General features: G+C 42.5%; 1 protein-coding gene and 2 non-coding genes across 3 annotated transcripts; 2 read left to right on the forward strand and 1 right to left on the reverse strand.

Moving 5' to 3' along the window:
* Positions 1–41,086: 41,086 nt before the first annotated feature.
* Positions 41,087–155,811, reverse strand: LOC126249228 (leucine-rich repeat neuronal protein 1-like). The gene is made up of 3 exons (XM_049950885.1): positions 155,116–155,811; positions 47,860–48,438; positions 41,087–41,464 (listed from the first exon to the last, which is right to left on the reverse strand). Exons 1-3 carry the CDS (start codon positions 155,809–155,811, stop codon positions 41,087–41,089), a joined length of 1,653 nt encoding a protein of 550 aa, XP_049806842.1.
* Positions 46,585–46,659, forward strand: Trnat-ugu (transfer RNA threonine (anticodon UGU)). The gene has a single exon. It is a non-coding gene; the product is annotated as a tRNA-Thr (tRNA).
* Trnat-ugu (transfer RNA threonine (anticodon UGU)) lies at positions 47,026–47,100 on the forward strand. Its single transcript has one exon. It is a non-coding gene; the product is annotated as a tRNA-Thr (tRNA).
* Positions 155,812–288,358: the final 132,547 nt, after the last annotated feature.

Consider the following 288,358-nt stretch of genomic DNA (forward strand, 5'->3'; position numbering starts at 1 on the left):
ATGTAGCGACACATGAAACGGGTGAAAGCGGTGACGATGCAGTATGCGCATGACACTACTTTGACTCAGTCCACCGGCTCTCGCAATCTCCCGCGTACTCATGTGTGGGTTCATGGCAACAGCAGCTAACACACCAACTGCACCCACTTCTCCTGTGACGGGCCTGTTACGGACCCGTTTGCGTGCTACGACCATACCTGTTGCATACAGTTGGCGGTAGATGTTTTGCAATGTGCGGCACGTTGGATGCGCTCTGTCCGGGTACCGTTCTGCAAACACCCTGAAGGCTTCAGCTGCATTTCGTCGACACTCGCCATAGATGAGTATCATCTCCGCCTTTTCAGAGTTCGAATACACCATGGTCACAGTTCCTACAACACTACATTATCACAGACGTCTGGCAACACGGTGTACTACAGTTGGTCTGCGTGCGGAGACGAATGCAGAATAACAATAGCAGCAAGCGCTACATGCGGACACTGCGACAGCTAGACCAAACCACAACAGTGCACTACAGCCACACTCGTAAACACGGTCGTCATCGTAAACATGTCCCTGCAGATGCTGCTCGCCGACCGTAGCCCGTGTTTGTTACAACACGCAACTGAACGTCGGAGGTTTCAAGCGTCAACTTTAGGTTACAATATCTCCGGATGTAATTAACATTTTACAATGCAACAAACAGCAATGATTACGTATTTGTTTATATGTTCAGATGTGCTAACAAAACTAACGTGGTTCTATTTAAAAAAAAACGTAGGTTTGTGTTAAAAAACATACTTCCGTGCATTTTTTTATGGTTTGTATTAAACAATTTCACAAGCCCCTCTCCTCATGTTCGGTCTGTGGAATCGGTTCGTCAGAATTTGATGTGGTTTACGAAATATGTCCATCAGTAACGTTAGGTGACTCACCCTGTATATATGCGTGGCCATTTTAACCACCGAGCGAGGTGGCGCAGTGGTAGCACACTGGACTCGCATTCGGGAGGACGACGGTTCAATCCCGCGTCCGGCCATCCTGATTTAGGTTTTCCGTGATTTCCCTAAATCTCTCCAGGCAAATGCTGGGATGGTTCCTTTGAAAGGGCACGGCCGACTTCCTTCCCCATCCTTCCCCAATCCTATGCGACCGATGACCTCGCTGTTTGGTCTCTTCCCACAACCAACTACCAAACTACCAACTACCATTTTAACCATAAAGTGGCTTCAGCTGACTGGTGCCGGCACGGTAGCTCAGCGTGTTCGGTCAGAGCGTTAGCTTACCTTTCTAATAAAAAACTGAGCGAACGGATGAACGAAAAACTGAACGGGTGTCATCGGACGTCCGCCCTGGACAAATTCAGCGAACAATGTAGAATAATTTTTTTTTAAAATATAAAGTGGTTGGCGTTCAAGCCGCTAGATCGCTGGATCGAGTTCCGTTCGTCAGATTTTTTTTTTATTTTCAACACAGTCATTTTCTTTACCCTTTATATTACAATTGATATAATGGGAAAAATACGTGTAGTCGGATGGACTTTTATTAAATTTACAATGTTATTTGGCAGGTCTACTAATTTTTATTATCACAAAAAATATAATATTCATTACTATCGACTAGCAAACGACCAAACGCATAAAGTGATTTCTTCACCAAAGAACGGGAAGTAAACTTTACAGAATTCGAACCAAGAACAACTGCCAACAAGAGTAACTTCGACGTAAATAGTACGGATAGCAAATCAGGTTAAATTACTTAATAAAGGGAAGGCATCCCCATGCTACACTTATTGCATACCATTGAGTTTTCTCTCAGAGTATGCTTATAAAATAGCTCAATATTTAGCAATCATACACAACCGATAGCCTGTTGAGAAATGCGGGCTTAAAAATTGAAAAGTGGCACAAGTCACACCAGTATCCAAGAAAGGAGACAGAAGTAATCCGCTGAATTACAGATTCATATCATTAATGTAGATTTGCAGTAGGATTTTGAACGTATACTGTGTTCGAACATTATGTGTTATCTCCAAGAAAACGATTTACTGACAAACAGCCAATATGGACACACAAAATATGTTCTCTTGAAAAGCGACTAGCTCATTATTCTCACAAAGTAAATCGACTCCATATTTTTAGATTCCCAGAAGGCTTTTGACACTGTACCTACAGAGCGCTTCTAATCAAATTGCGTGCCTATGGACTTTCGTCTCAGTTGTGCGAATGAATTCACGATTTCCTTTCAGAGAGGTCACAGTTGGCAGTAAGTGACGGAAAGGCCTCAAGTAAAACAGAAATAATATGCGGTATTCCCCAAGGAAGTGTTGTAGGTCCTCTGCTGTTCCTGATACACATAAACGACTTAGGAGACAATCTGTAGTACTCTTAGATTATTTGCAGATGATGCTGTCATTTAACACCTTATGAAGTTCTCGGATGGAAAACAAATTACAAAACTATTTAGACAGGACATTTGTATGATGCGTATTGTGGCAACTGAGCCTAAATAATGAAATGTGTGAAGTCATCCACATGACTACCAAAAGGAATCTGCTACATTTCGCTTACACGAGAAATTACACAAATCTAAAGCCTACAAATTATACTTAATACTTTGGGATTATAATTATGAATAACATAAGTTGGAACCATCACATAGATAATGTTGTGGGTGAAGCAAACCAAGGACTACGATTTATTGGCAGAGCACAGAGAAAATGCAACACATTTGTTAAATACGTTACCTACACTACGCCTGCACATCCTCCTCTGAAGTACTGCTGTGTGGTGTGGGATTCGCATCAGATGGGATCGACGGGCGACGTCAATAAAGTTCGAAGAAGGGCAGTTCGTTTTGTACTATCGCGAAGTAGGGAAGAGAGGGCCACGGATATGATTCATGAATTGGGGTGGTGATCGTTAAAACGAACACGATTTTCGTTGCAGCAGGATCTTCTCATGATATTTCAATTGCCAACTTTCTCCTCAGAGTGCGAAAATATTCTGTTGGCGCCCAACTACATAGAGAGAGTTCGCAGCTCCTGGTCTAGGGGCTAGCGTTCTGCCTCTGGATCAGGGTGTCTCGGGTTCGATTCCCGACCGGGTTGGGGATTTTCTCTGTCAGGGTACTGGGTGTTTGTGTTGTCCTCATCATTATGATCATTTGTGAGAGTGACTAGATTGGACTGTCAAAAGAAAATGGACTATGTAAAAATTGGGACTTTGTTCGGGCGCTGATGACCGCGCAGTTGAGCGCCCCACAAACCAAACATCACCAGCATCATCATACATAGGGAGAATTATCATCATGATAAGCTCACACACAAAAATGTATGTGTTCGTTTTCCCGCTCGCTGTTCGAGAGTGGAAAGGTAGAGAAATAGCTTTACGGTGGTTCGATGAACCCTCTGCCAGGCGCGTGATTGTGAACTGCAGAATAATCATGTCATGTAAATGTAGATGTAGAGATCAATGTGGGACGTACGACAAACGTACCCGTTAGGACACGGTTGTGAAATTTGGCGTTGATAGGTTTTGGTACCAGATGACCGACGAGAGTGTCTGCTCACAGCGCCTCTCCCGGGCTCATGGCCATATCCGTAGGATCATAGACGACTGGAAATCTGTGTCCTTGTCAGATGAGTCCCGCTGTCAGTTGGTAAGAGCGGATTGTAGGGTTCGTGTAGTGGCTCAGGCCCCACGAAGCCATGGACTCAAGTTGTGAAAAAGGTACTGTGCAAGCAAAACTATGGTTCTGTAATGGTTTGGGCTGTGTTTACATGGAATGGACTACGTCCTCTGGTCCAACTGAAGTGGTAGTTTATTGTAAGTGATTGTATTCGGCTACTTGGAGACCACTTGCTACCATTAATGGACTTAATTTTGATGGATAACAATGCGCTATGTCACCGGGCTACAATTGTTCGCGATTGGTTTAAAAAACAGTATGGACAATTAAGGTGAATGATTTGGCCATCCAGATCGCCGTCATGAATCTCACCAAACGTTTATGCGACATAATCGAGAGGTCAGTTCGTGCACAAAATCCTGCACCGGCAACTCTTTCCCGATTATGAACAGCTATAGAGGCAGCATGGCTCAGTATTTCTGTAGTGGACTTCCAGTAACGTCTTGAGTCCATGCCACGTCGAGCTGCTGCACTACGCCGGACAAAAAGACGTCCGAAACGATATTAGGAGGTATCCCATGACTTAAGTCACCTCAGTGTAAATTTCAAGTGCTTTCATTAATTTGTACTTCTTCCTAGGAAAGTTTGGTGAATAAAAGTCAGTGGTTGTCCAGAGCTTTTTGTTGTTACAATTTTTGGAAAATTTGTGTTTGGATAGGATTTTATTGTGTTTCGTGAAGTGTAAGTAGGGATCTGCTTAGTGGTTAGAACTTGTTTTATTTGTGATCGTAACGTACAATGAATTATTTGCTCACTATACGGTGAAACGTTCTTGGTAAGAAAATGTCGAGGGTTATGATTAGTAACGTGCTTCAGAACTCAGGGCGGTTAAGATTTTGGTATGATTTCTGGCCGAGAAAGTTTTCTTATTATGTGAAATCTGTATTTGCGGGTTGCGTTATGAGAAAAGGGGAACATTATCAGGTTGTTACACAGTATAGAACACATTCTTTTCATTGAATTTCACGCAGTAATTGTGAAGGGAATATTTTTTAATTGTTAAGGAGTGTTGTGGAGCTTGTTGTTACTTCATCGTGTAAAGATGGGTGTATCTACGTTTGATGAGCTACGTGCTCTTTAAGCATCTAAGGTAACGCTAACTATGAGTTTGGTACTGGGAAATTGCGATTCCGAGGCTAAGAGAGTTACAGGTACGGCAGAACAGTGTGCAAAGGTTTTTATGGTAATGACAGAATATGAGAGATTAATAAAACTGGAGGAAGCTATGCTTACATTATTGGAACTGCTAGAAAAGATATCAGGTCTGATGAAAGAACGGGAAGCTGGTGTTAGTGAAAGCGAACAGATTGAAGAAGTCAAGGCTAATCTTAGGCAATCGAAATTACTAGAAATGAGAACAGATGAGACAAAAGAACAGGAAGCTAATGCTAATAAAGGTGAGCTGGCTGAGGTAGGAGATAGAACGACAGCTGTTCTGGAAGTCGTAAACTAAATTAAATAGTATACTGAAGTGTAGGAGGCAAACTATGTTAAAGAGGAAATTGTTTCTGTGCCTGATGAGCATACAGTGCGGGTTAAGCCGGAGACAGGAGACGTAATTCACTTAGGGTTAATTAATAATAAATTAGATCTAACAAGTGTTGCTGGATCGAGCGGATCAGGAGAAGAGACTAACCGTTAACGAGGAAAATGAGTGAGGTTGTGCCTGTTGTAGGGTTGTGTCAGTTGACAGGAAAGGAAGTGGAACCTCTAATAAATATAAAACAGTTAGAGCCAGTTTGGAAGTATAGTGTGAATGTTACAAATAAATTGATGGGTAGCGAAGAGAAATAACATAAAATATCACATGATCGTGAAAGTGATTTTATTAGCAACGGAAATACGGAGAACAAAAGAGTTTAAATGTACAAGAAGGTTGGAGAGTTACTGAGAAGTGTTTCCCCATCCCTACTTGTTGCTCCAATTGTCGAAACCAGACACTGAGACGCAGTGGGGCACAACTGGAAGATAATTAGATATAAAGATGACATTCCCCACACTGAAGACCTTGTGAGTCTCAACGTGGAATTGTAGACTGATAAAGTTTGATTAGCCAGCGACAGAATGTCCGACTTAGCCGTTAAACGAAATACAATAGCAGAAACTTTCTTTGTACGTTGATAAATTGTAATTACTGTAAGTTTATGAATTAAGTAGCTAGGAGGTATTTTGTGCAGTGTAGTGTGACTGGAGAGTTTGCGAGCTCTGAAGAATTAGTATGTAGACATAAATATATATGCGGAATATAGTTTGCATTGATATGAACAATTAGACGCCATTAAATAACTGCAGAGTGCAATGTGATGGAGCGATCTAGTGAACGAAGAAGTGCAGGAAAATAAGGAGGGGGTAAAAAACTCATTTATTAGCCGTAAGATTTTCAATGTATAGTTACTCGCCACAGCACTGGATATGTCCCTTATCCTATTTGGCGTGCAAGTAATTAATATCTATGTACGGTGTGGCTCTAACCGCCGTCATGACCAACATAAATTCTTCCCCGAGGAGGTCAAGGAAGTCACACCGCTCTTCACAGGCCCACAGGACGATTTAGTGCTCGGTGGGGACTTCAGCTCGACACAACGGCCCGCTGACCAGCTCCCGCAGCATTTACCTTGTGCGGCTCTCTCGGTAGTAATCGATCGCCCGTGACTGGTTGACACCTGGACGAAGCTCCACGGAACCCAGCCGGGTTTTTTTTTCTCTGCCCAGTGAGTATGGTTGGAGAAGCCCTGACGTGGGCGGCGACTTACCTTACGGTGAAGCATCGGGCAGCTCTCTCAACGTGTCCAGATCCAAGATCTTGCTCATTGGTGAGGGCTTCCCAAGAGAAGCGCCCCCCTCCCCCTCGCACCTGAGCATCACCGCCATCGTCCCATGTCTTGGCGTTGAATTCACAGCCGATGTCCGTCTACATCTACATTTATACTCCGCAAGCCACCCAACGGTGTGTGGCGGAGGGCACTTTACGTGCCACTGTCATTACCTCCCTTTCCTGTTCCAGTCGCGTATGGTTCGCGGGAAGAACGACTGTCTGAAAGCCTCCGTGCGCGCTCTAATCTCTCTAATTTTACATTCGTGATCTCCTCGGGAGGTATAAGTAGGGGGAAGCAATATATTCGATACCTCATCCAGAAACGCACCCTCTCGAAACCTGGCGAGCAAGCTACACCGCGATGCAGAGCGCCTCTCTTGCAGAGTCTGCCACTTGAGTTTATTAAACATCTCCGTAACGCTATCACGGTTACCAAATAACCCTGTGACGAAACGCGCCGCTCTTCTTTGGATCTTCTCTATCTCCTCCGTCAACCCGATCTGGTACGGATCCCACACTGATGAGCAATACTCAAGTATAGGTCGAACGAGTGTTTTGTAAGCCACCTCCTTTGTTCATGGACTACATTTTCTAAGCACTCTCCCAATGAATCTCAACCTGGTACCCACCTTACCAACAATTAATTTTATATGATCATTCCACTTCAAATCGTTCCGCACGCATACTCCCAGATATTTTACAGAAGTAACTGCTACCGGTGTTTGTTCCGCTATCATATAATCATACAATAAAGGATCATTCTTTCTATGTATTCGCAATACATTACATTTGTCTATGTTAAGGGACAGTTGCCACTCCCTGCACCAAGTGCCTATCCGCTGCAGATCTTCCTGCATTTCGCTCCAATTTTCTAACGCTGCAACGTCTCTGTATACTACAGCATCATCCGCGAAAAGCCGCATGGAACTTCCGACACTATCTACTAGGTCATTTAAATATATTGTGAAAAGCAATGGTCCCATAACACTCCCCTGTGGCACGCCAGAGGTTACTTTAACGTCTGTAGACGTCTCTCCATTGATAACAACATGCTGTGTTCTGTTTGCTAAAAACTCTTCAATCCAGCCACACAGCTGGTCTGATATTCCGTAGGCTCTTACTTTGTTTATCAGGCGACAGTGCGGAACTGTATCGAACGCCTTCCGGAAGCCAAGAAAAATAGCATCTACCTGGGAGCCTGTATCTAATATTTTCTGGGTCGCATGAACAAATAAAGCGAGTTGGGTCTCACACGATCGCTGTTTCCGGAATCCATGTTGATTCCTACATAGTAGATTCTGGGTTTCCAAAAACGACATGATACTCGAGCAAAAAACATGTTCTAAAATTCTACAACAGATCGACGTCAGAAATATAGGTCTATAGTTTTGCGCATCTGCTCGACGACCCTTCTTGAAGACTGGGACTACCTGTGCTCTTTTCCAATCATTTGGAACCATCCGTTCCTCTAGAGACTTGCGGTACACGGCTGTTAGAAGGGGGGCAAGTTCTTTCGCGTACTGTGTGTAGAATCGAATTGGTATCCCGTCAGGTCCAGTGGACTTTTCTCTGTTGACTGATTCCAGTTGCTTTTCTATTCCTTGGACACTTATTTCGATGTCAGCCATTTTTTCGTTTGTGCGGCTATCAACGGTAGGCATTTACTACAGACAATCAGAGATAGCCTTGCAGATCACCAGCTTCTCCAGTTTTTTAGGGAGCGCCTTCAATGGTCCGTCTCGCAGGTGGAACGTCCAAGTCAAGAAAAGCTGCAAACTGATCTGAACCGATAACGGAATCTACGCCCAATCAACGAGAAGACACGTTTGGACGTTAGGACGTGCCGGTCGACGGAGGAATCGCTACTCAAGGCGCTCATATAAATTATGTTTAATTTTCGTGGCTGCCCTACGGTTTCCTTCCCTTTTATTCATGCCCCCTCATCCCTCATAGCTCTAGGGTAATCGTACTGGGAGTAGCGCTAGATAGGGTCTAACATTTTTTTTTGCTACTTGGGGCAAATTGCCGGTGGCGATTTTCCTTCCTTTTTTTAGTCCCTTTTCTACTCCCAGGAAAGGCAAAAAAGTAAAAAAAAGTGGATAGGCTGACGTTTTACGAACATTAAGAACAAGCGTTCGAATCTAACTGGAGTCAATTGTCATTTCTTTTATTTAGACCTGAGCAGGTAATATTTTAAACCTTAATTCTCTACAAACCGTGTAGTCATACGCTTTTCTAGCTTCCTCATTCTTTCAAAAGATTTCATTTTATAACAGTCTAACCTTTAAACAAACGAACAAATGGTTATAGTAAAAATATTGAAAACGTATGTATTTATTTGTAATTACTTTGATCGCCATCTAGTGTATCTATAGCTTTCAGCGAGGAGAATCGTATCAGCTGATTGGCATACGTCATAGGTCTGCTTCAAAATGGTTGATGTGAATGTTGGCGAGCGAATTATTGCTGTCTTTGAAAGCGGTGTTAGTGCATCTGAGGCAGGACGTCGTCACCCATCGATACAGACATGAAACGCTCGTCATTGTAGTAATTCTGCCGACGTGGAGTTCTTATATTTCAACCGTTTCTACGTGCTCGAATAATGAATTTCAAAAGAAATGATGCGATGAGTTAAATTGCAATGAATCTCGACATATACTGTATCCTAACTATTATATTGCTTTTATTTGACGATGTTAGCACCAAGCTGGAGCTCCAAATACCGCTAGAGTTATGAACACTGGCACTTCTGAACTTGGGCATGCGTAACGCTGTGTTCTTGGACTCAAAATTATTCGAACCGGACAATCTTTTTGCTTCTCGTTGTACATGCGTAACGATAAGGTAGAAATGCGGTTGACCTGTGGAGAAAGTACGTTGACATTAACTAATTTATTAACTTGAATTGTTCTGTTCAGTACTGTTAAAGAACATTATGATTATAATGTTAGTATGTTTATCTAGTACTCTACTGTACATACCTGTACTGTAATTTGCTGTAGGACGGCGAAATTCCGTTCAGGCACAATTACTGTACAGCAGGCGATTACCTGACAGGCCATAGCCTTTTGACTGGATTTCTCGTCGTCTCATTTTTCGTCTATGTGAAACTGGAAGTTTAAACGCAAGACCTCTAAATCATCGTAGAACACAAACCGACGAAGCAGCTGAGGTCGCTATGCTCGCTGCCGTAGTCTTAAATCCTCGAGTCAGCACAAGACGAATTCGGCGTTATGTTGGTGTCTCTAAAACAAGTGCACATTGCATCCTGCAACGTCATAAATTTCATCCTTGCCATGTTCATTTACACTAAGAACTTCATGGAAATAACTTCTATAATAGAGTTCACTTTTGTCAGTGGGTTCAGCAACAGCTTCTGACTAACCTTATTTTCTTCTCAGATGTTCTTTTCACCGGCGAGGCGTCATTAGCCAACAATGGAACTGTCGATATAGGAAACATACATTATTGATTCATCAACAAGCCACAATGGCTCCAACAGATAGAGCATCAAAGTCCATGGAACGTTAATATTTGGTGCGGAATTGTTGGACATACAATTATGGGACATTTCTTTGTAAACAACAACCAAAATGGCGGACAATATGCCCCATTTTTAAGACATACTCTTCCTGTTCTCTTGGAGAACATAACTCTGAGAGGATGGTCATGTGGTATCAGCGTGATGTATGCCCTGCACATAACAGCTTACGAGCACAACGAATTCTGGAACGTAGTGCCCTGGCAAATGGAATGGACGTGGTGTGCCAGTTAGTTGGCCTGCCCAATCTCCGGACCTACATCGATGGATTTTTTTCCGTGTGGAGTAGTCAAGGACACCGTCTATCAAAATGTTCCAACAACATCAGAGGACGTACAGCGGCGCATTATTGATGCTTGTACAGCCAACACAGAGGATGTAGTAGCACGATGTAGGGCGTCTTTTATACAAGAATGACCCTATGTATGAATTCCAATGGTCACCATTTTGAGCATGTGATGCAAACGCCCTATTTTTCACGTAGTGGTCGTATCAAAGTAAAAGTTATTACAAAGGACTACGTTACTTCCGCATTGTCACAAGTACTGTAATACAGTACTGTACAATAACAAGTTCCAATTACTGTACAGTGCATTCAATGTTAAATGGTAATTTGTAAAATGTTCAAATCCGCCTTGAAGAGGCTAATTGATTAAGTTAATGAAATGCACTGAAGTGATGTTCAAATTGGAGAAGCTACGTATTTCCATAGTAATTAGTTTCGTGGATAAACTGGTACAGTGTGAGACAGTGTGAATAGCTCTTGGAGAGGGTGAGTGTATTCTTGAATAAAATGTACGTCACCTCTACCCCATATCTTCTACCTCTGTGAGGATACATAAACCGTATACCCTCAGCACAAACTACTTAATGATGTTAAGAGACATTGGTTCAAAATACTTTTAAGTAGTTAGGAAGATCGTCAAAGTGCTTTAAGCAGCGATACAAAAAAGGTGACACTGGAGAAACAGTATAAGACAAGAAATTATCAAAATCGCAGATTTATGAGAAGTGAGTTGTATGACGCCAAAGTCGCAGAAAAGTTATAAATAGGGGTCACAGACTATTGGGCAGGCAGAATGTGTCGAGAGCTGGTTGAGACAGGATCTGTGTCTGATGGAAATTCCACCTCACTGGCTCAATAAGCTTCGTAACTGTTAATTTTATGTTGTCTCGTCTGGATATTATCAGTCACATAGATGGTAACTTTAATTGGCATTGTGAAGTTACAATTTTGATTGTGACAATAACTACAGACTTAGGCGTTGGTAGCGTAAGTGAACAAAGCTTATGTTAACTCACCTCCCCCCTCCGGCTGACTGTAAGTCGGCGATGCTTGTTCGAAAATGGTTCAAATGGCTCTAAGCACTATTGGACTTAATATCTGAGGTCATCAGTCCCCTAGAATTAGAACTACTTAAACCTAACTAACCTAAGGACAACACACACATCCATGCCCGATGCAGGATTCGAACCTGCGACCGAAGCAGCAGCGCGGTTCTGAACTGAAGCGCCTAGAATCGCTCGGCCACAGCGGCCGGCCGCGATGCTTGTTACGTAGTTGTGAACTTTCTCAGTGTTATATTAAATTGTTTGAGAACCATTGTGGAACTAGATTTTCTTACTGACTTGGAGAATATAATGTGACTCGTTGACAAACAGATTCAAAACTATCCTGGCGTCTCATACCAAGTTCCACGTGGCAGCAGCAGCTTTATTGTGCTATTGTATGGGAGTCGCTATTTAGTTAAAGTCAGAAGTGTTTCCTGTTAATCAGGATTAGCGTCTGTTGTAGAGGATCCATGAATTATGCTGTGTGGTGATTGTAACTTTGCATCTTTCTTTGGGCTAATGTACATCAAGAAAATCGGATGATACTGAGGTTTAACAATGTAGTATGATTTCACGAGAGTAGCGTGTTCAATATTTGACGGTGTACCAAATTCTCCCGGACTTGTGCTATTACAAAGCCTAATTAAATCTCACCTGTTGGAGCTCTGCGTAAGAACAACTGCATACAGGTACGGGCACGTAAGGTTAACAGGTCAAGGACGTGAAAATAGACATAAAGTACAAAGAGCAAAGAGGCAGGTTTCTGTTATTACTCCGTTATCACTCCTGGTATACCTTCACCTGCGGTTCGAAGCAGTTTGCTCTATCCTACGTTGCAGGAGGCTTTTTTTATACTTACCCCTTCTTTCCGTGTAAAGCGGTGTACTAATTTTTCATGGCCAAATAATCTGTGATGTTTCTGAAGAGTGCAGATAGTATTCTGCACAACAAGAATAATGCTAATAATTCAGTGCAGAGGGGAAAGAACATTACGAATTGGTGTATTGTGTAGTTGGGAAACAGTATTAAATACTGCTGTGTAATCAGTGAATGTAATAAGTTCATAGGGAATTCTTCAAGAATTACTTTTAGATATGAGAAGGAACAGGAGGAGAGTTGCTCGTCAAGGAAAGGAAGAGTTGCAATGGTCAGCTTACTTTGGTGGGTGGTAGCCGTACTATCACGTTTTCGACTTTGATAAAGGTGGTATTGTAGCCTATCGCGATTGCGGTTTATCGTATCGCGACATTGCTACTCGCGTTGGTCGAGATCCAATGAGTGTTAGCAGAATATGGAATCGTTCGGTACAGGAGGGTAATACTGAACGCCGTGCTGGATCCCAACGGCCTCGTATCACTAGCAGTCAAGATGACAAGCATCTTATCCGCATGGTTGTAACGGATCGTGCAGCCACGTCAACAGATGGGGACGTTTGCAAGACAACAACCATCTGCACGAACAGTTCGACGACGTTTGCAGCAGAATGGACTATCAGCTCGGAGACCATGGCTGCGGTTACCCTTGACGCTGCATCACAGACAGGAGCGCCTGTGATGGTGTACGCAACGACGAACCAGGGTGCACGAATGGCAAAACATCATTTTTTCGGCTGAATCCAGGTTCTGTTTACAGCATCATTATGGTCGCATCCGTGTTTGGCGACATCGCGGTGAACGCACATTGGAAGCGAGTATTCGTCATCGCCATACCGGCGTATCACCAGACGTGATGGTATGGGGTGCCATTGGTTACACGTCTCGGTCACCTCTTGTTCGCATTGACGGCACTTTGAACAGTGGACATTACATTTCAGATGTGTTACGACCCGCGGCTCTACCCTTCATTCGATCCCTTTGAAACCCTACATTTCAGGAGGATAATGCTCGACCGCAAGTTGCAGGCCCTTACTGGCCTTTCTGGATACAGAAAATGTTCGACTGCTGCCCTGGTGAGAACATTCTCCAGATCTCTCACCAATTGAAAACGTCTGTTCAATGGTGACCGAGCAACTGGCTCGTCACAATACGCCAATCACTACTGTTGATGAACTGTGGTATCGTGTTGAAGCTGCATGGGCAGCTGTACCTGTACCGCCATCCAAGCTCTGTTTCACTCAATCCCCAGACGTATCAAGGCCGTTATTATGGCCAGAGGTGGTTGTTCTGGGTACTGATTTCCAGAATCTATGCACCCAAATTGCGAGAAAATGTAATCACATGTCAGTTCTAGTATAATATATTTTTCCAATGAATACCCGTTTATCATCTGCGTTTCTTCTTGGTGTAACAATTTTAATCTCCAGTAATGTAGTACCAACGTCTTCATCCTTGATATATACGTAACTACAGTATGAAAACGAAATTGTTTCCTTGCGAACTTGTATTATTAACTGCCAGAGTCTGTCTACATGTTGAGACCCCAGGCGTCCTTGTCTCTGGCCAATCCTATGCGAAGAAATATCTTTTGTCTGTGGCCAATCCTATACGAAGAAATATCTTAGACCTTGTAGATACAAATACGCCGGACCCTATCGACAATGTCAGTATAGAAACGGGGATCAGCCGGCCAGAGTGGTCGAGCGGTTCTAGGCGCTTCAGTCTGGAACCGCGCGACCGCTAGGGTCGCAGGTTCTAATCCTGCCTCGGGCATGGATGTGTGTGATGTCCTTAGGTTAGTTAGGTTTGAGTAGTTTTAAGTTCTAGGGGACTGATGACCTCAGATGTTAAGTCCCATAGTGCTCAGAGCCATTTATTTGAACCATTTGAAACGGGGATCAGCGATCGCGATGTCATTATAGCAACTATGATTACGAAAGTTAATAAATCAGTGAAGAAGGCAAGGAGAGTGTTTCTGCTAGATAGAGCAGACAAGCATTTATTAACATCTTACTTAGACAGTGAATTAGCATCACATAGTACCAGTAAGATGGATGTAGAGGAATTATGGGCAAAGTTCAAGCAGACTAAATCGTGGTTTGATGAGTCACGTGCCTAGTAAGTGGATAAAGGATGGAAAATACTCACCACTGTTTAATAACGAAATTCGTAAGATGCTGAGGAAGCAGAGGCTGTTTCACTCTAGGTTCAAAAGGGGACGCACAAACGACGACAAGTGAAGGTTAGTAGAGATTCGTTTTAACAAGAAAACATGTAAATTTATTTCTACAAAGTTTTACTAGATAAGTATCAGTTAACTGAAACAACATCTTTGAGAATTATATTAATTATTTAAACCTCTTGGTCTCAGTTGTAAGCTTTGTGCTTCTTTTTGTTTGAAATTGGCAAGAAGTGTTGCATGTGCAAGAGTGAAGTCATGTTTGAGACGTAATGGAAAGGAGACATGTTCGAATTTATGGCTCAAGGAAATAGGTGACAAATTTTATTAGTCTAATATTTGAAGAGCTGAATATAAAATGGTTATTGATGTTGTATGTTGCAGCATATTAAACTGTATAAAACGTGTGACTTGAAGTCCAGAGGACTAAAAAGAGTAAATGATCTAAAAAGTGGGTACTAGTAGAAAGCAATAAGTTGTAATTGTTTTTGTGTTTGTGTTTAGCATTAAAGAGTATTTAATTTTATTCAGTTGTGAGTGGTTCTTTTTTTTTGCTATATGATTAAACTAATTGTAGAGGGTCCCAAAAGAGTTAGTAATAAAAGACAAGCAAGGAGTAAATCTAAATATAAAAGTATAAGACATTCGGAAATTTTAGTTGTGAGTACCTGTGTGGATAGTGGAAGAAGAGATACAAATTTGAATAGAAAATGGTGTTCCAAGTACTGATGTTCAAAATTTCTGGAGTTTTAATGCAAATGGGGGCATGGCGGAACATGACCATGACTTGCTGTTTGATTGATCATTTCCATTTTCCGTTACTTAAATTACATAATCAAGAATAAGGTAAGAAAGGACTGTGAAAAATAATGTGCATTTGTGCTCATTTCATTTGTACAAACCATATCATACTCTGACAATCCGATCGGGACATATTTGAATTTAAATTCAGCGTTAGGAAGGGTGCAGGTCAGCCGAATGTGACCGATGTAGCATGGTGTGTAGCTGAGTGCCCAGTAAAATGCAAGTCATCCAAGTGGGACACTGGAGCAAAGCACCAGAAGATTTGTGGGGTCTTGTACTTCTGTAAGTTTACAATGGCTCCTTGACGTCTGTTTCACTACGAATGCCCTAATATCGTCCAAACTTGTACGAGAATTAATAACTGGCGAGTAGGGGTTTGGTGTACGAGGGAAGCTGCACTGCATCGTGCGGTAAGTTGGAAGATTGAGACGGTCAGGGTCCGTGTCCAGATGGCCGAAGCAGTGGTCAGCATTGAGCGTCGAGAGGAAAAGTTGTTAGTTTGCCGCCTCACCGTAGCATCACATGCGCCTGGCCAGCATTTTCCCAGTCTTGTTTCTGTCTTTGTGTGTGCCACGCGATCTGTTGGGAGCTGCAATATTTAGTTCGTTCCGCGCTACTCCAAGATGTCTGGATACGTAGATATCCGTCTCTTGTCAGATTGACCTTCTACTTCTACTTCTAGCAGCAGAATTGACAGATTTTATTTATCTGATTGGACGCGTGATAAGATTTTGACTGTCGATGTCATCCTCACCAACTTCAATGACCACTGTGCAGTGACTGTTACTTTAAATCACACGCGACTGTTCGTTGAAATTGTTTGGGTCGCCTTAGATGCTCAACGTGGTCCATTTGGAGGATCTCTGTCTCTATGAGTTGATCCCGGATGTGTGGGAGCGTAGTATCCGTTCAACTCCGCGAAACGGCGGCATTTGGGAATGGTGGGTTCAATTGGCAAAACCGAGGCTACGACAAACGTTGATACGATTCTACGCTGAATAAGTGGGAATTTCGGAGGACGCAAGAGGTTTGCTACTTTCTCTCACGTGTCCTTTATGAAACTGCGCATCAGATTCCGCTACGGATTGCAGACGTCAGTCGTGTAAAGACGCAGTTGCTACTGTATAAGCAGCGTCAAATCGTTGGGTTAATCCGTTAAGGATGCGATCCAAACCATGTTCAGTGGTAGCGGATGAACTGACTTTTCTGTATCATCCGATTCGACATAGACTCGTGGTCGTGGTGCACGTATTACGTTTCTCATGACAGAAGACGGAAATGTTGGTACGGCACAAAAAGACATAATGCATGTTCTACATCATTTCTATGTTTTGATGTATGAGGTACCCGTTCAGGTCGATATGTCATCAGATTTATTTGTTCGGGCTCTGGATCGTAAACTTACACCTCTCGTAATGTTGCATTCTTAGATGCGTTTCACTGTGAGGATGTCTATGACGTTATTATCAGATCACCTTCTCGTAAGTCCCCTGAGTTGAATGGTCTGCCTAAGGACCTTTAGGTGCGTATTTGGCCCTTGTTTGGCACGACTTTTACATTGTTTTTGAACAAAGTGTTGAGAGGAGGGTTTGTGCCCGTTTCGTTTAAAATTGGCAAAATTGTGTTAATCGCAAAAAGTTCTGGTCAGGTGGTAAATGATACATTTCTCACTATTAACTTCTTATATTTTGATTATAAGACTATGGCGAAGGCGGTGAATAGCCCACTGTCTGCGTTGTTGGAGAAAGTTATTGCTGAACATCCAAGTTGTATTCCCGGTCGTACTATTCTAACACCTGTAACTGAATGTCTTGATGTCATATAGGTGGCCTCTGGCACTTCTGTTCCTGCTGCTCTGGCATTTTTGGATTTTGACAATGCCCTTGACTGGGTCATCCATGGTTTCCTGTTACAGTTACCGGAAGCCGTTGTGTTCACAATTGACTCACGCAGGGTCTTGTATAATTTGTTTATGGGTATCCAAGCATCGGTAGTTGTCAATGGCCAACAGGCACCCCCGATTACCACCCGTAGGGATTCTCCACAGGGAAGACACTTTTCAGTGTCGTTGTTTGTTCCATCACTTAAGCCCCTCCTTCGAAGAATCGTAGCTCAGTTACAAGGTTCAAAATGGTTCAAATGGCTCTGAGCACTATGGGACTTAACATCTGTGGTCATCAGTCCCCTAGAACTTAGAACTACTTAAACCTAACTGACCTAAGGACATCACACACAACCATGCCCGAGGCAGGATTCGAACCTGCGACCGCAGCGGTCACGCGGCTCCATACTGAAGCGCCTAGAACCGCACGGCCACACCGGCCGGCTCAGTTACAAGGATGGGCAGTCATGGACGAGATGACCTCGGTGCGCACATAGGCTAAAAATGTAATGGTGTTACTCCGTTCTCCGCTGAGGTTCCATTGCTCAAGGTTACGTTGATGCCTTGTGCCTTGTATTTGCTGCCGCATCATCGAAGGAAAACGTCGATTGAAGAAATTGTGGAGATCGGTAACGCTGTCATTTCGTGGGCCACGATGGTCGGTAGAGATAAATCTTTGGGAGTCACAAATGATTATTCTCCATACTAAATGGCTACAGTTTATTGGAAGTCGGTTACAGAGAAGATAATAGGAGCAATCCTATAACGTGAACGGCGTTGCGTTAACCTGCTTCACGAAGTTCCGATCCTGGATACCTTTCGTCTTGTGCAAAACATATTTCATTGCTCAGATATTTCCCTTTCCGCGATGATGGCTAGGAAACGAAGGCAGTTATCTAGTCTTTCTTTATGGAAACAACACATTTTTTGGTTACGATAGAGATGGTTGCGCGTACATGTTCTCTCGGGAGTTTGCGATTTTCTGATATTCTAAGGCGAGCGTCTATGTTGTTTGTTCGGTACGCTTTGCTGACTATCACGCAGTCCACACATTCACGTCTCGATTATTTTACTGTTTGCGGCCGGGCAGTCTTGTTCCACCTGTCGATGGTGATCGAATGAATTTTCAGTTAAATCATGCCCGTGAATTTTATATTACTGTCAGTTATTTGGGGGCTAATATTCTACAGAGGCAGCTTCTCCCTATTACATTTTTGTTAACGCGCGGCAGAGGGATTAACCGTACGGTGCCTGTTGATTGGGCATTACCACAAACTTCTTGAAAGCCTGCATGGTTTCATCGTAGTCTTCCTGTTCTGACAATGGCGGTGGCATCCTCGTGGTAACGATTGATACACAACGTGCAGTCTACCAAGGATTACCTATTTCGTTTTGGAGTTAGTGTCACGTATCAGTGCTATAACACAGATCCATGTGTCATCGTCACGAATCGAACTGACACTGGCTTGAAAAACATCTAGAGTCTCTAACTCGATCCATTGAGACTGCTTCTTCGGCTGATATCCTATTCTACATCTAAATATACATAGATCCTCTGCAAGACACCTTACGACGCTTGCCTGAGGGTACCCTGTACCATTATTAGTCATTTCCTTTCCTGTTCCACTCATAAACAGAGCAAGGGACAACTGACTGTCTACATGGCTCCATGTGAGCCCTAATTCTCCTTATCTTATGTTCGCTTGTCTTCGTGGTCGCCGGCCGAAGTGGCCGCGCGGTTCTGGCACTGCAGTCTGGAACCGCGAGACCGCTACGGTCGCAGGTTCGAATCCTGCTTCGGGCATGGATGTGTGTGATGTCCTTAGGTTAGTTAGGTTTAACTAGTTCTAAGTTCTAGGGGACTAATGACCTCAGCAGTTGAGTCCCATAGTGCTCAGAGACATTTGAACCATTTCTTCTTCGTGGTCCTTGCGTGAAATACAGTCCTGGAAATTGAAATAAGAACACCGTGAATTCATTGTCCCAGGAAGGGAAACTTTATTGACACATTCCTGGGGTCAGATACATCACATGATCACACTGACAGAACCACAGGCACATAGACACAGGCAACAGAGCATGCACAGTGTCGGCACTAGTACCTTTCGCAGCAATGCAGGCTGCTATTCTCCCATGGAGACGATCGTAGAGATGCTGGATGTAGTCCTGTGGAACGGTTTGCCATGCCATTTCCACCTGGCGCCTCAGTTCGACCAGCGTTCGTGCTGGACGTGCAGACCGCGTGAGACGACGCTTCATCCAGTCCCAAACATGCTCAATGGGGGACAGATCCGGAGATCTTGCTGGCCAGGGTAGTTGACTTACACCTTCTAGAGCACGTTGGATGGCACGGGATACATGCGGGCGTGCATTGTCCTGTTGGAACAGCAAGTTCCCTTGCCGGTCTAGGAATGGTAGAACGATGGGTTCGTTGACAGTTTGGATGTACCGTGCACTATTCAGTGTCCCCTCGACGATCACCAGTGGTGTACGGCCAGTGTAGGAGATCGCTCCCCACACCATGATGCCGGGTGTTGGCCCTGTGTGCCTCGGTCGTATGCAGTCCTGATTGTGGCGCTCACCTGCACGGCGCCAAACACGCATACGACCATCATTGGCACCAAGGCAGAAGCGACTCTCATCGCTGAAGACGACACGTCTCCATTCGTCCCTCCATTCACGCCTGTCGCGACACCACTGGAGGCGGGCTGCACGATGTTGGGGCGTGAGCGGAAGACGGCCTAACGGTGTGCGGGACCGTAGCCCAGCTTCATGGAGACGGTTGCGAATGGTCCTCGCCGATACCCCAGGAGCAACAGTGTCCCTAATTTGCTGGGAAGTGGTGGTGCGGTCCCCTACGGCACTGCGTAGGATCCTACGGTCTTGGCGTGCATCCGTGCGTCGCTGCGGTCCCGTCCCAGGTCGACGGGCACGTGCACCTTCCGCCGACCACTGGCGACAACATCGATGTACTGTGGAGACCTCACGCCCCACGTGTTGAGCAATTCGGCGGTACGTCCACCCGGCCTTCCGCATGCCCACTATACGCCCCCGCTCAAAGTCCGTCAACTGCCATACGGTTCACGTCCACGCTGTCGCGGCATGCTACCAGTGTTAAAGACTGCGATGGAGCTCCGTATGCCACGGCAAACTGGCTGACACTGACGGCGGCGGTGCACAAATGCTGCGCAGCTAGCGCCATTCGACGGCCAACACCGCGGTTCCTGGTGTGTCCGCTGTGCCGTGCGTGTGATCATTGCTTGTACAGCCCTCTCGCAGTGTCCGGAGCAAGCATGGTGGGTCTGACACACCGGTGTCAATGTGTTCTTTTTTCCATTTCCAGGAGTGTATGTGTTGGCGGCAGTAGGATCGTTTGACAGTCAGTTTCAAATGCCGGTTCCGTAAACTTTCTCAATAGTGTTTCTCGAAAAGAAAGTCACCTTCCCACCAGCGATTCCCATTTGAGTTCCCGAAGCAACTGCTTAACACTTACGTGTTGTTCGAACCTAAAGGTGACAAATCTAACAGTTCGCCTCTGAATTTCTTCTATGTCTTCCTTCAATCCCACCTTGTACGGATCCCAAACACTGGAGCAGTACTTAAGAATAGGTCGCACCAGCGTCCTATATGCGGTCTCCTTTACAGGTGAGCCACTCTTTCCTAAAATTCTCCCAATAAACCATAGCCGACCATTACCCTTTCCTGCCACAATTCTCACATTGTCATTCCGTTTCATATGTTTACGTCTTTGCAACGTTACGCCCAGATATTTAAACGATTTGACTCTGACAAGGCAGGACACTAGGAATACTGTATCCGAATGTTACATGTTTGTTCTTCCTATCCATCCGCAATAACTTCCATTTTTCCAAATTTGGAACTAGCTACCATTCATACCACCATCTAGAAATTTTGTATAAGTCGTCTTGTATCTTCCTACAGTCATTCAACTTCAACACATCACAGAATCATCAGGAAAAATCGCAGGTAGCTGTCCTCACCGTCCGCTAAATCATTTGTGTGCACAGAGAACAACAGCGGTCCTATCACACTTATCTGGGGTACTCTTGACGGTACTCTTGTGTCTGCTGAAGACTCGCCGTCAAGGACAACGTACTGGGGTCTATTACATAAGAAGTCTTCGAGCCACTCACATATCTGTGAACTTATTCCGTATGCTCGTACCTTCGTTAACAGCCGGCAATGGGGCACCCTGTCAAATGCTTTCCGGAAATCTGGAAGCAAGGAATCAGCCTATTGGCCTTCATACATAGCTCGCAGTATATCATGTGAGAAAAGGGCAAGCTGAGTTTCGCATTCCATCCAGACTCTTGCTACTTCCCGAGTGCTCAGTCAAACACAATTCCTTGTTTGCTCGGCGACTAGGTTTATCACATTTTAGATGGAGGGGACGATAGGAACCCACTCTCCTTCCAACAATATATGGCCACCTCATATTGGAAGTGTTTACACCTGACACGGTATCGTGACTTACTCTCCATTATATTCAATTTTGTGTTTCGTCGCCAAAGTATCGGTCAAGTTTACCAGTCCCTATGGTATTCTTGTCACGGTCCATTCTCAGGTGCATGCAGACATAATTCATTGATTTCATTTTTGTTGCCGTGTTGGTCTTTTTTCGGTTAAGGCAACAGCTCATGGGAAGCAGTAAATCCGGGTTCTAGTTCCGGTCTGGCACAACTTTTCAACGTTCCCCATTACATTACCAAAATTCTGTGTACGGTTGGAAGTCACGAATTCCTACCCATCCAATCCCTTTCTTATCCCATTCTCTATTTCACATGAATGTATGCAACAGCCGCGTCATCACGAGTGGTGACTGTCCTGTCGGACGTTATATGCGCGACTGCTTCTTGACGGTTGCTTCGGTATGGATGCACTAATATCATCCGAATTCCTGCAGGGGTTTGCGGATGAGGAATACTGCATTGCAGCGTGCACTAAGTTGGAAGTTTGTTCGGTCAGGGACCGTGTCCGAACCGCCGTAGCAGTTGAGGCAACAGCGACTGAGAAGCAGAAAAACCGCGTTAGAATCCCGGTTCAAGTTTTGAACTTTCACCCTTGCATTGCCTCTTTGCTCTGTACGACTGGAAGCCACGAATTCCGATTCTTTTCTTTACCTAGTCCCTAATTCTCATAAACTTAATTGGTGATGTGAAGCTATAATTTTCATTGTGACAATATGTGCAGAATTAGAGCATGTCAGAATAAGTGAATAAAGCTCATCTCGCGTTCTTACGTCATCTCTCACCTTTCTGATGGTAAGCTCGATGATGTTTATTACCAGGTTGTGAACGTTTTCCGTGTTGTATCTGATCGTCGCCGATAACTTTACGGTTGCGACTTTGGTGGGAGATCTGTTTTATTTTCTTGGAGAATGTAGTACGATTTGTTGTCAAACAGTCGGCCGGAGTGGCCGTGCGGTTCTAGGCGCTACAGTCTGGAGCCGAGCGACCGATACGGTCGCAGGTTCGAATCCTGCCTCGGGCATGGATGTGTGTGATGTCCTTAGGTTAGTTAGGTTTAATTATTTCTAAGTTCTAGGTGACTGATCACCTCAGAAGTTAAGTCGCATAGTGCTCAGAGCCATTTGAACCAATTGTTGTCAAACAGATTCCGAACTCTCCTGGCGTTCATTTCCAAGTTCCGCGTGGTAGCAGCAGTGTTATTGTGAATTTATACAGGAGTCGCTATTTAGTTAAAGGTGGAAGTGTTTCTTATCAATCAGAATTAGCGTCTATCACAAAGGCTCCGTGAGGACTTAGAGAACACAGAGCCACGAGGTACTTCTCTGTTATCACGTGGTCATGCACCCCTGTTATTCCTCCGCTTATGCTTGCAGGAGCGTTTATATGCATATTTCTTCTCTCCGTGTAAACCGATGTACTAATTTTTCGTAGCTAAATAGTCTTGACGTTCCTGAGGAGAGCAGGTATTAGCCGGAACTCAAGAATAATACTAATTATCCAATGGAGAGGGGAAATAATGTTAGGACAATCACCTATGTTTACATATGACTAGAGTTTCTTTGATTTTGTGAGAGGTATTTGGATAAGATTCTGCTGTTGCAGTCATTGAAGAATTTATTTATTGTCCTTTTCATTGGCTCGTTTCATTTAGCAGGCCGGCCGAAGTGGCCGTGCGGTTAAAGGCGCTGCATTCTGGAACCGCAAGACCGCTACGGTCGCAGGTTCGAATCCTGCCTCGGGCATGGATGTTTGTGATGTCCTTAGGTTAGTTAGGTTTAACTAGTTCTAAGTTCTAGGGGACTAATGACCTCAGCAGTTGAGTCCCATAGTGCTCAGAGCCATTTGAACCATTTCATTTAGCAGCTCCTATGCTATGGGGTCAGGGATTTTCTCTGCCTCGTGATGGCTGGGTGTTGTGTGCTGTCCTTATGTTAGTTAGGTTTCAGTAGTTCTAAGTTTTAGGGGACTGATGACCATAGATGTTAAGTCCCATAGTGCTCAGAGCCATTTGAACCATTTTTGTTAAAGAAGTTATTGTTGCGATGGCTGAGAATGCTGGACGCAGTGTGTGGTCTTCAGACAGTGCTCGGCCTGTTTCATGACAGCTGTTCATTCCATAGTCCACCATTGCTTCAGGCAGCAGTAGAGCAATCTCCAGACTATCGTGGATGCAGATTGTCGTCACATTGAGGAACGTTTGTAGACTGTAACGTAAACATGGTGCACAAATGGCACACAAAGGTTACCTTGTCACGTGGAAACTGAAATGTGTTTCTTGCAATGATTTACTCGTCATTTCTCTTCTGCATGTCCTTCTAAATGTTTCTACGAAGTTTCATTGTCCTATGTTCACTTTTTTGTCATGGGAGCCCTCTCAAGTAGCGATTGTTTAATTGTAGCCACTGTGTAAATGCGGCGATCTTCTAACTGCAGAGTGTGGTGATGGTTTTGTACTGATTTGGTAGACCAATGGTGATTTTCATTGGAAAGAATGATATTTGAGGCGCATTCCTTGTTGCAAGTAGGGGATTGCATCGTCCTAGATAAAAATTCCAGCATTCATTCGCATTAAAGGAAATTTCCAAAGTTTTTGTTGATTATGGAGAAGGATAAACACCTGTTCCCTGACGTACGTAAATATCAGGTATACTAATTAACCGTTCATTTTTTCTTGTACTGGAAAGATAGTAAATAGCCTGCTGTCCTGTTGCTAAATCTTTCAGTAAACTAGAACAGTTTCCTTTATGCTAATGGTGTCAAACCTCTTTCACCACTGTTCAGGATAGACGTACAGTGATACTCAAGATGAATGCGGCTGTTTTCTACGACGAAAGTAGCTCTGAACCGTAGTAGATAGTTGCTCATATTGTTTCTTTCAATCCGATTATATTTCTCGGACATAGCGACTAATTGCTTCCATGCCATCGTTTGGGTACGGTCGTGAACAACGACGAATATTAATTTGCAAGTCTGGTCTTGGATGTCATACTGACAGAACTAGAACAATTTCAGCAAGGCTGTTTATGCGTGATGTTTCAGTAAACGAAGATCATCGCCATGTTTCTCAGAATCTCCAAAACGCCGTTCCCGATCACTGAATATAGCTCCTTACATTCTCACTGCCAGCTGGAACGTAATTGATCGAAAGAGACTGATAAGCCAAAATTATAGCGTTTTGCTCTGCTTTAGTAACACAATACAGCAGCGATTCTGCATGTTAGGGGTTTGAAAATTCTATATCTATGCACAGATCACGTATTTTCCGTATGCACTGGGCTGATGGATTGTAGGTGCGCAGATGGTACCCAATAGCGTGCCAGATGTGTTCCATCGGTTTCACATCAGTCGTGTTTGAGGGCCAAGATAGCAACAAGAGTCTACTATTACGCTCCTCAAACCACCTGAAATACGATCCTGGCCATATGAAACGGACAGTTATCCTTCTGAAAGATGCCATTGTCGTCTTTGAAAACATCAAATATGAAGGGATCCAGTTGATCTGCAGTAATGTTCACTTAGTCCACATCTGTCATAGTGCCTTTAATTACTACTACCGGTCCCATGAAAGACCAGATGGAAGTCTCCCATAGAAAAGTACTGTTCCCAGCAGACTGCAACCATTTAGCGACTTATGTATCAAGAAGGCGTTCTGCACGATGGTGGCGTATCTGGACACGACCATCGACTTGATGTGTCGAGACACCTGGTACATCTGACCATGTGACTTCATTTCCATTGATCCACTGTCCAATCAAGACCATCCCATTGTGATCATACTGCTATAGACCGATATACTCGTATATTGATCAGCCAAAACATTATGGTTACCTACCTAATGGCTAGTATGTCCAACTTTGGCACGGACAACAGCGGCGACACAAAATGGCATGGAAGTAATGGGGCCTTGGTAGGTCTCTGGAGAGAGGTGACACAATTCTGAAAACACAAATCACCTGATTGCCGTAAATTCAGGGTAGGGGAGGATGAGCTCTGGCACTACGTTCAATCTCATACCAGAAGTGTTCGATCGCGTTCAGCTGCAGTGAGTTGGGGGGCGGGGGGGGGGGGCAGCAGATCAACTGGAGCTTGCCACTGTGTCCCTCAGACCACTCTATCACACTCCTCGCCTTGCGACATGCCTCATTATGTTGTTCAAAATTGCCACTAGCGTTGGAAAACATGATCGTCATGAAGGGGTACATGTAGTCTGCAATAAGTGTACGATACCAAATAAGAGAGAGATTTACGTGGAGACGAGGATTTGGTTTGAAATTATCGAACCCATGCCTATGAAAGAAGAATCCGTTGGTGATGAGGCTATTACAGCAGGGCCACATGAGAAATAAGACTGGCGAGGGATGGGGAGAACAAGGCCGTATCCTACTGACAGGTGGTATCTCAGCATGTGCCGTAAATGATTTAAGGAGTCCATGATTAAGCCAGATCTGAAAGGCTGTTGTTCTTGTGGTCTTCAGTCCTGAGACTGGTTTGATGCAGCTCTCCATGCTACTCTATCCTGTGCAAGCTTCTTCATATCCCAGTACCTACTGCAACCTTCATCCTTCTGAATCTGCTTAGTGTATTCATCTCTTGGTCTCCCTCTACGGTTTTTACCCTCCACGCTGCCCTCCAATACTAAATTGGTGATCCCTTGATGCCTCAGAACATGTCCTACCAACCGATCCAGACTTCTGGTCAAGTTGTGCCACAAACTTCTCTTCTCCCCAATCCTATTCAATACTTCCTCATTAGTTATGTGATCTACCCATCTAATCTTCAGCATTCTTCTGTAGCACCACGTTTCGAAAGTTTCTATTCTCTTCTTGTCCAAACTATTTATCGTCCATGTTTCACTTCCATACATGGCTACACTCCATACAAATACTTTCAGAAATGACTTCCTGACACTTAAATCTATACTCGATGTTAACAAATTTCTCTTCTTCAGAAACGCTTTCCTTGCCATTGCCAGTCTACATTTTATATCCTCTCTACTTCGACCATCATCAGTTATTTTGCTCCCCAAATAGCAAAACTCCTTTACTACTTTAAGTGTCTCATTTCCTAATCTAATTCCCTCAGAATCACCCGACTTAATTCGACTACATTCCATTATCCTCGTTTTGCTTTTGTTGATGTTCATCTTATATCCTCCTTTCAAGACACTATCCATTCTGTTCAACTGGTCTTCCAAGTCCTTTGCTGTCTCTGACAGAATTACAATGTCATCGGCGAACCTCAAAGTTTTTATTTCTTCTCCATGGATTTTAATACCTACTCCGAATTTTTCTTTTATTTTCTTTACTGCTTGCTCAATATGCAGATTGTATAACATCTGGGAGAGACTACAACCCTGTCTCACTACCTTCCCAACCACTGCTTCCCTTTCATGTCCCTCGACTCTTATAACTCCCATCTGGTTTCTGTACAAATTGTAAATAGCCTTTCGCTCCCTGTATTTTACCCCTGCCACCTTTAGAATTTGAAAGAGAGTATTCCAGTCAACATTGTCAAAAGCTTTCTCTAAGTCTACAAATGCTAGAAACGTAGGTTTGCCTTTCCTTAATCTTTCTTCTAACATAAGTCGTAAGGTCAGTATTGCCTCACGTGTTCCAGTGTTTCTACGGAATCCAAACTGACCTTCCCCGATGTTGGCTTCTACTAGTTTTCCCATTCGTCTGTAAAGAATTCGTGTTAGTATTTTGCAGCTGTGACTTATTAAACTAATAGTTCGGTAATTTTCACATCTGTCAACACCTGCTTTCTTTGGGATTGGAATTATTATATTCTTCTTGAAGTCTGAGGGTATTTCGCCTGTTTCATACATCTTGCTCACCAGATGGTAGAGTTTTGTCAGGACTGGCTCTCCCAAGGCCGTCAGTAGTTCCAATGGAATGTTGTCTACTCCGGGGGCCTTGTTTCGACTCAGGTCTTTCAGTGCTCTGTCAAACTCTTCACGCAGTATCGTATCTCCCATTTCATCTTCATCTACATCCTTTTCCATTTCCATAATATTGTCCTCAAGTACATCGCCCTAGTATAGACCCTCTGAAAGGCTAGCAGGGGATTTTGTCCTTCGTCGTCATTAATGGGAGTTCATAATTTAACCACTGCACAACTTCTATTCGTTGTACTCAGTGAACCATGTAGCGTCCTATTTTCAAGTTCGTGACACAAATACATTCGTAATATACACTGTCCGACAATAAAAGTGAAGCAACAAGAAGGGAGGAGGAAACGAAATGAAAGTTTAGAAGTCGATAGTTTTTGTGATGTTATTGTAGTGATTACAAAACCGAGTCAATTAGTTCAAATGGCTCTGAGCACTATGGGATTTAACTTCTGAGGTGATCAGTCCCCTATAACTTAGAACTACTTAAACCTAATTAACACAAGGACATCACATACATCCATACCCGAGGCAGGATTCGAACCTGCGACTGTAGCGGTCACGCGGTTCCAAACTGTAGCGCCTAGAACCTCTCGGCCACTCCGGCCGGCTTTCCGAGTCAAATTTACAAAGAACTTGGCAGTATGAGCCCACTTATCAGTATGTCGTTGCATCACGTCTGTCCTGGATGCATGTACTGGCTCGGTTGAAAATGGTATCATGAAGTCGATTTATCTTCTCTTGAGGCAAGTTGGCCCACAACTGTCGAAACTGATCCTTGATATCCTGAATATTGGCACTTGGATGGAGTTAACGTCCGAGCTATTCCCACATATGTTCCATCCGCGACAGATCTGGGGAACCTAGTGGCCACGGGTTTACCTCAGTTTACCACAGTGCCACGCAGACAGTTCATGGAGACACGTGCCATTTGTGGACGTGCGTTGTCCTGTTGAAAATTGGTATTTGTCGCATGTGAGGTAACGCAAAGGACGCAAGATGTCTGTGTCATACCGTTGCGCCATCAGAGTTCCCTCAACCACAATCACAACCACTACCACTACCACTACCTGAAGTCATAACCGATCGATCACCACACCACGATGCCGTGGCAGAATGGAATCTCTCCCCAGGTGCCGCCAAACTAGCGGACGATGGTCACTCGGGATAGTGGAGAACCGCAAATCATTGCTAAACGCACCGTTCTGAGAAGTATATGCTTCACTGTCACAGCATGACTTCAGACGCAGCCATCGGTGTTGCCATGTTAACGGCAGCCTATGCACGGGATGGTAATTCCATACTTCTGTTGCTGTTGTTGCCCAACCAGTGGTACAGAGTGACACAGAATATTGCAGGGAGCCGATTACTCGTTCCCGGATGACAAGCGCAGATGTGAAAGGGTTACGATGTGATTGGTGCACAATATGGCGATCCCCGCTACGTGGTGGCCAGATGGGCTAAACTGGAACCATGATGACGAGTATGCCTGCCTTCATGCTCCCATGGAGTCCAAAATTGGGCCACTGTCAAATCTAAATGGCCCGCAATCTCAATTTTGCAAGATTCAACCAACCTGCCAGATAGATAGAATGAGCCCATTTAAAATTCTGTAAGGTGCTGATAACTCTGTCTCACACGTGTACGCGACATCTCCGTGTCCTTCACAGTGATCAATCGGCATCTGACTCTTTTCACGCCTCTTATACACCTGGGAAGCAATTTATTATTAGTCCTTTAAATGCGGTCAACGAAGTCCACGTTGAGAACCAAAATGTATAAACTGAGGCCTTTCTCAGGTACGAGGATGCAGTTTTAAAATAATTCATGATTATGTTTTAACTGCTACATCCAGTCGTCGGGATGAATTCTTATAAGTCCAGTTATGTATGATACTCGCTAAATAGTCGTAGCAGGAAATAACTTTTCGCATACATGAGAAAATGCGACTGTATACGACAACAATGACGAATGTAATTACATATGCAATGTATTTAAGGCAACTTATCACTCCACTGTACTGAGTTGAGGTTTTGAAATAGTAACATTTTCCTCTCTCCTTATTTCAAATAGGCATTTTGCTTCCTTCTAGCTGCGAAGTTTAGTAGCAGTTGTAACTTGGCTAATGCTAATAACAGTTACAAGGTTTCCGTGATGTAATCCATGCATTCTTTTCCTTGTCGGTTCTCGATGTTGTCTATCACAGAAACTTCTGCAGGAGTGGAACGACACTCACCTAGAATATACTTTTCTTGTGTATTCTCACTGAGCCTTTTCCTTCATCCACAGTTTTATTGGAAACGGCGAAGAGAGTTTTAATAAATGAATTGTGACGACAGTTGTAAGCTGTGTAGTGTCTGGGATAACTGGACTGGACACTTTACAGCACATCAGATCACCAAACAGCAGATCTTACCTGTTCCGCAGCCCTCTACTAAGGAGATTTCACTGAGACAACAGTGAGCTTCGTGCTAAAATCTTACAGCTTGCATCCCATCCACGTATCAGCATCTCTTGGATGTGGGACAATAATTTGATTCACTATACAGTAATCACAGGTAATCACATGTAGACATTTGGGAGGCATTACAAAAGTCACAAAAAACATAGAATTAAATTGTTAAGGAAAGCCAGAATGGCTCCGTTGAAAGAGATACTGGTCATAGTGTAGTAGAAAGGTAGTAGGACAAATGCTTGTGCACCCAAAAACGTAAGGAATGACCACATTAGGAATTCCTGTGACACTGTGCCCGAAACATACGAAATATATATATATATATATATATATATATATATATATATATATATATATATATATATATATAAGGACAGTGCCTGGTTGTAGCTCCATCATAAGTTGCATTGAGATGTGTCTTTTTTTATTTATTGACGGTGATTTTCAAACCAACCATATCGTAAGTGTGACAATGCGGGCGATAACCTATGTACAAAAACTGCCCCTGCTGTGTCGGCCATAGTGCTGCTTTGATCATCACTGCACCGAAAGTTTTTGTAATTAGGCTGTCGCCTGCATTTTCATACTTGCGGTGCTGATGGTTTCAAAACGGACTCAGGTGTCCGAAACTAGTCACCATCAAAAAATAAAAAAAAGATACTTCTCAGTGCAACTTATGACGGAGCTGCAACTATTTATTTCAATATAAAACAAGTTGCGGATCTGTTTTCCACCTGCAGCATACTACAAGTTCGTTTCTTAATTGTACTAACGACCTTCTATTAATTTCAGATTTGGTAACCAAAACGATAAAAACAAATAAATATAACAATATACAAGTCAAACACTGATGTGAATAAAAATTGACCAATTTTAAGTGAACTGGGAGGGCTGAGGATTTCTTTTTATATGAGGGAAAGTGAGAGAAGTCTCAGAACCGTTTATCCGCATGTCAGATATCTGGCAGATTCCTCTCTCTCGGCGGTGCAGAGATGAGCCCATTTATTGAAAGCCTATTAGACCATGAATAAATGGTGTCTGAATTCAGCATACTTGAGTTAGCAAAGAGATTATTTTCTTGTCTAGCGCCTAAGTGGTAACCATTACAATCGCAGGAGCGTCCTGCAAAGACACGAGATGGTTAACTGTAGGCTCGTAGTATGAGCAGCCGTCATTTTTCAATTGAAAAACAGAGATTCACATCATTATTGATCTGAAGAGTACTGTTAATACCCAGAGGATCGGAGCTGACGTACTTTCGTAAAATGTGTGATACTTGAGACGCCCACTACGTCGACGGCAATGCCTCCCTGCATCAATCTAGTCTGGTGGGTGAATTCCTCTCTGTTGAAGGTACACTCCCTGGAGGTCTCCGAACATTAATTCTATACAGAATCACAGGGGAGGCTAACTGCTGCCCGTTAGCCGATACCAAAGTTTCTTCCAACTTTCCGCACGACTCATACTCGGTAATGGTAGGGGCGAGCTGAGTAAAGTGGAAATCGGAGTCCTGGGAGCTATAAGGTGCTGGCATGCCGAGTGAAATGCTTCAACGTATTCCCGATGGAGGGCCTAGTCACCAAATAAACTTTGTAGTGTCGCACCTCAGAGTTATAATAAACTACAGTGTACTCAGCTTTAATTTAATTGCAACTATGCGGGCGCAGTGGTGATCTCGGCAGTTGCTTCTGACCACTTTGTGTAGGGGGAAAACGAAAAAGCAGCGACTGAAAGAAGGGATCCGTGGCGATACTACAGCAAGTCCTTATAAGAGTGACCAAGAAGCTGCAAATAAAGGAAGAGAAGAAAAGGAAAAAAACTTAAAGCAGCCGTAGAGAAGAAAGGCAGTAAAAAGAAAATTGCGAAGAACAGGAAACCCACAAACACTGTACAGGAGCTACACAGTTTGACTTTTATTTGTCTTTGATAATGAATTCAGGCCAAAGCACTGAATTAAAATTTGTACCAAGCACCGGATTCGAATCCGCGTCTCCTTTGTACAAATTTTAATTCATTGCTTCGGTCTGTATTCATTATCACAGATCAGTTAGAGACTTGATATGTCTGTGGGACAAAATAATTTATCTGACTAGCTTTTAATTATGAAAAGGGTAATTAATGCAATTCGACTCATGTTTTACAATAAAATCTATGTAGTTCTCTGTTAAACCACTTTTTTATCTCTTAGTTTTGAGTCTGAAACTAAGAGGGCCCATTCCCCGTTCATGTAGGGCAAAGTGGCCATCTTTCCACTTCGTGAAAACTGAATACTGCTTAATTTGATCCTAAGGTAATTAAACTGTTCGATGTTTTACTTCCATAGCTACACATTATAATCAGTTTTTTACGCATTCCTGTGTACTCCTACTCAGCCTTAAAAGTAGGAATACCAAGCCTGGACGTTTCGCCCGTCTCTCCGTTACGAAAGGCTATTAGAGCTCTTGAAACCACTTCACAGGGATAAGAAGTGACAACTCAGAGTAACCATATCCCAATATTAATATTTTGTTCTGGAAGAAATCTTTTGGATTGTGCATCTCCGATTTCATAATGTATGTCACTGTTCTCGTACCCTTTCGAGAATACTCTCAGGAAATGTAGTCTCATTTCTTGACTCTACTTACCTTTTAGAATGTAGTGTAAGATATCCTTCAGATGAATTATTAAGCCTTCTGAGGAAAATGCTCCGTCTGTCTCTTTCGATATGCAAAGATAATCTTCAAGTTAGTTTATAGTAAGTACCTGAGTAAGATGGTGCGGCGGTTGACTTAATGAGCTTGGATTAAGAAAGAACAGGGTTAAAATCCTAGTCCAGCTTTCCAGATTTATGTTTTCCGTAGACTTCCTAAATCGTCTCTGATATCGACAAGGTGTGCATGGAAACGTCACTGTCAAATTCCTTCCACTTCCTTGTGAAACAGGAGGTTGTGCTTCGTCTCTAAGAATCTCGAAGTCAACAGGACAGTATATAAGCTAAGTAAACGCGTCCACTGGTCCGGTTGGCGAAATCGGTATCGACCGACCGCCGTGTCATCCTCTGGCAATGGCATCACTGGATGCGGTATGAACGGGCGTGTGGTAAGCACACAACTCTCCAAGCGGCTGTCACTGTCGTGGCCTGGAGCCGCTACTACTCGGTCAAGTAACTCCTAAGGTGACATCACGATTCCGAGAACACTCCGTACCAGGCCTCCCATGAAGGAAAAATCCGTGGCAGTACTGGGAATCGGACCGCATGGCAGTCACTTGCGCTAACCACTCATGTATCGAGGCACACAGCTGTACAGTTCGTTATACTCGTAGGTTAACTATACTACTTTCTTTTAAATACAAATCCAGCTATCACAGCCCCGCAGGCCACGCGCGGCTTGCACAAATTGCCTCCATTACTTTTTGTTTTATGCTCGGTTCCTGATGGTGTCTTCAGTACCCAGGGCTGCCATGTCATTCGCCAGGTCGTCCATCCAGAAGGAAACCTAGTAGACTTAAGCAGAACGGTGAACTACCTTCTACAAAAGGCAAATCTGCGATACACGAAACTGTGGTGGCTTTGACCCACTGACTGTCGTCACTTTGTGTGTTACGTTAATGGAACCTGAATGGACTCAATAAAATGGTGATTTTATATCCAAGCAAGTTGAAACTCTTTTTTCCTTTTCATTGAGGTTTTGAATACGAAGCAGATGCAACTTATAAAACGTGATCAATACAAGCCATCCCTTGGTAAAATGTGTAAAACATTTGAGCTAGCTTAACTGTTGCCAACACTAGTTGAACAAAACTATTAAGTGAGCTTGATATTTGCAAATGACAACATGGTCAATGGGAAATGCAGTCATCTCTGTAGTGCACCTTTTGCTGCATTCCTCCGTTTTGATCGCAGTTTACAGTTGTGTCAAATGACATATACGGCAAAGTTTTCACCTAGACGGAGCAATCGCGGCATAGTTATCACCTCTAAGAATGATAGTACATTACCGAAACTGGTAGCAGCATCTAAACAGTTTCTTGATCGAGCCGGAAAGCTAAGACGAGCGTTCAACCTACATATTTGTCCATGACAAGATAAAGTAAATCGAACAGTCTATATCTGGACGCACTGAAACATTGATAGTACCTCTTTGGTGTGAATATTTGCATTAAGCAACACGGAACGTGATTCATCTTGAAATTTTCTGTTGTATAAAAGTAACACTATGACCCAGTACCTGAAAATTGTTTTCTGTTACGCTGCAAAGAAGTTTGTGCATTTAATATTGTCGCAGAAGAAGGTGAGTAGCACAGTCATCTTAGGGTAGTGGTTATGATACTAGACTTTAACTGTAAAGTTTTAATTTCTATGTTTCGTTCTAGTATATTCTAGAAGTATCCACAAGTGTCAAGAATCACTATACTGGAATGTTCTGTAACTGTATATATACTGTATGTGTTCTGGCAGGAGGCAGTTTGCTCCGCGCTCTTGTATGTGCAAGTGCTGAAAAAACCTTCGTTAAGTGAAGTTAGTGTTCGTCATTCATCTAATTACACCTTCTTCTATGTGACAATTAATATCGTAGTAGATATCACCGCAAGATATCGTGGAAACAGTGAAACACAGTTGCAGGGTGAAAGCCGGGCTAAGGACGTTAGGTCAGGACTTCATCGTATGTGTAACTGTCCTGGCTTTCAATTTGTTTAGTTTTCAGTTAAACAAAATAAGTGTTTATGGTGTTCATGCCACTAGAGACTCTGCTGCTTCCTGCTTTAAGGATTGCTTTAAGGAGTGTGATCGGTAAAGAAAAAAATATTTCCGTATTGTGTGTTTCGTAAACCTGTATACTTCATTGATACTAATTCATTTTCCTAAACGAAACTTCCTAAGCTAAGTATTTAGTGAATGGTATGTGACACGTAATTGTAAGCAGTTACCTGAATGCATGTATATCTTTGTGACTGTGTACTACATTCGTGCATAACTGTCATTTGAAGAATATATCTAGTTAAAAACACAGAATATAGTTGCCTGACATCTTTATTGATAGAATACATAGACATTTATACAATAATATGGAATACAGATGCAGCAATCTCAACTTTGTGTCTTTTAGCAGTTCAGCAGCGAGTCAGTTATATGCCTTGATCGACACTTAACTATTTCGTCTTGCTGCAGAATGCTAGAAAGACCGTATCAAAACCATCATATTAAAAAAAAAAAAACCAAGTCATATCACAATCAGCTGTTCAGCATCATTAGGAAAATTGTAAACATCCATTTTCTTGAAACATGTTAGAAGTTTACATCGAAATACATACACAAATATAATATTCAGGATATCATTTATATACTTCATTTGATTGTAATATTTATATGCATATCTTCAGTGCATCTTGAGTATTGGACCCTACCTTTGAGACATAGAAGGGAAGTGTGTGAGAAACTCTTTATTAATACTTCTTTGTAAGTACAGAGTCTCTCAAAGCATATTGGCCTTTAAATAAGTTTGTTAAATACTCATACATGAATATATATATTTAAAGAGTAATAGAAACACCTTGTGCTATGGAATACTGAACAAACATCAAATTATCTATATCTCCACAAGAGCATAAAATTGTGTCGCTTCTTTAGGTTAAAAACGTGAGACATTTAAGGAGTTTTAATGTCGACTGAACCAGCTCACTTTACATCTGTTAAGTACATCGAACATAGTTATTTTCATCCACTAAAAGCTCTACGATATTGCGTATTTCCGCAATGTGCTCTCTCTAAAGGTAATTTATTTAAATCACAAACCCTATATTCTAATAATCGGGGGTTTGAAACTAAAGGAAAACAGGTGAAGAACATGAAGAAATTGGAATACGGAGATGAGGAGGTGGACAAGAAGAAGCATTCGGGCGCTAATGACCGTAGCAGTTTTGCGCCCCAAAACCATAACAAAAAAAAAAAAGAAGAAGCATTAGCTAAACAAAATGTAAAAGGAGAAAGAACTATCAATTTTTCACACTCGATCAAGCACAAATAATTTGGTCCTGACCTATGATAAATAATTTGCTAATATACTTGAGTTTCAGTGATCACGTATTTACTACTAACAATGATATTCAGGAATATTCCTCTCGATTATTGGGTGAATACTGTCAAGATAAGCAGGACACTATTGCAAATAGACATTCATGTGCTTCAAGCTCTAGTACAATGATGCTAACAATAGGTAAAACTACATTATAGACTGAAAGTGAATATATTGCTGGTGCAGCCGAGATGGGTACTCAAATTGAATACAGCATTTCTATGTTCAAGTGCCTCAATGGCTGAAGACGGTGATTCACATGCCATTTCTTGTTTACTGTCTGTGGTTGCAAGCAGAAATTGTTCGGGATGATTTTTGTAACCAATGTAAGCCAGCCAGTCATATACACCCATCGCAAACATGAAGAACGATAACCTAACAGTAGTGTAACTGGGACGACGAACATGGAAGTGAGTACTAAAGTCCAGTGACAGGACAGACGTAATACCGAGGCAGAAAATAACTGAAAACTTGTACTCAAAAGGAAATAGTGTTTCATCTCAGAACATTAGGATTCAAAAAATCGATGAATTGTCAGATAGAAACATGCCATTTCACAGGCGATATAATACTTCTAGATTTTGTATATCTGACAATGTTGATAATTAGAACGATATCAGCAGCTGACATATTTATATTTACTTCCAGAACCATATTTTGACTCTCTCTATGATTCATTACCTACGCTTCCTTAAATCGCAAGAAAATAATAAATGTGTCAGAGGGACAGTCTCATTTATTTTTCTAGGAAAATTTTCTCTTCGAAGGTTTCATCTGCTATTATCAGTTGCTTTAAACACTACTTTTCTGTGTAGACAGGATTCAATTAACTAATTCAGTGTTGTCAACTCCTGATCATTAGTAACTGTTTCAGGCTGCAAATTGAGTTAGAAACATTCACAAAAGAAGTCCATAATTGCGGGTAAACTGAGGTCTGCCGGTGCTTCCAGTTCACAGGACCAACGGGATCTCTCTCAAAATATATTAAGATAAATGCAGGCGTCGTGACCACTAGACAGTAAACACACATCCCCAAATTGCACTCATTTTAATTAACTATGTTTATTTCTATAATTTTAATTATTTTGTTTCTTCGTAGAGAATGGAATCCTCATGCTACTCGAATGGCGCGTGAACTCCTGTACTTAGTTGACAATGGATACTGAAAATTACGACAGTTCGCTGTCAGTCGCATTTGATTATGGGACGAAGGGCCCAGAAAAGTACGTAAGGTACTTAGCTTTTTCACATGCTGGAGGAAAGTAGTAATCATTTCAAAATCTAATTTACTTACGATTTCGCAAGGACATTTTCAGATCCAGAACAGATTCCTAACTAAAAAGTTGGCCTAACTTTTCGCCTATTAGTGTAGCTCTGTTTTTCTCTTTCTTCAAGTTTTTCAGTATGCAGGTGCATTGCGTCACCACTAAAATGTTTGAGCGATTGAGTTAAAATTGTAAGTCGTTCGAAACATATCGCATACATCTCGTGACAAAAGAATGTCAAGATTTATTTAAAAATTTGCTCGTGTTATAACTATGCCACGGAATGACTTAACGGAAGAGGACTTGCTTAGAGTACGTAGTGAGAAAAATTTCCCTTCGTTTATTAGGGTAAATAAATATCATTTAGTATAGGAATGTATTAATTTAAAACTCTGGGAATTGATGATATGTGTGAGTGGAACCAACGGGGGAATACGAGGGTTGTCCAGAAAGTAAGTTCCAAACGGTCGCTAAATGGAAACCACAGTGAAAATCAGAAACATTTCATTTGCAACAGTTAGCTACACTTTCCAGATACTTCTGTACATACTCGCCGCTCAAAGCTTCATCGGGTTTTCACTGTGGTGTCCACTTCACAACCGATCGGAACTTACTTTCTGGACACCCTCGTATATTTTCGGAGATGTACAGCAGACTGTATGAAGTTGTCCATTCAGCAGTTTCGTGTTACATTAATTCAGATTATGAGTAATTACATTTGCAGGTAAAATATACGATGCAATAAAATGATCTCAAACAGTAGTAGTTCAAAAATACTGTTAAAAATTAAAATTTCTTTGATGTTCGTGTAGACATGTTTTAGTGATCTGTGGTTTCTGACTATAATGGAACGTGTACCAAAAAAACGCGTAAATTATTTGTTCCAAGATGAATCGTCAAGAGATCATTTAATCAATTTTTAACAGTACTCTGTTGTTCTCGCCATGTAGTAGATAGAAAGGCAGCCAGTACCTTGCTCGACTATTTGGGTGGAGAAGAAAGTGAGTGCTGTGGGAATAGTGGGTGATGCGTGAAAGGAGGTGGGTATGGTGCTGTGTAGTTACATCTATTTCACTTTTTTTATACGTAAGGAAAATAGAAAAAAAACTCTCGTTTTTGATATCGTAGTGAGGAATTATAGGGTCTTCCGAAATATAAAGAGTTCTATTTTGATAGGAATACATTAGGATAATTATCTCAATATAAATGCAGTTATTAGTCTGAAAGTTAAATTTCTCAGTAGATACGGCTTGTGCCAATAACATGAGTTTATAAATACAGTAGAAAGCATGTTTGACATGCTATGCGACGTTACAAAAGGAAGCTACTGAGGAAAATAGTTTATTTTCTCTTAAAAATTATTTTATTCGTTAAAGTCTACAAATCCGTAATCTGGAGACTATTGCCCGAAGTCTTCCAGGAAACGTACTAGTTACTTCTTAATAACAATTTTATGGAAGAAGCCTTTTCATAAATGCCAGATAAAGTACTCCGAATTCGTGACGTTTCTGAATTTTAGGCCGGAGGGACGGTTATGTGAGTACATAAAATGCCTGATGTAATTGTACTTTCTAAGTAGTTGCATCGAAAAATAGTCTTACGCTGCACAATTATTATCAACTTTCAGTCGACGGTCGTTCAAATATCGTTTTAGGAGAGGGGCAATACTTCAGTATAAGGTTCACCGTTTTCAAAGAGGTCGCTCATAGGCATGACGAATTTTGATAGCGTCACCATTGTCTACAGCAATATTCCTGCGTCGATTCTTTAGAATCATATGCAAATTTTTTAATGTCAGCTATTGCGAAATATATGTACCTAATGCATGTAATTCATTACAATGCATAATCTCGGTTAGTCTGGAAGAATGAAAGTTATTTCCAAGGGATTGGTAGTGCAGCGTGTCCACCTGGTAGTGTATGCGTTCGGGAATTCTGCATTTATAACGAAATCAAGAATTATAATTGAAATGTTGAGACCATTATAAAAATTAGACGTGAATGTTTCATCTTAATTTCTTCATAGCGAGTTAGGGAACACGTTTTTCTCTCATAGAAAACTAACTTAACAAAAGCTAGTAGTAAAATTAATGACCATTTTTCTACTCCAGCGAAGTATAGTAGGAACTGCTAACGGAGAAGTCGAAAAGAGTTCTTCGGAGATTGATATTCCATAGCGACAAGACAATTAAAGATAATTTATTTGCTTCATAGCTAGATGCTGCTTTCTATAACGAAAATTTTGAACCGCGAGAAATAATATTATTGCACTGAACTTGACCAAAATCAACAACCTGTCCAGTAAATCTGAAGAGAAAACCTGTATCCCACCGCAAACAGAAGTAGCACGGTATAATTTTCCATCTTTTAATTTTGCTGTACGAATAAAGAATAATGAAAATTACATCTTGAATTCCTTCGAAGGTGTACGTTTACATTTTAAGGGTATGTTGATATTTTTCACAAAGGCGACGTGTTCGGTCATCTAGACGCCAGTGTGTACAGCTTATGCATTACTTCGGTTTACCAGCGGCTTCTGGAACAGATATTAAGCGGAGTGACGGTGGAATATTTGCAGAAAAGATAAGTGTCACAATACTTATATTTAAGTACTATCAGTCAGAATTGAAGAATACATTAACTTAAAAGTTCTGGTTAACATAGACATACGATTAAGTTTGAGATCTAAATATCAGGGACTGGTCAGAGCATTGGGCAATTTTTCTTCTCCAATTTTTAACTGTGTCTGTAATTGTTAAAATTCCTTTAATTCCGAGAACTATGAAGAAGACATACGTACAACCGTGCAAATTTCACACATCTATACTGCCCTGAAATAAAGCAACGATTCAAGTTCATTGGATGTTACACTTCCCGGGAAGGGATAATTTTCGAATGTGTTCTAGACAAAAATATAGTTTATATATATATATATATACAGAGATAGATCTGCAGAATATAAGTATATAACGCAGACTCTTACACACAAGAGTTTATTATTTGGTCGGTTTAGCTTAAAGCAGAGAGAAAACAATTTTTAAAAGGTTGTATCATTCATGGACAACGCTACGGCAGTCGCATATTGACGATAAACAATAAATTTTCTACCGAAAATAAGGAACATCTTTCGACATAGAAACTCAGATACACTACATTCTCAAAATGACTGGCTAAACTTTGATTTATTTTGGACTAGGTAGATCGTGTTGTTACACAAAACCCTCGGCTCTTATAGCTCCTATATCTCTGTTTCTTTGGCTCGTTGATTAGTCCTGGTAGTAAGCACTCATTCCGCCATATGTTAGCGATGAAAATGTCACAAGTAAGTGATATACAGGGAAAACGTTCTGTGCGTAAAAATGTTACTTTGTCGCGGTTGGAATTGAATATTTTTGTGCTATAGGAAATAAATCCCAATGTTTATGTATTTTTTAGTTTCCTGTTTCATTTCCTACAGTCGGTAGATAGTGTAAACGCCAATAATGAGTCGTGGTTCGGTCAAGGAAAAGACCCCCCCCCCCAAAAAAAAATAATTAATGGTTTTCTGTGAACTTGTAGTGAGTGAGAAATTGACATTTTCCATTTTTTTCCATTACCTGTAAATCTCGAAGTAAAGTCTCAGTACTGTGGCCCACAGCTATGTGGATAACATTCGTTAATTGTCATAGTAAGTTTGAAAAATATCTTTCTATTTGTAAGTGAATTTCGTAGTCTGTTTAGGTGTTGCTTTGTGGAGACATTCTGTCGACATTTAGGGAAGAGGGAAAAGACACATAGGAATACATTAATTCACATGCTGTGTAGGGGTAAACACATAAAGCGAGGGAGAGCGGTGTGTTACGGGTAGTTGGTTATGAAGGAGCTTTCGGTGCTGGGGGGTGAAGCCATGGAGCACTCGACCGGCATGTCGATGAAGGAGACACTGGCAAGGTTGGTGGGTGGCGGGCAACGCAGCTGTGAGCGCTGGCGGTAGATGCGTAGCAGGCAGGCGCTGGCGCAAGCCGCAGCCAAGGCGCCTGCCATCACGCTCAGGGAGATGGCCGTTGAGTAGTTGCGATTGATGCCCAGTGTGCGCATGAAGCCGTCCTCGCGAGTCGTCAGCTCTGTGCTGCCAATCTCGAACACGTAGCCGTCGCGCTCGATGCACAGCGAGAAGTGGTAGTGAGTGCCCGGCTTCAAACCGTGCACAGTGTAGGAGTGGATGCGGACGCCCACCTGTCGACAACACACATTGTCAATCATCAGAATGTTTACACACGTTTATTCATTTTCTGCAGGACAGACTAGGTTCTCATATCGAACTCAGTGATGTGTTGGACATTTGGACTGCACTCGGCCTACTAGCGACCCAACAATCCTGTCATTCAGAAAACTCCTAATAGCATCCTGACAACTGCTCGTCATCTAGAACTGACGTTATGAGGGCAAGAGGAATGGGAAGAATTAACAGGATTTAAGGTCTTGCATGAAAAAATCTGTGTGGGAAAATTACAACCGTGGCTGTCACATTTCTAAACCACCATATTTGTGACTAAGGAAAGGTCTTCTCAGTTTTAAAGACTCAATAAGATCCCAAGATGACGTATTTGATAATGTGTTACGTCGGTGCATAAGCTTGTAGCGTTTTTGTTTTACATGTTGGTATTCCGGCTGCTATGGGTTCATTCATCGATTTTCATTTTTTATTTGTAATTCGCTCTTACTGTTTGTGTTTACATATTGTCACTATGTCGTTTAAAGATAGTGTGGGGATCTGTGGACGCTAGAAAATGGAGTGCCAAATGGAGAAATCAGAACATTATCGACGTATTCTTCTGTTTCAGCTCAATAGAGGGTAACTGCTCCGTAGGCAGCCAGAAACATTTGCTTCGCGTATGGCTACATTTCCCTTGGACAAAACACGATAAGTAAATGATTTTTACGCTTTAAGGAGGGTTGTTTTGACAGTAGTGATTCTCCACGGTCAGGAAGACCTTCGGTGCTTGATGAAAATCGTGCTAATACAGCCATCTCAACAGTAGAATATCAGTTATGACGATTCAAACGTGGGGACAACTCAACACCCACTCCCCGAGCAAAGGAAATCTCCGACCCCACCGGGAATCGAACCCTGGCCCCTTCAGATAGCAATCCGCCACGCTGACCTAGGCGAACGTTTGCAATACACTTGGTGCATATAAGAGTATGTTCGTATACCTGATCAGGTTCATACTGTATTACGTCTTAATGGGACGGAAGCAGAAGATTGGAACTGAGAAACGGGCAGTAATTATAGTTTTGCATCAGGAAGGCTATTCGAGTAGGACAATAGCAACAAAAGTTATCATAGCCCTATCTACAGTGTTGTGTCCATTGCAGGGAATCAAGCAAACTGGCGCTTATACAAGTGTTTCGCGATCTGGAAAACCACCAGTCACACCATACATGGAAGATCAGTTCATATGCTACAAAGCAAGCGTCAGAGGACTCTTGCTAAAATTCTCGAGGAAGGAAATAGCGTATGAGCAACTCCAGTCTGTCTTAATTGTGCAACGCCGTCTTCGAGAACAAGGATTAATATGCTGTATATCGGCCAAAAACCTTTATTACGCAAACAAAATAAGGTGTAAATATTACATTTGGTGCAGTAACATGAAAACTGCAGCGTGCAGCAGTGATCCAAGGTGTTGTTCACGAAGCACAAAAAATGCACATATTTTCCTGTTTAATTAACGGAGTCTGGCTGAAAAGTAGGCTACCAACTGCCTCATACTACCTTCCTCAGCACATTTAAAAATTTCCCCAAAATTTTGGCATTTGAGTATATTCGCGCTTTTTATGCTGTGAGAGAAGACAGTGACAGTGGCAAAGAGACGCTAAAGTAATAAATACTGTAAGACTGTAGACAGTGGTTGTTACAGAAACAGAGAAGGAGACAATGGCAGTGTGAGAGAAAGAGAGGGTTGCAGTGGCAGTGGAAACTACATAGTTGACAGTGACAGAACAACGCTAGGAAAAGAGTGAAGAAGACAGTGCCAAAGGGGAGGGGGGAGGAATAAAGAGAAAGTGGAAGTGAGTGAGAGCCAGATGGAATAAGAGACATAATATATGGCGATGATAACGAGGAAGAGAAAGAACGTGATAATGACAAGAGACAACAGCAATGGGAAGGAACGAATGAGATAGTAGCAGTAAGAGAGAGCGAGAGGGAGACAGTAGTAGTAGGAGAGAACGAAAGAAACTGTGGCTGTGACACAGTAGACAGTGACAGAGAGAGAGACCAAGATATAGTGACAGTATGCGCGGCTGGGTGAGGGAGTGAGAAAGGGCAACTAGGACTAGTTGGGTATGAGCGCTGCGCAGCAGTGAACTAGGGGTGTGAGTGGTAATGCAGCTTGTGGGTGTTTCGGGTGAGTTGCATATTGAAAAAAGCGCGGATATGTTCGCATGCCAAACTCTTCGGGAAAATTTTTAAAGGTGCTGAGGAACGAAGAATGAGGCAGCTGATAACCCACTTTCTAGTCAGAATCTTTTAAATAAACAGGAACATAACCGAGCGAGGTGGCGCAGTGGTTAGACACTGGACTCGCATTCGGGAGGACGACGGTTCAATCCCGCGTCCGGCCATCCTGATTTAGGTTTTCCGTGATTTCCCTAAATCACTGCAGGCAAATGCCGGGATGGTTCCTCTGAAAGGGCACGGCCAACTTCCTTCCCCATCCTTCCCTAATCCGATGAGACCAATGATCACGCTGTCTGGTCTCCTTCCCCAAAAACAACCAACCAACAGGAACATATTCTCATTTCTTGTGCTCCGATAGGAGCATTCTTCCACTGGTGTGAAATTTACAGGGGCTTCTTCTTTTATATGACCATTGTTCAGTAAAACTCGAAGATTGGTAGGGTACGCAGAGCGTAATAGCTACAACGTTTTACTCTTAACCTGGAGGACTATGATTCAAAGCCCTTGGACTTCCACTGTCAGGTAGCAAGATGAATTCGGCAAATGAATTCTATTTCTGGGTTTGTATACCACGCCACAAACTTTCAGACGACGGTCAAACTCGTTCCATACATTTGCGAGAATGTGTGGAGTTACTCTGTTGATTCCTGTTACTATACTGTTTCACAGCTGACCCATATAGTTTGGAAGATGAGGCACACAGATAGTCTTCCATAAATTTCCACAGAAAGAAAACTGCTAACTGTGAGATCAAGCGACTTAGGAGGCCAGTGATCCAAATACGCCCTTTACGCTTAGGAGAATCATAGCTGTACTCTCAAAGTGACAATTTTAATTGCACAGGATGTGTCGGAAAGGAATAGGCAAAACGATCTTTTGTTACTATGTTAACACCATCTTCACGCACAGTGTATTATGAACGAGTGAGCGAGCCATCTGTACCAAGGAGGTCACTACCGGTAACCACGTGATACGGTAGGTGGTGCTAAGGTAAACGTTTAGTGTACATGCGTAAGTATAAATGTACCCCAAATTTTTATCTTCATTCATGCAGTAGATACAAAAACGAGCCAGAACACAGCTACCACAGCCCACCACGAAAGAGAATCCCTTCTGGTGCGACTATGGGCGCGTGCCGGCCGGAGTGGCCGTGCGGTTCTAGGCGCTACAGTCTGGAGCCGCGAGACCGCTACGCTCGCAGGTTCGAATCCTGCCTCGGGCATGGATGTGTGTGATGTCCTTAGGTTAGTTAGGTTTAAGCAGTTCTAAGTTCTAGGGGACTGATGACCTCAGAAGTTAAGTCCCATAGTGCTCAGAGCCATTTGAACCATTTGATTATGGGCGCGTGACGTGATAAGGGAAGTTTATAAGCAGAGCAGAGGCGAATCGACGATACGGGCCGAAAATGTGGGATACTACTTACAGTAGTGACTTCGACAGAGTGCTGGTTCTTAGAGCTCGACGTCTGGAAACGAGCATCCCAGATACGACGAAGCTGGTAGGCTCGGCTGTTCACGTGCTACGGTCGTGAACATCTATGGAAAGTGGTTGAAGTATGGCGAAACCACGAGTAGGCTACAAGGTGTTGAACGTTCTCCTCTCATCACAGAACGCGGAGGATGGAGGTTTGTCTGCTCTGTAAAGTAGGATAGGCGGTGGCCATCTGTGGCAGATCTGAAGACAGAGTGCAGTCACAAATTCTTTGGAGCACAACGTACAGTGCACATTGTTGTACGTGAGGCTCTGCAGCAGTTTGCCCGAAAATGTTCTCGATTATGATCGCAGCGGGCAGGTGGTAATGGAAACGGGACTGTGGATCAGTGTAAATGAGACACCTGGTCGGATGAATCACACCAGTGGGGGGGAATTATGCTATGGGGGACAATCATCTTCGCTTCCGTGGGACTCGTGCCAGTTACCGTAGGTACCATGACAGCGGTAGACTATGTGAACGTTATTGCGAACCACCTGCATCCCTTCAAGCTTGATTTCTCAGGCGGCCGGCGTGGCCGAACCGTTCTAGGCGCTACAGTCTGGAACCGCGCGACCGCTACGCTCGCAGGTTCGAATCCTGCCTCGGGCATGGATGTGTGTGATGTGCTTAGGTTAGTTAGGTTTAAGTAGTTCTAAGTTCTAGGGGACTGATGATCTCAGACGTTAAGTCCCATAGTGCTCAGAGCCATTTGAACCATTTGATTTCTCATCCGATGGCGATGGCATCTTCCAGCATTATAACTATCTTTGAAATAATAATTAAATAGACACCCTAGCTGCAAACAGGCGTTGATGTACTTCATTGGGGACATGTTGAAAATGTGGGCACAGAGGATAGTGCGTCTGCAGGGACTTATCCCTTGCACGCTCCCCGTGAGATCCACATTCCCTACATGTCCACCCCACTACATTCGTAGTGCGCCTAATAGATGTTTGCCCATCATACTGATTACTCTGTGCCCGCGGTGGCTCAGATGGAAAGAGCGTCTGCCATGTAAGAAGGAGATCCCGGGTTCGAGTCCCGGTTGGGGCACACATTTTCAACATGTCCCCAATGAAGTACATCAGCGCCTGTTTGTAGCTAGGGTGTCCATTTAATTATCATTTCGTTTCTAGCAAAGCTGCATGGTCATCCACGGTAACTGTTCTTTCTGGAACAGATACTACCGTCATATATAGTTAAACATATGGTTTCCCGGCCATTGACCTTCTTGTGCGAACGCACACGCTATGCCCGAACTCGTACGGCACTTGCTAGATTAATCTGCCACGAATAATGAGTATGATGGGCAAACATCTATTAGGCGCACTACGAATGTAGTGGTGTGGACATGTAGGGAATGTGGATCTCACGGGGAGCGTGCAAGGGATTAGTCTCTGCAGACGCACTATCCTCTGTGCCCGCGGTAGCTCAGATGGAAAGAGCGTCTGCCATGTAAGCAGGAGATCCCGGGTTCGAGTCCCGGTTGGGGCACACATTTTCAACGTGTCCCCAATGAAGTACATCAACGCCTGTTTGCAGCTAGGGTGTCCATTTAATTATCATTTCATTTCTAGCAAAGCTGCATGGTCATCCACGGTAACTGTTCTTTCGGGAACAGATACTACCGTCATATATAGTTAAAAATATGGCTTCCCGGCCATTGATCTTCTTGTGCGAACGCACACGCTATGCCCGAACTCGTACGGGACTTGGTAGATTAATCTGCCACGAGTAATGAGTATGATGGGCAAACATCTATTAGGCGCACTACGAATGTAGTGGTGTGGACATGTAGGGAATGTGGATCTCACGGGGAGCGTGCAAGGGATTAGTCCCTGCAGACGCACTATCCTCTGTGCCCGCGGTGGCTCAGATGGAAAGAGCGTCTGCCATGTAAGCAGGAGATCCCGGGTTCGAGTCCCGGTTGGGGCACACATTTTCAACGTGTCCCCAATGAAGTACATCAACGCCTGTTTGCAGCTAGGGTGTCCATTTAATTATCATTTCATTTCTCGCAAAGCTGCATGGTCATCCACGGTAACTGTTCTTTCGGGAACAGATACTACCGTCATATATAGTTTATAACTATCTTTGTCACAAAAAATGGTTCAAATGGCTCTGAGCACTATGAGACTTAACTTCTGAAGCCATCAGTCCCCTAGAACGTAGAACTACTTAAACCTAACTAACCTAAGCACATCACACACATCCATGCCCGAGGCAGGATTCGAACCTGCGACCGTAGCGGTCGCGCGGTTCCAGGCTGTAGCGCCTAGAACCGCTCGGCTACACCGGCTGGCATCTTTGTCACAAGTTCATAATGGTGCTACAGTTGTTATAAGAGTGTGATAGTATCTTGGCCGCTAAGTACGCCTGATCTGAACCCGAAGGACATCTTGGACGCATCTGGTGGCAGCTCCGCGCACACAAACCACTGACCCTTAATGCACATGAACTGTGCGAAGGCATCTGGTGCGGCATACATATAGAAACATACCAAGGTCTTATCGAACCCACCCCACACAAAAACGCTGCTGTCTTGCATTTAAAAGGTGGACCAAAACGCTGTTAAAGATGTAAACACAATGTTTTCGCTCATCTTTGTATCGTCTTCTGAAATTCGATGAAACTTTTTGAAACAGTTTTTATTATCTAAAATGGATGACTGGGTTAAAAATTGTGTGTGTGTACCTGGAAGCGGATAACTTGGTTGTTGTAGCGCAGAAGATAATGTCCAGTGCCGCCGCCAGTCATGTTCCAGGAGAGCGTGACGAAGTTGGAGGTGACGGCGATCGGGTAGAGGCGTACCAGGACATCACTGACGGCGAGGTGCATTGGTCGGCGTGTGGAGCCAGCCGCGTTCTCTGCGATGCAATAGTAGGTGCCGGAGTCGTCAATGTGCAGGTAGCGCATGTTGAGCGTGGAGTCCTCGTCGACACAGGCGCGGCCGCCGCGCACGCACTCGCGCACGCGCAGCAATGGGCGGCCCACGGGCAGCTTGGAGCCGAGGCGCCACGAAGTCTTAGCGGGCGGAGACGCCACGGCACGGCAGCGCAGCGTCAGGTTGTGCGACAGCTGTTTCAGTATTGTAGACGGGAACGTAGGCATTATGACTGGCGGGCACTCCTCGGCCGCCTCCGGCATCGCCTGCTCCGTGCCGTTCTCCTCGCGACACAGCACCGGCTCCGGGCTCACGTTGTGCAGCCAAGCCATGCCGCAGTGGCACACTAGGTTGTTGCCCGCCACGTGGATCTCGGTCAGGTTCGGCAGCTGAAACACGGTACACCAAGGTGAAGATTCCATCTTTCAGTCTGGAAACTGTATTTCACAATTCTAAACACTGGACTGTGAGCTACTATAGAGGTCTTAATTGTTGAAAAACGAGTAGACAGATGGAAATGGAAAATGTTACTGCCCGATCCCACGCCCGGGTTCCCGGGTTCGATTCCCGGCGGGGTCAGGGATTTTCTCTGCCTTGTGATGACTGGGTGTTGTGTGCTGTCCTTAGGTTAGTTAGGTTTAAGTAGTTCTAAGTTCTAGGGGACTGATGACCATAGCTGTTAAGTCCCACAGTGCTCAGAGCCATTTTTTTGTTACTGCCCGAACACCTTGATCCAATCTCGGTTAAAAACAACAGTCGAGGTCGCAATAACATTTGTTTATTTATGACCGGTTTCGGTTTATGTTAAAACCAGCCTGGGATTTTATTTAGCCCTTATGGCTGGTGCTGGCGGCTCCCCGATTTTTCACGTGATATCACGAACGTACACTGTGCAGTCTACAGTGTACGACCGTGGTATGACGAGAAAAACCGAGGAGGTGCCGACACCAGCCATAGGCCCCCCACCCCACCCCCACACCCAAAAAAAATCTGAGGCTGGCTTTAACATAAGCCGAACCGGCCATAAACAAACAAATGTTATTGCGATCTCGACTGTTGTTTTTAAGCAAAGTATGCACCAGATCATTCTGCTCCACAGACAATGTTGTCTAAATTTATGAACTTTATCGAGTAATGCCAAACTGATACTGATTTGCGTTACTGTGGGATAAAAGCATTCCTTCAGCTGCAGAATAGTGTGGGTACGTGATAGCTGTTGGGTGTGTCTAATATAACTGTAACCTTTGAGGTGGGGATCACAAACAGCATGCCGAGAGGACGTTCTATCGTCACCTGTAGGACGTCGAAAATGGTCGAATTGCTGTTGTGAGGGACATGGGTCATGAGAGTATCATAGCGGCAGATCGTAGAGTCAGTTTTGTGTCGTGCACTGACGGCAGGGTGAGTGGTGGTGGACTCATAACAACAGCGGGGAACGAAGAAATGTCACGGGTCCTTCCAGAACGACTACGCCACAAGGAGACCATAGGATGTTTAGACTGGCTCTGAACAACAGAAGAATGACAATAGCTGAAAGCCGGGCAGTGGTTACAGTCAGTCACCACGAGTTGTCGGATCAGATTACTAGAAGCTGGGTTGAGATCTCGAGCTTCAAAATTGGCTCTGTGCACTATGCGACTTAACTTCTGAGGTCATCAGTCGCCTAGAACTTAGAACTAATTAAACCTAACTAACCTAAGGACATCACACACATCAATGCCCGAGGCAGGATTCGAACCTGCGACCGTAACGGTCGCTCGGCTCCAGACTGAAGCGCCTAGAACAGCACGGCCACTCCGGCCGGCCGGATCTCGAGCTGTCATGTGCCGTTTACCACTGACACCATACCACAGAGAACAGAGACTTCGATGTTGCAGAACCAGAATTTGGATATTCAGTGACATTCTGTGGTTTTCAGTGATGAGTCTCGCTTCTGTTTGTGACGGTCAGATTGACACCAACGTCCTCTCGGATGATCTGGTGAAAGATTGCAGGGAGCAAAGATCCTCTAGACCCATATAGCTCATGATGTGACGAGCTATTGGACGTGAAAGCAGGACTGATTTTCTAATTGTTGATTGGAGTCTGCATGCTCGTCATTATGTCGTACGAATGGTGAACCCTGCTGTCGTACCTTTCATGACTTGGGTGTGACGTATTAGAACTTAATGTAGCGAGACTCCACACTGCAGTTCACACTACAAACGCCTTGAGCCATAAATATGTCCTTGACTGGCCTGCCTAGTTCCCTGACATGTCATCCATGGAACATTTCTGGGATGCAATGGAAATTGTATAGCTTTCTTGCCAGTTCCTTAAGTGGCTTAGCATGTGTTTGGGCAAAACAAAAATTTCCTCAAGATGACATTCGGAGGCTGTTCGATTCCTTGCCACAGTGGACGCCAAAGGCTATTCGTGAACGTGGCTTCGCAGTTCGCGCTGATGTTGATAATGGACAGTAGTTCCGAATCAAATGAGAGTTTTATCCTTTAATACATGTTGTATGAAGCAGATGTTCACAAAGTTTGATGAACATCGGACTAATTTTTCGCTGTGTAACACTGTCCATTTCCACCATTGTAATATGCGGACCGGAAAGATTGTTTGGAGACACAGGCTTTACATTGTATCAGATAATACAGAAGCATTAACGTATGACTTTTCTAGTCTATCAAAAACTGGTAACCTCTACAGTCTAGTGAGAAATAGATAAGAGAAGATATACATATGCCTAACAGCATTACTTCAACTCCTGTATCATATTGCATTTATATTATTACATTTGGATCGTCGCCAAACGATAGAACAGACAATAGTGAGACTAGGTTTCTAACTATCCCCCACACTTTTCACTATTTTCAGGGAGTGGACGGACTATATAACGAGCAGATTTTATTTCGTCTCTGACACTTCGAAAATAGTATTTTATATCTCAGAGACATGGTTATTGGCAACTAACTGAAATGCAGTTACAAAATGACGTCTGATATGACACATTTATGGGCTGGTAATATCTAGAAATATACCGAAAGTAATGTCTTTTCGAAGTTGAGAGCTGTGATGCTCCAGAACAGTGCTCGAAGATCAAATTCTCCACTAAGTGTTGGATTTGCAGCGTTGGCGGGAATCAGTACTATCGTAGGCAGGGGAAGGCTCCCATCACTACATACTCGTACTCCACGGGACGCTGCTCGGACAGTGTGGTACATAATGTATTGATATTAACCGATAATTAATTAGAGGAATTCTCTTGCTCGACGCCAGGTACGGAGGCTCTTATCATCAAAAATACCTCGTAATGCTGTCATAGACGCAAGAGCGGTGTGTGCTCTTGCATCATCCCGCATAACCGTAGGACTTTTCGTTAGTTGTTCTCTAACAAAAGTTACAGTATTTTCAACAGCCCAATCACAGGCAATGCTTTGGTTGAAGATGATCGGTCCAATAAATCACGTTACATTAACTGCACACCACACTCCTTTGTTCATATCATGCAGATGCTACTGATGTAAGCGATGAACGTTTATAGAACACCAAACTCGATTGATCTATGAGTTCACAAACGCAGTGATGCTTCATCAGGAAAAAGAACATTTGAACATCACCTTGTAAACGATAAGAATACTGAAATAGCCAGCTGAAGTGCTAACATTGAGCAAGAGTATCTGAACTAGACAGTCAAAGCTTCAGATTTTTAGGTTTCAGTTTGAGTTTGCGCACAGCTCTGTGCGAAGATGCTGCTGAAACACCTGCTTGAGGAGCTAAATGATGCAACTCATTTCTAGGATTATTTTCAAGGCCGTTCCTAACTCGTCTACTTAATCGACTAAACTCGATACGCCATGTGACAGTCTCTCCCAGCAACGGGCCGGAGGTTAACGGCTGCCGGAGCCTCCCACGGGCAGCGCGACGACACAGCTCTTACCTGGACATCAAACACCATGTACTTAGAACAGGAGAAGCCGGTAGTTACAATACACTCACACCAAGATGTCGTGTAAACATGTTCGTGGCGCGGTTCACGAACGTAAGGTTATTATGACATAGGCGGTCCTGCTACGCCACGTAGTAGGACATTTGTCGTCATAGAGACTACTATTTTGTGGCCCCGTATCCACCCTGTGCACTGCGTCATTAGCGAAACACTTTCTGCTTAAGACAGCCAGCATCGCCTTAGCCAGCGAGACAACGTTAAAAAGTAACAGATGTGACGTACTTACTACATTAAATGGGACCCTGGATTGTTTGATTTTGGTGTAGTTTTTAGACGTCTACTTCTTTGAAACATTGTCCCATAAATATGACATTGCTGAGATTAAATTGAACGATATGGAGAACCAGTTGAGATTGCATGGAAAGTGGCAAATTGGCAGAAGTACGTGTTTGCACACAATGTATATGCTCTTGGAATTTATCTGAGTTGTTTAAGGTGATCGATTGTACAGTCCCTCTGGCGTTTCAGAAGACAATTGCGCAAAAACTATAAGGCGTACAGAAAAGTAATACGTCCAGGACACCGTGTTGTTGCATCGAATTAGTTAGCTCTTGCTGGTAGTCAACCCAGTAAACACATTTCCTCTGCGTGCTGCTATCGTTATGGCAAATACACGTCACACGCCCGTATTGACATTTTTCACATCACATACGGTGTCCATATTGAGCACGTGTAATCTGAGTTGGAGCTTGGAGAGATGCCCTGTCCAGTGATATGCGTCTTTTTCCGTATGTCTCACAGTTTTTGCACAGTCGTCTGTTGAAACCTCGGAGGTACATGTGAATAAAAACTAAACTCCGTCTGAACAGGTCTCGGAAGGCCCAACGGTACCGACCGGCCGCCGTGTCCTCCTCAGCCGACAAGGGTCCCTGGATGCGGATATGAAGAGCATGTGGCTTGGACACCGTTCTCCCAGCCGTTGTCAGTTTTCGTGACCGAAGCCACTACTTGTCAGTCAACTATCTCCTCAGTTGGCCTCACTAGGGCTGAGTGACCCCCGCTTGCCAACAGCGCTCGGCATACCCGGACGGTGAACCGTCCAAGCGCTAGTCAAGCCCGACGGCTCTTAACTTTCGTGATCTGACGGAAACCGGTGTAACCACTGTGGCAAGGCCGTCGGCGTAGTTATGAATAAGTCTGTATAATTCAGTACTGCCAAATGGCAGTTCTATTGCACTCAGGTTGTAAGAGCCGACAACTGGAGTGTGAACATGCCATTCTGACAATTTCCGTGTAATTTTGAATTATTGCTCTGCATCTTTCTTGTTAATCTCAGCAGTGTAATACTTAGGAGGCAACAGTTCAAAGATGTGAACGTCAGAAATCTAATTAGTACATTGATTTAACTCAAAGGTGCTGCGGATAACAGCACCAAATCCAACAAAATTACCCTACACTTGATTTTTCAATCCCTAATTGATGATAAGCAATTACTACAGAAACGGTGCTGTTGTAAAATCACGCACCGCTATGCTAAAATGATGCAATTCGCCTACTAACCACGGTATTGTCATTAACTCTTCGCCTCCGTATCCCGGTGGAACTGCTTTCTTTCTTCTGAAAGGACCCACAACCCGCTTATAGATATTGTGAGGTTAGTGACATTTTCGCATTTGATCAAACATGTAGTCTTCTTAGCCTACAAATTCTGCAGAATGCCTGGCTGCCTGCAGCACATGTTCTAATGACTAGCGTAGCTGCCTCTAGATCACGGGTCCCTTATTCGATTCCCGGCCGGGTTGAGGGTTTTCTCTGCCAGGGGACTGGGTGCCTGTGTTGTTCTCATCATATCATCATCATCATCATCATCATCATCATCATTTGTGACAGTGGCTAGATAGGACTGTGTAAAAATTGGACTGTGTACAAACTGGGACTTTGTAAGGGCGCTGATGATCCCGCAGTTGATCCCCCCACAAACCAAACTTCATCATCATCATCATCATCAATGCCTGGCTTCTTTATCGTCTGCATATTTTCTCATTGGTTCAGCAATCATACAAAAGTACATCAATTACTTTTTTAAAAGAAGGGAGGTCCCAATATTGTTACACAGGTGCGAAAATTGTACAATTACGTAAACAGAAGTTTCGAAAAAAATGGTTCAAATGGCTCTAAACACTATGGGACTTAACAACTGAGGTCATCAGTCCCCTAGACTTAGAACTACTTAAACCTAACTAGCCTAAGGACATTACACACATCCATGCCCGAGGCAGGATTCGAACCTGCGACCGCAACAGCAACACGGTTTCGGACTGAAGCGCCTAGAACCGTTCGGTCACAACGGCCGGCTAGACGTTTGGAGAGTGCAATCTGCTTCCTTAATAGATGTTCTAGGAAACATAACATTTGTGAAAAACCAAGACATCAGAAAATCATTAAATGTTATGGCGGCCACAAATTGTCCGTTACTGCAGGATATACGCAACGTAGAACGACTCCGATGCCTGTGTATAAGCACTAACATGTAGGCAAGTGATTAGTGTGGCATTCGTGTTTTTCCGACGTGCGTGCCGTAAATACAAAAACTCTAACTATGGCGACATTATTATCAAATGCGTACAAACATCACCAACATGCTGTTACCCTTTTCTTGGATGCCGAATGATAACCTCCGGTAGACATCTATCGGAAAATGAAGAACGTGTATGAGGTAGCACGTTTGTCCGAACCCACCACTGTGGAAAGGTGCGCCGAGAGGTGCTGCTGCTTCATGACAACACACGTCACCAAATCCTAAATGTCGTGAAGGATGCACTTCAGTTTATTCAACTCGAGTGGGAGACTGTCGAGCACCAATTCTGTATTCCTGATCTCTCCTCATGCGATTATCACGCCTTCGGTCCCTTAAAAAAGCCCTTGAAGGGTCGGTGATTCCTGCCGGACGAGGATGTGCAACAGGCAGTTACGGACTCCTTCACCCAGCAGGAAATGACGCTTTACCAAACGGGTATCTTCAATCTTGTGAGTAGGTGGGATGATTGTCTCAATGCTCAACGCGATTTTGCCTGATAGGCATACCGTCTCTGGACTGGACGGCCTTCGAACGGTAACTTTTTGATTGCCCCTTATATACACAGTATAGCATATAAAGTCAATGCAGAAACTGTTAAAATGATTAATGAATCCATACACCAATGAGTCGATACTCCGAGAAAGTTTCGATATACATCTACCAGTAGGGAGACCCGAAGTAGATATGTACCATAACAGGCTACTGAAGGTAGCGGCGGTAAGCTGTTTTCTGCATCGTGACTCTGAAAGAGAAAGCATACGCAGGAAAGAAAAGAAAAAAAAAGCAAGAGGTGTATGAAAAACCTCAGTTTGACGGAAAAGCTAGTCACACGATAGTTAAATGTCTTACAGTTACACTGAATATACAAACACATCAACTGTTGAAGACAGATCGGCTGAAGCAAATCATCGTATGGAGTTGAAGCGTGAGCCTAAGGTAAAAAAGTTGGGTGTTTCAAGGTAACCCACTGGACCACGAAATAATAGCAAGTATAATCCTAACATGATTTAGTGAAGCTGAAAGCATTTGAAATGTGGTGCTGCAGAAAGGGGATAAAAATTAGTCGGATAGATGAAATATATAATTAAAACGGTTTAAAAAATATAGATGTGAAAAATATTTGTGGAAAGCCTTCACGAAAGGAAGGACGTAGTAGACGGACATTTGCTAAGGTGTTCCGGAATATTTGTCTATGGAAGGAATTGTAGAGGGAAAACACTAAGAGTAGATGAATAAAATAATATAACAAACAGAATATCAGTTGTGTTTGGTACAGTTTATGTACAGCGATGAATGGCTTAGCCCAAGACACGGAGAGATGAAGGCTAGTCGAAACACACAGGATTTAATAAATAAATAAGAAATTTTCTTTTGCCCCGGCGATACAGGTAGCCGTACCGTAGGTGCAAGCACAACGGAGGACAATCTGTTGAGAGACCAGACAAATCTGTGGTTCCTTAAGTGGGGCAGCAGCCTTTTCAGTAGTTGCAGAGGCAACAGTCTGGATGATTTGCTGATCTGGCCTTGTAACATGAACCAAAACGGCCTTGCTGTGCTGATGCTCCGAACGGCTGAAAACAAGGTGAAGTTATAGCCGTAATTTTTCCCGAGGGCATGCAGCTTTACTGCGTGGTTAAATGATGATGGCGTCCTCTTGGGTAAAATATTCGACAGGCAAAATAGTCCCCCACCCGGATCTCCAGGCGGGGACTACTCGGGACGAGCCGGGCGCGGTGGTCTAACGGTTCTAGGAGCTCAGTCCGGAGCCGCGCGACTGCTACGGTCGCAGGTTCGATCCTGCCTCGGGCATGGATGTGTGTGATGTCCTTAGGTTAGTTAGGTTTAAGTAGTTCCAAGTTCTAGGGGACTGATGACCATAGATGTTAAGTCCCATAGTGCTCAGAGCCATTTGGACCATTTACTCGGGACGCCCTTATCAGGAGAAAGAAAACTGGCATTCTACGGATCGGAGCATGGAATGACAGATCCCTTAATCGGGCTGGTGGGTTAGAAAATTTAAAAAAGGAACTGGATAGGTTAAAGTTAGATATAGTGGGAATTAGTGAAGTTCGGTGGCAGTAGGAACAAGACTTCTGGTCAGAGCTATAAATACAAAATCAAATACGTGTAATGCAGGAGTAGGTTTAATAATGAATAAAAATAATAAAAAAATAAAAACAGGAGCTCGGGTAAGCTACTACGAACAGCATAGTGAACGCATTATTGTAGCCAAGATAGACACGAATCCCATGCCTACCACAGTAGTACAAGTTTATATGCCTACTAGTTCCGCAGACGATGAAGAGATTGAAGACATGTATAATGCAATAAAAGAAATTATTCACATAGTTAAGGGAGGCGAAAATTTAATAGTAATGGGGGACTGCATTTCGGTAGCAGGAAAAGGAAGAGAAGGAAAAGTAGTAGGTGAATGTGGAATGAGGGTAAGGAATGGAAGAGGAAGCCGCCTGGTAGAATTTTGCAAAGAGCATAATTTAATCAAAGCTAACACTTGATTTAAGAATCATGAAAGGAGGCTGTATACGTGGAAGAGGCCTGGAGATACTGGAAGATTTCAGATAGGTTATATAGTCCTAAGACAGAGATTAAGGAGCCAGGTTTTAAAATTGTAAGACATTTTCGCGGTCAGATGTGAACTCTGACCACAATTTATTGGTTATTAACCGTAGAGTAAAACTGAAGAAAATGCAAAAAGGTGGTAATTTAAGGAGATGGGATCTGGATAAACTGCAAAAACAAGAGGTTATACAGAGTTTCAGAGAGAGCATTAGGGAACGATTGAAAAATACAGGGGGAAGAAATACAGTAGAAGATGAGTGGGTAGCTTTGAGAGATGAAAAAGCGACGGCAGTAGAGGATCGACCAGGTAAAAGGACGAGGGCTAGTAGAAATCTTTGGGTAACAGAAGGGATATTGAATTTAATTGATGAAAGGAGAAACTATAAAGATGCACTAAATGAAGCAATCAAAAGAGAATACAAACGTCTCAAAATGAGATCGACAGGAAATGGGTAAGCAGGGATGACTGGAGGACAAATGCAAGGATGTGGAGGTAAATATCACAAGGGGTAAGACAGATACTGCTCATAGGAAAATTAAAGAGAACTTTGGAGTAAAGAGAACAACTTGTATGAATATCAAGAACTCAGATGGAAAACCATTTCTAAGCAAAGAAGGGGATGCAGAAAGGTGAAAGGAGTATATAGAGGGTCTATACAATGGCGATATAATTTCGGGCAATATTATGGAAATGGAAGATGACGTAGATGTAGAGGAGATGAGAGATATGATACTGCGTGAAGGATTTGACAGAGCGCTGAAAGATCGAACTAGGCCCTGGGATTTGACAACATTCCAGTAGAACCACTGATGATAGCCTTGGAAGAGCCAGCCACGACAAAACTCTACCATGTGGTGATCAACATGCATGAGATTGGCGAAATACCCTCAGACTTCAAGAAGAATATAATAATGATTCCAATCCCAAAAAAGCAGGTGTTTACAGGTGTGAAAATTACCGAACAATCTGTTTAGTCACGGCTGCAAAATACTAACACGAATTGTTTACAGACAAATGGAAAAACTGGTAGAAGCTGACCTCGGGGAAAATCAGATTAAATTCCGTAGAAATGTTGGAATACAGGAGGCAATACTGACCCTACGACTTATCTTAGAAGATGGATTAAGGAAAGGCAAAAACGTCTCTAGCACTTGTAGACTTAGATAAAGCTTTTGACGATGTTGACTGGAATACTCTCTTTCAAATTCTGAAGGTGAAAGGGGTAAAATACAGGGAGCGAAAGGCTATTTACAATTTGTACAGATCGCAGTTGTAAGAGTCGAAGGGCATGAAAGGGAAGCAGTGATTGAGAAGGGAGTGAGACAGGGCTGTAGCCTATCCCTGATGCTATTGAGTCTGTATACTGAGCAAGCAGTAAAGGAAATAAAAGAAATATATGGATTAGGAATTAAAATCCATGGAGAAAAGAAAACACTTTGAGATTTGCCGATGACATTTTAATTGTCAGAGACAGCAAAGGACCTGGAAGAGCAGCTGAACGGAATGGACAGTGTCTTCAAAGGAGGATATAAGATGAACATCAACAAAAGCAAAACGAGGATAATGGAATGTAGTCGAATTAAATCGGGTGGTGCTGTGGGAATTGGATTAGGAAATGAGACGCTTAAAGTAGTAAATGAGTTTTGCTATTTGGGGAGCAAGGTAACTGATGATGGTCGAAGTAGAGAGGATATAAAATGTAGACTGGCAATGGCAAGGAAAGCGTTTCTGAAGAAGAGAAATTTGTTAACATCGAGTATAGATTTAAGTGTCAGGAAGTCGTTTCTGAAAGTATTTGTATGGAGTGTAGCCATGTATGGAAGTGAAACATGGATGATAAATAGTTTGGACAAGAAGAGAATAGAAACTTTCGAAATGTCGTGCTACAGAAGAATGTTGAAGATTAGATGGGTAGATCACATAACTAATGAGGAGGTACTGAACAGAATTGGGGAGAAGAGGAGTTTGTGGCACAACTTGATTAGAAGAAGGGATCGGTTGGTAGGACATGTTCTGAGGCATCAAGGGATCACCAAAATAGTACTGGAGGGAGGTGTGGAGGGTAATATCGTAGAGGAAGACCAGGAAATGAATACACTAAGCAGATTCAGAAGGTTGTAGGTTGCAGTAGTTACTCGGAGATGAAGAAGCTTGTACAGGATAGCGTAGCGTGGAGAGCTAACTCAAACCAGTCTCTGGACTGAAGACCACAACAAGAACATATGAGACAGTTAATTATTCAGCGAAAATTAAACATCGAACCCTGCGATATTATGTTCTGGAGAAATTTTCAGCCAGTAGACCATTAGACAGTACATTCTCGACGCCACGTGTAACTATCGTTGTACCAACTCACTCGATCCGAAAATTAAATAAATTTCGAGTGGCCGGACATCAACGATCATTACTACTACTACTTCTACTACTACTACCACTACTTCCATGTAGTGCCCGCACCAAGCAGTCACGCTTCCCAGAGTAACTGTCGAAAGTGTCATTGGCAACGATTTGGCGTTCCCTGATATCGGTGTTTCCGTCCCGGTGCGTAGCGCGCGGAGGGACGCGACGCAGACGGAAGGTCGATGGAGGGTTCAATAAACCAGCCCCCGCACCGCTCGCTTTCTCCTCTTCTCCGTTAACACCGGACCTTTTTGCTCCCTTTATGTGTCCAACCGTCGCCTCGCGAGGAGGAACAATGCTGTGCGTGGCTCAAAAACCTCCTGCGCACTGCGGGCTCGCCCTTGAAGCGGCACCACTGCTACCGGCAGAATTAATGAAGGAAATGACTCCCTGCGCTTGCTGGGGGCTCCACTCCTTGCTTTTCTCTGAGACGCGTATACACCCGTGCAGGCACGGAGTTTAGACCCGCTTTGCACTGGCTACGGTGAACTGGGGGAACTGTTGACAGAATGCGGAATATGAGAAGACATTAAGAGGAGGTATTAGCAGAACAATTGCCCCGAAAATTGCATTCGTGGTGGAAGGACTGTGTGGCAAACAACTTTTTCTCTCGCATTTGTACTTCTGTTTCATTGCAACCTCTGTGCAGATACAAAAAGAACTAATTTAATGTATTGTTTCTCAACAATACATTGAATTTGTTCTTTAGTATGTTTAGTATGTTGTTTATTTATAACATAAACAACAATGACAATGAATTTACTATCCCATAAAATGTTAACTAAATTTAAGTATTGTGTAATTTTCTTCATAATTCAGACGAAGTACTGCATAAAAATTTTTTGAAACTCTCCAACACCCAATGGTTGTTTTTTGTTTCTTGTATGAGACTACTGGAAAGTGAAGTGAAGAGAATTACTTGAGTAAATAAAATTTATCAACAATGTAAAAGCATACGTAAATTGTAAAAGTTAAAAAAATTTCCTAGAAAAATGAACGTCAGAAACATACTATGAGATACTAAAAATTTTGCTTTAAAATATAGTGTAATTACGATTAGATGCTATTCTTCTGAGTAACATTTCTGTTATTTTCACGACTTACTCTGATTATATTTTCCGTTTAAGACGCACTACAATCTGCTCAAACAACTACTAAGTATTAATGCCAGCGAATCTGTACGAATAGTTGCAGAGAACTCTGTACCAAACTGAGTAAGTATCTTAAACGTGCTAAATGCACGGATGCTTATGTCGTGGCTTTAACTCTTTCTATTCACTTCAGAAATATTTTAGGTCGAATTAATAGTTGACTGGGGTGTAATTACTGAAGTTAGGATAAGTACAAATGCTGTTCGTATATAAGTGCTTTTAAGTCCACTTGATTTTGTTCTGGTAGATGTATCTCATTAAAATAAATTGAAACGAGAAGGAAATCTGCTCAGTACGAAGAGAATTCAGTCTTGGTTATTTGATCCAGACATGCTGATTTGAGTGGGTGAATCCATACTTATTACAACTGATTTGAAATGTTCATTACCTTTTCTTGTCCCTGACCACCGTAGGAAATAGTTTATTGAGGTGTTTGTTTTTTATTACTGTTATTATTTTTAGCATTGTTAGTATTTCACTATTTTATTTTAATTTGGTTATTTCGTAATTAAACGTTTTATTACTCTGTTACTTTTTATTTGAAAAATTTTGGTTATGGTACTACATGATCTACGATGTTCTATCGTGAGGTCGAACGGAATGAAAATATAGAAATAAAAAAGTAAAAGAATGTTTTAGAGGCAGTTCAAAGGAGAGTATGAGTTTTTAAATTCTTCTACTTGCTTCTCACACCAGCCACTTTCATCTAGGAGAAACTTTGCTTAAATCACGTCAGTATCACAGGATGCATTTGTTCACATAAAATGTCAAAATAATCTTCAACCATAATTCATCCTTAAAGGTCACAATGGATACTGCAATATTATTATACTGCAGACCAAAATACTGTTCGAGCTTCCACGTACACATAAATCTGGCTTGTTGTTGAACAAAAAAGTTGACAGATGACTCATCAGGCAATATTAGACTTCTACTCTCACCGTTGCTCCATGCTAGATTGTTTCTACGCGTCACGTTGTGGTAAATCGGTCTTTGGCGAGATCATATCCCTGGAGCTTGTACACAGTGACATTACTAATGTTGCACGCATGCGGGTCGTGTCGAAATTACAGTAAAAGGATATTTGAGATGAGTAGAAACTTTAGAAAATAATGTTTATTCAGCTGACATTTAAAATTGCTCTGCACTATAAACCACACAAAGCTTGCGGCAGGCCACCAAACACGCTCCATATTGTTCGTGGTTTTGGCCGCCACGTGTCTGATCTGAGATATTTTCAAGAGTACGAACGGCCCATGATTGCAGAGGTTCACGAGATCGAGATCATTTGTAGAAGCACCTTGTTCCTAGGTTCTCTGTTTCCAGTTTTTCGTAAAGTTGAAGTGTCAGAAATGCCCTAAACGCTATCATCACTATGAAGTGAAGTCGTCATACTGCTCTCTGCCAAACGTAGAATCCTTGGGTCAGACAGCACCACCATCCAAACTCCACTGCCCCAGGCTGTAGAGACCGTGTGTTACTTCAGAAACATGTTGTTTAGATGCCATTCCTGACTGGACGTTTTCATGCATTCAGTCAATAACTAATTCTATATTTATAAGTATAAGTATATTTCTATCACAGTTCTAAGTGTCATTTACCTTGTGTTCAATAAACTGTCTTACAATTAAACCACTACAACACTGGCGACGATGTTTTAGAAAACTGCAAGAAGTGGCTGCACCCACAGCGTTGCGATAATCGTTAGCAGGAAAAGTTAATCAGAAGAATCTTCAACACCGTTATAGATTTCCCAGCACTCACAGTTTGTTCAAGTTTTTCCTATTCCTAAGCCTCGTAGATGGCTGCGAGGTATGAAGCCATCTACAAGAACATCAGCTTGCCCGTCCAGTTCAAGCTAGCAGGTGGGCAGCATCCCTACAAGTGATTCGCTGACCGAATGGTTCTCATATTACGCATATTATGCGAGGATTTCAGGCTAATCAATGCTCAGTGTATCATTGGCTCATACCCATTTACATCTACATAATATTTATTCTCTCAGATCAAAGAGCAAAAATGTTCTATGAAAATAGATTTGTCAGACACGCCACAACGCTTTCTTGTAATTAATCCATCTTTTGGCCAGTTCCTTTATCAGCGGCTTTCTTTTGGCATGCCCACTACTCCTTGCCTCTTTGAACCCTAATTAAAGAAACTTATACAGATAATTCCAGCCTGTATAGACTATTTAGACAATATTATAGTAATACTTCTTTCTAGAAGAATGGAAAAACTGGTAGAATACGACCTCGGAGATAGAAGATATGTTAAATAAACGCAAACATACATTTACAGCGATTGTAGAGTGATACAAGCTTTTGACAATGTTGATTGGAATACTCTCTTTTAAATTATGAAGGTAGCTGGGTAGAATACAGGGAGTGAAATGCTACTGACAACTTGTACAGGAACCAGACGGCAATGATAAGAGTCATGGAGCATTAAAGGGAAGTAGTGACTCAAAAGGGAGCGATACAGGATTATAGCCTATCGCCGAGGTTATTCAATCTGTTCACTGAGCAAGCAGTAACGGAAACAAAAGAAAAAGTTTGAGAGGGAATAAAAATTCAGAAAGAACAAATAAAAACTTTGAGTTTTGCCGATAACACTGTAAATCTGCCGCAGACAGCAAAGGACTTGAAAGAGCAGTTGAACGGAATGGGCAGTGGCTTAAAAGTAGGATATAAGATTAACACCAACAAAAGCAAAACAAAGAACAAAGAGAATGGAATGTGGTCGAATGAAATCAGATGATGCTGAGAGAATCAGATTAGGGAACGAGACACTTAGATGAGTTTTGCTATTTGGGCAGAAAATTAACTGTTGACGGCGGAAGTAGAAGGGATATAAAATGTAGACTGTCGATGGCAAGAAAAGTGTTTCTGGAGAAAATTTATTTGTTAAGGTCTAATACAGATTTATGTGTTAAGTGGTCTTTTAGGAAGTGTTTGTATGGAGTGTAGCCATGTATGGAAGTGAAACATGGGCGACAAACAGTTCAGACAAGAAGTGAATAGAAGCTTTTGGAATGTGGTGCTACAGAATAATGCTGGTGGTTAAATGGGTAGATCACATGACTAATGAGGAGGTGTAGAACTGATTTGGTGAGAAAATAAATTTGTGGCACAACTTGACTAGAAGAACGGATCGATTGATAGGACACGTCCTGACACATCATGGGATCTCCAATTTAGTACTGGAGAGAAGTATGGGGGGGGGGGGGGGGTTCAATGGTAGAGGGAAACCAGAATATGAATGCACTAAGAATATTCGGAAGGATGTAAATTGCATTAGCTATTCGGAGATGAAGAGGCTTGTACAGGATAGAGCAGCACGGAGAGTTTCATTAGAAAAGTCTTCGAACTGAAGACCACACCAACAACAACAACTCAGTAAGGAATGTCTATAGCCAATAAAATTTGGTACACCTAGAAATATTGTTTGATAATCTTTGTACTTCCCCCATGAACCATGGACCTTGCCGTTGGTGGGGAGGCTTGCGTGCCTCAGCGATACAGATGGCCGTACCGTAGGTGCAACCACAACGGAGGGGTATCTGTTGAGAGGCCAGACAAACATGTGGTTCCTGAAGAGGGGCAGCAGCCTTTTCAGTAGTTGCAGGGGCAACAGTCCGGATGATTGACTGATCTGGCCTTGTAACATTAACCAAAACGGCCTTGCTGTGCTGGTACTGCGAACGGCTGAAAGCAAGGGGAAACTACAGCCGTAATTTTTCCCGAGGACATGCAGCTTTACTGTATGATCAAATGATGATGGCGTCCTCTTGGGTAAAATATTCCGGAGGTAAAATAGTCCCCCATTCGGATCTCCGGGCGGGGACTATTCAAGAGGACGTCGTTATCAGGAGAAAGAAAACTGGCATTCTACGGATCGGAGCGTGGAATGTCAGATCCCTTAATCGGGCAGGTAGGTTAGAAAATTTAAAAAGGGAAATGGATAGGTTAAAGTTAGATATAGTGGGAATTAGTGAAGTTCGGTGGCAGGAGGAGGAAGACTTTTGGTCAGGTGATTACAGGGTTATAAATACAAAATCAAATAGGGGTAATGCAGGAGTAGGTTTAATAATGAATAAAAAAATAGGAGTGCGGGTTAGCTACTACAAACAGCATAGTGAACGCATTATTGTGGCCAAGATAGACACAAAGCCCATGCCTACTACAGTAGTACAAGTTTATATGCCAACTAGCTCTGCAGATGATGAAGAAATTGATGAAATGTATGACGAGATAAAAGAAATTATTCAGGTAGTGAAGGGAGACGAAAATTTAATAGTCATGGGTGACTGGAATTCGTCAGTAGGAAAAGGGAGAGAAGGAAACATAGTAGGTGAATATGGATTGGGGGGAAGAAATGAAAGAGGAAGCCGCCTTGTAGAATTTTGCACAGAGCATAACTTAATCATAGCTAACACTTGGTTCAAGAATCATGAAAGGAGGCTGTATACATGGAAGAAGCCTGGGGATACTGACAGGTTTCAGATAGATTATATAATGGTAAGACAGAGATTTAGGAACCAGGTTTTAAATTGTAAGACATTTCCTGGGGCAGATGTGGATTCTGACCACAATCTATTGGTTATGAACTGCAGATTGAAACTGAAGAAATTGCAAAAAGGTGGGAATTTAAGGAGATGGGACCTGGATAAACTGAAAGAACCAGAGGTTGTAGAGAGTTTCAGGGAGAGCATAAGGGAACAATTGACAGGAATGGGGGAAAGAAATACAGTAGAAGAAGATTGGGTAGCTCTGAGGGATGAAGTAGTGAAGGCAGCAGAGGATCAAGTAGGTAAAAAGACGAGGGCTAATAGAAATCCTTGGGTAACAGAAGAAATATTGAATTTAATTGATGAAAGGAGAAAATATAAAAATGCAGTAAATGAAGCAGGCAAAAGGGAATACAAACGTCTCAAAAATGAGATCGACAGAAAGTGCAAAATGGCTAAGCAGGGATGGCTAGAGGACAAATGTAAGGATGTAGAGGCTTGTCTCACTAGGGGTAAGATAGATACTGCCTACAGGAAAATTAAAGAGACCTTTGGAGAGAAGAGAACCACATGTATGAATATCAAGAGCTCAGATGGCAACCCAGTTCTAAGCAAAGAAGGGAAGGCAGAAAGGTGGAAGGAGTATATAGAGTGTTTATACAAGGGCGATGTACTTGAGGACAATATTATGGAAATGGAAGAGGATGTAGATGAAGATGATATGGGAGATAAGATACTGCGTGAAGAGTTTGACAGAGCACTGAGAGACCTGAGTCGAAACAAGGCCCCGGGAGTAGACAACATTCCATTAGAACTACTGATGGCCTTGGGAGAGCCAGTCATGACAAAACTCTACCATCTGGTGAGCAAAATGTATGAGACAGGCGAAATACCCACAGACTTCAAGAAGAATATAATAATTCCAATACCAAAGAAAGCAGGTGTTGACAGATGTGAAAATTACCGAACTATCAGTTTAATAAGTCACAGCTGCAAAATACTAACGCGAATTCTTTACAGACGAATGGAAAAACTGGTAGAAGCGGATCTCGGGGAAGATCAGTTTGGATTCCGTAGAAATGTTGGAACACGTGAGGCAATACTAACCTTACGACTTATCTTAGAAGAAAGATTAAGAAAAGGCAAACCTACGTTTCTAGCATTTGTAGACTTAGAGAAAGCTTTTGACAACGTTAACTGGAATACTCTCTTTCAAATTCTGAAGGTGGCAGGGGTAAAATACAGGGAGCGAAAGGCTATTTACAATTTGTACAGAAACCAGATGGCAGTTATAAGAGTCGAAGGGCATGAAAGGGAAGCAGTGGTTGGGAAAGGAGTGAGACAGGGTTGTAGCCTCTCCCCGATGTTATTCAATCTGTATATTGAGCAAGCAGTAAAGGAAACAAAAGAAAAATTCGGAGTAGGTATTAAAATTCACGGAGAAGAAGTAAAAACTTTGAGGTTCGCCGATGACATCGTAATTCTGTCAGAGACAGCAAAGGACTTGGAAGAGCAGTTGAACGGAATGGACAGTGTCTTGAAAGGAGGATATAAGATGAACATCAACCAAAGCAAAACGAGGATAATGGAATGTAGTCAACTTAAATCGGGTGATGCTGAGGGGATTAGATTAGGAAATGAGACACTTAAAGTAGTAAAGGAGTTTTGCTATTTAGGGAGTAAAATAACTGATGATGGTCGAAGTAGAGAGGATATAAAATGTAGACTGGCAATGGCAAGGAAATCGTTTCTGAAGAAGAGAAATTTGTTAACATCGAGTATAGATTTAAGTGTGAGGAAGTCGTTTCTGAAAGTATTTGTTTGGAGTGTAGCCATGTATGGAAGTGAAACATGGACGATAACCAGTTTGGACAAGAAGAGAATAGAAGCTTTCGAAATGTGGTGCTACAGAAGAATGCTGAAGATAAGGTGGGTAGATCACGTAACTAATGAGGAGCTATTGAATAGGATTGGGGAGAAGAGAAGTTTGTGGCACAACTTGACTAGAAGAAGGGATCGATTGGTAGGACATGTTTTGAGGCATCAAGGGATCACAAATTTAGCATTGGAGGGCAGCGTGGAGGGTAAAAATCGTAGAGGGAGACCAAGAAATTAATACACAAAGCAGATTCAGGATGATGTGGGTTGCAGTAGGTACTGTGAGATGAAGAAGCTTGCACAGGATAGAGTAGCATGGAGAGCTGCATCAAACCAGTCTCAGGACTGAAGACCACAACAACAACAAATCTTTGTAAGAAGGGTTACACTACAGTTTACGTACGTGTCTACTTTTTCAACAAAAAGGGAACTATTTAAGATTTATCATAATTTAATATGACACCTTATTTACTAAATTTCACGTGGAAGTCATAGAAAAAAACCAGCTTCAGCGTCCTTAAGAGAATTCCTGTAATTTATGAGAAAAGTCACTTATTATTACCTTTCATATAGAAGACTCCACACATCTCAATTACATTAAACTCGTTGTGACACAAAGACGTCAATTTGGAGTGATCTGGCGTTTGTAAACGGGTCTTCCATACACTCAAACGAATGTTGACTGTTGCTCCCAAACACTCGAACGAATACTGAATGCAACTACCTGCCTTCTGTGTACAGCCCTGGCAAGCACCTTGCAGTAACAAGTGTCCTTTTATTTAACAGCAACGGGACAGTTCCACTTAAAGGAAACCAGTTGGAGCAATGCATACGTCAGTGTGTATACCTATAGCACTAAACCGTGCGCAGCGTAGTTACGCGTTGATAAAGAGGTATTAGCTCTGGTTTGTGCGATACAGAAATTCCAGTCCTGTCTCTACAGAGTGCAGTTCCAGCTGGAAACTGACATTTGCTCATATTATTTGTCCCTCTCAGTGCTCTTACAGAGCAACTATGTAGCACCTGCAACAATGTCCCATCTTGCTCCACAAACTGCCATTATAAAATACGTTACTGCTCGCATGCTGACGCTGCCTTTGACCAAAAAGAAGTAGTCTGTTTCTGCATAGTCGACTACTCCTGAGTACATCTGGTTGTAGATGACTCTGAAAATTCCACTAATTGAAATCTGTACAAAACAGCTCACTCAAAAAGCGAAAGCTAACTTGAACAAATGTCGCCTGAAATAAACCCCGTTGCTCAGGTGTTACTTTTTCTTATGTCGTCATCTGTCTCTCAATCAAGAAATTCTTCTTCTTTCCACGGACTCAGATTCCTAGTAATAGTCGCTGGGGCGCCAAATAAATGATTTGCGCCTGCATGGCTTGCATTTCGGACTAGATTTTCTCATAAAAATATAAATGACATATGGAGCTGTTGGCTGGGATATACCGCGGGGTGAGTTCAGTAGCCTGTCGAAAGGTTATTCTTCCTCCCCGCACATTGGTCCCTTTACTTGCGGAGACTGGTGATCGGGAACTTTACGCCACCCGTTGTCGGCCAAATAACTGGCAGTGAAAATTTCATCGCGACCACGATTCGAGAAATCTTACCTCCGATTCGTACGCCACCGCATAGGCGTGCATTAGCGATCTCATCTACGGAAATGAGTAAGTTTCTTTTTGGTCTAACCTACTAATCCTTCGAAACGGGTTTATTTTGACTACACGCGATTCTTTTCCATTCACGTCTGTCTTGTAATTATGGTGCATATTCTCGTTTTCTGTATTTACAGACGGTAATACCCGTTTCTAATATTTTAGCCATTTAAAAATTCTCAAAGTTATTGTGATGGAGAACGGTCTGCAATGTCAGAGATTTTTCGTACCTGCAGCAAACATGAAGGACTCGTCAACCTCCTCACGGCATATTTTCACGTTTAGTGTAATGGTGGAGTAGAGCACAAAGTACGCTTCTTTAAAATTAGTATGCTCATGGTTTGACAGTCTGCTACCTCTTCTCCTGAAGGAGCGCGTACCATATTTCGCAAAACTTAAAGAACTGCTCTTTGTAAGGACAAGAATCAGACGGAACTGTTTCTTGGGCGCAAACCCCACGGCCTATTGCACATCTTGTGCACCGCACCAGCACTACCACCACTAAGCGACAGCGTCCTACTCTCACTGCATTCGGGATGACGGCCAGGCGGATCAGGTACGCCACTTTTACATTCATTCTGATAGACATAAGACTTGGAGGCTCCACCAAAATCGGCTCCGGCCACGGTTCCATTCTGAGATGCAGCGGCCGTACAGATCAGGTGCGAGGCCGTAGGTTTGAACAGAGCCTGCACCCTATGGTGAGCTAGAGCGTGCAAAATATACATTTTTACAAACTGTTAATGAATCAGTAGAAAAAGGATGAAGTGCTAGGTAGGAAAATGACTAGCAAATGGAGGCACCCCTCTCAGCACGTTTACGGTAAGCCTAATTTTCTGTAAATTTCACCGCCCATTTTATTGAGACCCAGCGGTTACGTCAATCTGATGCGCTTGTATATACGAGCGAATGATGGGTCGCTGGTGATCCCGCATTCTGTTACAGGTTGAACCGATCCGTGACACTCGATGAAATGATCAAGTGGTACAGGGTTTTGGTGGGTGAAGCCAGTTTCATATTTTAACTTTTGGGGAGTGTTAGGTTTTAAACATCAGCTCGGGAGTTAGAAATGTTTACTGTTCTTCGGTAATAGAATTTGGCCGTAAGCCGATACATACACATTTTGTTACGGATAGGTTCTGAGCATATATTGGAACGTTGGAATATTCGTGCCTCTTTAGTCATAGACTCTCTCGTGAATCAGATAGTTTAACGTTTTAAACCGTAATATAATGCTGTGAGACACTGAGCTTAATTATAATGTACGTAGAATTCATTTTTCTGAAATTGAGGCGTACATTGAGGAATACATTTTAATAAATACTTGTTTTCAGTGTGTCTTTTAGCTTGTACACGCAGTCTTACCTGTAGCTGTAATATTTCATGTGCTTACATAATCCTCCAAATTTACCTAGTATTGAAGTACCGTGAGGCTACTATTCATAGGTTTTATAAATTTCAATGCGATAGGCTCCGCAGCTGCGATGGGTTTTTTGAATGATTTCTTGAATCCCTCGGCTGCCATTTTCTTTATTTCCTGTACGATTTTACAATTTCGACCTTAGGCCTTTTTCAGGTATCTAAAACGGAAGTTTCATACATTGGATACATTAGTGACACTTTGTTATCACGACAATGTTCATAACTGAGATAATAACAAGAATGATAAAAATATGAAAATAGTAGTTTCAGCATCATAATTTTCAAATCCACCTGAAGGACTGAGAGAAAATCAGAAGATTGCCGAATCGGCGAATTGGTTCCTCAAAACTAAAACAGGAACTCAAAAAAATAAGATACACCACATCTAGGCGTCAAATATGGAAGAAGAAAACAGCTAAGGAACAGACATGAACAAGGAAAAGTAGACGAACAAGCAAGGGAACATTGTAAATATTCCCTACGGTTGTAATTCGTGTGGTTACTGTTGTAGTGATTGGTTTGATACAGTTCAGGTCGTCTACTTCAGAGCCACATGTGCAACAATGTGTACTGAACGGTATGCTTCGCGTGTGCCTTTACCACCATGATATTCTGTCATCATATGCCGAATGTCCTGATTTAAAGAGGAGGAAAGCATCCGACTTCCCTGTTCTATAATGAGACGAGGACAGCCAAAATATTGTCGTTTACTCATGGTTTCACTGTCCTTCAATGACAAGCCATAGCCAAGCGAAGAACAGACCAGTTTTGTCGTTTCAGAGATGCTAGTTCCCAGGCACCACACCATAAAATAGCAATCTATCTTTTATCAAAGTCATTTATCTCAGTAAATATCTCCATCTGATGACCTCATCGAACCCAGAGTGATCCTCCTTTCATCTCTGATCACTTATGCAGAGTGTCTCAGCTAAGTTGTTCACCTCAGGTACTTCCTGAACCGCTTTAAGGTAGCAGAATTCTATTTTCTCCCAAATTAATTGTGAAACAGGTCTCATTAAATGAGATATGTCATTTACTCATAACTAGATTAATTAAAGAAATAAAGGTATCAACTTCATTTTTTCAAACTGAATTTGCCATATTCTCGATTGTCGTCTACGAAACAGCCCCGTTTACGCAGCGAGATGGTTACGCCATTTCCTCCGTAAGGGAAGAGGAATATAGCGGCCAGCTGGCGCCTTATGATCCAGCTACACGCCAGACAATAGAGTGCTGTGGGTTAATGGCCCTGTCAACGCGCCTACATCTTCACGCAGTCCACCCTGCCTGCAGCAGCCGCTGCAATTTCTGCGGGCGCCAGTTCTGCCGGATATAGCACTGCTGTTGCCAGCACTAGCTCACCTCCACGAGCCACACCATACTAACAGCTTGTTGGTATTTTTCCACCGGACGGCCTTATAGGACACCGCCTTGCAACTTGCCAGTCAGTGTGAGTTCTAATCACGACCTCGATGTCTCGACATCAACAATCGACATCGGATGTTCTGGGAGTTATTCATCAGAGCGTAACGCATTCCGGTGGGAACCTAGAACATCACCAATCTTACATACACGAACCCTGCCCATGACAGTGTATTCTTTACTATGAAGGACTGTGTACTCAGCCTCTACCTTCAAGAACTGTTATTGTGTTAATGACGAACTTTCGTCAGATCAGGACGATCTTTCGATTGCATTCATTCCGAAATCGTCCAGATTGCTATCCGGAGTCAAACGTTATTGTGTATACTCTGTATTAATAATGAAGTTCTACTGTTCTTTTCTACTTGGTCATAATTTTCTTCTTGTAGCATGCGTCACCCACCAATGAATACTAAAGAACTATAGTAATTTCTGCTGTCAGTATCGTAGTCCTAAAGGAGATGAATTCAACAGTAGTTCACCCTTCAAATTCGATTATTTGTTTCAGGGAAGTTACAATATTTATCACTGTTTCTAACATGAAGACGATTGCTGTCTTAACCGGAAGTTCCTATTCTTACACGCGACTGTCGGGTCATGCTGATGGTCTGCCGAGGTCATGGAAGAAAAATGTTAAAAACTGTAATATCGTTAAATGTTAGGTTCGCATCATGAGTTAATGTCAAGATATTAAGTTTCATTGCATTATTACGCCAACAACAGCAGTCAAAAGGAAATCATAAACGAATGTGGTCATAAACACCGCGTTAAAAGGCAATTCTATCATGAAGCGCTCGAAACGCCAACTTATACTGAAATACGCGATGTCAGTCGCAGGTGAAAGGACTTCTGGGCAGACTGAAGAGATTCCTCCCATATAATTGCATATGCAGAAACAAAGGCATGTTTTAAATCATCTTGGGTTGTCGGAACTTGTGAGTATATTTTATGTTTTCTCTAACATCCTTTGTAGATGTAGTGGTCTCTTATAACATAAATTGCAACAAAAGACGATGTAACTGTTGTCGAAAACATGACTTCTATTATTTAGTAGAAAGTGAGAACTGACTAAAACTTCCAGACTACAGCACGATAACAGCTACAATGGTGAAGAGATCCATGTTAAGAATAACTACATTAATTTGTCTGAAATCCACCGGTGTCGAATCAGACAAACGTGCAAACCCACTCACAACGTCTTCACGTTCTATCCAGCGACCAGAACGGAGAAGACTGAGTGCTTTCGTGGCTACAAATGAATACTGAGCCAGGCACCCATCGTGCTAGTACTACAGGCATCTACGTATTTAAAGTGGTACCTGCTCTAGGAGAGTCCGTAGCGCTTTGGTAACAAACTGTGCGTATCATCAATTCTTTAAGATTTCTTTAAATGAAGTAAGGATCGGCCGCATGTAGTTCCATTCGTTAAGAGAATTATTTAAAAGAATAAGAACCTGTTGTCCTGACGTTGGATAAAAACAAAGCGTCAGAATTCCATTTGTTTTCGGCAATCCCATGGTTAATTTTTTGGTGAAGTGACACATGATACAGATGGAAGCTGTTTGATGACAAACTGTGAACAACATTGGGCCGATTTATTCCAGAGGTACTCGCAGTTTCTCTGGAGCTAACATGTGGATTAAGAACTACGGCTGCCTGGATATCTATTTCACTCGCTCTGTGCGTTACAGGCTTGCTCCTTACCCTTTGCACAGAATTCCACTGTGTTTCCAATAACAGTTTTTGTGTTATCACTGATTTGTCATTGTTGTTAGACAATGTCTGTTGGACTACCTTTGTATGTACAACTCAACTCTTCTGTTCATGTTGCTTTTGCTTTCACCATAAAGATGCAGCTTATCTAGTTTACCTTGCTTTGTAAAAGATATTTATTTTTTTAGACCAACCAGCACTGGACACATGTAAAAGACAGAGACAGAATGAAACCTACATTTCCCTTGTAGCTATACCGGTATCGCGGCGCTGCAACACTCTGTTTTCTCCTTATCCGACAAGACGTATTTCCTTACTTGAGTATGAAATCGCAAAGTTTTGCATAAGACGGCAATCGGATTCATGTTGACAACAGAAAAAACCCAAGTTGTAAATATTTTAAGTACTCCAAACCTTGTACCGAAACCGAATTTTGAAGTGTGGACTGTTGTCGGATTTGCCTCTTTTTAGAACTACGGTACTAGTATCAGAAATTACCGTAGTTCCGTCTGAAATTGATTACCATAGTTCCGTCTGAAAATGCGAAGTTGATACCAATATCTCTGTCATTAATGGACCTATGAAAAGAGACTATACATCATTTAGTGAGGACTTTCTTACAATTCATCTGGATGGAAAGCAGGATTATAATAGCTTATAAGGTATGACAAAAATTTGATGTGAACAACTCAGCTGAAGCACTTTCTCGCACTTCACGCCCGCATTGCCACAAGATGGTTTTCAGTCTCGCTGTGGGTACTGGTCAGAATGTTTCTGGTTCATCAGTGTATGTGTAGCTAGATGTCTTATTAATTTGAAATCCAAGTTCTAACTGTTAGCTAAATGCTTTTGAGTCATGGTAATATGCTAGCTGTAAAGAGACGCCACAGCCAGCAACAGTATCTTCAGTTTAAACATTTTTTGTTTGAGATTAATGAAGCACGGGTCTTAACATTTATCTACCATTTAAACAAATAGCTATTGTTCGCATATACACAAATTTAACTACGCTTTTCAAATTGCATACGTTGTTATGGCACTCCATATATATCCGCTGTCTGAAGCACTCCGAGGCCACCATTCATCGGTTTTATTTCTGCGAGGGAATGTACAGCGGCCTTTAAGTTTATCCATATGTTTGTGTTCGCGACCATCACTCATCGTACGTGATCACATTCAAATAAGTGTTATAAAATTTTCAGATGGCTCTGAATTATGACCGATTAAACATATAATCAATTGTAACACCTGTTGTTATTTCAGCTAGAAGAGCTTTAAGGTATAAGTGGAATGATTCGCCACCCTCCTTCTTGGATAAGTTAAATGAGCTATTGTAACTCTGTGTCTTGTAACATCCCAACCCATCTGAAGTGGTTTGTAGATGGTCTCGCTTGCAAGAGGCTTCGAAGTAGGAATATTAGGTGCGGACGTTACGACATTATGATGTTCAGCGACCGCACTGATTCAAGCACTAATATTCGTTTGCTTCCTGGTATTATTTATATGTTTGTAACCGTGGCCTTGAAGCAAGTTCAGATGATGTATATGGAAGCAGCATGATAAAAGTAATAAAAGATAGTATTCGTAGTTTGCGGAAAACTTTACCGTCCACGGTAAGGAACAGTCAAATGAAAATGAGGAAGGTGTCAAAATAAGTAATTAGACTGTTTATTATTTCAAACTTAATCACCATAACTGATAATACATTTATCCCACTGTGAGACAAGGCAGTCAGTGCTTTCATGTGGGCGGGCCCAAACGTCTACAAGGTTGTTTCGGTTATACCTTTTCTGGGAAGCACTTACACGTCTTCGGTACAGTCCAGACCTCTCCCCAGCCGATTTCTATATTTTGGAGCACTGAAGAAAGATATCGTGGCCTTCGATTTGCCTCGGAAGACGGGGTGCACGCCTGAGTATAATCGTAGTTCCTAGGCAACGGCAGACATTTTTCCATGAAGGCTTGTCTTGTCTCACAATGGATACATGTATTAACAGTTATGGTGATTACTTTTGAAATAATAAACAGTTTACTTACTTTTTTTCCATGTGTCTCGATTTATTTTGACTGCCCCTTAGAGACGGAATGTGAATACGGATTGCCTGGGGGCCAGGAAGCCCACACTAGAGGCGTGCATTTCGTGTGTACTGTTTACTGGGGCCGCTAATTGTTAAATTCAGCCAGTAGATCATCTGTCAGCCGACAGTAAGCTTTGCTTATCACTTGTTGTTCAGCATATGCTGGCTGCACTTAGTGGTTTGAAGTTAATTACATCTGATTGTTTCCGTGCAGCAAATTGAGTTGTGAGGAAATAGTGATTTAAAGTGGTATCCTGGATTTTTTCAAAGACTACTGTCCACTTATTAGACTATGAGCGAAATTTCAGATGCACTAACTAGAACTGAGGCAGGGACAGCGCAAGGAATGCAGCAGCAGAGGATACGCGCCTGGGACGACCTGTACGTTGACCAGCGTGGATAAGCGACTGATTAATTATTCGCCCCAAAAGCGTGTCTTCTGGGTACGGACCAAGTTCGACCTCACTTAACGCAGCATAATTCTTTGCTGCGAGCAAACTAGGTCAGCCGGCCGGGACGACCGAGTGGTTCTAGGAGCTTCAGTCGAGAACAGCGCGACCGCTACGGTCGCAGGTTCGAATCCTGCTTCGGGCATGGATGTGTGTGATGTCCTTAGGTTAGTTAGGGGACTGATGACCTCAGACGTTAAGTCCCATAGTGCTGAGAGCTATATGAACCAGACTAGGTCAATGATAGGGACGTCAATACAGAAATGAAGACGGAAGATACCTACATAAGCATATTAAACGAATGAGTTGCTGCAACACGTCAAAAAATCATAAGTGGTGTTTACAGAGCAAGGTATCTGTTTTAATCCCACTTTCTTTGTACTGATTGTACGGAATGCAGGCCCCTTCGATGATGTACCAAGTAACAAAGTGGCTTAAAAATTAGAAACTTTACAGCACATCATATAAAGACTAGAAAGAAGTGCATCAGACCCTCCCGGTTTCCTTGTCAGGTGAAATGTGGATAAAAGCTGAAAGTTATGACGATGACCACCATTGCCTTTGCGGAAAGCATCTGACGAAAACAGTGGAGATGATGGTCTGTAGCTTTAGGTTTTACCAAGATCTGATGTGGCAAGATAACCGAGAATTCTTTATACAAGTAGACAGTCACGAAAAAATTCGTTTTAATAAGAACAAATATTGTTGATATTCATATTGTTGATATTAAATCAGTGCTCCGTGTTCTGAAGAAACTGTAACTCCTCTAAGTTAACAAAATATAGAAATCATAGCTATGTTAGAGAGAAGAAGCGTCGTGAGTGTGACTTAGGAACATGTGAGGATTTAGCCTCGTGATGTCGAGGCGAGCGAGGGAAGTGTGCACATCCCTTTCGTGACTAAATAATTTTGTTGATTTAGAGCCGAAATGCTGGGCAATGCTGGCGCCCGGACGCTGGCATTGTGCCGGAAGATCGCTGCCCTGCGCTTACAGACTACAGAGCGCTGGCTGGCCGAACAATAGGCGGATTCAGCTCTCCGCTGCCCACTCCTGCATGCTATGAGAACAATGAAGCGGCTATCTGAAGGTCGATATTCAGTTAAGTTTATCGTTCTCTTGTCACTGGTTTACCTCTGTGGAGGCTGGAAAAAGCAGGCCAGAAAGATCGTTTCGCATACCTACAACAAGCTAGTGATTGCTGGTATTCGCTATTTCTCGAGATCGTCGTTGAACGGTATACTCACACATTATTTATTCATATTTCTCGCTCTAAGTGTCACATTTAATGAAGAAGTAAAAATGCGTAGCAGCTTGTCACTTTTCAAGGTTCCGTACCTCTATCGGTAAAAACGGAACCCTTACAGGATCACTTTGTTGTCCGTCCATCCCTCCGTTGTTCTGTCCGTCTGTTTGTTAACAAGCCTTTTTTCTCGGGATGGGCAGAGGTATCAAAATGAAATCTATGCCACATCCAACGATCCACGTTCGATTGATATTGCGAAAAAGTTAAGATTCTAAGCCATTGTAATCACAAGATACGACCATTTATGTCACATATTTCGATACTCGCAAACTGACTTATCAAAACCTATAGTGCACTTCCCGTTGACCTAGAATCGTAATATTTGACAAGAAACAAGGTTTCACAGTACAAGTAAACGGGAAAATATCAGAAACCGGTTAATTTGTAATTATATAATTTTTTGAAATATTTATTTGCCATTTATTATCCGTCTGCCCGTCTGTCGGTCTGTTAAGAGTCCTTTGTCTCAGGAACCGGTGTAGGTATCAAGTAGAGCTTTATATCAGGTAGTAAGGTCTACAGTCCCATGCCGATGTGAAAAAAAGAATGCTTCTAAGCCAATGAAATCAAAATATACGGCCATTTAGGTCACATACTTTGACACTCGCAAACTGACTTACCAAAACCTATTGGTTACTTAACTACGGACCTACCTGTTGGTGGGATGACTTGCGTGCCTCAGCAATATGGAAAGCCGTACCTCAGGTGCAACCACAATGGAGGGGTATCTGTTGAGAGGCCAGACAAACGCGTGGTTCCTGAAGAAGGGCACCAGCCTTTCAGTAGGTGCAGGGGCAACTGTCTGCGTGACTAACTGATCTACTCTTGTAACTTAAACCAAAATGGCCCTACCGTGCTGGTATTGCGAACGGCTGAAAGCAATTTTTCCTGGGGGCATGCAGCTGTGTGGTTAAATGATGATGGCATCGTCTTGCGTAAAATATTCGGGGCATAAAATAGTCCCTCAATCAGATCTCCTGGCGAGGACTGCTTAGGAGGACGTCGTCATCAGGAGAAACAAACCTGGCATTCTAAAGGCAGGTGGGCTAGAAAATTTAAGAAGGGAAATGGGTAGGTTGAAGTTAGATATAGTGGGAATCTCGTAGTGAAGCTTAGTGGCGGTACGAGAAGGACTTCTGGTGGGTTAATTACAGGTTTATAAATAGAAAATCAGATGAGGGTAAGGCAAGAGTAGGTTTAATAATGAATAAGGAAATACGAATGCACGTAAGCTACTATGTACAGCTTAGTGAACGCACTTTCGTAGCTAAGATGAATACTAAGCCCACACCCATCACAGTAGTACAGTTTAAATGCCAACTATCTCCATATATGATGAAGAGATTGAAGAAATGTGTGATGAGATAAAAGGAATGTTTTACATAGTCAAGGGAGACGAAATATTAATTGTAGTGGGTGACTGGAATTGAACAATAGAAAAAGGAAGAGGAGGAAAACGTACAAGATGAATATGGAGTGGGGGAAAGGAATGAAACAGTAAACCACAAAGTAGAATTTTGCACAGAGCATAAGAATCATGAATCATGAAAGAATGTTATACACGAGTAAGAGATCTGGAGAAAAGAGAAAGTTTCAGACTGATTATGTAATAGCAAGACAGAGACTTCGGAACGACATTTGAAATTGTAAGACATTTCCAGGGCAGTTGTAGACTCTGACCACAATTTATTCGTTGTGAACTGTAGAATAGAACTGAAAAAATTGCAAAAAAGGTAGGGAATTGAGGAGTGATACCAGGATATGTTGAAAGAAAGAGAAGTTGTTGAGAGCATTAAGGCGGGCATTAGGCAACGATTGACTAGAACGGGGAAAAGGAATGCAGTAGCAGACGAATGTGTAGCGTTCAGACCTTATATAGTGAAGGTACAGAAAGATCAAACTGGTAAAAAGACAAGGCCTAGTAGAAATCTTAGAATATCGCAAGAGATGTTGAATATAACTGATGAAATTAGAAAAATATAACAATGCAACAAATTAAGCAGACGAAATTCAATACAAACGTCTAAAAAATGAGACTGTTGGGCAGTGAGAAATATGTCTTTGGAGAAAAGAGAAGCAACTGGATGGATGTCAAGAGTTCAGAAGGAGAAACAGTACTAAGCAAAGAAAGAAAAGTCGGAAAGGTTGAAGGAGTATGTAGAGTGTCTATACAACGGAGATAAACTTGAAGGAAATTATAATAGAAAGGCATGAGGACGTAGATGAAGATGGGATGGGAGATATGATACAACTGATAGCCTTGGGAGAGCCATCCATGACAAAACTGTTCTGTCTGGGCCGGCCGGGGTGGCCGAGTGGTTCTAGGCGCTACAGTCTGGAACCGCGCGACGGCTACGGTCGTAGGTTCAAATCCTTCCTCGGGCATGGATGTGTGTGATGTCCTTAGATTGCTTAGGTTAACGTAGTTCTAGGTTCTAGGGGACTGATGACCTCAGAAGTTAAGTCCCATTGTGCTCAGAGCCATTTGAACCATTTATTCTGTCTGGTGTGCTAGATGTATGAGACAGGCGTAATACCTTCAAACCTCAAGAAGAATGTAATAATTCCAATTCCAAAGGAAGCAGGTGGTGACAGGTGCTATGTTATCTAACTATCAGCTTAATAAATCGTGGTTGAAGAATGCTAACAGGAATTCCTTACCGAATAATGGAAAAACTTCTAGAAGATGACCTCGGGGAAGATCAGTTTGTATTCCAGAGAATTGTACTCGGAAGCACACGCAAGGCAGTATTAACTCTACGACTTCTTTGAGAAGATAGGTTAAGGAAAGGCAAACCTTCGTTTATAAAGTTTGTAAAATTAGAGAAAACTTTTGACAATATTGACTGGAATACTCTTTGCAATCCTGAAGGGAGTAAGAGTAAAATACGGGGAGAGAAAGGCTATTTACAACTCGTACAGAAACCAGACACCGGTTATAACAGTCCAGGGGCACGAAAGAGAAGCAGTTGTTGAAAACGGAATGGGACAGGTTTGTAACATATCCCCGATGCTATTCAATCTGTGTACTGAGAAAGCAGTAAAAGAAACCAAAGAAGAATTTGGAGTAGGAATCGAAGTTCAGAGAGAAGAAATAGAAGTTTCGAGATTTGACGATAACATTGTAGTTCTGTCAGAAAGAGCAAAGGACTTGCAAGACCATTAGAACGGTATGGGCAGTATATTGCAAGGAGAATGTGAGACGAAAATTAATAAACCAAAATAAAGAGAAAGAATATGGTCGAATTAAGTCAGGTCATGCTGACAGAATTAGATTAGGAATCGAGACACTTAAAACAGTAGACGAGCTTTGTTATTTTAGCAGCAAAATAACTGATTATGGCCAAAGTAGAGAGGATAAAAAATGTAGCCTGGCAATGGCAAGGAAAGTATTTTTGAAGAAGAGAAATTTTTAACATCGGATATACACTCCTGGAAATGGAAAAAAGAACACATTGACACCGGTGTGTCAGACCCACCATACTTGCTCCGGACACTGCGAGAGGGCTGTACAAGCAATGATCACACGCACGGCACAGCGGACACACCAGGAACCGCGGTGTTGGCCGTCGAATGGCGCTAGCTGCGCAGCATTTGTGCACCGCCGCCGTCAGTGTCAGCCAGTTTGCCGTGGCATACGGAGCTCCATCGCAGTCTTTAACACTGGTAGCATGCCGCGACAGCGTGGACGTGAACCGTATGTGCAGTTGACGGACTTTGAGCGAGGGCGTATAGTGGGCATGCGGGAGGCCGGGTGGACGTACCGCCGAATTGCTCAACACGTGGGGCGTGAGGTCTCCACAGTACATCGATGTTGTCGCCAGTGGTCGGCGGAAGGTGCACGTGCCCGTCGACCTGGGACCGGACCGCAGCGACGCACGGATGCACGCCAAGACCGTAGGATCCTACGCAGTGCCGTAGGGGACCGCACCGCCACTTCCCAGCAAATTAGGGACACTGTTGCTCCTGGAGTATCGGCGAGGACCATTCGCAACCGTCTCCATGAAGCTGGGCTACGGTCCCGCACACCGTTAGGCCGTCTTCCGCTCACGCCCCAACATCGTGCAGCCCGCCTCCAGTGGTGTCGCGACAGGCGTGAATGGAGGGACGAATGGAGACGTGTCGTCTTCAGAGATGAGAGTCGCTTCTGCCTTGGTGCCAATGATGGTCGTATGCGTGTTTGGCGCCGTGCAGGTGAGCGCCACAATCAGGACTGCATACGACCGAGGCACACAGGGCCAACACCCGGCATCATGGTGTGGGGAGCGATCTCCTACACTGGCCGTACACCACTGGTGATCGTCGAGGGGACACTGAATAGTGCACGGTACATCCAAACCGTCATCGAACCCATCGTTCTACCATTCCTAGACCGGCAAGGGAACTTGCTGTTCCAACAGGACAATGCACGTCCGCATGTATCCCGTGCCACCCAACGTGCTCTAGAAGGTGTAAGTCAACTACCCTGGCCAGCAAGATCTCCGGATCTGTCCCCCATTGAGCATGTTTGGGACTGGATGAAGCGTCGTCTCACGCGGTCTGCACGTCCAGCACGAACGCTGGTCCAACTGAGGCGCCAGGTGGAAATGGCATGGCAAGCCGTTCCACAGGACTACATCCAGCATCTCTACGATCGTCTCCATGGGAGAATAGCAGCCTGCAGTGCTGCGAAAGGTGGATATACACTGTACTAGTGCCGACATTGTGCATGCTCTGTTGCCTGTGTCTATGTGCCTGTGGTTCTGTCAGTGTGATCATGTGATGTATCTGACCCCAGGAATGTGTCAATAAAGTTTCCCCTTCCTGGGACAATGAATTCACGGTGTTCTTATTTCAATTTCCAGGAGTGTAGATTTAAGTGCTAGGTAGTCCTGTCTGAAGATATCTGTCTGGTGTGTATCCACAATTGGAAGTGAAACATGGACGGTAAACAGTTTATACACGAAGAGAATATAAGCCTTTAAAGTGTGGTGCTACAGAAAAATGCTGAAGATTAGATAGGTATCTGGCGCTGCCAATGAGGTGGTACTGTACAGAATTGGAGAGACAAGAAATTTCGCGCACAACTTAACAAAAAGAAGGGATCGGTTGATATAACACAGTCTGAGACGTCAAGGGATCACCAGTTCAGTATTTGAGAAAACTGTGAGCGGTAAAAATCATTGAGGGAGACGAAGAGGTGAGTATAGTAAGCAGATTCAGAAGTATGTAGGTTGGAGTAGTTATTCGAAAAGGCTGGCTCGGGATAGAGTAGCTTAGAGAGATGCATCAAAAGAGTCTTTGGACTCAAGACCATAACTTTTTTGCCATTTGTTGCCTGTCTGCCTGTCCGTCCGTTTGTTAAGACCTCCTTTTCGCAGGAATGGGTGAGGATATCAAATTGAAATTTATTTCAGTTACTAAGGTCTGCGCTCCCTTAGCGGTGAACAAAATTTAAGCTCCTATGATAATGGAGTCAGAAGGTGCGGCCATATTCGTAATATATTTTGATACTCACTCACTCATCAAAACGTACAAATGATGTGGTTATATGGCTAAGCAGGGACGACTAGAGGACAAATGTAAGGATGTAGAGGCTTATCTCACTAGGGGTAAGATAGATACTGCCTGCAGGAAAATTAAAGAGACCTTTGGAGATAAGAGAACCACTTGTATGAACATCAAGAGCTCAGATGGAAACCCAGTTCTAAGCAAAGAAGGGAAAGCAGAAAGGTGGAAGGAGTATATAGAGGGTCTATACAAGGGCGATGTACTTGAGGACAATATTATGGAAATGGAAGAGGATGTAGATGAAGATGAAATGGGAGATACTAAAATGCGTGGAGAGTTTGACAGAGCACTGAAAGACCTGATTCGAAACAAGGGCCCCGGAGTAGACAACATTCGATTGGAACTACTGCCGGCCTTAGGAGAGCCAGTCCTGACAAAACTCTACCATCTGGTGAGCAAGATGTATGAAACAGGCGAAATACCTCAGACTTCAAGAAGAATATAATAACTCAAATCCAAAGAAAGCAGGTGTTGATAGATGTGAAAATTACCGAACTGTCTGTTTAATAAGTCACAGCTGCAAAATACTAACGCAAATTCTTTACAGACGAATGGAAAAACTAGTAGAAGCCGACCTCCGGGAAGATCAGTCTGGATTGCATAGAAATCTTGGAACACGTGAGGCAATACTGGCCCTACGACTTATCTTAGAAGCTAGATTAAAGAAGGGCAAACCTACGTTTCTAGCGTTTGTAGACTTAGAGAAAGCTTTTGACAATGTTGACTGGAATACTCTCTTTCAAATTCTGAAGGTGGAAGGGGTAAAATACAGGGAGCGAAAGGCTATTTACAATTTGTACAGAAACCAGATGGGAGTTATAAGAGTCGAGGGACATGAAAGGGAAGCAGTGGTTGGGAAGGGAGTGAGACAGGGTTGTAGTCTCTCCCCGATGTTATTCAATCTGTATATTGAGCAAGCAGTGAAGGAAACAAAAGAAAAATTCGGAGTAGGTATTAAAATCATTGGAGAAGAAATAAAAACTTTGAGGTTCGCCGATGACATTGTAATTCCGTCAGAGACAGCAAAGGACTTGGAAGAGCAGTTGAACAGAATGGATAGTGTCTTGAAAGGAGGATATAAGATGAACATCAACAAAAGCAAAACGAGGATAATGGAATGTAGTCGAATTAAGTTGAGTGATGCTGAGGGAATTAGATTAGGAAATGAGACACTTAAAGTAGTAAAGCAGGTTTGCTATTTGGGGAGCAAAATAACTGATGATGGTCGAAGTAGAGAGGATATAAAATGTAGACTGGCAATGGCAAGGAAAGCGTTTCTGAAGAAGAGAAATTTGTTAACATCGAGTATAGATTTAAGTGTCAGGAAGTCATTTCTGAAAGTATTTGTATGGAGTGTAGCCATGTATGGAAGTGAAACATGGACGATAAATAGTTTGGACAAGAAGGGAATAGAAGCTTTCGAAATGTGGTGCTACAGAAGAATGCTGAAGATTAGATGGGTAGATCACATAACTAATGAGGAAGTATTGAATAGGATTGGGGAGAAGAGAAGTTTGTGGCACAACTTAACCAGAAGAAGGGATCGTTTGGTAGGACATGTTCTGAGGCATCAAGGGATCACCAATTTAGAACTGGAGGGCAGCGTGGAGGGTAAAAATCGTAGAGGGAGCCCAAGAGACGAATACACTAAGCAGATTCAGAAAGATGAAGGTTGCAGTAGGTGCTGGGAGATGAAGATGCTTTCACAGGATAGAGTAGCATGGAGAGCTGCATCAAACCAGTCGCAGGACTGAAGACCACAACAACAACAACAACATATGTATGTCGGACTTGGTGGTATGGGAGTAAAGGGCCTGTCTGGAAAGCAAGAGGTCGCGTTGTTGAATCTCGGGCGGGCCACCGCTTTTCCTATCTTCGCTTTAACCTTGCCTTCACCACACAACGTTGTGCGCAGTCGTCAGAAACAATACGTCGTTCGGATTTCAAGTTAAACTGGAGTCCCTTCTCCCCGGTTGGATAGCTGGAGGACGTTAGGGACATGCGAGTCGCCGAAGTGGCATGCAATAGAAAGACTTTCACCAGGCCACTGTGTCACACGAAATTATTGTTATTAATATTATCTAAACAAATAACTAATTTTGTACGGAACCGTCAGAGCACGAGACTTACTCGTACTTTTCCTTTTTTTTTTTTAAAAAAAAAAAACTTCATAGGTTGTTCCATCACTGAAAATTTATTCCTTCATCGATTACTGATTGATGTACATACAGGGTGAAGCACGTAATTTATTCACTTAAAACACCGTTTGATTCATTTTACGAAAGTCGTTCAATAAGTAAGCCCCCAATTTTTAGTAGCCTTTGCTGTGTATAGGAGAACGTCCTTTGAGATATTTCAGATTTGTTGTTTCTTTTTGATGTGTGCGAAAAACTCGAGAAAATGACAGAGCGGTATTGTACCATCAAAATAGTAACTATAGAAGACACTTGTTACAAGCAACGTGCTGTAATTCAATTCTTGTTTGCGGCATTGGGCAAAGACAGTTAAAAATGACAGGAAGTGTAGAATCTGAGCTTCATGATCGACCACTTTCGAATGCTTACAACAAATGACAAGATTAAAATGAAAGCCAATTAATCTGAACTGTTGGAGGAGTGTGAGGCCAATGGATAGGTTTTTCTTCACGGATTGTTTCGGGTGACGAATGATGGGTGCATCGCTTTTAGCGCCAAACTTAAAGTCGATCACTGAAGTGACACTATCCACAGTCGCAAAAAAGGAGAAATTCAAAGCAGCCCCTACTGCAGACACAGTCATGATGATAGCCTTTTGGATATTGATTGTGTCATGGTCACTAGAATAGTGGGTGTGCTTTTTCCAAAACGGTAAACCAAATCTTCAGATGCGCATGTGAAGATGCTGACCAAACTCAAGAACCGCTTCAGACCTGGCTGATCTGACAATAATCCAAAAGAAATATTGCTCCAACAAGACAATACAGGCCCCCGGACAAGTCTCAGAAGCCGAAAACACATTGACAAATTTTGTTGGACATCCGTGCCTCATACACCCTACAGCCCAGACCTGGCGCTCTCGGACTTCCATCTCTTTGGGTGGCTTAAGTGTGCTCTACGTGCGGTATACTTTGAAGATAACGAGAGCATAATTCATGCAGCGAAAAAATGGTTATGAGACAGGTCAAGTGCGTTAATCAACAGCGTATGAGCATATAACGTGATGGAGGCTTTGCAGAAAAACAGTAACCGTAAATGAAATGTTGCCTGATACTGTCACAAAATTCTAGCTCTTTGAAATAAATTTTTTCTGAGAAAAACATTGTAGTTCATTATTATTTATTGAATGATCCTCGTACTTACTGACGATCTGTTTTCATGTAGACGAGTGGTCAGAACGGGTTTGTGATATTATGAATAACGTAGTTTCGAAACGATATTATTTTACGATATAAAACAATTACTCAGCTACACAAGAGGAACTATACTGTAATATGATTACAAAATAGAAGTTCTTGGTGAATGAAATTTGAATGGAAGATCACACTCCTATTTTGAAAGGAAATATGATTAAAATAGTAAGCTAAATTTAATTTACAGTACATTTTCTAGTAAGCTACATGATGAAGAACCCATTTAAATTTTTCTAAACGATTCTAAAATCCAGTTTCCTGTATCTTTTGATGTAATGAGCTGTGTACAAGATGATATGTATATCAATCAAGAATACATGGAATATTTCTGCGGTTTATACTATTTTCTTATTGCGTTGTTGCAGCGGTAAAGAGATCTGTCGCTTCTTCTAATGAAACAGGTTCCCGCCTAATACGAATTCTGCCAGAAATGACCATTTTATTAAAAAAATTGTTTCAAATTAAGACAGAATTTGACTAAAGAGTGTTAGAAAGAGAGGAGAACTCTGACTCATTACGACTGAAATGTATGTAAGATCTCTCTTATTGATAATTGGAATAAATAATATTATAAAGGTATTTTAATTAAATTTTAATGCATTGGATACATGTACGCACAGCGACTGTTGAATATTCAGAAATAAAGAAGGACGGCACTCAGTTGCAAAAATCCGTAATTTATTGCAGATCTAGATTTCGACTGCAATATTGTCATTATCTGCGCTAAAATACAAAAACAGATAGCGTGAGAAAAGGTACAAAATATGCATATGCGAATCCAGGTTTATTCACAGTATCTCTTTATAACTTTGACATACATTAATGAAATATTTTGTATAAAACTCTTGTAAAAGAATTTCAATCTATTAGTGTTATTAAATTCAAAATGCTTTTGTTGCAATGTGCCTCACAGGAGACCCCAAATGTCCTTTATGACTTTATTTGCATGTTAATTCTGTTGCTTGTTTTATGCTTCTATATATTCATTGTGTAATTTCCATATCCCAGATATACCGTATTTTAAGATTCATTTATCGGTTACAGTCTTCAATAAAATTAAAATATAGCTTCGTGGATGTATACTCCAATAGAGAGCGCTACATGTCCTCGATGACGCATATTCATGCCGTCTGCACTAGTTTTAATCAACGACCTAAGTTTTATTTCTGCCGTCTAAAGGCTAGTGTCATTTGTCTCACATTTATGCTCTGACATGTTTTCGTCTGTATGATTCTACTAGTAATGGTATGTTATTGCTATCTTCTCATTTATATGGATTCGTATAACTGCCTTACCTAAATGGTTCAAATGGCTCTGAGCACTATGGGACTCAACTTCTGAGGTCATTAGTCCCCTAGAACTTAGAACTAGTTAAACCTAACTAACCTAAGGACATCACAAACATCCATGCCCGAGGCAGGATTCGAACCTGCGACCGTAGCGGTCTTGCGGTTCCAGACTGCAGCGCCTTTAACCGCACGGCCACTTCGTCCGGCTAACTGCCTTACCTATTTTTCTATTTCAGCACCGGTGATGATTATCTGGTAGTGAAAATTCCGATTTGCAATAAATTACGAATTTCTGCGACTGATTGCTTTCCTTCTTTACATTTTATTATTAAGATATGGCTGCTCCTAGAATTCAGTGAATATTACACACCCACTTGGACTCAAAATTATTATCCACGATGGCTTTGTGATACTGTAATAGGACGATTTTTGAGAATGTATACATACGTCTGCTTTAACTATTGAGACTGACTTTAAAGATATTCGCATATTCTGTAACATTAAATTTCATACCACAAAATAGGAGTGTGGTGTACTCTGTCGGTGAGAACACTAACAACGAACCATACTCACTATTTTTATCTATGCAATACAGCGCAAAGTTGGGGCTGATTGTAGGTGGATATTCTGTTTCTGTGGCTACGCTCGACTGTATACAGGTTGACTAGTACTGTACGCGGCTGTCGCACGACGGAATCGGCAGTTAGTTTGGCAGTTCATGAGAGTAATGCGATTACCCGGCCAGATAGCTGAGCATGTTAGCACGCCACTTCCGGGATTCATGTAGGCGCACCAGCCCGGATCGAATCCGTCTGGTGAATTAAAGGAGAGGGACTGAATGTGGTTTTTAGGCGGGTTCTCAGATCCGACTATGTGAGTACCGAGCTGATACTAAGGTAGCTACGCAGTTACACTTTTACATGAATAATAATGCTAGATGCAGACAATTGGGGTACACAAATCCCTTCCCATAGAAGGGGGGGGGGGGCGTAAAGGGTGACAGGAAGAACTTCTGCTCACCCTCTGTCATTAACGGCGTACTCTGTTAAGTCGTTTACCGTGGTGTGAGCATAGAAGGCACAATAAGCAAAGAAAAGGCATCAATGTCGGCATACTGTAAATATCGAGAACACAGGAAAATAATATAGTACGTGTGAAACAAACATTCCACTGTGTATATCTAGCCGGCCAGCGTGGCCGAGCGGTTCTAGGCGCTTCAGTCTGGAACCGCGCGACCGCTACGGTCGCAGGTTCGAATCCTGCCTCGGGCATGGAAGTGTGTGATGTACTTAGGTTAGTTAGGTTTAAGTAGTTCTAAGTTCTATGGGACTGATGACCTCAGAAGTTAAGTCCCATAGTGCTCAGAGCCATTTGAACCATTTTTTAACTTTCTATGTCTCTCCAATCTTAACACTCTCACCATCCCTCCACAGCATTCATAAGACTTCGCAAAACTCAGCCAGTACAGGAAGATATTGCACCGTCTGCATCAGACATCTATCTGGGGTTTTTCATTAAGATACCACCACTGAAAGTTTCATATGAAAACATGTTGCTCTTTGTCATCGATTGAACTCTACACACAGACAATCTGTTGTTTTATATACACGGAACTGTGTGACATGGTTTGAGTTTACATGAAATAATCAAAATCTCTCTATTTCAAACCATGGATCTGTCACCAGGAAACAGGTCGTCTAGGATGTTACACTGACAGAATTAGTGGCCTTCCTGCACGGATGGATAGTAACTGATCCCATATCACTATGACTAGTCAAGGGTCACTCCATGAATACTTGTATTTTCTTCTTCTGTCTGCATGTTTATGTTGCTTGACTCAAGAAACACGTACGGAATTTGCTTGGCGAGTAACTCGCACAGGAAAGCCCAAACAACCAGGGAGGCGACAATGTACACGAGATGCAGGTGCCTGGGATCCCCTGTTGCATGTGAAGGTCCGGGGCTATTAACATGCTGAAATTCTTGCGTCTACTCTAAGTCTTGCAGAGCATCAATGACGGTTTTTCAAGGAAGGCTTGGGTAGCACGTTACCCCCGTCTACTGCACAACGGGAGGTTCCGAGAGTAGACCAAGAAGAAGCACAGAGAAAACAGTTGAGGTCAACAGCTGTTACAGACGAGCAGCAACCAACTCGTATACGGCGATCGTAGCAAAACCAGAGTGCAAGCGCAGCCGTGGGCCACGACTCACCACCCAAGGAATTATAAAACGGAGTGATTTGAGTCGGTATGTGGTTGCGCTCGTCACCGGCAGCAACGATGCTCTCTCAGAAATTGTGAATCGTCGTGTCCAATGAAGGAGACGACTGACAACGGACAATGCCTTTCTACCACACTGCCCTCGGCACTGCCCAAGGAGCCGGCATGCCGGCCGCGGTGGTCTCGCGGTTCTAGGCGCGCAGTCCGGAACCGTGCGACTGCTACGGTCGCAGGTTCGAATCCTGCCTCGGGCATGGATGTGTGTGATGTCCTTAGGTCAGTTAGGTTTAAGTAGTTCTAAGTTCTAGGGGACTGATGACCACAGATGTTAAGTCCCATAGTGCTCAGAGCCATTTGAACCATTTTTTTGAGCCGGCATGGCGCGCCTACGGACTGGAGGGCAATAGGGTGCGGTGTGGAATGCGGCATACAAAAACTCATGTTATTACTGTTTATAATCTGTTTCAGTAAGGTATAGTGTACGCCAGTGACAGATAGAAGGGAAACAAGTTGCGGTACGATAATAGTGGTAGATATATTTAGAATTGGTAGTACGTGCAGTCATCAATAACAGCAGAAATAGTTGTGGTGATGATAGCTTATATTGTACTGACTGTAACAATACATGTTGTAACATTAGCTGGCTACGTATAGAAAAAAAATTGCTGTTGGTAGCAATAATTTGCATAATAACGAATATAGTCCGTTTCTAAGTTATAGGTGTCAGACTACAATCTAACAAATAAATAGATAAAACATCTAAATAAAATGTCCAAATGTCAACATAATCATGATATTCGAGCTTATAACCTTAAATGAATCATTTCCGTTTAGAGACTACAGTATATGATGGAAAATTTCCCCGATCGTTTGCGCCTTGCCCGTACTGCGAGTGGTGGACATTTCGAAAATATTGTGTTGAGGTCGAGTTTATTATGCACGCTGCTACTGTACGACGTTCACTGCGTACAGCGCCTTCCCTTAGCAGCTTTTCGCATTATTTTGAAACTTCTGTATGACTTCTGTACAACATTTTTACAGATTTCATGCTAAACATGTCTTTCGTTGGACTCGTCCATCGATCTTAGTTTTCGTGATTTTTGATTTTGAAATCATTACTGCTTCACCGCATATCCTGTGTCAGCTAGCGAAAAATGAAAGTTTTAATGATTAGATACATCGTAGCATTAAGCAAGGGCGATCAGTGGATGAGAAGAAGTGATCGTGTGAACAAGAGGAGCATAAATTTTTAGGGAGCAGGCTGCGTGCAGAGGCTGTGGCGCTGCTCGTGGAATAATAACGCCGCATTTTCCGGTCGGCGCGCTTGTGGTTAAGAGGGGCTGCAACCCTGCCCCAGCGCCACAACCCTGCCGCTGCCACACGTGTCGACTACAGAAAGCGAGCATGTTATCAGCTTAATAAATGTCCATTTAAGTGATACTGATGCACCTGTTTTCATTGTATTTAGGTTGTACGAATAGGAGCCAGATCAGGAAAATTCCGCAGGCTCTGTTATTAACCAGTTGTGAATTTGAAATGATTCTTCGCACTGGTTTCTTGTTTCCAGGACATATCAATTTTAAAAATAGGAAAACATTATGTTCGCACAATTTGCATGTATATGGTGTACAAAATTTCTTATAAATTAGCGTAACGCTATCACCATATTGGCACGCTGTCTTACGAGAAATTTTTGTACGCCATATATAAACGGCTACAGTAGAAGCATCTCTAGCTGAAGGAGCAACAGCCTGGATAACTGACTGATATGGATTTGTAAAATTAACCGAAATGCCCTTTCTGTACTGGTACTGTGAACGGCTGAAAATAAATGCAACCTACAGCCGTTATTTTTTCCCCCGAGCACATGCAGCTCCACAGTATGGCTTGTAGGGATAAAATGGTCACCCCATTCGGATCTCCCATTACGGACTACTCAGGAGGATGTTGTCATTAGGATAAATAAAGGTGACGTTGTAGGGGCCGGAGTGGAGGATGCTACGTCCATTAATCAGGTAGATAGGTTAGAGAATTTAAAAAGGGTAGTGGATAGCTTGAATTTAAATACAGTGAGAAATTCTGAAGTACGGTGGCAGGAAGGACAGGACTTCGTCAGGTCAGTAAGGGGTTATCGACACCAAATGCAACTGGGGTAATGCAGAAATAGTACTAATAATGATTGAATAAGAAAATAGAAATGTTGGTAAGCCACTATGTACAGCATAGTGAACGCATTATGAGATCCAAATTAGAGCAGACGCACAATACTCACCATAAAAGCATAAAATTGTTGAAGAGACTGAAAGAATGTGTAAGGCGACGAAAGACATTATTCAGATAGACAAAGGAGAAAAAAATTTAATTGTGGTGAGTGACTCAAATCTCGTAGTAGGAAAGCGAACGGAAGGGAAAAGAGTAGACGTACATGGACTGGAGGAAAGCAATGAAGGAGATAGAGATCTGATAGAATTTTGCTCTTGAATATGATTTAATCAAAAATGTGTTCAAATGTGTGTGAACTCTTACGGGAGTTAACTGCTAAGGTCATCAGTCCCTAAGCTTACACACTACTTAACCTAAATTATCCTAAGGACGAACACACACATCCATGCCCGAGAGAGGACTCGAACCTCCGCTGGGACCAGCCGCACAGTCCATGACTGCAGCGCCTAAGACCGCTCGGCTAGTCACGCGTGGCATGATTTAATCATTGCTAACACTTGGGTTACGAATGATGAAGAAGGTTTCATACTTGGAAGAGGTCAGGGGACACTAGAAGTTTTCATATTGGCCATGTAATCATAAGACAGATATTTCTAAAGAAGAATTTAAATTTTAATACGTGCAGACCATAATTTGTTGGTTATGAACTACGGAATAAAGTTGCAAAACTTCAAAAAGTTGGGAAATAAAGGAAATGGGACCTCCATAAATTGAAGTAAGCAGAAGTATCTAAGAATTTCTGACAATCAAGGGTAACAGGGGAGAGAGAATGCAATAGAATTCGAGGGGGTAGCTGTCAGAGAGGAAGCAGTGAAGGCTGCAGATGACCACAAAGGTAAAAAGAAGAGGCCTAGTAGAATCCGTGGACAACCCTGGATAGGGCCTATATATGAGATAATGGATCTAATTGACCAAAGTAGAAAAAAATGTCGTGTGACGAGGGCCTCCCGTCGGGTAGACCGGTCGCCTGGTGCAAGTCTTTCGATTTGACGCCACTTCGGCGACTTGCGCGTCGATGAGGATGAAATGATGATGATTAGGACAACACAACACCCAGTCCCTGAGCGGAGAAAGTCTCCGACCCAGCTGGGAATCGAACCCGGGCCCTTAGGATTGACAGTCTGTCGCGCTGACCACTCAGCTACCGGGGGCGGACGACCAAAGTAGAAAATATAAAATGTAGCAAATGAAACAGACCAATGGGGATAGAGGCGTCTAAAAACTGAGTCTCACAGGAAGAGCACAATGGCTAAATAGGAATGCCTGGAAGAGAATTAGGCAAGGCTGTAAAACTATGAGTGACTATTATCCATTTAATGCTGATTTCCCCATAATTTTCAGCTCATATTCTGTTTATATCGCAGGAAAAATGTGAATTTGTTATACTTTTCCGGAATCTCAGAAATGTCTAATTTCATTTGGTGCATGAACATTATATTTTAGTTGAAAAGGGGGCGACGTGGGACCTAATATTCAAGTGAAAACGTGGTTTTTCAAACTTTTTTTTTTGGCAAGTCTCAACTTTGAAAAATCACAGAAGCCATACCGTAACGATGTTAACAACTTCCTTTTTACAGTTTGGAGATAGAACCATTCTCTACTTGCAGGCGGATTTTGGTTACTTTCTGATCAATCATTGTCTCGCAATAGTGTCGGATGAAGATTGTCACAATTCGCCTACTGGTGGGTGCATGAACAAGACGAAAAATGTAAATTGATATATTTAATAGCTGTTGAATGGAAAAACTGGTAGAAGCCGACCTCGGGGAAGATCAGTTTGGATTCCGTAGAAATGTTGGAACACGTGAGGCAATACTGACCCTACGACTTATTTTAGAAGAAAGATTAAGGAAAGGCAAACCTACGTTTCTAGCATTTGTAGACTTAGAGAAAGCTTTTGACAATGTTGACTGGAATATTCTATTTCAAATTCTGAAGGTGGCAGGGGTAAAATACAGGGAGCGAAAGTCTATTTACAATTTGAAAAGAAAGCAGATGGCAGTTATAAGAGTCGAGCGACATGAAAGGGAAGCAGTGATTGGGAAGGGAGTGAGACAGGGTTGTAGCCTCTCCCCGATGTTATTCAATCTGTATATTGAGCAAGCAGTAAAGGAAACAAAAGAAAAGTTCGGAGTATGTATTAAAATCCATGGAGAAGAAACAAAAACTTTGAGGTTCGCCGATGACATTGTAATTCCGTCAGAGTTAGCAAAGGACTTGGAAGAGCAGTTGAACGCAATGGACACTGTCTTGAAAGGAGGGTATAAGATGAATATCAACAAAAGCAAAACGAGAATAATGGAATGTAGTCGAATTAAGTCGGGTGATGCTGAGGGAATTAGATTAGGAAATGAGACACTTGAAGTAGTAAAGGAGATTTGCTATTTGGGGAGCAAAATAACTGATGATGGTCGAAGTAGAGAGGATATAAAATGTAGACTGGCAATGGAAAGGAAAGCGTTTCTGAAAGAGAGAAATTTGTTAACATCGAGTATTGATTTAAGTGTCAGGCAGTCGTTTCTGAAAGTATTTGTATGGAGTGTAGCCATGTATGGAAGTGAAACATGGACGATAAATAGTTTAGACAAGAAGAGAATAGAAGCTTTTGAAATGTGGTGCTACAGAAGAATGCTGAAGATTAGATGGGTAGATCACATAACTAATGAGGAGGTACTGTACAGAATTGGGGAGAGGAGGAGTTTGTGGCACAACTTGACTAGAAGAAGGGATCGTTTGGTAGGACATGTTCTGAGGCATCAAGGGATCACCAATTTAGTACTGGAGGGCAGCGAGGAGGGTAAAAATCGTAGAGGGAGACCAAGAGATGAATCTAAGCAGATTCAGAAGGATGTAGGCTGCAGTAGATACTGGGAGATGAAGATGCGTGCACAGGATAGAGTAGCATGGAGAGCTGCATCAAACCAGTCGCAGGACTGAAGACCACAACAACAACAACAACAACAATAGCTGTTCCACAAAATTTCGGGCGTGCAGCTGTAGAAATTCAGCTTCTTCTTCTAGTATTTCGACTGAATACTGTCCAGCCCTCTTAAGAGTGAGCCGAGGTGACTGACGCTCCAGCACTTGCTCCGTCCTTTTTCACCCGAGGATCGAACCACTGCGTATGCGGCCAAAGATACACAAGGCGCCAGAGACGTTGATAGGTAGCAAAGAGGTGTAACATATGCATGGAAATTAAATATATGGCAGCGCAGTCATTCCACACGGTGATATCGATGCGTCACGGAGAGCTGCACCGTCGTGACGTCTTTGTGATTAAATTACAGAAATTGCCGGATCGCATGATTTGCCCTAGCTGAAGTCACTATCTCTATCAATTAAATTCGTCGCTGTTATAATTTTAAGACAGAAATATACACAAAGCTCTAACACAACGTGTTTAATTTATTTGCTTTTGTGTCTTAATGCTCCACGTGCTCCAGGTTGCTCTATTGCCGGGGCTCTGAACAGTATTTCCATTTTCTTGTTCACTGTTGCAGTGCTTACATCGGGGCTTCCAGTCAGATAGGAAATAGCCATGTTGACATTTGTTGTTGTGTACTCGAGTGATACAGTCCTCGTGATAAAATTAGTTGCCTTGTACTTTTACGAAACCATGCATTATTTACCGAAGTGTGAAAAGACCATGGTGATCACTACGTGCGCCTACTTTGAGGCCGTAAACTTAACAGTTCTGTATCACAGCCAGTAGGGATAACTCCTGAATATCTTGGTATTAATGAAAGTACAAAAAAGTGTATTCCGAGAGCCTTCCTGATTTTAGAATGGGCATTAAGGACCAAGATTAAGAGAATCTTATATTGCGCCACCATCATCATTTACAAAAGCAGACAAGCTTGGGTTTCGAAGGAAAAAAGTGAAAAAGTCTACCGATAACACAGCGTCCCTCTAAACACACGGGGATAACATTAAACTACGATCACCAAGCGGACTAATGGGTGGGTGTTTTGTTTATTCCAACGATGTAGGCCATTTATGCCATATACAGTATATTAACTCTTATGACCGCCACATTAAGCTACAAAGCAGCAATGTGTATTGGTTCGCAGACTGAGTTATAGCTAAATCTAACCCAATGCGGAATATTCCTCGTTCGATGTCAAAAGCTACGTGTCATTACGTTAGGTGATAATATCCGAAATGCCAAACAGGGAACTAATAACTTTGTGAACATTTACAACTTACGGATTAGAGATACAGTATGTTAAAACTTCGTGTGTATGCCTGTGTAGAAGACTTTCAGTGTGAAAGAGATAACAGAGTAAACTCTACGGCAAGTATGATATATCTAGATAAACACATACAGGGTGTTCCAGGAGGAATGGTCATTATTCAGGATATGACATTAACGATCATTTGAAGCAAAGAATTCAATATTGATATATGCATATTTCCGAATGGTTTCCGAAATAGAAAACATTTAATGCACATTGCTTTTTTGTTTTCTGTATTATTCAATACATTTTCAGGTTTACACATGTAGACATATATATAGCAGTTGGTGAACATTACAACATGCGTTTCACAAAGTATAGATAAAAAATGCGTATTTTTGACACATTCACCACTAAGCATTATCGTACACGTCACAACACAGCGGGTGTACAGTCCACAACAAATGTTCAAATGTTTCACAATCAACTTCACTGCATTTGTGCACTCTTGTGAGAGTATGTTGTGTTGCCTGTCTGAGTGTTTCTGCACGATCTTTAAGGAGGGCAATAGCGTCCATAATGCGACCAAGCAGTTCATCTCCCGTATACACCTTTCTACTGTACACCTCAGACTCCATCCAGTCCTATAAACAAAACTCTAACTGCGTAAGACCAGGCGAACTTAATGTCCAGTTAACTATACTACAACGGTCAATTCAGCGATTAGGGTAAGTGCAGCTGAGATGTTTCCTCACACTGGTAGAATATCGTAAGCCATTCAGCGTAGGAAGTATTACCATATGAAGCTTTAAGCTTCAAATAAGAGTTCCTGTAATACCCCTGAATATTTACCATTCCTCCGGGAACACCCTACATATGCCTGAGCCACTGTACAGTGCACGGAAGGGGATGCTTTGTACCAACATCAGTCATATTCTGCCTTCTTCCACTGTCGTATGTGTTCTGACATATGCCCTAATCCCTGTAACCCTATTTTCATGCTGCCTAAGCGAAGTCTGCGATGGAAGGAGAACAACAGTTGCAAGCTCCTCTTGGAATATTCGTTGCCTAAATGTACACAACTGAGTCTCATGAGAGCAACGATGCCTATTTAAAAGTAATCTCACTCAAGTTTCTTGAACATCTCCATTATGTTTTGGTATGGACTGTACTGATCTATCTACCCTCGGCATACTGTCTGTGAATTTGTTCAATGTGTACTATTACGCTTCCTTTATCAAATAGTTCATAGAACGGAGCACTAACACGTTGTATGTGCTTTCCTTTACATGCGCAAGGCGCTTTCCCAAGCTATATCAACAAATTGAACACTTGGATTCACCATTACTTTCACAAATTGCACTCGGTAGTTCTATTACATATTGCTCCGTAGTATTGCCGCGAGTGTTTAAACGCCGAGAATTTAGAAATCATTCGCACTCTTTGAACCAGAGTAAGACTAAGTGCAGACAGTTTGGGTGCACAAATCCCGTCCCACGGCGTAAAGGGCTGGCGACAGTAAGGATATCCGGCCACTCTCTACAACCAAAATTGCCAAATCAGGAAATTAACATGCCGGTCCAGTAAAGATACGGACAAAGGGCAGGAAAAATAAAATATTTGTTGGAAGGGTGCTGGGAAGGCGCATTCATCTGTAACGAAATCGCATATGAGACGCTAGTGCTACCAGTTCTAGAGTATTATTCCAGTGTTTCGACTACGTATCGAGTTGGCATGATAACAGACAACAAACGAGTTCTGAGAAGCGTTGCCAGGATGGTCGACACGGGTTTTGGGGAACTTATACTTGGTTTGGGGAAGTTGTGTGTGAACCGTCGGAAGAAAGACAATGTAGTTCTTGCGAAGCCCTCTTTGATAAATTTATGGAGATTATAATCGAGGAAGACTGTGGGACAGTTATGCTGTCACCATAACATGTCTAGCGTAGTGATAGTGAAAAACAATTACAGCGATTAGGAAGCATTCAAAGCCATATAGGTAGTAATTTTTCCTTGATTTACATGCGAATGAAGTAGAACATAATATCGATAACATTTGTACCAAGTATCCTCCGTTATACAGTGTACAACGGCTTTTGGAGGATATATGTAGATTTATTTGCTGATGCTATTACGGTCTGGCTCTCTTTCCTCTCTCGTATACCAGGTGAGTATGTGCTGTGCTACGGAAATGAGTCGAGGCAGCAGCTACTCTGTAGTCACCCATACATTCTCCAGACACTCTGAGTCTTATAACTTTTCCAAAGTGCTCTGCATTCATATTTCCCATATGATACTTTACCTCAGTATTTAATAGTTTTTGCTCGTATTTTTTCTACTCCTTTTCTTTCCTTCACTTTATTACACAGTGGCACAGACATAGTAAGGAACCACAGGCGTTATATGGCCTCAGGTCCTTGTGTTTTGGAAACATCATGTGTGTTTTTTTGAACAGAATATTCGATGTAATTTGTATGTAAAATACTGAACATGATTTACGTAACCACTCAACAATAAAAAGAGACACACACACACAGACACACACACACACACAAACACACACATACATAGAGGGTGAGAGAGAGGACATGTCCCGGAAAGCGGCAGCTGTGAACCGTTCTCCGCACGTAATGCAGCAATCAATACCCTCATTAAAGTAAAGTGATCCCTCGCTCTGTATCTGGCGATCACAGTAATTTGGAATGTAATTGCCTCATTGCAGCATAACACATCGCTACACAAAGTGGTTTCACAGTCGTTTAAACGCATGACATATGGTACACTCACTTCGGAAACAAAATTACGCATCAGCGTTAAACTTCTTTTAGACAGAAAAAAAATACCTTGAATAACATATTTTGGTATTACGATTCAATCGAAAGAAAATGTACGTCACCATAATAACGGTCACTATTATCACCAAGGCAACGTTTCGAGGCTCAGGACGCCAAGCAGGCTTTCGGTTCTAGTATTTGCTGTATATCTCCAATGGACTTGTGTGCAGATGTGTAACATGTTTTGAAGGAGTTTCTCCATTCGTATTTTTCGTGGACTACGCCATGGTGGCTTCTTCCGGGAACTAAATAGGTAAGCTCTACAAATCACCATTGGATCGTCTACCTGAACAATGCGACCCGCATATACAAAATGTCTGCTTCTCATGAGGACTGAGATATTTAGACTGTATGAATTCATCAAATTTGAGACTCTCTTGGGATCCGTCTTTGTCCAGTGATGCATCTTTTAGCGAACCCAAGATTTTCCATAAGAGTTCTCACTAACAAATGATGAGATCACTCAAGTATTTTCTGCTGGCGCTCGAGATCCTATATCAACAGACTATGACTTGTTTGACTAACGTTATGTTTATCTGGAGGCTGACTGTGTGCCCGAAGTGCAACTTTAGGGAGTATTTCAAGTTTGATTGGATCCTCATGTTCAGATATGTTTGGTATCAAGCTCCCACTGTGAAAATTACTCCCACAAACTTAAATTATCTTACCTGTTTATAGGATTGCCTACAAACAGTAAGTTGCTGGAGTACAAGCTGGAATCGCACAAGGATAGGTAAGGAAATGAGCCACATATCTTTCGAAGTAATCATCTCGGTATTTATGTAAAGTTATTTAGGGAAATCACCGATTAAATGGTGGCGAATATCAATATTACATAATGCAATGCCCAATCAGTATTTCCTCCGCTCATAAATTGGTGGCTGAATTTCGCTTTCAGTTTTTTTCTATGCATATTCGAACCGTGAAAGTGTCGGGACGTCCTTGGTCGGTCTAGCATGTAAACGTAGGGAAGGTGTCATAAAAGACACACGTTACACCGTGGGGAAGATGTTATTCTGTTTATATATAGTGTTGTGGAGCTATTACTTGAAGGCAAGGATGCACGGTTACAGAATTCACTCTGCATTGTCGTGCGTTATCAGCAATCCTTAGGTAAGAAGTATAAAGAATCAGATATCTATTATGTCATGACCTTACACCTTGAAGTATGTCCACTTGTACAGCCAGTATTAAGAGTGATCCTCTCTTTTGCGTTCAAACTCTAATTACTTTCTACGAGCCTTGGTATAAAACACGAATTCGAGACTAAACAGAGATGGATGCTGGCATATCAGGAAAGGAGTCATCGTGTGTACAATGAGGGCTCTTCAGCCTTCACACACAAGCTAGACGTTGGGTTTATACGAGTGCAATAAGTCCCCCCCCCCCCTCCCCCCTAAGTTCCCTCAGCTGCCCTGTATCATGTATTTTAGGCTACGAAGTTTGTGCTGATTTGTAAATCTCACGTCTGTACTCGAGCCGAAACCTCAGGAAGGCATTATAAAGTTACAGAAGACCTGCTTCATTTTCTCCCCAATACCAATGACTAACGCATTTTAAAATGTTAAACATTGAGGGATTTTAATTCCAGCAGTTCCAGGTGTAGCAGCAAAGATAGTTTTTCATAAGAGATGATGACCATAAATGTCAATTTTCCTTCAAAATTGAGAAGAAATCACTCTTTCTTAATGCAAGTAAGTAAAACAAATGAACAAGAGCGACTACAAGGCACACAAACAATTTTCTTGGACAGAAATTAAAACTTGTGGCATTTCTCCATTCTACCAGCCTCCTGATCATCATTTGCAGTGGACAAATGGTTACTGTGACGCTGGAAGACGTAATAAAGCGGAGAAATCGTTGAGGAATAGGGAGCATTGTACAATATTCTTTCACCCTGAAGATACTACCGTTTATCGCTACGGCGAACATCGTTATACTTAATACTTAAAACGTACGGACAATGTATTTTCAACTTGATATGTACAAAGGAATGACGTCCACGAAAACCTAAAGTATGACGCTGAAGCGAAGTGTTAGGTCTCCAAGTGGTATCGTAGATTCTTCGTAGATTGAAGAATACTTCTACAAGGTGTTTTTTACGAAGGAAAGACTATTTAACTGCCACTTGCAGCTGAATCATTTTACTGTCTGCAGATCGATACATTCGAACCCCCACCGGAAGTGACTTAGTAGTGACCAGGTTTTGAGAATTGTCTCTAGGCATTAGTTGACCATGTGCTCCATGTTCATTCCTGCGCGTCAAGTGAGACTGAATCTACGATAACTACCAGAGCAACTTTGGTCATTTTCCGGTTTTAAAACGGAGATTAGATCGGTTCCTGCCCAACATTGGTAAAATATTCCTGTGAGCCAAATTTAGTTAAAAAGTTGGAGGATATCCTTTACTCATTGATTCAACTATTTTAAACATTCTGTACGTTATCAGATGATGACAGGAAGCATTTCACATACCTCAGGGAGAAGTGCTGATGGTGTTTCTCTATGTTTGTGGAACGATTATCACAACTATAGCTTTCCTCCATTTCCGCCGGCCGCGGTGGCCGAGCGGTTCTAGGCGCCATAGTCCTCAGAGCCATTTGAACCATTTGGACCTCCATTTCCTGATGGCGAGAGAAAGTTAGGTTCTGTCTGTAGTCGGGCATAATATTATTATTAAACTGAGCCACTGTCGCCGGCCGCAGTGGTCTCGCGGTTCTAGGCGCGCAGTCAGGAACCGTGCGACTGCTACGGTCGCAGGTTCGAATCCTGCCTCGGGCATGGATGTGTGTGATGTCCTTAGGTTAGTTAGGTTTAAGTAGTTCTAAGTTCTAGGGGACTGATGACCACAGCAGTTGAGTCCCATAGTGCTCAGAGTCATTTTTGAGCCACTGTCCGGGCGATGTCCCTCAAGAGTTGTTAGAAGACGCCTCTTATGTTAGACAGCTACCACTGGCGATCGTGAATGACGCTTGTAAATCTTCGTAATGGCTTGCCATGCATTATTTGAGGGGGTGGCGCTGTAGTGGCGTTCTGAAACTCTAGCTATGATTTCTTCTTTCGATTTTTAATTATTCTCCTAGCCTTTGTACACTCTACACTGCAAGATTTTCGGCTATGGAGATACAATTCAACCTTCGCATTACCTCATAATGACACTCATTACATCAAGGGACAGTACACTTACTATGTTTTCCTCATGATTTTGAGATAGATGTGTCAGTGGCCTGATGGATAAGTGGCATAATGTAATCTATCAATTCCCTGATGCTTTCAGGCAGGAAACATCCATTCAGAATTTCTGATGAACTGGCTTGAAGACATCGTTTCGGGATACACTCTGTCTTTCAGTTGAATCCATATGGGAATATGGTCGCTGCCACGCAAGGCATGATCCACATCCTACTGATCTGTGTCTGCAAGAGTATACGAGCTGAAAAAGAGGTCTATTGCTGTAGACTACCCTGTTGTACTGAGATGTGTTGCATGACCCACATTCATCAATATGATATCCTCTGTTTCTGCAAAACCCTGAATTATTCGAGCCATGGTGCTGATAGTGGTACATCTTCAAAGAGCGCTCTGTGCACTGAAGTATCCTAAAAGAAGAATGGGACAGGGAAGGTCAACAATAATTTCTTTAAGGGTCTAACCGTCTACAGGCTCATGTAATTTGAGGTACACATGGACATCGTGACATTAACATGGACACAAACCGTGCCAGCTACAACTTGCAGTGCTGTTGTTATGCGTACAAGTGTCATTGACGATCACGACCACCCCACCGTTCGCTCTGTCACCAACAAGGCGGCCTTTCCTGTGGAGGCTATAGCGTCCTAGCACAGAAGCATCATGATTTTTAAAATATGTCTTAAAAATGGTTCAAATGGCTCCTAGCACTATGGGACTTAACATCTCAGGTCATCAGTCCACTAGAACTTAGAACTACTTAAACCTAACTAACCTAGGGACATCACATACATCCATGCCCGAGGCAGGATTCGAACCTGCGACCGTAGCGGTCGCGCGGTTCCAGACTGCAGCGCCTAGAACCGCTCGACCACCAGCGGCCGGCTAAAATATGTCTCTTGAATACATTGGTACAGAGGTCTTTTTTTTACAAGGAGTCTCAATTTCTCCACTTATGTCCTAAACCCATTAATATTCCGCTGAAGAATCTAAGCCGCTACAACGCTGTAGCTTTCTTTTCCTCTAACTTTGTGCCAGTATGGCGAGCCACCGACTGATCAGGAGCAGTGTAGGCGATTGCCTATTCTATCTTAGAGGCATCTAGGTCCATGATGTTCCTTTGATCCTTCTAGCAGAAGCACATCTGGCAGGTAGCGAGTCACTTTGTTTTGGACTGCCATCTCCATACTTACTTTTAAATAAGGCTTCTTTTGTACTTGTTTTGTGGCTGCCTGCTTTGATACTTCTTTATCCTTCTTGCGTTTGCAACTAAAATTGCACGTACAGGTTGATTCCTGCCTCAATAGAAGTTGTTTACGTCGAAACATATATTTTAGATATCGGTTTCTACACAAAGAAAGAGTAACTGTTGACAAAGAGGAGGTTTAGTCAGTTTCAATCGTTTTTAGGCTTCTGAGTAAGGGATCCGTTTTGTTAATTTAATCTATTGACTATTCTCTCCTCAATGAATTAATTTATACATACTGATGGAGATGGGCAGTCAGTACCAGATTCATGGACAGCCTGTTCGCATTTTTCACATGTTGCTTTTCCGCTAAAATTCATTATCGAATGGGTGGAACGTTGGCGCTTGAAGTACCACATGCAGTACCAAATGTAAGGGCCAACTATAAGGAGAAAGACGTTTGTCGTCGTGATGCACATGGATATCTTCTCTAGCTCTCCATTATATCATCTTGTTATTTGTCTTACACTGACTATTCTCTATGACACATTTTTAATTCTGAGATGTCTTTTTCCATTATATCTCGTGTCTATAACCTTCCTTAAGTTGACACAGTAGTGCACCTCAATATGTCATATTCTTCCAATTTTCTAAGTCCCTTATTAGTTTCATCTGATTTAATCTATCAGTTTTAACAGAGTCGTTTTACAAATCTGAGGATACCAGGAAGTCCATCTGAAAGAGCGGCTTTTCTCCAATCATCCCGTCCTTAGCTTTTATGCGAAGATAGACAATCTGGCTCATGAACTGAGCCTATTTACAAATCAGGAAAACTAACTTCACTCAACCTGTGATTGTGATGGGTTTTCGACACTCGCTGCTGTCGACAAAAACCACGGAGATATTCATGGTGGTTGTAGGGTGCATTTGAGTTCCACAAACTGCTAGAAAGGCACTAGTCCATCAAGGAGGCCAGTGACCCAAAAGTTCTGCATTAACGAGAGTTTAATCTCAACAGTCATTCACCTGTAACGTCATGAACAGTACGTTCAATGTGCGAGGTTTTCTAACACTGTGGATTTGTTTGGGCATCAAGTGGCTGGCAAGCTGCCGTGAAGTGGATGGGTCAGGTAGGCAAGCAAGCAGTGTGGAGCATTCCGAGTCACTGCGGGAAGCCGTGAAACAAGCTGGGATGCTATCTAGTGGAGCAACTGAGAATTCTCGTGACGATTGAGAGACCCCTGGCCGCCAGATGTTTATAAACGGTTAGAAATATTGCCAGGCCCCGATTGTGCTTAAGGTAAAAGCCAAGAATTATTCACTAAAAACATGAAAACCACTTCCAAAAGAGCTATAGAATATCTAATGACGGTATCAAAATAGCAATAAAGAGATGACTTCGCTGAAATTATTACCATCGTTATATATTAAATGTTATCAGAGCTATGAAACAGAGTATATGAAACTCTTTGTAAATGCAATAATAAAAGCTACATACATGCTGCATACGTGTGGGACACACAGCTGGATGGGTCTTGATGCCAGCCATAAAAATAACCATATTTACGTTATTGTTGAACGGATGCACAAATGCATAGACAATAAAAATGTTTGTATGGATTTATGTTACACGTCTCTTCCTAAACAACTTAATCGATTTCAGCTAAATTCGGTACACATGTCATTTGTTGTCTGGTGATCATTGCTGTGGGGGCAATAACCACCTGCCTATCAGAGTGGTGGAGTGGGGGTGAAAAGGAAGCATAGGCCACGATCCGCGAATGCCCAGACTTAATTCATCCAGTATCTCAGAATGATACCACTTAGCTGACTTGCAACCAACCTTATACATAATTTCAAACCTTTGAGAAACTTTTTCTCGCTGACCACCATCACAAAATGATGAAACACATAAGTTTATCGCTTACTACTACATTATCTCTTTCGATGCAGTAAAACTACCACATCATGCATGACGTTTTAATTTATTACTTCTTTGCTACTACCTCTATTCGGAACACATTTCGCACACACTATCTAAATATGACACTGAAAGTACTTGCAGAAATATATCACCGTAAGACACAATGTTCAGGAGATATGTCGTAGTAAAGACTTAGCTTCGTGAAAACGAAACTGCAGGAAGAAATTCGCTAGAGATAGAGATGAAATAAGTGTACAAATGTGTGTGAAATACGTTAAATGCATGTGACATGTGAGTACTCTGGCAAAGCCGTGGGCAAGTAGCTCCTCCTAAGCCCCGGGGTCTAATTGAACCAAACTTACTGCACATGTAATACTATAATTAAATAAATACTGTTGAGGTGGGGGAGATAACTTGGGGATGGAGAGAGAAGGTGGGGAGGAGGTGATGGACAGAGAGGGGGACAGAGAAGATGGAACAGGTGGGAAACGAGAAAATGAACAGAGAAAGGGAACAGGATAATACGAATGCGGACAGCGGTAAAGAGGCGTTTGACAGAGATAGTGGGGAGGGGATGGACGGAGAGAGGGGGATGAGACAATTGACAGAGAGAGGGAGGAGAGGAGTTTGACAGAGAGAGGGGGAGGATGAGTTAGACAGAGAGAGGAAGGAGGAAAGAGATTGACTTAGTGTGTGGAGATGAACTTAGAGGGGCGAATAAGATATGGAATTAGAGAGAGAGAGAGAGAGAGAGAGAGAGAGGGGGGGGAGGAAGTTATGGACAGATGCAGGAGGGAGGGCAAATGGACAGAGAGTAGGGGGAGGAGCAGATGGATACAGAGAGCGAGAAGGAGCAAATGGCCCGGGAGAAGGGCAGGATGAGATGAACAAAACGTGGAGGGAGGAGAACATGGACAGAGGAGGAAGTAGGAGATGGACTAACATGAGACTGGAATAAATACATACCTGAACAATTCTAGGTACTCCGATAGTTTATTATAAATGAATTAATTCATGTTTCAGAAAATAGTGCAAAGACAAAGAGTTTCCCACAGATATACTACAGATTTGCATCAGTATGAATAATCTGTCCTGTTACCCCGATTTGCTTACGTTTCTTTAATCAAATTCCAGTAAGGTAATATTTGTAACATTAATATTTGAGCAACATAATACTGCAGCGGCAAGCACAATGAAGACATCTGTTTGAATGGCTCTTTGGCGTTCTTTTTATGATGTACATTATGTGATCAAAAGTTTCCGTAAACCTGGCTGAAAATGACTTACGAGTTCGTGGCTCCCTCCATCGGTAATGATGGACGTTAATATGGTGTTTGCTCACCCTTAGCCTTGATGATAGCTTCCACTCTAGCAGTCATGCGTTCAGTCAGGTGCTGGAAGGTTTCTTGAGGAATGGCAGCCCTTTCTTCACGGAATGCTGCCCTGAGGAGACGTATCGATGTCGGTCGGTGAGCCCTGGCACGAAGTCGGCGTTCCGAAACATCCCAAAGGTGTTCTATAGTATTCAGGTCAGGACTCTGTGCAGGCCAGTACATTACAGGGATGTTATTGTCGTGTAACCACTCCACCACAGGCCGTGCATTATGAAAAGTTGCTCGATCTTGGTGAAAGATGCATTCCCCATCCCCGAATTGCTCTTCAATTGTGGGAAGCAAGAAGGTGCTCAAAACATCAATGTAGACCTGTGCTGTGACAGTGCCACGCAAAACAAGAAGGGGTGCAAGCCACCTCCATGAAAAACACGACCACACCATAACACCACCGCCTTCGAATGTTGCTGTTGGCACTACACACTCTGGCAGATAACGTTCACTGGGCATTCGCCATACCCACACCCTGCCATGGGATCGCCACATTGTGTACTGTGATTCGTCACTCCACAGAACGTTTTTCCAATGTTTATGCTGCTTACACCAAGCGAGGGGTCGTTTGGCATTCACCGGTGTGCTTATGAGCAGCAGCTCGACCATGAAATCCAAGTTTCCTCACCTTCCGGGTTAATTGTCATAGTTCTTGCAGAGGATCCTGATGCAGTTTGGAATTCCTGTGTGATGGTCTGTATAGATGTCTCCCTATTACACATTACGATCCTCTTCAACTGTCGGCAATCTCTGTCAGTCTACAGACGAGGTCGATCTGTACGCTTTCGTGCTGTATGTGTCCTTTCACGTTTACACTTCACTATCATATCGGCAATAGTGGACCTAGGGATCTTTAGGACTCTGGATAACTCGCGTACAGACGTATGACACAGCTGACACCCAATCACCTGACAACGTTCGAAGTCTGTGAGTTCCGCGGAGCGCCCCATTCTGCTCTCTCTTTAATGTCTAATGACTACTGCGGTCGCTGATATGGAGGTCCTGGCAGTAAGTGGCAGTAAAATGCACCTGATATGAAAAACGTATGTTTTTGGGGGTGTTCGGATACTTTTGATCACATCGTGTATAAAGTCTAAATCAGAATTGATCGTTCTGCAATGTTTACAATATAATAATGTTATCTCATTCTGAAAATTATCTAGAAGTGTGTATAATGTATGTTTGAAATATAGAATTGTAAAGAATGTAACCGTGGAATGGTGGTCGTCTGGTAAGGTTTACTTGGCAGGGGAACCAAATTATTTTCGTTAGGGATATAGGATTATTTCGTTGTGCACCTGTTCGGGACTTAGGAATATTTTAGTGTAACAGTTCGGTGGATAGTGTGGTTATAAGTGACTGGCACTTTGCTACGGTCAATTGATACATAGACTTCAATGAAGTTATTGAACTTCGGGAATTCAGTTCAGTGTGGATGACCTGGTACAGTGCACAATGCCTTTGTTTTACACTCGTCACTGCCCACGAACAATCTTCTAGGCCGTTCAGCTGATGTTGTATTGATTTACGGTGTTTGAATATCAACCTGTGTAAGGGCACCATTCGTAGTAACTTTGCGACTGACCTGAATAAGCTAATAGTGGACTTTACTTCTGTGCTTTGGCAATATTATCGTGAGGGATCATTCCTTTCATATCTCCTTTATTTTATTAATCCATTCACTGATTGTCTCTGGTAAATTAATGTGCCTTATGAAAGATCAGTGCTTCTATAGGGGCTCGCAATACCAAGGGGGAGGGGTACTTTGTGTACACCTTTTGAATATACCGCAATCTAGTAAGGTGCTTTATGGTTTAAAATTTTGGAAAAATATTGTTTTTACTGATTTCTTGTATCATATTCTATAACTATTTTAAATTTTTCAGTTAAACTTCACCCAAAAATTTAAATCTTATTAGTGGATGTGACTTTCCGCAGCAGATGTCATATTCATATTCTCAAGTTCAGGAAGCCTCTTGCACATTTTTGTTACTTTAAAAGGTATGTTGTGAATGAAAATCAACGACAATTAACGAAATTTATATTTTTAAATTTTTTTTGGGGTCATAAGTGTCTCTCCACTTGGGATAAACATTACGAAAACTGCTTAGGTGTTGCGAAGGTTGTGCTAAAAGATATTTTCAGGTTCTGTGCCCTACCGATATATCAGTATCTATTTAAAAAATATGTTATTATTTAAACTTAAACACAATTAACTAAATTTGTTTTCTTAGGTGTTTCTGGTAGTAAGCATAAAGTACGTCCCTCTGCCCCGTTGGTTATAGAAAATTCATTGGTATGGCTAGTGTTAAAGCAACAGAGAATCCCCTAACTCCTAATTTATAGATGAGTCATATGCAAATTTAATGTCATGTACTGCCTTTCCTTAGGTAGCGACGAATAGTTCCCAAGTATCGATTAATTTCATAACGTTTTATTAGTTACCAACTTCGACTAATGTTGCAACCCCTATCGACGCACAGCACACCTTGTATGATGCTTGCGATCCTGGCGGTTAAACCGAGATCCCTGCTCCCTGAGGCACACAGAGTTGTACAGTTGCGCCGTCCACTTACGGATATAGAGGCCTGGCGGGGTTCAGCAGCGTCCAGCTGAGGAACTCCTGGCTCGCTGCACCTGTACACAGCCATTGAAATCTCAGTCCCCGGAAGTTTTTCGCCATTTGGAACAACCCAGAGGCCTATTAAAGGCCACAGACGCGGCAAAAATTACCGTTGACACGAGTTATGTTACTTCCGTTTTAAGTAGAACATTGGTTGCCCCGTGTAACGTACTAGATTCTAACAGTAAAAATAAGTCTTCAAACCTGTTAAAATATACCTACGGAACAGTTATATCGCTTAACTGTTCTCATCACTGACGACTATTTCTTTCCTTCCTTTTCCAAAACATAGCATTGTTCCATTTAAAATAACAAAGGCGACTATCATCTTTCGTCCAAAGTCCACATACACATTGACTAAAACACCAAATTATATACCATTTCAGCTGCAACGATTTTTGCCTGAAGCACTTTTGTCCATCACTAAAAGTTTCTGCTACGTTGTTCCGGCGATGTGGTTCAACTATCTTCCCCATATGCTGAAACTGTGCTTTTAGTCATTCCGTTCTCTGGGAAAATTAGTTACCTTTCCAATGTGTACATTACTAGTTTCAAAACTTGTTGCGCTAACAATTTTCAGAGGTTGTTGTAAAACCCATTACCCTCGTTGCGTTTCATTCGAAGAGTAAAAATGACAGCCATAGGACAGTTTCGCCGTTTGCGTGAATACTTTGGCAGTATTGTCACGTAGTGCTATTCTCCATCAATAATTTTGGTACTCAACATGCAGGTGCATCGGCAACATTAGTGAGAAAGGATACTATCATGAATTACTCTCCTCCGTACATTTGTTAAAACTGGCAACGAGAAGCTAATTCGACGGTGGACGTTGTCGCATCTGATAATGACATTGCTATTCTAAATCCGAATTTTTGCTTCCCGTCGAAACCAAACAGTAGACCAAATAGATAACTGCTGTAAATCAGGAAGCGTAAGAGAAACAAAGTCGACACTAATCCGATGGCCGAAAACACAGTACAGGTAAAATGTTTCGGCTGGAAGTAACGCGAGCTGAAACCGGTAATGACAGCGAGATAATACCTCTATTCGCTTCAGTAACGAAATACGAACTACCTGATGCTCCTGTCACGCCAGCTATTTGTTTCCTTCTAGGACCAGCGGATAACACCCAATGACGTGCTTCCCACAACACGTGCCTGCCGAAGCTGCAACAGTGAACCGTGTAAATAATTTCGTTACCGCTCTCTGTGTCCGGCTCCGTATCACTGGAGAGGTGGAATAGTAGATTATTAGCCGCAAATAATACCTGGAAAATAACGTGAAGCATCCTGGAGGCGAGGAGGAAACAAAATGAAATTGTGCCGATTGAGGGGGTATGTGATATTATTTCAGTGATTATAAAATCGAGTCAAATTTACCAATAACTTCGCTGTATGAGACCACTTACCAGTATGACGTTCCACCCACTCCGGATGCTTGCAATGATTCGGTTGGGAAGTCTTTCGTAAGGGCTTGTATCCTTTACTGAGGTAAGCTGGTGTATAACCGCTGTAATGCTCCTTGATGTCCTGAATGATGGACTTGAGATGGAGTTGGCCACTGAGCTAGTCACACACAAGTTATATTGGACGCCGATTGGGGATCTTGCTGACCACAGAGGTACCTCAACATAACACAAATGGTTCATAGAGAGACGTGCCACAAGTGGAAAAGTATCGTTCTGTTGAAAACTGGCACCACAATACTATTGCATGAGAGATACCACACAAGGAAGCAAGAAGTCCGTGACGTCCCGTTGTGCATTCAGCATTCCCTCAGTCACTACCAGCCGTAACCTGAAGTTATTCCTGACCGCTCCCCATACCTTGACACCAAGAGCCATATCGCTGTGCCTGCCCGAAACATCGAAAGGACAAGACCTTTTCCCACGTCTCCGCCACACTCGCCGACGACGGGCATACGCGGTAGTGGAGAACCATGATTCATCGCTAAAAACTATGTGACTCCATTCGTAAACCGTCCCGGCTTCCCGCTCACGGAACCGCTCCAAACGCGCAGCCGCTTTTGCTGTGAGTTAATGGCATGGTAGCCCCTAACAACCGACCAATGGTGCGGCATGACGCAGAAGCTCCAAGTAGTCCATTACTTGTTCTCCGATGGCAAGGGGAGATGTGAAGAGGTTACGATGTATTTGGTGCACAATACGGCTATGCGCCTCATGGTGGTTAGACGTGTTCGACCGGAACCTCGACAACGGGTATCCCTACCCTCACGTCCAAATGCAGTCTATCGTTGGGCCACCGCCACATCCGAATATCCCACCATCTGAACGTTGCACGATTCAACCAGCCGACCAAATAGAGACCAAAAATGGGATCCGTTTGAAAATCTGTCAGATGCGGATAATGTGTCTCATACAGGTATGGGGCATCTTCGTGTCCTTGACAGTGATTGCATACAATCTGACGCTTTGGACGCCCGTTATATACACTATGTGATCAAAAGTACCCGGACACCTGGCTGAAAATGACTTACAAGTTCGTGGCGCCCTCCATCGGTAATGCTGGACTTGAATATGGTGCTGGCCCACCTTTAGCCTTGATGACAGCTTCCACTCTCGCAGGCATGTGTTGAGTCAGGCTCTGCAAAGTTTCTTGGGGAATGGCAGTCCATTCTTCACGGATGCTGCACTGAGGAGAGGCATCGATGTCAGTCGGTGAGGCCTGGCACGAAGTCGGCGTTCCAAAACACCCGAAAGATGTCTCATAAGATTCAGATCAGGACTGTGTGCAGGCCAGTCCATTACAGGGATGTTATTGTCTTGTAACCTCTCCACCACAGGCCGTGCATTATGAAAAGGTGCTCGATCGTGGTGAAAGATGCATTCCCCATCCCCGAATTGCTCTTCAATAGTGGGAAGCAAGAAGGTGCTTAAAACATCAATGTAGGCCTGTGCTGTGACAGTGCCACGCAAAACAAGAAGGGGTGCAAGCCCCCTCCATGAAAAACACGACCACACCATAACACCACCGCCTTCGAATGTTGCTGTTGGCACTACACACTCTGGCAGATAACGTTCACTGGGCATTCGCCATATCCACACCCTACCATCAGATAGCCACATTGTGTACCGTGATTCGTCACTCTACACAACGTTTTTACACTGTTCAATCGTCCAATGATTATACTCCTTACACCAAGGTAGGCATCGTTTGGCATTCACCGGTGTGATGTGTGGCTTATGAGTAGCCGCTCGACCATGAAATCCAAGTTTTCACACCTCCCGCATAACTGTTATAGTACTTGCAGTGGATCCTAATGCCAGTTTGGAATTCCTATGTGATGGTTTGGATAGATGTCTGCCTATTACACATTACGACCCTCTTCAACCGTCGGCGGTCTGTGTCAGTCAACAGACGAGGAGTTTTGTGCTGTACGTGTCCCTTGACGTTTCCACTTCACTATCACATCGGAAATAGTGGACATAGGGATCTTTAGGAGTGTGGAATTCTCGCGTACAGACGTATGACACAAGTGACACCCAATCACCTGACCACGTTCGGCCTCCGTGAGTTACACGGAGCGCCTCACTCTGCTGTCTCACGATGTGTAATGAATACTGAGGTCGTTGATATGCAGTTTCTGGCAGTAGGTGGCAGTCAAATGCACCTAATATGGAAAACGTATGTTTCTGGGGGTGTTCAAATGGCTCAAATGGCTGTGAGCACTATGGGACTTAACATCGGAGATCATCAGTCCCCTAGAACTTAGACTTATTAAACCTAAGTTACCTAAGTACATCACACACGTCCATGCCCGAGGCAGGATTCGAACCTGCAACCGTAGCGGTCGCGCGGTTCCAGACTGTACAGGCTAGAACAGCTCGGCCAAATTTCGGGGGGAGGGGGGGGGGCGCATCTCGTGGTCGTGCGGTAGCGTTCTCGCTTCCCACGCCCGGGTTCCCGGGTTCGATTCCCGGCGGGGTCAGGGATTTTCTCTGCCTCGTGATGGCTGGGTGTTGTGTGATGTTCTTAGGTTAGTTAGGTTTAAGTAGTTCTAAGTTCTAGGGGACTGATGACCTTAGCTGTTAAGTCCCATAGTGCTCAGAGCCATTTGAACAATTTTTTTTTGAACCACATTTCGGGGTGTCCGGATACTTTTGATCACATAGTTTATATGTACCCTACAGAGTCTAGTAACAACACTGAACACGAAAAACGCTAATGTTCTTTGGTGGCCTTTCTACCTGTGACAGAGAATTGCAATTCTAATGATGTACATACCGGCCAATGGTGTGTACGTGTACGAAGTTACATTAACAGACACCCATGTCTTCTGGGTGCTTCACTTTTTTGGGCGGCAGTTTTTTTTTTGTTATTATTAACATGTTCCATTTCATTAAGTAATACTAAATGTTTGCCATGCAGTGTTTTTGATAAATTGATAGTTTGAAGAAAACCGAAAGTATAACTCTACATAAGTCACATTTCGGTTTTTACTTTATTTCCCCAGTTTCTTACTTGTAGAAAAAGTTTTTGACACTGAGCATACATAATTCGCTGTACTTGTAAAATGTATAAGGTAGTATTTGAAGCGAATATCAACTGAAATGTATTGCAATAAAACATCTTTTTTCTTTTTATAGTTTTATCTTTTGTTATAAAAGATGCTATTCTGTTTTTTTTTTTTTTTTTGTTTATCCTGAAAGCGAGTGAAGTGGCAAAGCTGTAGCACACTGATCTAACATTCAGGATTAAGAAGTTTGAAATCCAAATTCGGGTATCCAAATTCAGGTTTCCTGTGGTTTCCCTAAGTCGTTTACTGCGATTGCCGGTATGTTTAAACTGAAATATCATGATAGATTTGCTTCCCCGTCTTTTGAAAACCCTAGTGCATTACGCCCTCGTCACAGATTTTCCCTTTTTTTAATTTTTTGGTGTATTGTTTGCTTCACTTCGTACGATGACTGACGCTGGGAACACAATTGAGGGGCTATCGTTTCCTACATCAGCAGATACTGATGAGATTTTACAGAAGAATAAAAGGAGAGCGGATAAAGGAGAAGATCGGCAGACACGGGGGAAGTAAGAGTGTGTAAGTGAACTCAGCCTGACCTCTGCACTTTCCCCCCCAGGCAGAGTGCAACACGTTAGCTTGCCGCATCACCGACGTGTCTCCACAGTAGAAAGCCAACTGCGGCAATGTAAAGCTAGCGCTTCAACGAAATTTCATTGTTTTCTGTGGTGTCGAGGCTACTACTGAAGCTGTGTCATACTCGCGTCTATAGATCACATTAACTGCAGCAGAGGGATAGGGAGAAAAACTCATTACGTCCGTAGGTACTTCTCAGAATCATAATGGTGTCTGAACTTCTTTGAGTAATTTTGTTCAGTGACTGTTTTTCAAAGATAGTATATGAACTGTTTCCAGTGTAGACTTTAATCCCCAGAAGTAGCCCTGCGTAACGTCAAACTTACGATAACAACTCTAATGAAATTTTCACTCTGCAGAGTAGTGTTCGCTGATGTGAAACTCCTTGGCAGATTAAAACTGTGTGCCGGACCGAGACTCAAACTCTGGACCTTTGCCTTTCAAACGACATGATGATTCTCAATATCTTGCACGCAATGAGACAAAAATGTCAATCGCAATTCAAGTTTACATTTTTCATACAAATTTTTCATTTTTACAGGATGTCGCGGTCCGCTACGCCCCATGTAGCAATCATTCTAACGATGTCATATCATAAAACTTTTCTAATGTTCATCATTGCAGTTGGTCAATAGAGGGCTGACATCCCTCTAAAAATGTCAACAGCCGTGTGGAGCACGCTTTGCATCGGTCGTCAGCACAGTGTTAAGAAAGAAAAGTCTGTTGTGTAGAGTTGTAAGAGACGTACAGACGTCCATATTAGACTTCCATGATGGCGCTACCTGAGGACATGTGAAGCCAAGTGAGACTCTTTGATACGCAGTATTCGTTTCCAAATAGTGATCGCGATGTTTGCGTTCGATTTCTATACTGCAGCAAAGTGGTTCTTCAAACGCACCATCTACATTTATATTTCGCAATTTACCTTCGACGTGTCCGAAGGGCACTTCTGGTTTCATTATCTGTCACAGATCAGTACGAAAATGGTATGTGGGACGAATTATTGCCGGCAGACCTCAGTATTAGCTTTAATTTTTTGGATTTTCTCATTGTGGTCATTTCGCGAGACGTACGTGAGAGGAAGTAATACGTTGCCTAACTCTCTTCGGGACATACTCTGGGAATTTGAACTGTAAACCTCTCCGTGATAACCAGCTCCTCTCTTGTAGTGTCTGCCACTGTTAAACAATACCGTAACGCTCTGGCCCTGAATAAACGATTCCGCGACAAAACGGTCAATTCTTCGATAGATCGTCTCTACCTCTTGTACTTTTCCAACCTGGTAAGGGTTCCAGACTTACGAGGAACACTCAAGAATCGACAGAACAAGTGTTTTGTAAGCATTTCCATTCGTGGATGAATTAAGTTTACTTATGACTCTTCCTATGAATCTCAGGTGGTATCTGCTTTCCCCAGATTTTTATATTTTGTTATTTGGGCACTGTATATATTTTGGATAGGGTCCGCCTTTAGCAAAACACACTTTTGATTTTTAACCCAAACATGTTTCACTGCAGTTGCAGCATCTTCAGTGGGCTTTTATTTTTCATCTGTTAAAGATAAAGAGTGTTCTTTGCTGTTTGTGTACATGTAGCTATTAGTTTTTAAATCGTAATTACAGATATTGGAAAAAACACATGAATTATGAATTCATACATTTTTACCACATGGTGTGGTTTTTCTGATGTATTGTGTTTCTACAGTGACCGCTTTGTTTCACAGTTTGTCATCTGCAATCACTTATACCTCAAAGTAGATAAATTGTTTAAGACAAAATTACGATTTGAAAACTTGTTATTTCTAAGCCTGAGATTATTTAATTCTATATGCGTGTGTGTGTCTATTTCCATAATGTTTAACTTTCATTTTCTTTTTATTCATCTTCATCACTGCCAAACACTATATACCGACCTAATCTTCAGAATTCTTCTGTAGCATCACATTTAAAAACATTCTATTCTGTTGTTCTTCGAACTGCTTATCGTCCAACTTTCAATTCCATACAAGGTTACACTACAGATAAATCATCATCATCATCATCATTTAAGACTGATTATGCCTTTCAGCGTACTGTATGGAGCATCGCCCCTTTATAAAATTCCTCCATGATCCCTTATTCAGTGCTAACATTGGTGCCTCTTCTGATGTTAAACCTATTACTTCAAAATCATTCTTAACCGAATCCAGGTACCTTCTCCTTGGTCTACCCCGACACCTCCTACCCTCTACTGCTGAACCCATGAGTCTCTTGGGTAACCTTGCTTCTCCCATGCGTGTAACATGACCCCACCATCTAAGCCTGTTCGCCCTGACTGATACATCTATAGAGTTCATTCCCAGTTTTTCTTTGATTTCCTCATTGTGGACACCCTCCTGCCATTGTTCCCATCTACTAGTACCTGCAATCATCCTAGCTACTTTCATATCCGTAACCTCAACCTTGTTGATAAGGTAACCTGAATCCACCCAGCTTTCGCTCCCGTACAGCAAAGTTGGTAGAAAGATTGAACGGTGCACAGATAACTTAGTCTTGGTACTGACTTCCTTCTTGCAGAAGACAGTAGATCGTAGCTGAGCACTCGCTGCATTAGCTTTGCTACACCTCGCTTCCAGTTCTTTCACTATGTTGCCATCCTGTGAGAATATGCATCCTAAGTACTTGAAGCCGTCCACCTGTTCTAACTTTGTTCCTCCTATTTGGCACTCAATCCGTTTATATTTCTTTCCCACTGACATTACTTTCGTTTTGGAGATGCTAATCTTCATACCATAGTCCTTACATTTCTGATCTAGCTCTGAAATATTACTCTGCAAACTTTCAATCGAATCTGCCATCCCAACTAAGTCATCCGCATATGCAAGACTGCTTATTTTGTGTTCACATATCTTAATCTCACCCAGCCAGTCTATTGTTTTCAACATATGATTCATAAATAATATGAACAACAGTGGAGACAGGTTGCAGCCTTGTCTTACCCCTGAAACTACTCTGAACCATGAACTCAATTTACCGTCAACTCTAACTGCTGCCTGACTATCCATGTAAAGACCTTTAATTGCTTGCAAAAGTTTGCGTCCTATTCCATAATCTCGTAGAACAGACAATAACTTCCTCCTAGGAACCCGGTCATATGCCTCTTCTAGATCTATAAAGCATAGTTACAAATACCTGTTCCACTCATAACACTTCTCCATTATTTGCCGTAAGCTAAAGATCTGGTCCTGACAACCTCTAAGAGGCCTAAACCCACACTGATTTTCATCCAATTGGTCCTCAACTAATACTCGCACTTTCCTTTCAACAATACCTGAGAAGATTTTACCCACAACGCTGATTAAAGAGATACCTCTGTAGTTGTTACAATCTTTTCTGTTTCCATGTTTAAAGATAAGTGTGATTACTGCTTTTGTCCAGTCTGATGGAACCTGTCCCGACTCCCAGGCCATTTCAATTATCCTGTGTAGCCATTTAAGACCTGACATTCCACTGTATTTGATGAGTTCCGACTTCATTTCATCCACCCCAGCTGCTTTATTGCACTGCAATCTATTGACCATTTTCTCCACTTCCTCAAATGTGATGCTATTTCCATCATTATTCCTATCCCGTTCTACCTCGAAATCTGAAACATTACTGATCGTATTTTCACCTACATTGAGCAACTCTTCAAAATATTCCCTCCATCTGCCCAAGGCATCCACAGCATTCACCAGCAGTTTTCCTGACCTGTCCAAAATACTTGTCATTTCCTTCTTACCTCCCTTTCGAAGACTGCTAATTACACTCCAGAATGGTTTTCCAGCAGCTTGTCCCATAGTCTCCAACCTGTTTCCAAAGTCTTCCCAAGATTTCTTCTTGGATGCTGCAATTATCTGTTTGGCTTTGTTTCTTTCTTCAACGTAACTTTCTCTGTCTACCTGAGTTCTAGTATGTAGCCATTTTTGATACGCCTTCTTTTTCATTTTACAGGCTGCCTTGACTGTGTCATTCCACCAAGCTGTTTGCTTCATCCTACTTTTACACACTACTGTTCTAAGACATTCTTTAGTCACTTCTAGTACTGTGTCCCTGTACCTTGTCCATTCCTTTTCCAATGACTGTAATTGACTACATTCAACTAACTGGTACCTTTCTGAGATCGCTGTTATGTACTTGTGCCTGATTTCCTTATCCTGAAGTTTCTCCAATCTTATCCTCCTACATATGGACCTGACCTCCTGCACTTTCGGCCTCACAATCCCAATTTCACTGCAGATTAAATAATGATCAGTGTCATCAAAGAATCCCCTGAATACACGTGTGTCCCTCACAGCCTTCCTGAATTCCTGATCTGTTATTATATAGTCAGTGATAGATCTGGTTCCCCTGCCTTCCCAAGTGTACCGGTGAATGTTCTTATGTTTAAAAAAGGAGTTTGTGATTACTAAGCCCATACTGGCATAGAAATCCAAGAGTTGTTTCCCGTTCCTGTTGGCCTCCATATCCTCTCCAAATTTACCCATAACCTTTTCATACCCTTCTGTTTGATTTCCAATCGTGGCGTTAAAACCACCCATGAGCAGAACACTGTCCTTGTCCTTTACTCTAACAACTACATCACTGAGTGCCTCATAAAAACTATCCATCTTATCTTGATCTGTCCCTTCACAATGCGAATATACTGACACAATCCTAATTTTCTTGCTAGACACTGTCAAATCTATCCACATCAGTCGTTCGTTTACATACTTTATTGCAACTACGCTGGGTTCCATTTCTTTCCTGATGTAAAGCCCTACACCCCATTGTGCTATTCCTGCTTTGACTCCTGACAGGTAGACCTTGTATTCTCCCACTTCCTCTTCTTTCTCACCCCTTACCCGAATGTCACTAACAGCTAAAACGTCCAGCCCCATCTTACTTGCAGCCTCTGCCAGCTCTACCTTCTTCCCAGAGTAGCCCCCATTGATATTAATAGCTCCCCATCTCATTACCATTTGTTTGCCAAATCGTATCTTAGGAGTCCCTGGTTTGTCAGTTAGAGGTGGGACTCCATCACCTCCAAAGGTCCGAGGCATTTTGCTCTGATTGTTGCCAGCATCATATTTATAGTACCAGGGAAGCTGGTTGCTAGCCTTACTTGCCCCGAGTCCCATTGGGTTTTACCCCTAACGGTTGAGGGACTAACCGGTGGATTTGGTAGTCTTTGCCGTATGAGCACAAAGGTGATCACAACTCATAATATGTCCGAGATGCCCAGCCTTATTCCAAAGTAACTGGTACCCCGACTGTCGGGACCACTTACTTGGCCACTCATACGTTGCCCGTGGTTCATGAACTAGGACATGACTACAGGAACCCACACCATGAGCCAGATAAATACCTTCCTAAAAAGATCCTAACACTTAAATCTGTATTCAATGTTAACAAATTTCTCTTCTTCAGAAACACTTTTCTGGCCATTGCCAGTCTACATTTTGTATCCTCTATACGTCGGTCATCATCAGTTACTTTGCTGTCCAAATAGTAAAACTCGTCTACTACTTTTAATAACTCGATTCTTAATCTAATTCCCTCAGAATCATCTGATATAATTCGACTACATTCCGTTGTATTTTTTTTTTTTTTTTGCTTTCGTTGATATTCATCTTATATCCTCGTTTCAGAACGCTGTTCATTTCACTCAGCTGCTCTTCCTCGTCCTTTTCTGTCTCTGACAGATTTACAATGTCATCGGCAAACCTCGAAGTTTTTATTTCTTCTCCCTGTACTTTAATTCCTACTCCAATTTCTTCTTTGGTTTCATTTACTGCTTGCTCAATGTAGAGACTGAATAACATCGGAGATAGGCTACAATCCTGTCTGACTCCATGCACAGATTGAATAACGTCTGGAATAGGTAGCTCTCCCTTCTGAACCACTGCCCCTCGAGCCTTATAACTGCCATCTGGTTTCCGTACAACTTATAAATGTCTTTTCGGTTCCTGTATTTCAGCCCTACTACCTTCAGAGGAAAGTAAAAGAGGCGTTTGAAGGAAAGAGAAGCGGTTGTATGAAAATTAAGAACTCAGATCGAAAGCCACCACTAAGCAAAGAAAGGAAGGCTGCGAGTTTGAAGGACTATATAGAGGGGCTGTGTAATGGAGATGAACTTGAAGGCTATATTATAGAGAGAGAAAAGGATTTTGATGAAGATGGTACAGGAGACATGATACTACGAGAATAATTTGACAGAGCACTGAAAGAATTAAGTGAGAAAACGTCCCTGGGGTAGACGACATTCCATCAGAACTACTGATAGCTTTGGGAGAGACAGCCACGACAGAATTATTCGACCTGGTGAGCAAGATGTATGATATAGGTGAAATACCCACAGACTTCAAGAAGAATGTAATACTTCCAAGTGCAAAGAAAGCAAGTGTTGACAGGTGTGAATATTACCGAATTATCAGTTTAATAATTCATAGCTGCAAAATACTAATACGATTTCTTTACAGAATAATGGAGATACTGCCAGAAGGAGACAAAGAGGAAAATCAGTTTGGATTCCGAAAAAATGTGGGAACACGCGAGGCAACACTGACCCTACTACTTCTCTTAGAAGATAGGTTAAAGAAAAGCAAACTTACGTTTATAGCGTTTTTAGACTTACACAAAGCTTTTGACAATACTTGTTTTATGATATTATCGTAAATGACCTTTTTGATCTCAAATATTTGACTTGTCTAAATGCCATCACATTCAGCTTACCAGAAGAGACCTTGATATTATGTTCTTGGCACTGCAAGCTCAGCTTGTGAACAGCGGTTAGCTGTTAACTAGTTATCAGCAAATAAACAGCTGATAGTATCTTTAAATGGGATAAACTAAATTTTTCCTCTGTCCCTAGAGGTCGTCGATATACACTCCTGGAAATGGAAAAAAGAACACATTGACACCGTTGTGTCAGACCCACCATACTTGCTCCGGACACTGCGAGAGGGCTGTACAAGCAATGATCACACGCACGGCACAGCGGACACACCAGGAACCGCGGTGTTGGCCGTCGAATGGCGCTAGCTGCGCAGCATTTGTGCACCGCCGCCGTCAGTGTCAGCCAGTTTGCCGTAGCATACGGAGCTCCATCGCAGTCTTTAACACTGGTAGCATGCCGCGACAGCGTGGACGTGAACCGTATGTGCAGTTGACGGACTTTGAGCGAGGGCGTATAGTGGGCATGCGGGAGGCCGGGTGGACGTACCGCCGAATTGCTCAACACGTGGGGCGTGAGGTCTCCACAGTACATCGATGTTGTCGCCAGTGGTCGGCGGAAGGTGCACGTGCCCGTCGACCTGGGACCGGACCGCAGCGACGCACGGATGCACGCCAAGACTGTAGGATCCTACGCAGTGCCGTAGGGGACCGCACCGCCACTTCCCAGCAAATTAGGGACACTGTTGCTCCTGGGGTATCGGCGAGGACCATTCGCAACCGTCTCCATGAAGCTGGGCTACGGTCCCGCACACCGTTAGGCCGTCTTCCGCTCACGCCCCAACATCGTGCAGCCCGCCTCCAGTGGTGTCGCGACAGGCGTGAATGGAGGGACGAATGGAGACGTGTCGTCTTCAGCGATGAGAGTCGCTTCTGCCTTGGTGCCAATGGTGGTCGTATGCGTGTTTGGCGCCGTGCAGGTCAGCGCCACAATCAGGACTGCATACGACCGAGGCACACAGGGCCAACACCCGGCATCATGGTGTGGGGAGCGATCTCCTACACTGGCCGTACACCACTGGTGATCGTTGAGGGGACACTGAATAGTGCACGGTACATCCAAACCGTCATCGAACCCATCGTTCTACCATTCCTAGACCGGCAAGCGAACTTGCTGTTCCAACAGGACAATGCACGTCCGCATGTATCCCGTGCCACCCAACGTGCTCTAGAAGGTGTAAGTCAACTACCCTGGCCAGCAAGATCTCCGGATCTGTCCCCCATTGAGCATGTTTGGGACTGGATGAAGCGTCGTCTCACGCGGTCTGCACGTCCAGCACGAACGCTGGTCCAACTGAGGCGCCAGGTGGAAATGGCATGGCAAGCCGTTCCACAGGACTACATCCAGCATCTCTACGATCGTCTCCATGGGAGAATAGCAGCCTGCATTGCTGCGAAAGGTGGATATACACTGTACTAGTGCCGACATTGTGCATGCTCTGTTGCCTGTGTCTATGTGCCTGTGGTTCTGTCAGTGTGATCATGTGATGTATCTGACCCCAGGAATGTGTCAATAAAGTTTTCCCTTCCTGGGACAATGAATTCACGGTGTTCTTATTTCAATTTCCAGGAGTGTATACTGCATATTAAAAATTGTAGGTGACTGACGGCAGCCATGCCCGAGCCTCCTGATTTACTTCAATTTTACGAAATATCTTTATTATTATATTTTTAATCAAGATGAAACAGGACTCTACGAAAAAATTTAGGAAGTTGTTGAAAGTTGATTTCTGAGTGTTTTGGTGGAAGGTGTATATCTGGTGTATATCTTATGTATGGTATCTACCGGTCTTATACCTCTGTAATTGCCGAATTTATTTTCATTTCTTTTCTTGAAATGAGATACTACAGCGTAATTATGTAACTATGATTTATTCAGTTTGTTTTCCCAATTATATTTGCTTATTTGAAAATACCTTCACAGCAGTTAATAACTCTGTAATATGGAATCACCAATGCGTGAAATACCAAAACAACTATGTAGGGACGCAGAAGTACGGTGACGTGGTTGCCGTCGCTGTGGGAACAGTCTAACGCAGCGTCATTGTCCCCCCGTCCCATTGTATTCACCACACGTGAGATGCATATTGACCCACTCTTCGCCAAAAAAACTATCCGTATTGCTGCGTGTCAGTATTAACGTACAACTAACACTTCAGGGTGAAGAGTAAAGTGGACATTACTGCTGACAACAGCAAGTAGTGTGTATCACTGAAATAAGTTCGTTTCAAAAACGAAAGACACAAACATATATACAGTCGACATTTGTAATGTCGTACACTGTTTTCAACGCCATATAGATACAAAACTCACTGCGGCAAGAAACCAAAGGAAATGCGGTAACTCTGTAACTAACCACCGGACACCTTTTAGATCTCTTACAACAAATTACTCAGAAGGTATCCCCGAAACGTCTGTGAAAGTTTGTCGGACGATTCCTGGCTCACCTTGTATAGAGGGTGTAAACGACAACTGTTTACAACGTACCACAGTGCTGAAGATGAAGTCCAGACAAAAACTTTGATTCGTATCAATTGTGATCTAACAAGCTGGGTAACAACCACGAATTGCCCTACAGAAGCTACCTAAGCTACAGGGCATGCGCACCACGCGAGTTTTTGGCTAAAACCGCCCTTGAATATTAAATATACCTTCGCCTTGATCTTGCAAAATGTAAGAAACCTTTAAGTAGATTTCAAGTCAATATATTGTAACTTGTAACGGTATAAAATTAACAATTAAATAAATTTGTTTGCCTGACCTTCTTACTAAAAAAAGACTGTGTTTGCAAGTGTTAAGTTTAGATCTAAATGCAATTGTAATTAGTTTTGCATAACGCTTACAAAAGCTTCTTTCTTTCACTACAAGGATAGAAAAGTTTAAATGAATAGTATTAATGAAATAGTCGACCAAGACGGTGGCGTACGAGGACGAGAGGACACTGAAAATCTCGCGTGGCTTACACAAGCTGCAATTGAGGTGGCTATTGTTGGTATTTGAGGTTGTTTCCTGGCTTGTCAGACGACAAGTGACACAATTAATTCGTCCCGATTTCCTCAACACCACTGTGGTACGCTGAGAACAGTTATCGTTTACACCCTGCATAAATATGTCTGTCTAAAGCCATCCCTCTCCTCTGAAAGATGTGTTTCATTTTTTATTTATAGTCTGTTAGAGATTAAAACTCTGGTGTATATCTTATGTATGGTATCTACCAGTCTTATACCTCTGTAATTGTCGAATTTATTTTCATTTCTTTTCTTGAAATGAGATACTACAATGGCATATTCCTCCATTCGTCTGGGGATTTCCATTTCAACCAAAACAACTTACAGAACTTGAACTAAAGAAAGGTGGTAGCATATTTAATAAGCTCTGAATTAATTCCGTCTTCACCAATAGCTTCTCGGTCTTTTGTTTTGAAAAGTGTCTGATCGAGTTCTTGAGCTGTAAGTATATCCCCTGTATAAGCTTCTTCTCTTACCTCGGAATCCCCGAGCTCATGTCATTTCTATACACTTTCATCATACCACATATTTTTGTAATATGTTATCCACTGTTTTATCGATAAAGTTTTATATAATCTGTTTCCATTCCTGCTTTACTGAGATATTTGATTATTTTGAAGGCCTGTCTTTGCCTTCCATGAATGTCTTCTTCGATATTACTCAAGAACCGATCGCATTACCGGCGGAGTCAGGGATTTTCTCTGCCTCGTGATGGCTGGGTGTTGTGTGATGTCCTTAGGTTAGTTAGGTTTAAGTAGTTCTAAGTTCTAGGGGACTGATGACCATAGCTGTTAAGTCCCATAGTGCTCAGAGCCATTTTGATCGCATTACCTGTTCGTGGCTTCTATCGTTATACGTTATAACGTCCAAAATGTACCACTGACTTCAACCATAGAACAAAAATTGCATAGCTGCGTAAGAACGTTGCATTCATTGAGAAGCAGAGCTATCAAATATTTAATGCCACTCGGGAAACGGGTCCGTGAGGTGTTGATTAACACTATGCGAGGGCCAGCAGCGTGTTCGCTTCTAAATTACAGGCCACCTGGGATCACTCGGTGTAATCGAATACAGCAAACCACTAACCACAAAATGGAATTGTTAAGTGGTACAGCGAATTTACTGCCACTAATATATCAGATAAACGTGTGCACTGTCGCACAGCAGAACAGCATTTAGGCCAAAGGTTTTGTGCAGTCATTGAACGGCCACATTTGACATTTCCCACGGTCACACAAACCGTATGCCATGATGACTGATGCATGATAAAGTAAATTTCAGGGAGTGTTCCTAAAATACTAAGCTGCAATGAAACAGAGAGAAATGAGTAAGGATGCGGCCGAAACCAAACATTAAATTCTATACAGATCACGCATTGACTAATTTAAAGCCGCATTACTGAATAAATGATAGATTAAAATGTTAATTCGTTCCTCATGTTTTTTCCAGGCGCTATGGAAAAATCCTTAAATGTATTATTGATTAATAAATGATTGTAGTAATTAGTTTCACGTTACTGATCTGTATTCTGATTCAAGTACAATATTAAAAAAGAGCAGCTTGCTGTTCTCCTTTCTTTTTTTGTACGTTTTTTGTAATGCGGTTCAAATGAGCACACCGTTTAGTTCACGTTGTTGAACATGGGAATCCGCAGCAGACAATCCCTACGTGTTCCCATGTTGACCCAACAGGTCCGTCTATTACTGATAATCGGGAGGCGCTGTGAGAGCTGTGGACTATGTGAACACTATTGCCGATCACGTGCACCCGCTCGTGGTTGATGTTTTGTTAACCGTCAGTGCCACAAGGCCAGAGTCGTGCTCAAGTAGTAAGCAGAGATGGTGTGTTCTAATTGATGTCTTGGCCACGAAATTCACCTGATATCAACCCAATGGAACTGACCTGGGATCCTATCTGGTCCTAGCTCCACGCCACATATATGCGACCATTAATTTAAGAGAACCGTGTGATCTGTGCGTATGCATCTGGCGCCATAGTCCTCCAGAAACCTACGAAGAGCATGTGTAATTCACTCCGTGTAGAATCGATGCTGTATTGCGTTCCTAAGATGTATGTATCGACGTAGAAGACGCAGTCTTGTGAAATTGGATGGACGTTTTTGAGACACAATGCAACTTTTCGTGTATTTATTCATTTAAATATTCTACGTAACAAGACAAGAGCTCATATAATCTGACAACTCAATAACATGTAAATTTAAAAATCTCGAATACAGTGTGGTCAGAAACAATTTCTTGTTCACGTTGCACAAATATCTGGCTGAGTTATAGACTGAACTAAACATCCTGCACTATGCAGGCTGGTCAGAAACTGTCTCAAAAGCTCGTAAGAGAGTTTCAGGGCAGCTTATCTAGAGAATTAATAATTAGGAAAATATCCGATTGAAGGTACCCAAGCAGGCAGTTGTGTGCGCAAATTCAAGCGCACCGGCAGGTATAATTTGTGTCAGTTGTTCTCATGCCGCAGATGATAGCGCACGAGACTGTTCAGTCTTTGGCTCGCGTTCGATCCTTATTACCATCCCATGCCCAGTTTTCGTATCCCGCTCTAGATTGGTTTTAGGACACCAAAAGAAGTAAACTTTTGGTGACACCACCTCTGGCTTGCCGCTTGAATTTGCGCGCGCAATGCTTGATTGAATAACTTCAGTATTAATTAACCTGGTAACGGCGCTACGTATCGAATATATTTTCTTAACAATTATTTCTCAATAAAACTTATCATGCAACCCCCTTACGAGCTTTTGAGACAGTTTCTGTCCACCCTGCATAGTTCAGGATGCTTAGTTCAGTCTATAACTCATCCAGATGTTTGTGTAACGTGAACGAGAAATAAATAGTAAACGGCAGTCCATTACTAGACTCACAGCGAGTTGCGGGAAGTTTGCGAGGCATAAGTGAGTTTAGAATTTAATCGTGATGTGCAGTATGCAGTAACTGTAAGTTAAGCAAATTAGAGTATCTAAGAGATAAACAAATTAGAATATTTAAGAAAATGCAGGAGGAATACTTCTTCAGTATTATCCTCGCAAAACGGCACAGAAAATCTGTGAGCTTCACTAGGATGATAAGATTTACTCAGCTTTGCTGACACTATCATTTAATCAGAACGTTATATCGGAATTAATGTTGACAGCATCCAAACATCTCTTTTTTCCCCTCCAGTCCCTCATTCCCTGTGCCCCTTTTCCTCTATTGATAAAAAGTGGAAAGGGTGGAGCTCGGCTGTGTTTTCGGCCCCTATTACGGCGTCCTCGCCCACGCTGGAAGCATGGCTGCGCCCTGCCGATAGGATGTTGGACGGCTTGCTGCAGACTGCTCTACGGCCATAAATATTTTCCGGGCCGGAGGCAAGGGGGTCGGGTCGTTAGGCGGGCTCGCAGGACACAGAAGGCGCCCAAAGGTTCGAGCCAGCCCTGCTATATGGCCGCTTCACAATGTCGTCTAAAACCCTTCTCGTTACTCTCCGGAGCGACTGCCTGTCCTGCGCGAGAGCAAGGACGACGTCATTCTCGACGAAGTGTCGAAGGTCTCCTACCTCAGCTTCCAAATGTTAAAGGTGACATGTCGTGTAGGAACCTTTTTCCACGTAATGTGAAATGTTCTGTGCTCCATGCCAGTGTCACATTTACTGAAGCAACAGTTCTTCAATAATGCGACTATGTGAGAGAAACTTTCATTTACACTGTTTAAAGAGCGTGGCAGAAAATGCTTCCAAACGACAGTATACTGTGTTACGTCAACGCTTTGAGAAACATTAAGAATCCAACGCAACTTAAGACACACTAACCGGTTTATTTATAGGAAGTAATTATATCACAGATCTCTTTTTTTTTTTTATGCTAACTCTTAAAAATGTCATCCTCAAGTGGTGGTGGTAGAAATTGTTCTCAAACATTTGTGGTCTTTGGCGGAGCCGTAGCAAAGAATTCTTCTTTATGGTTTTTTACAACTGCAACATATCCATGACGAACACATCGACTTTGATCTTTTTGTGTATACAAACAAATCAAGTGACATGGCGTTAGCAAAAAATACCTACACTTAAAGTGATCATTGACTGGATAACATTTCTGTCTCGGTGTAAAGTGAATAACAAATAGCATAGCTTCACTATCCGCTTTTCTAAACAAAATAAATGTTCGTATTTCTTATTAGTTCGTTATTTATTACACTAAAAACGTTGGAGTTACTCCCGCCGTACCCTATTACACAGTCTACAAACGCAATTTTCTTTCTGGCAATGATAACTGGTCACAACATGGATCTGCTTTCAGTGGAAACATAACTACTCTAAGTAGTAAACAGTCTTCCAAATTCAGCCATGATCAGACCGTACTCTATGTCATAAACATATCGTTGAGTATGAGGATTCTGTTGAATGTCTAATAGAAACACTGCTGGAAGAAGAAGTATGCATTTTGCTTACCAAACTGGTGAGATGATGTCCCTAGAATATATCATTAAGTAACGTTCAGAAATTAATACTTATCAGTAGACTCACCTCGTTGACTTCATATCGTTCTAGGAATTTCCTTGTCGAACTAATAATGCTTGTTAAGTGGCAATCACATTACACAAAAAAGAAAAAGCTTCATTTTATGATTTTATCGTACCTGAGCTACAATGTTAAGAAAATCAGTCTACAAAATTCACAAACCTGTTTCAAAATATAGATTCTGCTAAGCCTTTCTCAGACATACTTCTTTGAGATCACTAGTTAACACAAAACGTTACCATACTTTGTTTGTCCTATTCTGTTTCTTTCCTAATATTTCTTCTCTCGATCTCTTGTTTTGTTCCTTCCATAGAAAATGCTAAACTTCATATTCCGTCAGTTCGCTGGGAGTTTTGACAATCAACTGAGTGCTTTCTGTAATATACTAACTTGTCGAATTAGTTGCTATATGCTACCTTTTTCAATTCAACATCAGAAGGAGGAACATTATATACAGACATTTATTCATTATTTCTTTATAAAAGTTCTATGGACGTTGAAGGCTAAAACAATACTTTCGGTAGCATTTAAGGTAGCGTTCAAGGACATGGCAAACTTCTAGTATCACATCGCTTCACTTCTTTCTGTTTGGTTCCGGGGGTACTTGGCAAGGGGAGAACTAATTGATGATTTCTAATGTTCATGATTTCTAATACTCATTATCACTATTATCGATGCACGTACTGTACACTTACCTAGCCTCTTGCATTAAGCACAGACAGGCTACAGGCAGTAACAAAGTAGAAAATGATATTGAGGGAATGTATGGGTAAAACTCCAGTAGAATGTCGCGAACTTGGAGCGTATCGCTAGTAAAATGGAATAGTCTCCAATAGCATATTACTGAGCTTTCTGCTTCCGTGGGGCGGTTCTGGTTTCGTGCAGTGGTTCGCCTGGACCATGGCTTATCTGTACATGATCATCACCCTCGTGTAACAAGTAACGTGGGTCGCACGACCTGGCGACGTGCTTCCACCGATCAACGGTCTTATCTTGATGATCTCGTGACCACTGAAATCGTAGCTGACGATTTCGTCGAGTTAACGCGGGAACACATAGAGGTCGTATGTTGCGGTGCCCGACGTTCGACGCTGTGCGCTTAAAGGTAGGATCTGCTTCGACATATTGTCTAGTAATCGCAGTTTCAACGTCCTACAAGTACTTTCCATAGATGCTCACAAATGTAGTCCTGAAATAGTTGACTAGCTTCACCGTTTCCGAGATTCTCGTTCCAAGGTGCCGGACCACAGAAATCTGCCCTTTGTCAATGTCGCTTATGACAGTGGATTTTCAAATTTGAGATTCTTCTCGGCGCTACAAAGATTTAACATTCGTCTCTGCTTTGCTTACGTACTTCCACATTTTACTTTGCAAACGTGTTTTGGGTCTGTATGTTATTATACAATGCATACACGTCTGCGGAAACAGACACTGCTGACGATCCAAGTCTGTACTAAATATTACGAAAGTGATGCGCAAATTGTGAAATCAATTTGACTTCAAGTGTACTGGTTATTAGGGACACAAGAAAATTTCCCACTTACGAGAGCGGTTGCCTTAATTACTTCGGCAATCCGTGCATGCTCCCCGGACCGATCCAAACCTCCATATAGCAGACTATCCACATCCCCCAATGCTCGCACAGTATGCTGCTCTCGTAACAGGGAGAGGTAATATTGCTATTGTCGTCTTCAGCCCGTCGCGGGACGTAATACATATTTTAGTTTGTAATGTTCTTCAGAACATTGTAAAATAACATGCTGACATCGTATGAGTAAAACACAGACTTTACAAGTAAAACTGTAGATTACGTGCCTCGATGGGCTAAAAACGATGATAACAACATTGTCTCTCCCTCTCTGGGGATTACACACGAAATATCCGTGTCCAATGCATTCAAAAAGGACTACCCTAGGGGAGCTAGAAAGCCTCTCGAAAATGACGACGTTACTGGCAACATCTTTATCGGCAATCAGTGCCAATATAGCCACGACGTCGAATTCGGAAGTAGAATTCAACACCGACGTATTGCCAACGATGACGCTGTGGCCATGGAGACTAGTAGCACCGAGGAAGCTCGTTCCACTAGTGCCAGTAACAGAGGTGACCAAGGACGCCCAACACGAGAAAACTGATGTCATCGGAGAAGGACTGGCTATCATAGAAGATGATATGCAGAACATGGCACATAATCTTAATGTGCTTTCAGCGAATGAGGAAGCCCTCTAAAGTAGGTAGATCGTTCCCGAAGAAGCATAAGAAACGTAAGATGGCTTGCCCTGCTGTTGAACAATGAGCGTCCATGTTGCACGACAAGGCTAAATAAACAGGTCGCAGTATTGCCGACGAAACGTCAGGGAATGTCAGCTGTACCCAGCTGTCACCAAAGTGCACATCGAGGACAATGCCTCCAACTCTGCTAAAGGAAAAGGAAGACTGCGTTTAACGTCACGTCGACATCGAGGTCATAAGAGATGGAGCACAAAGTTCGGATTGTGTGAAGGATGGGGACGGAAATCGGTCGTGCCCTTTCAAAGGAACCATCTCAGCATTTGCCTGGAGCGATTTAGGGAAATCGCGGAAAACCTAAATCTGGATGACCGGACGTGTGTTTGGACCGTTGTCCTCCCAGTGTGCTACCCACTGCGCCACCTCCCTCGATCCAACTCTGAGACTTGTGGAAAGGCATGGACGACCCACATGCTCAGTGAGCATAGAAACAGAAAACCACCTGACCCTGAGCAAGCCACAGAAGACACATCAACAGCCGTGTCAGCAGCCAGCTAGGTGGACGACACTAAAGATGTTACCGTCGACAAGGAGATGAAGGCAGAAAACAGGGCAAGAGCAGAAACGCCACTGGTACCTCGATAAAATGCAGTATCCAAGAAAGACCACGCACCGACACATGAAGTATCTGGAGCGGAATCTAACGCTGGAAGGTGAACCGCCAATGATTCAGTCTGCAGATGAATGACCGAATAACTTACTTCTATTCTATACAAATTTATAAAATTTGCACCTTGAATATTTACAGAATCGTCTCCCAATCTATAGCCTTAGCAATATTTAAGGACAGCTTACATCGATATTATCTTTTTACAGGAAGCTGAATTCTGTGTCACCATTAATAGCAGAAATGCCCTTTTATGAAGAAACCATAGTCAGTATAGTAACTGAGGCTGGTACCATAACCCTGTACAAATTAAGTATCAATTGCTGCCCTCTGACCATCTTAAAAGAAGTGACATTGCAGCCATGGTCCTAGACACACCCCTCTTCTATGTCTACGCACCTCCTGGTTCGAGATCGCGAGCAGAGTAGAGAGAGCTCTACACGCAGATACAGCGATGTTAATTACTGACTTGTGCCTACATATTGTTATGGGAGGCCACGCCAACTACGTTTTGTTTCACACCTACTAAACGCCGAATTTTAATTTCAGTCAGGAGTTGCAAACATTAGCAACAGAGCTACAGTTAGTAGACACGTGGTTCCACTGGCAGACAGATGAGGTCGCTTATATCCATTTTACATCGACGGCAGAAGTAGGGTTGATCGAATATATGGGCAGCAAGATCTCCTAGCAAACGTGAGGAGCTGCGGATAGTTCTTGTCGACTTTAGCGATTGCATCGCTTACCACATCCTCATTAATCACCCTCCTCAGAAAGTCTACAGAGCTCTATTTGATGGCAGCTCCACTGCAGTCTCTTACCGGATGAAATTTTAGAACGTTAGATTGTCTCAGTATGGCGAAATGTTGCTTCGCGCAGACACAACAACTCCACGGGCGTTGAATGGTGAATGCTTTCTGTCAGAGAGAAAATTCATTAAACGCGTCAAACTTACAATCCGAGCCTGTGGGCAGAAATTAACGAAGGAATTCTACCGGCACGCTTTACGATACCTGTATATAGACAAAAATCAGCTTCCGAATAACATAACGCAGATACGGCGTATACAAGCAAATATAACAGCCTTAATGGGGCAATTCGCCACCGGGCACCAGACGTGTGCACGTAACTTCACCAACTTGACCCAATAAATGACGTCTGTTTTTCACATTGTGACAGAGCTGCATATGGCTCATAGGAAACTTGTAGAAAGTTTACAAGACGACGACGGGTCTCTTACACCAACTACGGGATATTAAAAGCGATGTTACCAACTACTTTGCTGCACTTTACAATAGCGCAAGTGTACCGCACGAGAAAGTTGTTGAGTGGTATTATATTGCTCTCTCACCGTACATAATTACAGCAGATCAAAGTCAAGACCTGCTCGCTCCTTTCACCAATGTACAAGTTAGCGATCCAATCACGGCCGCGCCGCGTAATAAATTACCGGGCATGGACGGGCTACCTGTCGAGTTTTACGCCTAATACTGGCATATAGTAGGCGATTGGATTACGGTGATGTACAGTGAAGCATTGCTTGGGATTTTTCTAACCCTTGCTTTCACCGAGGTGACAACTGCGATCATATCTACAAAAATCGAAGACGAAAACTAGCAAAGATCACCGGCCCATTACTTTGCTCAATGCAGACTTTAAAATTCTGACACGCTTTCTCAACGCGAGACTACTGCTACTGAAACTGAAATCTTAAGACCGTATCAAAAGAGTACCATCCGAGGCCGCTCAGTGTCATATATTTTGGCGCTGTACAGGGATCTCGTCACGCTCACATGGACGACAAACACACACATGGCCACAATTTTTCTCGATTTTGACAAGGCCTGTGTTGGATCTGATTACGCCGATCTTAACAAAGTGATGGAAACGATCGGCTTCAGTCACGACTCGGTGCGTCTTGTTATCATCTGACTACGGGGAATGCGTACCCAATTCGTCATGAACGGCACACTGCCCGCGGGCGTGTCATTCTTAAGAGGAAACAAACAAGTTCATCACGTCACAACGACACTCCGCACGATACTCGCAGAGACGTTGTTGCGTAAACTAAATCACAACCAACCTGCATTTCAATTTTATGGTGTAAAAACCATGGTCCAGACATATGCTGATAAAGTCACGCTCTTCAATAATGATCGAGATTTCGATGAGGCGAAGCGTATCCTAGAAAATTTTCCAAAGGACAGTGAAGCACTTTTAAAAGTAAACAAATCTGCCATCTTAACAACTGGTCGGAAAGAATCTGCCCTGTGTACTTATAAAGATACCACTTGGTATGTACGTCACGGCACGACGTCAGAATATGTTCAACAAAAATTGCCAATTTAAAATTCAGGTATTAAAAGCAGCATTGTGTGAACAGAATCTGAGAGACTAGATCGGCGGCAGAGGACCTTACCCGCCAACTCTTAAGGTGTATCCAAATTGCAGCATGTCGCCGCCACCCTGCCGATGGTAACCACAGTGGCATGATCACTTACAGCAGCGGCTGCCTGGTACGTTTTGAAGCTAAATATTTCTAAGGTCCCTTTCAAAACTGCAGTGCTGCCGTGTGACATGAGAGGCCTTGGTCTCAACAATACAGGAATCCATAATGTGGCTATATAAAGGGGGAAGAAAAACTGGCGCACTCGGACTTGGCAACGCCATTATTCACATACTAGCAATTCCAAAATGCCGCTCACAAAATTTCGTGCATATTACCGGCAGTAAATGGACGTTAAAGATTGGTAATGTGGCAGCACTGTAATTATATGTACAGTAACTACCTCTGTCACACGATAGCAGTAGTGATGTGTAGTTGGTGGAGTGAATAGCATTTTGGATTAGCACGCAGGAGCTCGACGGCTCGATTCTGGGTCGAGGCGTATTTGTTTTTACTTACTAACTGTAGTCCACGAGGTGCGGTATTGGCGTCTTAATCGCCATACAGCGATTAAATTCTACAAAACATTTGCGCTTACTTACTACGAACACAAAAATTAAAGTACAATGGTTTTCATCGGTCAGCTTTTAAAGGAGCCTTTTGCAAGTCGTGGAGGCGAATGGTTTCGCACCAAACTTATTTTTTTGTGTCCCCTACCCCAATGGTCCCATCGATTAGTACTAACTATTATTTCTGCCACTTTCTGGTCCATTACATTTCTTTAGGGGGTTACGTCACCGGTAGGGCTAGCAACGTTCTTTGCAAATAATTCACTGGCTCGGTTACCATTTGTATGTATTATCACCATGTAACCACTAATTATGACTTTCAGCATTGAGACTGATATGCACATGCTGTTTAGTAAGTATCTCCAGGTATTACTATTATTATTATTATTACTTTTATTATTTTTATCGGTGGAAGTGTGGAAACATCACGTCCATTACCGTCAGGAAAACAGTGTAATTCGAAAAACGAACATTTCACAAATAGCATTTTACAGCGAAATGGCTCGGGTGGGGAGGTCCAATTGTATGGTTTCTGCGCTCACCTGACTCGTCGTCTAGTGGCTAGCGTTGCTGCCTCTGGGTCACGGGGTCCCCGGTTCGATTCCCGGCCGGGTTTGAGATTCTCTCTGCCCTGGGACTGGGTGTTCGTGCTGTCCTCATAATTTCATCACCATCATTCGTTACAGTGGTTAGATTGGATTGTGTAAAAAAGTGGACTGTGTAAAAATCGGGACTTCGTAAGGACGCCGATGACCGCGCAGTTGAGCGCCGCACAAACCAAACATCATCACTATCATCATTTGACCTAAATCCCATGGATTTCTTCCTGTGGGAACCCTTGAAGGTGGGTGTATAAGCCGGCCGGAGTGTCCGAGAGGTTCTAGGCGCTTCAGTCTGGAACCGGGCGACAGCTACGGTCGCAGGTTCGAATCCTGCCTCGGGCATGGATGTGTGTGATGTCTTTAGGTTGGTTAGGTTTAAGTAGTTCTAAGTTCTAGGGGACTGATGGCCTCAGATGTTAAGTCCCATTGTGCTCAGAGCCATTTGAACCATTTACCGCCGGAAAAGATGCTCAGGACAATATTTTGTGAGAGACATGTTTTGTATTCGTATTATGTGAGGAATCGCGCTGGAAGTCAGAATGCGCGAATATTTCTTCACCCTGTATATCTGAAGCGAACGTGGAAAGTGCTCACCGCCAATGAGGACACCGCCACGAAGAGGATCTGTCAGCTATCAAGCCCAAGCAACATGTCTCCACAAGTAGATATTGCCAACATAAGCCGACACCTTAAGCATATACCTCAGTATTATGTAGAAAGCTGTTATATTGAAGATAATATTTTCAAGAAGGCGACTGGTCAGTTTTACAGCAGTCTGTTTCGGATGTAATTACCTTGCCACTTAGAGAAAAATACCCGGCTTGCTACTGGATGCTGGTTCGGGCTAATATCCGTAAAAAAGCGCTACCGATCAAAATGGTATGACGTGGTAACTAAAACTATCCCCACCCAAGAAAAGCGGCATGAAATCGAAGTTGCACCGAGTCCATGCTGTGCATTGTTCCCCGTGATCGCGACGTGATTTCTGTGCAAAGACCAAGTGCAAGTCAGGAATTGGAAGCGCAAAAATTGGCCGTGCTCACAGGACAGCGCCGCACACTATTCCTGTCACAGATATCCTGCGACCAGACATCCGACTTTTCCCAGAAGTCAAGCACAACAGCTACATCTGGATTTCGGGTTATTTTATGAACTAAATGCTGACCATAATTGTTCCTGATGTCGTATCTACTCAATCAACATTGGGGGAATGAAAACAGATTTTACGTCCAGTACAAGAAAAAATTCAAAATCTCCTTCAAGTAATTCTATCGACGCCCTAGGAAAGGGATCGCACATTTAGAACAAAGTACTCGTCTGTGGACCAACGGGTATGGCACTTTAATGTCCAGTTCAGGAAAATTTTGTCTTTAACAAGACTTTGTGTCTTAAAGAAGAGATCAGGCGTTTTCGGAGAGTTTCATTTACCAAAAAGGACTTGGGTTTGTTTATTTTCCTTCACTACAGTTCCGAACAGAGTTCAGTTTGAACGTAGCTCCTGTCCTTCAAAAATGAATTTTAATTTTCAAAGATTTCAGATACAAGGATAATTTAGTTTCATCATAATGGAGAAAAAGTCTTAGTTTCTTAGAAGAGTTTATTTTGTCTCTGGAAATTTAAGCATACAAAAGATATTAGACATCAAGATGACATTGCTTCTTGACACACATTACTTCCAGAGGGGATGTTCATTCTGGAGTTTTTTTTTTTGTGTGTGTGACAGAAGAGACACATCTGCATCATTCAGAGTACGAAGCCATGATGAACAAAAATGCTACAAAGAGACCGGAGAAACTGAAATTTGGTTTTGTCTTCACGAACTTTCTACTTTAATTTTAATCTACTTTCGTCATTTCATTCCTATTTTAAATAAACGTTAATCGTTGAAAACATGTAAGCGCTTTGTTCCTTTTAAGGATTTTTCACAGCGGAAAGGAAATCAGCCGGCAAAGCAGGAAACGAAATAAAAGAAAAAGCAATTTTTGCAGAATGTAGAAAAAGAAAAAAAAGGAACTGCAAATAACAGCGATAACAGTATGGAGCTTCCGCCGAGTGGCGTTATTAGAGTTACGAGAAGCTAACCTCAGAAAACCAACCTTGAAAAGCCGAATCATGGGGAAAAGAACCACGAGCCTACATCAAAAGAAAACCTATGAAGCATCCACTGCGTTTGAGATTGTTCCCACATAGCGACGGTCCTCAGGAAAGAGTTATGAAATGAATAAATATCTAAAATTAAGAAAAAGACAACATGAAGAAAGGCAAGAGAAAGAGGTGTCATTCTTCATCCTGTCCATGTCCCAAATGAAACGGCACTGAAGCCGCGGCGAGAAGGCAAGTTTTGACTGTCGGAAGGATGGGCTGAAGAGAAGGAGGAAAGCCTGAAAAAAAAGTGGTTAAGGTGACCGCTTGTGATAAGCGGGAAATACGGCTTCGAGTGCGGTGCGGCACAAATTCTCTTGTGTCAGTAATAAATAGTATCACTGGCATTAAACTGATTTCGCGATTTCCGAATCACTTTCGTTACATACTCTCCTCATTGCACAAGTTCCCGTAATGCAACAAGGTGGCATTCAATCTCGCAATGTACAGCGGTCACAATATTACAGCTCATCAGTGTATATCGAAGACTGTAATGACATTAAATGTTAATTACACGGATGTAAACTTCGCAATATGTCGCCGAACGCAGCTTTCGCCAAAAGAATGTTACTGTGCTAGTCGACAACGTCCTGGGATGGACAGAAATTTCAAGGGAACAAAGTGGAAGACTTCTAAAGGTATCTTTTTTATGTGTGATAGCACACGATATTCGTTGCGAAACGACTTACAGTAGTCCGAATGTACATAAGTCGAGATTAATTGCTTTCGATTAGGTAAAGAAGTTAGGCGGGAGGATGTTACAGCGAATTATGTAAGTCAGACGGACGATTAGCAGCTCTAATGTGTATGAGCGTTACATCTATAACGTACAGCAGTTTCAGACGACAGTACGCGCCTGCAAGCGACAGACTCATTTCAGGTAACGTCCGTACCATATGAAATAACCTAACGACTCCTGTTCGTGAATCTCAGAATAATCTCTCAAACAGCAGTAAACCACTCGGAACTAATTCTGGAGTAACCACTGCAGATTCTCAAATAGCCCTACAGTATTAGATCTCCCATTGTTTTATTGATTTTTTAGTAGTCACTGAAAGTGAGACTGATGTTCCAAGAGCTACTCATAAAGATTAAATTACAAATTGGAAAAATAAATTTACGAATTAACGGCTCTTTGCAGGTTCATGTTTCCGTGGTATTGGTATACGAGGAAAAGAATGTGTCATACTACCACAGTACGCCGCTAGGGGAACCAAAGCACATTCGCGCAGCCCATTGATAAAGTGATGAGTTGGTTGGGTCTTATTCACTGCATTTGAAGGGGAGCAACGCTGCAACAGTTCGTGCTGAAGTGGCGGAAGTGAGTGACAGCAACAGATCATCATGTGGATAATGGTTAGGTGGCGCCGACACTCACAGTGTGGCCAAACAAGTCTCAACGGCAAAAATGAAGTGACAGACCATCTCAGTAAAGAATCGGTAATAGCAAGAGATGTGGAGGCCCAAATGTTCGAAGAGCGGTGTATCACAATTGAAACGATAGTGGAAAAAGTGAGAATCAGTCATCGAGTACGTTGTTTTCAACATCTAGAAGGGCGTTTTGAATATGACAATGTCCGCCTACCTTTCGATTCCGCGATTGTTAACACTCTTTGATAAAACCCGCCGAAACGAGGCGGCAGCGGAAATTTAGCACCTACACCTAATCAGTGCAGGTGATTTCCTTACCTGTGTAATCACCATGGGCGGATGCCGTCTTTAGCACTATGACTTTGAGACAAATCAGTGAAGCAAGCAGCGGAAACATCTGAATTCACGACCGCCGAAAACAGTGAAGACCAAACCATTAGTCGGATAGGAGCAAACCGTCACAAGTGCTTACTACCTAAACGCCTAACGATGTTACGGGAGTGACCTGTGACTTCTTCCCCTTTCCTTGGTCGAAGAAACCGTTGCTTGTTACGTGTTCCCAGGAATACGATGAGGCGATATTTGAAGGTCTCGCACCTACGATCTGACTGCAATCATAGTTTATGTTATTTCCGCCTTGCGCATCTTGGAAAGATCTGACGACAAACTAATCTCGTGAAACACTGAACTACGGCATTCGTCTTGTGAAGATATCGTAGTAATTTCCACATTTAATTAATAAAGTGACGCTCCCAAATTAAAGTTGGAATAGTTGAAGCACACAGTTACTACACATAGCTTTTCTTAATAATGTGAACATGAAACCTTGAGTATTCTGAGCGAGTGTAATTTTAATGCGCGAGTGGCCAAGGCGTCGTGAAGTGCGTGCAGTTGGGTCGTGATTATGTTACTAAGAAAGTGTTTAAATTTGATGTAGATTGCAACAGTGTAATAATAGTTCACTAGTAGATGCATCACGTGATTCGAATAATGTCCATGTTTTCTACTGGTGTGGAAGTACAATAAATGTAAAACAGAAGTTACCAGTACGACCTATGATTAAGTAGTTTAGTAATCGCATACAAATATTAAAAAAAAGAAAAACAGGGAAGCTAACATATATCCCCATCTCCTGAGTAAGCTATGCCACAATTGAGAGGATAGGGAGAAGCTTCAGCATCCATGATTAAGAGTGCTCTGTGTGCAACACAATAGCCATATATAATTCCGTTGCTTTTGAGTATGTGTTGGTAAGTTATTTCTCTATTCCGTAACAGTAATAACTAAAGTATCGTGATATCCCTTATCTATATGAAACAAAACTGCGCCACGGGCCTAAATTGTTCTTTAATACCTGTAAGTTCTACTAGATTGTTGGCGCGTAACAATTCAGAACTCACCTTTGGATTATTTCGTCATCATTAATGGCAATTCATGGAAATGCAACCATGTGAATATAGGCCCTGTGTATAACAATAGCGTAATACTGCGAACGCGAAAGGGAGAGAGCCTGCAGTTGCAGCTGGCACAGAAGTAACGGGCACCCCGCCAAATGAAGAGTCCTGCAACAGCCGCTCCGCGCCAGCGCTCTCCGCCCTGCGGTCATTTACTTCCTCGGATCACAGCGTTTTTTTTTTTTTTTTTTTTTTTTTTGCTGCAAAATTAACACCTTCTGAGAGTTAAATAGTCGGGAAGATTTTCCCGTGCTCAATTCTTAGAGAACATTACTACTGAGAAGCGTGTCAAGAACAGTAAGGTTAAAACTAATAAATATATGTTTTATTGATACTTTATTAACACACGTACTGTTCTTATGTTCAAGAGTAAGAAAATGCAGGAAAACATTATCGCCAAAAGTCGCGAAAGCTTCATAGCAACTTACAGAACCATTTCATTTTCTACTTCTAGATATATACTTCATAAATGACGTTATTGTGTGTCGTTAGAATCGAAATAGCAGAGTTACCGCTTCCTAGCAAAGTTAGTGTAGTAGGTTAGGATAACTGAACAAACATTTAGATGTATAACGATAGTTGTGGCATAAACACGTAAGTATATATTTACCTGTCGTGGTTAGACCTTATAAACTGTAGCTGTACGTTAAGGCGACGCTGTGCAACCCTGGTCACACATTTTGTTAGAATTCTTATTAAATTTCAGTGTATTGGAGTGATATGTATGATGGCTGATTAATAACCTTATACTCGGCTAGGATTGTCTGTTCTTCCCATTACATGTACTGACTGTAGCTGAGGCAGTGTTGTAGCTTGAACCAGAGTCTGTTTTAGTTCATATACTTTACTTCTAATGTTCTTCAAAATCTACAATCAGTAAACAGCTGCGTCAGTGCGACGTGGTGTTCCTGATGTACAAAATGTGATGTGTCCGGGCGGTATGTGACGGCAAGAATGGCACAGACTGCTTGTTGGTAGGTCACGTTTGACATAAAATTCTTTATTCGGGCGTCAAGTTTCACTTGCTGGCCACCAATAAACGATAAAGATAAGTAACTTATAATATGTATGTAAGTGGGACATATTTTTTAACTTGGTATTTCAACTCATTTTTATGAGTTCTATTTTTCGACAATCTGTTAACTAGAATACCTCAAATCGAGTGCTTTAGCGTAAGATCCTGGACTCGAATTTGGGAAGAACTAGGCTCATATACCCCCCCCCCCCCTCCCTCCGATATAGATTTATGTAACTTGTTGTTTTCCTATATTATTTAAGGAAGACACTATGATGTTTCGCAAGGAAAGATTGCATCGTTTTTCTTCTTACATTATTATCTGAGATTTGCCCAATAGCTAGAAACTTCACTACCGAAGGAACGTCAGACGCTATATTTCTTCCTTCCTTTTATTCAGAACATTCTTTCACTTCTTTTCTTGGTCTGGAAACTCAAGAATGCCGTCTGAAAATCTCAGGCGATTTAGTTACTTAACTATATTTAACAGCTTTTTAGATATCTCATGGTTAACAAAGAAATTTATGACAGTAAACTGTATGGGCACAGAGATATTCAAACATCAAAAGGATCCCAACATGGATTTCGCTGATGTAGTAATCCGAGAATCCGAGAGCACCAGTGAAAGTGATACTGCGTACGTAACGTCTCTTCCGTCTTAAGATGTAGCACTCGATGCTACTCTATCCTGTGCAAGTTCCTCATTTCGGAATGACTGCTGCAACCATTAGAACCTGTTTCCTGCATTCTTCATCTCTAGGCCTCACTCTACAATTTTTACACCATCCTCCCCTCATCCGCCAACACATCATCCAATACTAAAGTCATGGTTCCTTGACATCTCAGAATGTGACCTATCAACCGACCACTCATTTAGTCAAGATGTGCGACGGATTTCCTTTCTGTCCCATCCTGTTCAATATCTCCTCATTAGTTACACGATTTACCCACCTAATCTTCAACATTCTTCTGTAGCACGACATTCCAAAGGTTCTATTCTCTTGTTGTCTGAATTGCTTGTTGTCGACGTTTCAGTATCATACAACGCTACACTCCAGACAAATACTCTCGGAAAAGACTCCTTAAAACATAGATTTAAATTCGAAATTAGCAAATTTTTCTTCTTAAGAAACGCTTTTTCTGACATTGTCAGTCTACATTTTACATCTTCTCCACTTCGGTCGTCATCAAACGTTTTACTTCCAATTAGTGGAGTGATCTACTACTTTCAGTGTCTCATTTCCTAATCTAATTCCCTCAGCATCGCCAGATTTAATTCGACTACATTCCATTACTCTTGTTTAGGTTTAGTTGATGTTCACGTCATATCTTCCTTTCAAGGCACTATCAACTCCATTCGACTACTCTTCCAAGTCCTATGCAATCTCTGACAGAATTCAATATGATGGAGCACAGCAGTCAGTCGTCCTTTCCATTGAGGCTTTATTAAACCAAATGTAGACTTCGGCTAGTAACTAGCCATTATCAATAGAGTATTTCAGAGATTTAATACATGTCCTAGTACTTCATTCCCCTGTTGTTCGGACTCCTGCCATAGTTCATTTAAGACAGTGACAGTGCGTAGTTTATGAACATCACCGTAAGGAAGCCAGGTTGTAGCCGTAGTAATGAAGGAAAATTGCCAGTTGCATCAAAAGCTCAGTATTTGCAAATGTAGAGCAGTTATTACAGTGAGAACAATATATACAACGGTTCCCTTCATTATTACCATCATCCTGCGGGATTACTATCTACAACCTGGCTTGTTCAAGGTGGCATTTAGGAACTATGCAGTGCCGTTGTCTTGGTATTTATGAACGGATGTCATTGCATGAGCATGGCTAATGATTTTTCCAGTGTAAAATGACCGCTTTTTTACATTTCGAACGATATGAAGATTGTTGTAGAAGGCAAAAGGAACTAGTTATCGTACTTCAATTGTAATAGGAAATTGCGAACTAGGTGTTAAAAGTTTTTTACTTTAAATATTTTATTTAGTAAACTAAATTAAGAGCGCCGTCTCCTCCCTGACAATGTCGCACTCCCGTCTCAACCACTGTTTCCCTTTCATGTCCTTTGACTTTTATAATTGATGTCTGATATCCGTACAAGTTGCAAATAAACTTTGGCTACCTCTGTTATACCCATACTAACTTCAGACTTTCAAATAGTGTATTCTAATCAATATTGTAAAAAGCTGTCTCTAGGTCTACACATACCATAAAAGTAGGATGGTATTTCCTTAATCTGTCTTCTTCTGTAAGTCGCAGGTTTTGTATTGCATCGCGTGCTCTCAAATTTCTCCGGAATCCACACTGATCTTCTGTGAGGTCAGCATCTCCCAATTCTTCCAGTCTTCTGTAAATATTTTGCAACCATGACTTATTAAACTGATAGTTCGGTAATATTCCCACAAGTCAAAACTTACTTTCTGTTTAATTACATTCATCTTGATGTCGGAGGGTATTTCTCCCGTCTAATATATCTTGCACGACGTGTGTAACAATTCTGCAATCACTGCCTGTCCCAAGGATATTAGTCGTTCTGTGGGTACGTCGTTACGCCATTTGTCTTGTTTCGACTTAGTTTTCAGAGCTCTGACAAATTCTTCTCACTGTATATCTCTCATTTCGTCTATTTCGTCCTCCCTTTCTACAATACTGTCTTCGAGTTAATTTCCTTTCTATAAACCCACAATATATTCCATCCGCCTTTCAGCTCTTCCAGCTTTGAGTAGTAATAGTTTTCCATTTCAGCCTTTGAGTTTCATACAGCTGCACCTCTTTTCTCGAAAAGTCTCGTTAACTTTCCTGTAGGCAGTATCTATCTTTCCCTTACTTATGCATGCCTCTACAGACTTACATTTGACCACTAGCCATTCTTGTGTAGCCATTTAGCACTTTCTGCTAATATCTTTGTTTGGACGTCTGTATTCTCGTCCGTCTGCTTCATTTGTTGCATTTTTATATTGTCTCCTTTCGTCAATTAAATTTAAAATCTACTGTGATATCCAAAGTTTTCTACACTGGTGTGCATAACTTCAGAGCGAAAGTAAGTCTCGCATGATGTGCCACTGCCAAGCAACAGATCTCGATGGAAGTTTGACCACACATAGAAAGACCTGTAGTGTATAGTCCAGAACTAACATAAAGAAATACGCAATGAGATGAACAGAAATAACACTTTTATTCAAAGACAATAATCACACTGAAGTCACCGCGATTCACGATAGTCTCTTGGACATAACAAAAGGCTGGACCTGATATTTAACAGGGTGCGTGATCACCACGAACGTCAACACATGCTCTCATCGCGCTGTCATGATGGCCACAACGCAGTTTTTGTGATAGGGCACTCCATTCCCCAACCAGCGTGCGGTGGCAGCTGCTGAATGGACGTTGGTACATGTGGACGTGAAGCTATACGTCTCTCCAGTGCGTCCCACACGTGGTCCATGGGATTAAAGTCGGGGGATCGGGCAGACCAGTCCGTTAGCCAAACATCCTCTCGTTACAAGGGTTCCACCACCTTCACTGTTCGATGTGGTCGCGTATTGTCATCCATAAAAATCAAATACGAATTTGGAGAAGTAGTGCAGTGTCAGTATAACGTTTCCGAATGAATGTACCGTGTATAAAAAGTTGGAAGTCAGTATGCCCAGGGACGGGGTGCACTCAGCCTCGTGATGCCAATTGAGGAGCTACTAGACCGAATAGTAGCAGCTTCGGTCAAGAATACCATCATAACGGCCGGGAGAGCGGTGTGCTGACCCCACGCCCCTCCTATCCGCATCCTCCACCGAGGATGACACGGCGGTCGGATGGTCCCGGTAGGCCACTCGTGGCCTGAAGACGGAGAGTGCCCAGGGAACATTATGCCTCCCCACGCCATAACACCTGGACCACCAGGTCATGGGGACGTACCCTCATATGACGGGAAGTGGGAACACGTATTGAAATAGGAACGATGTCGAATACACTCGGTTTGCGGGCCCAGGTGTTATTGTTTGGGGAGACTTAATGTTGCATGGGATTACTGACCTCCAAACTTTGCACACGGTAAGCTCACCGGTCAAGGTTATTATGATACTGTACTCATTCTCCATGCAGGTCTTTTCACGGGTAAATTCGTCGATGACTGTATTTTTATGGACCGAAATACGTGACCACATCGCTCAGGAGAAGCAACTTTTAGAACGAGAGGATATAATGGACTGGCCTGTCCGATCTACCGACTTAAGTCACGTCGAGCACGTGTAGGATGCGTTGGGAGACCTATTTCAGTACATCCACATGTACCAATGACCGTCCGGCAGTTGTCATTTGCGGTGGTAGAGGAATTGAAAGCTACACCACACCAACACCTTACCTACTTTGTGGGCAGCATTGCAGGACGTTGTATGGTACGCATTGCCGTGTGTGGTGATCACGCATCCTCTTATGAGCCATGTCCCGCTGTTTGTAATGTCCGGAGGACCATGAAGAATAGCGGTAACTTTCATGGAATAATTGTCTTTCAATAAACGCGTCATTTCTTTTCGTTTAAATCTGTATTTCTTTCAGTCAACTTCTATACTATAGGCCTACTACAGCAGTTCTTTCTATGTTATGTCCAATGTTTACCGATCTATTTTACGAAGTTTACCCAGAAAGTAATGCACCGCATTTCTTTCTCTCAACAATTCTTTATTGAACATAATGAGAATTACACACACGAAAGAATGGCGTTTTAGCTACACACCCTATTTTTCCACGTAATCACCATCCCGTTCTATGGTCTTCCTCCAGCGCGAAACAAGGGCGTGTATGCCCTGACGATACCAGTCCTTGTCCTGGTGGCGGAGCCAGTGCTTCACTTTGTGAATCACCTCCTGACCGTCCTCAAAATACCTTCCACGAATGGCATCCTTTGATGCGTCTATCCTCGCGAATGACAACATCAGCTCACTGCAACATGTCAGGTGAGACAGTCGTGGATGGTCTCCCCGACCGCTGCAAATCGTGGAGCTCGCCGAATCGCCTTCTGGTGACCTCACCCTCATTGTTCAGCGACTACTTGTACATCTACATCTACATGGATACTCTGCAAATCACATTTAAGTGCGTGGCAGAGGATTTGTCCAACCACCTTCACAATTCTCTATTATTCCATTCTCGTATAGCGCGCGGAAAGAATGAACACATATATCTTTCCGTACGAGCTCTGATTTCCCTATTTTATCTTGGTGATCGTTCCTCCCTATGTAGGTCGGTGTCAAAAAAATATTTTCGCATTCAGAGGAGAAAGTTGGTGATTGGAATTTCGTGAGAAGATTCCGTCGCAACGATTAACGCCTTTCTTTTAATTCGGTTACGTTCCATTATCCTCTGCTTTTGTTGATGTTCATCCTATATCTACAGTTCAAAACACTGTCCAATCCGTTCAGCTGCCCTTCCAAAACCTTTGCTGTCTCTGACAGAATTACAATGTTATCGGCAAACCGCAAAGTTTTTATTCCTTCTCCCTGAACTTTAATTCGTTCTCGATACTTTACTTTGGTTTCCTTTACCACTTGCTCAGTTTACGTATTGAATAACATTGGAGATAGGCTATAGTCCTGTCTCACTCCCTTCGCAATCACTGCTTTTTATCATGCCCTCTACTGTTATAACTGCCGTCTGGCTACTGTATGAGTTGTGAATAGCATTTGGCTCCCTGTTTTTTGCTCCTGCTACCTTCAGAATTTCGAGAAGAGTATGGCAGTTAACATTGACCAAAGCTTTCTCTAAGTCTATAAATGTTATAAAAGTAGGTTAGTCATTCCTTAATCTATCTTCAGACATAAGTCGTAGGGTCGTAGGGTCGCGAGTGCACACATTTCTCCGGAATCCATACTGAGATTCTCCGAGGTCGGTTTCTACCAGTTTTTCCATTTTCCTGTAAAGAATTCGTGTAACTATTTTGCAATAATGACTTATTAAATGACAGTTCGGTAATATTCACACCTGTCGGCTCCTTCTTCCTTTGGAATTGGAATTACTACATGCCTCTTGAAGTCAAAGGGCATTTCGAATGTTTTATACATCTTGTACACCAGATGGAAGATATATGTCATGACTGGCTCTCACAACGCTGGCAGTAGGTCTAACGGAAAGGCGTCTACCGCCGGGGCCTTGTTTCGACTTAGATCGTTTAGTACTCTGTCGAATTCTTCTCGCAGTATCATTTCTCCAATTCCTCTTCATCTACGTCCTCTTCCATTTCTATGATATTGCCTGCAAGTCTATCTCTTTCTATAGACCATTATATACTCCTCCCACCTTTTAGCTTTCCCTTCTTTGCTTAGGACTGGTTTTCCACCTGAGCTGTTTCTCCTTTGTCCAAAGGCCTCTTTAATTTCCCTGTAGGCAGTATCTATCTTTGCACTAGTGATATATGCTTCTCAGTCCTTTTGTTTGTCCTACAGCCATTCCTGCTTAGCAACTTTGCACTTCCTGTCACTCTCATTTTTTAGACGTTTTTATTCTCTTTCTCCTGCTTTATTTGCTACATTTTTATATTTTCTCCTTTCATCAGTTATATCCAGCATCTCCTGCGTTATTCAAGGTTTTCTATTAGACCTTGTCTTTTTATCTATTTTATCCTCAGCTGCCTTCACTATTTCCTCTCTCAATGCTATCCATTCGCCTTCTGCTGTAATCCTTTCCCCGGTTCTAGTCAATCGCTGCCCAATGCTCCATCTGAAACTCGCAGCAACCTCTGGGTCTTTCATCTTATTTAGTTCCCATCTGCTTAATTTCCTAACATTTTGCAATTTCATAAGTTTTAATGTACAGTTCATAGCCAATAAATTGTGGTCAGAGTCCATATCTTCCCCTGGAAATGTCTTACAATTTAAAATCCGCTCCCGTAATATCTATATAATTAAAGGTATTAAATTGTCCATGTCAAACATTTCAAACGCTTGTAGTACCAAAACTCGCAGCCTCCAATCGTAAACCGTAGATTCATGCAGTAATCTTTAATTAAGCAGAATTTCGTTTCTTTGTTGCTGGATTTTTCCAACTGGTTACTTGTGATATGCTTATTTCTCTTGACGTAAAATTTTCTTTGCCTTTTGCTAGTCCTGTGATCTGATCTCATTACTGGATTTATTTATAATGCACATATAGCACTTACATATTTAGGATATGAAGCACGGTCGTACTTGTGTTCATAAATAGCGGTTTCTGGTTCTTCTAATTCTTCCCCATGAACCGCCGGCCATGGCGAAGTGGGGTTGCTTGCGTACCTCAGTGATATAGATAGCCGTACCGTACCAGCAACCACAACGGATGGGTGTGTGTTGAGGAGCCAGACAAACATCTGCTTGCTGAAGAGAAGCAATTGTAAGGGGCAACAGTCTGGATGATTGACTGATCTGACGCTATACCATCAGCCAACATTGCCTTGCTGTGCTGGTTCGAAAGACTCAAAGCAGGGGTAAACTACAGCCGTTATTTTATACGAGGGTCTGAAGCTCTACGGTATGATTAAATGATTATGGCATCATGTTGGGTAAAATATTCCGGTGGTAAACTATTCTGTATTCGGATCTCCGGGAGGTGACTGCTCAGGATGATTTAACCAGGAAAAACAAAACTGGCATTGAATGGGTCGGTGCGTTGGAAGTTAAATCACTTAATCGGGAGGGTAGGTTAGAAAATTTAAAAATTAGGGATGCTGAAGAAATTAGATTAGGAAACGAGACACTTAAAGTAGTAGATGAGTTTTGCTATTTTGGCAGTAAAATAAATGATGATGGTCGAAACAGAGAGGATATAAAATGTAGACTGGAAATGTCAAGAAAAGCGTTTCTGAAGAAGAGAAATTTGTTAACGTCGAATACAGATTCAAGTTTTAGGAAGTCTTTCCTGTAGTGTTTGTATGGAGTGTAGGCATGTATGGAAGTGAAAGACGAATGATAAACAGTTTAGACAAGAAGAGAATAGAAGCTTTTGAGAAGTGGTGCTACAGAAGAATGCAGGAGATTGCATGGGCAGATAACATTGCTAATGAGGTGGTGTCGAACAGAATTGGGGAGAAAAGAAATTTGTTACACAACCTGACTAGAAGAAGGCATCAGTTGATAGGACACATTCAGAGACATCAACGGATCACCAGTTAAGAATTTGAGGGAAATTTCTGGGGAGGGGAGACTAAAAACCGTAGAAGGAGAGCAAGAGATGAATACAGTAAGCAGATTCAGAAGGATGGAAGTTGCAGTATTTATACGGAAATGTAGAGGCTTGCACAGGATAGAGTAGAAAGGAGAGCTGCATTAAATCACTCTTCGGACGGAAGACCGCAACAACACCATTACATTTGACTACATCCTTAAGATCGAATATAGAATTTTTTGCTGGCATACTATTCCTTTAATCAAAAGTACGCATATACATACATATTGCCGGGAAACTGCAATTTTGGAGGCAATTGTAAGTTTCTGTAAATGCTATCTTCGAAACAACGCTGGATTTCACCATGTACTTAAGGCGCAGTATCGACGCAGTTGTGGAATGATAACATTTTATCTATGTCATACGTGTCCACATACATTTCCTGTGTCTCGGAACCGTCAACAGAGTTTCGAGGTAATACTTTCTAGCACGTTTAGCGATACTCAGATTACAGTGGGTCTCTGACATGCATCAAAACGTTTGAGTTGTTTTCCTAAAACATAGGGTACAGATGTAGCGTTTATGGCATTACATTGGAAATATCACCCAAAGCCTACTTTCTCCTCTTAATGAACAAAACAAGTTTGACATATGAGACACAAAAAACAAATTGATTTTCCTTCTCTTTGAATCGCATCCCTATTAATAGGGAGCTGGCCCTACTCGTTTCCTCTACAGAGAGCATATTTTCTACATCTACATCTACATTTATGCTCCACAAGCCACCCAACGGTGTGTGGCGGAGGGCACTTTACGTGCCACTGTCATTATCTACCTCTCCTGTTCCAGTCGCGTATGGTTCGCGGGAAGAACGACTGCCGGAAAGCCTCCGCGCGCGCTCTAATCTCTCTAATTTTATATTCGTGATCTCCTCGGGAGGTATAAGTAGGGGGAAGCAATATATTCGATACCTCATCCAGAAACGCACCCTCTCGAAACCTGGACAACAAGCTACACCGCGATGCATAGCCCCTCTCTTGCAGAGTCTGCCACTTGAGTTTGCTAAACTTCTCCGTAACGCTATCACGGTTACCAAATATCCCTGTGACGAAACGCGCCGCTCTTCTTTGGATCTTCTCTATCTCCTCTGTCAACCCGACCTGGTACGTATCCCACACTGATCAGCAATACTCAAGTATAGGTCGAATGAGTGTTTTGTAAGCCACCTCATTTGTTGATGGACTACATTTTCTAAGGACTCTCCCAATGAATCTCAACCTGGTACCCGCCACTTCAAATCGTTCCACACGCATACTCCTAGATATTTTACAGAAGTAACTGCTACCAGTGTTTGTTACGCTATCATATAATCATACAATAAAGGATCCTTCTTTCCATGTATTCGCAATACATTACATTTGTCTATGTTAAGGGTCAGTTGCCACTCCCTGTACCAAGTGCCTATCCGCTGCAGATCTTCCTGCAATTCGCTGCAATTTTCTAATGCTCTGTTTGCTAAAAACTCTTCAATCCAGCCACACAGCTGGTCTGATATTCCGTAGGCTCTTATTTTGTTTATCAGGCGGCAGTGCGGAACTGTGTCGAACGCCTTCCGGAAGTCAAGGAAAATGGCATCTACCTGAGAGCCTGTATCTAACATTTTCTGGGTCTCATGAACAAATAAAGCGAGTTGGGTCTCACACGACCGCTGTTGACGTAATCCATGTTGATTCCTACAGAGTAGATTGTGGGTATCCAAAAACGACATGATACTCGAGCAAAAACATGTTCTAAAATTCTACAACAGATCGATGTCAGAGATATAGGTCTATAGTTTTGCGTATCTGCTCGACGACCCTTCTTGAAGACTGGGACTACCTGTGCTCTTTTCCAATCATTTGAAACCTTCCGTTCCTCTAGAGACTTGCGGTACACGGCTGTTAGTAGGGAGGCAAGTTCTTTCGCGTAGTCTGTGTAGAATCGAATTGGTATCCCATCAGGTCCAGTGGACTTTCCTCTGTTGGGTGATTTCAGTCGCTTCTCTATTCCTTGGACACTTATTTCGATGTGAGCAATTTTTTTCGTTTGTCCGAGGATTTAGAGAAGGAACTGCAGTGCGGTCTTCCTCTGTGAAACAGCTTTGGAAAGAGGTGTTTATTATTTCAGCTTTACGCGTGTCATCCTCTGTTTCAATGCCATCATCAACCCAGAGTGTCTGGATATGCTGTTTAGAGCCACTTACTGATTTAACGTAAGACCAGAACTTCCTAGGATTTTCTGTCAAGTCGGTACATAGAATTTTACTTTTGAATTCACTGAACGCTTCACGCACAGCCCTCCTTACGCTAACTTTGACATCGTTTAGCTTCTGTTTGTCTGAAAGGTTTTGGCTGCGTTTAAACTTGCAGTGAAGCTCTCTTTGCTTTCGCAGTAGTTTCCTAACTTTGTTGTTGAACCACGGTGGGTTTTTCCCGTCCCTCACAGTTTTCCGCGGCACGTACCTGTCTAAAACGCATTTTACGATTGCCTCGAACTTTTTCCATAAACACTCAACATTGTCAGTGTCGGAACAGAAATTTTCGTTTTGATCTGTTAGGTAGTCTGAAATCTGCCTTCTATTACTCTTGCTAAACAGATAAACCTTCCTCCCTTTTATTATATTCCTATTTACTTCCATATTCAGGGATGCTGCAACGGCCTTATGATCACTGATTCCCTATTCTGCGCTCACAGAGTCGAAAAGTTCGGGTCTGTTTTTTATCAGTAGGTCCAAGATGTTATCTCCACGAGTCGGTTCTTTGTTTAATTGCTCGAAGTAATTTTCGGATAGTGCACTCAGTATAATATCACTCGATGCTCTGTCCCTACCACCCGTCCTAAACATCTGAGTGTCCCAGTCTATATCTGGTAAATTGAAATCTCCACCTAAGACTATAACATGCTAAGAAAATTTATGTGAAATGTATTCCAGATTTTCTCTCAGTTGTTCTGCCACTAATGCTGCTGAGTCGGGTGGTCGGTAAAAGGTGCCAATTATTAACCTGGCTCGGTTGTTGAGTGTAACCTCCACCCATAATAATTCACAGGAACTATCCACTTCTACTTCACTACAGGATAAACTACTACTAACATCGACAAACACGCCTCCACCGATTGCATGCAATCTGTCCTTTCTAAACACTGTCTGTGCCTTTGTAAAAATTTCGGCAGAATTTATCTCGGGCTTCAGCCAGCTTTCCATACCTATTACGATTTCAGCTTCGGTGCTTTCTATCAGCGCTTGAAGTTCCGGTACTTTACCAACGCAACTTCGACAGTTTACAATCACAATACCGATTGCTGCTTGGTCCCTGCATGTCCTGACTTTGCCCCGCACCCTTTGAGGCTGTTGCCCTTTCTGTACTTGCCCGAGGCCATCTAACCTAAGAAACCGCCCAGTCCACGCCACACAATCCCTGCTACCCGTGTAGCCACCTGCTGTGTGTAGTGGACTCCTGACCTATCCAGCGGAACTCGAAATCCCACCACCCTATGGCGCAAGTCGAGTAATCTGTAGCCCACACGGTCGCAGAACCTTCTCAGCTTCTGATTCAGACCCTCCACTCGGCTCTGTACCAAAGGTCCGCAGTCAGTCCTGTCGACGATGCTGCATATGGTGAGCTCTGCTTTCATCTCGCTTGCGAGACTGGCAGTCTTCACCAAATCAGATAGCCGCCGGAAGCCAGAGAGGATTTCCTCCGATCCATAGCCGACACGAGCGACCACCTTTTTAGAGTTTTCTTATTTTCCACGTATTTTTTAACGTTTGGATACTAATGTCATAGTAATTATCAAAATACATATCCACGACCGTAACCCAAGTCTTAACTGTCGCTTGAGCCATGGCACGGTAGCAAGTTAGAGTCCTGTTGATGAAGGAAATGTTCTTCAACAGTGTTTGGCGGACAAAATGGGGAGTGCTGGTGTCGTAAAGTTCCTGAGAATCCCAATGTGCTCCAACAAATCAAATCATTGCGCCAAGCTTCTTAATGTAAACTTATGTTCCGCGGTTGATGGTCTGCTGTCTATCGGAAACGGTTCATTAGTTCGGCGGTTCGCTTGGCGCTGTCTGATACGACTATGCTATGTGACGGCACCAAGAATTTCTGTTTACCGGCATGACGCTGAGTGCACCCTATTTAAGTCCTCCCACCATCTCAACAATAAAAATTACTTGACAGAAATGGGAACTGAACGAAGATTCTTTTCATGGCAGTCAGGTATATTAACTGTTCGGAGGCGGACACCCACTATTTCACTCAGGAGTATTATAAAACTGTAGAATGAATGTGTAATTACGCGGTTTAGAGATGTGTTGCGTAGGTCTGGCGCTATAATCTCGCTTCTTAGATGTGCCAAAGTATTTACCTTCAACCAATATTATCCCGCGAGACGGGACTAAAACCGTATTTTGCACTCGTATCGTAGTCCCTGGACGAAAAAATTCAGACACCAAACTGGTCTTTGTTGGTAGATCAAAGGGCGTTGTAGTGATAGAGCACGCCTTCTCCCTCCCCTTGCCCCCTTTTGGTAGAGCTTGCCTTCCCGACTCCCCCCCCCCCACCATCCCCAGGCCCCGTCGACACCCTAGAAAACAGGGTGTTGCTGTACCGCGTGGGCTTGGAAGCATTTGCATCAAAGCTACTTACAGCTGTGACTCAAGCAGTCAATTTGAATATCGATTAATCAAAATTTTATGATAGGGATGTAGACGAGAAAGAATGTCCGTACCAGAATCGTAACAACTGGAAGAGCCCAATTTTGACCCATCAGTTCAAATGTATTCGGTATTTAATATTTACAAACAAATGATTATCTGGAGGCAAGAATGAATCACTATTCAGTATCAAGTTTTACATGGGATCAAGCATAAACTAAAAATAACAGTTACAAAATGGCAACAGGAAAATTCTATATTGTTAACACGATTGAGAGTGAGTAATTATAGAAATGAAGAGCAACAGTGGTGCATGGAAGTGTATTACTTCGCCTGTATGCCGTAGTAGCTCGCAGTGTTATGCAGATGCGATCGGCGGTTGTCCCCCTATGTCGTGAATCACGTACACATACTTGATTTTCAGAGACTATTCCTACTCCAATTAGTGCGTAAGGCCTTAAAAAAATGGTTCAAATGGCTCTGAGCAATATGGGACTTAACATCTCAGGTCATCAGTCCCCTAGAACTTATAACTACTTAAACCTAACTAACCTAAGGACATCACACATATCCATGCCCGAGGCAGGATTCGAACTTGCGACCGTAGCGGTCGCGCGGTTCCAGACTGAAGCGCCTAGAACCGCTCGGCCACACTGGCCGGCCGTAAGGCCTTAGAGCCAGACTCTCGTCAACATGGTGCCTTCCGAGCCAGACTTTCGTCGACATGTCGCCTACCACGAAGTCCTCTGTTTTAGCTACTGATACATGGACGCTAAGTGTTCACTGCTCCAGGACACCGACAAAAGACACTTAACGACATTGTTCGGTTGTATTTAAAAACTCAGTCCCAGCAAGAAAACAGCACACTGTCAGTGTAAGCACTATTTTGTATTGCCGCTCTAAATAGTTGTTCCAACAAAGAGCTATGTCCATATTACAAGCAAAGTCTGTGGGAACTCTCCAGATCTGTTAGGAGGCCATATCCTTGCTAGTCCTAGCTCCTAACTACCCCCACGATGGTATCCCTGCGCTACTAGGTTATTTTTTCAAGCCGAGGAGCCTGTCTAAAGGTCACCGCTTCATGGCGACCATCAATAATGGCGGTCTGAAAAGAGTTGCATTGTAATTATTCAGGTCCATAATTTCTCCTCTACGGATGATGTGTAGTTTAAGCTGTCCTTAATTTTAATGTATATCTTAATTCCCTAAAAGACTAAAACTATTATCACAATGTGATACCAATAATATTTCTTGTTAATGAGTTAGGTGACTATTTAACTGAAGAAATGAGATAAGGAAAAATATTAAGCCGCGAAGTCTGTGGGAACTCTCCAGATCTGTTAGGAGGCCATATCCTTGCTAGCGGTACTTACCACGTTGCGCATCTCCTCTTCTACGGCCAGTAGGTTGTTCTTAGAGTAGTCGACATATGTGACATTGGGAGACTTGGAAACGGCAGATGGGCTGATATAGACCAGGCTAGGGTTCTCGCTGATGCGAACATGCCGGAGGAACGGCAGCCTGGTGAGGGCATGTGAATCGATCTCCGCTAGTGTGCTGGACCTGGACAGGCTGATGCTTCCCACACGGACTCGGTTGAGCGACCGTGGGCGCAGCGTGGTGATCTGTGTGCCGTCCATGTTCAAGTATCCCACGTAGCCGACGCGTGACAGCGCAGCCTGCGGAAGCGACCGGAAACCGTTGTGTCCCAGCATCAGCCGAGAGATGTTGAGCCCGTCCAGCGACGTCTCCTCCATGGTGACGATCTTGTTGTAGGACAGGTCGAGCATGCGCATCACCAGTGGCAGCAACAGGTTGTCGTAGCGGTTGAGCTGGTTGCCTGCCAGGCGCAGCACCTGCAGCTTGGGGGTGTCCTTGAACGTGTGCTGATCCAACACTGCGATCTGGTTGTAGCTCAAGTCGATATCGATCACCTCGGGCAGCAGGAACGAAGTAGGCGAAATGACGCGAATGCCGTTGCTGGAGAGGTTGAGGAATCTGAGCGCCGGTAGGTCCAGCAAGAAGGAGCGCAGTGTGTTGTGTGACAGGTCCATGGAGCGCAGGCACATAGCAGAAGTGCGACCGGAACCGCGAATCTGAAAAACACCATAAGAAACGCTCTCAGTATACATTCAACTTAAGCCTGGTTTACATAGATAGACTAAGTTGCGAAACTCTTTTCCTGAAACCAGCGGTGCGAAACTAGCTTCGTAAATTGCCTACTACTTGGCGACATCAGTGTACATTTCAGTTTCGAAGTTTTTTGAGTGCTAGAACCCACTGCCGTCTCTAGCATTGAATTTGGGTAGTTAAACTAGTAGTGATGGATTTCATGGTTATTTGCTTCCAATAACAACAAAGGGAAAAGGTTAAAACGTATTTGAGTTTGTAACTGGATGAAGGAATGGCGCCAGCTCGGGTGCTCAGCACATTGTTGAGAGGAACTGTTGTTTAAATCTCCAGAAGCTACTTGGTGCACATACCAATGACATCACAACAAATCACAGCTCTTAATTGAATTCAATATGCAGTAAAGATAGAAGATACAGTACTGTGTCTATACAGTATCCATATCGCCTTTTAAAGACTACAAATGGCAATTTTTTTCAAATGTCTGTGATGTCATCTCTTTCGGAAGTTCTTTTTCTCCGAGCTTTCATACATCAAAACTCTTCGCCTGGTATTTACTCTAATTTTATATTTTCACCATTACTTCTTCATTGGATCCTCTGGGTTATTTCCGTATTTTCGTAGCTATGCTTTTTGCGGAGCTGGATATTTCGTCAGGCTCTACAGAATAGTTTCATATTGGCTTAAGAGTATCTGCAGTATATTAGAAATGCTCAAGGGTATCTACACTATTAGCCATTAAAATTGCTACACAACGATGATGACGTGCTACAGACGCGAAATTTAACCGACAGGATGAAGATGCTGTGATATGCAAATTATTAGCTTTTCAGAGCATTCACACAAGGTTGGCGCCGGTGGCGACACATACAATGTGCTGACATGAGGAAAGTTTCCAACCGATTTCTCATACACAAACAGCAGTTGACTGGCGTTGCCTGGTGAAACGTTGTTGTGATGCCTCGCGTAAGGAGGAGAAATGCGTACCATCACATTTCCGACTTTGATAAAGGTCAGATTGTACCCTATTGAGATTACGGATTATCGTATCGCGACATTGCAGCTCGCATTGGTCGAGATCCAATGACTGTTAGCAGAATATGGAATCTGTGGGTTCAGGAGGGTAATACGGAACACCGTGCTGGATCCCAACGGCTTCGTATCACTAGCAGTCGAGATGACAGGCATCTTATCTGCATGGCTGTAATGGATCGTGCAGCCACGTCTCGATCCCTGAGTCAACAGATGGGGACGTTTGCAAGACAACAACCATCTACACGAACAGTTCGAAGACGTTTGCAGCAGCATGGACTATCAGCTCGGAGACCATGGCTGCGGTTACCCTTGTCGCTGCATCAGAGACAGGAGCGCCTGCGATGGTGTACTCAACGACGAACCTGGGTGCACGAACAGCAAAACGTCATTTTTCCGGATGAATCCAGGTTCTGTTTACAGCATCATGATGGTCGCATCCGTGTTTGGCGACATCGCGGTGAACGCACATTGGAAGCGTGTATTCGTCATTCCCATACTGGCGTATCAGCCGGCGTGATGGTATCGGGTGCCATTGGTTACACGTCTCGGTCACCTCTTATTCGCATTGACGGCAGTTTGAATAGTGGACGTTACATTTCAGATGTGTTACGACCCGTGGCTCTACCCTTCATTCGATCCCTGCGAAACCCTACATTTCAGCAGGATAATGCACGACCGCATGTTGCAGGTCCTGTACGGACCTTTCTGGATACAGAAAATGTTCGACTGCTGCCCTGACCAGCACATTCTCCAGATATCTCACCAATTGAAAACGTTTGGTCAATGGTGGCCGAGCAACTGGCTCGTCACAATACGCCAGTCACTACTCTTGATGAACTGTGGTATCGTGTTGAAGCTGCATGGGCAGCTGTACCTGTGCACGCCATCCAAGCTCTGTTTGACTCAATGCCCAGGCGTATCAAGGCCGTTATTACGGCCAGAGGTCGTTGTTCTGGGTACTGATTTCTCAGGATCTGTGCACCCAAATTCCGTGAAAATGTAATAAAAAATGGCCCTGAGCACTATGCGACTTAACTTCTGAGGTCATCAGTCGCCTAGAACTTAGAACTAAAATGTAATCACATGTCAGTTCTAGCATAATATATTTGTCCAGTGAATAGCCGTTAACATCTGCATTTCTTCATGGTGTAGCAAATTTAATGGCCAGTAGTGTAAAAGGAAATACATACATGAAATATTTTCATTTAACGAATTATACAGTCGTATCTTGACAGGACTGATCCATATTTAAAAGTGAAAAGGGAACAAATTAAAGTTTTTCGATAATTTTTTCTGAATTCTAACCGTTCTTGGGATAACTGCGTCATCGTCTGGTAATATTTGACTTGTGTGTACAAAGACACTTGTGGTGACGCTAGTCAGTTTCTTGATGATAGCGTAATAAGTAAAAATTGGTTGGTAATAAAGAAAGAATAATCGAATCAAAAGTAATTTTCACGCTTTTCACCCTAAAAATGTTTTGAGTAAATGGCAGTGTTATGTTCTAAATTATTGGACGAGTGAGTTAGGATCAAAACTTTTATTTCTTTTTATGACACAAATCCACACATAATACCGTATCCTATACTTACAGAAAATAAAATTTGAGTAACAGTTCCATCCGAGCAGGTATGCATCACTGAGTTATATGAGACCCTGTTGTGTTTCTTGTTCTAATTGCTTGAGATCCCTCTCAAACTATCAGAGCGTTAAGCAACAATAACGTTCACCTAGCGCAGAATAAATGTATACTCTTTTTAATTTGATCTATAAGATCATAAAATTCTGATAATTAAGGGCACAATAAAGAACTGCCATTACGTTGGGTCGAAATTTCACTCAAGGCTTGAAAAGAGTGGTCAGTAAAATCTTATTGCTTAACAACAGCTCCCTCAATACGTAGTGACCGACAGAAGTGACTTTAACAAATCGTATGCAAATTGTGGTGTTTATATCATATCAATGCATAAGTTTATTAAATTCTATGGCTACTTTTAATTCACCGTATCGGAAGATATTGTTATGGGAGGCCAGCGAGTAGGTAGGCTCAAAAGGCAGACTCATCGAACTACGCCATTTGGTCGCATAGCGTGAGAACGGCCGGGGTGAGCAAGAGCTGTATCGTACTGGAGCAGAGAGGGAGATAAAGAGAGAGAGAGAGAGAGAGAGAGAGAGAGAGAAACACAGAAGGGAATCTCCGACTACGCTCTGTTAAGTGTTTAAATATGAATATACAGCACCAACCGTGCTGATAACGTTACTTGCACTGAGAGCTTGTTAACAATAATTTTAATATCAGTTCATCAGGAAATGATAACTATCAATTTTAGGTACTGCCAGTGCTTACTGGTGGAAAGGATCGATCTGAGAGGGCAGGCGTCAAACTACTAAAGATAGCTCACTGCTAGCCTACGATCGGTTACCGAGAAGGTAATACATGAATCTGTGTATAAAATCTGATCTCATGTAAAGAGGGAAAAGTTAGTTGAAAAATTGTTTCGGGTGATGTACTTGACGATGTTGTTTTAATGAATGGCAGTCTATGTTCGGTTTTCAAGGTGACAACAGACGAACTGGTGTGTGAAGTGCATCTCCGCATGAAGACGGAAGTAATTGTTAAAGTTGTCTCGGAAAACGTATTTGTGCGATCTCATGCTGATTCTTAGATCGTGTGAAGTATTTTTGTGATTTTTACGGTTCTCGGGAACTAATTACTCATGAACAGGACTCTTGTTATGAATATTAACGATAGACTCGCTCTAGAAATAGTTTTATTAATTTTGTGATTAATGGTAAAACAAATTAGTTGGCATCCCAACATTTTACAGTTCTTATTATGCTTAGCACTTATACCTACCCACTTGTCACATTATTATGCACTGTTTATGTCACAACCGTTTGAGCTCGCGACCAACGGAGAAGAAACTAAGAGGGGACAACGGCTACGGGACATCTGTAGAAGACGTAAGGTAAGCGAGTTACCTCCAATTGTGCTAGGGAATATGATCTCAGCCGTTTCGTGATAATATCCACCGTGATTGTTAATCCCGGCCCATCTTTAACGTGGAAAATTTCGTTTACTGTATCCACTGTGTAGCTTATAGGGGTCGAATCCGCGTTTGCCGCGAGACTACATTTTACACCTACCTTAATATTTGTTACAGAGTGCGACGTAATAATATGTAGTAGTGTCCAAAAAATAAACACTTACCACTAAAAATTAATTCTAGTTTGGATATGAGCAGCCGGCCGGAGTGGCCGAGCGGTTAAAGGTGCTACAGTCTGGAACCGCACGATCGCTACGGTCGCAGGTTCGAATCCTGCCTCGGGCATGGATATGTGTGATGTCCTTAGGTTAGTTAGGTTTAAGTAGTTCTAAGTTCTAGGGGACTTATGACCACAGCAGTTGAGTCCCATAGTGCTCAGAGCCATTTGAACCATTTGATATGAGCAAATTTTCATCATTGACACAGTTTGGGATATTCCGTTGAGGGACAGATTGTGGCACTTCGAAATACCTCAAGGTTACAGAAAAATTAAAAAACAGGATATAAATTACTAAATGCAGTAAATATCAAAGTAACACTTTTTGTGCAGTTAATAGAAAAACAGAAGTTATATTACAACACGTAAAATTTGTGCACTTGCATTCACTGGAATTCATACTACACACTCGTAGACGAAAGAGCCTATCATTCAATGAAATGGAGCATTCAGTTTTTGAGAGGGAATACAGACACATGAAAGCAGCTGATTCATTACTTTCTGCAGAAGGTCTACGCTAATCCCAATAAAGCCCAGTATGTGCAATACAAAAACTGCGAAGAATCACGATTTGAGATCAGCACTATTACTCACAAATCGTTCACATCATCGGTTTTAGCTTAAAAAAGCAAGAAAAATTTTTTCGTCAGAAATGAAATCACTAAGTAACTGTGAAATGACAAGATGTTCGCCAGAGAATAGTAGGGATATATTGTCTAATTTTACTCCAAAATCGATTTCGGAATACAGTCCGCTTTAACGCACTTACAAAATGCTTAGGCATCAAAGAGATAATATCATTAAGTAAACTTCGTCCTACTGGATGGGGTAATGATTGTGTACATTAGCATATGATTTCACATTTACGTTCAAGATGTACGAGCCTACCGAAGAAGAGAGAGGACAGCACAAATAGCTTCCACTTCATAGGTGAAATTAGCTAAAAAAGCTAATTAGAAGACGTGCAGTACAAACCCAGAACTTTCGAACAGCAACTCAAATACATTTGTACAGAGCCGTATTCATTAGTTACACATAACAAGAAACAGAAAGGGAAATATACCACCATATGAAATACATAGTACAGCAGTTAATAGAGGGAAACACTGAAATTTTAATGACAAATGAAGCAATGTATGGAAGTAAAGGAGGAGCTCTTAGTTGAAGCAATGTATGCACGGAATCGAGAAACAAAAGTTCGTAGCTCCGTCTCTAGAAGAGTCAGAATCTGATAACTACATAGTCTAGTCATATTATTATGACGACTTTCTAACTTCTGTATGTCTACAACGATTAGCTCATGACGTATTTCTCGTTATTCACACTGCCGAAACAGATCTATAATGGTACTGACAGGGTATTTATGTGCCCGCAAAAGTTAAAACCATTCATTTTAGCTCACGTAACTTGTCTGGGCTACACCGAAAGGTATTATGATGGACCGACAAAGGTTTTGCACCGAAAGTATCATATCAGTATCAACTATCGCTGTGTCATCAATTGCTGCCGTCGTCCACCACAGTCTATCATCAGTCCTTAGCCGTATCGTTGGCTCCAGTCTATGTCGTCCATTAAGCCTGTGTCATCACCGCGATTATGAATCCTCCAACCATCTCTGTCATATAACCGTTACTGTCCTCTGTCGTTATTGCCATGTAAGAGTGTAATATATCAGGAACAAAACTCAAGTGGAACAAGGATCGTAGCGACATAAAACATGGTCTCTAACAACAGTAACAATTCCAGCTACATATCTATTACTGATGTTAGCACAACTATCTCTCCGTATACAAGGAAATAACTTTTCGTATGTCATCCTATCTCCTACTTCCACGTTACACAAAGCTTCAAACTCTGTCATTCCAAGAAAGTATTAGAAAAATATAATGAAAGTTCATTCCGTAAAAAGCTCAAGAATAATGGTGACTGAACTAACTACTTGAAATACACCCTCATTCTCTTGTAGTCGTTTGCTCCAGCTGCATGGCACAGTTTGACACAGAGGCATTTTTGATACAAGTACAGGAGGAGCTGTTGTTTGTGGATGCAGTGAGGGGAAAAAGTGATATATGATTAGGAGGGATTTGATTTGTGTTGCAGAGTGTGGATAGTATGAAGAAAATGTAGTAGATTTGAACTGTAGTTATGGTACGTGAGGTTGGTATTAAGAAAGGATATGGGTGATGGTTTGTTTGAAAAATAATATTTGATTTTCTGAACTTCCTGGCAGATTAAAACTGTATACCGGACCGAGACTCGAACTCGGGAGTTCATATCAGCGCACACTCCGCTGCAGAGTAAAAATCTCATTCTGGAATATTTGATTTTCTGTTACCATCTTCGAGTTATTTATGCACGTGTGGTTGTTGATGGAGGAGTTAAATAAGAATGTCAAGGCAGTTGAATAAGTTATGTGTTTGGATTTGGCAACACAGTATAGATCGTATGATTATGTGGATTGACGGAGATTTTGGGTCTTTCAGATGGCTGAACGTTTTGCAGTATTGTAGTAACAAAGTGTATATTTACCCTAGTCAGAGAAGAAGGTAAGGAGCTGTTGGCACAGATAAGTGCATCGATGTGACAGGTGGTTACAATAATCTCAGGTTTTGATGAATATGGTGGGCGGGGCTGTTTCGAAATATTAATTTGGGATTAAGGCTGGCATGTTTTGAAGCCACTTTTTGGATTTATGAATATACATAGTGGATACATGCAGTTTTACGTTAAATGACTGCTGTTGGTTACTCAGTTCTGTGAGTGGGTGCTTGGGGTTGAGAGCTGTAGTGCTAGAAAGGCATCAGGGCAATGTTTATGATGCAAAATATACTGATGAGGTACATGAGGCAAAGTGATTTTAAACGTGGCGCAATTTAGAAAACTGGTGTGAACTGTTTTCCGGCTTAGCTATCCATGACTACCTCTCTGTTTGTAGCTGTTATGGTTGACGAGTGACGAGTTTGTTGTTCAAGAGATACGGAGCTAATAAGAGTTAGGAGTGATTCAAAGCCTAGGGTTACAAAAGGACTTCACACAGGAGAGTAGAGGGCAAGTCATAAAGCGTGGACCTGAAGATTACAGAGAACCCATGGAGAAATAATCAGGAAATTTTCTTATTAAACGAGTACTTTTTCATTTTGTTTAGCTGTTGCCATAGCGGGTTTCTACTAGCTACGACCCACAGACGATCACTGCGCTCAAGGTCAAAGTACTGAACAGGCTCCGAGATGTATTAAAGTGTCACTTATTAGGACTTGCATCGAAATGTTGACATAAAATGCCACACAAGAAAGACGTCTCCCCTAGCGTTCTGAAAAGTTTCCTATAGTAGTACGCATATACGTGATTGGCCAGCTCATACCATTATTCTTTCCAATAAAAGTATTTAACAGTAACTTTCATAGCTGTAGCATGATTCCTTGTTTTCCTACACCAAGGAAGCTTTACTCTGAGAGCATTTGTTTCTTATGGCAATGTGCTCTGCTGTATCTACAAGCTCTGTGGCTGGTAGACGTCTCAATTTTTGAGCTGCGCTTTCGAAAAGCATCTTCTTTATGAAAGTTATCATCATCCCTACAGTCGGGCCAAACACGATATGAGTGTATCTGCATGCCGTACGGGTCAGACAATAGCCCTTGATAGCCCTCTATAGCAGATTTCATGGTCGAAATCTAGTTTGAACATCCCAACTGTTATGGTCTACTGCACCCTGGGGCTAAAGACATCTTGTCTGCCTCATTCAATAATCCCCCGTCTCTTGTCTTTCTCTGTGCATGGGACCGGCTCGGTGGCTCGTCTGCCACATTCATAACAACACTATACAGTAATCCAATTAACATGAACCAGTATTTCATGTGAAGCGGAGTGGCAGTCATAAGGCATACACAAATTTTGAATACGTCGAAATGGTTTTGGTTGCTTCTTGATGCATAATAATTTTAGTGGTCCCATATGTTTGGAACTCAAGTAAAGTTGCTTTGAACATCAGACCTGATGGTAACATTCGTTTGGTGAAAGACGTGCTGGGTACCTGTGATACTGTAGCTCCATCTCGGCCATCTTACTGAGTGTAATTTGTACGACTTGTAGATTTGAATTTGTTTGGTACTGCTTTATACAGTACACAGCTACACTACTTATTCTATTTTTGACTGTAGATTTCGGTCAGTTTCAGACTATCCATGGATCAAAAATGACTAATCGTTTTGAAGTGTTCTATTATACTGTAACATATCTTGTAAACAATATGTCTTTTGTCGTGTTATGTAAACATTAAAACACATTAATGTTTATATTGGAAGACAGAGGTCATGTTGGTTATAATGCATGTTGTTCTGTAACAGATCACTTTAGAATGAGTAGTTATTGCAGTTGTGTCTAACTGAGCTTAGGTGACAGATAAGAGTACGTTATTCCACGCTGTTTCAACCCTGCGCCAGAGTTTGTCAGTCGTCGTAGCTAAGAGGCGGTAGAATGTAAGAAAGCCTTTCGGCCACCCATTACTACATGTTTTCAGTTGGTGAGATGTCTGGAGAGCTTGCTGGCCAGAACAACAGCCGAACAGCTTCTGATCAAGGTGGATCATAACAGCACGGCCATCTTATGGTCTTTTGTATTATTGATCATGTTGAAAGATAACGTCAAGGAGACCTCGAAGACAGGCGAAGGGGCGTTAAACTATAATAGAATGTCAAATGAAACACCTTTCAGCTGTCTAAATTTCCAAACTGTTAATTTATTTCGCTACCAGTTTCGGCGATTTAATACGCCATCTTCAGTCCCCCGACCGACGTGTAGGAAGAACCTCGGTTTCGGTCAAAATAGGGGTCAACAATAGAAAACTGGTATCCGTAGATTTCTGATTGATACATCGAGCACTTCAACCATCATCTTCGAATGCTGTCCCTTATTTTCACCGTAAGCGAGGTTGAAGTCTTCCTAACGTAGTTAAGGGGTCCTGCAGATGGCGCAGTAAGTCGCCGAAACTGGTAGCCAAATAAAACAACAACTAGGAAATTAGACAGCTGGAATATGTTTTATTTGTCATTCTGTACTGAACAGCAGAGTCCCACTACCATTCCTGAAAAGAGAGCCGGCCGCGGTGGCTGAGAGGTTCTGGGCACTTCAGTCCGGAACCACGCCACTGCTACGGTCACAGATCCTGCCTCGAGCATGGATGTGTGTGATGTCCTTAGGTTAGTTATGTTTAAGTAGTTCTAAGTTCTAGGGGACTGATGACCTCAGATGTTAAGTCCCATAGTGCTCAGAGCAATTTGAACCATTTGAAAAGAGAGACTTAAACTCTAATCGTTCTTCCTAATTCTTTTTTCGAATATATGGAATAGTCATCTGCCGCCACACGTCAGAAATGTAACAACTACTGTGCAGGTAACCGACTATGCGATCAAGAAATAATCGTGTTCTACACGCAGTGGCATCCCATACGATTACGCCAGGTACTGGGCCTGTATAACGATGACCAGTTCAATAGGGCGACATTCGTTTTCCATGGAGTCTCCACGTACGGATAAGCCTATTGTGATTCTGCACGCAATATCAGGACTTGTCTGAAAAGACTATATGGTACCACTGTTGTGTCAAGTAATATTGCTGGCCGAGTAACCAATATGCGAGTGCTCTCAGGCGTCAGTCACACGGGGCCAGTTAGATCCTATGTGCCATTGTGCTGTTGTGCTGAAACGCTGGACAATTACACATGCAAGTACACCTAACAGGGTGTACAGTTCAGAAACCATTAAGTAAAAGTGTGAGGTCGCTCCAACCCGGTATCTATACAGCACTTTACAGAAGGCATAAGAAATGTTAATCGGGGAGATGTATAAAGTGAGCCAAATGCTAATGACAAATGCAACATATTTCTTGATAAATTTGTATCCCTATTTGAACATTCTTTCCCAAAGAAAATTACTAAGTGTAACACCACACACTTTTCAAAGAAACCTTGGATTATTACAGGTATTGAAGTGTCTTCAGAAAGAAAAAGAAAACTGTATGAGACAGCAAGAACTAATAAAGATCCAGAAGTTGTTTTACACTACAAAAATTATTGTAACATACTGAGAAAAGTTGTAATGAAATCAAGAAATATGTATGTTACAGAAGAAATTAACAACTCTGGCAATAAAATAGAATCAATATGGAGTGTTGTTAGAAGGGAGACAGGAAAAGTAACCACTGGGGTAGGTTGTATTACTGTGACCATCCTAACCGACAGTACACAAGTAGCTAATGTATTTAACAACCACTTCTTAAGTGTATGAGAAAAAATTGGTGAGAACAGTTCAAAAGAAATAGCTAGGCAGTACATGGAAGAGTCTGTTTTGAAAAAATTTAGTCAGATTAAGTTTCACCTAACAACCTCTTGTGGAATAAGTAAAATTATTAAATGTCTGAAAAATAAATGTTGAGTTGGAGTAGACGACATCTCTAATAAGATATTAAAACAATGTGGAGCAAACACAGCTGATATTCTGAGTCACATATGTAATGCATCACTAACTCTAGGTATTTTCCCAGACACGTTAAAATATGCCATTCTCAGGCCTCTCTACAAAAAGGGGGACACCACAGATGTCAATAATGATCGGCCAGTATCCTTGCTTACAGCATTCTCAAAATACTTCGAGAAAGTAAGGTACTCAAGAGTGGTTAGCCATCTCAACAGTAATGGGATACTTAGTAAATCAGAGTTCGGATTTCAAAAATGCTGTTCCACTGAGACAGCAATATACAACTTCACTGTCCACATAATAGAGTCTTTAAACAGTAAAATGTCACCAATAGGAATTTTCTTTGATTTGTCCAAAGCATTTGATTGTGTGAACTATGGTATTATGTTACAGAAATTACAATTCTATGGTATAAATGGAATGGCATATGAGTGGTTTAAGTCATGCCTACAGAACAGGAAACATAATGTTTCCTCATATGGGTCAAATGATTTAAATAAGTTTGCCACTTCATCTAACTGGGGTGAAATTACATTAGGTGTTTCACAGGGTTCAATCATGCTTCCCCTTCTGTTCTTGATATATGTGAACGACCTCCCTTCCTATCTCAAACAGGAAGCTGAACTGACACTGTTTGATGATGATACAAGCATCATTATTAATCCAGTAAAAGAAAGTCAAATTGAAAATGATACTAATAAGGTCTTTAGGAAAGTCATTAATCGGTTTTCTGCAAACGGGCTTGCTCTCAACTTTGAAAAAACACAGTACATCCAATTTTCTGCTGCAAAAAGTGCAATTCCTTCAATAAATGTAGCACATAAACAGAAGTCAGTAGACAGGGTAGAGTATACTAAGTTTTTGGGTGTACATAGAGATGAGAATCTTAATTGGAAAATTAATATTTTGGATCTCTTAAAGCGACTAGGTTCAGCAACTTTTGCGATTAGAATAATAGCCAATTTTGAGGATATAGAAATTAGTAAGCTAACATACTTTGCATACTTTTACTCTCTGATGTCATACGGAATAATATTTTGGGATAAATCAACATTTAGACAAAAAATATTCACTGCTCAAAAGAAAGTGGTTAGAGTAATGTGTGGGGTTCATAATCGCACATCTTGTAGGCATCTTTTTAAAAGATTGGGAATTCTTACAACAGCCTCACAATACATCTACTCACTAACGAAATTTGTTCTCAACCAAATGGACCAGTTTAAAAACAACATTGACATTCATGACTATAATATCAGAAAAAAGAAAGACTTACACTATCCTTTGGTCAAACCTATCTTTGTTACAGAAAATGGCAAAATATGCTGGTATAAAAATTTTCGACAAATTACCAGATGAAATAAGGTGTCTGACAGACAGCAGTAATAGCTTCAAAAATAAATTGAAATCATATGTCCCTGACAACTCCTTCTATACCACAGATGAATTCTTAGATAGGAATAAATAAATCTATAAATGTAGTATACGAATTCTATACCATTTAAGGGAATGGGGTAAATAATACAAATATTAATCTTTAACTCTGTATTGTAATATATTATGTGCATTTCTTGTGCACTTGACACGTTCCACGTCATAACGGCTAGCGCATCGTGCGATTGATCAATGGAACACGCAACCAACTAACTAACTAACTAAACGTTTTACATCTTTACACTTCAATTCTACATATTTGCAGCCTACTTCCGCTAGAGGGCTCCGAATTGTAGCCAGTATCATGGTGGCGTGGGACGTAACTATTTCGGTGAGTGGGAAACAGTGTGCAGTAATCGAGTTTCGAATTCCAAGAGTTGTTCCACGCATGGAATACCCTCTCCTTCTGCATGCCAGTGCCAGAGTGCACATGGGTACTGCGAAATCTGTAACAATCCAACGCCTTTGGTTCCCTGTCATCCATCATCCTCCATACAGACTCGACTTAGCACAGGTAAGGTTGTGTGGCTCCGTCAACGAAGTCAAACATTCTACAGTGACGATATCAACAAACTGATCTCTCGTTGAGTGAAATGTGTTAGTTGGCAGGATGACTATGCTGAGAAATATATATGTTAACATGGAGATTTATGACTTAATAACGTCTGTTTCATTTAAAAGGCGTTAAGAGTTTTCACATAAAAAATTCAGAAGCATTACTTTTCAGAATGCCGTCGTAGATGATCTCTAAATGCTCTTGTTATTTGGTGATGAAATGTTTTCTTCAAATCACGTCCCAAAAGTCTTACCAGTTTGTCCGATATACTGTTTATGTCAGTCATTGCTTTTAATTTAATACACCTGATGCACTAAGTTTAAAGCTTAGTTTCCTTGTATGATGTTTTAGTTTAAACTGAAGAGTTTCATTTTTGGGAAAGTCTATTGTTAATCCAGTTTCGAAACTATAAAACTCTTTTGTATCTGACACACTTTCTGTGTATTCTATTGGCACGTAAACAGATTTTTGCGTTACATGTTCCGCTTTTAGAGAAGTAGTATCTGTTCTCCACGTGTTCTCTGTTTCAGTTTTTCAAAACATTTTAGTGACTACTTCAACCTTTCAACCATTAGTTACAATGAGTTGCATAAGAATGTTTATTCCACTTTTCATGTCCTACTTACTCGCCGGTAGCTTAAGCAACCCGATAACTGGCGTATGTCAACTTAGATCTGAAGATGATCAAAACTAGTTATTAATTGTGACTAACCGCAAATGAGACTGTAAAAACAAATATTTTAAAAATTCAAGCAGTTGCGGCATCTCTTGTGACAGCATGCCACTCATTATCACGTTAAATAGTTATTTATGTCCTGTGACAGGTAATTTTTGTTGAGTTAAATATTAAACTTCATGACTATTTCCAACATATGTGACCAACCTTTGTTTGTTCACTGTTAAAAATACATCGATGTGTATATGTAGGATACATATTATCGCTGACACAGTGTATATTGCAATATTTATTGCAGAAATAATATTAAATACAAACGTCCCAGCCTGCACTTGGGGGTGTCAAACCAGATATTTGTCGTATTTTAACCATATAGTATACACAGTGCTCACCAAGCAGAGCTGTTTTAGGTCAAATCGCAATCTTTGCTGTATATTATCTATTAAAAATAGGCAATTAGTTGCAGATACATTTGCATGGTTAGCTTGAAATGACTTTTGTGGTGAGGTCCGACTGTGTTAATTGATCTTCACTCTGTGAAAACCTTATTCAGAATCCGACTGCAAGGAGGTATATTATTTCTGCTCTCCTCTCAGATGGAAAAAATTAATTACCTTGAATCATGGATTTACACTTATAAATCATTTTAAGATTTCAGGGAATAAAAGTTGTTAAAATTAGGACTTGATTACATGCACTGCTGGACCTTCATCCCAAAATTTATCGCAAAATATCTAATTATTAGTTCATTCACCAATAATGTGCAGTAATACGTGTATTAAAAGAAAATTTCGTAGAATATCCCATTACACTTTACGTGATCACCATCATGACATTTTGTAGGCCGTATTCCAACTAGTAACAGAGGAAAATCTTGTGACAAGTCATTCGTAGAAAAGGTAAAAGCACCTTTGTAATTACCACACAAGATGAGATAAATACATAGTATACTTGATAAATCAATTTTCGTCTAAAAAACAAGCTAAACGTAAAAAATATTTCATATTAGTGATGTACTTAATACTTGTAGAATGATCAGAATTTCAACATCACCAGGATATGGTATTAAGAAAACTACACGTGTTATTTGAAGAAATATGTTTCAAACTTAAATTGTGCTTTTAGTTTTAAAAATGAAATATTTGTACGAAGAATAATAAACACACACTAAATATTTAACACTGACTAAAGTAACCTAAAAGATCAGTCATAAGTCTAGGCGTTCTGCACGGCGGAGGCAGGGACCAGGGAGGATTTGGGGCACCACAAAGATCCCTCTGATGAACTAGTTTGAGGTACTAAACTCCACTGACACTGAAATTGATACAATGCAACATCCTTCACATGTTGAGAGGCCCGCTGTTTGACGTGTCAGTGGGAATCAAATGCAAATGCCATCCAACGCAATGTTACTGTCAGGTAGTTCGGACGTACTACCTTATAGTCCGCAGCTCGTGGTCGTGCGGTAGCGTTCTCGCTTCCCGCGTCCGGGTTCCAGGGTTCGATTTTCTCTGCCTCGGGAGAACTGGGTTTTGTGTGCTGTCCTTAGGTTAGTTAGGTTTAAGTAGTTCTAAGTTCTACCTTATACGGTAATGGCAACAAAAGACAAGAAGACTTAATTAGTACACTCTGTGTGTATGGCTAGAGGCCTCATCGACATGCAGAAAGGGCTTTCCCAGCAATTATTAAGGGAACAGATCGGAAATTGCCTCAGCTTTTGGCCCACGCTGGAACGAACGTTTCCCGTCATCTGGGCTCCGAGGTCATACTTGGATCATTCCAGCGAGTGGTAGAGGAGAGGGTGAAGACCGGCCTTGTTGCCAGAGTATCATTGAAGCTCACAATCTGCAGAACTGTCCCCAGAAGTTATCGTGGCTCCTGGTTTTGAATTGATGGAAAGTTGGAACAAGAGACTTACAAGGTTCTGTAACAAACTAGGCTCTGCTTTCTAGACTAGCGACATTGGTTGATAACTAAAAACTCTTCTCAAATGGGTCATGTGTACACTACACATCACAGGCTGCTAACCAGGTAGCTGACTGAGCTTCGACTGCACAGAAGCTTTTCTTAAATTAGGCAACTCTTTATCCAGTCCAGATAGTGAAAGCTGCAGCAAACACCGAAGTATTAGCGTAAGATCCTAAGAGGTGCCTCTTATAGATAAAGCTCCTAAAATCTTAGTGACCCTACGCCGAAGCATTTACAAAAAAGTTTGTAGCACTCACAAAAGTAGGGGAGCTTACGTAATACTATGAACACAAAGCTATCTAAAAAACTAAATTAACAGCAGTGACATTTTTCGGGTCAATCTAAGCATTCGTCGAAAGAATAGGCTAATGGGAAATGGATGTTTGGTATTCGTCATAGTAGATAAGATACTCAAATCTACTGAGGTAGAAACTGAAGCTGCAGAACGACATTGTTTGGACAAGAATCAGAATCAAGAGTGGGCGTAAACATATAGTAGGGTCAGTCTATCAACCACCAGATTTACCCCAGATGTAGGTGAAAAGTTTGGAGGAAAAAAGATCCACTAATGCATACATTGATGAGCCAAAATTTCATGACCAATTGTTAATAACATGTTGATCCACCTTTGGAGTGCGATACATCAGGGACTCTGAGTAACATATAATCAGTAAGTACTTGTTTAGTAAGAGGTATGTGACATCAGATATCTACGCACAGGTCCCGTAGTTCCCGTAAACTATTGGCTGGTGGTGTGTGGGGCGAAGTCGGCGTCCGATAGTGTCGCAGATATGTTCCACCTGGTTCAGATCAGCCGAATGTGATGGCCAAGACATCAAGTGATATCGCTGTCATGCCCCTCAAACCACTGTAGCACGTCTGGCCTTGTGCCATGGACAGTTATCCTGCTGGAAGATGTCATCGCTGTTCGGGAAGACATCAAGGATGAAACGATTCTGATGGCCTACATTAGTGTTCTCGTAGTCCACAGCTGACGTGATGGCTTCGATTACTAATAACATGAAAGCACTGGTGAACGTCCTTCACAACATAATGCTGCTCCAACCGACCATAGTCGGTAATGTGTTACATGTCTCCATCAGCCGTTCGCCTGGATGACAGCGTTTCCGGACAGTACAGTCGCCGTGGTGTGATAAGAAACATGTTTCATCCGGTGAGACGACACATATCTGTTCACCTCTCGTGCAGTCTTGATAATCGACTGCTCACAGCAATCGTAATTGACGATATCATTGGGTCTACATGGGAAAGCGGTGGGTCGACCGCTGCGCACATCCGTGTTCAACAGCGTGCTTGAACAGTGTACTACGAAGCACTTCTGTCGGAACCAATATTGTATTCTGTCCTCTCAACTCAAATACATCGCGACGTATACTCCTCTACTGAGAGGGTATGCATGTGATCTCTATGTACAGTGACGAAGTGTGGACGTCTAACTCCACGTCGCGTGCTCTTGGCTTCACCGTCCTTCAACGGCTTTCCATAGATCTTCACCAGAGTAGCACGTGAACACCCGAACGGATTCGTTGTTTTTGAGATGCTCATTTTCATGCGCCACGACCATTCTTCACTTTGTCAAAGTCGCTTATGTCAGTGGATTTCCACATTTGAAGACTGTATTCCCACTAGATTGGTTCTCCATTTGTCTCCGCTGCGATTACATACACTACGTGATCAAAATTATCAGGATACCCACAAAAACATACGTTTCTCATATTATGTGCATTGTGCCGCCACCTACTGCCAGATACTCCATATCAGCGACCTCAGTAGTCATTAGACATCGTGAGAGAACAGAACGGGGCGCTCCGTGAAACTCACGGACTTCGAACGTAGTCAGGTGACTGGGTGTCACTTGCGTCATACTCCTGAACGCGAGATTTCCACACGCATAAATATCCAAAGGGCCACTGTTTCTGATGTGATAGTGAAGTGGAAACGTGAAGGGACACGTACAGCACGAAAGCGTACAGGCCGACCACGTCTGTTGACTGACAGACACCGCCGGCAGTTGAAGAGGGTGGTAATGCGTAATAGGCAGACATCTATCCAGACCACCACGTAGGAATTTCAAACTGCATCAGTATCCACTGCAAGTACAATGACAGTTAGGCGGGAGGTGCGAAAACTTGGATTTCATGGTCCAGCGGCTGCTCATAGCCCACAAATCACGCCGGTAAATGCCAAACGACGCCTCGCTTGCTGTAAGGAGCGTAAACATTGGACGATCGAACAGCGAGAAACGTTGTGTGGAGTGACTAATCACGGCACACAATGTGACGATCCGATGGCCGGATGTGGGTATGGTGAATGCCTGGTGAACGTCATCTGCCAGCGTGTGTAGTGCCAACAGTAAAATTCGGAGACGGTGGTGTTATGGTGTGGTCGTGTTTTTCATGGAGGATACTTGCACCCCTCGTTGTTTTGCGTGGTACTATCACAGCACAGGCCTACTATCATGGTTTAAGCATCTTCTTCCTTCGCAATGTTGAAGAGCAATTCGGGGATGGCGACTGCGTCTTTCGACACGACCGAGCACCTGTTCATAATGCACGGTCTCTGGCGGAGTGGCTACACGACAGTAACATCCCTGTAATGGACTGGCGTGCACAGAGTCCTGACCTGAATCATACAGAACACCTTTGGGATGTTTTGGAAGGCCGACTTCGTGCCGGGGCTCACCGACCGACATCGATACCTCTCCTCAGTGCAGCACTCCGTGAAGAACGGGCTGCCATTCCCCAAGAAACCTTCCAGCACGTGATTGAACGTATGGCTGCGAGAGTGGATGCTGTCATCGAGGCTACGGGTGGTCCAACATCATACTGAATTCCAGCATTACCGATGGAGGGTGCCACGAACTTATAAGTCATTCTCAGCCAGGTGTCCGGATACTTTTGATCACACAGTATACTTTCCTTGACGTGTCATGTTCCCTCAATGCCACCAAACAGTTGGAAGCGGTCATAAAGTTTTTGGTTCATGATTGTATGTTCCCTCCTCCCCCCATAGTGTAATCACTGAAGGAGAAGAAATCCATGCAGAATTCGAGAACGATGATTACAGATTTTTATAATGTGTTTATAACAAAACATCCTGTGAATCAACACCAGATGTCTCCTATGTAAAGTGCTTACAACATTAAGTATGGGGAAAAACGGGAATATACACTGGTGTGCAGAACGCAAGGACGAAAGTAACTTTCACATGATTTGCCACTGCCAAGTAACATAGCTCGATGGAACTTGGACCACACACAGAATGAATATTACAGATGGTAAATGAAAGGTATATGCAATGAGACGACTAGAAATGACAGGTTATTCAAACACAACAATTACACTGAAGTCACCGCAATTTACGACGTCTACTTCGTTTTCCTTGCAGATTCCCTATGATTCTTCCCGATGTGTAGTCATACAGATGTTTCTCGGGGCCATTTTGAAATGAAGAGCACGGTAATGTGTCGAAGTTGAATGACCGTAGGGAGATACAAGATGAATTAGACAAAATTTCCGGTTGGTGTGATGAATGGCAGCTAGCCCTAAATATGGAAAAATGTAGGTTAATGCGGATTAGTAGGAAGAACAAATCTCTAATTTTCGAATAAAGTATTACTAGTGTCCAGCTCGACACAGTGAAGTCGTTTAAATATCTGGGCGTAACGTTGCAAAGCGATATGAGTTGGAACAAACATGTGAGAACTGTGACAGGGAAGGGAAATGGTCGTTTTCGGTTTATTGGGAGAATTTTACGAAAGAGTGGTTCACCTGTAAAGGAGACCGCATATAGGGCTCTGGTGCGACCTATTCTTGAGTAGTGCTCGAATGTTTGGGATCTGTACCAGTTCGGATTGAAGGAAGACATCGCAACAATTCAGAGGAGGGCTGCTACATTTGTTACCTGGAGGTTCGAACAAAATGTAAGCGCTACAGAGATGCTTCGGGAACTCAAATGGGAGTCCCTAGAAGGAAGGCGGCGTTCCTTTCGGGAAAAAATATTAAGAAAATTTAGAGAACCGGCATTTGAAGCTGACTGCCGAACGATTCTGCTCCCGCCAACATACATCGCGCTTAAAGATCACGAAGATAATACAGGTATACGAGGAATTAGAGCTCATACGGAGGCGTACTGACAGCTGCTTTTTCCTCGCTCTATTTGCGAGTGGAACAGGAGGAGAAATGACATGTAGTGGTACAGGTTACCCTCCGCCACGCACCTTATGGTGGCTTGCGGTGGATCTATATAGTTGTAGATGTAGACCACTGTGCACTGTAACTGCTCGCTGATTAACACACACTCTCCTTTCCCATTCCTTCTACTGCCTCGTGCTGTGGGGTAGGGCCCATTTGTCGCCTTAGTCAACTTAGGATCATGTCATGTGATGTCAGCTTTCTGTGGACAACTGGGAGGTCTTTGGGAACATGCTGCCGCGCTTTCATTAATTTCAAACAAGTATTTATTATGTTCTGTTACTTTATGTGTTCAGTCCTTAAGCTTGGAGAGCAGTGTATTAAATGCAATGGAACAGACAGACCTAACTTCTTCGAGGATGTCTCCATTGAAATTGTTATTCGTGACGACGAGGAAGTTGTAGCAACAATTATTATACAAGTTCAAAGGGAAGCAAAAACAAGTTTACTTATTCAGTGAACTAGATAATGCGATAGTAGTGTCATATATCAAGGAGAAACGTGAAACGTTTGGATTTGAGCAGGAGCATGTAGAAGAAATGTACCTGAAGTTTGGAAGTAGATTTACCAAGCAGTGGTAGCGCAAATCCAGTTCTAGCATATTTTAATTCTTCCGCCACTGTGAGGATGACTGATATTGTTTTAATGCTAGCGGCGTTGAGAAACAGATGAAATAATGAACAAAGTTCCACGTGCCGACAGAATCCCTATCAGATTCTGAATAGAAATTGTGGCTGAGTTAGATCCTCTTTTAACGATAGTACACTGTAGACTGCTAGAAGAAAAACCTGTTCCCAGTGGTTGGTGAAAGAAAACGTACTACTCGTCTACAAGAAGCAGCAGAATGATGCACTAAACTACGGCTAAGATCTTCCTGTTGTAAAATCTTAGAATATACTCTGAGCAACATAATGACGTATGTACTGCAGAATCTCCGTTCATCTACATCTACATCTACATTTATACTCCACAAGCCACCCAACGGTGTGTGGCGGAGGGCACTTTACGTGCCACTGTCATTACCTCCCTTTCCTGTTCCAGTCGCGTATGGTTCGCGGGAAGAACGACAGTCTGAAAGCCTCCGTGCGCGCTCCAATCTCTCTAATTTTACATTCGTGATCTCCTCGGGAGGTATAAGTAGGGGGAAGCAATACATTCGATACCTCATCCAGAAACGCACCCTCTCGAAACCTGGCGAGCAAGCTACACCGCGATGCAGAGCGCCTCTCTTGCAGAGTCTGACACTTGAGTTTATTAAACATCTCCGTAACGCTATCACGGTTACCAAATAACCCTGTGACGAAACGCGCCGCTCTTCTTTGGATCTTCTCTATCTCCTCAGTCAACCCGATCTGGTACGGATCCCACACTGATGAGCAATACTCAAGTATAGGTCGAACAAGTGTTTTGTAAGCCACCTCCTTTGTTGATGGACTATATTTTCTAAGCACTCTCCCAATGAATCTCAACCTGGTACCCGCCTTACCAACAATTAATTTTATATGATCATTCCACTTCAAATCGTTCCGCACGCATACTCCCAGATACTTTACAGAAGTAACTGCTACCACTGTTTGTTCCGCTATCATACAATCATACAATAAAGGATCCTTCTTTCTATGTATTCGGAATACATTACATTTGTCTATGTTAAGGGACAGTTGCCACTCCCTGCACCAAGTGCCTATCCGCTGCAGATCTTCCTGCATTTCGCTACAATTTTCTAATGTTGCAACTTCTCTTTATACTACAGCATCATCCGCGAAAAGCCGCATGGAACTTCCGACACTATCTACTAGGTCATTTATATATATTGTGAAAAGCAATGGTCCCATAACACTCCCCTGTGGCACGCCAGAGGTTACTTTAACGTCTGTAGACGTCTCTCCATTGATAACAACATGCTGTGTTCTATTTGCTAAAAACTCTTCAATCCAGCCACACAGCTGGTCTGATATTCCGTAGGCTCTTACTTTGTTTATCAGGCGACAGTGCGCAACAGTATCGAACGCCTACCGGAAGTCAAGAAAAATAGCATCTACCTGGGAGCCTGTATCTAATATTTTCTGCGTCTCATGAACAAATGAAGGGAGTTGGGTCTCACACGATCGCTGTTTCCGGAATCCATGTTGATTCCTACATAGTAGATTCTGGGTTTCCAAAAACGACATGATACTCGAGCAAAAAACATGGTCTAAAATTCTACAACAGATCGACGTCAGAGATATAGGTCTATAGTTTTGCGCATCTGCTCGACGACCCTTCTTGAAGACTGGGACTACCTGTGCTCTTTTCCAATCATTTGGAACCCTCCGTTCCTCTAGAGACTTGCGGTACACGGCTATTAGAAGGGGGGCAAGTTCTTTCGCGTACTCTGTGTAGAATCGAATTGGTATCCCGTCAGGTCCAGTGGACTTTCTTCTGTTGAGTGATTCCAGTTGCTTTTCTATTCCTTGGACACTTATTTCGATGTCAGCCATTTTTTCGTTTGTGCTAGGATTTAGAGAAGGAACTGCAGTGCGGTGTTCCTCTGTGAAACAGCTTTGGAAAGAGGTGTTTATTATTTCAGCTTTACGCGTGTCATCCTCTGTTTCAATGCCATCATCATCCCGGAGTGTCTGGATATGCTGTTTCGAGCCACTTACTGATTTAACGTAAGACCAGAACTTCCTAGGATTTTCTGTCAAGTCGGTACATAGAATTTTACTTTCGAATTCACTGAACGCTTCACGCATAGCCCTCCTTACGCTAACTTTGACATCGTTTAGCTTCTGTTAGTCTGAGAGGTTTTGGCTGCGTTTAAGCTTGGAGTGAAGCTCTCTTTGCTTTCGCAGTAGTTTCCTAGCTTTGTTGTTGTACCACGGTGGGTTTTTCCCGTCCCTCACAGTTTTACTCGGCACGTACCTGTCTAAAACGCATTTTACGATTGCCTCGAACTTTTTCCATAAAAACTCAACATTGTCAGTGTCGGAACAGAAATTTTCGTTTTGATCTGTTAGGTAGTCTGAAATCTGCCTTCTATTACTCTTGCTAAACAGATAAACCTTCCTCCCTTTTTTTATATTCCTATTAACTTCCATATTCAGGGATGCTGCAACGGCCTTATGATCACTGATTCCCTGTTCTGCACATACAGAGTCGAAAAGTTCGGGTCTGTTTGTTATCAGTAGGTCCAAGATGTTATCTCCACGAGTCGGTTCTCTGTTTAATTGCTCGAGGTAATTTTCGGATAGTGCACTCAGTATAATGTCACTCGATGCTCTGTCCCTACCACCCGTCCCAAACATCTGAGTGTCCCAGTCTATATCTGGTAAATTGAAATCTCCACCTAAGACTATAACATGCTGAGAAAATTTATGTGAAATGTATTCCAAATTTTCTCTCAGTTGTTCTGCCACTAATGCTGCTGAGTCGGGAGGTCGGTAAAAGGAGCCAATTATTAACCTAGCTCGGTTGTTGAGAGTAACCTCCACCCATAATAATTCACAGGAACTAACCACTTCTACTTCACTACAGGATAAACTACTACTAACATCGACGAACACGCCACCACCGGTTGCATGCAATCTATCCTTTCTAAACACCGTCTGTACCTTTGTAAAAATTTCGGTAGAATTTTTTTCTGGCTTCAGCCAGCTTTCTGTACCTATAACGATTTCAGCTTCGGTGCTTTCTATCGGCGCTTGAAGTTCCGGTACTTTACCAACGCAGCTTCGACAGTTGATTGCTGCTTGGTCCCCACATGTCCTGACTTTGCCCCGCACCCGTTGAGGCTGTTGCCCTTTCTGTACTTGCCTAAGGCCATCTAACCTAAAAAACCGCCCAGCCCACGCCACGCAACCCCTGCTACCCGTGTAGCCGCTTGTTGCGTGTAGTGGACTCCTGACCTATCCAGCGGAACCCGAAATCCCACCACCCTATGGCGCAAGTCGAGTAATCTGTAGCCCACATGGTCGCAGAACCGTCTCAGCCTCTGATTCAGAACCTACACTCGGCTCTGTACCAAAGGTCCGTTCTGTGCCAACCACAATGGGTTTACAGGACATCGCTCATCCGAAACTTAAACTGCGCTCTTAAAACTAATCAATTAAGGCAAAATTGACTACTGAAAAGAACGGTCGTATGGGTCTCAAACGAAACTTGTGACTGGACTGAAGATTTCTTGGTAGGGAGGACGCAGCTTTTTGCGGAGAGTCATCTGCAGATGTAGATGTGACTTCAGGTGCGCCTCAGGGAAGTGGTTTTGGACCCTTGCTGTTCATGTTATGTGTTAATGACCTGTTAGGCAACGTTAATAATAGCCAAAGACTTTTGCAGGTGATGCAATTACTTATAATGAGGTACATAAAAAAAGCTACATAAATGTTCAGTTAGATATCGACAAGATTTACAAAGTGGTGCAAAGATTGTTAATTTGCTTTAATTATTTACACATGAAAATTGTGCACTTAAAAGACGCAAAGAAGTGGTACACTTCGTCTACAATATCGATGAATCACAATTCAAATCAGTCATTCAGATTCAGAATTAAATTTTCAAGTCAGTTTTAGAGGCAAATTTCTCAGCAGAAGACGAATGGGTACTTGTAAGGTACGTCGCACAATCGCTTTCATATTTTATATCTACAAATGCAAATGGAAGAAAATTTTAAATAAATAAGATAGGCTGGTGTCGAGCTTCGGCTGTGACGCTGATTTTAATTACAGAACAAATGTAAGGTAAGAAAACAGTTACGAACTACATAAATGTTCTGAAAGTATGCTCAAGAATAGTTCTGAAGCCCTCTAGAATGTTTTAAGACTCTGTTAAATAACAGATTGACACGCATAGTTAATCGACATATTCAAAAAGTGAACCTACTGAATCGGAGAGAGTGTATGAAAGTCACAAAAATCTAGCCCTTTATTAGGCAATAGGAAGTATGAGACAGTTTAGTAAAAATTAAAGCTGCTGTCATACCAATTACATTATACACGTATTGACTCATTACTTTAGTAAACATCATCTAAATATCCATACATTAATGACACGAGAGACAAATTACTGACCGCTGTGACATTAGTCTGTAAATAGTTATGTCGTTACAACGTTTCCCATCCAGTGCGCCGTCTCTTCTGACACAGCTGCTGTTGTTGCATGGTGTTTTCTTTCTGCGGAAAATCTTTGTGGTACACACACATTAAATGTGTAGACCAGTTTGTACAGTTAACTGACACTTTTCAAAGGGTATAGTGATTCTGATGAGCAGCTACTCTCACACCGAAAGTTAAACTTTACTTTATGCTGCAACTGTTTATTGTGAATACGCTTTTACGATTTGCTGAATTGTATTTAAATGACAGCATATATATTATACTGAGAAAATTTGAAATTGTTGATTGTGTGTCAACCACTGATCATATGTCTTAACATGAGTGAATGTTAAAAGTGAAGACTTCGAGTATGTTATGTTGTGTTTGGCATGTTATGTATTCAAATTACAAACTTATCACTGAAATAAATAGTCTGTAGATTAACTATTAAAATAGGAATCAGTCTTCGGCTGTACAAGGACATATATTTATGAACGTTTACTTACGCAAACAATATCTACAATGTTCAAACTTCGTGATGCTAATGACTACAGTTTTCGCATTTAGAATGGGTTGGGACTGTTTAGTATAGATAGAGTTCCTCAGGAGATGAGTGTATAGGTGTCACTGTTTACCGAACGGCATTGACAGTTACAAATCTAGATGGCAGACGGGGATCCTGGCTGGCCAATGGAACGATGGAAAAATCTCACCTTGTGAAGTCATACCTCGAATTACATCTCGCAGGAGAAGGTATCAGTTCGACATACTACTATAGAACGACACGCGAAGTGCTACTTTAGAAGACCAAATATGAGCTACATTAGTTTAAAATCAGCGCAGTTGATTAACGAGGCTCTGTTTGATACAGTGTTCAGTCTCTGAGTGATGTTAACTGGTTTCATATAGTCAGTTCAGTAGACGCTGTACGAAATCACTTAAATTACAAGTACTTACAGAGCAGTGCAAATGAGTCATTGGTTAACGGTGAAAATTGCTTTCCTCACCTAGAATAAGTGACAATTATTGATACAGAAAGGGCAACCCGTCACAGGACTAAATTAAAATTAATTATCAAATGATGGAAGCCGGATAACAAATTATTATTGATCTCTAAAATGAGGGAGGAACGCTCAGGAAACTGTGGCACGTTATCGCTGTCAAGTGAATCATGTCGAAGAAAAATTGTGAGTTAGCGTAACAGTCGCAATGCAGGAATTAATTTTCCCAGGATTTCATCTGGAGTATCGTTACTTAAGAGTGGTCTAGTGAGGAATGGAAACAGAGGTCTGCCGAGAATGATGTGAGGAGTATTTAACGACTATTAATTGATGGTTGCGGTAACAAGGCCATAGAAAAAAATTAAATAATTGGAAAAATCATGTACGGGCAATTTCCTGCCTTTGATGAGCCCCAACTAGGTAACGGAAACGTTGGAAATATGAAATGAAATAACGAAAAACCTTTGCTCGACTCATTAAAACACGTAAGGTGTACAGGTCGGGGATGCCAATATTGCGATACAGGGGACATATACATTGCTTACACCCTTCGTATCTGTTGTGGTAAATGTGCATAAACGACCAGCGTATATGTATGCAAATTTGCAATTCAGTGTTTCTGATTCTGCATGCATGACGTCCATGTCATTCTGCAAACAGAACAGCTCTTTGAATGACAGGAACAGTATATATTTTTGAAATGCAAGCGAAACAGTATTCAACATTCGTAAACACAAACAACAATCCTCAAAATACTCAGGGTAATCCCAAACTACTTAATATGAAAATTGTCTACAGAGGGTAAAATTATGACGATACTGTCATTTAATTTTTTCGCATTACTCTTTGGTCATTTAATATGCTATTGGATCTCACTTTCGGCATCTGCAGTTTCTTTACTGGCATCAGACTTACTTAACGCAATGACCGAATATCTAAGCTGTCAATGCCTCGAAAAACTGATGTCGATTGCGAGTAACTCTTACTTCTAGACAGCAGCTGCCCCACAAGTTTTATCGCATACCCACTCCCAACAGTTTCTGAAATGCCTATGTATCTACGTAATCTGCAGCGAACTCTTAACATCAGGCATGAATTGTTAAGTACTAGGTCCTATCACTTTAAGATAATGTGCGTATTACTCACTAGCGGCGCATTACAGCCACTGTAAAATCGATTACCTAAATGTGAATTTAATTCTTAGACAAAATCACCATTACGTAACCCAGAATCTTTCTCGACCAACTACCGACTACTAACTCATCTGGGTTATCCCCTAGGAGGTCAAAATTATTCTGCGGCTTCCTATAGTGGTGAAAACTGCTATTTTGGTAGCTTATATCGACGCCATTTCCACCTGTAAAATGAAAATTTAAACTGGAATATTTTCTAACTTTTCTGCTCATATCCAGAATCCCGCAAGCTAGGAATATTCAAGAGTTATTTTGAAAGTAAAGTACGGTCGGTCGCGAAATGGAAACCACAGTGAAAATCAAGAATGTTTTATTTGCAACAGTTAGCTACACCGTCCAGCTGCTTCTCTCATAGTCACCGCTCCGGCTTAGACATGTGACGTAGCGTTGTACCAACTTTCCAATACCGTCTTCAAAGAAGGCAGCCGCCTGTGCTTTTCAATTCTCTACGGAGGTCTGCAGCTCATTGTCTGTGCCAAAATGTTATCTTCATCGGCAGCAGTTCATGTGAACAGAGATGAAAATCAAAGGGAGCCAAGTCTGTGGTGTGTGGCTGGGGATTAAACACTTCCCACAGAAGACACTACAGGAGCGTCTTCATTGCATCTGCAGTGTGCGGCCGAGAATTGTCATGATACAAACGCATGGCAGTTAGGTTATGAGGGATGGCATGCAATAAGGCGAAATCTGTCAGCAGGCACCCATACGTAGCAGGACATGCTATTTTCTAGGCATTTTTACATGCTCACTATGCGCTCAGAACTGAAAAAAAGTGAAGTGATGCAACCGATGGGAGTGCTAGAGACAAATCACTGCAAAGCTTCATCAGATTTTTACTGTTGTTTCCAATTCGCGGACGATCGGGCCTTACTTTTCGAATAACCATCGTACTGTTTAAAAGTCGACAGAAAACCAGCAGACTCGGCTTTAAAAAACCTCAGTTCGTAGCCATACCTAGCCACATACTATCCAGGTAACCGTTAGCATTTGCTAAATACGCATTCCTTCATGTCTTAGATATCAACTTAATTAACACAGAGCATACTCGAACTGAACACCCAGTGGCGTACAAATCGAAAACACGTAACTCTAAATAATATGATCACCACACTGAATCCAAAGGCTGAGATCGCTCGTAAATTTGTATGTACCTACTTTTTTGTATGACTTACACCCCCCCCCCCACCCCCCCTCGCAATAAACCCTGGACCTTTACGTTGGCGGGGAGGCTTGAGGTCTGAACAGTCTGGATGACTGACTAATCTGGCCTTGTAATATCAACCAAAACGGCCTTGCTGTGCTGGTACTGCGAACAGGTGAAAGCAAGGGGATACTATAGCCGTAATTTTTCCCGATGGCATTCAGCTATACCGTACGGTTGAATGATGGTAGCATCCTCTTGGGTAAAAAACTCCGGAGGTAAAATAGACTCCCATTCGGATCTCCCGGATTGGACTACTCAGGAGGACATCGTTATCACGAGAAACAAAACTGGCGTTCTATGGGTCGGAGCGTGCAATATCAGGTCCTTAACTGGGCAGGTAGGATAGCAAATTTAAAAAGAGAAATGGATAGGTTAAAGTTAGATATAGTGGCAATTAGCGAATTTCGGTGGCACGAGTAACAGGACTTCTGGTCAGATGAATACAGGGTTATAAATACAAAATCAAATAGGGGTAATGCAGGAGTAGGTTTAAGAATGAATAAAAAAGTAGGAACGCAAATAAGCTACTACGAACAGCATAGTGAACACTCTATTGTAGCCAAGATAGAAACGAAGTCTTCAGCCACCCAGTAGTATAAGTTTATATGCTAACTAGCTCCGCAGGTGATGAAAAAGTTGAAGAAATTTATGATTAGATAAAAGAAATTATTCAGATAGTTAAGGGAGACGAATATATAATAGTCATGGGGGATTGGAATTCGATAGTAGGAAAAGTAAGAGAAGGTTCAAATGGCTCTAAGCACTATGGGGCTTAACATCTGAGGTCATCAGTCCCATAGAGCGACATAAACCTAACTAACCCAAAGACATCACGAACATCCATGTCCGAGGCAGGATTCGAACCTGCGACCGCAGCAGCAGCGTGGTTCCGGACTGAAGCGCCTAGAACCGCTCGTCCACAGTGGCCGGCAGTAAGAGAAGGGAAAGTAGTAAATGCATATGGACTGGGAGAAGGGAATGAAAGAGGAAGCCGCCTGGTAGAATTTTATACGGAGCATAATTTAATTATAGCTAACTCTTGGTTTAAGAATCATGAAAGAAGGTTGTATACGTGGAGGAGACATGGAGTTACGGGAAGGTTTCAGGCTGATTATATAATGATAAGGCAGAGATTCCGGAACAAGGGTCTAAATTGTAAGACATTTCCATGGGCAGATGTGGACTGTGACCACAATTTATTGGTTATGAACTATAGATTAAAACTGAAGACACCGAAAAAAGGAAGGAATTTAAGGAGGTGGGACCCGGGTAAGATGAAAGAACCAGAGGTTGCAGAGAGTTTCAGATGGAGCATTAGGGACAGGATGGACAAGAACAGGAGAAAGGAATACAGTAGGAGAAGAGTAGGTAGCTTTGAGAGATGAAATAGTGAAGGCAGCAAAGGATCAAGTAGGTAAAAAGACGAGGGGTGGTTGAAATCCTAGGTTAACACAAGATGCTTAATTTAATTGATGAAAGGGGAAAATATAAAAATGCAGTAAATGAAACAGATGAAAGGAAGCACAAACATCTAAAAAATGAGATCGAAAAATGTGCAAAATGGCTAAGCAGGAATGGCCAGAGGACAAATGTAAGGATGTAGAAGCATGTATAACTAGGGGTGAGATAGATGCTGCCAACAGGAAAATTGAAGAAACCAATGAGAAAGAAGGAAAATCAGGAAGGTGGAAGCAGAATATAGAGACTCTGTACAAGGGAGATTTACTTGAGCGCAACGTTATGGAAATGAAATACGACGTAAATGAAGATGACGTGGGAGATATGCTACTGCGTGAAGAATTAGACAGAGCACTGAAAGACCAATGTCGAAAGGCCGGCCGAAGTGGCCGCGCGGTTCTGGCGCTGCAGTCTGGAACCGCGAGACCGCTACGGTCGCAGGTTCGAATCCTGCCTCGGGCATGGATGTGTGTGATGTCCTTAGGTTAGTTAGGTTTAACTAGTTCTAAGTTCTAGGGGACTAATGACCTCAGCAGTTGAGTCCCATAGTGCTCAGAGCCATTTTTGAACCAATGTCGAAACAACAGCCCGGGAGTAGACAACATTCCGTTAGAACAAATGATAGCCTTGGGAGAGCCAGCCATGATAAGGGTCTTAAATCTGGTGAGCAAGGTGTATGAGACAGGTGAAATACCCTTCGACTTCAAGAAGATTATAATAATTCCAATTGCAGAGAAAGCACGTGCTGACAGTCGTGAAAATTACCAACTTATTAGTTTAACCAGTCACAATTGCAAAATAAAAGCACGAATTCCTTACAGAAGAGTGGAAAAGCTGGTGGAAGCCGACCTCGGGGAAGATCAGTTTGAATTCCGGAGAAATGTAGGAACACACGAGGCAATACTGACCCTACGACTTATCTCAGAAGATAGGTTAAGGAAAGGCAAACCTACGTTTATAGACTTAGAGAAAGCTTTTCACAATGTTGTCTGGAACACTCCCTTTGAAATTCTGAATGTGAAAGGGATAGAATACCGGGAGCGAAAGGCTGTTTACATATTGTACTGAAATCAGATGATAGTTATAAGAGTCGAGGGGCAGGAAAGGGAAGCACTTGTTGAGAAGGGAGTGAGGCAGGGTTGTAGCCTATCTCGACTGTTACTCAATCCGTATATTGGGCAAGCTGTAAAGGAAACAAAAGAATAATTTGGAGTGGGTGTTATTGTCCAGGGTGAAAAGAAAACAAAACTTTGAGGTTTACCAATGACATTGTAATTCTGTCAGAAACAGCTAAGGACTTGGAACAGCAATTGAATTGGAATGGACCGCGTCTTGAAGAGAGGAAATAAGATGAACATCAACAAAAGCAAAAAGAAGGTAATGGAATGTAGTCGAATTAAAAATGGTGATGCTGAGGGGATTAGATTTGGAAATCAGACACTTAAAATAGTAGATGAGTTTTGCTATTTGGGGAGCTAAACACTCGTATCTGATGATATTCGAAGCAGAGAGGATATAAGATGCAGATTGGCTATGCCAAGGAAAGCGCTTTTGAAGAAGAGAAATTTGTTAACATCGAGTATAGATTTAAGTGTCAGGAAGTCTTTTATGAAAGTATTTGTATGGAGTGTAGCCACGTATGGAAGTGAAACATCGACGATAAACAGTTTAGACCAGAAGAGAGTAGAAAATCTTGAAATGAAGTGCTACAGAAGAATGCAGAAGTTTAGATCGATAGATCTTGTAAGTAATGAAGAGGTACGGAATATAATTGGGAATAAGAGAAGTTTGTGGCACAACTTGACTAGAAGAACCGATCGGTTGGTAGGACACTACCCATCTAATCTTCAGCATTCTTCTGTAGCACCACATTTCGAATGCTTCTATTCTCTTCTTGTCCAAACTATTTATCGTCCACGTTTCACTTCCATACATGGCTACACTCCATACAAATACTTTCAGAAACGACTTCCTGACACTTAAATCTATACTCGATGTTATCAAATTTCTCTTCTTCAGAAACGCTTTCCTTGCCATTGCCACTCTAGATTTTATATCCTCTCTACTTCGACCATCATCAGTTATTTTACTCCCCAAATAGCAAAACTCATTTACTACTTTAAGCGTCTCATTTCCTAATCCAATTCCCACAGCACCAACCGATTTAATTCGACTACATTCCACTATCCTCGTTTTGCTTTTGTTGATGTTCATCTTATATCCTCCTTTCAAGACACTGTGCACTCCGTTCAGCTGCTCTTCCAGACCCTTTGCTGTCTCTGACAGAATTACAATGTCATCGGCGAACCTCAAAGTTTTTATTTCTTCTCCATGGATTTTTATTCCTACTCCGAATTTTTCTTTTGTTTCCTTTACTGCTTGCCCAATATACAGATTGAGTAACATCTGGCATAGGCTACAACCCTGTCTCACTCCCTTCCCAACCACTGCTTCCCTTTCATGCCACTCGACGCTTATAACTGCCATCTGGTTTTTGCACAAATTGTAAATAGCCTTTCGCTCGCTGTATTTTACCCCTGCCACCTTCAGAATTTGAAACAGAGTATTCCAGCCAACATTGTCAAAAGCTTTCTCTATGTCTACAAATGCTAGAACCGTAGGTTTGCCTTTCCTTAATCTATTTCCTAAGATAAGTCGTAGGGTCAGTATTGTGTCCCGTGTTTCAACATTTCTACGGAATCCAAACTGATCTTCCCCGAGGTCGGCTTCTACCAGATTTTCCATTCGTCTGCAAAGAATTCGTGTTAGTATTTTGCAGCCGTGGCTTATTAAATTGCTAGCTCGGTGATTTTCACATCTATCAACACCTGCTTTCTTTGGATTGGAATTATTATATTCTTCTTGAAGTCTGAGGTATTTCGCCTGTCTCATACATCTTGATCACCAGATGGTAGAGTTTTGTTAGGCCTGGCTCTCCCAAGACTGTCAGTAGTTCTAATGGAGTGTTGTCTAATCCCTGGGCCTTGTTCCGACTTAGGTCATTCAGTGCTCTGTCAAACTCTTCACGCAGTATCATATCTCCTATTTCATCTTCATCTACATCCTCTTCCATTTCTATAATATTGTCCTCAAGTGTATCTCCCTTGTATAGACCCTCTATATACTCCTTCCACATTTCTGCTTTCCCTTCTTTTCTCATTTCAGTATAAATGGTTGTTTTGTTTATTAGTCAGCCAGTATTCCAATAAACCAAATTTACAAGGTAACACACTGCTCCTAGTACACGTCCACAGAACAGAACAGTTGCGACACCTGAGGATGGGCCTATAAGAGCCCGAAACCGGTAGTGATAATAAAAGAAATTTACAACTGAAGCGGTATTTTCAAGCTCTGGTAATTTACAAGGGCTTTGAATAAGTAATGCAACTTATTATATTTCTTAAAGCTGGTTGGTTCCAACGTTTTGCTTCATCAGTAACGTCTGCATCATCCATGTCCTGCTTCCCACGGAGTGCATCCTTCATTGGGTCACGCATATGGAAGTCAGAAGCTGCGAGCTCTGGGCTGTAGGGCGGATAAGGAAGAACAGTCCAATGACGTTTTGTGAGCTCCTCTCGGTCCCGCAGACTTGTGTGAGGCCTTACGTTGTCACGGAGAAGGAGAAGTTCGTTTGAATTTTTGTGGCGACGAATACGCTGAAGTCATGACGATAGAACATATACTTCAGAGTTGATCGTTGCACCGTGAGGGAGGATATCAAACAGAATAACCCCCTCAGAGTGCCAGAAGACCGTCACCATGACTTTACCGGCCGAGGGTGCGTCTTTGAAGTTTTTTCTTCGGAGGAAAGGTGGTGTGACGGAACTCTATGAATTGCTGTTTTGTTTGTGGTACGAAGTGATGAATCCATGTTTAATCTCCAATGACGATTTGCGACAATAATTATCACGATCAGCGTCGTAACATGCAAGCAATTCCGCACAAATTGTCCTTCGTTGCACGTTTTTTTTCTGTTGTGCAGCGAGGAACGCAGTGGGCCACACCTTTCTTTGTGTACCCCAACTGGTGGACGATAGTGTTGGGACTATCAACAGAGACGTCCAGACGAGTAGCGAGGTGTTTGACTGTGGTCCGTCGATCACCTCGAATGAGAGTGCCGGCAATTTCCAGCATTGTAGGAGTCACAGCTGTATGTGGTCGGCTGACGCGCCGGGGATTGGACAGATTTGCGACACCTTGTTGCAGAGACGACAGACAGCTCGCCCAACAACTGACCTTGCTTTCGTTCACTGCCAGGTTTCCGAAGACATTCTGCGAGCACCTATGTATATCTGCGATGCTCTGGTTACTCGGAAAAATAAATAAATAAATAAACTCAATGATAGCTCTCTGTTTGGAACGCGCCTCCATTAGAACCATTTTGAAGGCTGGGTATAGCGGCCCACCTATCGGAACTTCACGTAACTCTAGGGGCTCAAGCGGAAATATTTCACAATATTCCACAACAAATTCCGTATTTTTTCAGCCTATACCGGCCGAGAGAAAAAAGTGTTGCTCTACTTACTGAAACCTATTGAATATTTGGTCATTGTAATTGCTTTTCGAATATTATTGAAGGAATCACATTTTCAGTCATCAGTAAAATTTATATTGTAAATGTGATTATTGGGCATATACCACGATTTTTGTGGCATAATGTTACATGTCGCTTTCATTTTTAAAAAGTTTTCGTTGTTATCCATTAGCATTGTTACGGGAAATATTGAAAGTAATTTCCTTACGGTAAGTTTCTCTTCTCCTACTATGGAAACAATTACCTTCATGATTATTCGACGAATAGTAGCGACTCACAATTGATAAGTTTTCATTAATACTCATTGGCAAAAGTACACCCAAATTTTGTAAAATTATTACAACTATAGACTATAGCCCAAATGAACGCAAAATCAAAGATAATGAGCAACACTCGACCAGCAATAAGCGATTAAAAAAAATGGTTCAAATGGCTCTGAGCACTATGGGACTCAACTGCTGTGGTCATCAGTCCCCTAGAACTTAGAACTACTTAAACCTAACTAACCTAAGGACAACACACACATCCATGCCCGAGGCAGGAGTCGAACCTGCGACCGTAGCAGTCGCACGGTTCCGGACTGCGCGCCTAGAACCGCGAGACCACCGCGACCGGCTAATAAGCGATTAAAGTTTCTGAGAAATGGCGTAACTTAAGTTCAGCTGCGATTTCTCGTGTGCGGTTAGAAAGGCCAGAGTGTGACAAACTCATTAAACTAAGAGCCATCAAATGACGTGAAAGCATTTCCTTAGGGGTGTCCAACGTCAAAGGACTCAATACTAGCATATAACAGTGTTCAAATGCGGTAGAAGAGCCTATCATTAACGCTCATATTGGTATGCTGTTACAACAATAATCTGGGATCCGTGGATGTGGGAATGTAATACGCCCTGAGAAGTGTGTACGGAGCAGCATAAAGTGATTACAGCTCGGTATGTCTACCAATTTGTCCTAATGGCCTTAAAGGATCGTGCATTTTCGTCCAGAGTGTTGTATGGTGATACTGTACATAATCGGATGTGGACGTATCTGAATCGACGAATCGAAATCATCTGTTGTAAGTCAGATTCGGCGTGCACATACACTAAGTGATCAAAAGTGTCCGAACACATGAGTGAAAATGACTTACAAGTTCGTGGCGTCCTCCATCGGTAATGCTGGAATTCAGTATGCAGTTGGCCCACCCTTAGCCTGGATGACAGGTTCTACTCTCGCAGGCATACGTTCAATCACGTGCTGGAAGGTTTCTTGGGGAATGACGCCCATTCTTCACGGAATGCTGCACTGAGGAGCGGTATCGATGTCGGTCGGTGAGCCCTGGCACGAAGTTGGCCTTCCAAAACATCCCAAAGGTGTTCTATATGATTCAGGTCAGGACTCTGTGCACACCAGTCCATTACAGGGAAGTTATTGTTGTTGAACCACTCCGCCACAGACTGTGCATTATGAACAGGTGCTCGATCGTGTCGAAAGACGCAGTCGCCATACCCGAATTGGTCTTCAACAGTTCGAAGCAAGAAGGTGGTTAAAACATCCATGTAGGCCTCTGCTGTGATAGTACCACGCAAAACAACGAGGGCTGCAAGTCCCCACCATGAAAAACACGACCACACCATAACATCACCGTCTCCGAATTTTACACACGCTGGCAGATGACGGTCACCAGGAACTCGCCCTTTCCACACCCGGCCATCGGATCGACACATTGTGTACCGTGATTCGTCACTCCACACAACGTTTCTCCACTGTTCAATCGTCCAATGTTTACGCTCCTTACAGCAAGCGAGGCGTCGATTGTCATTTACCGGCGTGTTGTGTGGCTTATGAGCAGCCACTCGACCATGAAATCCAAGTTTTCTCATCTCCCGCCTAACTGTCATAGTACTTGCAGTGGATCCTGATGCAGTCTTGAATTCCTGTGTGATGGTCTGGATAGATGTCTGCCTATTACACATTACGCCTCTCTTCAACTGTCGGCGGTCTCTGTCAGTCAACAGACGTGGTCGGCCTGTTCGCTTTTGTGCTGTACGTGTTCCTTCACGTTTCCACTTCACTATCACATCGGAAACAGTGGAGCAAGGGATGTTTAGGAGTGTCGAAATCTCGTGTACAGTCGTATGACACAAGTGATACCCAATCACACGACCACGTCCAAAGTCCGTGAGGTTCACGGAACGCCCCATTCTGCTCTCTCACGATGTCTAACGACTACTGAGGTCGGTGATACCTGGCAGTAGGTGGCAGCACAATGCACCCATTGTGAAAAACCTAAGTTTTTGAGGGTGTCCGGATACTTTCGATCACATAGTGTACCTTTCCTTCGTCTTCCACCGTACCGTAACCATAAACGTTTGAGGCTGCAGTGATCGCGAGAACGCTACCACTAGCTTCATGTATGACAAAATGTCTTTCGCTTTGAGCGTGGAACTTTCTGATGGCTGCATACATAATAAGGGCTGCTCAAAAAGTTTCCGTTCGAAGGTCGTACAGTTTGGAATCAGAATGTCAATCACGCAAAATGTCGGTGAACACTGAGACAGTGATCCTACCGAGGCATCAGGTTGAAGATATCCGTTTGGTAAAACATCATGTCCTATTGTATAAAGCATTCCGTAATTGCCTGCTGCACATCCTCGTCCGACAGGGATCCTCGTCTAATCAAGACTTTTTTTTAAGGGACCTAAGGCGTGATATTCGCATGGGGAGAAGAGCATAGGGTAGGTTCTCGAGTGTCTCCTACCTGAATAGCGTGAAACTTCCGCATAACTTCCATATCGACCGGCGTCTTGTGTCGAATCGCGATTAGCACAGAGCATGGCTCACCATTCCACAATGTTGATCTTCGACAGACGTGATGCCTCACACATGTTCTTCATTCTCCAATGAGTATCTACCAGCGTTTGTCCTTCGGCTGCCAAGAAATGAATAACAGTACGTTGGACCTGTTTGGACCCATTCGGTAATAACTTTCCCATAGTCCACGGTTCCACATTTACCGCACACAATTCGAAAAGACACGAATGCCACACTTACCCTTGGCCTACATGTCAGTTCTTGTATACCCGCATCAGAGTCGCACTACGTTGCATATATGCTGCAGTACCGCCCTCAAACGAGAACTTTTTGACCCCCTTTACATACGAGTATTTGACGCTGTTTTGGTGACTACCGATTTACAGCCTTTGCTGTTTAACACAGCGGAAAAAGACCATTAATGATTATTTGTGGCCCATTCAATGCAGTATGCAATCGTGAATACTACTCCAGACAGAAATGGAGCCCGCCTTAGGCATCTCTGTATGCCGTATTTCAGCAGGTCACTATCTGTTGCACGATTTACAGAGAGTTAATTCACAATATTTCTGGACTCGAACTGCACACTATTCAAAATTATGTTTTCCAACGTTCGTATAAGTATATATCATATGTAATTAATGATAGATAAAGAAGTATTCACTGCAGTACGAAATACGACTACACATATCAACGTATTGTTCGACGAATAACGATAAATTTTTATCTGCAACAAGAGTAATGAATATAGGTAAGATTCCGAAATCAGTAATTTCAAAATAAAGTACAAATAAGTACTTGCTGCTGTATTTCTTCAAATGAAATCAGTTCCACCACTTTTATGAAAAAAATAATCAGTAAGTTGCAGTTTTATTTCATTATTATGGCACGAAAAACTTAAGCAAAGACAGCCCTTGTGTCCTAGTGATAAAATTGTGGAAATATATTTACACGAAGTCATGATACGGAAAGAAAGAGACTGAAAGGAAGAGAAAACGCTAACGTGCTTAAAACATAGGCTAACATGATTCCCCATTTGATCTGTTTATACCAATACCACATTTTCTCTAATGGCTTTTTATGAATAGTGTGCTAACCACTTACGACATTATTTATTTTCCATCAGTGCTACTCGGAGGGCATATGAAATCAATTACATTTAAACCAAGCTACAAGTCTACCACGTAAGTTTGAAAGTTAGTTCGTTAAAGAATAAGTATTTCTGTGAAACTCACATCTTGGCCCGGCCGAAGATCACAGTTCGTGGTAATGGACGGCCTTCTGCTGTTATTCATCTGTATAAACGTTTTAGGAGACGATATGAGAAGCAGCAGTCTTAGACTTTTGATTCTGTCTTTTACTGTCCAGTAAACTCCTCAGAAGATCAAGACGCCTTACAAAATGGTTTTCACAATATATGCGCTTGGTGCAAAAGTTGTTATTGGTCCTGTACAATGGAAAGTGTAAGGGTCTCGACATGGGTAGAAAAAACAGCGTTAAATTTCGGGTACACTGTACAGATAGACAGGTTGTCAATTCAAAAAACAACTGAGGGTTTCAAACGATGAAAAACTTGCTTCGGAACCAGCAAACACAAAATATCGTGGGGAAGGCGAACGAAAGACTGCATTTTATTGGCAAAACACAAGATTCAGCAAATCTGCTAAAGGGACTGACTACGTCACGCTGTCCGACCTCTTCTGCTGCGCTTTACGGGATCCTTACCAAACAGGATTGATAGAAGAGATCGAAGAAGTTCAATGAAGGCCAATTTGTTATGAGTTGTTGCGAAATAGAGGAGAGAATATCACGGATATGATAAGTCAGTTGGGGTGGCAGTATTATTCCCATGTGGTTTTCGAGAGTCGAACGGTCGAGAAATGGTCTGAAAGTCGATCTATGAAACCTCTGCCAGGCCCATACGTGTGAACTGCAGAGCGTTCATATAAATAGAGCCGGCCAGAGTGGCCGTGCGGTTCTATGCGCTACAGTCTGGAACCGCGCTCGCTGTTACGGTCGCAGGTTCGAATCCTGCCTCGGGCATGGATGTGTGTGATGTCCTTAGGTTAGTTAGGTTTAATTAGTTCTAGGCGACTGATGACCTCAGAAGTTAAGTGCCATAGTGCTCAGAGCCATTTGAACCATATAAATAGAGATTTAATCCTGAATTGGCATCTACACCTCTCAGTCTCGTGTCTCGTTTACTTTAATTGATATCTATCTTAGACTTATGTCATTCGATGCACGGTTTATTAATATCCCTGTCTCTGTACTGCTTAAAACTGTCTTGAGATGTAACTTTCTCTTGAAATGAATATCTGAGAACTACATGATTAAGGTATCCTGCCACACTCAACTCTGTCATCTTGCTGTTACGTGCATCACTTGAAGATACTAGTAGAAGAATAAAAAATGACACAAACTCTTTGTAACGAACGCAATGTTACATATGTTGTAGGACTTTCTTTAATAATAATGAGATACCTAGTTTCTATTGAGTTTCATTTACATTTAATTAAATACTGGCGGGACTGAATGTGTAGGTCGCAAAGTGCCGCGATGATTCAACATTGGTTGAACCGCACAAGAGATGTACGATTATTTATAATGCAGTTGTGTGTGTTAATATCTGTACATCGGAATGCACATTCCAACGTGTAAGATCTGCATGGAGTGGGATGAACCAGACTGTGGTGAGATCCACATCCACCTATGATCAGCTAACACTATATTAATATAAATATCTTGATTTAGAATGACAGCTGTAGGAAATGTAGACTATATGATATTTGTATTCTATGCAGGAAGAGTGTATGTAGTTCCATACCGAACCTCATCTATAAGAACCTGGCCGGTTGAACGTGGCGAAAAAACTATAAAAAATGCTATCTTTGGTGTACGATTATTTGACTTACGAATAATACGAGAATAAAATACATTGACTGCAATGTACATAATATGTGATCTGCTTATGCCCTACAAGAGGACAGATATTAAGGTAAATAACAAAAAATAAAAATAAAAAAATTGTTTGGGTAGTACCATTGACCCATCTAGTTCGTTGCTGCTCTTCATTAATTTACAGAAATTGAGTGCCTTCAAGCCATGATTTCACCCACCAATTGCCGTCATCAACCCCTTACTTTCAACATTTATCCATCTCTAGCGGTGTTGATCAGAAGACATGTCTAAAAGAGAACTCGTAATATCGGTGCTTTAAACTGTAATTGCAGTTCATTCATCACTGATCGCATATCAGAGTTCTGAACTTGTGTACAGTGGATGTGTGTCTCTTTACGACAGATACGGCTGGAGTAATTGCTCAGATACGACGCATTCGGTATAAAGTACTCTGGTTTGGAGGTGGAACTGTGGGTATCAGAGGCCACGACCTTTACTACCGTCAAAGAGCTGTGTGGGGTGAGGGCCGCGGCCAGATCGATGAAGCGGTGCTAAGCTCCGTCCCCCTGGCCACACCGGATTAACAATCTGCGCTGCTAACAAAGGCCTATCTGCCCAACCGCCTCCCACGTCCACCACCTGACTTCTGTGCGCGCCTCTCGGCATTTACAGGAAACGTCCCTAGCGGCAGAGGAATGGTGGGGATACTGCGGCTGCCCCATTTCTTACAGCTCAAACCAAAATCTCTGCAGGAGGTCTAGGCGGGCAGCCTTTGAAGTCTGCGATGCGCTCATGCGGCCGGCCTAATGGAGGCAGCTGAGGCATGTCAAGCGGCTGCTGTCATTAGCGAAAAGCTTTTCCGCTTTCATAGTCCCTCTAATCACATAAAATGCCTCTGCACGTAATTTTCTAGCTCGGACGGACCGAAAGGAAAGTCATCAAAGGATTGTGAATGCGTACTGCGCCGGGGCCTGTGGCGCTAGTAGCGACAGTAGCGAATGAAGGCTAGTACTTTCCGATAGTGAATTTCTGTTCGTGTAAGGAAGTGATCCGAACTGCGCAACACGCATTCGCACTGTATACTTAGAGAGTGAAGCAGTACAGTCCGTAAACAATGGCGCAAAGGCCAGAAATATAATTGCCTTTGCGTCATGCTCCATGGCTAGCTGTAACGCCACAACTGAAGCACGGTGTTGCTTATGTTAGAGGAAAACAGAAAAATATTTATAATAAAAAAAACGCTTCTGAATCAAGCCTATGATTGGTAAAAAGCAGTAAGGATACAAAGAGGATTTATATTTCTTTTCCCTCTCCTGCTCAAGACCCTTCACTGATGGAATTCTTGCAATAAATGACTATGGAGACGTCATGATCTGTATCAGATGTCACAATGGAACTGTCTTTTACGATTTCAGTCACAATGATCAGCAAGAATATGACTATGGAGACGTCATGATCTGTATCAGATGTCACAGTGGAACTGCGTTTTAGCCGGCCGTGGTGGCCAAGCGGTTCTAGGCGCTTCAGTCCGGAACCGCGCGACTGCTACAGCCGCAGGTTCGAATCCTGCCTCGGGCATGGATGTGTGTGATGTCCTTAGGTTAGTTAGGTTTAAGTAGTTCTAAGTTCTAGGGGACTGATGACCTCAGATGTTAAGTGCCATAGTGCTCAGAGCCATTTGAACCATTTTTTGAACTGTGTTTTATGATTTCAGTCACGAATTATGGTGGTGTCTCTTCAGTCGCGTACGTACCGCACACTGATCAGCAAGAATATTACGACGAACTACCTAATCGCCGGTGTGTTCACCTTCACCACGGATAACAGCCAGCGACGCATCGTGGCACGGAAGCAATGAGTCTTCGGTAGGTCGCTGGAGGGTGTTGACACCACCTCTGCACACACAAGTCACCTGATTCCCGTAAATTCCGGCGAGGGGGCGACGAGCTCTGACGCCACGTTCAGTCACACCCAGGTAAGTTCGAATGAGTTCAGATTTGGCGATCTGGCAGCCAGAGGATCAACTGCGACTCGCCACTGCGTTCCTCGAACCACTCCACCACACTCCTGACCTTGTGACATGGTGCATTGTCTTGTAGAAAAATACCTGCCGTCGGGGAACACGATCATCATGAAGGGTTGTACGTGACCTGCAACCAGTGTACGATACTCCCTGGACGTCATGGTGCCTTGGCCGACCTCCAGTGGACCCATAGCTGCCCACGTGAATGTTCCCCAGAGCAGAACGGAACCGCTGCCTGCTCTCCTCCGTCCTGGAGTACAGGTGTCAAGGAGCTGTTCCCTTGGAAGACGACAGATTCGCGCCCTCCCATCGACATGATAAACAAAGTATAGGGATTCATCAGACCACGCAATGCTTTGCCACTGCACCAGCGTCCAGTGCCGATGATCACGTACCCATATCACTCGTAGCTGCCGATGTCGTGGTGTTAACATCGGCACATGCGTGGGTCGTCGGCTGCGGAGACCCATCGTTAGCAGTGTTCGGTGAACTGTGTGTTGAGATACACTTTTATTCTGCCCAGCATTAGGGTCTGATGTCTGATGTTAGTTTGCTGCCTGTCCTGTTTTACCAATGTGCCCAGCCAACGACGTCCGACATCTGTGATGAAAGGTGGCCGCCCAACCCCACGACCTCTGGACGTGGTTTCACCTTGGTTACGCCACCTGCTGACTACACTCACCATAGTACTCTCGAAAACACGACAAAACATGCAGTTTGCGAAATGCTCGTGCCGAGCCCTTGGGGCATCAGAATCTGTCCTTGGTCAAACTCAGACAGATCGAGCGCGTTTCCCATTCTACACATTTACAGCACGCTCACTGATACTACATGCACCGTGCGTGTTTCTGACAAGCAGTCATGCCGCTCCAGGCGACGCTCCTTTCACCTAGACGGGTTTATATCGATAGTAGATCGGTGGTCATAATGTTCTGGCTGATCAGCGCATAGTGTAATTGCATTTCCTGAGTCATTATCCTGCAAACATGTGTCATATAGTAAGCTTCATACACATATCTTTAGAAACATCATCCACCGATTTATTCAGTCTTCTAAGGTATGAACAACAAAAGCGCAGACGTTGCTGTTCTGCACACTGTAATAATGAAGTTAATTACACACGACATTCTACATAAAAAATGAAGTAAGATTAGAGATTGAGAACAAGTTCGCATCAGGGAAACGCAGTGATACAAATCATTCTTACGCGAAAGCTGTATGGCCGGTGATATGAATCACCTTCCTGTCGAGTACGAACGAGTCCATTGTCTTATCACTGCGCCACCTTTCTCACTCATTCTCAATGAGTTCTCGGTTTGATACAGCTTAGTTTGAAGGCAGTAAAAAATGTATTGGAGAATATTAAGTACTTACATCACAGCCCAGCAGTTAACCTGTAACGGCAGCTGATGTATTGCACTAACTTCACACGCTGTCGCTTCGATATCAATGGTTCAGCGCTTGACGTGTGAAATCACGTCTCGTCTAAATAAACCACTGCCCATGCGAACTCTGGTGTAGATTTTCTTTTTAAGAAAATTTCTTGTAAATAGGTTTGTCGTTCACAGGTTGGCGATCACATCTAGCAAGGTGGTGCAATTCTGTCTCCATTCCCCTCTGCGCTCCCTACTGTATCATCATTATTTAGTGTAAGACTGTTAACGTGATAGCGTCGAAGCTGTTAGTGAAGGTGTTTTCTATGAATTTTATCTGGCCCAAATAGCGAAATAACAACATGGTCCACTTGTGCTGTGACGAAGCTCTGCTCAGGCAGCGGCTAGAACCCACTCTTGGCTTTTACGTCTAAGAACTACAGCGCTGACAGCTAGTGACTGCTAATGCTCACATTTGAATGAGTATAATCATTAATACTGGCACAGTTACTGTAAACACAACCCTGTCTCGAGAGAGAGTACTGTAACGATGAATTGGTCTTAAATTTTAGGTTGACATTGCGTCCATCTGTTTTGATAGCAATAGATTTTATCTGTTTCGTCCCACACATTAACCACGGTTACATACACCCTTTTGCCATTACCCCAATGGCTTTCCCAGTTCCTTTCAGTTCACTATTCATTCGCTGCCAAAACTGTGCTGCAGATCAGAAATAGCTTCGGGGACCTTAGAGACTATTTCAGCCAGCTGGAGAAACACAGAGGTGGTCAAGTGGTTAAGGCAGTGGAGACTTTTCATAAAGGAGCTTAGGCCAAAATCCCACATGGTCTTCGTGATTTATATTGTTATAATATAAATGAATAATATCTCAGGATTTATTATATCACCTATACGAGCCGTAGACTTATATACTGTTCATTAATATAGCTGGGAAATTCTCATACAGTTAATATGGCGTGCATCTAAAAGCAGCTATGACGACAATCAATAGGGCCACATGATGGACTTCTGTAACCTGACTTCGGCACGTCTCATATATTCCCCAAACACATATTTTTAATGAAACTCTACTTCTGAAGGAATGGGAACATATTATGATGAACAAATGTCCCAATGACGTGGAGCTTCAGGCCATATCATTGAAGCATAAAGAGTCAAAGAGACCTCAACATACACATGTGATCAAGAGTGTCCGGGCACCCTCAAAAACATACGTTTTTCATATTAGGGGAATTGTGCTGCCACCTACTGCCAGGTACTCCATATCAGCAACCTCAGTATTCATTAGACATCGTAAGAGAGTAGAATCGGGCGCTACGCGAAGCTCACGGACTTCGAACGTGGTCAGGTGATTGGGTGTCACTTGCGTCATACGTCTGTACGCAATATTTAGACTCTCCTAAACATCCTAGGGAACGTGAAGGGACACGTACAGCACAAAAGCGTACAGGCTGACCTCATCTGTTGACTTACAGAGACCGCCGACAATTGAAGAGGGCAGCCATCTATCCAGATCATCACATAGGAATTCCAAACAGCATCAGGATCCACTGCAAGTACTGTGGCAGTTAGGCGGGAGGTGAGAAAACTTGGATTTCATGACCCAGCGGCTGCTCATAAGCCACACATCACGCCAGTGAATTCCAAACGACGCCTCGCTTGGTGTGAGGAGCGAAAACATTGGACGATTGAACAGTAGAAAAACGTTGTGTGACGAATCACGGTACACAATGTGGCGATCCGATGGCCGGGTATGGGTATGGTGAACGCCTGGTGAACGTCGTCTACCAGCGTGTGTAATGCCAACAGTAAAATTCAGAGGCGGTCGTGTTATGGTGTGGTCGTGTTTTTCATGGAGGGGTGTTCCACCCCTTGTTGTTTTGCGTGGCACTACCACAGCACAGGCCTACACTGATGTTTTAAACACCTTCTTGCTTGCCACTGTTGAAGAGCAATTCGGGATAGCGATTGCATCTTTCAACATGATCGAGCACCTGTTCGTAATGCACGGCTTATGGCGAAGTCGTTACACGACAATAGCATCCCTGTAATTGACTGGCCTGCTCAGAGTCTTGACCTGAATCCTCTAGAACACCTGTGGGATGTTTTGGAAAGCCAACTTCGTGGCAGACCTCTCCTCAGTGCAGCACTCCGTGAAGAATGGGCTGCATTCCCCAAGAGACTTTCCAGGACCTAATTGAACGTATGCCTGCGAGAGTGGAAGCTGTCATCAAGGCTAAGGGTGGGCCAACACCATATTGAGTTCCAGCATTACCGACGCAGGGCACCACGTACTTGTATGTTATTTTCAGCCAGGTGTCCGGATACTTTTGATCACATAGTGTAGTTATTAGAAGATGAAGCTGAGAATAAGAGGGACTGATAGAGATAATAGTAAGACGCAATTCCAGTAACTAACAAATAATGTGACGTGCCACAACTGACATTTCTACTTGAAGAAAGTGAGGGTCCATGTTGAATTGGTATCACCTGTGACAGAGACTGCGCTACCAATTCAAGCACTTATAGGGTATCAGAAAAAACGGCGAGACAGTGCGATTGTATGTAGACCATCAACGTTGTGGAGGGATAGCTGGAAAAGAGGTTTACTCGCCTTGCAAGCACTACAAGCAATTTCCAACATAGACCTCTAACAACAATGGTTGTGAAGTGATGTGCGTAAAGTAAATCTGTTTATAATTCTGTAAGCTTGTGCCATAGTTAAATGTTAGTGGCATTTGACCTGCAAACAATAAAATAATAAATAAGTTCAGAAAGAAGGCTACAAACAACAGGAAGGATCCCAAAACATAACATACGATTTAGCAGCGGCAATCACAGACAAAGAATCAAGCAGTTCGAGGAAAAGGCAACAACGCTGGAAAGTGACAGACTGAGGCTGCCATGGCAGGAATGAAACGAAACAAAATACCTTATCATGGAATCCTACTTTCGAATTGATCAACAATGAATTATTTCTCACATGGAAATGTTATTACACCATCAAGTCTTAAACTGATTGGAATGTATAAAAAGTACCCCCATAGCTATACCATTCAGAGCGGGAAAAGGCAGATAAGAAATATCCATTATGGAAATCATACTAAAAAAAAAACCTTCCGATAAACGAAGCCGGGGAGTGTTACCGAACCTAATGCGCCACAAGCCACCGACGTTGTGCTTTAAACTAAAGACCATAGAACACAAACTCAAATTTCCAGAATCTTGATTGCTTGATGAAGAATAAATCAAGCCTAACATTGTACAATATGAAAACAAGAAGCCACTAGAAGATTCTGTATTCACAGCACTCTGCAAATATATCCCAGAAAAATTGACTGGAATACTGGAAAAACAAATAACACAAATTTAGACCGCGGAAATCGAACCCGAACTTTGGAAAATAGTCCTAATCTATCCACTGCACAAGAAAGAAAGCAGGAGAAACGTCAATAATTACAATCACTGGTGACATACTAATTTATATTACATGCCAGACTATATCTATCGGAAGTCCAGCTACAGAATAAGAAATAAATTAGCAAATATCTCTTTTGAACGAATGATGGACAATCTTCTAAGGCACCTGAAATGGACGATGTGTCTCTGTTATTTAGTTGACATTATAGTGTTCTCAGAGACATATGAAGAACCTACAGACGGACTGAAACTTAATCCAAGAAAGTGTCTCTCTGGAGCAAAAGCAATCAAATTGCTTGGACACCTTGTGTCAAACGAATGTGTGCGGTCAGACCCAAAAAAGGTGAGAGCTATAATTTCCTATTCCTAAAAGTATAAGAGATGTGAGAAGCTTCCTATGACTGTGTTCTTATTACCTTCGTTTCATCAAAGACTTTTGTATCAAAGCCAGGCCACTCAAAGAGTTGTTAAAAGCCAATGCTAAATTTATCTGGGGTGGTGCTCAACAAGATTCTTTCGATGTGTTGCGAAAAGCTCTGACGCCTGACCCTGTACTTGGTCTGTATGATGAGAGAGCACCTACAGAACTACACACGGGATCGGTGCTGTTCTGGTGCAGATTTCGGATGGAAAAGAAAAGGTTATAGCCTATGCTTCTCTGACACTTATAAAAGCCGAGACAAACTACTGAACTACAGAAAGAGAATGTCTTGCTGTGATCTGGGCCATGTGCAAATGGAAGGCCATTCACAGTTGTTACAGACCATCATTCACTTTGTTGGTTGGCAGTTCTTAAGGATCCGACAGGACGGCTCGCCAGGTGGGAACTACGTCTTCAAGAGTATGACATTACCATAGTGTACAGAAGTGGAAGAAAACACCAAGATGCCGACTGTCTCTCAAGAAACCCTGTGCAAGACCATCAAGACTTAGATGAAGATAGTGACTGTCTCGCTGCACTCCAGGATCTCTCTGTTGAGCAGAAGGACGCCAAGTTCTCTCAAATTATGCATGCCTTAAAGCAGTCAGAGGATGTGTTAAGGTAATGGATTACTTTGCAAGAAAAACGTTAATCCGTTTGGAAAGAGGTGGCTACCCGTGATTCCTAAACACATGCGCTTAGATGTATTACAGAAATTCCATGACACACCTGAGGTTGAACAATTAGCATTTTTTAAGACATAAGATAGGATCCGCAAGAGATTTTTCTGGCCAGGTTTATTTAGGAGTGTCCGTCATTATGTGCCACACTGTCTAGAGTGGCAGAGAAGAAAGGCAGTTTCTCAGAAACCACCAGCCGAAGCGCATTTCCAGCGTGTTGGAATTGACCTCCTTGGACGATTTCCAACGTCTGCTAGTGGTAAGAGATGGATTATTGTTTTCACTGATTATCTGACGCGCTATGCCATTACAAAAGCCGTGAAAACGGCAGAAGCATTCGAGGTAGCGAAATTCGTCGTAGAAGATATTGTATTAGAACATGGTGCCCCAAGGTCGTTAATTACAGATGTAGGGAAAGTTTTTCAGTCGAATCTTGTGACAGAGATAAACTGTCGGTGCAACATTACTCATCACATGATGACTGCCTACCATCCGCAAACTAACGGGCTTACTGAATGCCTTAATAAGGCCTTGGCCAACATGCTATCAATGTTCGTCAATATTGAGCAGAGCAACTGGGATGAGGTGCTACCCTTCGTGACGTTTGCCAACAACACCGCCAAACAAGACACCACAGGATTTACGCCATTTTTCCTGGTGCATGGACGTGAGGCGACGACGACGACGATGGACACTGTGTTTCCGTTACATCCTGATGACGTGGACGACGACTAAATCGGCCAGGAGTTAACCAGAGCTGAGGTTGCTCGGCAGTTAGCTTGACTCCGCATGCTGCAGGCTCAAGAAAACGATCGCCGAAGGTATGACGCGAGCCACCGCCCTGCTGTCTATCAGCCTGGTGACCTCGTCTGGATCTTCACTCCTGTTCGGAACGTTGGTCTCTCAATGAAGCTCCTCAGGCGCTACTTTGGACCTTATAAGGTTGTAAGAAAAAATGGTTCAAATGGCTCTGAGCACTATGGGACTCAACTGCTGAGGTCATAAGTCCCCTAGAACTTAGAACTACTTAAACCTAACTAACCTAAGGACAACACACACATCCATGCCCGAGGCAGGATTCGAACCTGCGACCGTAGCGGTCGCGCGGTTCCAGACCGTAGCTCCAGAACCGCTCGGCCACCAGCGGCCGGCAAGGTTGTAAGACAGTTGTCTGATGTTACTTATGAAGTTGAAGATTTCGACCCCGACACAAGACGACGAAAGATCAGAGATACGGTCCACGTCCTTCGAATGAAGCCCTATAAGGATGCTGCAACCCCGGGTAAATTCGACGCTCCAGCGACAGGCAACAAGAGGAAATGTAACGAAGAACGTAGCGGCAAGGGAAGTTCTAAGGAGATCACAGCCAGGGCGAACATCTGTCATCGGGAGTCGGAGTATGCAGGACCGAAGACGCGTTCCCGGACTAGGAGGACGCAACACCGAGGCGCTGTTCTCTTAAGGAGGGAGCAATGTCTCAGAAGAAGTTGAGTAGTACAGTCGCCGTAGTGTAGTGGTTATGATGGTAGGTTGTTGCATGCAGGGTCGTAAGTTCAAAGTTCGCTTCACCTGAAACATTTTGATTTCTGTCTTCGGTTCGAATCTTTCTAGAAGTACCCACAAATGTCAAGAATCATTGTACTGGAATGTTCTGTAGCTGTATATAAGCCGTATGTGTTCTGGCCGGAGGCAGTTCGCTCCGCGCTCTTGTATGTGCAAGTGCTGAATAAACCTTCGTTAAGTGAAGTTAGTTTACTTCTTTCATCTGCTTACACCTTCCTGTAAGTGGCAATATAATTACGGCGATGATGGCCAATGATCTCTTCAATGCCGATGCGCACCACGTTCTGTCTCGTACCCGATGCCTGAGTAATGAGGCTAATGAGAAGAAACACTTCATCAGTAGTTGAGAATTTGTGTCTGACGGTAGGCGTGCTTCGGTAGTCCGTGACCACCGTGTCCGCACGACGTAGTGGTCAGCGCATCTGCCTAGTAAGCAGGAGACTCGGTTTCGAATTCCGGTCCTACACAAATTTACAGCTTGCCCCTTTAATATAAATCAGTGCACACTGGCAGTGAATGTCTTTAATTCCTTCGTGTCTTAACACAACACAGCAACTTGACTTCCTCAATTATTTCACAGTAACTTTCGTGAAGTGAAATCTAGACTGCTTTCGGGGGATGAATGAGGCAGCGCGATGTATGTGGTTGACAGCATCCGCCCCGGCTGTGGGAATGTAGGCGTCGGCGCGCAGTAATTGGCGGTCGTATCGCCACTGCGGCAGAACTCGCCGTTTATCGCTCTCACCAGGTGCCCCTCCCTCCTCTCCCCTCTCCATCTACCAAACAGCCATTGTCTGCTAATGGATCTGCCCCACATTAAACGCCGTCTCTCGTATTACTGTGCACACGCCATTCTCAAATTCGTATTTCCGTTCCTAATGACTTCCTTGTTGACTGAAGCGGAATATAAAAAGAAAAGAAAGGGAGCTCGCGAAAGCGGTTTATGTTTAGACACAGGGCACAACGGTTGTCTTCTGCTTACGATCAGCCCTAACGATGAAAAAATATCTACTGCTATTATTTTGTTCAAAGAAATCTATCTACTTTCACAAGCTGCGACATTGTCGCGAATAAAACAGTGACCCGTATATACAATATAAACAACACAACATCTTGTGGCTACTATAATGCAGCTAGTTTGAACAGTAGTGCTGCTGACAACATGACTCGTGCATGTGTTGTCAGTAGTACTTTTCATTATGCTCTATGTATTGCTTTTAAGCTGTAGACAATCTGCGAGTGTATTTATGTTGTTCCCATTTTTGCTGCATATCTGATGATGGTCATTATACCGAAAACGGTAATCTGTTAAAAAAAGTTTGTGACCATAGACGTAAATTAAAGGAAACTTATTGAAATCTATCTAACCATGAAAAATCGGGAAAACAGGAATATGGAAAAGAAAAGCAAGAGTGATCGCAGAAAACGACTCTGAAGGCGTCCCTGCACTCGGAATTGCACTGTCGATATACGATAAGAGTGCTGCCTGTGGCGAATGAGAAAGTAATTCAAAGATAACTAAAAGCAGTTTATTAGAAACTATACGTATTAGTTGCTTCTGTGCCATCGTTGTGAGGAAGGTAATTTTTGGTAATTTGGTAATATTTCCTATGTTCTCACAAAGAGAAAATCTGGAATCTGTGCTGTACTGATGAACATCCGGACATCTAACAGCATAGACTTACCAGAAAGAGCTCATACCTGTGGCAGTGCTGCATTTGCAACCAAATGGTACTTCATGGCTTGGAGAAGACCTACAGATACAGAAAATTTTTCATCTGAGAACAGTTAAGGGTCGACATCTGGCATTTCATGCATGTGGAAAACCGGTCACGTATACATGACAATTATCTACCAACAGCTGTCTCAGGAATTGGTCACTTGGAAAAACTCAAATTCACTATTTTTTCTTGACTGTATTCCACAGATTTTATGATCTGTGGAAACGACGTCACGTAACACCTTAAGCTGCTGATCAATTTATCCTTTATTGTGCTAGCGGTTTGGATCAAAGAACATTACCTAGCTGTATGTAAGTCATGGGTACACGAAAATTTCAGGTGAAAAGCATATTAAAATTTAATTTTTATACCTGTCCACTGGCAGGGTGTGATCTAGGCCGTTAACCAGTGGACGAATGGACCCTTTTCAGACGAATCTTGCTTCAGTTTTAAGAACCAGTTTCATGGTTCACTGCTCTGGAGTGAAAGCGGTAGCCGACACAAAGCACACGAACGTAGTGCAAGTGAACAGTTTGGTGCTGGCGGGTTCCTGGCGTGGGAGACGACATATTTAATGTACTGAAAGAATGACACAATTTCCACCAAACTGTTGGTTTGTCGCCGGCCGAAGTGGCCGTGCGGTTAAAGGCGCTGCAGTCTGGAACCGCAAGACCGCTACGGTCGCAGGTTCGAATCCTGCCTCGGGCATGGATGTTTGTGATGTCCTTAGGTTAGTTAGGTTTAACTAGTTCTAAGTTCTAGGGGACTAATGACCTCAGCAGTTGAGTCCCATAGTGCTCAGAGCCATATTGTTGGTTTGTCTTATTAAGTATGAAAACTATGTATAAACGTATGTGGTTGATTGCAAACACTTGTGTGTGCGTGGTTTCTCGATATTTAATCTGAGGTTTAGTTCATTGATGACCATTCGCTTTCACTGTGTATGGGATGTAAGTGTTGTATAAAAATGGTTCAAATGGCTCTGAGCACTATGGGACTCAACTGCTGTGGTCATTAGTCCCCTAGAAATTAGAACTACTTAAACCTAACTAACCTAAGGACATCACACACATCCATACCCGAGGCAGGATTCGAACCTGCGACCGTAGCAGTCGCACGGTTCCGGACTGCGCGCCTAGAACCGCGAGACCACCGCGGCCGGCTGTTGTTGTATACTTACAAGGGTGATGTGCCCACAACCATTAGTCCAGATACAGACGAACTGAAATTCGAAACTTGCTAGTAGTGTCTAATAAAGTACTCGTTTAAACTAACGGCCCGATGGAAATGATGGCGTTCTTTGAGCTTATCGGAAGTGTGGTATCCATACAGAAGAGGTTAGTACTAGATGGACGCACAGAGTTTCGCATCATCGTTGATGGTTGGAGGAATACAGTTAACGGCCAGAAGTGAAGGAATGAAATGCTGTAACTGATAAGCAGTGCAGCAGCCGAACAGGTACACTGATTCTGGTATCAATAGAAGAGGAATTAATATTCCAGGTTTGCTTCCCGAGCAAGGCCATGACCAATTTCATCTCTAGAGGTTTCCTTGGCGAGGGAACTTAAGCTACAGTCTTCATTCCTTTCTTTTATCAGTTATTCGACAGCGCAGATTACGATTAGAGTGAATATATGAAGGAAATGTTCAAGAAAGATTAACACTAATAACAAAGTGATAATGTTTAGTAGGTATAATGTAATGATGAATACAGCAATGATAACTAGACAAAAGTTTTCTGTTCTGTAGAAAGATGTTTCTAATGGTGTTATCACCGCATCCTTGCAGCAGTTTAACACAAATGCCATCATCTCGAATTAAAGACTTTTGAATAATTCAGGATTTCTGCTCTACGGGTACTGTCAAGTTTCTTAAATCTGAGTCTGGGTTGAGGGTATTTATTTCTCTCCATATGCGTAAGACAACATTGTGCGTTATCTTAAGCTCCAGATACCTGTATATGGAGTAATCTTCGATCACATAAAAAAGGTAGAAAAGTTCTCTACCACGATCGCAGCACATTAGGTTCACTCACGTTATTAAGCTTCTCCCTAGTCGAAGGCATGTCAATAGACTTACAGCCGATGGCATACTCCGCAAGCGGTTGTATGTTTACTGTGTGTCTGATTGGATGTCTGCGGGCGATTGATCGCAGCCCCTCCGGACTGCGGCGGCACGGGACATATAGTATTCACCTGGCCTCTGGACTCTGGCAGTCGTCCAGGAGCACGCCGCCTGCTTGCTTCTTTTGCGCGATCCGCAGTGACCGACCTCGCTCATTTTGCACAAAGACTTTTCTGATGAACTACTACCGGATGTTGGTGACGTGACAAAGGCAGCTCAGGAGGAATAGGAAATAAGTAAAACTAGTTTTTTCCGGATTCTTGGGTGCATATTGATCACAACTTGAATTGTAAATCTTCTCAAACGCTTCAGATCTGAAACATCTACTCTAAGTGTCATTTCTGATTTTGGTGATGAAAGAATTAGAAAGTTATCTTACTTTTCACACTTCCGTATACCGATGTTATACCAAATAATTTTATGCAGATATCTACTAATGGCCTCACTCAGAGAACGTATGTCGTGGCTCATTAACTAATTTAAAATGAATTTCTAACGATGTTTGTAGCTAAAGTCATATCTTGAATCCAAGAATCTAGATTTACCAGTGACTCATCATATAGACACTTCTTTACCCTTGAAAACGGTATGCTGTGCCCAACAGAATTGTAAGGCAATTTATTACCCCGTACCACTCATTTATTTTATTGTTACATCAGTTGCCGCTTTCTTTCGGGACATCCCTACATCATATGTTCTACACTGAAGCGCCAAAGAAACTGGTATAGGCATGCGTATTTAAATACAGAGATATGTAAACACCCAGAATACGGTGTTGCGGTTGGCAACGCCTATGTAACAGAACAGTGTCTGGCAGTGTTGTTAGATCGACTACTGCTCCTACAATGGCAATTTATCCAGATTTAAGTGAGTTTGAAAGTGGTGTTATAGTAGGCTCATGAGCGAAGGGACACAGCGTCTCCGAGGTAGCGATGAAGTGGGAATTTTCCCAAACGACCACTTCACGAGTGTACCGTGAATATTAGGAATCCGGTAAAATATCAAAGCCCCGGCGTCACAGCGGCCGGGAAAAGATTCTGCAAGGATGGGACCAACGACAACTGAATAGAATCGTACATCGTGACAGAAGTGCAATCCTTCCGCAAATCGCTGCAGATTTCAGTGCTGGGCAATCAACAAGTGTCAGCGTCCAAACCATTCAACGAAACATCATTAGTATGTGCTTTCGGAGCTGAAGACCCACTTGTGTTCTCTTGATGACTGCACGACACAAAGCTTTACGCCTCGCCTGGGCCCGTCAACACCGACACTGAACTGTTGGTGACTGGAAACATGTTGCCTGATAGGACGAGTCTCGTTTCAAATTGTATCGAGTGTATGGACGTGCACGGGTATGGAGACAACCTAATAAATCCACGGATCCTGCACGTCAGCACAGGACTGTTCAAGCTGGTGGAGGCTCTGTAATGGTGTCAGACGTGTGCAGTTGGAGTGATATGGGACACCTGATACATCCAGATACGACTCTGATAGGTGACAAATACTTACCTGTCTGATTACCTGCATCCATTCATGTCCATTGTGCATTCCGGCAGACTTGGACAGTTCCTGCAGGACATGCGACACCCCATTCGTCCAGAATTGCTACATAGTGGCTCCAGGAACACTGTTCTGAGTTTAAGCACTTCCACTAGCCACCAGACTATCCAGCCATGAACATTATTGAGCATATCTGGGATGCCTTGCAACGTGCGCCGGCCGCTGTGGCCGAGCGGTTCTAGGAGCTTCAGTCCAGAGCCGCGCTGCTGCTACGGTCTCAGGTTCGAATCCTGCTTCGGGCATGGATTGTGTGATGTCCTTAGGTTAGTTAGGTTTAAGTAGTTCTAATTCTAGGGGGCTGATGACCTCAGATGTTAAGTCCCATAGTGCTTAGAGCAATTTGAACCATTTTTACTTGCAACGTGCTGTTCAGAAGAGATCTCCACCCCTTCGTACTATTACGGATTTATGGACATCCCTGAAGGACTCCTGGTGTCATTTCCCTCCAGCACTAGTTCAAACATTAGTCGAGTCCATGCCACGCCGTATTGCGGCACTTCTGCGTGCCCGCGGGGTCCTACACGATATTAGGTAGGCTTACCAGTTTCTTTGGCTGTTCAGCCTGTATCTTCTTCGTCTAAACATGTACAACGAGGAATACATTAATTTACATGGCGGGCTGCTAATTTTATTCACAAGGCTGTTTCTTTGCGAAACTCGAACAGGACTTAATTAAAGAGTGTATGAAGCCAAAGAGCAATGTTAATATACCTGATCAGTGGTATCCCTTGAAAAGCAGCCCGTTATGAGTAAACCTTTCTTATAAGATGTATTATTAGCTGAATATTACTGATGCGATATGATTGATAAGTCACCTTATCGAATAGCGAATGTATTAGTTTGAGGATTAATGGAGAAAAATCCGTCTGAATAGTTAGTGAAAGTATTTATACACAGAATAAAAATTTACGATGCAGGTTGTAGCTCCTTGCCTTTTAAGTACTGTGCTAATAACGATTGCTTGTCTCAGTACACACCACAGCTTCAGTCGGCCACTACTACTCTCCCTCACATACCGTCGTTATAGACGATACGTGTCTCAGAAACATTCCTATGTGATCACGAGTCGCAGTGCCTGGTACTTGGACTTCCCTCCAACAACGGTGGGTGAACATGGCATTCTGCACGCCCTGGAGGACCGAATCTGACGCTAAATTCTAGCGGCCTACTGCAGAGACCGCTAGCACGGCGGAACTACGGTTCACGGCATGTATAACTTGGAACAAATAGCGTGTAGCGGGATATAAGTTGCTCTCCGCGGCTTAACAGGCAGTGTGTGTTCAGAAGTGTACTCCCGAGTTCCAGCATGGTTTTCATCTAGATCCAGTTCCACTTCCAGTTCTAGTCGCTCTCTCCGCTTCACCTTGAATCATCGCAACTCACCTGTCCGAAGAGGATCCGCCGCTATTCGGCAGTGCACCCACTGGACTTAGCATCAGAGAAGGACCATGATAGGCAAGGGATATTGTACAACGATCTTTTGAAGTTGAGTACGTATGAATCAATTCATTACGATCACTTGCTTACTGGCGTGTTGGTCTATGTTTGAAACGCAATACAGCATTGACTCTGCGTGGAATGGATTCGATAAGTCATATGCACAGGTCATGTGGCAGTATACGTCTACGAACAGATCCCTCTGTTACCGTAAAATAAGTGTAAGTGATTTGTGGGCGTAGAGCCGGTGCCCGAGAGGGTCCTAGGTGTGTTTCATCTGGTTCAGATCAGGCTAAAATGCTGGCCAAGTTGCAAACGAGAGTACACTGTTAAGCTCCTCAAAACACTGTAACACAATTCTGATGATTTGACACGGACAGACATCAGGCTGGCAGATGCCATCCCCATCGGGAAGACATGAAGCATGAACGGATGCAGGTAACCCGCATTAACCGTTCACATAGCCCTTAGTAACCGTGGTCCCTTCGATTTGTACCACCGATCCTACGGAAGCCCAGGTGACGGTTTGACTATACCCCACTGCCTAACACTGCTCCCACGGGCCAACATCCTTGGCCCGGTGCATATTCAAGCAGTCGTTCGCCTGGATGGCGGAGTATCCAGACACGGCCGCTGTCCTGGTGTAACAAGAACTCTAATTTATATGACTAAGTGACCAGTTTCCATTGATTAACGGCTTATCCTCGATGATCACATTGCTACTGCTACTGTAATTGACGATGTCGTTCTGTCAAAATGGGAACACGAATGCACCGACTGCTGCGGAGCTCGTGTTCTCCAATGTGCGCTTTGTGCTCTGAAACACTTGTGCCTGCGTCACCATAGTACTATGACGTCAGATTGACTACAGACGGTCGCCTATCCTGTTTTACACAGCTTAAACGGTTCCTACCATGAGGCGTGGACGTCCAACACCTTGTTGCTTATTCGTGGTTTCACCGTCCTTCAACTACTCCCATTATTCTTAAGACATTAGCGAGTGAACATCCAAACAGATACGCCGTTTCAGAGATGCTCCTTCGCTGGCGCTGGGCCACAACAATTTGACCTTTGTCAGGGTCGCCTATGTCAGCGTATTTCCCCATTTTCGGCTCGTAAAGTCGCTAGAATGATACCCAGTTTGTCTCTGCTTCGTTTATTTCCTTTCCTTACCGAGTCACGTGACCACAATGCCATCAGGCGGAATTATGTCTTGTGGTAGGCAGTGGTTAAACTGTTTTGGGTTATGTGTGTAAATCCATAAACAAGTTCAGTAGAAAGAGGATGTTGTTTAGAGACAATACAGTGTTTCAAATTTGTCGCTAACAGACTCTCCACAATGAACAGATGTTTCATACGTGTAGTTAATATAATTGTAAAGACTAATTATTAGCCTGCCGGAGTGGCCGAGCCGTTCTAGGCACTTCACCTGGAATCCAGGAATCGCGCTACCGCTACGGTTGCAGGTTCGAATCCTGCCTCGGGCATGGATGTGTGTGATGTCCTTAGGTTAATTAGGTTTAAATAGTTCTATGTTCTATGGGACTGATGACCTCAGATGTTAAGTCCCAAAGTGCTCAGAACCATTTTGAACTAATTATTAAATCGGAACAGGATGCTTTACGACGATCACTAAATACTTGAGGAATCAGCATCATGGAAAGTTTCTAGTAAAAACGTTAACATAGTTTTGAGTCTACTTTTCAATCGTTTTGGAATCGCGATCCTTTAATTGCTACTCGCGAGAAAGATACGTAAGAGCGAGAAAGGGTACAGGCATGATACAGTGATGTACTGATTTATTCAAGTATTATAGAAAAAAGCGTAGGCCTTGAAGTATATACATGCTGGCCGTTGTGGACGAGTGGATTTATGCGCTTCAGTCTGGAACCGCGCGACCGCTACGGTTGCAGGTTTGAATGCTGCCTCGGGCATGGATATGTGTGCTGTCCTTAGGTTAATTAGGTTTAAGTAGTTCTATGTTCTAGGCTACTGATGAATTCAGATGTTAAGTCCCATAATGCTCAGGGCCATTTGCACCATTTAACCATTAAAGTGTATTGTCAAGAATGCCGCTACTCATTTCAATGCAATTTTAAGCTTTATTCTGGGTAGTGTGAGCTGTTATTTTGCTACAATAATGGTTGTCCTTTTCGTAAGTACTAGTGTTCATAATACGGGTGCTTTTTCGAGCCTTTTCTATAGTAGTGGTCTGTAGGCAGAGGATTTTATTCATCCTCGCACACTGAAATCGAGTGGAGTTGCTGGTCAATGAACGTGTCTGGCCCAGCCGATCGATCGCTGGACTGATGTTAGAAGCAGTTGACATATCGGCTCACAGCCGCAATACGCAGAGTTTGAAAGAACGAGCTCAGACTTGTCGATATAGGAAGCCTTCCATAGGCAACGGAGGACTGTTTTGCAGGCCGGTCGCAGTGGCCGTGCGGTTAAAGGCGCTGCAGTCTGGAACCGCAAGACCGCTACGGTCGCAGGTTCGAATCCTGCCTCGGGCATGGATGTTTGTGACGTTCTTAGGTTAGTTAGGTTTAACTAGTTCTAAGTTCTAGGGGACTAATGACCAAAGCAGTTGAGTCCCATAGTGCTCAGAGCCATTTTGAACTGTTTTGCACGGACGTCACGAAAATAATTTATATACGATGGTTCACTAACACAAAATAATTATTTAGCTACTTGACCGTCATAGACACGGGACACAGTACAATATTGTTCAAAATGTACATTGACAATAGCACGGAAATTTTTCTTGAACCACCACTAGCAATCACTGAAACGATGTTTCAACTGGTAAAAGTTTCTTAATCAGTGAACTGTGTTACTGTAATTAACTGCAAAAATGGGTGTTACTGATCGAAAAAAAAAATCAGTCTTCTAGAACTCATCGCCTCAGTGAAGGTCTTACATTTTTCAGATTCACATAACTGGAACGAAAGCTACGAAAATTATACTTTATGTTAGGAACACACCACGCACCTTGTCGTTATCTTCTGGATACAAACTGATTATTATTTAATATGCTCTTTCACTATTAAACCAGTCAAAAGACCTTAATGAGGTGAAGCCAACGTTATATGCATAAACTGAAACCATTTCTGTTGTTTTACTGCATTGACGATATACAAATTAACACGTCAGTTACTTGCAGAACTGTGGAATATATATATATATATATATATATGAAAATGACGAAATGCGAAATGAAATGTTTTTTTCTTGCGTTGATTACTCATATCAAATGAAAACATATCTCTCCCGTCGGTCCAAAAAGACTGGATTCATAAAAATAGGCCGGCCGATGCGGCCGAGCGGTTCTAGTCGCTACAGTCTGGAACCGCGCGACCGCTACGGTCGCAGGTTCGAATCCTGCCTCGGGCATAGATGTGTGTGATGTCCTTAGGTTAGTTAGGTTTAAGTAGTTCTAAGTTCTAGGGGACTGATGACCACAGCAGTTAAGTCCCATAGTGCTCAGAGCCATTTGAACCATAAAAATAGGGCAAAGTTATGATGTTTCTCTAAATTCTTCATGGGTTCTACATGATTTCCCCCGAAAGGTACGAAACGATCACACAACCACTTGAGGCTGTCAGAAAAGTCCTTCTTTGGGATGTTGTTTAGCTCACCCATCACATTCGTACCTCCTTCGGTCTTTATCAAATCATCAGAGAACCTTAATTTACTCTATGTCAGATTTGTAATGGCAACACAAAGTCTCGTAACCCACGATTATTTTTTCCACAAAGGCACTGTCCGCGTTTTCCATTTCAGTCATGTCGCGCGGCAACCGTTCACACCTCTTTGTTATTTCTTCGGGAGTCAAGGTGTGCGGGACAAACTTTGAACACACTTTTCTCCTCTTTCTAATATTCAGGAGAATGTCTTGAACACTTGATTTAAAGATGTTCTGGTCTTTGATCCATTGCGATTTGTGAGACGACAACGTTGACACATATTGGCCGCACGTTCATTGCTGCGACTTGACTGAAACGAAAAAAAGTGAATAAATCTTTTCTGGAGAAAATCGTCACGGGTGAGGAGACTTCTCGTTATCGGTACGTACCTACCACAAAACGAAAAAATACGCTATCGTTCTCAGACGTTTCGCCAATAACGAAAAACATGTGGTTGTTAGGCGCGAGTCGAACAATATCCTAAAGAAGAACTTCTCTGTTTTGTAAATTGAAGGTGGAGGGGGCAGAAAGGAAAGGAAAGCGAAGGGACTGGTGATGGCAGCCGCATAGGGACTTTACGCGGAACCAGCGGTGACGAGTGAAAATGCGTGCCGAAACAGGATTCACAACCGGGAGCTACTGATTAGTAGGTAGTTGTGTTAACCACTGCGCCATCTTAACCCAGTGTTCATCGGAACTGCGCAGGCTGTCTCGGTACGCTTATCGGCCGACCTACACTCCCACCGAGCGACGCCTATCCGCAGTCCCTCTCCACATCCTCCACGCTCGCTACTTACAAAGGAAACTCCCCATCGCAAAAAAAAAAAAAAAAAAAAAAAAAAAAAAAAAAAAAAAAAAAGGTTCAAATGGCTCTGAGCACTATGGGACTTAACTTCTGAGGTCATCAGTCCCCTAGAACTTAAAACTACTTAAGCCTAACTAACCTAGGGACATCACACACAACCATGCCCGAGGCAGGTTTCGAACCTGTGACCGTAGCTGTCGCGCGGTTCCAGACTGTAGCGTCTAGAACCGCTCGGCCACCCCGGCCGGCTCCCCATCTCACCCATCTCAGATTTAGTGGTAAGATGGCCTAGAGGATAGTCCATCAGAAACTGAACGTAGATCAAGCACGAAAAGAGGAAGAAGGTGTACTGAACGCTGAAAAAATAAGCAAAATAAAAACAGTGAACGGCCCAAGCTCAAGATTTGCAACATGAGCAAATTTGAATAGTTACGGCGTTGTGCTTGTGTGGTCACGGTGTTGAACTGCGGAGAGGGAAATAAGTATTGGAATATCCCTCGTCCCGCATCTTTTTTTCACAAATTTACGAGGGTTGGAAATTAAATAGTGGAAACTATTTATTCACAACCAATACATGTTTGCAGCTGTTACTGTCCTTCAAAGTAGTCACCAGCGTTGTGTAGAGCTCGCTGCCAGCGATATGGAAGGCGTAGTATACCGCTAGTAGAGCCTGTTCTGTCGATGTTGCGAATGGAGCGGTCTACTGATTGTCGAATATCTGGAACAGCTCTGAAGCGAATGCCACAAATCAAATCAGTGTCACTAGGACTTAAGTCCGGGAAGTATGGTGGATGGTACAGTACGTCCCAGTCCCATCGACTGAACAGAGCAGCTACAGCTCGCGCTGTATGCCCCCGCGCATTGTCGTTCAAAATAATGGGTGGGTTGCGCAGAAAGTGTCGCCGCTTCTTTCGCAAAGTTGGTCGCAGGTGATGTTACAGAGCCCCAGTATGGTGAAAGTTATGGTGATTCTCATGTACGACTGTGATGGTGTTATCCTAACGCATTACGTTCCTCCACGACAGGCCGTCAATGCACAGTATTACTGTTCGTTTTTGGAGCATCACCTGCGACCAGCTTTGAGAAAGAAGCGGCGACACTTTCTGCGCAACCCATCCATCATTTTGCAAGACAAGGCGCGGGTGTATACAGCTCAGGCTGTGGCTGCTGTGTTCGGTCGATGGGACTGGGAAGTACTGTACCATCCACCATACTCGCCGCACTTAACTCGTTGTGACTTTGATTTGATTCCGAAGATGGAGGAAACACTTCGTGGCATTCGCTTCAGAACTGTTCCAGAGATTCGACAGGCAATAGACCGCTCCATTCGCACCATCAACATAACAGGCTCTGCTGACGGTATAATACGCCTTCCACATCGCTGGCAACGGGTTCTACACAACGCTGGTGACTACTTTGAAGGATAGTAACAGGTGCAAACATGTAGCTCTTTAGTATTATTTGCGAATAAATAGTTGCTACTACTTAATTTCCAACCTTCGAATGACCCGTCCGTCAGGTCATTAAAGTGTCTGTTTCCCGTACTCAAATTTGTGTCTGCGTCATGGTGCAACGTCCATTTCGAACAGCGAGGTGTAAGGAAAGTACCTCTAGACGTCCGTACGTCGTATTTGCTCTATACAAGTACCACATATTATGACCCTTGCGTTCCGTTTTGGAAATTTAGACTCTTGAATTGCTTTGTTGTAACATAGCTCCTACTCGTTTATATATTGTTTTCATTTCTTTCAGAGGTCTTGGCTGCGTCTCGCCTACTCTCTCATTCATCGTATTTGCTTGCGAGAGTGCCGGCCGAAATGGCCGAGCGGTTCTAGGCGCTACAGTCTGGAACCGAGCTACCGCTACGGTCGCAGGCTCGAATCCTGCCTCGGGCATGGATGTGTGTGGTGTCCTTAGGTTAGTTCGGTTTAAGTAGTTCTAAGTTCTAGGGGACTGATGACCTCAGAAGTTAAGTCCCATAGTGCTCAGAGCCATTTGAACCATTTGCTTGCGAGAGTAATATATTCTTCCTACACGATTCATATTCTATAACCAATGTATAGTATGACAATTGCCAAGACTTCATAAGGAGAACACACACGTCAACAACCGGGAGGAAAGTTCATCATTATGTGAAAAAGAGGGCCTCGAAGGAGATTTACAGTCCAACATCGCGACTACACGACCACGGCGCCGTTGTTCCCGAAATTCGCTCGATGTTGCACATGTTGAGCTTGGGCCATTAGCTGTTTCTATTTTGGTTCTTTCTTTGCAGTTCAGCACACCATCTTCCTGTTTTCATGCTATGTCTGGGCTCAGTTTTTCATGGGCTATCCACTGGGCCCCTTCACCTCAAATCTGAGGGGACTGAAATGGGGAGTCTCCCTTTTAGAGATTCCCGCAGAAGGTCAGACGTAATTGTGCATCCGCAGTGTTCTTTCGAACTTTCGGTGCGTTGTACTTGGAAGGATGGAGACTATGTAAAGCATTTGAAGCGTTAAAACCGCATCTTACCCTTTCTACACTTTTCATTAACTCACTATCAAAAATATTTGTACTGACGGCGCAGAGAAACAAATGATTGGAGCGGTACAGAACGTTTTGTACAAATTTCTACAACGTACAGCGTTTTCAAATTGTCTAGATCACCGGAAGAGGGATTCGAAGAACGGCAGAATTTATCGCCGCGTTAATGATCGGCTCGTAATTCTTTTCAGTTGCAGATGACAGGCGGTCATGTTTTATGACGAACGTTTTATATGGACAAGAACGCCATAGTATCGTCGATCAGCTGTGATTCAAAAGTGATGGGTAAAACTGTTCGTACCTAAGGGAAAGTTTCCTACTGTCATATATAGCTAAGAGTGGGAAGTAAACCCCAAATATCAAACTGATAGGGCTTTGATATTCAGAATATCCTGGCTATTACATTTTCTGAAAGAAGTTCCACTTCATGCAGGGATGCTGCCAGTGCGCCTCAGTACGGGAAATTTGTTTTCATGTGCAGCATAGGCAAGGACAGCACAACGATGTTGATATCACAGCATATTTCACAACATATGTGTCTGGTCAACAGGAAACACTCTCAGATATAGTACAGTGTGTGCCTAATTATACTTAAATTCAGAATATAGTGAAAATAGTTTGAAAACGTAACACAGTAGTTCTATTAACGTGATAAGCTTAATTCCAGCGCACTAAGTAGAAGAGGAGTTAAACAGTACGTGTGTTAACCGGTAATCATGGTATATTTTAAAGTAGAAGTATTGGTAAAATGATGTTTTCGGATGTTCTGAATAATTACTAAGCAACATCACCAACAAAGAAAAGAAATATGTCATACATATTTATATATTACTCATACAGTCCCTACTATCTTTTCACTAGCGGCTCTATCGGGCAAATTTCCGTGCGTTATTACTGTAGCTTACACGATGCAACGACAAAACAAGACTGAGATTAGCGACATCAGCTCTTCATAAATTCCCAGACGTGTTTGTCATTGTAGTAGTAATGTATAGCCACGTACAGTGCGAGACCAGATTTCCCATCGTATGTTTAGCGAAATAACTCCATGTACTGTGGGCCTCAGTCACACCGAATATCTCGCAGTCGCTTTCCGTAGTAAAATGAAGCAGTCCAGCTGGCTAATTTCCGTTATGAGGAGCGTTAATGGAATACGCAAACGGACGACAGTGATAGATTACTGATCGCCCGGCGGAACAATGTCTGCTGTGCGCCAGATGCAAGTCCGTTGATTACCTCCAACAGATTCGAGTGTGAATTCTCTCTCTAGTTTTGTGACATGTATTCTTAAAATTTCCTTCACAGGCTTGTCTGCAATAAAGTGGAAAATTTTAAAATGGTAACTCCATAGCTTCATGGAGAAATTGAGGTTTTTTTCTTTGTAGTGAAAGACGAAAAAGGAGTATCTACGATAATTCCTACGTTGCATAATGGAATTTGGATGAGATTCTTGAAACACGTTATCTTACAGATTCAGCTACGGTCTTTAGTCTATTATATATGGCATTCGTGTACAACACATATGCTGGAAACATCGTTCGTCCATGAAATTTTGTACTTACAACGTTTTCCTACATGCAGCTACCTTTTTCGATTCATATATTCATAGCACATTTTCAAAGAGGAATGTTATCAATCCAGACATAACTAGACTATCTTTCCTATTTCACCACCCCCATAGCTAAATTTAAAAGTTACAAGTTCTCCATCACAACAACCTATACGATAATGAGTTATGCTCAAAATATTACGACCCCTTCTACCAGAAAACCTAATAGTAAAATTACTGTTAGCTTACACATGGGTTCACCCTCTCGTTACGGAAAAAATGAAGCTGTAGCTTAGATGTCACGCTAATAATTATGCATAAGACATCGTACTGAGGCTGTTTAGTGAAATGACTGGACTGCGAAACAAGCAACTATAGGCTTGTAATCGTGTAATGTCGTGGCGTACACTAATCCCCAGGCGAAAATGAAACTTTAAAATTTCTATCTAAGACGGTAGAACGATATTACTTCAGTTTTCAATACAGTCGATGCCACATAACGACACAACTGACATACTGAAATAAGAAACACATTTTTAGCTCTTTGTTAGCATCTGAGCTACATCAACTGCAAATCAACTTTGTCCAGGTAACATATAGCGAAACACACGTGACAAATTTTAAGCTATTTTTCTGGAGGAACGCAGAGGGAGGGGAAGGGTGCAATCGATAGTTTATCTGTGGAACTGTTGATCCTTCGAATATCCTAAACAGTGTAAGACAGACGTGTCGGAAAGCTGTATTTTACGAATTCGCAGTTTGATGGCGTTATCTAGCGCACCAGGCTTTACAAAGAATTCGCGAACAAGTCTGTTAAATAATAAAATCGTTAAGAATTTGATCCTCTGCCTTGAAAATTACTACAAATGCGTTAGGTTTTCATCCTCCAGCTAGGAACCAATGTGATAACACCGAATTTTAATTGATTAAGTAATTAATTTCGGACCTGACTTTCAGTATAATACATGTGGCGCAGGCCTGTACTCTACACTGCTTTTTTTAATAAATGTCCATTTCTGTTAACGGGATTTCACCAACGCATGTTTCTGCCTCTTAGTTTATTGTTTAAAGGTTTTCAATGCGAATAGCCGCATTTGGGTACGGAAATGAATCACTGGCAAGATTTGAAAATCTATGTCAGATCGAAACTCAAACCCGTATCTCTCGCTTAACTAGAGCGGTCGCCTTGACAGCCACGGCTATCCGAACACGCTTCACAGCCTACCAAAATGTCCAGCCTGCACACTACTAGCGTGGCGTCACTTAGCATGAACCCTTCATTCGTCATTTCAGATTCCCGAAAGATATTGTGCTCGGTGTGCATCCGCACTGAAAGGTTAGATTTTTGGTAGACACACCTTAATGATAAATAGATATATGTGGTGTCTGTTCTTGCGAGAGAAAAGACACCAGACATAAATATATATCAACAAGGTGCGACGACCAAAGACCCATTCTTTCAGTGCGGCTGCACCCCAAGCCCGATCTGTTGCAAGAATCCGAAATGGCAAATAAGGAGTTCACTGTTAGGTGACGCTACTCTAGAGGTGTGCAACAGGCTGGGAATTTGGTTCGGAGGGGAGGAGCATGCTGGGTAGCCGAGGCTGTTAATGCGACCGATTGCATTAAACAACAGATGTGCGTTCGAGCCCCATTATAGCACAAATTTTCACCTATCGGCATTGATTCATTTCAATGCCCAAATGCGGATAATGTCATTGAAAACTTTTAAATAGCATTAGTATGGCTGTTGGATCATATAAGGTGTCTGCTCTGTTGGACACGTTCGAAAGAACACAGAGTAGATATATCTATATCTCAGATTTCTCCTACATGGATTTGTTAGATGTCCTGTAACGTAACATAACCTTTTAATATTTCAGATAGTTCCGTAATTTCTCCTTTTTTATTTCTTCGCGGTTGCATTCTTCTTAGATAGTCATAAAAAATCTCATATATTTCCGTATTTTTTCAGATTTTACTACTGTCCTTTAATTACAGTTTCATAAATGTTCACTGCTGCTTCTTATAAAGCAATTACGATACATGTACCTCTTTCGCACTACTCAAAACACATTTTACTTTTCAGCGCCTCGTCACCATCGCGTACTGCAGCATTGTATTCGAGGTCAAACAGGGAAAATAACAGTAATCTTTTGTGGCATGACTACCATTCTTAATTAATGTTAGACGTAAACTGTAAGTAGAAACACATTCTCGAACAAACAATGTTCGAAATAAAAGTTCTAGATTAGGAAGATATTTGTGATTGATCTTCGGCTTTCGTCTATTATTTACTATACTATGCAACGGTATTAAGGGATCACTTTATCGAAACTCCATAATTACCTCCCATTACGACGGAACAGTTTCAAATTTGGCTCAATGGCGCCTACAACTTTCTTCTGCAGTGGTGCAAAAGCGTGGCATCCTGCGACGTCATCCTGGGGCTTGGCGACGCTTCAAACAGGAACGTGTCGACACATGCGAAAAAAAGGCCACAGCTCGGAAGTTAATGTGAGTTGCAAGGTCGGTTAATGATGTCGTAATGGCGCTAAATGTCTGCCCAACGCCACCATGGACGTGTTACACGATAAGAACGTCGCCAGAGCCCCTCATGCTCACATTTCATCCGGACTTTTGAGGTTGGAACAGCCACCTCCAGCGTTGAAATTACGCGTTTCTCGTATCGGTCGCCTAGGAAAACGTATCAGACACACAGCCGCTGAGAATCGACATGAAAAGCCTCAGGTTGTGGCATAAAGGGCGTCACTGAAACCACCTCTTTCCTTGGGGCGTTGATTGTCGCATATTTCGCACTTGAAAACGACCGATTACGGTGCTATGAGCAACGGGAAGACGTTCTTGCCAACCCTGCAGACTGCTGATACCCACAGATGTTTCAACCCTTCTCTAAGGACATTCTGGGGCTGCATTCCCACTGAACGTGATGGCATCCCTCTCGAGTGGAGCGCGATCGCAATTTCTGCTCTCACGAGCAGGATGGAACCGCTGGAGACCGTTCAGAACCATTGAACGAAATTTGAACGTGATCTGAAACAGCTAATGTTACTTATACCTTTCCAACAGTCTTGATTTTTGCCGTTCTGTAGCTTGATCTCGAGGAAGTGCAACAGTAACATGTACGTGATTAAAACGGTAAAGGGTCCCCCTAAGTGGCTCCAGTTCGACAACACCCTCGATGCCACCCACGCAAGTTTGTTAGAAATGTACCTTCAGAAATTTCGACACCAAATGAACCTTGCGGCTGCTCAAGCGCATGAAAGTTATGTAACGCCTTCGACATCACTTGGGTGAGGTTTGTCTACCTTCAGGCGCTAGAGCAGCTGCCAGGCTGAATTTGTGTCGACGTTTCTGACAGGTACATTTCTAACGTACTGAAAAAAGTTGCCCGGGTATCAATGAAGTTGTTGCCGAACTGCCTACCACCCTCCACTTTCCCTCTTAAGGGGGTTAGAGGGACCTGTGGCTGTTTTGTTCTCTCACATGCTATGTTGCACTAGCGCATGTCGACGCCACAGGAGGCGCAAAACACGAGGGTTGAAAAAGCATTATCATCTTCTGCTGCTTCTGATCGTGTATAAGTTTGGTTGAATGGTGTTGAACGGTTCCTAGTGTTTCTAACCCATACACGAGACCAAACCTTGGGGTCGCGCTGCACACTAAAAGGGTGCTATCAATTTCAGTGGAGCTGCACCCTTCAATGTCCTTAGAGAAAGACTGAAGCAGCCTAGTTGCCCATCGGACTGCGAACTGTCACTTTCAACCGCAAAATATGTTGGAATCAACGCTCTAGGGAAGGGGAGGTTTCACTGCCGCTTTTTACGCCACCCCCGGACACCCCTTAGAGTCGAATTTGATTGACGGTTTCTCTGAAATCTCTTCATGTCGATTTTGAGCGGCGGTGTGTCTGGAATGTTTCCCTTGGTCACCCATAAGAAAACTCCGTGATTTCAGCGCTGGGTGTTGCGGTTCTGTACTCCACCGCAGAGACATCAAAAGAAGTGGTAAAATGTGGATAAGAGGTGCTGTGACGAATTTCTCCTCGTATGACACGTCCACAGAAGCGTTGTGCAGACTTGTGAAGAAATTTGACGACAACGTGACATCATTAACCCACCTTGTAGCTCACATGAACTTCCGAGCTGTGGCCTTTTTTTCGCATGTTTTTACACCTTGCTGTTTGAAGCGCCCCTGAGACCGAGGGTGACGTTGCAGTGCGCCACGTTTTTGTACCGTTACGGAGGAAGATTGTAGCCGTCTTTGAGACAAATTAAAAAAAAATGGTTCAAATGGCTCTGAGCACTATTGGACTTAACATCTGAGGTCATCAGTCCCCTAGAACCTAGAACTACTTAAACGTAACTAACCTAAGGACATCACACACATCCATGCCCGAGGCAGGATCCAACCTGTGACCGTAGCTGTCGCACGGTTTCAGACTGAAGCGCCTAGAACCGCTCGTCCACACCGGCCGGCAGACAAATTTCAAACTTATTAGTCGCAGTGGGGGGTAATTACTGGGTTTCAAAAAAAGTGATCTTCAAATTATGTTGCGCAGCGCAGATTTTCACTGAAATTTCCCCTGATTTGATTGCACTTCATTTCAACACCTTTCATTGTGATAGAAACTTATTTAAAAATTGAAACAAACTCTAAATATAATTAAATTATTCTTCACAAAACTTTCCAAAGCTAACAGCTGAGTCTTTAACCGTCCTATCCTGAGACAGAACAGATTGTGCCATTGAAAATGCTCTAAATATACAATCTGTTAAAAAGTTGCCCTCAGCAGCTTGCTTTGTCTAACAGTCTCAAGTATTATCAAAGCTCACTGCTCTCGGGCATCTTATAGGTTTATGTCTTCGTTGTTGCCGGCCGGAGTGGCCGAGCAGTTCTAGGCGCTACAGTCTTGAACCGGACGACCGCTACCCTGGAAGGTTCGAATCCTGCCTCGGGCATGGATGTGTGTGATGTCCTTAGGTTAGTTCTAGGGGACTGATGACCACAGAAGTTAAGTCCCATAGTGCTCAGAGCCATTTAAACCATTTTTTTTGTCTTCGTTGTTGTAGCATAATTCCTGTGGTGGACTGTCTTTAGAACACTTACTTTTTGGCTGTTAGCTACTATAATATTTCAAACCCTTCAATCTCCTTTGTCTCTTCCATAAGAATATGAATCTGAACTTCCATTTTGCTTAAGTCATTAAGCCCTAGTTGTTTCTTCCTGAATAAAGTTTATTCATTTTGTTTTGGTACCAGTGCCTTTGGCATGAAACCACCAATGCTGAGAAAGCCCCGATCAGGGCCTTAGTATCATCGGTGGCTTCACGTTAAAGGCACTGGTACTTCAAAACATAAAGAATAAAATGGTGGTTTGTGGCAGAAACCACTTGGGCTCAAATGCTTAAGCCTGACACACACTAGTCTGCATCTGATCGTCGCCTTGTTAGTCCCTTCTTTCCAACTATGGGTTTCTCGTTATTAAATAAATTATTTACACTCCTGGAAATTGAAATAAGAACACCGTGAATTCATTGTCCCAGGAAGGGGAAACTTTATTGACACATTCCTGGGGTCAGATACATCACATGATCACACTGACAGAACCACAGGCACATAGACACAGGCAACAGAGCATGCACAATGTCGGCACTAGTACAGTGTATATCCACCTTTCGCAGCAATGCAGGCTGCTATTCTCCCATGGGGACGATCGTAGAGATGCTGGATGTAGTCCTGTGGAACGGCTTGCCATGCCATTTCCACCTGGCGCCTCAGTTGGACCAGCGTTCGTGCTGGACGTGCAGACCGCGTGAGACGACGCTTCATCCAGTCCCAAACATGCTCAATGGGGGACAGATCCGGAGATCTTGCTGGCCAGGGTAGTTGACTTACACCTTCTAGAGCACGTTGGGTGGCACGGGATACATGCGGACGTGCATTGTCCTGTTGGAACAGCAAGTTCCCTTGCCGGTCTAGGAATGGTAGAACGATGGGTTCGATGACGGTTTGGATGTACCGTGCACTATTCAGTGTCCCCTCGACGATCACCAGTGGTGTACGGCCAGTGTAGGAGATCGCTCCCCACACCATGATGCCGGGTGTTGGCCCTGTGTGCCTCGGTCGTATGCAGTCCTGATTGTGGCGCTCACCTGCACGGTGCCAAACACGCATACGACCATCATTGGCACCAAGGCAGAAGCGACTCTCATCGCTGAAGACGACACGTCTCCATTCGTCCCTCCATTCACGCCTGTCGCGACACCACTGGAGGCGGGCTGCACGATGTTGGGGCGTGAGCGGAAGACGGCCTAACGGTGTGCGGGACCGTAGCCCAGCTTCATGGAGACGGTTGCGAATGGTCCTCGCCGATACCCCAGGAGCAACAGTGTCCCTAATTTGCTGGGAAGTGGCGGTGCGGTCCCCTACGGCACTGCGTAGGATCCTACGGTCTTGGCGTGCATCCGTGCGTCGCTGCGGTCCGGTCCCAGGTCGACGGGCACGTGCACCTTCCGCCGACCACTGGCGACAACATCGATGTACTGTGGAGACCTCACGCCCCACGTGTTGAGCAATTCGGCGGTACGTCCACCCGGCCTCCCGCATGCCCACTATACGCCCTCGCTCAAAGTCCGTCAACTGCACTTACGGTTCACGTCCACGCTGTCGCGGCATGCTACCAGTGTTAAAGACTGCGATGGAGCTCCGTATGCCACGGCAAACTGGCTGACACTGACGGCGGCGGTGCACAAATGCTGCGCAGCTAGCGCCATTCGACGGCCAACACCGCGGTTCCTGGTGTGTCCGCTGTGCCGTGCGTGTGATCATTGCTTGTACAGCCCTCTCGCAGTGTCCGGAGCAAATATGGTGGGTCTGACACACCGGTGTCAATGTGTTCTTTTTTCCATTTCCAGGAGTGTAGATTAGAAACAATATGTGTTTTAGAATTATAGTTTGGTGTGTATATTCGCAACTAGAAAGAAGGCATAAGCGGCCACAGGCATGATTGTCGAACACTTGAAAACAGAGACGCTCTACTGTAGGAAATCGCTTCTTTGATATTCATTATGAAAGTAATTGATTTTTAATAACTGTTGCCTCATGAAACGCCTAGCTTACTACCCACAAGAGAAAGAAAGTTCCATGATTATCACTTCGAGTCATTACGCAGATTTCTGGAAAGCATGCAACCAGAATATCTCTATGAGAAGTTAATTACGTTCAGAAGCTCAAAATCTATTCTTTATGATGGGAAAATGTAATTCTTCAAAATATTTAGTTGAAATAAATGTTTGGCTCAAAGGCCATTATATTTTATAGTACTTATTCAAGTACATAAGACTTTCCATTATTTGTTATATAGCTGAGGCTTATCAATGGAGCAGCACCTTCGCCCTATGTCTGCCGGCCCGTGACCATCCCTTGGTCGTATGTTTTTATTTTACGAATTAAAGAGAACTGAAAAGCCGGATTTTAGCATAGGATCGAGTGAAAAATTTATTTTAAAACACAATTATTGTCACTCAAATCTGTTCAAAGCCATTAACCTATCGTGAGTTAAAAGTATTGTTAGGACTTACGTCACTGTCGCTCTTTCTCTAGATGGTAATTTTCGTTTGTATAGTTGTAGAGTTATTACAAAAAAGACGGGTTACGTCGAAAACGCAATTGCATTCTCAGACACATTTCTTTAGTTGACATATAAACCCTTCCCAACTACAGACTTTAGGTATGAATTTGTATTGGGCGTTTCAAGTCAGTTTCTGAATTTCCTCACCAGTACTACCATTATTCGTATCTAAAAAGACGCATTTTGGTGTCACATTGTCAAATGTTTTTGTGGTGGTCTTCTATGGATATATATATTGTTCAGTTAGTAACGGGTTAATATAACGAAAAAGTATTTGTTATGCTACGCTACTCGGGGGCTGTTGTCACAATTACCGACAAGCAATGGGGCACCGGGAGGGGGTCGCTTGTGGTGGCAAATATCAAGATCGTCCACGCTCGACGTGAGATGTATCTTGCGTCTGTCTTGATTTAATAATGATGGCTATGAGCAGCGGACTAATAATGGAAAAAAAAGTTCAAAGACGTGTTAGAGTAGATAGGAGTGTTGAAATTCTTGTTGCAATGCGTGTCAATTCATATTTCCACATGAGAAATATGGAAACACCGCGAGAAATGTATGCTTGAATATAAACGCAGATGTTAGCCAAGCCAGCAGACTGCACTGTTGTTTTCGACCACAGGCGTTTCCTGTCCAGAGTCCTCAATACGTTGCAAATGTCAGTCGTGATCAGAACAGTTTTCAATGTTGTTTTCAGAGCATTACGTCGGAGCTAAGTGAATTAGACCGTGGGCAAGTTATTGGTACTTGTATGGTGGGTGCTTGAGTAACCAAGGTAGTCGAAGAGTTTGGTGTTTCAAAAGTTATCGTATCAAAGATTTATGCAGCATAAACGATAAGCGCAAAAACTTCATATGTGAAGTCACAACGCGGACGAATTTGCGTATTAAGTGACCGACGGTCATTTAAGAAGATTGTGATGAAAGATAAGGATGTGGAATGTATGTTCCCCAGTGGTGACGCTGTGTTCCAAGACGACAGGGTTCCTGTTCTCACAGCTCGTATCGTCCAAGGCTGGTTTTGTCATCACGAAGGTGAACTATTGTACCTTCCCTGGCCACAATAGTCTCAGGATTCCAGCATTATTGAGTCTTTGTTGTCCAGGTTTGAAAGACGGGTGTGTGATCGCACTCTACCTCCATAATCGTTACCTAAACTTGCCACTATTTTGCTAGAAGAATTGTGTAAGATTCCCTTTAAAAGCATGCAGGGTTTGTATATATCCATTCCAAGACGACTAGAGGCTTTTTTTAATGCCAGCGCTATTCCTGCAATGAATTAGGCATCGTATTGTATTGCGGTTTTCGTGTTACCATATTTTGTCGGCTCCGTGTCTATGTCTTTCCTAAGAGTCGTTAGGCACATTTCGTATGGTGTTCCGGCATATACTGAGAGTTTCCTTTTTTCAGTGTGTATCTGGAGTCAATCCAAACAAATACTTCTCATCACTTGCTTCATGCGACGCCCAGTGTTGATGGAAAGCGTCGGTTTGTTTCCCGTTACATAATTTTTAAAGCAGACTTTTAAGTGCCCATTTGATAAAGCTGTCAAAAATTAGCCTAAAGTGATATTCGTTCAAACAATATGTATTAACAGGGACAGTAAAACACGAAGAATAACCAATGCTCCAACAGAGACAGCACCGCCCTAGGATTTGCTGACTGCTAGCGCCGTGCGACATCGCCGCTAATACGCTGGATTACTGATTATTCTTCATGTTTCAATATCCTTGATAATATCGAACTGCACTAATTCGCACAGTCGTATCGAACGGACATATAAAGTTTCTCTTTAAAAATTATTTTATTTGTAACGGGAAACAAATCGACGATTTCCATCGACCATGGGCGTCGCACGAAGGAAATGATGAACAGTATACGTTTGGGCTGGCTCCAGATACACATGAACAAAAGTCCGAATACTCTCTGTATTACATTTTATTAGGTTTTTATTTACGAAATACATTTAGAGCCGAAAGATCCATCATTAAGTTTTTCAAGATTCAGTTCAAGATTTTCATCATGATCTGGTTGAACAGTTGTACAACATGGTCTTCATCAGGTGTGAATGGTTCACACCTGCGGTTCTCCAGAATCTTGGAAGAACTGATAGAGCTATCGCAGCGAAATAAGCATCATAAATATAATTTAAAAATGTATCGCTGACAGCCAAGGCCTTTTTTCCATATATTATGAAACTGCAACACTAGTCATAGTGTACAAGAGAGCTATCTACGCCATTAAGCTTCAGATCGTTGAGTGATGTGTAACAGACATCCATAGTAAAAGGAACAAATAATATATTAGTTGTTTGGTACACATATACTCAGATAGCCGTGGGTACTTAAGAAGCCCCAGGAAATACCTAATGACATTTAGTATAAAACAATGAAAACTCTGGACTCATATAAATCGTTCGTGTCTTTATTTCGAAAACAGTAAATACTGCGGAAGAAGATATTATTTGGAAAGGTGCTCTAGATGAGAAAATAATGGTGGAGAAAGTGCAATTAAATTTATACCACCAGTCAAGATAAAGATTTTGCACTCGAACATCGTTAAATGAAAAACAGGAAAGGTACCCAGTCATACATGTAAAAGAAGTGAAAGACTTAATATTCAGCATTAAAAATAGGTGGTGATACTGTATGTCCAACTGGTCAGCACGTATTTGTCGTCATTACTAAATTAAATTCGTATGATGCTGATCGAAGCTTAGGTGTTAAAAAGTTTGATAGGAGTATAAGATCTGCACATAAGCAGTGTACTTTCTATCGAAGAACGTAACGAGAAAAAGAACTGGAAGAAATGAAGGCAATTACTATCGAAAAAATCTCACAACATTCTCTTGTACCGAAGGCATCAGAAAATAAATATAAAAAGAAAAAAAACCGAAACGCAAATGCTAACGATAAGATACAGAGAGGTACTGTAATATTGAGGCCAATGAATCTAAAGAAATATATCACAGATAGCTGTGACGGACAGTAGAAGGAGCAATCAAGCTGGAATTCACAACAATTTTATGCGTTCATTGAAGAAGACCTAAATGCATCGCAATCCAGTAACTACTAGACTTGGATCACTGGAAAAATTGGCATCAATATTACGCTTGTGGCAAAGAGATAACTTAAAGTTATAAAGACAGGAAAGTAACACTGTTACACGAAGTAATTTTCACCGCACTTTGTTATCTGGGTTGCAGAGTATAAAAGTAGAGATAGAGGCGAACGTCAATGTGGTTTGACGAGTTAACCCAGATGTCATTTCCATACAGCAATCAAGCATTCAAGAAGGGAAAGGATCTATTTAAAAAGGGACATACATACACAGTCCGCAGAGCCGCTCGGTAAAATCTCGTGACTTTGACAGAGCACGCCGCTCCTCGCGTAATACGCTTAGAGGGCTTTAGGACACAGAGGCCGGGGTCTGGGAAACACCGCTGCTTCTGTGTGGCTTGCTTACGCGAGGCTTCCTCAAACTAACTGACTCTGGTCTTTCTCTTTTACTCTTGCTCAAGCTCGGCGCGTACTCTTGTGTGTGTCTATGTATAATAAATTACGAAGACCTATTATTGTAGTTCCTCACTCCCAGTCTGCGACATGTAACGTCAGCAATGAATTCACGCTTATAGTATGATCAACTGAACCATAAATTTTCCTTCTCACATTAGTGATGATTTAGGATAGAATTTCAATTTAATTTGTTATTTAGTTCAGTCCACATCTATCGATTCTAGATTTGTTATCTTCAGCCTGTTACTTCACAGTCTTGTGGTACTTTAGAAGTACGGGAAAGAAGGGTAAAATGGCCAGGTTGGGAAAAGTGGGCACTGCTTATCTTATATATTTAACAGAGGTGCTTCCTACCGAGAAGTGACCAAACTAGGTGTAATGGACACCATTATTATTGTCAGTGAAGTTGACAAAGAAGTATTGCTCTGTTATCTTTCCGTGAAAACGTGAAGTTTTTCGATAGTTTGATGTAAGGTAAGTCACTTACTTTAGTCATCTTACTTTAGTTGCTGCACTTTTGTGTAGAGAAATAGGTTTTTGCGATGTCACAGTTCACTCAGTACCTTTTGGCTTACAAATATAAGTCACTGTCGCTTCGTTCAGTTGTATTGTTTCGCGTGTGAACCAGTGATACAGACACGACGTCCGATCGGGAAAACTGGCGATGCTACACGTCATGAAAAGTGGCCAAGGTGACCACTTTTCCCGACGGATGGCCACTATTTCCGACAGTTCACTTTCAATCTGTCTGTTCCAATGAGAATTAGCTTATTCCGTATTATACACATTGTATAACAACTGAATTTAAAACATTGCAAATCGTTTGATACACAGAATTAATATCCGCTATTCTGCTCTTCTGCAAGGGTTTGCAAGAGCTTCAAGATGCTAAGAAAATACATCCTGAAAACTGAGCAACAAACATGGGACCCTACTGCGATGCAAAAAGCAACTGAAACAGTAAAGAATGATATATCTTTTTCAGCAGTAGTGAAACAATGCAATAATCCAGGTAATACCCTAAAACGGAGACTCCTAGGAAAAAATAGAGATGCACTTAGCATCTTATGAGCAGCTTAAGGGCAGTGTTCAGTGAAGAACCAATAGCAAGAAATCCTTAATTACATTTTTGAAACATAGAAGCGATTTTATGGAATTACAGTGAATGAACTGCGGTGATTAGCCTTCCAGATGGCAGTGCACAACAAAATAGCACATCGTTTCAACAAACCGTCTGAAATGGCAAATAAAGACTGTGTGGCGTGCTTTAGAGAATATCATTCTAATATTAGTCTTAAGAAGCCTGAATCCACCTGTATGGGTAGAGCTATCGAGTAGACGCTTTCCACTTTCTTCTGTCCTGTGCTTCCTCTTTAATCTGCTGGCAACTTCGTCATTTCTTAATGTCACCCATCATTTCGTGGCTTCTCCTTCCTCCCCCTGTCTTCCCCAATATCTCTCCCTCGCGGAAAATTTCTTCACAGCCAAGATGTTTTCTTCTGTTTTATTATTCACACTAGTATTCTTTACTAACATTTTCTAAAAATTACTTCTTCATTCCTCTTCTGTCATTCCATTTCACTTTAAGAACTTTTCCTCTTTCCTTTTGACTTATTTCCTCACATATTCTTAAAATTACTTCTTCATTCCTCATTCTGTCATTCGATTTCGCTTTAAGAATTTTTCTATTACTTTTTGACTATCCATGATTCATATCTGCCGTGTAATACTACACTCCAGACAAAGCAGTCTGTGAATTCCTTTCTTAGTTCTATCGGAATACTTTTCACTGTCTACAAACGTTTCATAACAAAAAGTCTTATCATCCATATATTTACTACTTCTCATTTCCTCCACACAGATCCCACACTCTTCTGAAGTAAATAAAAGGTTTTATTTGTCACAGGGTCTTTCATTCTAATAAACTATTGACAATTCTTTCAGTTAGCCACATTCTATACTGTTTTCGTACTTTTGCGACCTCCTCCATTTTACACGGTAGTTCTTCCTATGATCCTGTCAATATTATTTCATCTCCTGAATACAAACTGTCCTTATCTTTTTGCTTCTACTATTATACCTCTGTTTTTTTCTAATACTATGTCTGAAAAATGGTGGAGGTAATCAATACCCCTTACTAACACCTTTTCCAACATCCTTATAACCTGTTCCCTTACCACTATTACTTATTGCTGTTGTTGCTGCATTTTCACTTCTGTATCGTTCCTTTATCGACCTACTATCCTTCCAGGCTACACCACTGTATCTCAACGTCTTCGACCGAATATTCGAGTCATCTTTGTCGAACGCGTTTTCCCAACCAAAAAAAAGTTAGCTTATAGCATTCTTTGTCATCCTAAATTATCCAGTACATTGTCGTGTTCCACTTCTTTTCTTGAAACTATATTGACCCTCCTCCACATTTTCCTCAAATATTTTTGCAAATCTTCAAAGTAAAAGCCTACTTAAGGGCTTTGTAATCTAATATACTATTCTGAAATCGTTGCCCATGTGTATCTTAGACAGAGATGCTAGAAGAGATTTAATTAATTCTTCAGGCCACATGCCGTCGTCATATATCGTATTAATAAGAGTGATCATTATAAATATATCTCCATTTCCCATTTGCTTCAGTTTGTATTTTATCAGATCCCATTGCTACCGTCTTTCTGAGATTCTTAATGATATTCTTCAATCCCGTCTCAATATTCAGTGCCTAGACAAATTAATGTGACCATCCGTCAAAAGCCGGATCAACCACCTTTTGCAGTGCGGACCACTACAAGACGTACAGGAAGAAAGTAAGTGAGGTTCTGGAAGGTACCTACAGGGATGTGGAGCCGTGCCAGGCGCGAACAGTCCTATCGAGGTGGTAACACAAATTCTCAATTGGATTTAAATCCTGGGAGTTTAATGGCCATGGGAGTGAGGTAAACACATCCTGGTGCTCTTCGAGCCACGTTTACTGCGTGCTGTGTGACACAGTGAACTGTCCTGCTGACAGACGCCATCGTGCCTAGGAAAAACAAACAGGAAGAAGGAGTAAAAGTGGACCCTAAGGATAGATGCATGCTTGTGTTGACTTATTGTGCCTTCCAGAATGACGGTATCACCCACGGAACGGCACGAAAATATTCACCAGACGATAACGCTACCTCCTCCAGCCTGGACCTTTCCGACGATTGTTGAAGTGTGTTTGCTTTTAGACGTGATTCATCTGGAAAGGCCAGCTGTCGCCTCTCATCTGACGCCCAACTGCAGTATTGGCGTGCAAATTCCATTCCTCTTCGTCGGTGAACAGTAATCTGCCTGGATGCGTGAACCAGATGTCTGCTGCTAAGGCCCATACACAGCAACGTTCGTTGAATGCTCGTTGAGGGGACACTGCCGGTTGCCCCTTGGTTCACCTGGGCGGTCAGCTGCTCAACAGTTGCACGTTTATTAGCCCGTACATATCTTCGGAGCCGCCGTTGACCCCTGTCATCTATGACCCGTAGCGCAGTTTCCTCGGCGCAGGTTTTGGAAAGCGCCATTTTGCCGTGCAAGGTGTACTATAACCACAGTTCCATGCAAACAGTTTACAAAACTACCCATTTCGGAAATGCTTTCCCTCTTGGCCCGAAAGACAATGATTACGTCCTCTTGGATATCAGATAAATCGCTCTGTTTCCGCAATACGAAAACGAGTGCACCTTTTATCCCCCCCTGAACACGCATTATATATCCTCCACTAGAAGTGCTGCCACCTGCCCTCTTTTACGATTATTGCACGTTCGCGTCGAACATAGACAGTGCTCACATAAATATAGTCGGACCTTGTATTTAGCCAACAGTCCATTTTATCACATTCCATTTCATAGTCTAAGTAGACGTTCTGTAGAAAAAAAAGTGCGTGTTTGCCTAGAAAGCACAGTCTTTCATTAAAAGGTCGAAAAATTTTACTCGCCCTCCAGCAACTGGATGGCGATTTCCTGTCACTTGTTTTCATCGCAAATAGACAAATATGTGGCAGGGTTTTCTTGTGCAAATATTTAATTACTACGAATAAATTCCACCTGACATTTACAGCACGTCACGGAAAACAAATTTTTAATCCGTCTCCGTAAGCGAGGTTGCTAACGTGCGCTATTGCGTTGACGCTCAAGAAATTTCCACTGCCAATACTTTACGAGCAAGGGAAAAAGAGGTGATGATATGAAGTTTATAATTACAAAACTTGGCGCCAATATTATGGATTAAGTTCCATACATCTCCAGAGTGTCTCACGAAGTGTAGGCATCTGGCACAGACGATCGTGATCCATCAGTCTGATTCGAGAAAATTAAGCTATGTGCTGGCACTGCATTTTACTCTCTGCCTTCTGTCATCATGATACAACACAAACATAACGTCATACTATACACAGGTCTATCACAGTCATCTCGACTCAACACATACATGTAACACTCAACTGTCACGTATCGTAAAGTTCGGACCATTGTGCGCAGGAAGGGGCCCCTAATGTTTCCTTATTTCTCACTTGCTGCCAGCAAAGCTTGTCAGTACGTGATTCAGTTGATATGCTGAAGATAGCGGATGGTAACTGCCATTATCATTTTCTTTGTTTTGCTTTTTTGTTTTTGTTTTTGAGAGTCCCTTCAGGGTAGGGCAAAAGATTTTAACTTCGTGAATCTCTGTCTCGTTATTATCCTTCCTATGTTGTTTCAATGAGAACGACACTTACTATCCAAATCAGTTAAATTTTATCCTTCATTAATCGACACCAGTTTCAGTCTGGCCATACTTAAGGGAACAATTTCCGCTGATAGATGGCTGCCCTTTCCAACTACCCACATTAGAGAGATAACAGAGTAATATGCTCATGGCAGGCAGAATGTAAGAAATACACTTAGAATTATAAGATCGAATATGATGTGATGGAAGAGGCACTGCTACCTATTTATGCTTGCTCTTTCTTCATTTGTATTCTATTTCTGGAGGTGTAAGAGGCGAACGCTGGACCATTCAGGGCAGATGAGAATGAGGCAGCGAGGGCCTGCTGCAGAGTACAGAGGCAGCGGTGTGTTCTACATCTACTTTACATTTGCTTCTACATACATCATTCTATCTTGTTCCCCATGCAAATAGAACGAGGGAAAAAGGATTCTCTATATGCCTTCATACAAACCCTAATTTCTCGTATCTTTTCTTCGTGATCCTTTCGCGAAACGTACGTTGGCGGCAGTAGAATCGTTGTGCAGTCAACTTCAAATGACGTTCTCTAAATTTTCTCAGTAATGTTCCTTGAAAAGAACCTCGCCTTTCGTCCAGGAATACCCATTTGAGTTCCCGGAGCATCTCTGTACTACCTGAGTGTTGTTAGATTCTACTGGTAACAAATAAGTCATCCCGCCTCTGAATTTCTTCGATGTCTTCCTTCAATCCGATCTAGTGAGGATCCCAAGCTCCCGGTCAGTACTCAAAAATAGGTCGCACTATTGTCCTATATGTGGTCTCCTTTACAAATGAACCATACTTGCCGGCCGGTGTGGCTTCAGTTTGGAGCCGCGCGACCGTTACGGTTGCAGGTTCGAATCCTGCCTCGGGCATGGATGTGTGTGCTGTTCTTAGCTTAGTTAGGTTTAAGTAGTTCTAAGTTCTAGGAGACCGATGATCTTAGATGTTAAGTCCCATAGTGCTCAGAGCCATTTGAACCAATTTTGAACCATGCTTTCCCAAAATTCTTCCAACAAAGCAACGTCGAACATTCGCTTTCCCTACTACCATCCTTACAAGGCCGTTGCATTTTATATAGCTTTGCAGTGCTATGTGTAGATATTCAATGGAACTACGTGTTTCAGGCAGGACACTGCTAACACTATATCTTAACATTAAAGGTCTGTTTTTCCTACTCATCCGCATTAACTTACATTTTTATACATTTAGAGCTAGCAACTATTCATCAAAACAACTAGAATTTTTGCCTAAGTCATCTTGTATCTTCCTACAGTCACCCAACGACGACACGTTCCCGTATATCACAGCAGGTTGCTGCTTACCCTGTCCGTGTATACAGTATATAGAAAATAACAGCGCTCGTTTCACACTTCCCTGGGGCATTCCTGACAATATCCTTGTCTCTGATTGTCTCTGACGAGAAGATCATCAAGGGCAACGTAATAGGTTCTGCTACATAAGAAGTCTTCGAGCCGATTACATATTTGGAAACCTGTTTCTAAGCTCGTTCCCTCGTTAACAGTCCGCAGTGGAGCATCGTGTCAAATGCTTTTCTGAAATCTAGAAATATGTAATCTGCATGTTACCTTTCATCTACGGTTCGCAAGCAAAGGCAAGCAGAGTTTCGTACGAGCGATGCTTTCTAGAACCTTGCTGATTTGTGGACAGAAGTTTTTCCAACGAACTTTTTTATATTCGAACTGAGAATATCTTCAAGAATTGTGTAGCAAACCTATGTTAAGGATATCGGTCTGTAATTTGCCGGATCCATTCGTTTACCCTCCTTTTATATAGGGGACATTTGCGTTGATTTCCAGCCACTATGGACTTTGGGCTGGGTGAAAGATTCGCGATAAATACAAGCTAAGTAAGGACCAATGCCGTAGAGTAACCTTTGTAATACCGAATTGAGATTCCATCTGGACCTGGCGACTTGCTTGGTTTGAACTCTTTCAGTTGTTTCTCTACGTCAGGGATGCTTATTACTGTGTCCTCCATACTGGAGTCTGTCCGATGGTCAAACGGCGGTCCCTTCGTACGATTCACCTGCATGAACGATTTCTTAAATGCGAAATTTAAAACTTCGGCTTTCCTTTTGCTAACCTGCACACGTACAACAGACGTGTAATGACTGACTGGATAGAAGCCTTACACCAGCTTAGTCATTTTACGTGGAACCAGAATTTTCTTGCGCTCTCGGCAAGATGTTTTGCTAAGGTATGACGGTGGTAGTTATTGTATGTTTCCTGCATCGATGTCTTTGCAGCCGCACAAATTTCTGCTAAATATTTTCCTGTCGTCATTCGTGCTTTATCTTTTGAACCGAGAGTGAAAAGTTTTCCAGTTTCCATTGGTAAACCACGGGGGGTCTTTTCCGTCCTTATTCCACGTACTCGGCACATTTTTCTCCATAGCACGATTTACAATCCATCTAAATTTTGCCCCTAATTCCTGTACATCCATCATATTTGAACTAAATAATGTCAGTTCATTGTCTAAGTTGGATACTAATAACTGTCATTTGCTTTTTCTAGCAGAAAAACTCTCTAAACGTTCTTGACTGATTTATTAACTTCAGTAAGCATAGTCACTATAATGACATCACGGTCACTAATCCCTATTTCGATATTGACGCCATCGATAAGTTCAGACTTGTTTCTTGCTGTAAGGTTTAAAATATCTCCATTACGTGTTGGTTGTCTAACTACTGCTCAAGACTGTTCCCAGAAAACGAGTTCCAAAATACTTCAAGACTGTCTGTCAGTACCTCCTGCAATGAATCCATAAACGTCCCAGTCTATACTCGGTAAGTTAAAGTAGCCTCCAACTAATATTACGTGATATGCTTATCTACTCACTACTGACTGTAGACTTTCTTTGAATGATTCTAAAACTGCCACAGCGGAATCGGGTGGCAGGTAAAAACATCCAACAATCAACTTACTTTCACCTGGACTTATTAGAGGCGACAAGATAACTTTATTGTCACACACAAATTCCACCTCAATAGAGACAATATTGTTGTCAACTTCAATGAACGCACCTCCTCCTGTGGTATCTAATCTGTCTTCTCGATATACGTTCCATGAATTGGTAAATATGTCAGTGCTGTCTACTTCGGGTTTCAGCCAGCTTTTCAGCCACCACTAGGTCCCGAGAATAATTCGAAGGCGATAAATTCCCTGGATTGCAATACATTCTGGAACTTTGTTACGAACGCTTCGACAGTTAACCGATAAAATTTTGACAGCCGAAGTGTCATTACTCTGTACGCAATGTTGCTTCCCTATCTGCATTTCTTCTGGTGAGTGTTCATCACAGTACCTCAAACTAACGCCTAACCAAAGAAACTCACACGTGAACTCCACAAGTACCCTGCTACCTAAGTGGCTGCATCCTTTGTGTAATGCAGGGCTGACCTGTCAAGGGAGGTCCTGAAATTCTCACCCGGCAACGCACGTCCAGAAATCTGCAGCCAAGACACTCACAGAGTAGACGAAATCTTTGGATGACACCCTCCACTCGATAACAAACCAAAAGATCCCTATCAACTCTGGGAACAATGCTCCAAATTGCTAGCTGTGCTTGCACCCCACGCTCGAGGTCAGAAATCTTCACCACTTCCGCTAACCACCTGAATGAATTGAGGATACCCTCAGAATCCAAGCGGCAGGCATTGTTGTTGCCGACGTGGGCCACAACTTGCAGACGACTGCACCCTGCATACTCGATACCGACAGTCCAGGCTTCCTCCACATGTCGGATGAGGTACCACCGGCAGATATACTGTGTGCATATTGGATTTATTGTGGCCCTGAACGCTTTTTCCCTAAGGGGCTCCATAAAGCGTATTTCACAGCTGGGCCTTGAACTCACAACAGGGAGAAAGCGGCAGACCGGGCTTTGTGTGAACATATGGCCATGGCCAGGTGCCAGACCTCGATCACTCCTGGCCTAGGATAAAGCCGGAAGACATTGTGATGGTGGTAAAAATGCAAAACTGCTATTGTTTTCTCCAGTCCAGCCCGCAGACACCGTAGAGTGTCAGCAGGTGGACGAGGAAAACACGCCAGTGGCGTGACGAAATCCTGAGAAACGCTGTTGTAGGTGTGTAGGAATATAGGCTACAGATGTAGATAACTTCTTTAGAAAGCTACCCAAAAACGAATCACCGCCGATGCCGTTATTGCGATCTGGATAGCGCTCCCATACGACGCAGAAAGGGCAGAATCGTTTGTTTGCACTCGGTGGTGACATCGTGCTGCCGGGAAGGACAAGTCTTGCCACTGGTAAGTGGGCAGTTATGTCCGTCCTCATTTCCACTTTTTGAGCAGACGGAGGCTCTAAAGACGTCGATTGGGAGACGAGTTTTTATGGAAGCAATGGAGGGAGTAGAAGAGACTGTTGAGTAATGTTGGCGGTAAAGCGGGAGACTGGTTAGAAAATTTGAGGCACGTGAAAAGCTGTAGCTCAGAGGAGTGCAATCAATTTTTCAGAGAGATTCGCAGATTCAAGATTCAGAATCGAACGGGTATGCAACTACTTTTATAAATTGGGAATCGAGTGGGCAAATAAGGACGAAGTACATAGTTGCTGGACGTCAGCGGAACGCACACACGACTGGCAGTAGCGAAGAGCACGATTCGACACCAGCCAGTGCTGCTCGCGTAAGATTACATTGCTGCAGCAGCATGTCAGGGACATATAGCCACACTAATTTGTTGATTTCGTTTGGATAGAAGTCGCAGCCTCCAGAACGGTCGCTCCGCGCCACTAAGAGAATTTTCTTCATTGTCTGTCACTTCCTTGCCATGCAATCACTGTATACCTACCGTATGACTTCGTACTTCTGTCAGTATGAAAGGACGGCGTCATACCCTGCTTGATATCCTTACTCATCTCCGAACCTTGCGAACCAATAGTTACAATGGTTACTGTAAACTGTCATATACGAGGGTTGTCCAGAAAGTAAGTTCCGATCGGTTGCGAAATAGAAACCACAGTGAAAACCAGAAACGTTTTATTTGCAACAGTTAGGTACACCTTCCACCTACTTCTCTACATGTGTTGTCGTAGCGTTGTATCAGCTTTCCAATATCCTCGTCGTAGAATGCAGCCGCCTGTGCTTTCGGCCAGTTATCTGAACTGGTCTGCAGCTCGTTGTCTGTGGAAAAATTTTGTCTTCATACCCAGCGGTTCTTGTGAGCAGAGATAAGACTCAGGGAGAACCAGTTACGGACTAAATTGTGGGTGATCAAACTCTTCTCGTCGGAAACGCTGTAGGAGCGTCTTCATTGCCCCTGCACTGCGCGGCCAAGAATTGGCGCGAAGAAGGAACTGCTCGGCAGTTGTGTTATGTGCTTCGGTAGCTCAGATGGTAGAGCACTTGCCCGCGAAAGGCAAAGGTCCCGAGTTCGAGTCTAGGTCGGGCACACAGTTCTGCCAGGAAAATTTCATATCAGCGCACACTCCGCTGCGGAGTGAAAACCTCATTCTGTAAACATCCCCCAGGCTGTGGCTAAGCCATGTCTCCGCAGTAACCTTTCTTTCAGGAGTGCTAGTTGTGCAAGGTTCGCAGGAGAGATTCTGTAAAGTTTGGAAGGTAGCAGACGAGATACTGGCAGAAGTAAAGCTGTGAGGACAGGGCGTGAGTCGTGCTTCGGTAGCTCAGATAGTAGAACACTTGCCCGCGAAAGGCAAAGGTCCCGAGTTCGAGTCTCGGTCGGGCACACAGTTTTAATCTGCCAGGAAAGTTTCATACCAGCACACACTCCGCTGCAGAGTGAAAATCTAATTCTGTAAACATCCCCCAGGCTGTGGCTAAGCCATGTCTCCGCAGTATCCTTTCTTTCAGGAGTGCTAGTTGTTCAAGGTTCGCAGGAGAGATTCTGTAAAGTTTGGAAGATAGCAGACGAGATACTGGCAGAAGTAAAGCTGTGAGGACAGGGCGTGAGTCGTGCTTCGGTAGCTCAGATGGTAGAGCACTTGTCCGCGAAAGGCAAAGGTCCCGAGTTCGAGTCTCGGTCGGGCACACAGATTTAATCTGCCAGGAATGTTTCATATCAGCGCACACTCCGCTGCAGAGTGAAAATCTCATTCTGTACCCTCGTATTATTTGAGATAGGACTTTGAGCAATAAATGTCCAGTTCTTGCAAACTTTAAATTTGTTTATGAAATAAACTGTACACATTGCATTATATTACTTTGCTGTCATAGCTAGTAATTCTCATGTCTCAGCAAAGAATTACAGAAGATTCAAATAGGTCCCGTTCGGGTTACTGTGTTTAGGGCCCCTTACAGCAAAAGGTGTTAGCCCATATCCTTTACGCAGCTTTTTTAATTAGCAGTGAACCGTGACGAGAGGTCCCCTACTAGAATTAGACCAGTCAGATTGGAGAGCAGAAGCACAACAGAAAGGGGATGTCTCGCAAGGTCATCTTGTGCATGTAAAGAAGTGTTATTAGTGAGAAGTGTTATTAGTGAAGATCACATGCCCAAGCACGGTTATGCCTAACTACCACTGGATCTGATCGTAGAATCACATGAATATTTATAACGAGGCAATAATAATTTAAACTACCTCTATTGAAATGTCTATATGTATTTAGAACACGTCACGTGCAGTGATTCAGATACAGCAGATTACCATTAATCTCTGCTATACGTTCGAAGATTTTTTACATAAAAAAATCAGTGCTCTTTTACTACTGGAAAATTACGTCCCACGAATTTTCGTGTGCCCGTGCATTAATTTCCCTAACTATAATTGCGAAACACGGTTGCTGGATTAGTTGCCTCCCAGCGGTGGGAAGAGGAAAACTGTTATGCATTATTTAATCTCATTCCCCCGGTGTACAGAGCGAAGTTACATATTCAGTGGGAGCAAGTTGTGCCGGATCTCTGTGTGTCGGATAGCTAGATCGTGAGAGTATTCTTTTTCAAAATAGGTCGTCGTAAAACTTCTTCAAACAAAGATCGATAAGACCCACGTAAATGAAAGATAGCACGGTTGCTTGAAACTAGAGTGCAATAAAGCTAATATTACTTTTGTAATTCCATTAAAACATTTACACAGATATAAATGCATTGATCTAATACAATATCTAGAGCAATATATAAGTTCTTTCCCTTGTGGTACCTTTTAGTAACTGATCAATCTGTCATATTAGTCAGATCTATCACTGTTGTCACCCCTCATTGGTCATCGTTAGTCAAAACGTCGCCATCGTCATCCTCCATTTTTAAATCTGAGGTACTGGCATACAGAAGTTTGTCCAAAGGCTATGTGTCAAGCATTGGTACTACGAATTTTTCCGCGAGAAATTTACAGGTGGCAGATAAACTGCACGTGATAATTATATGAGGGATATTAGAAAAGTAAGTCCCAATCGATCAAGAAATGGAAACCACTGCGAAAAATCTAATAAAGCTTTGCACATATGTGTTCGACACTGACTCTAGTATGCATGTCAGTTGCATCACTTCGCTCTTTTCAGTTCTGAGCGCATGGTGAGCACATAAAGATGCGTAGAAAATAGTGTCTCCCGCCAAGTATGAGGTCCTGGTGAGGGATTTCGCCTGATTTTATGCAGCCCACATTGCAGAACTGTCATACGGTTCCTACTTCGTGACAATTCTCGGTTGAATTCTGCAGGGCCAATGAAAATGCTCCTGCAGCGTTTGCGAGGGGAAGTGTTTGATCACCCAAACTGCAGCTGGTAATTGGCTCCCTCTGTGTTTCATCTCTGCTCACATTAACTACTGGCTATGAAAACAACATCTTCGCCCAGACAACGGGCAATAGATGAGCGTAGAGAATTGGTGAGGAGCACAGGCGGCTGCCTTCTATGACGAGGGTATTGGGAAGTTGGTATAGCAGTGCGACACATGTCCTAGCTGGAGCGGCGACTATGTAGAGAAGTGATTGGTAGGTGGAGTCAACTGTCGCAAATAAAACATTTCTGATTTTCGTTGTAATTCCCATTTCGCGACTGATCGAAACTTACTTTCTGGACAAGCCTTGTATCATCTTCCATCGAGGAAGCATAAAAATCTTAAAGAATTGAAGAAGGTTAAGCAGTATGTCTTAAGAACAGAAAAATGACAAACGTAGCTCCTCTTCTCAGATTTCAGTCTCGTAATATTTTCTGTATGAAAACTGACTTCCAGATGAGTTAATAAACTGCAAGAGTAAAACACTCAAATGGATTCGAAATATAACTTTTACTTCATGAGAACATGAAACCGACGGGCTTATTAAGTTCAGCTACTTGTAGCAACAGTCATTACAGGCGGATAAACTGTATCTGAAAGGAAGTAATTGACTGAGCGGTAACCTGTGTCAGTATAAACAGACAGAATTCACGTCCAATTTCCCTCAGAATAAAGATTGCTTGTAAGTGATTCTATTAGTGGGTGTTTTACTGATCATTGTATATCAAGTAAATAAGGTGATCCATGAATGAAGTACTTGTAATAGGAAGATTTTCGAAATCACTTATATGTTATTTAGAAACAGTGAACAATGATACATGATACATGCAGAAGTGGGGATTTTGATTTTTCTGGTATGTATTTTATTTGGAGATGGCAATTTCTGGCATTTCCAAAGAACAGCGCTGACGACTCCTCATATTGCAAAGAAGCATAGGGAATCCCGTGATGATAGACAAGGACAGAAAAGAGAGATGAAAATTAGGATTTAAAGCTCTGTCGATGACGAGGTCATAAGGGTCGGGGGAGAAATGCGAATTTGGGGAACGGCGAAGAAGGTAATTCACCATTTCATTCTACATCTATACTACGCAAGCCAGCTTACAGTGTGTGGCGGAAGCTACTTCTGGTACCACGATGTTTTGCCCGTTTCCTGCTCCATTCACGGGCTTGGAAGAAATGCTCGACGGTAAAGCTTCGATTGCTATCGCATTTCTACAATTTTCTCTTCACGATCGTTTCGCTAGACGTACTTGCACTCACAACGATTCTCTTGTAGCGTGTGCTACTGAAGTTAGTTGAGCAGCTCAGTACCCCCCCTTCCCCCCCCCCCCCTCCGCCGAGTAAGCGATCCTGTGACAAATCTTGCTACTCTTCGTTGTATCTTCTCTATTTCTGCCATTAATCCTACCTGGTAACAGCCCCAGACTGATTACCAGTACTCACGAATCGCTCAAAACGATGCTTTGGATACTGCTTCTTTCGTTAGTGACGTATTCACACATTTCCTTATTAGCCTCCCGATGAATCTTAAACTGGAATCGGTATTACCTTTAGGTCTGTAGATTTTGTTCCGCTCAGAACGACCTGTTGAGTTCTGTTTGCAAGAAAATCTTTATCCAACCACAAATCTAGTTCGATACTCGCTAAGCTTGTATTTTGTTCACTAAACAGCAATGTACAGTATATAATGCCTTCTGGAAATGAAAGAAGATGACATCAACCTGAGCACCTTTGTCTACAGCTCTCAAGATGGACAAACAAAGCGAGCTGCGTTTTCCCAAGATTTGTGTTTGCGCAATCCATATAGATTTTTCTAGGGGTTTTGGTTTTTCTAGAACGTCATAATGCTTGAGTGTAAAACATATTCCATAAATCTACAAGAGACTAACTTCAGCAATATAGGGCAATAATTATGCTTGGCTGTTAATAGGCCTTTCTTGAAAACGGGAATATCTTGGCGCTTTTTCCAATCGCTGGGTATCCGTCACTGCTCCAGAACCCTAAGATAAACTACTGCTTGACTGGGAGCAATTTCACTCACAAAACCTATTTAAAGTCTCACAGGCATCTCATTCGGTTCAGCTGCCTTCCAAAGGGACTATACTGCAATATGCGTTAACCGATTTAGACTAATCGCAGTGGTAACACCGATTCCCTTAAGGTCACTAAAGTTAAGCGCAGCAGGGCTGGGCTAGCACTTGGATAGGTGACCATCCGGTCTGTCGAGCTCTGTTGGCAAGCGGGGTGCACTCAGCCCTTGTGAGGCAAACTGAGGAGCTACTTGATTGCGAAGTAGTGGATCCGGTCTCGTAAACTGACATAAAGCCGGGAGAGCGGTGTGCTGACCACATGCCCCACCACATCCGCATCCACTGACGCCTGTGGGCTGAGGATGATACGGAGGCCTGTCGGTACCGTTGGGCCTTCATGGCCTGTTCGAGCGGAGTTAAGTTTGGTTTTAGATTTAGGCTAATCACAGAAAAGCTGTATCTATAAGACTGGAAAAGGATTTTAACGTTGGTCTTTTCGAATACGATTCCAGTGCCTTAATAACCCAGGTAGAAAACACCAAACGTGCGTTGCATGCCCACGGCGCCCGATGCTAACGGCATGGGTTGGATCTTCAGCTGTCTAGGAAGAGACAAAGTATATAAATCATCAAAGATCAAACAGCTGGAAGATTTAGGACACAAAGCCCAAAATCAGACAGAGAAGGCGAGAAACAATTTGACTCGACAATTATTCCTCATGAAGAGTGTGATAGAAGGAGAGACAGAAACTGACCTAGTGAGGAATACTGTCGCCTTTGAATTTTGGAGCAAAAGGCAGAAGGTGCCAAGAAGTAGAAGGGGGCCGAAAACTAAGCGTGATCTCTCTCTGACAGAAAACAGAATACACCTACGGTCACAGCGTGCGGCAACCTATCAGGGAGCTGTGTTATCTACTTCATCTATCACTGGCGCTGCCAATGTGCGAAATGTGTACATCATGACAATTAATAGTGCTACGTGGGAAGCCTGAATAATATATGTGTAGCCAAAAAATTGTGCTGAGTAGAAAACGATATCTGGCTGCCACCATGAAATAAGATCAAGAAAGCTGTAAGTTAACATACAGTGATCTAAGCTTCAGGACGACTTCATCCGTTCGCAGTGATCATTGGGGCGTATGCCACAACCGGATAATGTTGTTCAGCGACAGAAAGCTATTGCCCGTCTTCGCCAGTTGCTCCATAGCTATTTTTGCATAGCTTCCAGACACAACAGTCAGATGACAGCATGGGACGTTATAGCGTATCTACTTCCTCGTTCCCCTGGATTCAAATTCACCATTCTTCCCAGAAAATCTTATTTCAACGATGCGTCATTTGCTGCAGAATCCACTGCTGTTATACAATGAATACTGTCATTTCGTTGGTGAAGCAAATCCCTCAATCATGTCGAGAAAAATGAATTATCAGTTAAAAACTCTACTTGCTCTAAATCAGCCATCTGATCAAAAGTATCTGAACTGCGCTATGTAATGTGGAACTGACTACTAGATGTCATGAGAGGCACTCCTGCCAGTGTAAAAAGAGGTAGGGAATATTGTGTTGTCAATAGAGAAGCAGCTAAAGTAGAATGGGTCAGTGAGGAAAGCTCAGTGACTTCGAACGTGGACTGCACACTATATGTCACCTGAGTAACAGTTCCACCAGAAACGTATCAGCTCTTCTAACGCTGCCCATTTAAACGGCTGGTGTAAAGTGTGCAAATGGGATGGAGCAACCTCAGCTGGAAGAAGACCAGAAGATCTCATGCACTGACTGATAGGCACCGACGAGCATCGCGGAGGATGGTTGTAGAAAATCACACGAGAGCAGCCACAGGAATCACAATGGTATACAATGGTCGAGTAGCTCCACATTTCAGTACTAACGAATGAAAATTTGAATTACCTGCAGTGAACACAAATACAGCGCATGTTAACCTTAACATAGCACAGTAAACGACTATTATATGAGGTCTGATACACTAAACATATGACTTTTTTTCATTTTTTAATACCTAAGAGATGTGCCCTATGTTGCCCCGTTAGTTCCCAGCGTAACAGATTCGCGTATCTCAAGTGGAGTACATATTTGCATATAACCTCTATACTTACTGTAGTCCAGTTACAGTCTATTGTCATAGACGTAGACGTTTACCCATGGCGTTTACCTCATTACACTGATGTAATAACAGTAAATATTATCTACTACTTATCGTTGATAGTCCATTCTTGATCTGGATCACGTGGTTCCCGGCCCAGCTGCATAATGCATGCATTAGTAACCACTGCACTTCTGTGTCTAGTGATGTTATTTCCTATTTTCTTTATCATTGAATCGCCTATTCCGTTATATACTTAATCGGATATATTTTATTTGGGTGTGCTTGCGACTTACCTGTATATTTTTGCAAATGGTCATATTTCGTCATCAGTTATCCAGATGATAAGACGACACTAAATTGCATCGGGAGGGGTTCATTTACGTTGATGATCTGTTTGTAGAACTAATCACTTTTAAGTTATATTTTCTTTACAGATGGCGTGTTCTAATAAGTTGTCATGATACCGCTGTACACACAGACCTCGAGGTACGCATTGTTCCACACGTAATATTCCAGACATCTCTGCTGTACTAAGGAATGAAGAAATGAATTCCGGGCAGTGAACAATAATACTGTGCATAATACCCTTAACAGTAATTGAGCATCGCATGAGGTCTCATACAGTTAGAAAATGACTATTTTCTGCTGCCTAGAGCTGTACCGTATATGTCAGCGTGCTGTTACTCATTGACTTAATCCCATCCCTTAACTATGGTGGTAGTTCTATTTTTTACCCAAGAGGATACTTTTTAAGCATAGACTGTCACTCTCATGTGGGTCATCATATCGTCTATCGATTGCTTCCACATTGAATTAAGCGTACTACCACTGTTACTGTAGTTTCTATCCACGTGGTGTTCGCATACAAATGTAACTACGGCGTAGACTGTTACCTAAATGACTTTGTGTAAGTCCTGTTTGTAACTATACTTCCGTCCATTTATAATTTTTGTTAAATTTTATTTTTCATTTTATTATGTGATAACATGGGACTGTCGTAGGCTATAACCGCAGAGTATACTGCTGCTAAAATGATTTTGTGGCTGTCCGGTTTGTAACATTACCTCCGCAAATTTTCAAGTCTGAAAGAAATATGTTTAACATTTTTATGGACTTTTGATATTTGTATAATTGTGTCCGTGGAGTTCACAAATGATTAACCGTGTATTAAGTAATCAATTGTTTTTCAGTTGTGGTAACTGTAGCAAATGTTAATCCGGCCTCTACATATGTTCATTACGTAATGAGCGCCGTAAGAATGAATTATTTAGCTTCTGCAAATAATAATTATTTGGCAATAATTTTTTAAAAACGCCCTTACAGTTGTCCTACGTTATGAGCATCCACATTATTATGTAATTACAGTGTATGGGAAAACTGTGCCGCTGAAGTAGGTGATCACATCGACGATCTATTGCTGTAATTGTACCTTCGTGACTCACGTGGTTTTCATCCAGCTTTTTCTGCAGCACGGATGGTTACCAAAAAGACATGGGTAAGCCCTGCTGATAACTATATCCTCTCATCCTCACAAAAATTCTGTTAAAAATTTTAAAATTCTGTTTTATTTTTATTTTTACTATGTTACTATTTGAGTATTGTTGTTACTATTCACGTAACCACAGCTTACACTGTTACGTAAATGACATGGAAGAAGCCCAGCGTACCCAAATGATATTGTGTAAGCCCAGCTCAGGCTTCTATTTCCAAAATTTCATAACAAAATTTTTTACTGTGTTATCATTTGAGTACACTGTCGTTACTTTGGATTTAATCACAGCCTACACTGCTATTTTAATGACGTTGAAGAACCCCAGAGTCTAATTTTTACCCGTATTGGAAATTTATATCAAATTTTTTAAAAAATATTTTAATGCCTTTTTATGTTTGTCTGTGGTTTTTATAAATTTTTAAATCCTGTTTTAAGCAGTATATTGTACATCATTTTCCGGTAACTGTACCAAATATAAAATCAGCTTCTACATAGTTACACTGCATAATTAACGCTGTCAGAATAATTTCTTAGAGTTTGCCTTAATTATTAATTGGTAATAGTATTGTAAACGTGGTTTAGGTTTGTTTTCGTCCCCGTTTTAGCTAGCACACTGCAGGGTATTCAAAAAGAAGGAACAGATTTCAGGCATTTATTGCTTCCAAACTACAAAAGGTACAAAGACAATTCCACAGTCCTGGAAAGAAAAAAGTTCAAATTTTTATGCTTTCAATGTGAGCACAATGTGTTACACGACAAATATCAAAACGGTGGGTAATTTCCTGCCACACACGAAGCAGCTGATCTCTCGTTACCGAAAGCACAGCTTCAACAATGCGATGTCGCAGACTTATGCATAGGGGGGACAAAAACGCGATCTGTTACGTAGCACCATAGATAAAAGTCACAAGTTGTGAGGTCTGGAGACCTGGGAGGCCACCGGCGATGAACTTCATATTCTGCTCCTCCTCTTCCAATCCAATGTCCCAGGCCTCAAAAAATGGTTCAAATGGCTCAGAGCACTATGGGACTTAACTTCTAAGGTCATCAGTCCCCTAGAACTTAGAACTACTTAAACCTAACTAACCTAAGGACATCACAAACATCCATGTCCGAGGCAGGATTCAAACCTGCGACCGTAGCGGTCGCGCGGTTCTAGACTGTAGCGCCTAGAACCACTCGGCCACCCAGGCAAGCCCCAGACCTCACACCTTGTGATTTTTGTCTATATGGTTACGTAAAAGCCCGCGTTTTCATCCCCCGTATGTCTGACACTCTTGAAAGTCTGCGATATCGCATTGTTGAAGCAGTGAATTCGATAACGAGACGAGACGAGCTACTTCGTGTGTGGCAGGAAATGAGCCACCGTTTTGATACTTGAACTTTTCTGTTTCCAGGAGGTTGGAATTGTGTTTCTACCTTTTGTAGTTTGGAAGCAATAGATGTTTCAAATCCGTTCGTTCTTTTTTAATAGCGCTGTGTAATGTAAACACATAAATGATTTTATGTAAGAAATTCACGTTAAATTAGCGACACTTGTGATACAGCTGTCAATGGCTATCCTTTACTGGTAAACACCAGCCGGTCTAGCGGCGTTCTGAGTGCATTTATGTACTCTATTGTGAATGATATAAGACAGACGTATATGATGAATAACTGTGTATATAGCTCTTGTAATTCCGACATGCTGATGCATCAGTCTTCTAGTCTGTTACACACCTGTAAATTCATGTGAAAGTGTACTTTCAAATCAAAAAAATGGTTCAAATGGCTCTGAGTACTATGGGACTTAACTTCTGAGGTCATCAGTCCCCTAGAACTTAGAACTACTTAAGCCTAACTAACCTAAGGACATCACACACATCCATGCCCGTGGCAGGATTCGAACCTGCGACCGTAGCAGTCGCGCGGTTCCGGACTGAGCGCCTAGAACCGCTAGACCACCGCGGCCGGCAAGTATACTTTCATTGCCATTTTAAGACATGAAATAACCTGTCTATCGACGTATGTTGTTTTTCTGGTTTTTCTTTTATATTATACCTGATACTATATAATACAATCGTTTTGTGTATAGACACACCGTTTAAATGCTTTGCAGATCTGAAGATGGTAACACTGGTTTTTATTAGCGATCTTAGCAAACAAGTTTATCTTCTCTAACGTATTACCACAGATTTGCCCTTGCTTCTCAAATTGAGTAAACTAAAAAATAAAACCTGTTCCGACTGCATGAATGTTTTTAGAGATCGGTGTCACATTTGATAAGTTATATTTGCTGGGCTTGGCCAAGTATCTAGTGCAGAAGGATTATATGTTTGAAATTTGTTTCCGGTAAGCATTACAGAGTAGTTGCAGCACTGATAGTGATTATTCCTGTTTCAAGAGTGTCTTAACACATTTACGTTCACAAACGTATGACTTCCGTATAATAAAATGGTGTTTCCTGCCTCTCGGTTTTTCGTCGTCGTCTTGATTCATGGATGTAGACTAGCAGTCAGAACAGCAACCTCGTTCATCTATTTTTTTTTCTTTTTTCCTTGCCGGCCGGTGTGGCCGAGCGGTTCTAGGCGCTTCAGTCTGAAACAGTGCGACCGCTACGGTCGCAGGTTCGAAAACCTGCCTCGGGCATGGATGTGTGTGATGTCCTTAGGTTAGGTAGGTTTAAGTAGTTCTAAGTTCTAGGGGACTGATGACCTCAGACGTTAAGTTCTACAGTGCTCAGAGCCATTTGGGCCATTTCATTTTGCTTTCACTGTAAGAGTTTTTGTCTTTTCTAACCCTTTTTCCTTGCAGTCAGGGATTGGTGGTGATGTAATGTAACTTGGTGGACTGCTGTTTCTCGAATTTTCCGCATTTTCTAGGGGATAAGTTTCTGTTTGCGAAATAGTGGTCACCATTTACTCATATAACGGCAAACAAGCAAAAAGTAAAATGTTCAGACTTATAGTTTTACTGTCGTTTGTAATGGGACCCGATTTAATAGTATGTGAAAGCACCCTTATCTTTACATTTATTTTTTCATACAGTAAAACTGTTTCCAGTATACCCTTTTCTTTGACGTGAAGTATATCCATAATCATTTAGATTTCTGGTTTTTGTTTACACCCGTGGGTATAAAGATTTCTCTACTCGAAGCAGCACAATTTATGATCAACAGCACGTAACTGCAAAACGAGTGTAGATTTCATGGTTAACGAGCCAGACGATCTTCTATATATTATTTATGTCTTCCAGTTATCTGCCATTTACAGCAGTGGAGATCGAAATCATTGTTGTTCGGTTTCAAATAAAGTTGCAGTATATTCTAGTATTTCTATCGGTTCCGAAGCAAATGTATCAGAAGTTTCCCTATGAGCCTTCAGCTAATTTTTGTCCACCGTTTCGGAAGATATTAACAATGTTTCCTTTTTATGTGTTATCGCAGTCAGCACAGAATAAAGCTGCTCATGTAGAGTTTCATGTGTCGTCCTGTGTCAGCGGAAACCTCTGTTTTGCGTTTCTCATTACAAAGAAAATACTGCGTGAGCGCAGTAGATACAGCGGCCGCTAATTATTTTAATACGATTCTGACAGTGACTTCAAAACTCTTAGAATGACCAGTACGTCCAATAACGACCGAGTATAGTTGTTGTGTGAAGACAGATTTCCTTGCCACAGAAACTTTTCTTTTCCTAATTTGGAGCTATAAACATATTGTCGATGTAGTGGTAGTCGACTTAGAAGTATTTCATCTACGAATAATTTCTGAGAATATGTCACAGCCGCAGCTGCGTTATGTCTCACCAAACCACCGACAAGTTGCATCGACATCTTTCCGCAGTGAATGCCAGATGTTTTCATTAAAACGTCGCAACCTATTATATGGCAAAGAACCTGTCATTTTCGACTGTTGTAGAGAAAATACCGCACAGTCCTTCGTATCGAGAGTCTTGCTGTTAGACAATCTTTCACCTGGCCACTTAGGTATCTGTTGTAATGTTAATAGGCGCATGGATTTTCGAAGACCTTCGTCTCTCGATGGCAGGGCGCAGCACATTCCTCAACGCGAAAGAGGAGGAAAAAGTACCTAAATCTGAAGTTCAGACTTTCTTTTTATCTGGGTAAAATACAAATTTAATGTTTACAGGATAATAATACTGGCCTAACTTAACGGAGATTTAACAGTATGCCGGCCGCGGTGGCCGTGCGGTTCTAGGCGCTTCAGTCCGGAACCGCGTGACTGCTACGGTCGCAGGGTCGAATCCTGCCTCGGGCATGGATGTGTGTGATGTGCTTAGGCTAGTTAGGTTTAAGTAGTTCTAAGTTCTAGGGGACTGATGACCTCAGATGTTAAGTCCCATAGTGCTCAGAGCCATTTGAACCATTTTTTAAACAAAATAACAACATTGTCTAGCTATGTAACAATCACAGTGGCAGCAATTCTAGCTAGTTGTTCTCAGGCAATGAACATAGATTTGTGTGCCATGACGCGCTGTTCATTTTATTTCACTGAAAGAAGGAATTTTACGTTAAATTAACGGTAAGTTGATACCATTTAATCCATTGTTAACCTATTCGGGTAGAAAAACTACATAGGATCAAGCATGTAGGCTACAGCAACACAAATGCAAATTACAGCTTAAGTAAAGAAGACTGCTGAAGTTCAAAAAGGATTATTGTGTAACGTACTACTGACAGCGGTATAATAGGATACAGAGATCAAGCTCAAAATGTATAGGCATGGGAATGACCTAATCGATTTAGTAAAACCATGGAAAACTTAAATTTGGACGGCCATGTTGGGAAGTAAGCACCGAGAGGCAAGTGCCTTAACTTCTGTGGCACCTCATCCCCGCTCTACGCGGTGAGGCTTTTCATGAAGACTTATTTCAGCATGACTTTAAATATGTAGTTAATGCACGTATATATAGCTTAAAACTATATGGGCTATGACTTGACTGAAAACAGAATGTTTTTAATGGAAGAAGTGAAGCCTGCGCAGTGTAATAACATAATTCGTGATCTTTCCACTTCTATTCGTTGATGAATATATCAGATTATACATACAAAACGTATATGTTACTCATGAAAATACACATCACATCATCGTCGCTAAGGAATATGCACAAGAGTTATTTAGCGTTTACACAAGAAAAAATGAAATAAAAATGCAGAACACATCTATACTGTCAGTATCTGTCTACAGCAGCAATTTTTATGTGTCATATTGGACATACCTGTAATATGATACCATTCGGACGGTAATATGTTTACTCGATTATCGTTACTTGTTAGTGTAATTAATGTCAAATTCCAGCTTGATATAAAGGTGAAAATCGTAAGTAGAAGGATAGAAATTCAAGATTAAACTTTTAGTCGTCGACGAATAGATCACTGTGGACGGAGTACTTGAATGTATTCGACAAAGACGGAGCAGGATGTCATCTGCGGTCTTTTAAAAGAAGTAATCCTCCAACTGGTCTGAGGTGATAACAGAAAACTAATACATATGTACAATAGTGCAGCGCCTATGCTAGTCAGAAGTACGATGCAACATGTGCGCGTGTCCGAAGGAACATTGAGTCATATTTCTGAATAACACAGGCATTGCAATATCGTATTTATCCGCTGACACGGGGTGAGCGACTTTCAATTAAAATGTCTCCCCTGTACGGAAACATACATATAAATGTACGAGTGCAGGTTGTGGACACATGGTTGATGACGTATGGAACTTTTGGGTCTGGCCGTGAGTTGTGCTCGGATAGCCCAATGGTAAGGCAACCGTAAGCGATAAGCGGGATATCTGAGTTCGAGTCCCGGTCCGATACAAATTTTCCTTGTCGTCATTCCATTCTATAGCTGATGGTTGACTTTACATGCAATTGCGAATGCATATATAAGTAGTCGGACAGGAATTTTGACTCCACTCCTACCAGATGTATTCTATGCTCTGCACCATCTCGGTCGGTTGACTGATGCATTTTGTATAGGTAATGTCTTTGGTGCACGTAATTGTTGTGACTGGTGGAGCAAGGACAGAATTTCCTTTTTACGAAGATTTTCTGCGGTACTGTGTGGGTGGCGTATCCAGTAGCGCGGTAAGACCTGCTCGTATCCTCGCCCGTGCTGCGCTACTGACATTCTTCTGAGGCGAGAAAGAAATGTGGTTGCCTTGGTAACGGATCCACCAGCGCGCTCCCCAGCTACTGGCTCACATTATATTCCGTAAGAACCAGGCGCCTTCTAGATGACAGACTGAGTTGTCGCAGAGCCAGCTGTAGGTCGGCTACTGCCACATCTAAAATTGCGCTCCTCCTCGACTGCAGTGAAAATTGTTGAGCAAAAATTCAGTCGTCAATAGAACGTATGTGTACGGTACTAGTAAAATGCAATGAAACAGAAAACACATAATGCAAGTTATATTCTTGAAATTTTCTGTTTGGAGTCGTGTTCTGTAATAGTTGTGTCTACTCCCATCGTTCTCAATGGCAGTGAGAAAGGTGGAATAATTTGGGAACATTTAGGGCTGGCGTTTGGAATCCTACGTTTCTCGTGTTTTACAACTGTTTTCAATTATTTTACTGTTCGATTCCCGGCGGGGTCAGGGATTTTCTCTGCCTCGTGATGGCTGGATGTTGTGTGCTGTCCTTACGTTAGTTAGGTTTAAGTAGTTCTAAGTTCTAGGGGACTTATGACCACAGCAGTTGAGTCCCATAGTGCTCAGAGCCATTTGAACCATTTTTTTTACTGTTATTGCCAATTAGTAGGTCTTACATACTGTTGTTGTGGTCTTCAGTCCTGAGACTGGTTTGATGCAGCTCTCCATGCTACTCTATCCTGTGCAAGCTTCTTCATCTCCCAGTGCCTGCTGCAGCCTACATCCTTCTGAATCTGCTTAGTGTATTCATCTCTTGGTCTCCCTCTACGATTTTTACCTCCACGCTGCCCTCCAGTACTAAATTGGTGATCCCTTAATGCCTCAGAACATGTCCTTCCAACCGATCCCTTCTTCTAGTCAAGTTGTGCCACAAACTCCTCTTCTCCCCAATTCTATTCAAAAACACAATAATAAACGAACCTCGTATATCGGTCGTCCAGCATTACAACATGGAATATTACTGTGAACATTTTTCTGTCTGCTTCCACAGGCAAGCTTCGACATTTACACGGCTACCCGTCACATTTAACAATTCTGTCTCAGCCTTTTCTCATTGTCATGAAAAAACGTCATGGTGAAGATTAGTATTTTAGATAGTGTCTTGCGTCTAATTACGCAGATTTTCCCACTTCTTACAGTGTTCGGCTGCAACAAGAAGAAGTGAAAACTTATTAACATACCAAGGACCCACCTGAAGAATCCTGAAGACCCGATGTGAAAAACTACTAATGTTAGGATTTTGATTTGAATGCTTTCATTTCTTGATGGCAGTACGCATTTCTCGTGGACTGCAAAACCTATACAGAGCACTTTAATTATCTTACAGGAACTGCTTTTGGCTTTAATATCGCCGGCTGCTCATATGAACAAACTTGACGGTAATACACACGATCTTAGAGCATTATGAACGTTGTAGTAACTTAAATTGGATTTTCAGGTAAATTGCTATGAGACAATGTTTGCCTTGATCTCCTAATAACTTTATAAGCTCTTATTATTACTTTTAGTGTAATTCGTTTCCTTGTGAAGAGTAATTAAGGTAATTAAGAAATAAAATCCTTATCTTCGTTTTCAAATTGCAAAACACACACGAACAGTTATGAGGACGAGGTAAAGCTATGTGGAAAATACAATGATAGTAAATAAACTATGACTTAGTCTTCGAAAATGTGCAATTTGATTCAGAGAAAAATATCATATTCGTCTACCTCAAGCAGTAGAATTTTAGACCTATAGAGAATGGCAGATTTTAATTTTTGCTGGCTTTTGTATCTAGTACTGAGCCAGCCGACTCTACGCTTGATCAGGTGTGAGGTCTTTACGTTGATACTGCTATAGCTTTTCTTTTGCAAATATTATAAGCTTTTACTAAGCACCCATGGAGGATTCAACTAACGTAGTTTACTCATATTAATCGTATGTTTCGAAATAAAGTTTTGTAAAATGTTTACTACTCTTGGTTATAGAAATAGTTCATTATGTATTAGCTTGTCTATTGAAAACATTTTTTGTTCATCTCATATGTTGTCCGTAGTAGTTAAAACATAGACATCATTTTTTAATTCTGTTAAGACTAGTACGATAGAACAATACCGTCTTATGAAGAGTTTCAGATGATGGGATATCTCGCAGAATACGGATGTACACTGCGGATTTTCTGAGTGACAGCTGTCTCGGAGGATTTTAGTGAATTCTGAGATAAGTTATAAAATACAGCGACTGCGAAAAACTGACTGTGGTAAAATGAAAATATTTAGAAGAAATGTGGGAGCCCTTCCCTTTTCTTTGGTTTTCACGAAGGACAGTCTGAGAACAGAATCACAACCTGCAAGATCCACGTCCCGTCGACGTCGAGATATTGCACATTATCTCAGCTGGACCAAGATGGAATGAGTGGCCTTTGCCTTTTCGAAGGACGAACCAGGCTTTTAGAATGAAATGACATTTGGTCAGGTATTTTAATCTCTCCTTCTTGATTGGTATTATGCGTAATGAGTAAGATAAACAAATTTGTATCAGTCAAATTATTCTCTAAACCAAAGATGGATGAAACGCGAAGCAAAAAGCTTCGAAATATTTAAAGAGACATGGAACGTATATCGAAAACACAGATCATACCCCATAGGAATCGGAGGGTTCATTACAACAGACAAAAATATTGTATCTATCTAAGTCGAAATTGAGTCTGACTGTGCGTTATGCAGCGTTATGCAGCCGATACAGTCTCTCAGAGAAATAGCAGGCCGGTCGGGGAGGCGGGTAAGTGACTACACGGTTTATTTGGCACGGGGGATCGTGCGAGGTGTTGAGGACCCACTTCTGAGTTTATTTAACGCTCTGGATAAAGCTTGCAGCAAATCGTAGCTTACGTCGGCACAAATGACGCCTTCCGATAGAGTTCAGGTGATATCCTCTGTTCATATAGGTGGGTGACGAAATTGGTTAACACAGGCGTACTTGTACGTGAGGTGGAAACTGAGCATCGTTTCTTGAGTCGAATTAAAGCCACAGCGAAATTGGAGTATGTCTACAAAACAAGTTTTAGCAGTGCTTACAGATCCATTGGGGATTGATGGATCTTCCGAAAGTTTTAAGAATGGCTCTTGTCGTATATTATATTCAATGGAATGTGCTACTGGTGCAATCTCAGAATCAACGAGGAGAGAGACGAATTAGGCAGTGCTGAGGTTCTAGTGATGCGTGGCGTCGTGTTAGACAGGGCGAGGAATGCACCTTCATGTGAAATTGAATGAAAACATATCACCTTCAAGTGCAATGATGCTATGGTGCAGCCTAATGTGTGACTTCGCACAAGTTTACGTTTTATAGATGATAATGCCCGTCCACAGAAGAGATCAGATCGATATATTTCTCGTAGGTGAACATATGCACCACATAGACTGGCTACGAAGGTCATCCAACGTCAAACGTACACTGTTTGAACAAAAGTATCCAGAGATCTATTAGTGGACTCTGCTGGAGAGACTTTCAGTGAGGTGTCTTACTGTCCGTGAGGGAATGGCAACCCATTCTTCCGCCATAGCCGAAATCAGAGAAGGTAACGATGCTAGACGTTAGGGTTTGGAGTGAAGTCGACTTTCTAACTCATCGTAAAGGTGTTCCATCGAGTTCAGGTCGGCATTCTGGGCAGATCAGGGCATTTCAGGAATGTTACTGTCCACACACAATTGCCTTACGGTGCTGCTTTACGACACGGTGCACCGTCGTGCTGAAATAATCATCTTCTCCAAATTGTTTCATTACTGTACACAGTGCACAATGCTGCAAAATGTGGTCGTGTTCTTCGGTATTTAGTGTTTTCGTAAGCGCAATAAGGACACCAAACACTAACAACGAAAAAACTTCCATACCATAACGACATCTACTCCTTATTTCACTGATGGTACTAACATGATGGCAAATAACATTCTCCTGGCACTCGTCAAACCCAAACCCTTCCATCGGATGGGCGCAGGGTGTAGGGTGATCAATCGTTTTCAGTCATCCTCTGTCCACTAGAGTCGCTCTTTACACCAGCTCAAGTGTTGCTTAGCTTTGACTACAGAAACATGTGGTTTATGAGGAGCTCCTCGAGCCCTTTATCCCATTGTTTTCAAATCCTCATGTACAGTCACTATGTTAACTGGACTCCTGGTAGCATTTTTAAATTCACAAGTGATACCTTCGTCTGATTTCATGCGAGTTTTAATAACGACATTCCACAAATCTTGTAAGCTCTTGCTCGTCAAGACATGAGGTCAGCCTGTTCTTGGTTTATCCGTGTTTGTTCCTTCGTGTTCCCACTACACAATCACATCACCAACAGTCAAATTGGCCAATTCTACAAAGGTTGAACAGACCCCGTTGGATTTGTTACACAGGTGACGCTCAATGACTGGTCTACGTTCGCAGTCACTAAGCTCTCCTGATCGTTACATTCTGCTGTCACAGCTTGACTTCTGACAACACAATACTTGTAGCCTCATTCTGTAACGGCAGGTCCGCCTCTCGTTACATCTTGTGGTCAGTTACCAATTGTGTAGGGGTGTCTCGATTTTGATGAGATAGCTTATGGACTATGTTTGGTATGCACTGATGAGACGATCTGCAGCCCTCAAGTCACCACTAAGGGCTCTCCCAGACTTCCACAGGTACTCTCACTCAGGAGTAGCATTGACCAGCCATTCCTTTTGACCATTCTTTCAGAGTACGTGCCACGTCCCAGAGAGTAATATGCTTTTATTAACATTTCTGATATTGTGGGTTGAATAAATACACACATTTTAAACTATTTTTCTCGATTGTAAAACTCTTATCATTACATGCTTCCGACTCTACAGTACGCAAAAGTCTTGCATCGGTCGCTTGCTATGTAACGCAGCTGACGTACTTTTCTGAAATTATGCTCTTACTCCTTCAGTACATGTAATGCATAACACTACTGTTGGCTTAACTGAGTGGTAAATTTGGGGAAACCCGTTTTCTGTTGCAAACACTCCCATAGTTAAATTGCACAAGGAGAAATACCGGCTCTGCATTGTTCTATTACTTCGTGGCCAGTCAGGAATCAAGCTCCTGAACTCGTGCTACGGGTTAGCGGGAATCTTCACAAATAGCGAGAAAAGCGAATGCAGGAGGGATTGTGCGGGAGATCTCCGCTGCAGTGCAATTACTTAGCACGGTTGCTCCCCTAGGGGTAGAGCCGACGCCCGTCTTCCGGCGCAGCAGGCCACAGCCTCATTCTTCCGTCTGAGGCTCCCATTGACCTCATCCACTGTCCTCAACAGTTAAGGAAATGTCACTGAGTCTATGGTGAAACACAGAGCTTAAAATTAAATGTCTTCGGATCCCTGCCGTTTTCAGTAAATCTCACCATTATCATTTTGATGGGATATACAGTTTGACTCATCCAAGTTGTTAAGCTTAATTTACTAACTGTTTAATTTACTATAATTATTTTCCATTCACATGAGTAATAAGAGAATCCTAAAAAAAGAATAATAGTTTATTGTCTTAGCTACATTAATTACAGAGACATCGATGTACGAATCATTTTTGACGAAAGGAACTATAATAATTTCTACTCCCACTATCATACAGATGAATTCAGCGGCGTTTCGAAGTCAGTAAACCGATAAGTAATTATGAAAAATTACGCTGTTTTGGAGAAACTATAGATTGTTGATATAAGGGAGGGAGAAGGGAAATGCAGCATTCAGTATCCACTTTATCTAGTCTGATCAGTTTCTTTATTATGTTATAAAATTACGAACTTCCGTAAGAGACAGCTATCAGTTTAATATTCGAAACATGAAATTTTAAAAATAGTGTTTTTCAATCACTGTGTCTAGTGTTGTGTGGGAATAAAAAAACGGGGACGCGGGATCCGACTCTCGCCAACGCTCCAGTCCGTTCCGAAGATGCCTTATCTATCTTACAAGGAAACAGTCCAACCCGACGTGTCGAAACCTACCCTGAAATTTTGCATACAGAAAAGTTACACCGACGTCAAAATTTTAATTGCTATGGCACACTGCAAGTACACAAAAATGTTAAAGTTACTGATTTTTTGCCGGACGAAGAACAACTTACAACAGCAGTTTGTCGAGGCCTTCCTGCCTAGCGCGCGGAACGCGCAAATAAGCAGACACAGCTGTGACAAGAGAAAGTAGCAACATGTAGCTCGAAGTCCAAAGTGCACTCATGAGAGTTTTAAGCGTTTAAATCATACCATAAATTTCACAATTAATTAATATCTTGAATGACTTCCTGTTAGTTAGAATACTGGAGTTATGTGCTCGAAGGGACAAGACTATATGGTACGAAACACAGATCACTGTTTAATGGTTAAGTTAAGAAACACGTTCCAACTCCTATATGATTCCATAAATAAACAAATGACCCAAAGATCCACTTGTATTCCTTACGGTGTCCCTCACTAGGGTTTAGAAGCCAGAACAATTTCAATCGAAGAAGGCTAGCGCTCCAGTGGCAGAAAAAAGAACAAGGAAAATGATATCAATGTAACAGAATTTGTCGCATTTCACTGAGATAGACTACAAGGCCAAATGCCTATGGTAACGCCAACGTAAACGTTTATGTGGCGTCAAAGAATCTGAGCATACACTGTATAATCACAAATACACGGACAACTTTTAAAGGACAATAAATATGCAGAATGAAATTTTCACTCTGCAGCGGAGTGTGCGTTGATACGAAGCTGTATGCCGGACCAAGACCCGAGTTCGAGTATGGCCCGGCACACAGTTTTAATCTGCCATGAAGTTTTACATTAAATATGGTGTGTATCCAGCCTTCGACTTTATGAAGACCTCAACTCTGCTGGGAACATTTTCAATGAGGTGTATGAATTTCTATGGTGTAACGGCAGACGATTTTTCTTCGAGAGCCGAAACTAGAGAAGTTAGTGACGTTAGACGCTGTGGTTTGGAGCGAAGTCGACGTTCTAATTCGCCCCAAAGGTGTTTCATTGGATTCAGGTTGAGACTTTGGGCTGTCCAGTCCGTTTCAGATACGTAATTATCGGCAAACCACTATCTCACAGACGCTGCTTTACGACAGAGTGCATGGTCATACTGATACAAACAATCATCATCTTCGAATTGATCCGGTACTGTACACATTAGACAATGCTTTAAATGTCTTCGTATCCTTTTGCATTTAGCATTTTCAGAAGCACGGTAAGGATACCAAATACTAACCACGAAAACCACTGTCATTGTACTAGCTCGTATTTTTTTTGGAACTGACGAGGGATTCCTCCTGGCTGATGCAATGCGGTTTTATACAGGCACCTTTCGCAATGTTCGTCGGTCACTGTCCGTAAGGACAAGAGGTCTGTCTAGACTTGATTTAGCTGTGGTTACTCCTTAGCCTTTTCATTTCACAATCTCATCATCAACAGTCGACTTACACAACTTAGAAATGTCCCTGATAGATTTGTTACTTAGTTGACACCCAATGACTAGTCCACTTTCAAAGTTACCGAATTCTTCTGACGGATCCTTTCTACTATTACTACTCGTCTGTTGTCCGCCCCCGGTAGCTAAGTGGTACGCCGGCACGGTAGCTCAGCGTGTTCGGTCAGATGGTTAGCCGCCCTCTGTAATAAAAAAAAACTAAGTTAATAGATCAACAGCGAACTTAAACGGATGTCTTACGACGTCCGCCCCGAGCAGATGCAACGAACAAAAGCGAACAAAATGAGATTTAAAAAAAATATATGGTCAGCGCGGCAGAATGTCAATCCTAAGGGCCCGTGTTCGGTCTCCGGCTGGGTCGGAGATTTTTCTCCGCTCAGAGACGGTGTTGTATTGTCCTAATCATCATCATTTCATCCCCACCGACACGCAAGTCGCCAAAGTGGCGTCAAATCGAAAGACTTGCACCCGGCGAACGGTCTACGTGACGGGAGGCCCTAGACACACGACGTTTACATTATTTACTTGTCTATTGGCTACACAGTACTCCCAGCGTGCTTCTGTACTGGCGAGTCCCCTCTTGTGACATCTAGCGATCAATTCCGTGTTAAACAGGGGTGCCCGCATACCTTCCATTAGGTAGTGAATGTTCGCTCCGGTGCAGCACATTAATATCAGAGACGTGTTTCCTTAAGATTATGCTAAGGGAGGAATTCAATGAGTTTGATTAGAGCTCTGTTAGAGGGACTGGATTCCAGAGGATAATTTACTAACCAAACGGCTGAAGACGATGTCATTTATTGAAGAGAATTACCCTTGCGTCTCTGAGACAGAGAGCAGTATTAGAGAACCGCTCCACTGGTATGCATTAAGCCTAGGTTTCTTGGTAGAGCTGTAAAAGAACTTACGATCTACGACAGTTACATCTATTCGAATGTTAATTTCGTTACTTGATATGTGTGTGTGAGATTTCATGAACTGACGAGGGACGGAGATGTATCAATCAGATAGGCGAGTGTGGATCTGGTGTATCCTTAAATTTTGTGGACACTGGACCATACAGACGTTAGAGAAAAATTCGGTGGAGGTGATGTGATTATCTGAGGCTCATTGTTCCGGCTTGAGCATCGGCCATAACTTTGGCCTGTGGCCATATAAACGCCGTGATTCATGAAAACATTTCAATCAATAATATACACGCAACACTTGGCTACAGTTTGCAATCGGAACAGTTCTTATACCTTTCACGATGCATCCTACCTCTTTGCAATCTTACTAATTAAATTCTGGAGCACTGTTCTAAACATTTTACATGTTTGAATTTTCGCCTCATTCTTTTTGCATTTTTGAATTTTCAGGAACGTTAGTATGTGAACCATGCTTCATGAGAATTGAAACAAATCCAAAATTCAGTATATTAGAATTTTGTGTCAAGCCTTTCCCAAAAGAACAAAAAGCATAATAGTAGCACAGACATGCCTCACTAATCGTCTTTGAGCCTATCACTGATGATGTCGGAATAATGTTGCTGGTATTATGTACGTAAACTGCGTAAAACAGTGGACACGTAGGGCAAACATGTCAGAGAATTTCAAATTCATGTGTCAGTAAAGGACTTTTAAATCTACATTTTCCGTAATTACTTGACTTTATGTTCCCTCGCTACCTGTTTGTGCCTGGCAATGTGGCGAACGCAGCATATGACTGATGATGCCCGAACACTATGAACACTAATGCTGGGTCCAATAGGCCGGTGTTTACCTGATGTGATTGTGGCTTCAGTTGTGTCCTAGCTGGCTGTATCGTCTGTTTGGTTGGGCTATATTTCTTCTTCCACATGGATGGTAACGTCTTCTGAATATCATACATCAAGCTGCTGAAGCACATACACGTTTGTCATTGTACACCTTCAAACGACACCTAGCACTTACTTAACCTGTTCCATTCCCCCAGACTGGTTTTTGCATGCGTCTTTCTCTTGTAATTAGCATTGCCCACTGTCATATAGGTAGCTGGATCCAGCTTTTTTTTTTTTATTAAATCTCATTCTTACGTATTTCCCAAACCTTGTAGTAAGTTACAAGGATTGTAACTTAAATACAGCTACCACAAGTATGATTTGAAAAGTTCATTCAAGGGTAACCATTACCAGTTTCTCATATTTCAAAAATCTGTCATCAGATGACTCTTAAGAGTTTTCATGCTGGGCCTTGGCATTGTGTCCGTTCATTATTCGACGCTGTGATGTATATCCCCGACACATTCGTCGAATATTCCAACGGAACTCTTAAAATTTCTCTGCGTTCCAAATGCAATCCCTAAATCGTTTCAGGCAAATGCCGGGATGGTTCCTTTGAAAGGGCACGGCCGATTTCATTCCCCATCCTTCCCTAACCCGAGCTTGCGCTCCGTCTCTAATGACCTCGTTGTCGACGGGACGTTAAACAACACTAACCTAACCTCCAAATGCAATGTGTGTGATTTGTGCAATTCAGTTATAAGCATTTTAATAATCACCATTTTATGTTTTTGCCGGCCGAAGTAGCCGCGCGGTTCTGGCGCTGCAGTCTGGAGCCGCGAGACCGCTACGGTCGCAGGTTCGAATCCTGCCTCGGGCATGGATGTCTGTGATGTCCTTAGGTTAGTTAGGTTTAACTAGTTCTAAGTTCTAGGGGACTAATGACCTCAGCAGTTGAGTCCCATAGTGCTCAGAGCCATTTGAACCATTTTATGTTTTTTGTTTTATAAAACGTGGTCCCGATTCACGTGAATAATATTAATATGAGTTTGATGATCTTAGTCGATGTTACGGTAATATTGCAGTCTGAAAAACACTCGTGAGCGACAGATGCATGCTCTAACATCCGACAGAAGAATCCTTGAACCTTCCCGCAGATACAGCTTTCACCATCCTTGAAGTCCATACCTTTGTTAGGAAGCCTCGTTTTTGTGGGTACCTTATTAATTGGTAGAGAAACAAATGGCACAGCATCTCTTGTGTTTCAATGACACACTAAAACAATAGTAAACTAGTGCATCTCTGTACCGAATACTTTTACAGATGGCTAGACTTCCGTCTTTACTATTGTTCTCCAACCAGTTGGAAAACAGAGTAATTGTTTGAACAAGCATTCGTACCTTTCACAGCCCTGATATCTTGGTACGTGAAGAGAAGAATGTCAGCTATTTGCTTTTACTGAAAGGGAACCTTGCACTGTTACGAGTGTGGCTACGGAGTGGCAATTTGAGTGTTTATCCTTTCCTGTGTGTTCCACGTAGTATATTCATTAAATTTCGTGCGCCTTTACCTGCTTAAGAATGTTAAGCTCACGTTTTAGCAAGTGTAATTCATTCAGTCTTTAGCGCAAGAGTTCTTCACTGAATAGCCAGCTGCACTATGTGATCAAAAGTACCCGGATACCTGGCTGAAAATGACTTACAAGTTCGTGGCGACCTCCATCGATAACACTGGAACTCAATATGGTGTTGACCAACCCTTAGTCTTGATTAAGCTTCTACTCTCGCAGGCATACGTTCAGTCAGGTGCTGGAAGGTTTCTTGGAGAATGGCAGCCAATTCTTCACGGAGTGCCGCACTGAAGAGAGGTATCGATGTTGGTCGGTGAGGCCTGGCACGAAGTCGGCGTTCCAAAACATCCCAAAGGTGTTCTATAGAATTCAGGTCAGTGCTCTGTGCACGCTATTCGATTACAGGGATGTTATTGTCGTGTGACTACTCCGCCACAGGCCGTGCAATATGAACAGGTGATCGATCGTGCTTAAAGATACAATCGCCATCCCCGAATTGCTCTTCAGCAGTGGGAAGCAAAAAGATGCTTAAAACATCATTGTAGGCCTGTGCTGTGATAGTGCCACGCAAAACAACAAGGAGTGCAAGTTCTCTCTAACAAAACACGATCACGCCATAACACCACTGACTCCGAATTTTACTGTTGGCACTACACACGCTGGCAGATGACGTTCACCGAGCATTCGCCATACCCACACCCTGCCATCGAATCGCCACATTGTGTACCTTGATTCGTCACTCCACACATCCTTTTTCCACCGTTCAATCGTCCAATGTTTACGCTCTGTACACCATGCGAGGCGTCGTTTGGCATTTACCGGCGTGATGTGTGGCCAATGAGTAGCCGATCGACCATGAAATCCAAGTTTTCTCACCTCCCGCCTAACTGTCATAGTACTTGCAGTGGATCCTGATACCGTTTGGAATTCCTGTGTGATGGTCTGGATAGATGTCTGCCTATTACACATAGCGACCCTCTTTAACTGTCGGCGGTCTCTGTCAGTCAACAGACGAGATGTGCCTGTGTGTTTTTGTGCTGTACGTGTCCCTTCACGTTTCCACTTCACTATCACATCGGAAACAGTGGACCTAGGCATGTTTAGGAGTGTGGATATCTCGAATACAGATGTATGACATAAGTGACACCCAATCACCTGACCACGTTCGAAGTCCGTGAGATCCTCGGAGTGCCCCATTCTGCTCTCTTACGATGTCTAATGACTACTGCGGTCGCTGCTGTGGAGTACTGGCAGTAGGTGGCAGCACAATGCACCTAATATGAAAAAGTATGTTCTTGGGGTTGTCCGGATATTTTTGATCACATAGTACGTATCACTATAACGCATCAGCATCCATTGGTGACACATTTGGTGGGTAGCAAGTCGCATATCTATAATTGTCTGCTTTTATAGTTTACTTCTTCAGTTAGTCTTCTAGGATGGGTAGGATTTATACATACTGTTTGCGGAAGCAGGAGGATCTGGCCGCAGTTACTGAACAGCTGAACGTTCTGTTGGCTCCGGTTAGCCTCCCAACCACCTTCAGGCGTCTGCCTCGGAGTGTAGCGGTGGCGGAGAATTTGGCGCGTCCAATGGGTCACCTCAGGTGCCACTTGTTTGGCCCACGGGGTTTGCTTCCGAGGCACCTCCTAGTGCACACGACGCGATGGATTCGCCCTCATGGTAGGGTGAGTGGCTGGTGGTAACGTGATCGCGTTGCTCGAGGCGGTGGGCTAAAGTGGAGACTGGCCGCCTGGTCTCGCCCACTCATCTTGTGAGTGGACAGGTGGCCGCTCCTTCAGCAGGGTCCGAGCAGGCAGGCGAGGGAGGGGTTTACTGATTATTGGAGGCTCCAATGTTAGGCGCGTTATAGAGCCCCTTAAATGGTTCAAATGGTTCTGAGCACTATGGGACTTAACATCTGTGGTCATCAGTCCCCTAGAACCTAGAACTACTTAAACCTAACTAACCTAAGGACATTACACACATCCATGCCCGAGGCAGGATTCGAACCTGCGACCGTAGCAGTCGCGCGGTTCTGGACTGCGCGCCTAGAATCGCTAGACCACCGCGGCCGGCTATAGAGCCCCTTAGACAGACTGCGTTCAGGGCTGGAAAGAAAGCCAATGTGCTGTCGCTATGTCTGTCGGGGGGCCTTATCCGAGATGTGGAGGCGGCCTTGCCGGTGGCTATCGAGCGTACTGGATTCAGCGGTCTGCAAGTTGTGGATCACGTCGGCACCAACTATGCCTGTCGCATGGTTTCTGAGGCGTTTCTCAGTTCGTACAGGTGGCTGGCGGAGGTGTTGAAGACTGCTGCCTCGGCATCGGGTAGGAAGCAGAGATCGCAGTTTGCAGCATCGTTCCCAGAGTTGATCGGTGTGCTCTGGCTCTGAGCCGAGTGGACGGTCTCAACTGAAGGCTTCGTCGACTCTGTGACGGTCTTGGCTGTAGATTCCTGCACCTGTGTTATCGTGTGTGGGTTTGTAGGACTCCCCTTTATTGGTAAGGGATGCACATCACAAAGGAAGCAGCTGCTCGGGTAGCAGTGTACTTGTGGAGCGCACATGAAGCTTTTTAGGCTAGGCGGTAGTTTGAGGTACTCTGATGAATACTCGCCAGTCGGTTCACAGCAAGGGAAGTCAGATGGCGTTTGGAATAAAGGCATTTCGACTGTAACAATTTTATCAGTAAACTGTCTAAGTATTTGTAATAAAGTTCGCAAATATACTGCTCTCCAGGAAAGTTCTCTAGCACAAATTATTCTTTGGACTGAGAGCTGGCTGAAACCCCAAGTGGAAAGCTCTGAGATATTTTGCGAGTCGTGGAACGTATATCGGAAAGACACATTAGAGGACATAGCAGGGGGAGTTCGCATTGCAGTTGACAAAAACGTTGTCTCTGTTGCGGTCAAATTTGAGTGTGATAGTGAAGTTGTCTGGTCGCGTATAACAGCTGTAAGTGAAACTAAGTTATGAGTTGGATGTTTTGCCCGGCCACCCGATTCTGCTGTGGCAGTTCTGAAGTCATTCATCTAATAGCGCGTAAATACTCAGATCATGCGATACTAGTTGGAGGCGACTTTGACCTGCCGAGTATAGACTGGGATGTCTATGAATTCATTACGGTGAGTACAGACAGACATTCACGAGAAATACTTTTGCATACGTTTTCTGAAAATTGACTTGAGCAGCTATCTCGGCAGCCCACACACAATGGAAATATATTAGAACTGGTAGCTATAAACAGGCCGAAACTTACCGACAATGTCAGTATAGAAACTGGGATGAGCGATCATGATGTCATTAAGCAACTATGATTACTAAAGCTAATAAATCAGTCAAGAAGACTACGAGAGTGTTTCTTCCATATAGAGCAGGTAAGCAGTTATTGACATCTTACTTAGACAATGAATTGGCATACTTAGCACCAGTAAGATGCATGCAGAGGAATTATGGGCAAAATTTAAGCAGATTGTAAGTTGTGGTCTGCAGAGTTACGTGCCTAGTAAGTGGAAAAAGGATGGAAACGACCCCCCCCCCACGTGGTTTATTAACGAAATACTTAAGATACTGAGGAATCAAAGGCTGTTGCACTCTAGGTTCAAATGTAGATGCACAAACGACGACAAGCGAAAGTTAGTAGTGATTCGTGCGTCTGTGAAAAGATCTATTCGCGAAGTATACAGCAACTACCACCGTCACACCTTAGCAAAAGATCTGGCGGAGAACCCAAGAAAATGCTGGTCGCATGTAAAATCGCTAAGGGGTTCTAAGGCTTCCATTCAGTCACTTGTTGACCAATCTGGTGTAGCAGTTGAAGATAACAAAACGGAAGGCGACGTTTTAAATCTCAAGTTCAAGAAATCGTTCACGCAGGAGAACCGTACAAACATACCGTCATTTCACCATTAGACAGACTCCCGTATGGACGACATAGAAATAAGGATATTAGGTGTAGAGAAGCAACTTAAATATTTGAAAACATATAAATCACCAGGTCCGGATGGATTCCCAGTTCGATTTTATAAGGAGTACTCTACGGCATCCTGAATCTCTAACCCAGCACAAAGTCCCAAGCGACTAGAAGAAAGGTATATAAGAAAGTGCATAAGAAAGGTAAAAGAATGGACCCGCAAAATTACAGACCAGTATCCCTAACTTCTGTTTGCTGGAGAATCTTTGAACACGTTCTCAGATGGAATATAATAAGATTTCTTGAAGCTAAGCAGCTTATTTCCACGGATCAGCTTGGTTTTAGGAAGCATCGCTCGTCCGAAGTTCGTCGTGCCCTTTTCTCACGTGATATACTGAGAACTATGGATGAAGGGCAACAGGCAGTTTCCATATTTCTGGATATCCGGAAAGCATTTGACATGGTGCCCCATTGCAGGCTATTAACGTAGATGCGAACCTATACCAGGAGTAGAGAAGCAACTTGAAGTATATGTGAGTGGCTCCCAGACTTCAAGACTTCTTAATTAATAGAACCCAGTATGTAGTCCTCGACGATGAGTGTTCAGCAGAGAGAAGGATATCGTCAGGAGTGCCGCAGGGAAATGTGGTAGGACTACTGTTGTCCTCTATATACAGAAATGATTTGGCGGACAGGGTGGGCAGCAGTCTACGATAGTTTGCTGATGATGCCGTGGTGTACGGTAAGTTGTGAAAGTTTGTTTCCCTCACTGTAGGAAGATACAAGACGACTTAGACCAAAATTTCAGTTAGTTTTATGAATTGCAGCTAGCCCTAAATGTGGAAAAATGTAAGTTAATGAGGATGAATAGGAGGAACAAACCTGTAATGTCCGGATATAGTATTACTAGTGTCCAGCTTGATAGAGTCAAGTCGTTTAAATATCTGGGCGTAACGTTGCAAAGCGACATGGGGTGGAATGAGCATAAGGAAACTGTGTTAGGGAAAGCAAATGGTCGATTTCAGTTTATTGGGAGAATTGTAGGAAAGAGTGGTTCACGTGTTAAGGAGACCGCATGTTGGACGCTGGTGCGACCTACTCTTGAGTACTGCTCGTGTGTTTGGGATCTGTACCAGGTTGGATTGAGTGAAGACATCGAAGCAATTCAGAGGAGGGCTGCTAGATTTGTTACCGGTAGGTTCGAACAAAACTTAAGTGTTACAAAGATGTTTCGGGAACTCAAATGGGAACTCCTGGAGGGAAGTCGGCGCTGTTTTCGCGAAACACTATTAAGAAAATCTAGAGAACCGGCATTTGAAGCTGACTGCCGAACGATTGTGCTCCCGCCAACATACATCGCTCGTAAGGACCTCTAAGATAAGATATGAGAAATTAAGGCTCATACGGATGCGTACAACAGTCGTTTCTCCCTCTCTCTACTTGCGAGTGGAACAGGAGGAGGAATGACAAGTAGTGGTACAGGGTACCCTCCGCCACGCTCCTAACGGTGGCTCACGAAGTACATATGTAGATGTAGGAGCAGCAGAAGGAGGAGAAGGAACACTGATCGCCCAGCACGTCGTTAAAAACCTTTCTTTCGGCTCTATCTGCAGTTGGTTCCGAAATTGTAAACCACCATCATTATATCCATGATATAGCTCTAACCGTTTGCAGTTTGTTTCCCTAAGTGAAGACAAGAATTAGGAGAGGACATGTTCGAGTGCAAATGAGATAGTGAATGTACTCAACAGTCCAGGAACGGTGGGAAAAATAAAATGGGGCGAGGAGTTGCGTGGAAGGATGTAAATGCGTAGTAAATGATGCGGATTTCTTAAATAAATTTAGAAATAAAGTGGAAGATGTACAAGACTTTCCTGACTGTGGCTCCTCTTTAGTGAAAAGCTAAAAAAAATTATTTCTTCGTTGGAGCTTAAATCGCAATTGACGTTGATGTTCTTTGAGTCACAACCAAAATTTTTGCGAATTATGAAGTCCGAACGGGAGTGCAGGTAATCCTTTTCGCAGAGCGTGAAAAATTTTATAATTTAACCATCGTTTCCACGAATATATCAATGTTATGGATGGAAGTGTATGTGCTATCTGACACAAAAGAAACAAACTGCTAGATTGCTAAGAAACTGTTTGTCATTGCCTATCAATGGAGGACTGTTTTTCAACTTTTCCCTAGCACTGTTACGAGTTTCATTCAAACCGTACTAATCGGTTGCTGAGCAGCACACAGCACATGAATTCTCACAATCACCCAGAAAATATAGTTACGAAGATTGACACAAAACGAATTACATCCGCTCTGCTAGTCTGTATACGTACCAGATGTGTTCATTGAGTGGTGGTAATTTAATGTGTCACGAATTTGAACACAAAAACCTCTGTGTTCCTCACTCGCAGGCCGTAAAACGTTTGCGCATGCCATTTCCCGTGGCGCAGCACAGGCGCTAAGCCGGTTTCAGCTTTCCGCGCAGCATACGAACGCATCTGTAGTAAACTGCTCGTCACTGCCATGGAGCTGATGAAACTCGTCACTGAGCGGCATAGTTAAAGCTCGAAAAATATGTGTGCACTAGTACCTCACGGTGAGCAATTCCTTATTAATGCGATCAGTCTCGTTTCTGCTGTAGTACGCAGTTACTCCACTGCGTATTAAAATCATGATCTAACATTCGCGGAATATCCATATGAATAATAAACAGCAACATATAGTCTCCTATCAGGAATAGGATCAGAAATTCTACGAATCAAACCAGCGACCTCCAAACGATTACCGTATTTAAATTGCATACGGATACTTCAGACTTATTGAAGGTGCAAACATTATTCTCGGAAAGGTGACTTGGACAGGTCTACCTGTCTGCGAGGTACTCGCCGCGGATTATGCTGTTGCCTGGCAGTCAGCTACAGTCCACGGCACGATATTGAGAGTGGATGGCATGTCTGTGAGAGTTAGTCAAAGTTTTAATCATCCCTTCAAATAAAGTTACCTAATGAACTTATTGTTTGTTTCCAACTACATGTTTGCAGTAAAAATTATGTTTCATGTAGAAGGGTACCGTGTCTTTCTTCCTGCTTACCTCTCGCGAATGGAGTGGAAAATTATTTTTGCACTTTATGTAACCTCCACCACATAACGAAAACGTGGGATACAGAGTACAGGTGCACTAGGGGTAATCGTAAGGTTTTAATTATCATCTCTAGAAAAGAAATTTACGAAAATAAATTTTAGTTTGATGCTGATAGATGTTTGTTGTACTGGTACAAATTAAAATCCCCGCGCCGTATTAACGTAGCACTCCTCTAGAGAAGCCACTACGATGTGGTGCAGGTTGTCTCTATTTCACGAATTGGGTGCGCTGTTTTCTATTGGCTTCTCCAGTGTAGTGTTACGGTAATATTGCAATAGGATTTTAATTACCAGTTATGTGTAAGGAAACAAAAAATTAATTAATTAACTTTCTTTCTTCGTGGGGATAACTGAAACTTGATGATTGTATACCGTACACCTGCAATCTGCAAGCAACGTTTTTGCTATGTGGCGTGATGGTGCCTCGTGTACAAGTATAATTTCCATTCCAAATGTAAATGGCTTTCAGATATTCCACGTTTGACTATAAGGTAAAGGTAAATATCTCGTGACCTGTCATAAATGTGCCGTTGATAACATGGGATTTTGGTCCTTGTTGGTGGATACATGTTGTGTAATGACGTAATTCAATTGCCCGAAAATGTTTATACACCTTCTTAAGCCAGACGGGCTGTGCGTGTTTCATACTCTCAAAATATTCCTTGTTTCGAAACGTTTACTTGCATCGGGAATGCATACGGTCCTGGTGAACTTTTATAAGAAGACTAGACCCCTTCTGGTTCAACATTTGAGAAACGAGTGGTTAAATTCAAACGTTGTACTTCTCTAGAAGACGTTACCCATGAGGGACGTCCAACGCTTAAACTATACATGAAAACATAAGATTAAATTTTCTCATGTTGGAAATTCAGGAGTGATCTTTTTTACTTGGTAAAAACTCGCTGAAACCAAGATCGCATGAATGTTTCTTTATTTACAACAACCGGTTTTTTGTTAACATCTTACACAAATGCCGGCGCAGTGGCCGAGCGGTTCTAGGCGCTCCAGTCCGGAACCGCGCAACTGCTACGGTCGCAGGTTCGAATCCTGCCTCGGGCATGGATGTGCGTGATGTCCTTAGGTTAGTTAGGTTTAAGTAGCTCTAAGCTCTAGGGGACTGATGACCTCGGATGTTAAGTCCTAGAGTGCTCAGAGCCATTTGAACCATTTGAACTTTACACAAATCACTCTGTACATGGTGAGGAAACTTGTGTCTATTACTTACGAAACAGTACATTTTAACAACGGTGCTAATATCGTTAGATTTACATCCACGGGACTACCAAATGCTGTAAGAGAGCTGAAGAAACCGTTTATTACACTTGCCATTCACTATATTTTACGAATGATTTGGATCCCGCATTAGGCCAAAAAGGGTTCCAAAGACGAACTAGGAACATTCCTATCAGAACATTTCGCTTGTTACTGGGATGATATACCATACAGAAAGTCAAGGTATGAACTTTATGGACTTTAAGCACGATGGTCAATACATATCGGCGTTGATGTCCGAGCGCACCTTAACACCGTTTCCTTGTAATTGGGTAGTTCCAGCTGGACACATTACACCGTCTCCATCCATAATTCACAAGGAAACCGCACGGGAATCGCATTTTTCTATATTTATCGTATGCGAACTTCAGAATTCAGATAACAGTCAACTACAAAAGATATACGTTATTCTAGAAAGTTTTTGAGAAAAGCGACATTCAAGTCTTTAATACCCTAAGCAAAGAATATTTTTCAACAGCCAAAGTGGCTGCGTGATAGCATGCTCGATTACCAAGCAGGCTGCTTGGGTTTGATTCGCGGCAGTAGTAATTTTGTAAACAATGATGTATGTTCATTACCTTGAGACATAAAATACACAAAAAGGGGAAAAATTAATTTTCAGTAATATAAATACGACTTGAAACCATGCAGTAGGCAGGCGATCATTATTATAATAGTCAGTACTTCTGAATTCAGACTGAGTCGCAAAGGCAAAAGTCTCACAGGAATGAGTTTACTGCACAAATCACGCTTTTCAGAATTTTTCCATGGTCAGATATCTATAAAAATTAAATACAAAAAATTTTCTAAAACATAGTAATGGATAGTTATAGAGCCTCACTTTATTGCAGCCACTTGGCACTAACTGTACTAAACCTATCGAGGAGCAACGCCTGCACGTAGGTATTGCGTTTCAAGTGGCATGGAAACAAACGTTCGCAGAATATAGACTCAACAATGCCGAGCACGAACCAGGAAGACAATTTTGCCATGAGGTGGCTACAAAATATATAATGGTGCTTAGGCGCATGAACTAATTATTATACCATGTCTGTGATGGTTGTGAACCAACTTATCATTTGGGACATACAAAATGTATTCTTTATACTGGTGGTTAAATTTCGAAACATTACGTGCCGCCACACATCGTCAAAAGCTGCAATCACAACAACTGTGTGATATGATAAGAGACAAAAATCAATTTATAAAATATCAATACAAGCATATGTCTCGAAGGTAAATACAGGCAGTAAAAATAGGAAGGAAAATATATTATTTTCGTTGAAACTAGGACAGAACATCTGTCAAACCTAAATCCGGTATCAGAACGTACCAAAATATGCGCAACTGCGCTTACTTCAAATCGAAAAATCATTTTCTGATAATGGGTACAATCAGTATTGTTTTATAAATCTAAGGAAATATTTCAGTATAAACGAAAATCAGTAATGTAAAACTAAGATGCGATACTTGGTGCAATGCACGTTCAAACATTAAAATCGTAGCGTTTTGTGGTGCTTTACGAAATATGTAAACTCAGAGAGTGAAACACGTACTATACTTGTACAAATTAAATCATAAAATATAATACATAGACGGTAGAAACTCGAGGAGGGTGGCAGAAGGAAAGCGGGGGGGGGGGGGGGGGGGGGGGGGGAGGGCGTTACAGGGCAGATGCCCTGTAAAAAAATTAAAAGGAAACAAAAGAGTTTGTCGGAATTTGGCATTGTTACCACACAGTACCCGAAGTGCACAGCCGGACAAATAACAAATGCTGAAAAATATTGAAAAATCGTATGCTATGTGAGCGGATCGGTTCATTCAAAATTCCATGTTTGTTAGCATCAAAATGATCATGAATCTCAGTTTCTTGCAAAATGTCTAAGTCTAAGCCTTTTGGCTCTATGTGGAAGAACGTTAGAGATGTTCAAAACGTATCTAAACGATGCCTCTCGTCACTGAAATGACAACACATAGCAAAAGCGCTTTTATTACAGTGTTCGCTGAATATGTTTAGAAAGTCAAGCCCTGTCTGCCCAATGTAGACACTGTCATGGGGACCACAAGCGACCTCATATAATCGCAAGTCGGTAAATTTATAGTGCTTTTTATTAACACATGTACGAAAAGTTTTAAGTTTCTTGCACGTCTGGAAGCCAATTTGTTTATTGACTTTCTTAAATGCATTGACATTTCGTTCACAGAAGTATCCTGTACAGGATGTAGAAGGAAATTTAGATCTAATCTCGGGAGGATGGGGAACAGATTTTTATCTTCTAATGAACGGTTTTCTGAGCTATTTGTGTGATTATATTAATTTCTTTTCCAACACATGCAGGGTCTCAGCCAAATTTAGCTAACCTGTTGAAAATGACGTTAGAAATAACGCTTATGCGCGTGCAGGTGGCATTATCGACATTCATAATCAGGTCAGTGGTGCATGGTTTCCTAACGATATCTAAACAAAAGTCTGTAGACTGCCTAGTAATATTTAAGTCTAAGCAGCTAAGACTTCTAATTTATTCGAACCCTACTGTGAAGTGTAGGAATGAAAGCAAGAGATTGAAGGAGCCTGTCAAATCGGTCAGATCTGATTCTGTTCTTCTAAGTGAAACAAAACATCGTCTACCTACGATACAAAATTATATTATCAGACACTTTCGTATTATTTGCAGAGAATTTTCTTTCGAGATGAATAATGAAAACTTCGGCTGAAAAGCCAGAAAGGCAGCAACCCATTACCAGGTCGCTCTTTTGAAGGTAAGTCTCACTGTTAACTGTAAAACAATTAAAGCCTAGCGGTATACGCAGCAGATCTAACGGTTCAAAAACCTTCCCCTACTTTAAGTTTCGGATACATTTGTATGCTAATTGGTTTTAGATATGGAAGCCATTACTGCCTCATGAGGATTCTTAGTTTTTCTTAATAACATCGCCGTCTAATAACTATTTTTGATGAACCACTTATCCTTAAAAGTGAGCGCAGTTTTTAGTTTAGCATAGCAAAAAATGTTAACTTTAAAATTTGGTCCTTGGCATCCATCCAAAATTTGTCGTATTGGCATATTATTCTTATGGACCTTTAATTGTGACCGAAGAATTGGTAGTTTTCGAATCATGGAGATTGGTCTGTGTTTAGCATAGGGGGTTGCAAAAAGTTAGAAATTTTCAAAAATTTCTTCATGTAAGGCGGTTCGTTACAGCTTCCACTGTCATTAGAACGATAGAAAAGCAATGCCCTATGGACACAATACGAGTCCGATATAAAGAAATCAATCATTCTCGTGATGAAAACTCTTTTTTATAAAGGGGCTGAAATTTCAGTCTTCCCGCTAACGTAGATACTAAACACTATTAAAGGAACTGTGGACGAAATAAAAGTGGTATGTAAGATGCATAAGGTCCCACAGCTTCTATAGGCCGTTTTCTATGTCCACTCGAAAAGCAGTCTGTAAACCTGCTCCTACAGGCTCATTTTCAAATTCTCTTTTCACCATCGTAAAAACGTTGAATGGAAAATTGCTCGAAAATAAGGTAGTTATTTGCAAATTCAACTAAAGATAGCTCTGTGGTCCTTATATCGGACACTGATTTTATACATCATACATTGGATTTCTTTCGTTCTAATAACATAGTGCAAGCTGTAAGGAACCCTCTACCTAAATTTGAAGAAATGTGCGAAGATTCGAACTTCCTTTTGGCTACCGAGTATGCTAAATGCAGACAAATCCCCATGAATCCAAAACTAACAGTTCTTCGGTCACAGATGATTCTCCATAAGAATAATGCATAAGCATGTCACGTTCTGGGTAGATACGAATGTCCAAATTATAAAATTAACACTTTTTGCAATGTTAAGCTGAATCTGCGTTCACTTTTAAGAATACGCGATCCATCAAAAATACTGACGAGATGGCGATGATTTTAAGAAAAACAAAGATTCCAAATGAGACAGCTATGGCGTTACTGGGTATAACCAATATCTATATAAATGTTCCATTTGAACAGACTCTGGAGAGCGTAAAACTTAATCTCTTTATGTACTGAAACATACAGTAGGGGAAATTTTCTGAACCGTTAGATTTGTTGCGTATAACGCTAGTCTCTAATTGTTTTACTGTTAACGATAAGAATTATCTTCAAAAGGACGGCGTGGTAATGGGTTACAGAATTTCTGACTTTCCGGCTGACCTTTTCAGTAATTACCTCAAAAGAAAATCCATAGCAATTAATAGAGCAGTGGCTATTAATATAACATTGTATCATGTTTAGGTAGACGATGTTTTTGTTGCACACAGAAGAACATAATCAGATGTGACCGATTTTGCAGGCTCCTTCAGTATGTTGCACTTAGTAATACGCTTCACTGCAGGCTTCGAATCAAATAGAAGGCTTACCTATTTAGACTAAACTACTACTAGGCAGTCTCTAGACTTTCGTTTAGGTATCTTCAGATAACCATGCACCACTGACCCGATTATCAGTGTGGACTCACGCAACTCTCGCACTCATAAGCGTGCTTTTTTTCAGTCAGTTTTCAACAGGTTAGCTGATCTTGACTGAAGTCCACCATGTGTTAGAAAAGAAATTGATGTAATCACACAACTAGGTCTGCAAAACAGTTACGATGTACTTGCAACAGGGAACATTGTGAATAGGGGTTTCAATAGAAGAAAAAATCTATTCCCCATGCTCCCGACCATAGACCTAAACTTGCATCTACATCCTGTACAGGCCACTTCTGTGAACGAAATGCCAATGCATTTAAAAAAGGCTCTATACAAACTCGCTTCCAGAGGTGAAAGAAACTTAAGACACTTTGTGTACATGTGTTCACAATAACTAGAATAAATTTACCGAGTTGGGAGTATATGAGGTCACTTGTTGATCCTGTGATAATGTCTACATTGTGCAGACAGGGCTTGACCTTCTAACCATATTCAGCGAACCCTGTAATAAAAGCGCTATTGGTATGGGTTGTCATTTCAATGATAAGAGGCATCGTTTACATACGTTTTGAAAATTTCTAACGTTCTTTCACATAGATCCAAAAGGCTTAGACTTAGACACTTTCCGAGAAACTGAAATTTATAAACATTCTGATGCTAACAAACATGGAATCTTGAATGAACAGATCCGCTCACATAGCATTCGATTTTTCGATATTTTTCAGCATTTGTTATTTGTGCGGCTGTGCACTTCGGGTACAGTGTGGTACTAATGCCTGATTACGACAAACTCTTTTGTTTCCTTTTAATTTTTTTACAATGCATCTGTCCTGTAATTTCCGCCCCCCCCCCCCCCTCCACACTTTCCTTCAGACACTATCTTCTAGTTTCTTCCGTCTATATATTATATTTTATGATTTAATTTGTACGATTACAGAATGTGTTTCACTCTCTGAGTTTAGATATTTCGTAAAGCACCACAAAACGCTACCATTTTTATGGCACCAAGTAACATATTTTAGTTTTACATGACTAAGTTTCACTTGTACTGAAACATTTCCTATGTTTTATAAAATAATACCGAAATGATTTTTCGATTTGAAGTGAGCGCAGTTGCGCATATTGGGTACGTTCTGATACCGGATTTAGGTTTGACAGACGTTCTGTCTTAGTTTCAACGAAAATAATATATTTTCCTTCCTATTTTTACTGCCTGTATTTATCTTCGAGACATATGCTTGTATTGCTATTTTATAAATTGATTTTTGTCTCTTATCATAACACACAGTTGTTGTGATTGCAGCTTTTGACGATGTGTGGCGGCACGTAATGTTCCGAAATTTAACCACCAGTATAAAGAATACATTTTTTATGTCCAATATGATAAGCTGGTTCACAGCCATCTGAGACATGATATAATAATTAGTTGATGCGTCTAGGCGGCATTATATACTTTGTGGTCACCTCATGGCAAAAATATCTTCCTGGTTCGCGCTCTCCGTTGTTGAGTCTATTGTCTGCTAACGTTTGGTTCCCATGCAACTTGAAACGCAACACCTACGTGCAGGAATTGCTCCTCGATAGGTGTAGTACAATTTGTGCCAAGTGATTGCAATCAAGTGGGGCTCTATAGCTATCCATCAGTATTTTTTATAAAATATTTCAGTATTTGATTTTTTGTAGATATCTGATGATGGAAAAATTCCGAAACGCGTGATATGGGCTAAATCTCATTTCTTGCCTGATTCTTGACTTTTACCTTTGCGATTCAGTCAGCCTCAATGCAGAAGTACTGATCATGACCTTATAATTAAAAAAAATTGAAACTATGTTTCTTTACAATGTTTCGCAAGTGATCGTTAATTAATAATTTATATTTTCTATGAAAGCGGGTTTTTTTTTGTGCGATATCTAATTAAAAATAAGGAGACGTACATTAGCATAAAAATGACATATGTGCTAATTAACATTATTTGTTGGATTTCGTATTTAAATGAAGTATGTAGTTGAAATAAATCAAAAACAAGAAAAAATTAACTATCTGAAAAAAATTCACTCCAATGATCCAACGAATATCAGTCTCGAATGTTACCCGATTTTTTCTCATCTTTATGTATGTCAAACTTAACTGAAAGGGTCACAAACATGCACTTCGATTAAAATTCTACCACAGAGCAGCGCGGCCTATAGAAAATCGACCTTATTTTATGGTGTTACAGGAACTCGCAAATTTCAACGGCAATCTTCTCGTGAAATTTTGAAAGTTTCACGGAAATGCTTACATCTGACTTATGAGCTTCACATACCATAAATGTCAAAAAAAAAAAATACGGAATCCCATTGCCGTGTTGCATCCTTATCAGATAAAAGGAATCTTCTTTCTTCTGTTGGTTTACCTTTACGTCGGTTGAAGCCATACCTTTCATCGACGAAGTCACTTCTTGGTACCTGTTGTGGAAGCTTGTGTGTCACTTGTACAATATAACAAATAATGCATCAAATAATATACTTTGCGATATATGGTTGATATAAATCTTTGTACTTGTTGCGGCATGAGGAATATATTTGCTGTACAGTGCCTTTATTTTCTCCTTACCTTTTATTGTGAACAGCAGCATCTGATTAACGTTTAACTGAGGCAGAACCCTCGGAATACTGTTGTATTGTGATTGTTCTCTATGTGGTGCGATATACGACGCTGTAACTAACAGTAAGTCTTCCTTAAGATAGCATGTTCCATGGAATGTACTGGAAGGTTCTGATTTTTATCAAAACTGCGCAGTAAATCCTAATATTCACTCGTTATGTTTGTGTCTCAATGTTTCTCATATTTAATGGTAGCATTTTTTCCCAGGTCTCCTGCCGACAGAAAGTAATTACACGCAAGGGAACTACGTAGTAGAGATTCCAATTAGATTTTGCTAGTTAATAGTGCCAAAGATGGTTACCAAAGGTCTTTGAGGAAAAATTTCCGGAACGGTAGTGAAGAATGTGAGCACAGGAGAGCTGAGAGCTTTTACTGCGGGCATGAAAGACTGCAGCAATGCGGTGGGCCATTGAGACGCCGCTGCGGCCACTGCACGTCAAAGAGCGGAGCCAGCGGCCGTCTGAAAGGGTCCTTCATTTATATTCCAGCTGAGGCGTGCCACATTATCGTACACTCCTAACTAGTGACAATTTTACTAAAATTACAAACAACTTTGTGGCTCCGGGTCTCTGCTGGTGCTATTTAAGTCATTTTACATAGCCTACAAAATTTGTTAATGAGTACTATGTGACGTATAGAGCATAAAAATACGTAATAAATTAAAAGGAAACCAGTATGTCCGTATTCTTTGTTCCCAGTTCTCTGTAAGAAAAGGGGATATGAAATATACAAGGAAACTCTCGGTAATCATCATTTGTTCTCGGAGATAATGCACAAATGCTTCATCTTGCAACAGCTACGGCCTTGTCTAGTTGTATTCAGAGTCACGCTAAAGGGAAGGAACAGACGATACATTGGGATTTCACGTGAAATCAGCGGCGACGAGTGGAAATGTGTGCCGGACCGATGCAGCTGATTTCATCAGTTCCTCCCCTTTTCTTTCACTAAACGACCCCTCCACCTTCAGTTTACATAATATACATAATGTACATCACAGATGCTGATTCCGCATGGTGTCCGTTCTTTCGGACATGCCAAAAAGAATAAACATCACGCATTGATATAAAAATAAATTTATTTTATCTGCATATCAACCCGAAACGGTATTGAATCCCGGACATTACAGAGTGTTACTAAGCTTTTCAAATTATCATCCTAACATCTGCGTTATTTCAAAGATTAAGGAAATTCTTTACAATGTTATAAAAACCGTTGCGCGTTGAACTAGACCATGAGTCCACTGGTTTCCTCATTAACATGGAATACACAGACTTTACAGACGGTTGTTGTTTGATATGAGATTCATAATCGAAATTTATACTTTTCATAATACGCTTTAATCCTATATTCGATGAGAATTGTGCCTGATACCAGGTAACTTTAATCAGAGAGTTCAAACGTTATTTTTCTTGTGTTAACGTCATTTCTGCTCTTTATAGACAGTTTTTTCTGTGATAAAGTAAAAATCAGAACACAAAGGCAGTTCGGGGACAACTGTGGCTGACAGGGTTTTGAACTAAGCGCTTAGAACTTCCTCGAAGCTTGCTGGGCAGCTAATTTTCTTGGCGTTGAATTTCTTCGGCGTAGCTCTTACATGATGAAAATGCAGAGGGTATTATAACATAAATGTGATGATGAATGACCTGGAAACTGAGGATATGATAATAAATAAGACGAAACGCGTCTAATTAGTATTTTGACAGCTACAATATTATTATAACTGTCTAATACTATATGATATTTTAATACTATATTTGTTAATTAAATTTAAGAACAGAAGTAATGAAACTTATAGTTAAATCTCTCGTCGTCGGTGTGGTTGGTAGTGTCTCACATCTTCGCCAATCAGTCAGATCATACAAAACAGTAAGAACCTTGGAAATTTGAACGAAGCGTCTTATATGGTGACATGTGGCATTTTGTGATGTGATTTGGATTTCTCATACGAGGAAATTCCCAAACTAGAGTCTCTGTCATGTTCACTATAAACAAGAAAATAAACTATTATTACACTCTGTTACGATTATTGATGGATTATTTTCATGTAGGATGCATGATAGAGAATTTCAGTATTTTTTGTGTAAACTATTTACAGCGGAAAACAGAATGATAAAGATTTATTTCAAAGTTGTCTTCGATTCGAGGAGTAATGAACGTATTTTTTTAGAAGCGCGAGCGAAGAACGAATAATAGTAAATTGCTCAGCAGCATCTAAAAGCTTGTGTTTGTAATAAAATTTCAGCACTGCACGGGTACCACTAGGAGCATCACAAGGAGACAAAGGGCGTCTCAGTTTACAAAGGAAGTTGTGCTGGTAAATTTCCTCCAATTTTGACTCTTTCGATGCTATTTTACTCCACAAAGGACAGCAAACAACAAAGTAAATAGGAAAATTATTAAGTAACGAGAAACGACATCGTATGAAGATCTGTTATCAGTTTTTGTAGCTACCAAAATTTCATCTTAATTTTGGGACAGCTCGGGTGCTAAGTGTACGATGTCAGATGAGGACATCTTAGAAGACTAATCGCCAACTTACCAGTTCCCTTGATGTCTACAGTAAATTTGCTGTAGCGTCCTTCACAGCCTAAAACATCACAGTAAGAAGGAGATCATGACAATATGAACTTAATCAGTCTAGCTGATACTGTTATTTCCTTCTCTGAAGTAAAACATTTCAAACTACGTTTTGGACAATCCGCATGTTAGCTTCACTTTGCACTGTAACACACCTTAGAAATGACATTGATATGACTATCTCGGTATTCTCAAATAAAAAACATTAGTTTCTTAACATCTAATGTGACGTGAAACTTAACTAATTTTGAAACTACGCTACTGAATCACTTGTCAATGACTAAGATGTTGAAACTGAACTAATGTATCAATAATGAAATAAAAAAGTCAGTTGGAGAGTAACATCGTTACTTCGACAATAATTTTAATTGACATCTTGAAAAGCAATATTTCAGGCTCTCAGAATTTGAATTATCTGGTGAAAATATTATGTAGAATGCAAGTCTCGAAAAGCAAAGTCAGACTCAAGAAAGGCTGCACAGTTACTGAACAGAGATTGGTGATCTTTGTGCAGTTTTATTAGCATTGGTTATGCAAATGTTAAAAGTCTTACGATATGCAATCCAAATATTTCTCAAAAAAGTTGTGTATTTAAAATTGAAGAATTTGCATGCCGAGTTGGTAATAGGGACGAGCACTTACCGTGGTCATTCGAGTTTTAGACATGTTGAGGTTTTGGAGCTGTGGGAAGCGGTTGAGAAGCAGCAGGTCGAGTGTATCTTCGGTTGCGTTGACGACTTTGATTGCAGAAGAAGTCGGAGGTGCGAAGTCGAGGGATGTGACTACGACGGGCACGAGAGCGCGCGTCTCGTCGTCAGCAGGCATGTCGGCGTCGAAGTCGAACCCCTCGGGCTGCGGAGCAGCATCGTCCGCGGCCGCTGCGGCCACGGCAGCGACGGCTGCCAGCACAGCGACCAGCGAGCGGGCGCAGAGGGCCATGGCAGAGCTGCGGCCGGCCAGCTGCGGAGTCGGAGTCGAAGTGCGGCTGTGGCGCGCCGACAGCGGCTAGTATAGGCGCCGCGCTCCGCCCTCCGCGCACGCGCCCGCAACAAGTCCTGCTGCGCCGCCCCCCACCCCCGCCGCCCACCCTGGCGCAGTCGCGCTCTTCGGCGCAGTCCCGCCTCACTTTTCCCATTATAAGGCGGGGGCGCTTCATATCATCTCCGACAATATTGATGCTACCGGCCATTCGTCATTTCTCTACACGACGCATTTCGGGATATTATCCCCATTTACACGTCCGATCTGCCAGTTCATTTGGTGCCGCCTCCTTTGACCTCACGCTGCTAGAGAGAAATGACTGAAAGTATGATAGACGCTTTGTGACGTTTAGCCAGATGATTTAACTAATTCTCTACACGACGCATGGGGCATTTCTGGATATTCCCTTGTTAGCGTACCGCTCAGACCTGTCAGGGCGGTATACCCTTTCTTCTGCCGTTGGGGTCTCTTTGATGTACAGTACGAATAGCGGAGGCGATAGGCATTGTTTCAGGGAACGGCCTGCAATCTGACGAGTCAGGGAGCCGTACAATGAACGCGAGGCTTGTGGTCGCTTTTAAAATATCGAAACATTTAGTTAACAGGAGAAAGACGAAATGAAAGGGCGAGTCATCTACGCAGGATTTATCTTACGTTGAATTTTTCATATAACTGGAAGAATGGTTCAAATGGCTCTGAGCACTATGGGACTAAACATCTTAGAACTTAGAACTTCTTAAATCTAACTAAGGATATCACACAAGTCCATGCCCGAGGCAGGATTCGAACCTGCGACCGTAGCAGTCCCGCGGTTCCGGACTGCAGCGCCTAGAACCGCACGGCCACCACGGCCGGCTACCTGGAAGAATGATAGCTGTTAATGGACACCCGTATGCCGGCCGTTGTGACCGAGCGGTTCTAGGCGCTTCAGTCCGGAACCGCCCTGCTGCTACGGTCGTAGGTTCGAATCCTGCCTCGGGCATTGATGTGTGTGATGTCCTTAGGTTAGTTCGGTTTAAGTAGTTTTAAGTTCTAGGGGACTGATGACCTCAGATGTTAAGTCCCATAGTGCTTAGAGCCATTTGAACCATTTGACACCCATATGAAATATGGGATTGTATTCCGGCCAGTCACGTTAATATGACCACCTGTTAAAGGGACGTATAAACATCTTTTGCAGCGCGAGACTTGCAGGAAAGAAGTCAGTGAGGTTCTGGAAGGCACCGACAGGAATGTGGAGCCACGCCGACTCCAGTGTCGTGACCAGGTGAGGTAGGTTTCTCAGCGCCTGCAGCTCGATCCAGGTGGTACCACATATTCTCGATTGAGTTTAAATCCGGGGAGTCTGGTGGCAAGGGGAGTACGGTAAACTCATCCTGGTGCTCTTCGGACCACGCACGTACACATTAGCTATGTGGTAGTTGGCACCGTGACGAGGAAAAACAAACTGCATGTAGGAGTGGATATGGTCCTCGAGCATAAATGCATACTTGTGTAAATCCACTATGCAGTCCAGAATGATGAGATCACCTATCGAACGCCATGAAAACATTCTCCAAACCGTAACACTCCCTCCTCCAGCCTGGACTCTTCCGCTGATTAGCCGGCCGGAGTGGCCGAGCGGTTCTAGGCGCTTCAGTCTGGAATCGCGCGACCACTACGGTCGCAGGTTCGAATCCTGCCTCGGGCATGGATGTGTATGATGTCCTTAGATTAGTTAGGTTTAAGTAGTTCTAAATTCTAGGGGACTGATGACCTCAGATGTTAAGTCCCGTAGTGCTCAGAGCCATTTGAACCATTTGAACTTCCGTTGATTGTTTCAGGGTGTTTGCTTTCAGAAGTTTCACGCCGATGGAGCGTGAAACGTGATTCATCTGAAGAGGCCACCTATCGCCACTCGGGAGACGTTCAGTATTGGTGTGCAAATTCCAGTCTCCGTCGCCGACGAACAGCAGTGAGCACTGGTGCATGAACCAGGCGCCTGCTGCTGAGGCCGATACGTAGCAAAGTTCGCTGAACGGTCGTTGAGGAGACACTGTTGGTTCATTTTGGCTCTCAGTTGCTCAACACTTCCCGTACACATCTCCGCAGCTGTTGTACACCCTTCTCATCTACGGCCCGTTGTGAACCACTTTTGCCTCGGCACCGGTTTTGGATAGCGCCATTTTGCCATTCACGGTATACTTTAACCACAGGAACAGTTTACAGACTTAGCCGTTCCGGATATGCTTCCTCCCTTGGCCCGAAAGCCAGTGATCATGCCCTTTCGGAAGTCTGCCCAAAAAGCATTATATACACTCTACTGTTAGTACTGCCACTTGCCGTCTGTGAGCGGTTATTGCACGTTGACTTCGAACGTAGGCGGTGTCACACTAATAGGACTGGACGGTATAATCTCAACAGTGTGTGTGTAAGAGCTAAAGATCACAGTGACTGGTATTAAACAGTAAGTTCCAAAAAGTTTGTGTAACTTAGAACGATCGTATTTCCATATTTTCCTTGTCATTAATACTACATACCAATAACGACTTTTACAGTGGTCGTTTTGGTTAGGGCACGCGTTAACGGGTAGTATAAAACAAAGTCTACCAGTAGATGTGAGCTGCACTTTTAATTAAACAGTTGAAATGCCGAAAATGAATTAAATTGAAATACCAGTTTACTAGTAGAGAGCTTAAATTTTCATTTACATATCCGGCTACCACTTTATTACG

The sequence above is a fragment of the Schistocerca nitens genome, chromosome 3 (assembly GCF_023898315.1).
Source record: "Schistocerca nitens isolate TAMUIC-IGC-003100 chromosome 3, iqSchNite1.1, whole genome shotgun sequence".
Lineage (NCBI taxonomy): Eukaryota > Metazoa > Arthropoda > Insecta > Orthoptera > Acrididae > Schistocerca > Schistocerca nitens.

Excerpts from the sequence above, each read along its gene's own strand:
- LOC126249228 (XM_049950885.1), bottom strand. The coding sequence starts at position 155,811 with ATGTGCCTGCGCTCCATGGACCTGTCACACAACACACTGCGCTCCTTC. Across the intron at positions 48,439-155,115 it reads AAGAGGAGATGCGCAACGTG|CTGCCGAACCTGACCGAGAT; the intron begins GTAAGTACCGCT and ends ACCGTGTTTCAG. Across the intron at positions 41,465-47,859 it reads ACCAAGTTATCCGCTTCCAG|GTGGGCGTCCGCATCCACTC; the intron begins GTACACACACAC and ends TGTTGTCGACAG.